General features: G+C 39.9%; 1 protein-coding gene across 7 annotated transcripts; it reads right to left on the reverse strand.

The window, feature by feature from the left end:
• Positions 1-81976: 81976 nt before the first annotated feature.
• LOC132823222 (long-chain-fatty-acid--CoA ligase 6-like) lies at positions 81977-182441 on the reverse strand. Of its 7 annotated transcripts, none has more exons than XM_060836845.1 (21): positions 182338-182435; positions 181982-181995; positions 179446-179547; positions 172476-172540; positions 166335-166436; positions 166100-166199; positions 162047-162225; positions 157353-157385; positions 157105-157156; positions 148034-148107; positions 132544-132621; positions 129058-129192; positions 125766-125900; positions 124670-124765; positions 117082-117154; positions 113237-113325; positions 110266-110382; positions 95046-95189; positions 94379-94480; positions 92800-92871; positions 81977-82124 (listed from the first exon to the last, which is right to left on the reverse strand). In XM_060836845.1, the coding sequence occupies exons 1-21, from the start codon at positions 182424-182426 to the stop codon at positions 81984-81986; spliced, it is 1992 nt and encodes a 663-aa protein (XP_060692828.1). In that variant the 5' UTR covers positions 182427-182435; the 3' UTR covers positions 81977-81983. The 7 variants fall into 7 exon arrangements, with proteins under 7 accessions (XP_060692828.1, XP_060692830.1, XP_060692829.1 ...); XM_060836847.1 differs by lacking the exon at positions 132544-132621 and adding an exon at positions 132668-132745 and having other exon boundaries at positions 95046-95135; XM_060836846.1 differs by lacking the exon at positions 132544-132621 and adding an exon at positions 132668-132745.
• Positions 182442-230402: the final 47961 nt, after the last annotated feature.

The raw sequence follows: 230402 nt of genomic DNA on the forward strand, positions 1-230402 counted from the left end.
ATATTGTTGCTGGACAAATAATCCAGACACACGGTAATGTTCCAGGTTTTAATTCCACCATGGCAATTGACAATTTGAATACATTAAAATATAGAATTTGAAATCTAATGATTACCATAAAAGTACTGTCAGTATTCATAAATATCCATCTAGTGGACTCCTATCCTTTGGGGAAGGAAACTATCGTTTCCTCCCCTTACCCCTCCCACCCCCACCCAACCATTTTATTTGGTCTGACCTACATGTGACTCAAGATCCATAGCTATGTGACTCACTCTTAACTCCTGTCTGAAATGGCCAAGCAAGTCATACAGTTGTGTCAAACTGCTCAGGTGTCTCAATAAAAGGAATAAAGCTGGATGGACCACCTGTCATCAACCTAGGTAACAGAAACAACAATGGCTAACAATGACACTGCAATATCCTCCTTAAAACTTTAAATATAATCTTGGGACTCGTGACAAAATTGGGAGACCCATCTCACAGACCAGTCAAGCAACAGCTAGATATAGTTAAACTCGTGGAATCAAATCTTAATGTCTCAGACTACTCCTAGTTCCAGCAAGTCAGACCCAGCAGAGATGGCAGCAGAGTTAGGAAGGAGTTGCCCTGGACTCTCATGACAGCTCATTTTGTACAGACTAACATATTATTATGCATACAAGATTGATTGGCTGCAGGGTGCAGAGGAGAGGGAAATGGGTCTCCTTGAGATTGAAGAACTGTAAATCAGTGGTGGAATGCCACAAGGACTTCAATTATTTATAATCTATTTCAATGATTTGGATGAAGGAACCTGATCTATGCTAACTAAATTTGCTGATGGCAAAGATATATAACAGAATAAACTATAAAGAGGATAAGTAATTTGTAAAGTGGTAAAGACACATTAAGTGATCAGCAAAAGTTTTACAGAATATTAACACGTCCAAATTTGCAGGCAGAATGGAAAGGCATCTTTTTTATTTAAATGGAGAATGCAAAATTGTGCTTTCAAAGCAATCTGGATGTCCTGAACATGAATCTCACATTGCAGATACAGCAAATGACTGCTAAGACAAATTGAATGCTGTCCTTTATTAAAATACAATAGAACATAAATGTCAAGATATTTTGCTACAGTTATTCAGGGCATCGTTGAGACCACACCCAGAATACTAAGTGAGTTTACTGAAACAAAGAAAGATCTTAAGTGCCCCTGGGCAGGATGGGCTACAATAAACCTACAGGATACGGTTTAAGAGCCATTAAAGACAGAAGAACATTTTCTTCCTTCCAAGGTCATTACAATGTGAAATTCTCTTCCCGAGAATGGAATGGATGTTGAGACTTTGGATTTGCAGTTGATTTAGATAGATGTTCGATCTAAGGAAATCGAGAATAATAGATTAGACAGGAATGTGGAGCTGAGGCAACAAATCAGACCAGCTATGATCTCAAACAGCTCTTTGAGCTACTCCACTATTTGGCCTCATCCTGCTCCTATTCTCAATTTGTAGGTCTTTACATACTGTAATGCTAGCTGTCTCAGTTTTCTTTGGAGAACTTTGGCAGAAAGACAACGATAGAACAGTGATATTCCTTCAAGTCAGAATGTTATGCAATTTGAAAAGGAACAGACAGATCTGCCATTCTCATTCTTGCAGCTGGTCATCTTGGGGGTAAAGACCAATGGTTTGAAAAACGCTTTCTCAAAGCGGTCTTAAATTGTACCACATCTTCTAGATGGTGCAGGAGATAAATATGAATGGCAAGTGATGGGGTGCCAATCAATTGGGCTGCTTTATCTTAGATGTCCTTGAGTGTTGTCAGAGCATCAATCATCCAGGCAAATGTATTCTATCACCTTCCGGATGTCAAAAGGCTTTAAGTAATCATAAATCAAACATTACCTAGCCACTGGCCTACTTTTGTAGCCAGTGTTCATATAGTTCAGTACAAGGTTGTTAATGGTGGGAGAAATCAGCAACAGTAATGCCACTGAATAAACAGGAAAGACGGTTTACATGCTTGGTTAAAGATTATCATTAGTTGACATTTATCTCATTCAAATGTTACTCACCAATTATCAATACAAGCCTAAAGGTTGTCCAGATCTTGCTGCATCAGACATAGCATTTACAAGTTGTGTCAAGGAAAAAGACTAAGGTTTCAACTGAACTTTTCCACATCTGATCTTATAATAGACAAACTAAGAATAACTATTCCAATAACCACAATCATATTCCTTTGTATTAAGTACATCATCCTACAGTAACAAGGTTTTCAAGATTCCAACTGATGTCATTATGAAGTCTTTTCAGATGCTGCTTATGGTCAAATGTAATCCTAAAGGCAAAGATAGCCACTCTGACTTTATCTCTAGAGTTTACTACTTATGTTCATGTTTTGCTCGACAAAGTAACGAGGTCTTGAGAGATTATAGATAGGGCTAATGGTAGGTGTCTTTTCCCTGGGATGGGGAATTACAAGACTGGGGGCACATTTTTAAGCTGAGAGGAGAGAGATTTGAAAGAGATACGAGGGGCATTTTTTTTTAAACAGAGGGTTTTTTGTGTGTCGCATGAACTTACTGAGGAAGTGGTGGACACAATTACAATGTTTAAAAGATGCTTGAATAAGTACATGAATAGGAAGTGTGAAGGGATATAGGCCAGGAACAAGCAGGTGGGATAAGTTTAGTTTGGGATTATTTTCAGCATGAACCAAAGCGTCTGTTTCCTTGCTTGTATGATTCTATGTATTTAACGTCCTTATAGCCAGATTTCAAGTTTGACATTTGGAACTTTCTCAAAGACCTACAAAAAGAGTGTAATTCATTAAAAACTTCCAATCATAATCAATTCAGACTAGAGAGGTGATCAGTTTTGTAGGGAGGGTGTTCCTCATGTGTCAATCTTAAAAGTAGCATAAAAGGTCACAGAAATTCAATTTCAACAGAATGCAATTTGTGCTTAAATCTCTTCAAATCTTTTTGTTGATTCTACCAATATTGGTAGAATTGCACCAAAAAGAAAAAAACATAAGCAGAAACTCCAAGCTATTGTGTACTAGACAAGTGGCTACAGAGTTAGTTGGGTGACTTCTAAAATTCTTTGACAATGACTTGAGTATACAACTAATTAGAGATTGAACACATTAAGGAGTTCAAACAAAGATTTCAAAATCAATTCAAGGAATCACAGGAATCTGCAACAATCAATATGATCTACAACATGGCAAATCACTTAAATGTTTCTGTAATTTTTTTTCAAATAAATAGCCTACATTGATCATTTGTCCTTCCCTTAAGGGATAATTCTCTGGTTCTCAATCAAATAGCACTTAATTTCATTGATAATGAACAAAGGTGATTAACAGTGGTTTCCTTGCTGAACAATACATGCTACAGCAATAATGTTTTCACTTTCCATTCATTAAGAGGGCGCAAAAAAATACTAAATCGAATAACTTCAGATGCTGAAGAGCTGAAACAAAATCAATTTGATGGAGAAACTCAGCAGTGACCCACAAGGGATCACTGGACTTGAAATGTTAACTCGGTTTTCTCTCCACACATCCTATGATGTGGAGGTGCCAGTGTTGTACCGGAGTGGACAAAGTTGAAAGTCACAACACCAGGTTATAGTCCAACATGTTTATTTGAAAATACAAGCTTTCAGAGCACTTCTAGTTACCAGACAGAGGAGCAGTGCTTTGAAAGCTTGTATTTTCACATTAACCTGTTGGATGTGCCATGTGATTTTCAACTTTCTCTGCATACACTGACAGACCTGTTGAGTGTCTCCAGTAAATTGTTTTTGTTCAAAAGGGCTAATCGACATAACGCTATGAAAACACTATTTCACAAAATTTCTGGTTAACCCATTGTTCTGGTGAAAATAGCTGAAAAATGTGTTGCTGGAAAAGCGCAGCAGGTCAGGCAACATCCAAGGAGCAGGAGGATCGACGTTTCGGGCATAAGCCCTTCTTCAGGATTCCTGAAGAAGGGCTTATGCCTGAAACGTCGATTCTCCTGCTCCTTGGATGCTGCCTGACCTGCTGCGCTTTTCCAGCAACACATTTTTCAGCTTTGATCTCCAGCATCTGCAGTCCTCACTTTCTCCTTCTGGTGAAAATAACCAGCAGGAATTTTGTATCTCTAGTTAGGGAGCTGAAGCAGCATCTAACTAGAATCCAACTGCTCCACTTCCTTGTTTTAGGCAATTTTTTTCTTCCTATTTTCCCCCTCAGAACAATTAAAGCAGATCAATGATCAACCACTTTCCAGTTTTCCATAAATCTGACATCATCATCCAAAATACCCTAACTTGCATGTTGACTGATCACCCACCTTGTACTTGCTCACTTACATTGGCTACTGGATGAGCAGCCTGGCTTGCAAACTGTTCATAGCCTCACTACTCTACATCTTTAAGCTTCTTCAGTCCGACAACTCTAAGGCATCTTCATTCTTCCATTTCTGACCTTTTATTGCTCTCCAATTTTAAATCAGTCTATGAGCAGCCTTGATTTCAACTGCCAAGGGCCTGTAAAGCAAGGCATTCCCTCCCTGAACCTTCCTACTTAGAATCAGAGATGTATCGCACAGAAACAGACCCTTCACTGTCCAACTTTCTTCCTTTGAGATGCTCCTCCAAACATAGATTTTTGACCAAGCTTTTAGTCATCTGCCATATTAAGCAATGCAACTGTCACGTTTTGGTTGATAAAACACTGATGAAATATCCAAAAATAATCCACTGTGCTAATTAAGCTGCACATGTTAGACAACAGCACCTGACTAATTATTTGAACAGTTATAAAAACATTACTAGTGAATAGTGCATCAGTTTGAGAAACATGAGAAGAATTTAGTTTTTCAAATTTTCAAAAGGGCTTATTAGTGTCTATTGTCAACTGAACAAAGTAACCCTTTGTAACCAATATTTCGACTGAAGATTAAAGATAGTATCTTCGCATTTCTGTTTTTTTTGATATTGGACAGAAGTGGGAAATTCACTGTATGAAATCAAGAATTGTAGATGTATTGCTGCACTTTTATAATGTTACTGAAACATACTAAGTCACGTTTACATTGCTTTGTTCAAGGGGAGGTCATTTGTAGATGGGCCAGCACCAGGCAGAATGTAGAAAGTGAGATTTAGCCAGTTACAGGTTGTGGATTGGTTCATTGTGTTGTGACCAGTTGTGGATATCAAAAGGTTATCAACCTAACAACTAAGTGATTGGCTCCTGAAAGTTGAAAAGCTTGGGATAGTGAATGTTGAAGCAGTCCAGATGTTTATGTTAATAAGGACAGATAGCTATGTGTTTTTCTCCAGCAAAATATCTAAAGCCTGAGGAAAACCAGATTATTTCCCCTCACCAGTTGCTGTCAGATGAGTGTATTAATTAGGAACCAAGAGACTTTGCCTGTGCAGCCTGCAAAGAAGGGAAAAGAACCTGGAAAAGATAGATGGAATAGAAAACCATGGCAAGCAAAAGAATCATCCATTGACCAGACAGACTGAGGCCATTGAACTGCTTCTCCAGTGATTTATTTTCTCCTGAAGTCATAACGCCAATGCTTTTGCCTGCTTGTGTGTTGGGGGAGTTTTAATTAATAGAATTATGTCAATGGATCATAGTTATTTACTTTTGGTTAGAATCTGTTTATTGTAATAAATAGTAGTTTTTGTTGGTACAGAAATCTCGTCCAGGTATTACGTTTGTCAGGGTTTCTCAGACAGATAAGTTGGGGATTTTTGTGTACATCACTTGAATGTTTAAACTTCTTTGACAACCTTGGGAATCTGAGGATTTGATTGCAGCACTCGAAGCCCCAATGAGGTGTGACAAACAAAACAGGCCTGGCAGCTTGATTTTTTTAAAACACAAACATGGAAGTATTTTCAAATTTGCTCAGTTCTTATGCTTCTGTATATCCTTTATATGTGATGGAATTAATTTAACCTGTAATACAATGCCCCATTGTGAAAGCAGAAGAAATACGTGTCTCTCAAAATAATACAAACACATTCTGAACATAGAAACATATTCTTCATTCAGTTACATGGATTATAGTGTATAATGTGCAAACATGTATTTTCCTAGTTGAAAACGAAAGTTTAACAAATCACATAACTGTTACAGTGCAGATGATAGCCATTTAGCTCATTGTATCTACACTAGCAAGAATTTTAAATGATCAGAGAACCAAACCACTGCATTTTCCCATTTAAATAGAAAGAATTATTCAATGCTCCCTTCAATTCAAATGAACCTGCCTCCACACTTCCAAGCAGTTTATTCCATAAAACTATTTGCTGTGAGAAAAAGCACTCTCATACTGTGTATTTACTTATCTTACAAAACACTTTAAAATTCTACTGTGATTCACAAATGAAAATTGTTTCAATCCAGATCCCTGTACCAAATCATAAAGAAATTCTTCATAAACTCATTTATAATTTTGTTATATCTAGTGGACATTTTAACTATTGCAGGAAGTACACAGCAACTAGTTCACCATGTATAAAGTCTGATTTATTGTTAAAGCAACAGCCTATACCAACACGGCTTTTTTCAGGCATTAAGTGTTTTGTTATTATTGCCAAGGCAAAGACAACATCTTCCTTTTCAGAGGTCTCAAAGGTTCTGGCTGCCGCATTCACATCCCCCAAGTTGTTCAGCTACCTGGGAGCCAATTGCATAGCTTGTAGCAGGTAGAAGGTCTTTGTTATCAGCAACCGATCATATTCCACAATCAGCTACTTGTGGCCAGCCTTACAATGTGTGCTAGTAGCTTACTTTTAGGGAAAAAAAGAGAAATCTCTTCCATAATCTTTGGCATTTAATAATCCTATTCCTATTGCAATCCATTAAAGTACAGGAAAATAAAAATAGAGTCTTTACACCCCCATATTTCATTAGTGCATTTCTAATAAACAGAATCCTATTTGACGATTGTGTCTACTTAATTCATAATCCATTAAGCTCTTATTTCATAACTGCTTAAATAATTGTTCCAATTATATATCACATACTGCACAGGAAACAAGTTCCTATAGTATATTTTACTTTTGCTTAAATTCTTTACACAGCAAAAAAAAACCTTGAATCCACCGTATTTCAACCTTTTATAACTTTACGTACATTCAGATTTCCTTTTGGCCTTTTCTTTGAAAAAAATGCTCAAGATCTTTTCTGTCATCTACTTAACAACTAGAATCAACCGCACAGTCCATCAATAAACATGTTTTAATCACCAAATCTTAAAAAGATAAAACTTGCATTTTTAAAGCATTTTCACAAGCCAATGTCTCAAAGGACTTTACAGCCAAAGAACCACAAGCAGTCCTGTTGCAATGAAAGAATTAGTCTTCAATTAAATAACTGCAGAGTTACACATTTGGTGTCAATAGGGCCAAATAAACTTTAAAATGGTTTCTCTGGATTTAAATGTTCACTTTTTTTGATAAATATATTTTTAGCAATTTTTTAAAACTTTACAAACATATAAAATTATTGAAAAATACAATCAATGACAAATATCAATATAATAAAAAAACCCACAAATTACAATACAACTACCTTCCCTATAATACAAAACAACCAAAAAAAAAACAAAAAATAAACCACAAAATACAGAACAGCTATGCTCAGCACAAACCTCCCAAAGGAACCCATATTAACTCAGGAGACCACCTCCATGGCCCAGGGCTTCACAAATCTAACCATCCTGGTTAAACAAACACCCTAGTTCAGATAACTGACAAATCTATATTCAAATAACTCAAGTAGGGCTGCCATGTCTTATAAAAATGGTCTGTTATGTGGTGCACCATGTTTGTAAAAATGTCCAAGGGAATGCTTCATAATTAATTTCTGCCATCCAAGCAAGCCTAGCAGGTTCTCAGACACCCAGTTCATCAGAATATTCTTCTGTGCACAGTATGCAAAAATATTAAATAGTTGCTTCCTATGCCCGTCTAAAGATGGTAAATTCGGTAGAGGAAGGATATTAGGTCTACTTTGACTTCAATCCTCAATACCCTCCCTTTCTCTCCTGCCACAGCACTCCAATAAACACGGAGCCTGTAGCATGTCCAGAAGCAATAGGTAAGAGTACCTACACTTATTTTACATTTGGGGCACATTGAAGATGCCCCTTTTTTAAACTTCACTAGACGGTCTGGTGCCAGATGAGCCCTGTGCAGAACTTTTAACTGCGTAGCGCATGTCCTATTACAAATTAAGATTTTGAGTATTCTCCCAACCAATTATCTAAGTGAATTTAAAAGAACACCCACGTCTTCCAGATGTAACTCCCGAACAAGAGTCTTTCCTGAATGCCAAATTAAGAGTGCAAGAGTTGCAGGAGACTGTGAAACAGCTTCAGAGCAGGAAGATACCTGATCCTGACTGACTTGCCAATGAATTTTATGAAGAATTTATAAACATACTGTCAGGACTGATACTCAGCATGTTCAATGATTCATACAGTCATGACTGCCCCCTGCAATACTTAAGACAGGCCAATACCTCTCTTATTCTTCAAAAAAGGAAGGCCCCGGAAGACTCTGCTTCCTATAGGCCCAGCTCATATTTGAATGCTGATTTCAAAATCCTAAGACTCTTGCACTAAGGCTAAAAACTCTGTTGCCTTCCATTATTAAAGAGGACCCAACAGCCTTTATAAAGGGCTGCAGATCTTCCAATAATTTTAGTAAGTTACTTAATGTGATCCAAACATGTCAACAACAATCTGGACAAGAATTCGTAATCTCTCCAGATGTAGAGAAGGCATTTGATTGGGTTGAGTAGCCATACCTTTTTTATACTCTACAGCGTTTTGGCTTGGGCGAAGCCTTTATCAGTTGGGTCAAGGTTCTTTATAGTGATCCTCTTACCACGGTTCTCACCAATGGCATGCGATAAAACAATTTTAATATACTCGGGGTAGTTGACAGGGCTGTCCCCTCTCACCCTTGCTTTTTACACTAGTGATTGAGCCGCTGGCAGAGGCCATTTGTAGGGCCCCCAACATATCTAATCCAGAAGTGGGGTCAAAGTCCCACAAGACCACATTGTATGCAGATGACGTCCATTACTTTTTGTCAAACCCAGCAGTTTCAGTACCTGGTCTGATACAATGTATCAATTCGTTTGGCGCCTTTTTGGGTTACAAGATCAACTTTACAAAATTGGAGGCCATGCCTATGGGTGATCTCCTGAAAATACCTGGTTTTGAGGGAAAATCTTGATTTCTCTAAATGGTCACAGGAGGGTTGTGGTTATTTAGGTATATTCATTACTCGCATTTTTGATCAGCTGTTTAAAGCTAATTTTATCTATTTATTTGACAAAATCAAACAAGACCTTCGAAGATGGGAGGCGCATCGAATTTCCTGGTTAGGTCGGATGGCCTTCATTAAAATGAATATTCTCCCCCGCCTATTGTACTCTATGCTTCCTTTGATCTTCATTAGAAAAACAAACATTCAGGAGACTGAATGGTTAGTTCAGTTCTTTCATTTGACATTGAAAGCTGCTCCTTGTTAAACTAACTAAATTGCATCTGTCCCACAGTCGGGGGAATGGATGTCCCAGATATGAAAAACCGTCAACTAAGCTTGCTTTTACCATATGAGTGTGACTGGGCCTGTGGGGACCCTCTTCCAACATGGTTAGATATCGAAACCTCTCCGGCAAGGTGCCCCCTTATTAGTTTGCTATTCCTGCACAAAATGAGGACATCTAAGGAACATTGACATTTCCCAATAGTTATCAGTACAGTTAAAGCACGGAGGGCAATGTGGCAGAGTGAAGACAATATTGCCAAAACATTATTTCTTACATGTATAATTGGCATGTTGAGGTTTCAACCGGGCATAATAGACTTTGGGTTTAAACTCTGTGCATCTCAGGGTGTGTTTTGCCTGGGTGACTTATTTGAGGGGGACACAATGATGTCTTTTGACCAATTAGCTTGGAAGTATGAACTACCTAGCAGGGACTGCTTCCATCTTTTCCAAATCAAGGATTTCATTCAAGAAAGAACTGACTTCTAACAGATTCCTACAGATCCGAGAAGAGGGTGCTTAGTACTAAGAGTACACTTTCTGTCAGCACGATTACCTGTTCGGGGGTGGTTCCTCAGATGAGACCAAGTGGCTTTGTAAGGTGAGAGAGAGAGCTGGGTATTGAGATCTCCTCTGAGACATAGGAGGATATTTGGGAAAGCTCAAGAAAGATGTCAATTTGCAATAGGACCTATGCCCTGCAATTGAAGATTCTCCACAGGGTGCACTTGGCTCCAAATCATCTCAAACTTTATAGTGGGAGCAGCTTCAACACGTCCCAAATGCAAAACGAGTACGGGGACTCTCACTCATTATCTTTAGTTCTGCCACAGACTCTGGACATACTAGAACATTGTGGCAGGTGCAATAGAGAGGATCTTTGGGACAGAAACGGTGATGGACCCATTCTCTCTTCTTCTTGGCCTAGCTAGTGTACTTCCTTTAGACGCGCACACAAAATAAATTTCAATATTCTTACTTTTTATGCAGGAAAAAATATTCTGCTAGTTTGGGTGTCCAAAAATCCCCTGTGTTTGTCAGACTGGCGTAAGCTAATTATGGAGCATGTCCCTTTGGATTTTCTTACAAGTATGGTACACCACAAAACTGAAAATTTGTACAAAACGTGGCAGTCCTTTTTAGATTACCTGGACACAGATTTGCCTGTCTCACCACTAAGGGCTTGTACATAGCCATAACAATTGTGTTTAATGAATCTAACACAATCTAACACTCAGACAAGAAGAGTTACGAACTTATGAATATGTATAAATTAATACTCTCAATGGTCGACAGCTATTGTTTTGTCTCCCTGAGCTTTTTTATTTATTTGTGAGATTAGGTTTTTTTCTTTTATATATCTATGTATTTGCACAAGTGTAGTTTTGTTGTTTATCTTTGTACTGTTTTGAAATGTATGGTTTTAGTTTTATTGTGATATTAAAAAAAACTTTTTCAATAAAAATATATATACAAAGACATGGACAAAACATACCTTTTAAAGCCACATCATCACAAATGGCAAAAATGTAAAGTAGTTGAATTGCTGATCTTTGACTACATAACTTAAACTTTAGCCCTTTCATAAGCTCCCATTCACACAGAGACAAAAACGTACTAGACCTGAATAATGTAGAAGGACAACAAACACAGCAGGGAAAGATTTTAAAAGCATTACTTTGGACCATAGAAATTAATGAGATTTCTTTTAGTTCATTACGATTCCTTCCAGCTCTTTGCTGATAACATGAAATTGTGGGTTCACCAATTCACAGACTTCCATTTACAACTTCAGCCTTTGCCTCTTCAGAGCATGTGAAGGTGGTTTTACTTTTTGCTTTCAACAAGGCACTTGCAAAGAGTGTTGTTCATACCAGAAAGGCAAGGAAAAAGTAGCTAGCTAACCAGGGAACTCTCTTTTACTTCTCCATTCAGGATGGGATGGCAGCATGGAAAGAGAAGAAATACTGATACTTTCTCTTCACAGGTTGGAGGTTTCTGATGCATTGTCCGTACACGAGGCTATAGCCACCTGCCCAGGAACAAAATCAAGACTTGCTTCTGCGCTTAGCAGGTCTGAATGCACGTTATGCCAAATGAAAACCCATCAAAAGAATTGCTCATCAGAATTTCACAATCCTTGCAAGAATTTCTTTGTATGCACACCAATCTACACCATCCCAATAAAGCATTTACTGTTCCAATAAAGCATAATTTTATGTACAGCCCACAATGTGCTCCACTAATTTATGTTAAAATAGCAAACACCACAATTTCCTTAAAGCTGTTTCTTCTCCCATTTTAGTCCAGTCAAAAAAAAAAGCAGCCTTTACATTAATCATAAAGCCTTCTGCATCTCTTAGAATATCCATAAGTAGTTATGGATATTTTGATCATTATTGTTTCTCTTTAATTCCTAAAGAAGTTATGATTAAAGTGTACAGGGAGTCCAAACAACTCTAGTTATTTCAGAACTTCTAAAATCGAGAAGGAAAATGATTTACATGACGTGCAAAATCTAGGACCCAAACCACTGGAAAGATTTAGAGAGAGAGAAAAAGAGAGGGGTAGATTAATAAGTTCAAGAACCATAGGACAAACCAGGAATATCACAAGGACCAGAAACCAAAATGATCAAGATGACTCAGTCGCCATGAACAAACTAGAAGTTCAAACAACAAGATCTACAAAGGTGGATGTACACAGAGGTGCCAGATTAGGCACAACAAGCCCATAACTCATGTAGATTTGCACTAAACAGGAGTCCCTAAGCAAAGCTAGCAGCACAAAGTTTTAAAGAAAAACTAGAGATCTGGGTCCTTCTACAATAATTGCTTTGGAGTGTAGATCAATTGTTGTTAAAGCTGCAATTCTGCACAAAGATCAGCTCAAGATAAAAATGTTTATTCATCCTCCAAACAAAAGACGCAAGTGTAGTGAGAATCTTCTGAAAAGTAAATAAATATGTATATGGCTGAAAAGGATATCTCTATAGTTTGTGACTCCTCAGCAAGATCTGTTTTATTAAAATTGAATTGTTTTCAGTTAAAAATAGGCAGTCATGTTTTGTTGGCATCAGAAAGACAGCTTTCGGACATCTTTATGACGTATCTAGATGGCTTTATGTGGGAGAACATTGTTTGAAAACATTGTCATAAGTAGGCTTAAAACAGAATTCAAAATTTGAAGTCAGACTTCAAGGACTTTTAAATACATTGGATTAAAAATCTGGGGGGATCCAAGATGGCGGCGACTCAGCAAGTCTGAGTTTACAGTGCTCTTCCCAAAACCTGGGTAAAGTGAGTTACTCACCCCCACCACACTTACCAAACCACCCAAAAAAATTTTCTAACCTTAATTAGCTGTTTACTATTATATTTAAGCAGTTTAATATTAAGTGGATAATGAGTAAACCAAAGGGATCCCGCAGCTCTCAGAAAACAAAGACCCCTCCCCCACCCTCCTCTCCTCCTGCTGCAGCTGATGTAAAAACAGGCCTTGAAGAGATGATTGCCAGGCTGGAAACGACACTCGTCAATTTCATTGCAGAATCCAGACAGAGATGGAATGCATTCGAAGAAAAGTTACAAAAGTACAGCCAGGCTCTCGAGGAATTGCAGGGCCGAGTGGAGGGGGCGGAGCTAAAGGCCACGACCTCCGAGGCTGCAGCACAAACAGCTGCAGAACAGGTGCGAGCTCTGGAGCAGAGAGTCCGGGCCTTTGAAATCTACATGGATGACCTGGATAATAGAAATCGGAGAAAGAATATCTGTCTTCTGGGCCTCCCTGAACAAGAAGAGAAGGGACAGTTAGTAGTATTTCTGGAGCAATGGTTGCCCCAGCTTTTAAACCTGGGGGCTGAAACTGACCGGGTAAGGGTGGAGTGGGCCTACCGGGTCGCAGTACGCGGATCTGGCCCAAACCAGCGCCCACGCCCGGTCCTGTTCCGGCTGCAGAGTTATAGGGAGAGGCAGATACTCCTGGATGCCTCCAGAAATCTTGGAAAGGATCCTAAAGCTATGATTCATGAAGGATCCAAGATTATGTTATTTCAGGACTTCTCCCCGGCTTTGGCACGAAGGAGGAAGGCGTTTGGTGAGGTGAAGAAATGTCTAAGGAACTTAAATATTCAATACACCTTACGCTACCCAGCGACGTTATGCTTTACCCACGAAGGATCCGAGTATAATTTTAGATCACCAAAAGAGGCTAAGGAACTTTTAGACTCGTTTAAATAAATCGTAAGAGACAATTTATGTTGGCTTGCCTCTTCCACACTCCGTGGGGAGAAGTGGATACTTTACTCTACTTTACTTTTGCTTCTGGGAGCAGGGTTGTCTTCTCTTGCTATTTTATGTTATTATACTTAATTGTAATTTGTTGGAGTTGTAATTTTATAGTTATGTGTGTTTGTACGTGGCATTGATGTATCAGATATACTCAGGTATGGGTGGGGAGGGGTGGGGGTGGGGCGCTCACTGTCAACTCTAGCTCGGTATTATATCTAAATCCTGTTAAGGAGCGCCCGGGTCAAGGGTGGGACACTGTTTGGGAGAGGATATGGTGGACCTTTAGAAAGGAAGTAAGGCCCCCTGAGAACAGGGGGGAGGATCTCCATTCAAACATGTTTTATTTTTTTTGCTCTTATTGTTTGGAAATAGTTTCCTTTTTATTATACTGTTATGAGTGTATTAGAGAACATTTTCTCTTGTTTGAAGGATGTAAGTGACTCAACTATACACTCTGGATAATTGTGGATTAGATTAGTAGTTAACTGAGTTTCATTGTTTTTCTTTCTTCTTTAGTATCATTCCTTTGAATTTTGATGATTATATATTTAAGATCTATTTTTATATTAATGTTTGTGCTTGAAAGTTCTGTTTATTTTTGTAAATCTGTCAAAATATTAAATTTCTAATAAAAATATCTTTAAAAAAAAATCTGCCCAAATGGATCAAATGTGACATTACGTCAGCAATCCTACTTGGAAATGTTAGCCCCATTGACATTAGTCAAAGTATGGCTTAAGTAAAAAATGGAGCAGCTTCCAAAACTGAGAGAGAAATTGCAAACTCTGATCGGACAGCTGAATTATATGGGTACCCAAACAAGACCAGTTGCCAGTTCTGAAGTATTAGAATGGAGTCCATATATGAAAATACCAAGATGGAATTTATTTGGCCAAGCAAAACAAAAAAATTCAGTATCATGTTTTGAAATTTTCATCAATGGGAAATGCTAGGAACTTGAAATTTCTTGGTTTAGCGATGCTTATGTAAATCTGATGGGTTTTTAAGTACATGATGGCTTAATGTTTCTTTTAGGAAAGGGAAGCAAATGCTGCCCTTTAGCTTGGGATGGTACAAAGATCAGAAAAATAGCAAAATGCACCTTAGCTGTGGAGTCCCAAACTTTTGTGGAAACAGTTATACATTTTACTTCACAAAAATATTGGAAGAAAACTCTAAAAAGAAATTCAGCAACAAAACTGCTGCACTAAATGCGGCATCATTACATGAAATACGCAAATTGAAAACAAGACAGAGGATCAATATTGGAGTTTTAAAACAGATCAAGAATGGATAGATCTTAAAGTTGAAATGGGTGGACAACAAGAGTCAGCAATCTGTCTTTCACAAAAGCAGCAAACTCTAAGAAACTGTGACATACTGGAAAATCAACACGTGGAACTTTAATGTGCAATGAAATATATATAACTTGTTGAATTTTTTAAAAAACAAACTATTGATTGATTTATCTCAAAAGAACATGTCCAAACTAGTTGATTAAAAATTATCATGTGGGGCTCACAAGTTTCTAAGATTATTTGTGCACCTGTAGCATGCTGAATTTTAAGATGAGCAGGTTTGCACTGGCCAACCTTTTACAATTAAATTTCACACTGTTTTCCTTCCTATGATCAAAGCTGACCAAAAACAGAAAGTAATGGTAGCATTTCAAGGCATAAAAGGTTGCAATTTATGAGGTTATGCTAGTTGTCTCTTACTGATTTCTTCTGCTCATCTCGGAGAGAAACTGCATGTAACTTTTTCTGTTCAAGAGTGATCTCCTTGCTTGCTTGTACTTTAGAAACCGTTTTACCTAATTATAGTTAAAAATAGCATAAAATTCAATTAATTCATCACAACACAATTTACAATGTTTGTCAATATATCTAAAGTGCAAGGATGATACCATTTCAAGTATATTTCATTTTTGTCAAGTTTAAAAACTTCGTTAAAAATTGCTCACAAGCATCCTAAGTTTGGAGTCATTTTTAACAAATATGTCATGTACTTGACATTAATTCTTTCAGAAAAAACTGGTTGCAACATTGAAATGGTATTCAATTAAATGTGCATCCAAATTTTACAGTAGCTTGCTGGGGGTTAGGTACAATGGATTGGATTTGTGGTCAGTGGCATGCAAGTCCACTGGCAATATGGAGGACAACATATTAATTCAATTTGATGTGTTGTAATAAGATTGTTAAGGGATTGGGCTGCATTAAACACCATTGCTCCCTTTATATTTAAGGATTTTGAAAGTAGATTTTCTAGCATTGAATCAGACATTCACGTTGAAGGATATGTCTCATTGAATGCATCTGTTCAGTTTATTAGGCAGATTATGTTTATTGTTGAAGGTGTATAATATCCCTAGATTGTAGATAGTTTGAAATCGCTGATGTGACCAAAGGAATTATTATTTCAGTATCTTCATTGAAGTACAAACACCAAAGTGTTTCTAGAGCACAAAGCTGGAAATATGAAAAGGAGAAAAATTTTCTACAGGTATAGACCACACTAAGGATTTTCTAAGAGCAGAAACCAGTCGAGACCCTAAGTGGTATTATATAGTAACAGGAGCTTACGTTAGGCTAAAAACCTCAGAACTTCATGGAACCTTCCATTTCTAAGTTTTACATTTACAATGTGCAACAGATTTTTCATTTAAAATCCTTTTTCCTTGAACGGGATTTATCTTGCCCTCTTTACTATCAAGACACCTTAATTAGTGTGTATTCTAAAATTGCTCTTATACATAGTTTGGCAAAATTTATAGTGCATTTCGAGTTGAAAAACAACACGGACAAAGTAAAGGATCATCCCACTTCTATAATGCAAGTCAAAATATGTTGACACACTAGAATCTACACCATTACCATGTATTTTGAAGAAGTTTATCATCAACCACTTGCATTTATAGAATGCATTTAAACATAAGAAAAATACAAAATATGATGCAAGAAGATAAAAAAAACAAATGCTAAGCCAGAGGTAGGATGACAAAAGTTTGTGGAAGAGGTGGGTTTTAAAGAGGGTCATTATAAAGGTGGGGTAAGTTGTAGCAGTTCAGGAGGAAAAGAGGGGAATTCTCCAGCACATAACAGAATGGAGGAATGGGGAAGTGGTGAGATCTACAATAGAGTAGAAACAACAACTTGAGGTAAGATAGGTTACAGAATTAGGGAGTTGAAGTCACAAATGGATCAAAATTTTAAATTCAGTGCAAGCAGTGGAAACCAATGTAGGTTAGTAAAGATAGAGATTATGGATGAACAACTTGCGGTGTTTACAATTACTTTGTTAAAAACACAGGACTTCACAAGATGGTTACATTTTAAACAGTTGCCTTTAACTCAAAGTAAAATGGAGTTGTAATGACAACTGTGACCCACAACCGCTGACGATAAGCCCATTAGGTTTGGTTTGGTGGGATAGGGCCTAAGTGACGTTCTTGATCCTTGCAGAGACAGACTCCCAGAACAACGAATAGTTTTGAGATCAGCCAAAACAGGTGCTGTAATGCCTGGTAGAAGAAAGGGACTGATTTTGGGTTGACTGCTAAATGGAGAGCTTATAAAGGACAGAATCTACATATAATGAAGAAGAAAAATTAAAGACCACAGAATCAGAGAGTACCTAAAACAGAAAGCTCAAATCAATTGTGCTAGAGGGTTGAATGAAAGGATCTGAAGAACATGGAAAGATTCACCTTGGTAAAGCATAGAAAGAGGTTCTATTGAAACAGGAGGCATTTTGGACTTCTAAAAATCACAAAACCACATCATTGGTGAGACTGCAGTGTAATGTGCAAGTATGGCAGGGGGTTTTCAGTTGTTAAGTTACTATAGAATACTTTCTCTAATATTTTATTTTGTTCGTGCCTAGTAAGAATCATACAAGAGGAGGAGATGGCCCTTTCACCCTGCTCTGCCATGAATGATGAAATTGCTGATGATCCAACTCTAAAGCCTATTACTACTTTATACCCACACCCTTTTAGCTCTTTAACACTAAGTGCTTAGCCAATTCCTTGTTAAAATCATGTAATGTTTTGGCCACAACTGCTTTCTGTGATAGTGAATTCCACAGGCTCACTCTCTGGGTGAGTAAATTTATCCTCATTTCAGTCCTAAATGATTTACTCCTTATCCTTCAACTGTGTCCTGGTTGTGGACACCCCTGCCATCAGGGACATCTTTCCTCATCTACCTTGTGTTGTGGACTAGACAAAACCCCTCAAAATATATTGAGAGGATAGTATAGACCTTAACTTTTTCATATTTTAAAGTGAGTGTAAGGCATTGTATTCCAGATGCAATTCAGTGGTCAAACTACTCAACTTTAAGTAGAACCCACTTTATTTTTACACCAGTTAAAATACAGACAAAAAGAAAACTCTGTTGAAATGCTTAACAAAATAATGTATAATATATATAAACTACAATTTACTGTTCCAATATAGTAGCATCCCATAAACACATTTCTGGCAAAGGAAAATGCACTAAAAAAGATTATCTCACATGCATTTGTAGAAGCAGGAAGAGAACCCCAGCTTTTAGCTGTAACATAAAATGGGAATAAGAATTTCCATATTCAGCTTCAAGACCCCAGCAACTGAAAACTAAAAAATCTAGTTGTGGGAGCTTAGCACTACCCACTCAGGCTTCCCCTACACTTCCAAATTAAAAAAAAACCCAAGGCTTCACAAGTTGTTTATTGACTTTGAGCAGACCACTTGTCACCTTCTTCATGAAAAAAACCCAGACAAAATATAGCTCTTAAAGCCATAATATCCTCACACCTGTCTAGTTCTGTTATAACTTTATAGGTTTCTATAAGATTCCACCACTCCATTCTTCTGAAGTCCAGCAAATATAATCCTAACCAATCAATTTCTCTTTATACATTAGTCCTGCCAACCCAGGAATCAGTCTGGTAGACTTTTGTTATGCTCTCCCATGGCAAGAAATTCCATTCTCAGAGGAGGAAACCAAAACTGCATGCAATACTTCAATGTGGTACCACCAAGACTCTACATAACTGCTACAAGATATCCCTGCTCCTGTACTAGATGCCTCTTGTTATGAAGGCCAACATACCATTTGCCTTCTTTACTCTCTTCTGCACCATCATGCTTACCTTCAGCAACTATTGTACTAGGACACCAGGTCTCATTGCACATTGCCCCCTCTCAATTTATAGCAATTCAGATAATCATCTGCCCCATGATTTTGAAATCAAAATAGATAACCTCTCAGTTATCCACAATATACTTCATATGCCATGCATTTCCCTACTCACTCTACTTGTCCAAATCATACTGAAGCACCTCTGCATCTGCCTTCCACTTACTTTTTGTGTCATCTGCAAATTTCAAGGTATAAGTCACTTAGTTCCCTCATCAAAATCATTCACATAAATTGTGAATAGCAGAGGTCCCAGCACTGATCCCTGTGGTACCCTATTAGATACTGCCTGACATTCAGAAAAAGGTTTCTAATATGTCTATTCTTGGTTTCTGGTCTGTCAAACCAGTTTTCTATCCATCACAATAATAGACAGTGTTAATTTTAATTTGTTATATAAAGGATTAAAATGTAAATTAGACAATCAATCAATAGGCACTTTTAAAAAAAAAGTCATCAGTCTCAATGGAGATCATTAAAAAGTTGAAGTTTATGCATGACAAAAGGGGAAGGAGGCTGGCTAGGACAGCCATGTAACAATTTAAGCAGGAGACAGCAAGGCAGAAGTGGGCAATAGCACAAAAGTCATTAAAAGAAAACTTTAACAGATAAAATAATGGGTCAGATCTATGCTCAAGTTCAACAGACCCCCAAGGTTGGAAAAAAAAACTGACACTTAATGGGATCAGAACCTTTAAATGTTACTTTAGGTCAATTGTATTAGGTCACCAGAAATAGCCTCTACCTGCAACTGTAAATGAAGTCACTTGAGAATTCCCATGCACCTCAACTTCATGCAATACATGGTATCTACAAACAAAAACAGAACAAATAATAAAATTAAAATACAGGAAGGAAACAGTGCTACTATTGAATTTAAATGGTGCACATTTATTTTTGGCCTATGTGACTACAGATGACACTTTCCCTTAAGTTAAGTCATTTCAACAATAAGCTTCAAAATACTGAACATTTTGATCCAAACAAAAATCAAGACTAAAAATGCTGGCCATCCAAAAATCAACTGGAAAACATTGAAGGTTAAGAATTGGTGATCTCAAGTGTTCTACTTGGATTGCATGTCTTCCTGCTTTGCTACCAGAGTCTATTCACTTCTTTCCCAACTATGACATTGCAATGGTAATATTAAATTACACAAACAAGCTTCTGAAATATGCTTCATTTTCTTCAGCCCCATAGATTACTTAAGATCTTTTTGAAGAGCCCATCCAACTTCCTATATTTCTAGCTTCATCTTTCCCCTCTACCCATAAATATAATAAAATTTATTCTCATTTCCTATCCCTCAGCCTTCATACAAAATAGATCATTTTTAACAACCTGTAATCCACTCCTTCCCTCTTCAGTGCTCCATTATCCTCAATCCTGGTCTCATATACCTGGGACTTCATATTTTAAGAGATAAATACATCCTTTCACTATTTCCATACCCATTGTCCAAAGGTATAAAAACATCTTCCAAACTTGCATACTGCATTCAATAAATCAAAACTTGGAAAATATGCTTTTCTGAACAGTTAATTCTATTTGCAAATATGAATTGGAATTCCTCAGTCACTTCCCATTTCAATTTGCTACAGGCCAACCTTCTGTTATAGTTTCTCAATCTTTAGCTGAAATATTTGCATCCACATTCAGCCAGAGGTGCTGAATGGATAATAAATTTTGGCTTCCCATAGAAGTCCCCAGCAGAGACACCAGTCTTGAACCCATTTGATTCATTCCATGTGATATCAAAAAAATGGTTGAAAGCACTGGATATTGCAAAGGCTATGGGTTCTGACAATATTCCAGCAATTGGACTTAATACTTGTGCTCCAAAGCTTGGAGCACATGCAGCTAATTAAGCTGTTTCAATACTGTTACAACATTGGCAATGTGTAAAATTACACAGATTTGTCCTCAGCTCATAATGCACAGCAAATTCAAACCAGCCAATTAGCACCTCAATCAGTGAAGCAATCTTCAGCCAGAAGTGCACAACCTCCTCCAGGACTCCCAAACATCACAGATGGCAGCCTTCAGCCAATTTAATTCACTCCAAATGATATCAAGAAATGGTTGGTGGCACGAGATATGCAAAAACTATGGGTCCTGACACATTCCTTCAATAGTACTGAAACTTTGTACTCCAGAACTTGCCAGTTTCATAGCTAAGTCCTTCCAGTAGTTACAACACTGGCACCTACTTGACAATGTGAATAATTGCCAGGTATGTCTTGCACACAAAAAGCAGGACAAATCCAACCCAGCCAATTACCACTCAACTCTCAATCATCAGTAAAGTGATGGAAGATGTTATCAACAGTGCTCTCAAGCAGTACCTGCTCAGCAGTAAGCTGGTAAGTGACATTCAGTTTGGGTTTGAGCAGGTCTTCACCTCATTACAGCTTTAGCTCAAACATGGCCAAAAGAGCCAAATTCCAGAGGGAGGTGAAACTGATGGCCCAAGGTCACATTCAACCAAGCATCAAGGAATCTACTCATAAGTGGAATCAAATCGATATCAGGGACAAACTCCCTGCTGGCTAGAGTCATTGCTGGCACACAGGAAAATGGTCAGTGTTTTTGGAGGTCAGTTACTTAGCGCCAGGACATCTTTGCACGAGTTCCTCAGAATTGTTTCCTAGATCCAACCATCTTCAACTGCTTTGATGACTTTCCTTCCATAAAGTCAGAAGTGAGGATGTTTACCAATGACCGCACAATGTTCAGCACAATTTATAACTCAGATACCGAAGCAGTCAATGTTCAATTGCAACAAGATTTGGACAATATCCAGGCTTGGGCTGACAAGTGGAAGTAACATTCATGCTACACAAATACCAGACAATGATCATCTCCAAAAGGAGACAATCTAACCAACCACAACTTTACACTCAATGGTATTATCAACACTGAATCCCCCACTATCAATATCCTTAGGGTTACCATTAACCAAAACTCAACTAGATTTGCCATATAAACAGTGGCTACAACAACAGGTCTGAGACCAGGAATACCGCAGCAAGAAACTCACCTCCTGACTATCCAAAGCTTGTCCACCAACTACAAGGCACAGTCAGTAATGCTTCCCAGTTGTCTGGATGGGTGCAGCTCCAAAATCACCAACCAGAACAAAAGTAGCCTACTTGATTGGTACCACATTCACGAGTATCCACTCCCTCCACCATCGATGCTCAGTACACACTGCTGCCACTACCTACAAGATGCAATGCAGAAATTCAAAGATCCTTAGATAGCACATTCCACATCCATGACCACTTCCCGTCTTGAAGGACAAGATTAGGAGATACATGGGAACACCACCACATGCAAATTGTCCTCCAAGGCACTCACCATCCATTGAAAATATATCATTTTTTCACTGTTGCTGTGTGAAAATCCTAAAGCATTGTTGACCAACCTACAGCACATGGACTGCAGCAGTTCAAGAAGGCAGCTCACCATCACTTCTAAAGGGCAACTAGGGATGGGTAATAAATGCTGGCCAGCCAGTGGTACCCATGTCCCACAAGTGAATTTAAAAAAAAGAGAAGCAATAGAAAAGGTAATCAGCAATTCAATCAAGCAATACTTGCTCAGCAAAAACCTGTTCGAACCTGCTCAGTTTTTGTGTCGTCGGTCCACTCATCTCTTGACCTCATTACAGCCTTGGTTTAAACATGGATAGAAAACAGCTGATTACCAATGTTTAGGTGAGTGAGTGACTGCCTTTAACATCAAGGCCACCTTTGACAGAGTATGATACCAAGAAGCCCTAGCAAAACTGGAGACAGTGGGGATCAAGGGGAGACACTGTATTGGTTGAAGTCATAACTAGCACCAAAGATGATGGCTGTGATTGTTAGAAGTCAATCATCTTGATTCCAGTATATTGTTGCATGAATTCCTCAGGCTAGTTAATGTCCTTAACCCATCAGCTTTCAGCTGCTTCATCGTTTTGCCTCATCATAGGTCTAATGTGAGGACGTTTGCTGATGATAGCAGTGTTTAGCACCATTTCCAACTTCTCAAATACTGAAATAGTTGAGTTCCGTATGCTCCTGAAACTGGGCAACATTCAGGCTTTAATAATGACCTGGATGAGGAAAGTAAATATATTATAGCTAAATTTGTGAATGACAAAAGAAAGAGATTCGAAAGACAGGTGATAAGAACATCGCAGAATCTGCGAGGTACAGGCAGGTTCAGCAAGTGGGCAGAAATTTGGCAGATAGAATACGTGAAGAGATGTGAAGCTACACATTTTGGCATGAAGAATAGTGAAGCTAATTATTATTTAGCAATATAAAAACTGCTGAAAGCTGCAGAGGGGTTGGGAGTCCTGTCCAGAAGAGTAGAATTTTTACAATAGAACCAATAAATGTCTTCTGGATTCATAACAGCTCCCCCCACCTTATCTCAGTCCCAACCCTCGGACTCAGCACCGCCTTCTTGACCTGCAATCTTCTTCCAGACCTCTCCGCCCCCACCCCCTCTCCAGCCTATCACCTTCACCTTAACCTCCTTCCATCAATCACATTCCCAATTGCACCCCCCACCCCCCCCAAAGTCCCTCCTCCCTACCTTTTATCTTAGCCTGCTTGGCACACCCTCCTCATTCCTGAAGGGCTTATGCCCGAAACATTGATTCTCTTGCTCCTTGGATGCTGTCTGACCTGCTGCGCTTTTCCAGCAACACATTTTTCAGCTCTGATCTCCAGCATCTGCAGTCCTCACTTTCTCCTAATCATAATTTACAACCATGTATATTGGGTAAATTAGTAATTGACAACTGAAAAATATAGTTTTTGTTTTTTACAAACAAAGGGGGATTTTTGGACAAATGCGATTGTAAGCTTAGAGTATGGGTGGCTTGCTAACATCTTGTGACTTCTACCTCTGTTGTGTGCATCTTGATGTAACAACTTCTGTAGTAGCCAGTTAAGTTGCAGAACTTGAAGCAAGAATGCCTGAATATTCAAATTCTGATAATAGTGGAAGTCCATCGTTGATGGTAAATTCAGACTTCAAACTTCACTCGAGATCTTTGCCCAAAAGTATCAGACTTTAGGTCCTTTAACATTTTCAAGAAATTTATCAACCCTTTCCCAACAATGACTATAGAATTCTTTCTCCGTTTTTTTTGTGTGAAGCATCTTGCATTAAAAAATTGAAGAAATTTTGTTTTAAACATGTGTAAGATTTACATATTCTTGGCAGTTCAGAAATATGCTTAAATAGAATACACATTGACAACTAGTTAAGGATGAAATCAGGAATTTCAGCCATGTAATTACCCCAAACTTTTGTTACTTTTAAGCTTATCCCAGCTCTAGCACAGGTACATACATACATGCTATATGTGTAAACAAAAACTTAAGACAGCATCAGTGAGCACCTCCTGATTCCATAGCAACAGAGTTCAGCACAATCATTCTGAAGCCTCCCAATCTTGCTAGAAATCAAGGTACAAAGATAGATTCATTAAAAATGTTGGGCAAGTATAAATGTATTTATTTGACTACAACCTCACAGATTTCACACAGCATTTAATAAAAGGCAATATTAGTTATAACAGTGACAGTACATTCTTATAAGAATACCAACCAAAGTCTCATGATCATTCATACTGATTCAAATAACAACACCTCACCCTTTGAAGTTTCCTTCTCTTGTGAGATTTCCAGTCTGCTCTAAGATACAGAAAAAAAAGTATACAATGCAATATACTGAGGGAACAGTGTAAGAAAAATTTAGAAATTAAGATTTTAAAATGAAGTGGTCATAAAAGTGATTACCTAGAATTTCAGAGAGATTTGAAGGCTGACCAATCACATCAATGTTTGCTGCTTTACTACTGTCCAGAAGAGTAGAATTTTTACAATAGAACCAATAAATATCTTCTGGATTCCTAACAGATGCATGCTCTGAAAAAACAGATAGTACCAGAAATCAGAGGTGAAATTCCCAAGGAACCAGAAGATTTTCATTTGAAAAATAAACCAACAAATATCATGAGCTTTGATAAGCTTAATGGTTGGAAACTAATATTCAACTTTTCACCGAAAAAATGTACAACTTTCATTTTGTCAAGCGTTGATTGCATGTCATGAAAGGAAAACAAAGGACTCAATCCTGCACAAAATTATTATAACTGCCACTGATGCAAAAGCAGATGTTAAAACTTTTATATTCAATAAAAAGTCTTCAGTTATTCCAGAATGCCTCTACATTTTCAATTTCATCGGCTGCAGAGTTTTAAAACATTTTAAATGCATCAAATTTACTTAAGCAGTTTCCATTGTAAAAACAGATATGGGAATTTCTAATTGAAATTAAGTGGAGCATGTTTAGCTCCAAAAGCAGCACTCAAGTGTATCTGACCGCCTTAGTGGCTGCTTCACCTCAGGACACTAGATTAAGATTAGTGTTATGCACCACAGGAGGTGGATACTAAACATTTTACATTTTTGGTCACATCCTTTCAGCACCACACAACTTCCTGCTAACCACTTTTGTCAACTTTATTAAGTATATGCAAAAAACCAAAGAACTGTTGATGCTGGAAATCAAATTGCTGGAAAAAACTTAGCATGTCTGCCTGCATCTGTGGACAGAAATCAGAATTAATGCTTTGGATCCAGTGACCCTTGTTCAGAACTGATTTTAGCTAGGAATAAGGTTGGTATATAATGTTAGAGAAGGGGTGGGGGGAGGGGAGGAAGGAGTAAACAATAAGTGAAGATGGACCCCAGAGAAAAAGAAAAACAGTTGGGTAGACAAAGGAATGGGCAAAGGTCATCCTGGGAGAATCAACAGCTGCTAATGGGGACCATCATTTACTTCTTTCCCTTCCTCAACCTCTTTTCTATATATACACTAATCTTTTTCTAGCTACAATCGGTTTTGAAAGAGGGTCACTGGACCAGAAACATGAACTCTGCTATCTTTCCACAAATGCTGGTAGACCAGCTAGACCATATTATATGGATATATTTAATAGCAACTTCTGATTTTGCTATTAAATATTATGTCCATATTTACAATGCAAAGCAGTTTTCACTTCAGAATTGAGTAACTTGGTCTTTGAATTCAAACAATTATCTGAAATTTGTTTCAAAAACATGGCTTGAAGTTATTGGGAAAAAAAAATCAGTTCTAGTGTACAAAATAATGGTCTAAACAGAGTAAAATGAGTAGAAACTTGATCTGTCTATAATGGTTAAATATATCTATTGACATTGTGTTTTATTATGCTCCTTCAAATTTACAATTTCCTTGCCTTCCCTAAAAGCATAGAGGCTTGGTGTCAATATTACTGCAACTACAAACTGAAGTGGTATCACAAACTCAGCATGTATACGGAAAAAGATTTTTTTGCTTTAGCTTCACTGTTCAAATTATGGGATGGGATACAGAAAAATTAGAATGTCTTATTTACATAAAATGCATTTTAATATTGAAGAAAATTTGACAGGAAGTATTATTACAAAAGTTACTTTAAATAAAATAGGACATTTCATGTTCTTGACAGAGCACGTGGTGACATAGGCACGAGCATGGCTGATAATGACAGATGTGGAGCGAACAACAGCACGCACAACAAAGAGGAAGCACTAGCAAGAATGATGGATGACAGGGCGACAGGGAGACAGACTCTTTTTCCATTTATTATTTCACAAATTAAAGCAACATTTGAGTGGTTGCAAACAACAGAGTGATTTCTTTGTGCAACTACGAAGTCTTCCTCTTCCTATTACTTATACATTCCAGGATATAGCTAAAGGCATGTAAAGAATTTGTTTGTTAAAAAATAATTTGATTGCAGACTAAAATGGGAAAAGGGCTGTTTTAAAAACCAAAGGATTGTGGAAGTGATTGCTAAACATTTTAAAAGCAAGCTATCAACCCTTACTGTAAACGTTTTTTACATTTGCTTGTTCAACTAGCAGGACATGTTTAGATACAGAGTTTTGGCCAGCAACAAATAGCTGATACCTGTCTTAAGGTCAAAATGTTAACTGTTTTCTCCTCCATAGATGCTACTAAACCAGGTGAGTTTCTCCAGAAGTTTCAGTTTATGTTTGTTTCAAGTCTCCAGCATACCCAGTTCTTTGGTCTGTGCAGTGGTGACCAGTGTTGAAAAGGGGCTTCTGGCTGCCAACATCTGTGAATCACACCCTAAATAGCTGAATGGCTGCAAGCAAGAACAATTAACATTTTTGCTCCTTCAGAAGGTGGGTATAAACTGTCTAAAGCCTTAATAAAAAAGCCAGTTTATTTTCTCTCACCAGTTGCTGTATCATTTTTAACTAAAAAGTCAAAGACTAAATTGTGAACCTGTTGATCTGTGCCTCCTGCGGTCAAAACTACCTGAAAAAGAAAACCCAAAGAGCAGCAAACCCTGGTAAACCGAGAGTGTCATCTTGGTGCACCCTTGGGAGAGGGACCATTAAACTGTCTTCCCAGTTTTTTCCACAATCAATATTCATTGAATCTTTCTACATTTATCTGTATATGTGAAGGGGGCTTTTCATAAAGGGGTTAGAATTTTAACTAGTAATTACATGTCAACATTTCATAAGTGCTTAGCTGTTACTAAAATCAAGAATTACTATGTGTGTGTGCAAAGTTCAGAAATCAGGTCCACTCTTTCTGCTAACTTGGGTCTAACTTGTCAGATAAATTATGGAATTTTGCATACTTGGATAAAATATTAACTTTTGTGATGACTCCAAGAATAGTAGAGGTTGATTTCACTGTTGCCCTGAAGAGATGCAATGAAGTCTTAGTTTGCTGCAAATGCCCTCTCTGCTCTGGAACCTGAGAGCTCCACCTGCACTTAAGTGATGGCAGAAGATAGCACAAGGGAGATGGACAGCAATGAAATGGAACAGCCTGGACTAGCATCCCCAGCTTCACTTACCTATTCTCTATTCTCCCTTTCAGCTGTGCTTCCCTGCTTGCAGAGATCTCAATAGCATTTTATTGTTCATCAGTATGGCTTTCAGCCACCAAGATAATGCCATGTTTGATCTTTGAATCTGCAGCCAGAGTGTTTCTCATTAGCACAGGTTGCCATGCACTCTGGTCTGGCATCTGATTCTCCATGATACTGCTCACACTTTCATTGTGGGTAAAATTGCTCAAGACGCCACAACACTAGTTTTCAAGATGGACTATGTTTTAAGTTTAGGAGTACTTCTAAAAATGGTGATATAAGCACAAAAACATTTCTGTTGCTTCTACTAGTTCTCTTTTTGTGAATCAGAATCAGCAGTGTCTGCTGAGCAGACCTGGAGTATCTTGTATCCTTCAACAGGGACTTCCTACTGCCAGCTGCTGTCTGTGTTTCACACCATACTTCATCTATCTGGAATGACCTGTTCTGTTGGAGCACAGAGAGAATCTCTCATCAGGATTTTAGATTGTAGATTGAATGTTGTTGAAAAATGTGGTGCTGGAAAAACACAGCAGGCCAGGCAACATACAAGGAGCAGGAAAATCGACGTTTCGGGCATAAGCCCTTCTCCTGATGAATGTTGGTCATCCTCAAAAGGCTCCTATCTTATAATCTCTGTCAGGACCCACAATGAACTCCCGAGAGATAAAAGGCAAGAGTTGGAACCAAGAGTCAGTGAAATAAGTTTTCTAGTTAGTATTGTGCAGATCATTACATTTAACTTATTGGCGACATCAATTGAAAATCAGCGAGTGCCTATCAAATGTCTGTACTTCACCAAATACATTTTTGAGTTCTCATGGCCACCCTCATTTGTCCATTGCAAAGAATGGTCTGAGTAACACTGTGCTAATCTCAGTGCCTCCTACTTCATTGATTTAAGGAATACCTGTTTATTTGTGCTTTCTGTTTTGCAATGGGAAAAGGCAGACTGTAACAAATCATAGAAGGAAATTAATAATTAAGAATAAGAGGCTCGTAATGGAGAAAGGGACTGAGAGACGTTGGTGTGAATTAGCAACAAAATAATTATTTTATATGTCAACTATTTCAATGGCAATGAGAAGGAAACTAAAGACAATGTAAAGTGTGATATTACGGTGCATCAGTTACAAGAGAGCCAGGGCTAAATTATTCCCAGTAACTTTTCTAAGTGTGGGGTGAGGATATTGGATGGCAACAAACATGCAGCTGCCACCAGTGAAATAATACCAAGTCGGCTGCTAATCAGTAGAGTGAGGTCTCACGAGCAAGAAAGGACACGTATTGCTTCCTTTCACAGGCCTAGGCACTGAAGACATGGTAATCTCCACAAGGTAGAAGTCTACACCTCAGGGGATCTAGTGGTGAGAAGGCAAGTCTTATTTTGCTTCTTGCTACAAAGTGGTTTTCAGTGGCCATGCTTTTCCTGTCATCCATGCCTCTGAGTGGCCTACGATTGTGACAACTGAGGTACGTGGTCATCCTGAAACTCTCTCTGAATTGGGAAGTTAGCTACCTTTCTCTACTACATTGGAAATAAGTGATCACAGAAGGAGCATGTTAAAGCTCTTAACTGGCCACTAATTGACCACTTAAGGGCCTTAATTGCTGGTAAAGAAAGAAAAATCATTCGTAGACGCTCTTGCCCAGCACATAACCACACAGATAGTGCAAAGGGGCAGTTGCTGTCCAAGGTAAGTTCACCAATTATTTCTCTTGCCCACCCACCTCCAGAGGGAAAATTCCATGCTAGGTTGATAAAATTAGACAAAATGAAATTAAACAACAAAATCAATCTGTAACATCTTGCAAGATCAAATAGTACTATTACACTTGTATTCCTAAATTCAAACTTATAATACAGTCCAACTACACCCTTCCCTAGCCACTACAACTCTACGAAGAAAAGGAGCACAGAATGCATTCCTTTAATCTGGAATTAAATTCAAAATTATATCATCACTCTGCAACAATTACTCCCTGCCTTTTAACTCTTCCCATGAAACCAATTCTTGACAGCTCATGTGGAATAAGGACTTGCTCCAAGAAAAAACTAAATCATGACTACAATTAATCATGCACAAATTAGTAAAATTTCCAACTACAGGATGCTGGGTATCTGCTTAAAATTCTAGCTATCAGATAGATTGCTACACCTGGACCCAACTAACTTTATACAGGTGAGATGCCTTTCATTAATCTTCATGGATATGGACTAACGGTAACATAAATTATAGAATAATAAATATCTCAATGATGAAAACAAACAATAACCAAGCTACACTATAAAAAGAAGTTTAAAATGCTATTTATAGCTGCATTTGTTGTTATCTTCTCTCTTACCTTCTGGCTCTCTGAATAATTCCACTGAAGAACAATTTTCTGTTCCAGTGGAGGAACTGTCATCCACAAGCAACTCTGAATCCAAAGATGGCAAGACGTAAGCCAAAGTTTCAGTTGTTAGACAAAGTTCTTCTACGGAGGAGAAAATGTTGAAATTATTATTTTGGCATGTTATCTTAATTCATTTTAAGGATACAAATTGAAAATGCTAAATGTATGCAAGTTGAGTAAAATTTCCTATGGTGCTTCAACTAATCAAACCAAATTGACACCAACCCAAAAGAAATGACATTAGGACTGATAACAAAAACGTGATCAAAGAGTTACGTTGCATGCAGCATCCTCAGGACAAATGCAGAGAATAACAGATGAAATTGGAACAACAAGCCATAGAGCACCTCAGACCTGCTCTACCACTAAATGATCATGGCAAATCTTCTACTTTAATTCCACTTTCCTTCCAGCTCCCCACATCCTTCACTTGCCAGAGCAATCAGAAGTCTATCTTAAATTACTCAATAGCAGAGCATCCATAAATCTCTGCGAAAGGGAAGTCCAAAAGATTCGCAAGAATGTTAAAGTTGAGAAGTAGAGACTTTGAGGGCTGGCATGAGAGAGGAGTTGAAGCTCAAAGCTGATCAGCCATGATTGTATTGAATAGCAGGACAGATTTGACAGGCTGATTGTTCTATTCTTGCTCCTGTTTCTTATGCTCTTATTTGAGTGAAGAAATTTCTCTTCATCTCAATCCTAAGTGATCAATTCAATTTCCTGCATCCACTGGTATTAGGTTCCCCAGTCAGCACTTCTGTACTTATTCCATCAACTCTCTTCAGAATCTTGCACGTTTCAATGAGATCACTTTTACTAATGAAACTGGTATAAACCCAATACACTCAGCCCCTCATCATAGGACAATCATCTCAAGCTTCACTGTTAACCTTCACTGTACTGTCTGCAAGGCAAGTATATCATTCTTCCATTGAAAACTAAAACTATAGTAATGTTGATGTCTCAAAGTCCCATACAATAGATGAAGCCTCTTATTCTTTATACTCTAATCCCCTTAAGATTAACATACCATTTCTGTTCCCAAAGTTTTGGTGTATCTGTACATTGACTGTGTGTTCATTGTATGAGAATACCCATATCGGAGTATCAAAATTTTCAAGTTTCACATCTTTTAGAAGGTGTTTTGCTTTTCTGTTCTTACTACCAGTGAAAAGCCTCACCTTATACTCCAATTTTCACCTTGCTGCCCATTAACTTCACCTGCCTACATTTCTTTGCAGCTATTGTGCATACCACTCCTTTACAACCACATCTAGCTTTACATCAACCAACCAAGATAAATTATTCCCTTTGTCTAAGTCACTAGCAAAATTTGCAAATAACTAAATTCCCAGCACTGATCTTCATGGCATCCCATCTGTTAAAGCCTCCAAACATGAAAATGCCTTCTTTTTCCCTACTTCATTTCCTGTCTATTAATTCTAGCCACACTAATGCAATATCTGTCAATATCATACACCCTTGTTGCATGTTAGCTTTTCAGTGGCACCTAGGATCAAAAGTAGACCATTAAGCCTGTGCCAAATCAATAATATCTAGCTGATGTTTGCATTTCCAATTCCATGTTCCCATCTATATCCAATAGCTCTTACCTGACAAGAATCTACCTCTATTTTAACATTCAAAAACGCCCTTCCGACACAAAGAATTCCAAAGTTGCACAATTCTTAAAGAAACAAAGAATTCTTCTCATCTACCCTAAAAAGAATCATCTCTAACTTTAAAATAGTGCCCCAGTCTGGGTTCACCCACAAGAGGAAACATCCTTTCCACGCATCCAGACAAGACCATTCAGGATCTCAAATCAAGCCAACCTCACTCTTCTAAACACAAGAAAACAAGCCCAGCCTGTCCAACATACCCTCAAAAAAAATCACATTCATTCCAGGTATTAATGTAGTCAAGTTCTTCTGAATCACCTTCAATGCGCTTACACTCTTCCCTAAATAAATAATGAAACTGCATGCAGTATTCAAGATGTGATCTCACCAATGCCCTATATGACTGAAGCATAACATCCATAGTTTCAGGCACAATCCCTTGCATAATAAAGGATAGCATCCCATTATCTTCTTGAATACATGTACACTAACCTTGACTCACGCACTAGAACATCTAAATTCTTGGGTACATAGAACATAGAACATAGAAGGATACAGCGCAGTACAGGCCCTTCGGCCCTCAATGTTGCGCCGACCGAATCCTACCTAACCTATACTAGCCCAATAACTTCCAAATGCCTATCCAATGCCCGCTTAAATGACCATAAAGAAGGAGAGTTCACCACTGATACGGGCAGGGCATTCCATGAACACTCAACCCGCTGTGTGAAGAATCTACCCCTAACATCTGTCCTATACCTACCACCCCTTAATTTAAAGCTATGTCCCCTAGTAACACCTGACTCCATTAGCGGTAAAAGGTTCTTAGTATCTACCCTATCTAAACCCCTAATCATCTTATACACTTCTATCAGATCTCCCCTAAACCTTCTCTTCTCCAATGAGAACAGCCCCAAGTGCCTCAGCCTTTCCTCATAAGATTTTCCTACCATTCCAGGCAACATCCTGGTAAACCTCCTCTGCACTCGTTCTAAAGCTTCCACATCCTTCCTATAGTATGGCGACCAAAACTGCACACAATACTCCAGATGAGGCCGTACCAGAGTCTTATACAACTGCAACATGACCTCAGGACTCCGGAACTCAATTCCTCTGCCAATAAAGCCCAGTACACCATATGCCTTCCTCACAGCACTATTTACCTGGGTGGCAACTTTCAGAGATCTGTGTACATGGACACCAAGATCCCTCTGCTCATCCACACTACCAAGTAGCCTACCATTAGCCCAGTAATCCATCATCTTGTTATTCCTACCAAAGTGAACGACTTCGCACTTAGCTACATTGAATTCCATTTGCCACATTTCCGCCCAGCTCTGCAACTTATCTATATCCCGCTGTAACCTACCACTTCCTTCCTCACTATCCACAACTCCACCGACTTTTGTGTCATCCGCAAACTTGCTTACCCAGCTTTCAAGTCCTTCCTCTAGATCATTTATAAAGATAACAAAAAGCAATGGTCCCAAAACAGATCCTTGTGGTACACCGCTAGTAACTGCGCTCCAAGATGAACATAATCCATCAACTACTACCCTCTGTCTCCTTCCAGCCAGCCAATTCCTAATCCAAACCTCTAATGTATCCTCAATGCCATACCTCCGAAGTTTTAGCATTAGCCTACCATGGGGAACCTTATCGAACGCCTTACTAAAATCCATATACACAACATCTACTGCTTTACCCTCATCCACTTCCTTGGTCACCTTCTCAAAGAACTCAATAAGGTTTGTGAGGCACGACCTGCCCTTCACAAAACCATGCTGGCTATCCCTGATCACGTTATTCCTACCCAGATGTTCATAAATCTTATCCCTTACCATTCTCTCTAAGACTTTGCCCACCACTGAAGTCAGACTCACTGGCCTATAGTTGCTAGGGCTATCCCTACTCCCTTTCTTGAACAATGGGACCACATTCGCTATCCTCCAGTCCTCTGGTACTATTCCTGTTGACAACGACGACATAAAAATCCAGGCCAATGGCTCTGCTATCTCCTCCCTAGCTTCCCATAGGATCCTGGGGTAAATGCCATCAGGCCCAGGAGACTTATCTATATTCATCCTTTCCAATATTCCCAAAACCTCTTCCCTGCATATTTCCAGGGCATCCATTCTAATTATTTGTGATTCCATATTCACATCAGCAACAGTGTCCTGTTCCTGAGTGAATACTGATGAAAAGTACTGATTTAATGTCTCTCCAATCTCCTCCGCCTCCACACACAACTTCCCACTACTATCCTTGACTGGACCGATACCTACCCTAGTCATCCTTTTATTCTTGACATACCTATAGAAAGCCTTTGGGTTTTCCCTAATCCTACCAGCTAAAGACTTTTCATGTCCCCTTCTCGCTTCTCTTAGCTCCCTCTTTAGCTCCTTCCTGGCTACCTTATAACTCTCAATCGCCCCTGCTGAACCTTCACGCCTCATCTTTACATATGCCGCCTTCTTCCCTTTCACAAGGGACTCCAATTCCTTACTAAACCACGGCTGCCTCACAAGGCCCTTTACACCATGCCTGACTGGTACATACCTATCGAGGACATGCAGTAGCTGCTCCTTGAACACTCCCCACATCTCATTAGTGTTCTTCTCTTGAAGCCTGTTTTTCCAATCCACACATCCTAAGTCATGCCTCACTGCATCATAATTTCCCTGCCCCCAGCTATAGCTCTTGCCCTGCGGCACACGATTATCCCTCTCCACCACTAAAGTAAAAGTCACCGAGTTGTGGTCACTGTCCCCGAAGTGCTCACCTACCTCCAAGTCTAACACCTGGCCTGGTTCATTACCTAGAACCAAATCCAATATAGCCTCCCCTCTTGTTGGCCTGTCGACATATTGTGTCAGGAAACCCTCCTGCACACATTGTACAAACACCGACCCATCTAATGAACTCGAGCTATAGCTCTCCCAGTCAATATCTGGGAAGTTAAAGTCCCCCATAACAACCACCCTGCTACCTTCACTCTTTTCCTGAATCATCCTCGCAATATTATCCTCTACTTCTCTAGGACTATTAGGAGGCCTGTAGAAAACACCTAACAGGGTGACCTCACCTTTCCTATTTCTAACCTCAGCCCAAACTACCTCAGATGGCAAGTCCTCTTCCATCGTCCATTCCACTGCTGTGATACTGTCTTTGACAAGTAATGCCACGCCTCCCCCTTTTTTACCCCCATGTCTGATCCTACTAAAACATTTGAACCCTGGAACGTGCAACAGCCATTCTTGTCCCTGTTCTACCCACGTCTCTGTAATGGCCACAACATCGAAGTCCCAGGTACCAACCCACGCTGCAAGTTCAACATCGAAGTCCCAGGTACCAACCCACGCTGCAAGTTCAACATCGAAGTCCCAGGTACCAACCCAACCCACGCTGCAAGTTCTGGGTACTTCCAGAATCCTGAATCGTTCTTTCAAGTAATAATCTATTTTTTTTATTTTTGACCAAAATAAACTTGTTAAAAAAAAAATCAGATCATAACAGGTTATATTTACTTCCTTCAATGTGCACTATGAATTCCTTTACTTTTATGAATATAATGCACATTCACATACAGCCTTTAGTTTTGTCTTTCTGATATCTAAGTAAGATGTCTTGAATCTTGGTATATTCCAAGGCATTTTCTCTGTCTTTTGCTGCCTTTCTGAACCTGTTTTCCCTCTTACATGTTCTCTATTAATATATCATACCTTTCTACATTTGATCTTGCCACCACTAGTTCATTCAAAACTCTTTCTACTTCCCAATTACAGTATGCAAGAACAGTGGCCCAAACATTAGTGTAGACCATCCCAGCACTGCAGCTTCATCTTTCCCCATGTTGACGCAAGTGATTCACAAACCAGAGCCCACTTCTCTCGTACCAGTCTTTAAACCTTGTATTCATTCCTAATTTTATACACCCTATGCCAATTTGCACATGGGCAAGCCATAATTCAGAGCTCATAATCCGAGGTTCTACTTTTTAATTCAGATCTTCGAGCTTCAGACACTCAATGCAACATTCCTCTTTCCTAATTCTACCCATATTGTCATCTTCACTGAATCCTTCCCCTGCCACTGCAAGTTCCTCAAACCCTGGCACCAGGCAATCACAGTTGTCTAGATTATTTTACTCTTGCTGCAGGAGATGATGTCAATCCCCCGCATTCTATTATCTAATATTTCTAGATTTCTTGGTGCTGTCCCCACTTGAACTTACTGTACCACAGTGTCACGTTCAGCTCATCTAAGCTGCAGTCTCTAACCTCATCCAAATAGATTTAGGCGGTGCTGGGATTAGAGAATTGAGCACAATGATCAACCATGATCATATTAAATTGCAGAGTAGCCCTGAAAGGTCAAATGGTCTATTGCTGCTCCTATGTTTCTACAAGGAGACCAAAAACGCACACAATACTCCAGATGTAGACTCACAAGAGGCCTGGTACAATTGTAACAAGTGATCGGGGTTGCTGTACTCAAATCTTCTATGAAGGCCACCATACCATTTTCTTTCTTTCAATCCCTTTTTGAATGTTCTGATTAAATGTGCTTTCACTAACCTTTCCTGGGAGTGTAATCAGATAGTTGCAATGTTGAATGAACAAAATGCATAACTTTTCTGATACTTTTGCAAGGCATCATAGATCTGAGTCCTCACTTTTCTAATTCTCCTGCTTGTAGGTACACTTTCTCCTTGCTTAAACTGTACTCTCTCACCTGGTGTCTGCAGAGCAACAGAGAAAGTTGACCACTCCAAAACTGCTGAATTAGAGCTGCCTTGTTATTCATGGTGGACAATGTTTGAAATGTCTTAGCTTACTTCCATCTCAGAGACAAAGTAGAGTTATGGTATTTATTCAATACTGACAGATGCCTTTCTTCAAGTTGTCCAAATGCACATTACTCTGTTTTCTGCTCAAGTCTGTGGTGTAGTTACTGCTTGCATATTCAGCCTTGGGCTAACTGAACCATAGCTAATATTGCTGACTTTGCATGGATTTCTGGCAGCTGAAGGTACATTCAGCAATGACAGGCAAAGATGTGGAGAAATGTCTCAGTTGGAAAAACAGAGTTTGGTCAGGCTATGAACTGCTGGTGGCACACTAAACAAGACGACTAGGAAAATAAACATTTAATGTGAAGTGTCACTGAGCCAGGGGCATTAGCCAGCATTGGAGTGATGGTCAGTGGGACACACTGCAGCTTTTGACTGAAATAGCTAATGCTAGTAAGCAATAAGCCTCTGCTTTCTACTCATTTTAGACTAATCTCCTCATTCATGTTACTGTCACATTGACAGGTGACTGTTGCAACAGATTCCTGGAGATCTTCCATTCTGACAATAATTTGGATGAGGGAATTAAATATATTTTCAAGTATGTTGATGCCATAAAAGAAGACAAACATAAATGGAAAGGCAAGTGGTGAAGAAGACTCGGAATTTGCACAGGGACATAGACAAGTGAAGTGAGTGAGCAAAAATTGGCAGATGGGATATAATGTGGGAAAATTAGGTTATTCACTTTGGAAGAATAGAGTAGCTGAATATCAGATAACAGATAAAGACTGCAGAAAGCTACAGCACAGAATTGGAAGTGTTTGTGTATGAATCAGAAAAAGCTTGCATCCAAGTTCAGCGGGTAACAGAGAAGACAAATAGATCATTTGCCCTTTAATTCAAAGGGAATGGTATATCAAAATAGAAGGTCTAGCTAAGACTATCTGAGGCACTTGTCAGACAAGAACCAGAATATTGCGATGAGTTGCAGTCTCTTGGCTAAGCAAAGATATACTGGCATTGGAGGAGAGAAGGTACACTAATCCTGGGACTTGTCTTGTGGGAGAGATTCAGCAGGCTGGGCAAGTGCTTATTGGAGTTTCAAAGAATGAGAGGCGACCTTCTTGAGATCTACAAGATTCTTAGAGGGTTTGACAGGGTGGATGTGCAGAGACTGTTTCTCCTGCAATCATGGGCAGCATGGTAGCTCAGTGGTTATCACTGCTGCCTCATAGCACCAGGGACCTCGATTTGATTCTAGCCTCTAACAACTCAGTGTGTGGAGTTTGCACATTCTCCATGTCAGTGTGTGTTTCCCCACTCAGTCCAACGATGTGCAAGTTAGGAGGATTGGCCATGCTAAATTGTCCACAGTTTCAGGGATGTGCAGGCTATGTGGATTAACCATGGGAAATGCAGGGTTACAGGGAGGGGGAAAGGGGGATGGTCTGAATGGGATGCTCTGGATGGTGCGGACTCAATAGGTTTCCACACTGCAGGGATTCTATGATTCTATTCTCTTGACCTATTAACTAATTGCAGAGGCTTCCCTCTTGTTCTATGAAATCCAAATTCTGAAAGTGATATTAAAACCAGTGGCATGTGTTGGTTACTTGAAGAGTTTAAAAGGTCAGAGTCCTTTTCAGAACTGGATGTAATCTAGTATGCAATACACACAGGTGGCTGCAAGCCCTCTGGAGTAGGAACAAGAAAAAGCGTTTAGTTGTTAGATTAATCTAAGATAGTTAGATTACTTACAGTGAGGAAACAGGCCCTTCGGCCCAACAAGTCCACACCGACCCGCCGAAGCGCCACCCACCCATACATTTACCCCTTACTTAACACTACGGGCAATTTAGCATGGCCAATTCACCTGACCCGCACATCTTTGTGACTGTGGGAGGAAACCGGAGCACCCGGAGGAAACCCACGCAGACACGGGGAGAACGTGCAAACTCCACACAGTCAGTCACCTGAGGTGGGAATTGAACCCAGGTCCCTGGCGCTGTGAGGCAGCAGTGCTGGAGTTTACGACAGGTCGAATGATTGAAAATGAGCTTGCTTTTGTTTCAGAATAATCAAAAAACCCACAGATTGAAAGCTTATTAGTCAGTTCAAGAAGACCTGACTGAGGTCAGAAACACATGTTATTTCTCTCCTGGAAAGGAGTACAGATCAGTTCAGAGAACGCATAATTATCTTGAGCTAAATGGTTAACTTATGAAACATCCAGACCAGAAATCTGATTATTAAAAGATAAGTCTAAACCCGCAATTGTTTTGGAGTACTCCAACAAAACAATTTCACAGTTCACAATGTTAGAGAACTGGGAGAAACAGTTATATCAAACTTTAAAAAAATTGTAGAAGGATAAATTATTTGGATTTGACTCATTGTAAAAGAAACATGTTGGGGAATGCATGAGACTTTACTTTGATGATTTAAGATAAATCAAACAGTGTTCAACATTTAGACAGTTTGGTTTTTGTCCTCCATTCCTTCTGTAATTGAATGCTTTTGGAATCAGAATACACTACATTACTCGCTCCCTTTTCTCTAATCAGAGAGGTTCAAATGCCCATAGAGATAGTGAATTCGTTGTTTGTTATCTTTCAAAATTCTGTGGAATCTGAAAGGTTCTTATACAATGAAAAGCAAATGTAACCCCACTGTTTAAAGACAGAAAGAGAAACAATGCATAACCACAGATCTATTAGTGACAGAGGGAAATATTAGAATCTATTATAACGGATTAGAAAACTTGATACTTTGAAAATAAGAGTGAAAATTAGACAGTCAATTGTGATTTCTATTTTGTAAATCCATGTTAACAGATCTGATAGAGTTTTCTAAGGATGTTACTTGTAGCATTAATAGGGAGAACTAGTAGCTGTGCAGAATCAGTCGATATGGATTTTCATAAGACTTATGATGATGTCTCACAAAAGAACGATAGCAAACAAAATTAGAACACAAAATTGACAGAATGGTGAAAGATTAGTTAACAGATAGAAAATGGGAGGAAATAAACAGACTATTCAATCTTCAATATTTCTATAACAAATAAAGGTTCACAATGAAATTTTTTTTCAAAACGTCCCAGGTTTTCCTTTTAGGTTTAGGGTGAGAGGGAAAAGATATAAAAGAGACTGAAGGAGCAACTTTTTAACTCAGAGGGTGATACATGTATGGAATGAGCTGCCAGAGGAAGTGGTGGAGGCTAGTACAATTGCAAAGTTTAAAGGGCATCTGGATGGGTATATGAGTAGGAGGGGTTTGGAGGGATATGGGCCAGGTGCTGGTAGGTGGGACTAGATTGGGTTGGGATATCTGGTTGACATGGACAAGTTGGACCGAAGGGTCTGTTTCTGTGCTGTACATCTGTATGACTCTATGACTATTCTCAGAATAGTAGGCTGTTACTCGTGGAGTACCACAAGGATCAGATTCAGGCCAAAGCTTCATACCTTCCTACAAGTTCATAAAACAATGTTGATTTTGTCTAATCACTTTATGATTTTCCTGAAATTGACAAGAGGCCTGCAAGATTTCCATTTTCTCTCCTTCCTTTATTGAAGAGTTGTGTTTCATTTGTGACCACAAGGAATGCTCTGGAGTCCAAATAATTTTTGAAAATGATAATTATTGCATGCACCATATATGTAGCTTCCTCTTTTACAGCCCTCTAGATAGGTAAAGTGCATTGACAAAGGAAAATAATTAGTTCAAAAAATATGTTGAATGTATTGTCGTGTAACAACTTGGATACAGTGTGATTAATGGAGCTAAAAGTATAATTAAATAAGCATCTACATAAATGGTGTCTATTTCATGACTTAAGCAACACTACTTTAAACAGAAAATGGTTTGAAAGTTTTAGCCATTTCTTAGATATCTAAACTACTATAACCAGTTTATTCACAAAAAGGAAAAATTCAAATTACATCGAAAGAGATTAGATTACTTATGGTATGAAAACAGGCCCTCCGGCCCAACAAAATCCACACCAACCCTCCGAAGAGTAACCCACCCAGACCCATTTCCCCTCGACTAATGCATCTAACATGATGGGCAATTTAGCATGGCCAATTCACCTGACATGCACATCTTTAGATTTTGGGAGGAAACCGGAGCACCCAGAAGAAACCCACGCAGACATGGGGAGATAGTAGAATCCACAAATCGAAAAGAATCAGCATTATTTTAAGAGCTTTATCGAAGCCCTTGCAAAGAGTTACAATTTAGCAGAAATTCGCAAAGGTGAGCGATTCAATCTGTGGAAGCCTGTTTCATCAAAACATCATCTAAATCAGCACAATCAATCACTAAAATTGAAATCCACATTCATGGTTACACTACATAGTTTGCCTACAAGATAAAACGCAGAACAATCTCATGACAACTCTGTGTACAATTTTCCAGCTACTATGATATAGATCTATTTGAAACTGAACATGATCTCTCCAAACACAAACATCACATTACAATTTATTTGTTATTAATAGGGGAAAACTGCAGATTGCTAAATGCTCCAAACAAAATAAACTGACAAATACCTAGAGTATAGAGAGCAATAGGCTACCTTATACATGCCAGTGCTAGTTTCTCATTCCCCTGAATATACGGTTTGTAAACAGCAACAATTCTGGAAGTGTTTGGCAACAATTGGAATGCGGTTAGTGTTACTACCTGCAGTTAATGTTCAATGTTTAGATGTTGCTGAAGTCACGCCAGACTTGAATCTTAACCATTTTTCTCTCTCTATGGACAGTGCCAGACCTGCAGAGGTTCTCCAGCATTGCGTTTATTGAATAAATTGGATTGGTAAACATAAAATGACTAAAAGGCATACAGGTAGTTCTCCTATAACACTGTAGTTGCATTCCAGCGAAATCACGCTTAATAGAAAATCGTTTAATAGAAATAATGGGGTCTATGGGAAAAGTGGGGTTAGGGGCAGTCCAGCAAAAAATATCACTCACGATTGCTCAAAAACCACCAAAACAGTCTTAAGTAAAGTATAGCATAGCCTGTTTGAAGGTTGAAATCATATTCATTAACAGAACAAAAGTAAATTTAACATAGCACATTTAAAAAATGTAAGAAAGCTGCTCTTTGTATGGTACCTCTCTCAGAAAGTGCTCTGTCAGCAGCTAACATTGGTGCATGTACAGTGTGGCACAAAGGCCAGCACAGATATCACACATGCGCAGAACAGCATGGAGACTTCTGTGTGGACATCAGCGCATGCACAGAATGGCACAAAGACCGGACACCTGCACATGCGCACAACAAACTCCGCAAACTGATCCCCGCTGGAATCATGCTATTGCAAATGAAAGTAAGTGTTCTCGAAAATACCGTTCCCTAATTCTTCACCAACATTACAGCCAAATCGCACTGCCGAAACATGCGTTATTCCAGAACTACCTGTATCTACTTCTTGGAAATGCAAAACGAACCTTTAAAGGGCATGGTCGATGCTTAGAAAAAATATACTTAAAATTATTTGAAAACACTTTCTTACCTGAAGTAGTCTCATTGTATACAGAACAGTCTGCATTTTTGGAATTACTCTGGGTGAATTCCTGAAACAAATTTGCCATTTGGAAATTTTAATTATCTAGATTCTCTTTCAAGTTTCAACTCAAATAAAAGGTTTTGTCCAGATACAAAACTAGATACCAGATCTAAAATTCATGTGAAACTGTATAGAATTTTCAGAAACAAGGCACAGATTTAAGCCAATATAATAATTATATTTTAACGATTGACAAAATAAATATAGAAATATGCTAGACAAGATTTGAAACTTTCAGCGTTTCATTGTTTCTCAGATAAGCAGCATTATAGTTTGAGCTTTCTCCCAACAGTTCTATCCATAGTCAAAATCTAGAAATTAAAGTGTACAAACTTTGTGCACTCTGAGTGAGATAGCATGTTATGAGATTAACAATTATCCCCTTCGTCAGTCATGGTATACAAAAGACAGTAAGTTACTGAAAACATATTTTAAAAACAACATGGATTCCAACACAAGAAATGAAAGTATCCTAAACTTTTTTCTGTATTTTGTTAAGCAACAAAAATGGTGGATGTGGAAGTGGTGGATGTGGACACAAATACAATGTTTAAAAGACATTTGGATAAGTACATGAATAGGAAAGGTTTGGAGGGATATGGGCCAGGAGCAGGCAGGTGGGACTAGCTTAATTTGGGATTATGTTCGGCATAGACTGATTGGACCGAAGGATCTGTTTCCGTGCTGAATGACTCCACAACTCTACTTAAAAAGCAAAACAAAGTAAATGCTGGAAAGGTGAAATAGAAACAAATTGCTGGGAATACTTAGCAAGTCAGGCTGCATTTGAAAAAACAGAAATTGAGTTTACAGGCCAATGCGCTTTCAAATAAGTGGGGTATCTTTCAGGTGACAATATTTTGCAATCCTTATAGCCGGAAACAATGCAACATTTCGACCATTGACTCAAACTGCCACTGCAGCATCCAATTGTTTTCTGCAGTCATTGTTGCTTTTGTTCTGCACTACTCTCTACTAGGATCAAAAGGCAGAAAGCATCAAACACGAGGCGGGGGAGGGGGCAGAGGAGCATGAGGCACTGGGGTGGGGGAGAAAAGGGAGCACTAGAGAGGAGTGGGAGAAGAAGAGAGGGGAGTATGAGAGGATGGGAATGGGTGAGAGAAACACAGGATAGCGTGAGAGAGGGAAAACAGGAGAACAAGCAGGAATGAGAGTGAGCCCACAGATACCAGATCTACTGGTCATTGTTCAATTGTTATACAACATAGAAGGGGGTTTTCCAGCTCATAATGTCAATGCTGAACAAAAACTCTCAACTATATTAATTCCATTTACCTGAGCTTGGTCTACAGCCCATGTCCTGGCATTTTAAGTGCTCATCCATATGTTTGTTAAATGTTGCCATTGAACCTATCCACACCACCTTCTCAAGCATTTCTGAAAAGTCTACCACCCTGTGGGTGAAAAAAAATCTCTCTAAGATCTCCTTTAAACCACTCATTCCTCCCCTTAAACCCTCTGGTCTTAAATACATCTGCCATGGGGGAAAATTTCTCATGATCTACCATGTCTATGTCACTCAATTTTGTATACCTCATTTAGATCCTCCCCTCAGCTTCTTCTGCTCCTAGGAAAACAAACTCAGTCTATCAAGTCTCTTCACATGACAGAATTTCATTCCGGGCAACATCGTAGTGAATCTCCTCTGCATCCTTGACAGTGCAATCACGTGGTAACCAGACTGCACACGATATTCTGTCTGTGTTCAGGCTAATGTTTTATAAAGTTGTAACTAGGCTTATTTGCTGCTATATTGTGCCCCAACTACCTGTGCAGACACCTTCAAGGACCTACAGACATGTACACCAAGATCACTTTCTTCCTCAGTACTCCCTAGTGACCTAACATTGTGTAACTCCTTCCCTCATTGGAGCTCCCAAAATACATCACCAATGTTGTTCTGAAAGTAAACCTCAAGCAATTTAATACATCTTTTATTAAATCTTGCTTTTTCCCTTTGCTTATTATTCTACTCACAAACATTTTGGGTGCTTAAAATTTACTCAGAACTCAGCTGCAAATGCAACAACAGTTACACAAGGCTAAGCAATCTCAGTGACTCTTCACTAATTAATTAACTGGTTAACACTAAATTGTCAATCATGTGCAAATAAGCATCAGCTAATATTTTAATGGCTTTTTTTTTGCAAAGGGTAGATTGTGCTGACAAATCTGACAATTTTCTTTTCAAAGAGGTGGCTCAAGTAGTGGACAATTTCAGCGTTAGGATTTCATATGGACTTTCAGAAGACATTTGATAAAGTCCGACAGATGAGCCTGTTTAGTTAAGTGTGAAGTTCATGGTATTGAAGGTAAATTATTGATCTGGTCAGGAAACTGGCTGAATGGAAGTAGAAAAGGGCTGGGATAATGGACAGCTGCTTTAACTGTCAACTATTGTTGCAATTGCAGCTGAGTTTGGATAAGTTTTATGTACCCAAAACTTTAGTGAGTAGAAAGTGATGAGTGGCTTTTCATAAGGATCACTGTTGAGACCTCAATTTTTCATATATTTATTAACTTAGATGAGGGCAGAGAAAGCTACCTATCCAAATTCACTGATGGTACAAAAATGGTACTATAAAGCAATATAGATGATAGAACAATACAGTATTACAAAAGGATATTGCTTAATTAATCATATGAGAAAACTATGGCAAATAAATTCTACAACCAAGCAAGATAAAACAGGGTGCATTTTCTCAACAGTGAACAATTAGAAGTAATGGCAGAGTAAAGGGTGCTTGGGATCCAGGTAGACATGACTGAAATATCAGATGTACTGACAGCAGCACAGTGTAAGTAAAACAGCAGATTCAGAAATCAGAAAAATGGTGATGGCCACTTGGAATATTGGACAACAGGCTGATATTTAACATCTGATATTTCAGTCATGTGTATCTGGAACCCAAGCACCCTTTACTCTGCCATTATTTCTAGTTGTTTACAATTGAGGAAGTGCACCGTGTTTTATCTTGCTTGACTGTAGAGAGCGAGAGCCTCTAGTGAAATCTATTTGCCACAGTTTGCCAATATGATAAATTAAGCAATATCCTTTGGTAGTACTGTATTGTTTTATCATCTGTACTGCTTATAATTTTTTGTACCAGATGGCGGCCACATTCCTTGAGAAATATTCACATTCAGCCACCAATAGCTGGCTAAATTACCTTAAATTGTTTCCTGTGTCCACTGGACACCTGAATAGCCTGAGTGACCATGGGCCTGATCAAAAGCTTGGAAATGGCTCACCGCCATAGTTTCCCCTTTTGTAGGCCAATTTTTAGTCTCAGAAAAATGTCAATTTATTTCAATTGTATAAATACATACTGCCTAGAATTGAGGGACAGGTGTGAATTAATAATGGACTAAGATTGTAGGAATTATTATCGAAAAGTAAAAAGAAGGTGGTGAAAAAAACCTGCATCCTTTGAAATATTCTTAGAATTATGATTTCATCATCTTCAAGCTACAGAAAGAGACAACCCAAAAGGAGGCTGAGTAGAAGTTGGTTGTTTGGCATACTGACTTAAAGCAGATGCTTTACCCAAAATAAACACTTCACAGTTACATTTAAGCTGCATTCCAACCATTTCCTTGGTAAGCTGGGCTCTATATTTAAATGTGAGATCACTATGTAAAATTAGTTTACAAACGGAGGAAAACGACTGAGCAAATCTGAATTTCTTCAGTCACCAGTGCAACAAGAAATAACTAGCAATTTATGGATTCCAACAGTAAACACACCTTCCTTTGCTGAAGACTAGGACTTCTGTTTTGAAAAGGCGAAGTTTCTTTTTTGGTCTTCAAAATGTTTCTTCGTACAGTCCTTTTCATTCGGGACTGATGTGTGCTCCTGAAGAACAAGGACATTACTTCTTTAAGCATTAAAAAAAATACAAGCTAGCATTTTCCCCTTACCTCACCTGACAGCTGTACCTTCAGATATTTTTGTTCTAATATTCACTTCCTAAAACACCCAATCTCTCTCTTCTTTAAAGGCCTTGGTTAATTTGGTCTCTTTTGATAACCAGTGCACAGCATTGAAATTTTTTTCTACACAAGTTTTTTTTTTCTTTATGGCACATGAAATAATTTTAAACTATGACATTCCATTTTAATACTTTCAGAAATAAAATGCTGTTTCAGTGAGAATATTTCATTTTTGAAACGTCAAAGATAAAAGTATGATGAAAGATAAAAAGCCAAAACAATTTAGAGATCTAATTCTGCAATGTGTGAACTGTGGATTCTTTCCTGAAGTCAACAACACTGGGAGGTCACAGATCCATATGATTTTGTACATCCATTTGTGAAGGACCAGAAATGTTGTGTATAGCATCTTTGTCAACAGATCCATTCATCTCAAGGTAATTCTCCAGCAGACTAAACCCTGATCGTCTTGTTCCTTAGTGTTTGCAAACCATTTGAAACATTAGTAAATAGTGCCCAACTTGTGGAACTTTCTCACTCCACCTGAGCAGCACTTCCTTTCCCCATTGGAATGACTAACTGGCCACCCCTCCCTAGGTCCCTCCAAAAAGGTTCTCCCAGGTCCACTGGTTGCCCACTGATCCTGACTGGCCTAATAATTGATTGTTAACTTTTTTAAAAAAAAGTATTTCAAGGGATGCAGATGATATTGTCAAGGCCAGAATCTATTGCCATTTCCGAATTGCCTTTAAAGTGGTGGTGGTCAATTACTTTCTTGAACCACAGCAATCTAAGTTCTGTTGCAGTTTGACATAATCAAGAAACTTGCACGATCACCTCAGACAACATGCTGTGAGCCTGAGGTACACGTCGTTAAGACCAAGGAATTATGGCAGATTTTATTCAAAACATAACATAATAAGTATTTCTTTATCAACTACTTCAGAGATATTACATACTTCTGGAGCACATGAAATGTGAATGAGGGTCTCCCAGCTCAGAGATGGAGACACTATGATAGCACCAGAAGAACCCTCAAACATGACATTATAACCCTCTGTTTCAATATAACAATTAATGGTTTTTCAATAGTGTCATTACCAAGATTAGCTTTCAATTCCACATTTTAAAGAAATAATTGAACTTTAAATTCCACCAGCCAAAGTGATGACATCTGAACCCATGTCTCCAGAGCACATACTGGGCCTCTGGATTATTACTGAGCTGAAAAATGTGTTGCTGGAAAAGCGCAGCAGGTCAGGCAGCATCTAAGGAGCAGGAGAATCGACGTTTCGGGCATAAGCCCTTCTTCAGGAATCCTTCCTGAATCTGCTGCGCTTTTCCAGCAACACATTTTTCAGCTCTGATCTCCAGCATCTGAATTCGTCACTTTCTCCTCTGGATTATTAACCCAGCAATATGATCACTACCACCATCTGCCCCCAAATGCTTCTCCCTTACAATGTAAATTTGTATTTTTTTTTAAATTTTGTGCATTCGCTCATAACTCTCATCTCATCACATCTAGTGTGGCACAACACTAACCTATGGACACGGGAAGTCACTTTATTAGTTGAATATAATTCTGAATCTGCTTCCTCATAAATGAGTGATAGTTTCTTCAGTTTGGAACTTGGCTTCACGTCTGCAGTGACTGGTTTAAAAAAAGTACAACTGGTCCCGTTAAAGAAAGGAACAACAATATATGCTCACAATACATTTGAAAAAGATTAAAAACAAGATATTGAAGAGGAAGTCAACTTCTGCAAGGAGTACAATATTGGCAGAAAACCAGTTGCTTTTCGTACACCCCAAAATTTTCCTTTATATGACTGAAAAATGTGCTCAGAAGTTGGCTACCACTCTTTTGGCAAAGTGTGCCAAACGTGCCAAAGTTGAATTTAATCCCTCATAACTACACTGTTGTCATGATAGATTTATTAATACCCAAATATGCTGCATTGCAATGCATGATATTAAAGAATCAATTGACATTCTTGTGCTGGATCAGTCAAGGAAATTGGCAATCAGGATGATGATGGGTTTGCCTTTTTTCCTATAAATCCACACAATATCAACATTTTTAATAGAAACAATTTTTATTAGATGAATGGATGATAAAGAAAGACATGAGAGAACCAACGTGTTCCAGCTTATCAATGACAGCAATTCCTCCAAGCTCTAGGAACAGAGGAATCAGAGCAGGATACCTTTCTGAATTGCATTTATAGATGAAACTACGAGGGCACTAATGTTGTTTGGTAAAGTGTTTGTTCAGCACATATTGTTAAGGCTCTTTTGAATATCCATTAAACTACATCTCACAATCAGGTGACATCTTTGAAGAATAAATACAAGAGATCCATAGGAAGAATTAAGGTAAATCTATAAATACAGCTAATAATTACATAATATCAGTTATATACTTCTCTTTCCGTAAAAACGAGCAAGGGAAGAACATTGGTTCATCTGTGTATTTGCATACATTTGTTTCTGGTTCGATTTGCCTTTCATACGAGCCATTAATCCCCTGCAATAACAAGAATAAAATTAGTGTTCAGACTTCCAAGAATCATGAATAACATTTACCAATATAATTATTTTCTTTGTCCACCTCTGCACAAATGACGACTGATGTTGGAGTAAAGATTAACAGAAACTTAGACTTCTTCAATACCTCATGTGATTGGTAATTTTTCACGAATGAACGTGCATTGAGTCATTAGATTAGATTTACAGTGTGGAAACAGGCCCTTCGGCCCAACAAGTCCACACCGACCCGCCGAAGCGAAACCCACCCATACCCCTACATTTACCCCTTACCTAACACTACGGGCAATTTAGCATGGCCAATTCACCTGACCCGCACGTTTTTGGTGCGTGGGAGGAAACCGGAGCAACCGGAGGAAACCCACGCTGACACGGGGAGAACGTGCAAACTCCACACAGTCAGTCGCCTGAGTCGGGAATTGAACCCGGGTCTCAGGCGCTGTGAGGCAGCAGTGCTAACCACTATGCCACCGTGCCGCCCACAAATTAGATAATAAGTGGAAATGGAAACTGTACTTTGCTACTCCTTTCTTCAAAGGGCATGATTGAGATTGATGACTTACATCAATGTAAACCTTTCAGGGAAAAAAAAATTCCAAGCAATAAAGTCTTTGCATCTGCAGCAAGAAAAAAGATCATATCTGCAGAATTACCAAAAACTTAGTCATGGGCATTCCTGAATTTATTAAAAGGTGGACCAACTTAGGAATTATTTTCTAAAGCATAGACCTTATGATTACTCATAAGTGGCCTTAGAGCAATGGAATAGTTTGAACAGTGTTGATAACCTTGCTGGAAAGTTTTTATGATAGTTTGAAAAAGCAAAAGGGATTTAAACAGAGGTATTAGGTTGGTAGCACCATACAGATCAGCACAGTGGACAAATAAGACAATGGACAAAATCTTGTGGAAGGGATAATAGTTAAGAATTAATTATTACTTTGCATCTTATTCTTTGACCATTAACACATGTATGCCATTCACTGTTCTGACAGAAGTCCCGATCAACTGTCAAGATGCAAAATTTGAATATTCACAAGTTTTGAATAAGCTTTCATAAAAATCCTTACATTTTTTAGTATTCCAATTATCTGATGTAACCTTAGATATTAGTAACATCAGGAAATATATTTCCAAAATACAGGTCCATGGCAAAAGGCTGTAGTGTTGAATTCCATTTCTGGAAATTATGTTGCTTCCTATACTGCTTTTGATCTTCCCTTAATGCACTGAAATCTTGAAATCTTAACATTACACAAAAAATCTTAATTCCATGTTTATTTTTATTGCTGTAATTTTGTTAGTCTTTTGGGAATTGAGATTTATGTCCACATTTGAAATGGAGACGACATGGATAAACTTGTCACATGAAAATACACCTTCCCCACCCCAGTGATGCTGCTGCAAGATATCCATGGACGTACTAAATACAGCATAGGCACACACTTCCTAATATTAACAAAAAAAAAATGAACAGCTGAATAGTGTCTAAACATGTCACTAAGCTAATCTTTCTTGATGTTTCATATCACAAATATATGTTCTTTCTAACATGTCTCAATTTTGTCTCTTCTTTGCTTTCAAATCTGCTTCCATTTGTTCTCCTTGTATTCAGGTAGAAGACGGTGAGAAAGGAATCACTGATCACGGCAGGCTTTATGCAGGATGAATGATACTGGAAAACGTCTATGACTTCTTTTCCTGAATTTTCTTCTCTCTATCACGTCTTATATCCAAAAGTAGTAATGTTTCCCATATACCTTCACACAAATGCTCCTCCATCAATCTCCCTAACTCATCCCTTTCAAACCACCTGCTCAAGTCCTTTACCCTTGTTTTAGTTTACTACCCTTCACCTTACCCTTAAACGTCACATCCATCACCACTATAAACAGACAAACTCTTCAGTGCAGAATAGGTTTTGTCCAAATACATAACCCAGAAACTGCACCCTAAATTCCACTCAAAGCTGCACTGAGTTTTGCCAGTGTTCTAACCACAGCTGATGGTTATATTGGACAAGGCAGATGCCAAAGTGAAACTTGATAGGAAGAATAAAACTGATAGTCTATTTAATTGAAAGATGCAGAGGCTGGAAATCAATAAACAAATTAGAAAATGCAAGAGAAACTCAGCAGGTCTGGCAGCATCTGAAGAAAGAAACAGAGTTAATGTTTTGAGTCCGATATGAAGATATTATGAAAAAGTATTTTATGTTTTTTTCACGGGATGTGGGTGTCACTGGCAAGGTCAGCATTTGAGTATGTCAAATTGTCCTGGATAAAGTGGTGATAAGCCACCTGCTTGAACCACAACAGACTTTGGGAATGTAGGGACATCCACCATTCTGAAGTGTAGTTATATTGAGCTTGAACTCTAAAATGTTAACTGTTTCTTCTCTCCTTCTGCTGAGTTTTTATAACATTTTCTGTTTTATCTCATGGTCTATTTGTTTGCTGTGGGGGTCAATCACCAAACACATTCATAGGTTGCCAATATATTTTTAACAAAACTACAAATTTTATTCCACACAAAGGAAGCAAAATAACTCAATTAACACTATACAATTATCTGCAAAAATCTTAATTTATTTGGAATGAAGATTCAACCTCTTTATCCTCAACAAGCATACAGATATTCAAACATGTGAAGGGTCACCTCATTTCCACTTTAAAGTTCCTTCTTCAGTTGGCACAAATGTAACTTTAGTAACTCCCTGCATTCAAAGCTATTTCTTTAATTAATGTTTCTTCACAAGACCCTTAAACTGTTGACACAGCTCACATTTCTTAACATGGCTACTTAAAGTCCTCTTCTGCAGCCTTCTGCTTTTGGAACTCTTTCATAATTACATAAAGCCACTAAGGACTCATTTTCTTCTGCCTTGACTGTTTTGAAGATTGCTAAACTGCACTACTGTTGAAATAATAGGATTTTTTTCCCCTCTGAATGACCTGCTTCTTTCTGAAGGAAACCTACATCTAATTTGTTATTACAAATGAATTATTTGCTATGACTCTGTCACAAGACAGCTTGCTGATGGGCATCAGCTCAACTCTTAAAAATACCTGTTCTATCTTTGTTGCTAATGCTAATGCTAATCAATCAAAGGTTTAAAGATGCATAACAACTAAACGTCAAACATCCCAGCACTCTACAGAACTTAAAAATGAAACAAAAATGGTTTCCCTTCTTAACATACATCAACACGGTGGGAGTGTTAACATCTAAAACATATATTGTAGCACTCACCAAGACTCCTTAGACAGCTTCTGAATCCCTACCTCTACATCTAAAAAGGACAAAGGTAGCAGGTGCATAGCAATATTACCACCTATAAGTTCCCCTCCAGGTCACACACCACTCTGACTTTGAACTACAGTTGGTTCTGATATAACACAATAGTTCCATTCTCATGCAATCTCGCATTATAAGAAAATCGTGCAGTAGCCATACCATTTAAACTAATAGACCCAAAATTACATTATAGCCAATGCAGTAAGGAAAGTTCACATTGAAAAATTTAGACCATCATTTGTGCAATCACTTTAAATACAATTCATGTTGAAGAAACACAAGTGAAAGCAGAACCGACTATATATCACCATTCTTTCATTGTCACTGGGTCAAAATCCTGCAACTTCATTTTTAACAGTAATGTAGGTACCCATAAATTCCAAAGAATGCAGAGATTTAAAGAAGCAGCTCATCACCATCTTCTCCAGGACGATTAGGGTTAGACAATAAATGCTGGCTTGTCGGTGGCACCCATATCACATGAAATTAATAATAAAAAAAATTGAACTTAAAGCAATAATGATTCTGTCCACTTTAGAATGTAAAGTTCCAGATAACAACAAAGATTAATTTATCATCACAGATCACTTACTGTCAAAAAAATCCAAGTATCATTCACTTCAAAATATGCCTAAGTCCACAAAAATGATTGAATCAAGAAAGTGCAAATGCTAAACTTACTCTAGTAGGTTTCTTCCGGGCTTAAGAATTTCAATCCATTTAACCAATTCATGCACTTCAGGTATATTTTCATTATCCTGTAATTGGGTTTGTGATGATACTATGGCTTTAACGCCTGCATTTTGTACTTTTTTTTAAATGAAGAGAGGTGAAATAGAGCTGCTGTGTGGTCAGTTCCAAGCCAATAAAGTAAACAGCTTGTGAGGCCTTTTTTTTAAGTTGGAACAATAGAAGCAGTATTAAAAGGTGACAGTCAAGCTCCCATTGAACCAGGATTTTTAGTTTTAGCTTTCAGTGCCTGCAAGGGTCTTGAAGCTTTTATTCCTCTCTATGTACAGCTAAAAGCTGGAGTTGTCTCTGCTGTGAGAATTTCATGAGAGACAATCTATTTTCCTGAATTTGCCTTTACCAAAGTTGTGTTTATGGGATGTTACAATATTGGAAATGTTGCTGTTTTGTAATTAAATGATCTGATATTCTGGTAAATTTTCCAATAGAGTTAAGATATTCCGATTCTTCTTTCTTTTGTTTGTATTTTAACCATAGTGTAAAATAAAAGGTGTGTTTTGCTTTAAGCCTGGTAATTTGACCAATCAAATCTAATATCTTTTTGCCATGGTTATCCATTGCAGAAGTACAGTTTTTATAATGTCTGCCTTCTTGTGGCAACATCTTAAGTACCTAGGTACAAATCTTGGATACAGCAGAGAAATAAAAGTAGCTGCATTACTTAGAGTTGAAAAATAAGTTGAAAATAGGACATTAAAAGGTTGACATTTGCTAAGGAGACAGAAGAATAAAGCAAAGAGCGAAGAAAAGAAAAAGTTACAGAACAGGCAGAGCAGAGGAGCTCCAGTGGGAGCATCCTACTCTGCCGCCATCTTGCTTCATAGATTGCACTGAAACACAATGACTTACAAATGACTTTTAAAAATAAGAAAAAGTTCAGGTCGAGAGTATCTTCTTAATATATTTTGAAGGGGTTTGATCCAGCCCATAACAAGTTACACTTTCATTTTTAAGATTAATTTACACGTTACTAAAAAAATGCATTAAATAAATAGAATACACAGATATCAGTAAGGACAAACTAAAGACATTTTAAAATTTTGACAAAATTTGATTCAAATTTTTAACAGTAACGTAGGTACTCATAAATTCAAATTGAGTTTGATTCACAATAATTTATTTTTATAAATGAATGAAAATAACAGATCAAAAAGTCTTGATCATAGTCATTACTTGAAAAACCTAACCTTTTAAGTTACTTGGCATCACCAGCACATTTGGCAGCCACACTTCCAATGTTTTTGTAATTTATATAAATTGTAAACAGTTGAGTTCCCAACATTGATCTTTGTAGCGCACCACTTGTTACATTTCATCGACCTGAAAAATGCCCATTCATATCTACTTTTATGTATGCCAGCAAACCTACTCTTGTCAATGTTACCTTTTACACCATAAGCTTTTATTTTCCACAATGACCTTTGATGTAGCAGTTTGTCAAATACAGCATCCTCCATTTCTCCTTTAACAACACCATGTGATATCTCATCAAAGAACTCCAGGAGATTAATCAAGCATGATTTCCCTTTCATAAAAGTCTATTGGCCTAATTATCTTGAACATATTCAAGTGTTCTTCTAAAACTTCCTCTGTAATAGCTTCTAACAATTTCACTATCACAGATGTGGAACTAACTTGCCTGTCGTTTCCTGCTTTTTGTCTCTTTTCGAATAAGGGAATGGCATTTGTTATCTTCCAATCTAATGAATTGTCATTGAACCAGGATAGTTGAAAAAAAAATTAAAATTAATGCTTCAACTAACAAACAGGTCACTTATTTTAAGACTCTAAATGAAGTCCATTAGAACCTAGACGCTTCTCAGCTCACAGCTTCAACAATTTGCTTTTACCGTCCCTCTGCTTATTGTGATTTTCCCAAGTTCTTTCTTCCTTTCTGTTTCCTGATTTGTCATTGTTGCATAAAAGGAAGAAATAATGGTAGCTTGTCAGAAAGGTAGATAGTCATGGGGGATTTTCATCCACACAGGCTGGAAAAATTAGATGGACAAAGATAACTTAAATGAGGAGTTCAGAATATTTTCTGGATTGTTTCTTACGACAGCACATTCTGAAGCCAACCAGATAGCAAGATTTACTAGACATGGTCGTGTGCAACAGATAGGTTTAATAACCTCACTGCCACCTAGGGGCACCTTCACTATCATAATGACTACATTTTACATTCATTCGAGTGAGAAAAGAACGGATCCAGAACTGGTATTTGAAAAATGTAATTAATTACATGAGGGTATAAAAGGATAGCTAAATAAAGTAAATTGGCAATTTACATTAAGGCATCAGTTAACAGAAATGCAATGGAACATGTTTGAGGGGTATATGCCAGAATACAAAATAGTTACATTCCAATGAGAATGGAAAATTGGAGGTGCACACACCATTAATGTAAATCAAAATTAAGGACAGTGTCAAAGAGAAAGCATAAAAACAACATAATCAATAACCACCCTCGAGGGAAAAGTATTACTATCAGTCACCTCCCAAGGGAAAAAGTACTACAATCAATCACCACTAGGAAAGAGTTCTACAAATCATCAACAATTTGGGAAAAAGAATACAAAGTAAACTATTGGGATTGAAGACAGACAAGTCCCCCAAGGCCTGACGGCCTACATTCTATGGTCTATAATTCCCTGGATGCAGGAAGGCTTCTGGTGGAATGAAAACATGTCAGTATAACCAATGCTAAATGCAAATATTTCTTGATTAATAAGGGGTCGAAGGTTATGGAGAGAAGGCAGGAGATTGTGTTGAGAAATATATCAGCTATTATAAAATGGAAGAGCAGACTTGATAGGCTGAATGGTCTAATTCTGCTCCTATATCCTCTGCTCTAACATTCTTATTCAAAAAAGGAGAAAGACAGAAATTAGGAAATTACAGACCAGTAAGTTTAACATATGACACTGGGAAATTGTTAGAATTCATTAAGGACATTTAAGAGTCAAAATAAAATCCGCTATAATTCAAGTTCTATGAAGAGTAAATCATGCTTGACTAATTTCCCAGTTTTTCAAGATATAACGATCAATATGTAGAACAAGGGTCCTATAACTATCTTATATCTGGACTTGCAGAAGGAACTTGATAACATGAAAGGTTAATACATAAGATCAGATCACATAGGGTCAGCAGTAATTTATTAGCTTGGATAGCAGATTAGTTAACCAACAGAAAGCAGAGCATTGGGATAAATAGGTCTTTTCTGGTTGGCAAGATACAACTAGTAGGGTGCCACAGGGTTTGATCCTTAAGTCACAAATATTTACAATCTATATTAATGATTTGAATTTGAGAATAGAAAGTACTATAGCCAAACTTGCAGATGACACTGAAGCAGTTGGAGTGCGAAATTGCAATGAAAAATTAGATATTTACTCCTGAATAGGGACAGGTGAAGTGATTTGCCAAAATTTGGCAGATGAAGCTTAACACGGACAAGTGTAAGATTATCCATTTTGATTGGAAAAATAGAAAGGCAAATTATTTGAACGGAGAGAAACTAACTTCAGAATTCTTTGTCTGAGAATCTGTCAGCACCAATGTCCTCATGCACAAATGGCAGAAAGCTAGCATGCAGGTTCAGCAGGAAGTAAGAAAGGCAAATGGAATTTTTAACATTTTTGCTAAAGGATTAGAGTATAAAAGTAAGGAAGTGTTGTTGCAATCGTACAAAGCATTAGTGAGACTACACCAGGAGTATTGCCTGTGGATTTGGTCCCTTGAGGAGTGATGTAGCTGCATTGGAGGCAGTGCAAGGTAGATTCACCGGATTGACTCTAGAGATGAAAGGTTTGCCATATGAAGAGATGTCGAGCAGTTTAAGCCTATGCTCTCAGAAGTTTAGAAGAATGAAAGGAGATCTGATTAAGGTATTCAAGATGCTAAAAGGGACTGAAAAACAGGTGACATAATGAGGAAAGAATCTAGAATGAGAGGTTATAGCTTTAGGATAAGGAAAGTAGCACATTTAAAATAGGGATGAGGATAAATTACTTCTCTCAAAAGATTGTAAATCTGTGGAATTCACCACCTCTATGTGCTAGATGTGAGGACATTAAGTAAATTTAAAAAGATAGACAGAATTTTAATTAATGGGCTTAAGGGCTATGGAGAACATGCAGGAAACTAGAGTTGAGGCCGAGATGCAATCAAATGACAGAGCAGGCTCGAGGAATTGAATTGCTTACTCTAGCTCCTAGTTCTTATACTAAAAAACTGGCAGTGTTAAAGTGCAGATTTGAGACGGCCCAGGGAATCCCTTATGGACTCAGACCTGTAAAGCCCCTCTCTTGGTTCATCCTGGAGATCGTACTCTTTGGAAGTCAAGAATAAAAGCCTCTTACAGACAGTTTAGTTTAATTTTAGTCGTCCCCTTTGTTCACAAACAGCATCGCTGTTACAACATAACACTAAGACCTGATAAGCTAAACTAACTCGGTTCTAATAACCTAGGAGAGTCGGGTACCAGCTCTTCAAGTGCCCCAGTATGCTACTCCAATGTACCAATACAAAGTGGCTTCCTTTATACAAAAATTTACAAAAATATCTGTCTCATTAAGAACATGCATAACAGTGAAAGACAATAATTCGCAAGGAAGAAAAGTTAATTGATAGGTCTGTGTGCACTTGACTGATCACTCCTCCAGGCCTTGAACCATCCATCAGGTGGGAAAAACACACCCAGCTTGTTAGCGAGATAAACTCTTACAGAGGTCTAGTCTGAGCTAACTGGAGAGTTCATGCTCAGCTCGCATGTCTGATACAATTGTTGTACGAAATGGCTTCTTAGCAAGAAGGGCAAACTTTAGATATCTTTAGTGAGAAACTTTTCTGAAATAAAAACAATAAACGATTAAAAAAAACTCAACAGGTCTGTCGAGACTGAAGCAAAATTAAGATTTCGAGCTTGGTATGACGGAAACGAAACACTTTCTCCACCGATACCCTAAATAAACATGGACTTCAACGGGTATATCCAGTTACAAGACTGACTTTTTGAGCTGTCAGCCTTATCCAGTCTCCTCTGATGAGCACCAGTTAATTCTAAGCAAGGAAAATGACGAGCCAAATGCACCGAAAGCCCAAAGAATCGAGCTAACGCGTGAACCATGAAAATCTTTACATCCATGTACAAAGCATTGCACTGAAACGAACAAATCTCAGTCAAATCATCTCCCATCAAGTAACGTTTTCAACAAAGAAAGCAGAAACCTGCACACCTGACTCTCTTCCCAAGTGGGAGGCAACAGTAAGATGGCTCCTCAGTCTGCGCACACCTACCCGCCCCGCGCTCTCCCGGTGACGTCGCCGAGAGCACCCTCCAGCGCGAGGCTTCCCTTGCATTAACCGTTACGGCGCGCGCCCCCAGCTTCATCCGAACCTGCTCGAGCCATGCGGACTGGGGGATGACCGCCAGAGTTCCCAATAAGTTGTGTGATGGGTCAGAAATTCACCGGTCTAATGCCGCAAGTCGGAAATCAAGTTATATGACGGTGGATTCGGTGATTGTGGCCGGAGTCCGGACTGGTGCGAAAACAGAAATTGTTGGAGAAACTCAGCATCTATAGAGAGAAAGCAGAGTTAATGTTTCGGGGTGAGTGACCCTTCCTCACGAGTGGTTCCTTGGTCAAGTTCTTACTGAACTTCTCTCAATACCCAATTAAAGGACACCAAAAATAAATTTGAAAGATGAGGATGATCTGTCTATGTAAGCAAATCAGTACAATACTTTAAAACAGTTGGAACTTTGCCGTATGAAAACAAAACGTGTCCAAAATTCAAGGTAATAGCATTCTGCCTGGCTCCTCTCAACTGAAAACCTGTTGCTGCCTTTCTTGATGACAAGGACAAAGTGAGGACTGCCTATGCTGGAGATAAGTGTGGTGCTGGAAAAGCACAGTGGGTCAGGCCTAGCAGAGCGCTTTAGGGAACATCTTTGGGACACCTGCACCAATCAACCCCACCGCCCTGTAGCCTAACATTTCAACTCCCTCTCCCACTCAGCCGAGGACATGCAGATTCTGGGCCGCCTCCACCGTCGCTCCCTCACCACCCAACGCCTGGAGGAAGAACGCCTCATCTTCCGCCTCGGAACACTTCAACCCCATGGCATCAATGTGGATTTTACCAGTTTCCTCATTTCCCCTTCCCCCACCTCACCCCAGCTCCAGCCTTCCAGCTCAGTACCACCATCATGACCTGTCTTACCTGCCTATCTTCCTTTCCACCTATCCTCTCCACCCTCCTCTCTGGCCTATCACCTTCATCTCTTTTCTAGGATCTTTGTCAACTTCAAGACCAATAGCAACAAGCTCATGAATTTCTTGCCGAAGTTTGAGACAGTTTCCTCTGCTGCCACATTTTTCTTTTGCTTCATCTTACTCATCCTATTGTTCCTACCAGTAATTACATTCCTATTTTGCAGCTTCTCTTCATCTACTTTATACTATTTCCCAGGTTATCTTCTGCCCTTTAAAAATTCTGTCTCTAATCAATTGTTGGCCATGTGGTTCAATCTGAGATGTTGTCTGGGAAGGGTGTTAAAACTGGTGGTAAGGATACAAAGTTCGCCATGAACAAAGACATTATATTCAATTATTTTACATGCAACGGAGTAAGTTTTGATTCATCCAAGACCATATGCTAGACAAGAAATCTGAAAACTGAAGTAATTTGTGGAGAGTTTCCCAAATAATGGATTGGTAGAGCTGGGTCATTAGTTTATGGTGTAGAAAGTTAAGAATATCGAGAGTGATGCCAAGTAACAGTGTGGTATGGAAACATAAGCAAGAAAAAAAATTGTAAACATTTTCTTTTAAGTACAACAGAAACCATCTTTGGAAATGCTGTGGTTATGATTTAGGGTGTAGATGGCAGTTGAAAGAATTGAAGACTATCCTATTGAGCTGGACAAAAGAGGAGAAACTTTGCAGAAATATAACATGTTCACCCTTTGAAATACCATAGATTGGATAACAAGCTATAATGTATCATGGTTACAGTATGGAAGACTTAACTTATTACTTTGGTTGGAACATTTTTTGGGGGGCTAGGTGTATAGATTATTGGAGAGATTCAAGCATGGTGTGGCTGGAAAGATAGACAGAGTTTTGGGAGTTAATTGTAGATACAAACTTCCATTCTGTATCCCACCATTCCTAACAAAACTCATCCTTTCCACCTGGAACTCCCTTGATTACAATTCGTCCAAATGACTGACCATCCAAATTCCCTCCCTGGCTCCCATTTTGGCTGATATTGTTAATGCCATTAATTGTTCATAAGTCTCCTTCAGATCTGATAATCATCCCTCTCCTCAAAAGCCTCACTTTTGATCACTCTATTCTTGTATTCATAACTTCATCTCCAACGTCCTTGAATGTGGTTCAGTTTCTGGAATCTATGACAATCTTTCCTACAAATTGATATTTGATTTTTTTCATCTAGTTCTTCTTGGGGGGAAAGGGCATCCCCATCCACCAGGACTTGAAGGTCTACAAATCATGGCCATTTTCCCCCTATCTGCCACAACCAGGCATGTGTCAGGAACTGTTTAGGGTAGCTTTGTATTGACAGTGCTTGTCTGGGTGCACAACTGTATAAAGATGTTATTGGTGTCAGATACTGGTAAATTCTGAGATATTCTGGCAATGGCATGCTGTTCTGATAGGGTCAGGGTGAATTGAACAAAATGGAAGGTCAAGTGAGAGAATTGGGATAACATAGGATGACAAAGCTAAATTTGGGGCATTGTGGATAATCATTAAGGTGATTTTGTGATCAATGCATAAGAAAACTTGTTAGGCTCCACCACAAGAAATTGTTCATGAAACCAACAAAAGATTCACCTAATGTGCCTTCCAAAGGAGCTTATAAAGGGAAAAGAAAAGGAGCTGAAAATGTGTTGCTGGTTAAAGCACAGCAGGTCAGGCAGCATCCAAGGAACAGGAAATTCGACGTTTCGGGCCAGAGCCCTTCATCAGGAATGAGGAGAGGGTGCCAGGCAGGCTAAGATAAAAGGTAGGGAGGAGGGACTTGGGGGAGGGGCGATGGAGATGTGATAGGTGGAAGGAGGTCAAGGTGAGGGTGATAGGCCGGAGTGGGGTGGGGGCGGAGAGGTCAGGAAAAGGATTGCAGGTTAGGAGGGCGGTGCTGAGTTCAAGGGAATCGACTGAGACAAGGTGGGGGGAGGGGAAATGAGGGAACTGGAGAAATCTGAGTTCATCCCTTGTGGTTGGAGGGTTCCCAGGTGGAAGATGAGGCGCTCTTCCTCCAACCGTCGTGTTGTTATGTTCTGGCGATGGAGGAGTCCAACGGAAGATGAGGCGCTCTTCCTCCAACCGTCGTGTTGTTATGCGGAAGATGAGGCGCTCTTCCTCCAACCGAAAGAAAAGGAGGCATGGCTACAAATTAGTCAAATTTATTCAGCTGCATTAAACAGTTACTTTATCTGTAGAGGATTTATAATTGGAGTAGTGCAACAATCCCAAAAAAGGAATTTAATTTACTTTACCGTGGGGAATGACCAGCATTCCCTCTAATTTTCTTTCAGGCTATGCAGGCCTGCGAGCCTGTACATAGCAGTAACTTCCAAATGCATAAGTCAATGCTGCAGTCATCGTGCTGGTGCTGATCGCTGTGCAAGGAACATTGGAGCAGCCACGCAGCTTAGAAGGAATGTTCGGAATTACGTAAATGGTTTAAAAAAAACAGTTTGGGTATCTTATGTTCACATGTCCATAAACTAGAAGGACCTAAAAACAGGATGTCTTTTGAAAACATACCTGAATGGTTCCGAATGGATCAAATTCAAATGGATCTGAACAAACCTAACAGTAAATGTATCCAAAAAACAATTTTTCGGATAAAGGATTCCTGACCTGTGCAAGTGTTGGAACAATCAGTGGAAGTAAAAGAAACTAAAATACGACAGAATGAACATTGTGGATGATTTCCTGATTGTGTATGACTAGATGTAAGAGTCATAGAATTAGACAGGAAATTAATGTCTTTTAAAAGCGTGATGATGTGGAAATTCAGTTATCTGATACTTTGTGAAAACTTAAGTAAAAAAAAGTCATAAAATCATACAGTACAGAAGAGGCCCTTCAAGTCTGTACTCCCAAAAAAATTGCTTCCTATATTACTTACACATTGGGAGCTGAGATGAATTTTTGTGGTGCATCTTATATGGTATACACTGCCATTACTGTGCATCAGTTGCAGCAGAAGTGACTCCTAGTGGATGTGGTTCAAATTAAGCAGGCTGTTTTGTTCTGGATCATGTCAAGCTTCTTGAAAGCTGTTGGAACTGCACTCATCCAGGCAAGTGTGGAACATTTCATCATGTCTTTTGCCTTGACAGGAACTGAATTACACCGAAAGATATTTAGGCCTCTAACCTGCATTTTTAGCTGTACAATCTGTATGGTTTATCTTGTTCAGTCTTTGTCAATAATAATCATTAGGATCAAAAAGGGCGGCGCTGGAAAAGCACAGCAGGTCAGGTAGCATCCAAGGATCAGAAGAGTTGACATTTCAGGCATAGGCCCTTCATCAGGAACTGGATTAGAGTGGTGCTAGAAAAGCACAGCAGTTCAGGCAGCATCTGAGGAGTAGTAAAATTGACTTTTCGGGCAAAAGCCCTTCATCAGGAATACAGGCAGAGTGCCTAAAGGGTGGAAAAATAAATGAGAGGAGGGTGGGGGTAGGGAGAAAGTACCATAGAGTACAATAGGTGAGTGGGGGAGGGGATGAAGATGATAGGTCAGGGAGGAGGGTGGAGTGGATAGGTGGAAAAGAAGATAGGCAGGTAGGACAAGTCATGGGGACAGTGCTGAGCTGGAAGTTTGGAACTGGGGTGAGGTGGGCGAAGAGGAAATGAGGAAACTGTTGAAGTCCACATTGATGCCCTGTGGTTGAAGTGTTCGGAGGCGGAAGATGAGGAATTCTTCCTCCAGGCGTCGGGTGGTGAGGGAATGGCGGTAAAGGAGGCCCAGGACCTCCATGTCCTCAGCAGAGTGGGAGAGGGAGTTGAAATGTTGGACCACCCTACCTCCTGCAAAAATGCCATTCTGTATTCCCAATTCCTCCGCCTCCACCGTATCTGCTCGCAGGAGGACTAGTTCCACCACAGAACGCACCAGATGGCCTCCTTCTTTAGAGATCGCAATTTCCCTTCCCAAGTGGTGAAAGATGCCCTCCAACGCATCTCGTCCACATCCAGCACCTCCGCCCTCAGACCCCACCCCTCAAACCGTAACAAGGACAGATGCTGCCTGAACTGCTGTGCTCACCTTCAACCCTACCAACTTTCGCATATACCAAATCATCCGCTGACATTATGGGCAGCATGGTGGCACAGTGCTTAGCACTGCTGCCTCACAGCGCCTGAGACCCGGGTTCAATTCCCGACTCAGACGACTGTGTGGAGTTTGCACATTCTCCCCGTGTCTGCGTGGGTTTCCTCCAGGTGCTCCAGTTTCCTCCCACAGTCCAAAGATGTGCAGATCAGTGGAATTGGTCGTGCTAAATTGCCCGTAGTGTTACGTAAAGGGGTAAATGTAGGGGAATCGGTGGGTTGCGCTTCGGCGGGTTGGTGTGGACTCGTTGGGCCGAAGGGCCTGTTTCCACACTGTAAGTAATCTAATCTAATTTCTGCCACCTCCAAACGGACCACACCATCAGTGATATATTTCTCTCCCCACCCCTTTCCACCTTCCGCAAAGACCGTTCCCTCCGTGACTACCTGGTTAGGTCCATGTCCCCTTACAACCCACCCTCCCGTCCTGGCACCTTCCCCTGCCACAGCAGGAATTGCAAAACCTGCACCCACACCTCCACCCTCACCTCCATCCAAGGTCCTAAAGGAGCCTTCCACATCCGTCAAAGTTTTGCCTGCACATCCACCAATATCATTTATTCTATCAGTTGCTCCCGATGTGGTCTCCACTACATTGGGGAGACTGGACGCCTCCTAGCAAAGCACTTTAGGGAACATCTCTGGGACACCCACACCAATCAACCACACTGCCCTATGGCCCAACATTTCAACTCCCCCTCCCACTTAGCCGAGGACAGAGAGGTCCTGGGCCTCCTTCACCGTTGCTCCCTCACCACCCAACGCCTGGAGGAAGAACGCCTCATCTTCCACCTCGGAACACTTCAACCCCAGGGCATCAATGTGGACTTCAACAGTTTCATTTCACCTTCCCCCAACTCACTCCAATTCCAAACTTCCAGCTCAGCACTGTCCCTATGACTTGTCCTACCTGCCTATCTTCTTTTCCACCTATCCACTCCACCCTCCTCCCTGACCTATCACCTTCATCCCTTCCCCACTCACTTATTGTACTCTATGCTACTTTCTCCCCACTCCCACCCTCCTCTCATTTATCTCTCCACCCTTCAGGCACTCTGCCTGTATTCCTGCTGAAGGGCTTTTGCCCAAAACGTTGATTTTACTGCTCCTCGGATGCTGCCAGAATTGCTGTGCTTTTCCAGCACCACTCTAATCCAGAATCTGGTTTCCAGCATCTGCAGTCATTGTTTTTACCTTCATCAGAAATGTGGAGGGGGAAGGGTGATGACAGAGAAATAGGGATGGAGCTGGGAGAAGATAGATGGGAAGGCGATTGTTGGATGCAGGTGGGGAGTAATTGTAATAGGTCAGTGGGGAGGACAGAGCAGATATGTGGGAGGGAAGATGAACAGTAGAACAAACGATTAGGATGTGGATAATGGGAGATTCAGAGATGATTATGTCACTAAACGTCAAGGGGATTCTCTTCTTGGCAATGGTCATTTCCTCACACTTTTGTGTTGCAAATGGTGCACGTCAGCATCATTTGAATATTGTCCAGGCCTTGCTGCACTGATACATGGGCTGCTTAAGTATCTGAGGAGTCATGAATGGTACTGAACATTGGGCAGTCTGTGAATGTCCCCCTTCAGATGTTATTTTGGAAGGAAAGGCATTGATCAAGCAGCTAGTGGGACATAGAAAACTACCCCGAGAACTCCTAGACATCCTGGAACTTAGATAATTGACCTCCAACAAGCAAAACCATCTTCCTTTTTGCTAGGCATGACACTAATGAGCAGAGTTTTCTTTCTATTTCGCATTGACTCTAATTCTGCTAGGACCTCTTGTGTTACATTTGGTTAAGTACTGTGGATGTAAGGACAGGTCAAGGGCAAAAATTCCATAGCAAGTAATTCACCTGACACCAAAAATCTGTCCACAATCGTCAAGGTACAAATTAGGAGTGCAGTGGGATACTCACCTCTTGAGTGCAGCTTCTCCAAATACTCAAGGAGCTTGGCACAATCAAGAACAAAGTGGTCCCCTTAATTGTTTATGGATTGTTCACTCCCTTCACCACTAATGCTCAGTAACAGCATGGTGAGTCATGTACACAATGCAGTGCAGAAAATAATTTGGAACAAAGCTTTACTGATGTCATATGTAATCATGAGTGACATTATATGTAGATTAAACAACCCAGCAATGGCATTGTGGAGGATGACTTCTTAAAGTGTATGCATAATGATGTTTAGACCAATACCAAACAAAGTCACCAGGATCTGATAATCTACATCTCAACATACTAAAGGAAGTGGCTCTGGAAATATCAGGTGCATTGGTGGTCATTTTCCAGAAATCTATCAACTCTGGAGCAGTTCGTACAGAATAGGGGATGACAAATATATGAACTGCCTAAAAAGGAGGGGACAGAAAAAGAAAGCATAATAGAACAGCTTAACATCAATAATGGTGAAAATGCTAGAATTTATTTTATAACTGAAATTTGGGAAGCATTAATGGGATTGAACAAGTAAGCAAGGGTTTATGAAAGGCAAATTATGCTTAACAAAAAAACTGGAGGTTTTTTTTGAGGATATAACTAGTAAAATAGCTAATAAAAAAACCATTGCATGTGGTGTATTTGGATTTTCGGATGGTTTTTGCTAAAGTCCCAAAAAAAAGGTTGGTGAGCAAAATGAAAAGCACATGGAACTGGGGTAACTTATTGCATGAATCAAGAATTGGTTGACTGAACGGGAACAGGGGTGGGAATCTCCCGCCGGGTGGCAGGCAGTGATTAAAGGTTCAGTGACTGAGGCCCAGCTATTTAAAATATCTATACATAAATGACCTGGATGAGAGAACCAAGTGCAACATTTCCATGTTTGCTGATGACGCAAAACTGGGTAGGACTGTGAATTTTGAGGAAGATGCAAATAAGCTTCAAGGTGATTTAGATGAATTGAGTGAGTTGTCAAACACATGGCAGATGTAGTGCAATCCTATAGAAAAAATAGGCGGGTGGGCAGAAGGGGTGGGGTTGCCTTATTAGTAAGAAATGAAATTAAATCAGGAGTAAGAAACAAAGTAGGGTCAGATGTGTGGGTAGAATCGAGGAACCACAAACATAAAAACCATAGTTGGAGTTATGTACAGACCTCCAAACAGTAGTCAGGAGACGAGGAACATGACACACCAGAAGATAGAAAAGATGTGCAGGTAAGGCATGTTACAGTGATCATGGGGGATTTCAATATGCAGGTGCACCAGGAAAATCAGATTAGTAGCAGATTGCAAGAAAAGGAATTTCTATGGGAATACTTTTTGGAGCAGCTTGTGGTGGAGCCCACCAGAGAACAGGCAATACTGGATTTAGTGTTGTGTAATGAGGCAGACTTGATAAGGGAGGTTAAAATGAAGGAACCCTTTGCAGGCAGTGATCATATGTGAATGGATTTACTCTGCAATTTGAGAGAGAGAAGATAGAATCAAAGGTAATGGTGTTACAGCTGAATAAAGGCAACTACAGAGGTATGAGGGAGGAGCTGGGTAGAATTGACTAGGAGACGAGCCTAGCAGGAAAGACAGTGGAACAGCAATGGCAGGGGTTTCTGGGAGTAATTCAGGAGACACAGCAGAGATTCATCTCGGAAAAAGAAGCATGGTACAGGTAGGATGAGGCAACCATGGCTGACTAGGGAAGTCAGGATAACATAAAAGTAAAAGAGAAAGTATATAATGTGGCGAAGGGCAATGGGAAACCAGAGGATTGGGAAGCTGACAAAGTAGAGGACAATAAAAAAAGAAATAAAAGGGAGAAGATTAAATATGAGGGTAAGCTAGCCAGTAATATGAAGACTGAGTTTCTTTAGATAAATAAAGGGCGAAAGACAGGCAAAAGTAAACACTGGGTCGCTGGAAAATGATGCTGGAGAGATAGTAATGGGGAACAAGGAAACAGCTGAGGAACTGAATAATTACTTCGCATCAATCTTCACCGTGATGGAACAAGTAATATCCCAAAAATTCAAGAGTGAGGGGACAGAGCTGAGTATGGTGGCCATCAACAAGGAGAAGATGCTAGAAAAACTGAATAACCTGAAGGTGGATAAATCACCGGACCCAATCAATTACACCCCAACGTTCTAAGGGAAGTAGCTGATGAGATAGTGGAGGAGTCAGTGGTAATCTTCCAGGAATCACTAGACACATGGATGGTCCCAGAGGACTGGAAAATTGCTGTTATGACACCCCCATTTAAAAAGGGAGTAAGGCAAAAGATTGAAAATTACAGACCAATAGCCATTATGAAGGATGGGATTTCTGAATACAGAACAACCTTGATTATCTGAACAAGATGGGCGAGGAGTATTTTGTTCGGATAACTGATTTGATCGTAAACAAAAGGAAGCCATACTGAACATAATTACATTAAAAAGCAATTTTACAGAGTTTTTATTTCATTCAGTCGATAAAATATGTACAAACACTGGATATCGCTTAAAAATTCATGATTTTTACAAATGAATTCACTTTTTGGCTTGAGTTTGACTTAAGTCTGTGAAATGTTTTGCTGACATTTTCCTCAGTTTTATCCCGGCCCTCGACAGCAGCCAGCATCTTTTTGTTCGGTGATGTCCCACCATCCAGACTAACCAAGTGTTGTCCCTCCCTCCTCAGTGAAAGCCAAGTCCTTAGAGAGGGAGGCACAAAATACAGGGGGAACATGAGAGGGAGGGAAAATGTTTTTGCTAACTTCACTTTCTGTCCATTCGTCAATTTTCTTTTAACAGGGAAAAATTCTCTCATGTTTTGTTCTTTTCATGTAATAACTCACTATGATTTGCTCTTCCCCCGTCAGAAAAAAAATTACAATAAATTTTGTTGTCAGCTGAAAGATATCGAACTACGTTTTGTTTGGGAAAAAAAAATGTTGGGATAATGGGAGGAAAAAGCAATGGAAAACTAAAAATGCGAGTGCATTTTTTGACAGAACTCTCCAGAGAATGAGCGGAGGAAAAAGCTGTGAGGTTTGCAAAAGGAACGTGTCAAAGTTGAGAGGGAAAATTGCTGTTAGAGCACACAGCTTAGGCTTGCACATATGATTTGGACTGGGGTGTACAAAGTTAAAAATCACACAACATCAGGTTATAGTCCAACAGGTTTATTTGGAAGCATTAGCTTTCAGAGCTCTGCTCCTTTATCAGGTAGTTGTAGAGTACAAGATTGTAAGACACAGAATTTTTAGCAAATGTTTACAGTGTGATGTAACTGAAATTGTATATTGAAAAAGACCAGGATTGTTTCTTAAGTCTCTCATCTTTTAGAATGAACATATTGGTTTTAGTTCTTTCATATGTAAATCGCAGAACATTTAAAAGTTACATTCTCAAGCGAACTTTTACAATCGTTAAAGTTTGTTAAATTGAACTTTAACATGTCAGCCCAGATAATGTATTTAAGGTGTGAGCTGCCCTGTATAAGACTGTCTGTGCCACAATGGTCAGATTTATTCCAATCTAGAAAATGGATTTACAGAATCTTACGTGGATTCATGCAGTTTTTGAGCAAAATAAAATGTAATTCTGTAAGTACAAATTCACCCCACAAACTTACATGTGTATCTGTGCATGTGAGTGTCTGTGTGGGCGGGGTGGTTATGACTGTCTGTGATAGGGTGTGTATGTTTGAGTGTAAAGGGGTATAAGTCTGTGAGAAGATGCATGTGTGAGTGTGTGTGTGTGTTTAGGCGTATGAGAGAGGTTCTGTGTGAGTCTGTGGGTCAGTAGGAGTGTGTGTGTGTGTGTTTGCATAGTGCAATAGGGTCACCAGTAGTATGACATGAACCCATGGTCCCGATTGGAATAGCCTCAATGAGGATGAGCACCTCGCTAAGACCTTCCCCACACCTCCACTTCTTGCCTTTATACAACCACCAAACCTCAAACAGATCATTGTTTGTAGTAAACTGCCCGGCTTTCCGGACAACACCATATAACCTTGTCACGGTGGACACTGTAAGATGTGTCAGAGTGTCAACACGGCTACCATCATTACGCATGGGGACACCTCCCACCACGTACGTGGCAGGTGCTCATATGACTCAGCCAACGTTGTCTATCTCATATGCTGCAGGCAAAGATGCCCTGAGGCATGGTACATTGGCAAGACCAAGCAGACGCTATGGCAACAGATGAATAGACATGGCACAACAATCAACAGACAGGAGCTTTCCCTCCCAGTCAGGGAACACTTCAGCAGTCCAGGACATTCGACCTCGGACCTTTGGGTGACCATCCTCCAAGGTGGATTTCGGGTCTGGCAACAACGAAAAGAGGCCAAACAGAGTCTGATAGCCACGTTCGGTACCCATGTCCTGAACAACGAAGGGTACCCTGTCAGTTGCAGCTCATGTGTGTCTCCTGAGGAGGTCATTATGGTTTGTCGCTGTCATACATCTGAACTGGCAGTCAATGAGTTGAGCATCATATCTCGTTCTTACGAGGGCATCCTTGAGTACTTTTAGGTGCCCGTCACATTTCTTCTCATCTGAGCAGATCCTGTGTATGTGTAGGGCTTGTCCATAGCGGTTGGTTGTTTTAATATGTTTCAGGTAGAACTAGAGAAGTGTAGCATCGTGAGGTTGTCAGTGGGTGTGTGGTAGAGTGAGATGCTGGAGGTGCCTATCCTTGATGGACTTATGGGTGTCCAAGAATGAGACAGATAATAGAGAATAGTCCATGGCGAGTTTGATGGTGGAATGAAACTCGTTGATATCACTGTGTAGTTGTTTCAATGACTCATCACCATGGGTCCAGAGGAAGAAAATGTCGTCAATGTACCTGGTGTATAGTGTTGGCTGGAGGTCCTGCGTAGAGAAGAAGTGCATGAAAATGTTGGCAAATTGGGGTGCAAATTTGGTCCTCATAGCCGTTCTTTGTGTCTAGATGAAGAGCTGGTTGTCAAAGGTGAAAATGTGATCGAGGATAAAGCGGATGAGTTGTAGGACAGTGTTCAGAGATTGGCAGTTGTTGGTGTTGCGTATGGAGGCTGTTGCTATGATGCCATCATTATGGGAGAGTGCTGAAACATCCATTGTGATGAGGAATGTTCCCAGTTCAACTGGTCCATGGGTGCTGAGTTTCTGTACAAAATCTTTAGTGCCGTGACAGAAGCTGGGGGTCCCCCTATAATGGGTTTCAAGATGCTTTCAATGTAGCCAGAGAGGTTCTCACACAGTTTCCCATTGCCGGATCTGATGGGATGTTCTGGTGTGTTGGCTTTGTGCGTCTTCGGAAGGCAGTTGAAGTCACCTAAGCGAGAACTACGTGGGATGAGGGTGCTTAGGGAAGTCTGAAGGACTGGATTCAAAGTCTGATCAATGTGTTTAGTTCATGGGTGTGTTCTTTGGTCGGATTAGCCGGTAGTTGCCTGTCATGTTCCTGGTTGTTCAGTTGTCAGGAACACTTCCTTGCAGTAATCTGTTCTATTCTGAATGAAGATGGCTCCTCCTTTATCTGCTGGTTTGACGACAATGTTGTGATTGGTTTTGAGAGCATGGATGGCGTTACGTTGTGATCGGGTGGTGTTCCGCTCTACCTTGTGGGTGTGGCTGATGAATCTGATAAATATTTCCTGAGGGTTTGAGCATACATGTCAAACCCAGGGCAGCAGCCCTCCAGTGGGGTCCAAGTTGGCTCCTTCTTTGGTTGCTCCTCTACAGATCCACGTGATGACTGTTCTGGTTCCTCAGTGGGCTTACTGGGATCAATACTGGCATAGTCATAGAGATGTACAATATGGAAACAGACCCTTTGGTCCAAACCGTCCATGCCAACCAGATATCCCAACCCAATCTAGTCCCACCTGCCAGCACCTGGCCAATATCCCTCCAAACCCTTCCTATTCATATAGCCATCCAAATGCCTCCTAAATGGTGCAATTGTACCAACCTCTACCATTTCCTCCAGCAGCTCATTCCATACACGTACCACCCTTTGTGTGAAAAGGTTGTACCTTAGGTCTCTTTTATATCTTTCCCCCTCGCCCTAAACCTATGCCCTCTACTTCTGGACTCACCAAACCCAGGGAAAAGACTTTGCCTATTTACCCTATCCATGCCCCTCATAATTTTGTAAACTTCTAGAACGTCACCCCTCAGCCTCCGACGCTCCAGGAAAAACAGTCCCAGCCTGTTCAGCCTCTCCCTATAGCTCAATTCCTCCAACCCTGGTAACATCCTTGGAAATCTTTTCTGAACCCTTTCAAGTTTCACAACATCTTTCCGATAGGAAGGAGACCAGAATTGCACACAGTATTCCAACAGTGGCCTAACCAATGTCCTGTACAGCTGCAACATGACTTCCCATCTCCTGTACTCAATACTCTAACCAACAAAGGAAAGCATGCCAAACGTCGCCTTCACTATCCTATCTATCTGTGACTCCACTTTCAAGGAGCTATGAATCTGCACTCCAAGATCTCTTTGTTCAGCAACTGTCCCTAGGACCTTACCATTAAATGTATAAGTCCTGCTAAGATTTTCTTTCCCGAAAAGAATTCCCGGAGTCTCGTTCATCTGATGAATTCCTCCGTGTCTGTTGTAAGAATCATGAGGTCAATTTGGTGGTTGGGCAAACGACAGGGTACCCTTCATGTTTCACTACTTCCCAGGAGCCGACAACCAACAAACCTCAAACAGATCATTATTCATAGCAAACCACCAAGCTTTCAGGACAACACCATACAACCTTATCACAGTGGACGCTGCAAGACTTGTCAAGAGTGTCGACATGAATACCACCATTATGCATGGGGGCACTTCTCACCATGTACGTGGCAGATACTCATGCAACTCAACTAACATTGTCTATCTCATATGCTGCATGAAAGGATGCCCTGGGGCATGGTACATTGGCAAGACCAAGCAGAGGCTACAGCTGAATGGACACTGCACAACAATCACCATGGAGGAGTGTTCCCTCCCAGTCGGAGAGCACTTCAGTGATCCAGGACATTCTACCTCGGACCTTCAGGTGACCATCCTCCAAGGTGGACTTCGGAACAAGCAACAAAGAAAAGTGGCCCAGCCAAGGCTGATAGCCACATTCGGTACCCATGGGGATGGTCTCAATGTAGACCTTGGGTTCATATCACACTACAGGTGACCCCATTCCACAATATGCGCGCGCGCGCGCGCGCACACACACACACACACACACACACACACCTACAGCCCCATACACTCATGCAGACCCTCTGTCATACACTGTCACACTCACATATGGACCCTATCATAGACTTATATCCCTTTACACTCAAACGCATACACATACTCTCTCAAACACAGTCATAACCCCCCACCCCACCCCACCACTACCCACACACACTTATAAGTTTGTGGGGTGAATTTGTACTTGTAGAATTACATTTTACTTTGCTCAAAAACTGCATGAGTCCATGTAAGATTCTGTAAATCCAATTTTTAGATTAGAGGCATTCTCACACAGGGCAGCTCACTCCTTCAATGCATTTATCTGGCCAATATGACACCAATTGTTAAAGTTCACTTGCAAATGTAACTTTTAAATGTTCTGAGATTTGCATGTGAAAGAACTGAAACCAACACATTCATTCTAAAAGAGGAGAGACTTAACAAACAATCCAGGTCTTTTTTGATGTATAATTTCAGTTACATAACACTGCAAACTTTTGCTATAAATTCTGTGTTTTACAATCTTTTACTCCACAACCTGATGAAGGAGCACTGCTCCAAAAGCTAGTGCTTCCAAATAAACTTGTTGGACTATAACCTGGTGTTGTGTGATTTTAAAGCTTGCACATATATTGTTGTATGTTCACAGTCACAAACCTTTGTCCTCGGGGAGTAGTAGTATCGGACAGACTGTTTTAAAGAAAGTATAAAACTTAACTTTAATGTCACGTCTCAAGTATATATTTGAAGTTAATTATTTATTAAAGCATACTTGCATCTATATTTTTGTTCAAATTTACAACATGATGCATAAAATGGATGAGGAATAGAAACTTCCTACTTCAATCGGATAATTGATATTTGGATAACTGAGGTTGTTCTGTACTTAAAAACGTATGGTAAAATAGGGCAAAGTCAGCGTGATTTTATCAAGGGGAGGTCATGCCTGACAAATCTGCTAGAATTCTTTGAGGAAGTATCAAGCAGGTGAACCAATGGATGTTATCTACCTAGACTTCAAGAAGGCCTTTGACAAGGTGCCACATAGGAGGATACTGAGTAATATTAAGGCCCATTATGTTAGAGGCAAGGTGCTAGCATAGTTAGAAGGTTGGCTGTCTGGCAGAAAGCAGAGTGGGGCAGAAAGGGTCCTTCTCAGGTTGGCAACCAGTGACAAGTGGTGTTCCACAAGACTCTGTGTTGGGACTTTTCACTTTATACATTAATGATCTGAATGAAGGAACTGAGGGCATTCTGGCTAAGATGATACAAAGACAGCATTCAGGAGGTGGGGAGGCTGCATAAGGATTTGGACAGGTTAGGAGAGTGGGCAAAGAAGTGGCAGTTGAAGTACGTGAGAAAGTGTGAGGTCATCACTTTGGTAGGAAGAATAGAGGCATAAACTATTTTCTAAATGAGGAAAAAAATTCAGAAGTCTGAAGTGCAAAGAGACTTGGGAGTTCAAGTCCAGAATTCTCTCAAGGTAAACTTGCAGGTTGAGTCAGTAATAAGGATGGCAAATGCAATGATGGCATTTATTTTGAGAGGTCTTGAATATAAAAGCATGAGACTCTATAAGGCTCTGTTCAGACCACATTTGGAGTATTGTGCATAGTTTTGGGCCCCATATCTCAGGAAAGATGTACTGGTTCTGGAGAATATTCAGAGGACATTCACGAGAATGGTTCCAGGAGTGAAAAGCTTAACAAATGAGGAACATTTTAGGACTCTGAGTCTATTATTGATGGCGTTAAAAGGATGAGGGGTGATCTAATTGAACCATACAGAATACTGAATGGCCTGGACACAGTATATGTTGGGAAGATGTTTCCGTTGAAAGGAGACACTAGGACCTGATGGCATAGCCTTAAAGAGAATGGAGATAAGGAGAAACTTCTTCAGCTAGACAGTGGTGAATCCATGCAATTCATTGCCACAGAAGGCTGTGGAGGTCAGGTCATTGAATATATTTAAGGCTGAGATAGATAGATTCTTGAGTATCAGGGGAATCATGGGTTATGAGGAGAATGGAGTTGAGAAACATATCAGCCATGATTGAATAGTGGAGCAGATTTGATGGGCTGTATGGCCTAATTTCTGCACCTATACCTTTTGTGAAGTTACCAGAAAGGAAGAGTATTGTTTAAGTAGTTATATATTGGGAATTGTGAATGCACAAAAGGAGTCCGGTTGTCTTTGTACACTGTCACTGAAAATGGCCCAGCAAGTACAGCAAGCAATGAGCAATGAATAAGGCAAATGGTATACTGGCATTCATTGCACAAGGATATGACTTCAGAAAAAGGGATATCTTACTGTAGTTATACAGGTTCCCGGTGAGAGTACACCTGGAGTGTTGTGTGCAGTTTTGTTCTTCCCATATACAAGGATATACCTGCCATACAGCCAGTGCAGCAGACTCTCTCTGATTGAGACTGTAATCACCAGAGTTTAGAAGAAAGCGAAGGGATTTAATTTCAATTTCTAACAGGGTTGGATAGACTGGATGCGAAGAGGAGTTTAGTTCAGGAACCTAGGACCAGGTGATATGGTAAAAAATGGGGTCTGCAGATGCTGGAGATCACAGCTGAAAATGTGTTGCTGGTCAAAGCACAGCAGGCCAGGCAGCATCTCAGGAATAGAGAATTCGACGTTTCGAACATAAGCCCTTCATCAGGATGCATTGATTTAAGGTAAGGGCATAAGGTTCAGAAGGGATGTGAGGAAGATATATTTTTCACCCAGAGATGGTGGGAATCTGGAACTCACTGCCTGCAAGGGTGGTAGGTGCAGAAATCCTAAGTACTTACATGTAAATTTAAAATGTCAAGACATATGTGACTGTAGGCTAAGTGCTGAAAAATGGGATTAGAATTGTTGGGTGGTTGTTTTGCTCTGCCTTTTTCTACACTGTAAACTTTTATGACCAAGTCATTTCTATTCTCGGTTTCCTGTTCGCCAAACAGTTCTCTATCCATGATAATCTGTTCCCTAACGCTACAAAACCATACAGTGTAACTTTTAGTACAACACTTACCAAGTGCCTTTGGACATCCATATAAGCCACATCCACAATTTCCTCTTTATCCATGTTTCTTGTTACATCAAAGAAATCAGAAATTAATCAAACATGATTTCTCTTTCACAAAAGCAAACTTATTCTGCTTGATTGTATTAAGATTTTCCAAGTGCCATGACACAGATTCCTTCAACAGGAAAAACCTCAAAAGTTATGACAGCTATTAGGCTAACAGACTTCTAATTTCATGCTCTCCATCTCCTTTTTTTCTTGAATAGAGTAGTTAATAAACCAGATTAACAACTTGCTGTGCGCCAGAGGTCACAGAGTTACGTAGCTTTGAAACAGGCCCTTTGGTCCACCACTGTCAACTAACAAACTCGAATATACTAATCCTATTTAGCTAGAGAGTCATACAGCATAACTTTCCTCCCCCAGTTCTGTTCTTGCCTTCTACAATCGCAAGAGGTTTGCACACTACTCTGTACTGGAAAGGATAGATTGCACATTTCACATGTTCCTGCCCTGATGCATTCCACTAAATCTAGTTGTAGTACTTGATGCTCCTCGAAGGAGTATTCATAATGCTGTTCATCAAATCTATTTTTAGCTTGTAAATCTTCCCAAACTCAATATTGTTCTCCAAAAGGAGAAAAGAAAGTGGCAATATCCAAAAACAAATTTAATTTATACATTTAGACACAAAGAATCAAAATCAGCTTTGACTGTCATTGTGCAAGTACCTAGGAGCACAATAAACATTTCAAGACACCACAGAAAAAAAAGAATCACCTTGTAATCCCAGACCCACTTGCAAAATTATATCAAACTCTGACCATTCTACTTTGTAAAATATCAACAAGTCATAAATCAAGAATCTTTTAAACCATACAAAAAGATAAAAGGTAATAGCAATTCCCTGTTTTTTAAGCTTTTAAATATCCTAGGCAGCTAGTAAAAATTACTAGGAGTGAAACAGATGTCATTTAGATAACTTGCCTGAAATGATAATTTGGCTTGGACCTTTTTCCAGATAATTACTCCATAAGGATTACTTAAATAGTAATCTTATGAGAACATGACGTGAAGATACTGGCGTTGGATTGGAGTGGACAAAATCCAGAAGTTACACAATGCCAGGTTATAGTCCAACAAGTTTATTTGAGATCACAAGCTTTCAGAGCACTGATCCTTCATTCTTCACCTGATGAAAGAGCAGTTCTCTAAAAGCTTGTGATTTCAAATAAACTGGTTGGACTATAACTTGGTGTTGTGTGATTTGTGATTTTATGGGGACATGCTGATTAACTACCAAATGTTGCAAGTGTTCCACAAACCAGATTCCTTCTGAACAAAACCACTAAAGGTCACCTGCTAAAAAAAATACAAATCCATTCACTATATCAAACTATAAAACTTGAAGCCTTCAAGGAATGCAAGTTATTAATATATTTCCCTTTCATACTGTTAAAACTTTAAAAAATGAAATATTGTCATCAATGATCAACAAACACATTTTATAGTTGCCGGTTTTATGTATCTTCATCCAGGCCATAAAATTTATTCTCATAGATTACTGTCCACATTTTTAACCAAATAAGGATTAAAAACTTTCAAGTTCTTGTATTTTTGCACTTTACACTCAAATGATATACATCCACATAAATTCATCTCTGTAGTTATAATATTTGGTAATATTTATAGTTTATTTACACAAATTTCTATGTTTATTGCCTTCACTATTTACAGGCCAATTAATGCAAAATAGTTTTAAATAGTTAAACAGTGAAGCAAATATTTTAATATATTAACTGTATTTTTGAAATATTCTTTGCAATATAACTAAATTACAGAAATATACATAATGTAAATAAGTTGGTTAAATTGCTGTCATGCCAAAATGCTTTTCTTTCATTCTCTGCAGTCAGAAGAATCAATACAATAGGCTGTACAATATTATTTGTGCTTTGTCTGATCTCTTTTAAAGCTGCAATATATTTGAAAATAGAAGCAGTGCTGTTCTAATTTCAGACATTGACCAAAATACTTAAGAATTACAAATCTTACCCTTAGCTAAAGGAATATAACCTTTATGAAAGGTTGGGAGAAAAGTCACGCTGTTTTTCATTGTGGTGTCATCATACACAGGGGGTACATCTCAAAATTTTGATATCACATTGCAAGATCAAAAATATCTACAAAATAGCCATTAACAAAGACAGTTCTCCTGAAAAAATAATAATGTCCATGCAAATACTTTTAAATGTTGTAACTTTATTTGGGATGCATTGTAGATCTTGGAGGATCAGAGCTATAAAATGTTTTGTATTTTGTTCAGTTTGCATTTAATTTTTAAATCTTGAAGCAATGTAACCCAATCGCAGAATTCAGAATATATTCAACTGGATTGTTCTAAATGAAGGGTTTATGCATATCATGAATTCTTTTTCAAATCAAATCTCTTCTTCACCACTGGAACAGATATTTATAAATAAAAAAGACAAAACTTTAGTTCATTACTGTCACTAAGAATAATAAAAATAAAATGTTTGCTCCAAATTGATTTTATACAGGATCGTTATATCGGAACATTAGATGGAATTATTCATCCCTTTGATCCAACTCGAGTTATATAGAGATGGAAATGCAATATACTCAATCAATTGTACTGCCCAAAATCCACCGTAAGGTATTGTTTCAAGCAGCACTTTGCTTTTGGTAAATTGTGTTGTCATCAAGGGGGTAAATCAGTGTTGGCAAATTGAATAACTTTTTTCTATAACTGACTCAGAGTGGTTGTACTAAACTAATAAATATATCCCTCGGTTTTGAGAAGTACTGAAGGTTCACATTTTAATTCACCCTCATGCTTAAAACAATAAATTCAGGCTGTGGCTTTCCTAGGAATTCTATGAATGTGCTGTGAATATGGCAGCCATTGTTGAATTTGCACAGATAGAAGAGTCATCAATTTTGCATGTTTACTAAACACCACCTGTACAGCATCTTCTGTTTGGTCTCTGTGACACAAGGGTCCAAAACAACTTCTGAATATGTTGGTTAACTGCAACTTTATTTAAGTCAAAGGTCTATCCCAGTTTGGGTAAAGAGCTAGAAATTGCATAATTAGGGGCTGACTCATACAGGTAGGAAAACAGGTAGATATCATCTTAAATTAGAGCATATGCTACTGTAACCATACAAAAGATCTGCCTGCTGCCACTGCAACTTTAACAGCAATGGTGGAGACATCAAACATTGCTCACCTACCAGTGATAACTTAATTGAGATGTTTAAGTATGCAATTAATCTCCAATTAAGAGTTTCATCACTGCTCTTAATTAACAGGCTGTTGGCCAATTAAAAGAAGTGCCACTTTCTTGACCAATGTGCCAACAGCAGACCCCACCTGAGATTTATTTCCTTACATCCACTCTAACTGAAAGCACTATGCAACATTTGTACTCCTCCAATCCCTCTCTGCCTGGCCCCAGTAAGATCGCAGAAGTGCCTGCATGTCTGGATCGGTCACTGAATGTCATTTCCATGGCTTGACTGCAGTATCAGCACTGGCACTGCCAGTGGGCTGAGCTGGTCTTCACTTGGATGCCAGCTCTATAAGCAGGACTTTGAACTGGAGATGAACAAAGCATTGCCAGAATAAATAACATGGAGCAAGTCAGCTAAATCGAGGTAGACTCACTCCCAACATTCATACTGAAGTGCCAGTGGCTCACCTTCAGCCCCACGTTTAACCTCCTTGTTGGCACAGATATACATTCACATATGAGGCAATTACTCCAGTTGACATCTGCAGATGTCTATTTGAAATATTGGTAATTATTAATTAAAATGGTCAAAGTCAGAATTAGTTTCTGAATGAACTGAACTCACCTTGGAACTGAAATCTCTTCATTGCATAAGCATGGTTGCAAGTATGACTGTATGAGTTTTTGAGAGCTCAGTTAATTACATCTTATGATCAACAATACAAATATATATTTTTAAGTGTGTGACTAATGTACAAAGACTCATGTTGACTTGCATTATGTTAGTTTGTAGTAGGGCTCATCAAGTAAAGAGTTATTCCCATTCTTTGGCTACAAGAAATGGATCTGCATACAAATACTTGATGGAAAATAAATGTTAAAATACACATTCATTGAACAAGAAATTGAGGAAAAGAGAAGAATATCCAGATATTCAATCAATAGGTTATGGTAACTGAACAATGCCATGGCATACTATTCAAAACTGCACACACTTAAGTGTGTTACGAATAATGCAATGTAATGGCACAGATACAAATATTGTATATGTTTGTAGGTTAAGTCGATACAAGAACAATTTTACCACTTCCACATTTTTCTGTGTTGTGATTTGTTGGAAGGGAAAAAAATGTGGCTAAAATGGAAACAGCTTTCTGGAAACAGCTGACCCTTTAATCCATTTACCCAGAAGTGATATTGATATATCAGAAAAGAGAGCAAATTAGAGGATAAAAGATGCTACCAAAAACATTCAAAAAATTTGGTTGGACTTCAAAAGGTATATAAAATGGATTTTTTATATAACTATCTAAACCTTGATCAGCTGTCTTACAAGTCCCTTTAATATTTTCAACAGTTTATAAATGTTTATATTTTGTAAGATCTTTGATGACCTCTTTCCCTAAGTAACTGTTAATCCCATTTCCAACCTGAAATCCACAATTTTATTGTTTTTGAGTCATACAGCACGGAAACAGATCCTTCGGTCCACCTCATCTTTGCCGATCAGACATCCCAATAGGACTTAGTTCCATTTGCCAGCAATTGGCCCATATCGCTCTAAACCTTCCTATTCATATATCTATGCAGATGTCTTTTAAATGTTGAAATTGTACCCACCACTACCACTTCCTCTGGCAGCTCATTCCATACATGCACAGCCCTCTGCGTGAAAAAGTTATCCTTCAGGTCCTTTCAAATCTTTCCCCTCTCAACTTCAATCTATGCCCTCTAATTTTGGACTCACTCACCATGCCCCTCATGTTTTGATAGAGATAATCCACAATTGACTAATTATTTTAGCTTAATATTATATTTATTCTTCAAATTAAAATGAAACTAGGGTGAGATTTTTCCATTTCAACCCTAAAGATGTGCAAGATGACTAGTGATTTAGAATAGTCTCAAGTATCACAGTTTTGTATTTTCAACAAACAAGTCTAGCAACAAAACAAACTGTAAAGTGTAATGTTTCCCTTAAATCAGTGATAGCACTCACCTCAGAGACAAGATTGTTGATTCAAGTCTTACTCCAGTATTTAAAGTAAAATCAAGACGGACACCCTATCTTCCAGCAAATAAAGGTGACAGAAAGGCTCCCAAGGCAATCTCCATTTCTCTCAAATCACTGCTACCAAATAGATCAATGGCTATTTATCAAATTAGTTGCTGAGTATCTCCAGTGACAAAAACAGTGTCAATACTGCAAAAATAGTTACCTGGCTAAAAAACACTTTGGGATAGTCTGAGGCATGAAAGATTAAAGCAAGAATTTTTTAAACATCTCATCTTTTCACTAATTTCATATTTATTTGTCCATAATTTTCTCAATCATCTTCAAATATATTGATGTGAAAGTTGACAGCTTGATGGTACATGAAATATAAGGCCAGTTCTCGCTTTCAATTTATATCTCCTTTAGCACTATGGACAACAGAAAACATTCCCATTTTCCCCATAAAATAATATTGATCATGACAGGCAGGTGAAGATGATGATAGAAATAGGTTCCTGGCTACAGTAATAAACTAAGTTCCAATGACTAACCCTCAAGCCAAATTATGTGAATTTTCCTTATGTTGCATTCAATCTTCATAAACATTTAATTACCTACAAAGTTTCTGAAGATTTCTATTGCTTAATTCTCAAATACATGGTTTTCACAAAATTTATTCTATCATATTCAGCAAATTAAGATACTTTTGGTTTTGATGCAAAATGCTAATGCAGATCTGAGAAGTTAATGCTTGTCATTAGGAAAAATAAGTTTACAAAAATCTGCTTCATAAGTCAATGAATGCTTCCAGGTTATTGAATAAATTGTTCAGATAACATGAACAGATTTATGTACATATTTATATCTACACAATATTAAAGGATGACATTTAGAATTGCTTAACCCTTAACCTAACTACTTTATTTTTCATTATTACAAAATATGTACATTTCAATTTTAAGCTATTAGTCATCCTCCTATAAACAAAGCAAATAATATTGAACGTATAAAATTCTCTCTAGCATACTGCAGCTTTAAAAAAGGGCAAATCTTTATTATACAGAGATCTTAAAGTTAGGCAAGGCATCTTCCAATTGACAGAAAAAAAATTAGTAAGTTTCTGAATATAGTCAAGAAATGTATTTTATATTTATATGTCATGATTACTTCAAACAGCCAGTACATGAACAGGGGTGTTCTTCACAAACCATCTTGCAAATATTTTCATATAGAAGTATTAGAATAAAGGTCTTCAATTTGTTTCCGGAAGTAATTTCGCATTTCTGACCTCTTCGCTTTAAGTGTTGGAGTCAACAGACCATTTTGGACAGAGAACATTTCATAGTGGAGATGGATGGCTTTTACCTATAAAATCAAGAAATCACAGATATTTATTCAGGTGGTCACTCCTTACTTTTCAAGTTTCCTTTTACCCCCTTGAAGGCACCCAAATTTGTTCCGAGCTTGAGGGGTTTGGAAGACCTGCTATAGAATTTCCACCTAGCTGTTACAACTCCATTTATTTTTCCTTTCTGACCATCTGACTCTCTATTTTTTTCTCACCCAGGATAAGAAATACATTTCCACCACTGTTCAACATAGCTATGAGAATACACGTTTCAGGATGGGAAGAAAGAATTACAGGAAATCACAACTTCTGATCCAGACATTGTGTCCTCTAAATTTCATATACAGCACAGAAATAGACCATTTGGCCCTTCCAGTTAATACTACATTCATGCTCAGTGTACATCGTGCTACGTTCCCCCCCCCCCCCCACCTAACTCTATCACAATAAATAGATAATCTCTTCATCTTCATTTGCTAGCATTCCAGACATTGAAACTTCATCTTAAGGAGGCCTATATTATGTTCCTATGGCCCTGGTTGACATGTGGGTGGCATTCTATCTTTGCATCTGTATAAAGGATTAAATAATGGTGTCTCAGCCATGTTTGGAGGGCGTAGCTCTTTTCTTGTAGCAGTCATTCCAGGGCCTGAGGACCTTGGAAAAAGGGAGGAGTACTTGTATTCTTTGTTGCGCATGAGTCATGCCAGCTCCCTAGATATCTAACGTGGACCTGTAAAGTTTAGCATGAACAGTTACATATAAGTTGAACACTGACAGATTGTTCTTTTCTATTGATAAACTCTGTAGGCTGTTGATGGGGTGGTCTCAAAGAAACATGGGTAAAATAAACAGTCCTCTGCATTTAGGGGAAACTATAATGGTGGCGAATCTCACTGCCCAAGCTGATTGACTCTCCATGTCACAGCTAGAGACTGCAAGTCCACAGGATTGAGACACCTGGAGGCTTCCTAAGGAAGTCACATGCTAGGAATGTCAGCCTCCTGGTTTCTTGGTAGGCAAAAGGAGGATTATAGTACAGTTGGTTTTTGATCTGATATGGCAAGGTTCCAACTGTATTTCAGTCCAAGTGACTTGCAGGTTCCTCGTGATGTACGTATTTCCTTCCATTCTGTACTTGCGACAGAGAAACAGTGAATACTTAAGGTGTTAGATCAGTGCCAATCAAATGGGCTACTTTGTCCTGAATGGTGTCTAGATTCTTGAGTGATGTTAATACTGCATCCAATCCAGGAAAATCAAGATTATTCCATCACACTCCTCATCTGTGCCTTATAGATGGTGGTCAATTTGAGGTGTTAGGAAGTGAAGTACTGTACATGTAGCAGAATTCCAAGCCTCTATCCTGCTCTTGAAGCCACCGTATTTAATAAGCCATGCCAGTTCAGATTTTATCTCCCTACCCTGGAAGTTAGTGGGGTTTCAGTAATAGTAAGTGTCAATAGAAAATTGTTGAATTTTCTTGACGGAGACATTTATCGCTTAGCACCTGTGTGATGCAAATGTTACTTCTCACTACCAGCTCAATCCTGAATACTGTCCAGGTTTTTCCACATTTGGACATGTATTGCTTTATTTTCTGACTAGTTGCAAATGTTGTTGTGCAATGTTCAATCAGCAGACAACCTCGTTTCTCTTCTTATGAAGAGAAAATTATTGATAAAGCAGCTAAGATAGCTGGGCCGAGGACACTGCCCAAGGAACTCTTGAAAGTGTCATGTGGGTAAGATGGTCCAACACCACAGCTATCATTCTTTTGTGCTTGATATGTCTCCAAGCAATGGAGATTTCACATTATCACTAACTCCAGTTTTGCAAGCGCTCCTTAATGTCATACTTGATCAAATACTGCCTTGATTTCAACGGTAATCACCCTTAATTATCTGTAAGTTCAACATTCCTGTTCATGTTTGGACCAAGGCTGTAATGAGGCCAGGAGCTGAGTAGGTTTGGCAGATCCCAAATTGAACTTCATTGGGCAGGTTATTCCTTCGCAAGTGTCCTTTGATAGAATTGTAGACAACACTTTCCATCACCTTACTAATGATAACAAGTGAACTGATGGGATGATAGTTGTTTGTGTGACTTTTAACGTGCTTTTCGTGGACAGGACTTCTCTGGGCAATTATTTTCCACACTGCTGCCTAGATGCCAAAGTTACAACATTTAGACTAGGGGCACAACTAAGTCTGCAGCACAAGTCATTAGTGCTATTGCCAAAATGCAGCCAAGGCCCACAACTGTCAATATCCAGTACCTTCAATCATTTCTCTGCATCATGGCGCATGAATCAAATTGGCTGAAGTTGGCATCAATGATACTGGAGATCTCAGCAAGAGGCTCAAATAGATTATCCACTTGACCCTCTGGCTTTATTGCATTCAATAGCTATTTTTAAAAAATGAAAGTTCTGTACCTGACTCAAATTAATTTGTCTCTATTTACAGAGCACCGCATTCTTGTTAGATAGTTATAGAAGTAAGAAATTTGGCAGACTTTTAGATACTTAAAGTTTGATTGTAAAAACTTGCTTGTTAAATAGATAAAGGCTTTACAAAACAGATAAAGGCTTTATAAAACAGTTACAACATTAACATTTAAATAATTTTTGTTAAAATAATGAAGCAACTTAACTCTTGCAGTGCATCTAACTGACAATGACCAATCAAAAGCTTAGCATAGCAACATAAACCTTAAAGATGTTTTCTCTTATTTCTTAATGTTGAATTCACGTATGGACTACTGTCCCTATGATGTGTGCTAAAAAGATTATGCTTTGACATTCACTTATAATTATCTATTTATCTTGTGTGTTGAGATCGGAATTGTTATGCACAAATGTTAGGACCTAAATTTCAAGGACAGTAGAATTATGGCAGCATTTACTGTTATTTAGATTTTTAACCAATCTTGTAAAATTACACAAATTCATATGATAAACAGTTTTTAGAAATAGATTAATTAACTTTACCTTAAGCAGTCAAACAGTCTCTAACTTTGCTGTCACTCTTCTTGCCTTTTTGTTTCTTTAGTTGTCATTTTCTTGTATCGAGACTAGAGGGTCGAGTAGCTCAGTTGGCTTGAGAGCTGATTTGTGATATGGAGTGATGTCAACAGTGGGTTTAATTTCTACATTAGCTAAGGTTATCATGATGGATTCTTCTCAACTCCTCCTCTTGCCTGAGGCACTGTGACTCTTTCTTCTACCTCCAAACAGCGGATTGAGATGTACTATTCTACATACTGTAACACAATCTATTTTAAGTTAAAATAAATTCTGGTAGAAATTTACATGAACCAACAAAATATTGTGATGTCAAAATTATTTGTGCATTTAGTTGTTCTGATAATTCTGCTCCTTTAACAAGGTTACGGTGTCCTTGGTTTTTGTCTCAGGAGGTCATAAAAGACACAGACTCTGAAAAATCTGGGTTTGAAAGGTTATAGGGTCAATTTGATTATAGTTAACAGATACTGCCTCAGTAAAAAAAGGCTTTCAAGTTAAAAAAAAATACACTTGTACAATGAAAGGGGAATGGTCAGTTCTCCCAGCTCAGCTTTTCTCTGGTTTGATTTGGTTTTTTGGCAGTCTGGCTATTCACTGAAAGCAGTCAGGCAGTTGTAAAAACTGCTGGACCCAAAGAAGCGAGTCCAGGCTGATCCTCCTCCCTCTCTCTCGCTCTCTCTCTGACATCTCTCCTGTAAGACTCTGTTTTGTGACAAAGGGTGTTTAAGGGGATTGTTACAAGTATTTAGAACAGCATCATTAAGTTGGGATGATCTGTTGGGTTTTAAAACAGGTTAAATTATTCAGTATTTTGTTCTCTTTTGCTTAGGTTTCATTCAGTAATCTTGTAAATAAATTGTTTTGTTTAAAACTACGTGGTTTGACCAACTGCATCCCCCATAGAATATCTGTTTTAAGCAGGTATAATACAATTAGAAAAGGTAGAGTCTGGGCTAATTTCTTTAAAATGTTTTGAGGGGGTCCAACCTGGTCCATAACCAATTGGGAGTTCATCTGGGATTTGTTCTATAGTTCCGGATTGGGATTTACATTATTGGACTGAAGACAGTGAATGATTAGGTGTTAGTGTCTCTTGTTCTGGGTGTTGAATTTGGTTGGTTTCAATAGATCTTGGAATAGCAATGGCTCTTTAAGTCACCAAAGATTTCCTGGGGGTAGAAGAAGTGACTTCAGGAATTTTGCAAAAGGTTATTAAGGCAAGCTGCTGGAATTAGAAGACAAGCCGAGGTTGGAGCTGCCTCCTTCCATGAGGAAAGCAGAAAAATACAGCAATAGCTCAACAATTAATTCTGCTAGAAATGCTAACAGAATTTGTAGAGGTGGCTAAAGTTCAATTGAAAAGGAAGCAGTTTGAGTTCAAGGCCAAAGACAAGGAATTACAATTAAAAGTAGAGTAAAAGAAAAAAAAATGCTTTAGTGGAACAAAAAGAAAAAGCGGAAGATGACAGAAAAGAGAGAAAGAGAGGGAATTTGAACTTCAGAAATTGGCACTTAAAACAACAAAGTCAGCTTAAAAGGATGAAGATCAAGGCTGAAGGTAAGCTAACTGAGGAAGAGAGTAAGAATGAGCAAACCTAGGTAGCCAAGGCCTGGTGAGAAACTGTTTATATATATTCAAGCATTGTCTAAATTTGATGGGAAGGATGTGGAAGCTCTTTTCATCGCATTTGAAAACGTGGTGGTCAGTGACCATGTGGGTTTTGTTGATCCAAGCAAAACTTGAGGATAACTTACCACAAGGTAAAATGGAAACCCTTGAAGGAGTCAAAGAAGTTCAAAAGCTCCAGTATTTTCACTGCAATAAAGTAGGCCACATGAGAGCACAGTACTGGTGGGTTAGGAAAAGCACTGGGAAGCCAGATGTAGGAAAATAGGATAAGCCAGTGAATTTTGTTGGAGTGGTAACAGAAAGCACAGTGGAGGCTAGAAAGCTACGCCACAATGTACAACCTGGTCAGAGGTTGGATAAGGAGGAAGTGCCAGATCTTCTCAAACTATATACATGTGAAGATAAAGTTTATTCTTATAGGCCAGGTGCAACTCCACTTTCAAGGAGCTATGAATCTGCACTCCAAGGTCTCTTTGTTCAGGAACACTCCCTAGGACCTTACCATTAAATGTATAAGTCCTGCTAAGATTTGCTTTCCCAAAATGCAGCACCTCGCATTTATCTGATTTAAACTCCATCTGCCACTTCTCAGCCCATTGGCCCATCTGATCAAGATCCTGTTGTAAATGAGGTAACCCTTTTCGCTGTCCACTTCACCTCCAATTTTGGTGCAAACTTACTAACTGTACCTCTTATGCTCACATCCAATTCTAACAGGACTAGACAGGGTAGATACAGGATGTTCTTGATGATGGGGGACCCAAAGGTCACAGCCAAAGGATACAGAGTAAACCATCTAAGATTGGGATGAGGAGGAATTGCTTTACCCCCAGAGAGAGTGGCAAGTCTGTGGAATTCACTTTCACAGAAAGTAGGCAAGAGCAAAACATTGTACGATTTTAGGAAGGAGTTGGATACAAAACTTGGAGCTAAAGGGAGCAAAAAATACAGGGAAAAAGCAGGAAAAGGCAATTGAGCTGGATAATCATTGAGTCTGATTTGCCATTCACTAAGAGCTAAATGGCTACTTCTGATGTCTGTGTTTTAGGGAAAACATAATGGGACTTGATTAGATCAGGAATGAATTCTTAGCAGATACTTACAGGGCAAGAGTGGCGGTTTTGTAATGTGGAACTGATTATAGAGGGAACACATGACCTTTAAAATGATTGAAGCACTTAGGTGAACAGCAAGGGGTATTCGCAACATTAGTTTCACATGATGTGAAGTACTTGGCTGTGTAGTCACTGTTAACCGCAGAGATCAGTTTCAAGTGCCATTGCTATAGAAATTAACGTCGCTATAGAAGTTAACAAATACAGTTGCACCCAAACCATAGAAACACAAGGATGTGAGAATGTGAGCCATGATGGGACAAGAGCAGTTGCGTTATAATAACAGTTGCTGTCTCGTCTCTGCGGTTGTATCATCCATGTAATTGCCAAACTTCTGCAATAAACATTTAAAGAAGACATTGTGCAGTTCCCATGCCTGGTTACTCCTATTATTAGAGATGCACCAAATGAATCAACTAAATTCAGTCCATTTGAATTAGTTTTAAGAGCATGAAGTAAGAGGACCGCCAAAATTGATTAAGGAGAAATTAGTAAGTCAGAATTTAGTGACCACATATTTTGACTATGTATCAAATGTTTAGGAATGATTAAATAGAGCGGGCAAGTTGGCTAGACAGCATTTGTATCACAGCAATGAAACAGGAAGCAGACAAGACAACAAAAACTCAATTTCACCAGCGCAGATAAGGTGTTAGTGTTACTTCCAGTAATGAGTTAACCTTTAAAAACAAGGCTTAGTGGACCTTATCACGTCGAAAGGTACTTGAATGAGGTGAACTATTTGAGTGGGCGGCACGGTGGCACAGTGGTTAGCACTGCTGCCTCACAGCGCCTGTAGACCCGGGTTCATTTCCCGACTCAGGCGACTGACTGTGTGGAGTTTGCACGTTCTCCCCGTGTCTGCGTGGGTTTCCTCCGGGTGCTCCGGTTTCCTCCCACAGTCCAAAGATGTGCGGGTCAGGTGAATTGGCCAAGCTAAATTGCCCGTAGTGTTAGGTAAGGGGTAAATGTAGGGGTATGGGTGGGTTGCGCTTCGGCGGGTCGGTGTGGACTTGTTGGGCCGAAGGGCCTGTTTCCACACTGTAAGTCTAATCTAAAGTAAAAAAAAATAAGGACTCCAGACAGGAAGAAATCTCTGTGTGATGTGAGTATGCTCAAAAGGTATATTGACAGGGAAGAAAAGCAAGGGGAGAATATGTTATTGGTTACAACACAGAGGAAGGATCCAAATAAAATTGAGAGGATTCTGAATTAGACATTCCTCAAATTAAACTGGACAATGAGGAATTTGTCAAAAATTGGGACAAATTATTGAGTTACCGTCTAGAGGAAAATCAAAATGACCTGTAGGAGTTGTTACTATCACATGGGGAAATATGTGGAAATAAGCTGGGAAGTACTAACTTAATTATGCATGATGTAGATATAGGAGATGCTGTTCCTATTAAAGCAACATCGATATAGGCATAATCCTCTAAAGTTGGCACAGGTTCAAAAAGAGATGAACGCATGCTCCAAGATGACATAATTGAAGTGAGTTACAGTGACTGGAGCTCACCCATAGTAATGGTGCCAAAACCAGATGGTAGCCAGCAGTTGTGTGTGGATTATCGCAAGGCCAATGCAGTTGCAAAGATGAATGAATATTCATTTCCTGAAAGACTGTGTTGAGAAGGTGGGACAAGCAACTTAGAAATATAAGTTGGACTTGCTCAGAGGATATTGGCAGGTACCTTTGTCAGAAACAGCGAAGACAGTTTCGGCTTTTGTAATGCCAAATGGACTGTGTCAGTTTAAAGCCTTGCCATTTGGTATGAAAAATGCGCCAGCCACATTTTACAGACTAACCAATAAAGTCATTGCCAGATTACCCAATTGTGCCGTGATTATAGACGAGCTGGTGATTTTTAGCCACACATGGAAGTAACATTTGCAACACTTATCAGACTTGTTTGATCAAATTTGGACGACAGGCTTGGTGATAAACCTGACTAAAAGTGAATTTGCCAAAGCCCAAGTCACCTTCCTGAGCTATGTTATTGGACATGCACAAATGGCCCCACAGGATGCACAAACAAAAGTAATTGGGGAGTTTCCCATACCAATGACAAAAAGAGCACTGCTATAATTCCTGGGATTGAGTGGATTTTATCAAAAATTCATACCAAATTTTAATAATGTGGCTGCTCCACTCACTGAATTGCTAAGGAAAGGCAAGAAGCCTCAGTGAACAGCGGACAGTCAGAAAGCATTTGACAGCCTGAAAGCTGTGTTAACCACTGGCCCAGTATGAACCACACCTAATTACGCAAAGCCATTCAAGGTGGCTATCGATGCAAGTGATGTGGGTGAGAGTGCTGTGCTCTTGCAGGAAACTGGTAAGATAGAAAGATCCATCAATTATTTCTCCAGGAAACTGAACATTCAGCAGTCGAAATATTCAACAGCTGAGAAGACTTTGAGCTTTGTGTTGGCATTATAACATTTCAATGTTTATGCTACCAGCAACGTATCGGAGACAATCATGTACACTGATCATAACCCACTGATGTTTGCGGAGGAATTTAAGGACAAAAATGCCAGACTATTTAGATAGAGCTGTGACAGCCATTCAATTTGAAAACTGTGCATGTGGCAAAAAAACATGAATGCTGACACATTTTCAAGATTTGAACGGCAAACAGGTGGTGTTGGGTCGCAGGAATAAAAAAAGACCGAAACAGAATGTAGTAGTGCATGTTTACAGTCAATGTGATATGTGTGTGTGTGTAATAAAGTACTGACAGTTTAGGACTAAAGGGTTTTAAAATGAAGTCATTTTTGGATATTGATATTTTAAGGGGGGGGGGGGTGAGGATACTGCTCCTTTAAACAAGGTTACGATGTCCTTGGTTTTTCAGAAGGTTGTAAAAGACACAGACTCTGAAAAGATTGGGTTTGAAAGGTTTGAGAGCCAATTTGATTATAGCTAACAAATACTTCCACAGGAAAAATGGCTTTCAAGTTTTAAAAAAATGCTTGTACAATGAAATTTATAATGAAGGTGTCAGTGTGTATTGTGCCTTTAAGAGAGAGGAAGCTGTCAAGGACTGACTGAAAGCATAGAGTGTGTTGAACAATTTAAAATTGTAATATTTGTTGAAACCAATAGCTGCGGTTGCATTGCCATCGATGCTAATGACGTAGGAGTTGGAGCTGTACTGCTACAGGAAGATGATGGTGGGATTGAACTGCCAGTTGACTACTTTTTTAAGAAACTCAACATCAACCAGAGGAAATACTACACGATCGATAAAGAACTATTGGGTTTGATACTGGTCTTACAACATTTTAATGTGTGTGTCATGAACAATGTGTCGGAGACAGTTGTGCACACAGATCTCAATTCTCTTACATTCTTGGAATGCTTTAAAGACAAGAATATGAAACTATTTTGTTGAAGTCTTATGTTACAGATTTTTACTTTACAGTTCGTACATGTTGCGGGTTATAAGAATGTAATCGCAGATGTGTTATCGCGAATTTAACTGAAAGTATAGATGAGATTCGGATCTATTCAACGTCATGTATATGTGGGAAGACATTAGTGTGAACTTAGTTTTGTCATTTGTATGTCATGGTCACGTGGTTAAGGAATGGAGAAAAAAAATGATGCCATCGTTTCATATGATGGTTCATTTTTTCTTAAGGGGGAGGTGTTATGAAGGTGTAAGTGTGTATGGTACCTTTGAGAGAGAGAGAGAGAGGAAGCTGGCAAGGACTGAAAGCACTGAATGTGCTGAACAATTTAATAGTATAACATTTGATTTAAACAAATAGCTGGAGCTGCATTTCCATGGAACAAAAACAAATTCAAATTCAGCCAGTTTAAATTATGCCCCAGATACCAAAGTCCAATTAAATTTGAATCTTACTGTTTGGGATGACATCAACCCAATGAAATGATCTGATGCTTTGGGAAATAAAACCAGACATTTTGAACAGTTAGGGGGAGAACAGCAAAGAGCACCAACAAGTACAGACTGCTAGTCGAGCAGCTCTCTGAAAGGTAACTGTCCATAAGAAAAGTTGTGCACCAGAAGACCAAGAAATGATGACCCAAGAAAATACAGAGGAAAATCTACAAAGGAGACTCGACAAAGCTGGCTGGCTTTGAAACGTGATTTTTTTTTGTAAATCTTAATCAGGGTTTTTCTTAAAATTGAAATAACATTGCAGAGTGGAAGGGAAAAGATAGGTTTAAGAGAAAGGAGTTGTTGTTTTAAATGTTCTCTTTTGGACTTCAAGAATAAAATTGTTAATTTTTACATTAAATACTGAGATATGGAATGGTTCTTTGCCTCAAAATTTAACATATTACGGTGTGAGGTGAGCTTCTCTGTGTGTTGGGTTTAAATTAGCAGAGGGGTTTACCCCATGTCATAACAAAGAGGAGTGGCCAGTTCTCTCAGCTCAGATTTTCTCTGCTTTGATTTGGTTTTTGGCAGTCCGGCTGTTCACTGAAACCCGTCAGGCAGTAGTAAAAACTGTTCAATCCAAAGAAGCAAGCCCAGGCTGATCCTTCTGTCTCACTCTGACATCTCTCCTGTAACATCCTGTGTTTGATTTTACCTTTTGTACCAAGGGGTATTTAAGGGGATTGTTGCAAGTATTTAGAATAGCATCATTAAGTTGGAATGATCTGTTCAGTTTTCAGATAGATTAAGTTATTCAGTATTCTATTCTCTTTTGTTTGTTTCATTTGGTAATCTTGTTAATAAATCATTTTGTTTAAAACCATGGTTTGACCAACTGCATTCCCCTGGAATACCTGCATTAAACCTGCTTAAAACAACTAGCAAAGTTCAGGTCTGGGCTACTTTCTTGAAATGTTTTGAGGGCCTGGCCCATAACATTGTACAGCCGAAATATCTCCCTCTTGTCATAATGGTGGAGAAATTCAATGAATATTATCTTACCTGTTCAAATGAATAAAGGCCAGCTTGTTTTCCCAGTTTTACCATGTCTTCTATAAGAGCTTTTTTAAAAGCCTAAATCAAAGCAAACCGTTAAGTAATATTCAACTTGAACCATGCACAAAAACTAAAACATCTTCTCCATTTTTTTTATTGTTAAAGCAGTAACAGGAAATATAACTTTTCATTTTTATTTAAACAATACTTGTGCAGATATTACTGGAATATCTGCTTTTCATTGGTACAACTTACCTTTTTCTGTAGTGTGAGATCTATTTTGTTTAGTTCAAACTATATTAAAAATATAATGCGGTAAATTTGTTGATATAGTAACTCCAGTCACCAATTTCTTGGCAGAATTAGGGTAAGCAGGGATAAGACTGCGGAGGAGAAAAACACTGATCCTATCTCCATACATTTCTCCACTATTTCCAACAGCTGGACTGTCTGCAATCATCTGGTGTAAGCAAAAGCTGAAACTGAATGCGTATCCTAGATGCGAACATGGAATATATAGGATATTGGATGGAACCTTCTGGGTTAGGTGGATGTCTTGCATTGGAACAGTCATTCTTACTCTCCGATAGATGAGCCACCATACTGACACAGGGGCTAGCACTGCTGCCTCACAATGCCAGGGATCCATGTTCGATTCCAGCTTTGGACAACTGTGTAAACTCCACACAGACATTCTCCCTGTGTCTGTGTGGGGTTCTTCTGGATGCTCTGGTTTCCTCCCTCATTTAACCATGATGCATGTGGGGTTATAGGTGCTGGGTCTGCATAGGATGCTCCTCAGAGGGTTGGTGCAGACTTGAATGGTCTCTTTCTACACTGTAGGGATTTTATGATTTACCCCATCAGGCAATGAAATAAACAATATTTGATCTTTCTGTTGACCAAGAATTCTGGAATAGGATACTGCACCCATCAAGAGCTGCCAGCTAATCATAGGGTGGCAGTTCAAGAACTCTACAGTGTCACAAAGGAAGGCGGCCATGGCTGCTGCTGAGCCAGAATCCCAGGATTGAGAATCAACCCAAGGACAACTGTGGGCATTATTGGGGAGGGTCAGAGGTCAGAGAAAGCTGTCAGTGACTTCTTCCCTGCCCCACGTCCATGGATTATGCAAAACATTATTGCAGGTTCAGCCCAGCTCATCGATCCAGCCACCAATTTACATGCAATCCGCACAGTTTTATTGTCAGATCAGTTGCCTGTCATTTCTCTTGTCTTCTGCTGAAAAAACAGCAGACTGAAAATGCTCTTCTAGTGGTTGCTACTTGGCTATTCTACAGGGTCTTTAATGGAGTGGGAAGATGACCCATGGGCCTTTTTACCTTGGGAGGAAGCTGAAAGGCATTGGGTATTAGGCCTGACCACTGAACATTTGAGGTCTCCTGCCTCCAGGAGGCCAGGAACATTCTGCCCATTGATTGAGAATGTTGAAATCATGCAATACTGCTTTTTGGCCAGTAGGGATCACCCAATTAACACTACATAATAGCAGTATAGAACTAAAGTCCTGCATAATAAGGTTCAAACATGCTGTGTGGTCTACATATACGATTTTAAAACATACCTCTGATTTAGCTAGTTCTGCATAAGAATGTTCAAATCCCTTTTTCCTTGCCCAGGCTTCTGTGACTTCAGGATCAGGTACAACAATACCCACCAAGAAGGACTGTACCAAAACAGGGAAAGCATTAAACAGAATTTAAAAAGTGCAATCGAGTTAAGTTCAAATATAAACCAACTTTCCCTTGCTTACATGAGAAGGACCTTACAGCAAAATTCAATATTGAACATTGACACCATATGCAAAGTTAATGTAACATCAGAAACCCTGATATTATGTAATTATCTTTTGGGCTAAGATGTTCTTTTGCATGTTCTAACTTCTAGTCAATGTATAAGATTTTTGTAACTTGTTTTCAAGTTACTCATTTTCCTCTTATCTCCCTTCGTCTATTGAAGATCACTGCCTTCATTAGCTGCCTGTCACAGTACAATGCTAGCTCATTATGATCAATATTGATATATTAAATGTCTCACAACACTTATGTTGTAAATACAGAACTACACAAAAAGAAAATCAGAAGCACAGGAAGAGAAAATTCAAGAAATTAATCAAGGTAAAATATGTTTTAAAATTAAGTAATATTAAACAGATTACATATCTGATGAATGAGGAGGTACAAATTGTTATTGTTTATTTTATTCTTGAAATATTAATAATCCATAGTTACCTGCAAACTATCTCCATGGACATACACTTGGGCTACAGGCTCACTCCGTACATAGATATTCTCAATTTTCTCTGGTGCAATGTACTCTCCCTGAGCAAGTTTGAATATGTGTTTCTTTCGGTCTATGATTTTTAAAGTGCCATTCTGTATATATTGAAACAAAACAATAATCCACAATAATTCAATCGTTACCTCCAACATAAAATCACAATATTACTCCTGAATAAAGGAAGGTGGATGTACCAGAATTACAAACTCAGCTCCCAAACTAGATATGGACATGTCTGAGCACATAACATTCACAAAATCTCAGAAACTGCACTGCCTTAGATGAAAGTGCTGCCTGTTACAATGTGCTATACATTATTGAATGATGTGGTTGGTCTATTATGGTATTACTCTAGGACATAAAAGTTTCTACTTTTTTTTAGGTGCAGTACTTAGGGAACATTCATGTGTTGGAAATGATGCAATTTTGATTTTGTTGTGATTTGAAGCCATGCTTTATAAAAAGAAAATGATTTGGATTTAGTTTAGTGAGGAGGGTTGAACGACTCTACTCTTTTTAAAACACCTTTGTCAACTTCAACAAATATTCTTATTTCTTTATCAGCATTCAAAAATTTAAATGTAATTAACTAGGTCATAATGATGGAGCCAATTAATTACAGTACAAGGTTTTCTCAAGTGAAAGGAAAAGGAATTTTATTATTTACTATCTACCCAGGTAAACTAAAAAAGGGCATCTAAGACATAGACAAACACAGGCATTATGCTGAAAAACAATGTTGGATGCAAGGGAAGGTAAAGGCAGTTACATTTTAAAATTTCTTAGAATCTTTGTAATTTGGAGATGTCGGTGTTGGACTGGGGTGTACAAAGTTAAAAATCACAACACCAGGTTATAGTCCAACAGGTCTAATTGGAAGCACACTAGCTTTTGGAGCGTCGCTTCTTCATCAGGTGATAGTCCTGGTGAAGGTGCGACGCTCCGAAAGCTAGCGTGCTTCCAATTAAACCTGTTGGACTAAAAACTGGTGTTATGTGATTTTTAACTTAGAATCTTTGAGTTCTGATAATGACTCCAGTCCCAACTGTTTAGCTGTTGCACTGTTTCTTCAGCAGTGGTAAAGTTCGCAGTTCTTTTTCAGAGAATGGTGGTTGCTTCAAGTTGCTTTTTCACCAGGCTTTGACCTTTAAAGTTAGAGAAGGAGAGGGAGGGAGAGGGAGAGGGAAAGGGACCAAGAAGAGGCAGAGAGAAGGAAAGGGAAAGACAGACAATCAGAAAAGGGAGATATACAAAGAGGGGGAAGGGAAAGAGGCTTCCAATTCTTGCTTGCAAATCCATTGTTTCTTGTTTCTGCCCTATCACTTTCATCCCAATGTGTAATACAACTTCCAGAATCAACCCAGAAACACAGATGAGTTTCATGCCCTCTTAGAACTGCGTTAATTCTGGTTCAAATTGATCCTTGTTTACTGATGGTTCCATTAACTTAGCTCAACCTGATCAATTGACCTTAGTACACATTATAGTTCAGCACCTGTCATTTTTAAAAGCCACTTAAGTCCATGAAGCTCTTACATATTAAAATCAAGTAATGGAATATTGATATTCCACGTTTACGGTTATCAAGACAGGTTGCAAATTCTGAACTGACTTTTTTAAAAAGATTAACATGCCACACTCCAGCTGAGGATGCTGAACATTTATGTCACTATATTGTCTACGTTTCAACTCTACTGAAATGAAGATAATGAGCTGAGTTTTACCAAAAAAAAGTCAAGTGCCAATTTTGGCAGGTTTCACGCATGGTTTCTCTCCATGAACCTTAGCAAGTTTTTTTCACGTCATCTTCTTGAATACTCCTCACAACTCTGTACATATCACCATGTCACCTTTGTCTTATTCTCTCAGTCACCACAGACAAAGGACTGGTCATTGCCAGAACCTCCCAGTATGCCTGGCACTTGTATTATCATTAAAGGCTAGAGTGCAACTGGTAAGAGGCTTGCAGCAGACCTAAACATTTGTATTATTTGCCCTGGACATGTTGAGTAGAGGGAAAGTTTCACCCTGCTTTGTGAACGGGGAGCTGGAGGTGCTGGTGGGTGAACAGTGCGTACGTTTACTGCTCATGGTGTATGCACCGAGATGTGGATGATTGGAGGAGGTCTGGAATAGCAAATGATGAGCTAGAGTTGCCAGGTTACTGCTTTGACTTCAAGATTCTAATTGTCATCATCTAGCTTCCATCCAGTAAATAGGAGAATGTGAAATGGCTCAACAGTGGGGTGAGAAGATGTAATAGGTGAGAAGATGTTCCCAATGTTCATGCCTTTCAGCGATTGGGATCATTCTACTTAGCATGTCTGTAAATCCACACAGAGAACAATACTTTGCAATAGAATGAATGGACAGCATCTCATTGACCTTAAGTAAAGCATCCGAACAATAACCTGGGTAATCATAAAAGTGAAGACACATCAGTAAAGTAACCATTTAGCCAATGGGTTTTTTTGTTGTGAAAGAAATGTGCTCAGACGTAACGTTATCATGCAAAGCCGGCAACTAGAAAATATATCGTGACCCATATTGAATCACTGGTTATTTAGAGAGAGAGCATGTGAATTAGGAACAGAAGTAGGTCTTTTGGCCTCAAATGCTACACCACTGGCTAATCTGTTTGTGTCTTGAATTTCATATTCCTATTTACTCTTGATAACCTTCAATTCTCTGGCCTAACAGAAATCTAGCTTACTCCATTTTAAAAGTATTCAATGACCACCCAGCTCCATCACCTACTGAGAGTTCCAAAGTCACACAGCCCTGAGGTAAATTCTCATCACTTCCGTCCTAAAAGGGTGACCCTTTAATTTTAAAATAATGCTCACTAATTCTGGGGCTCCCCCATAATAAGAAACATCACTTTCACACCTATGTTGTTAAACCAGTCAGAATTTTATACACTTCAACTAAATTACACCTCAATCCTTCTAAACTCCAGTGATAACACACTCACCCAACTCTCCCCATTAAGGAAGCAGCTCATTCCAGATAACAATCAAGTAAACCTCCTCTGAAGTGTCTTCAGTGCACTTACATCCTTCCTCAAATAAACCAACCAAAACTACACACAGTATTTGAGATACAGTCACACCAAAGTCCAATACAAATGGAGCACAACATTCTTTATGTTATGTTTAAACCTTCTCATTGGATAGGATAGCATTCCATTTGTCATCTTAATTATTGCAATGCCTGTAAACTCTTGTGACACATGAACTAAAGCTGTAGTCTCCATCTCACTGACTGAGTGTGGTCTTTCTGACAGCTGATCTTACCGACTGCCCTTGTTCCCTTGCCCCACACACATTGATTGTCATGACCCTGATTCCGGAAATGTGCAGCTCGAGACAAAATTATGCTTTTAACAGGCTTTGCTAACTTGTTGCATCGGGTTTCAGTTTGGGTCCAGATGGACCTCCATCACAGGATAAAGTAAATCTTTTGGTTACAATGTCAACAAATGAAGAAGAAATATACTAAGATCTGATGTGCAAAGCCAGTATATTACAGTACCAGAAAAATAAAAATGCTATTTAAGCCATCCTGTCCATGTGGACTCTGCAAGAGCAGCTATCAACTTTCTGGACATTCCAGAGGTGCAGATCCAGAGTCTGCCTGCAGAGTTGTAGGGTAATAGCATGAACTTCAATATGAGCAATAATGATGAGCAAAGTCATAGAGATGTACAGCATGGAAACAGACCCTTTGGTTCAACCTGTCAACACAAATTTCATGCAGAACAGGAAAATTAATTTTTGTTCACAACTATAGAAGAGCTTCTGCCTTAAATATTGCCAAATATATCAATAAGTTAAAATGGGAATTTGGGACAACACCACACAATGATGCACAGTAAATTCAAGGGTAGTTTTCCCTTGAATAGCAAACTTTGGATAAAGAAATTTGACAAGGTGAGGCCATTTTGAAAGCTCAACAGTGTTTTTCCCCTGATGGCAGCAGCAAAAGGCAAGGCCTGAACTGAAACAGCATTTGGTATTTGCCATCTACTGGCCAGACAGAATAACATCATTCACAGGTGGCAAACTAATTAAAGGAACAATGACTGTAATTAGAATTGATTACCTAGAGTGTGGAAATAGTCCATACCGACCCTCCGAAGAGTAACCCATCCGGGTCCAATTCCGGCTGACTAATTGACCGAACACAATGGGACAATTTAGCTCAGCCAATTCACCTGACATGCACATCTTTGGACTATGGGAGCAAACGCACAGGGAGAATGTGCAAACCTCACACAGACAGTCACCCAAGGCTGGAATCAAACCTGGGACCCTGGTGCTATGAGGCAGCAGTGCTAACCATTGAGCCACTGTGCCACCCCTCATGGTTGCTGGCTCTTTATTCAAAGACTTAGGACCAAACAGGTCACAATAACAGCAATCCAGAATAAGTCACTAGGTGTTTCCACAGTTACAAGCTAAGTGTAATCATTTCTGAAGGTATCTTTCAGCAATTACAGAAAGACATTGAAATACTGTGAATGCTTCTCACTGCATTTGATGAATCCAATCAACATGACCAATACAGTTTAGCTGATTGCTTGAGTGTGCGTGGTTTTTACAGCCATGACAACGAAAGAGGATCTTCTCATTCTTTTGCCCCTTAAAGTGAGAACAAGCGAAGATGTCTAAAATAAATTGAAAAAAGGTACGTGCATGAGAAGAACACAGCAATGAGGAAACTGATTTCCATCACAACTGACAGCACATCTGCTATACTTGGTGCAAATGCAGGCTTTGTTGCATTTTGCAGAAATGGCCCTGATCATCTCACAGAAGACGCATTGTCTCAGCCTGCTCCTGCCCCACCGAACGACCCATTGTCTCAGCCTGCTCCTGCCCCACCGAACTCATCTCCCAATACCTCGACACGGTCCTGTCCCCTTTAGTCCAAGAACTCCCCACCTACGTTCGGGACACCACCCACGCCCTCCACCTCCTCCAGGATTTTCGCTTCCCCGGTCCCCAATGCCTTATTTTCACTATGGACATCCAGTCCCTGTACACCTCCATCCCCCATCACGAAGGACTCAAAGCCCTCCGCTTCTTCCTTTCCCGCCGCACTAACCAGTACCCTTCCACTGACACCCTCCTTCGACTGACTGAACTGGTCCTCACCCTGAATAACTTCTCTTTTCAATCCTCCCACTTCCTCCAAACTAAAGGAGTTGCCATGGGCACCCGCATGGGCCCCAGCTATGCCTGCCTCTTCGTAGGATATGTGGAACAGTCCATCTTCCGCAACTACACTGGCACCACCCCCCACCTTTTCCTCCGCTACATCGATGACTGTATCGGCGCTGCCTCGTGCTCCCACGAGGAGGTTGAACAGTTCATCAACTTTACTAACACCTTCCATCCCGACCTGAAATTCACCTGGACTGTCTCAGACTCCTCCCTCCCCTTCCTAGACCTTTCCATTTCTATCTCGGGCGACCGACTCAACACAGACATCTATTATAAACCGACTGACTCCCACAGCTACCTGGACTACACCTCCTCCCACCCTGCCCCCTGTAAAAACGCCATCCCATATTCCCAATTCCTTCGTCTCCGCCGCATCTGCTCCCAGGAGGACCAATTCCAACACCGCACAACCCAGATGGCCTCCTTCTTCAAGGACCGCAGATTCCCCCCAGACGTGATCGACGATGCCCTCCACCGCATCTCCTCCACTTCCCGCTCCTCCGCCCTTGAGCCCCGCTCCTCCAACCGCCACCAAGACAGAACCCCACTGGTTCTCACCTACCACCCCACCAACCTGCGCATACAACGTATTATCCGCCGCCATTTCCGCCACCTCCAAACGGACCCCACCACCAAGGATATATTTCCCTCCCCTCCCCTATCAGCGTTCCGCAAGGACCACTCCCTTCGTGACTCCCTTGTCAGATCCACACCCCCCACCAACCCAACCTCCACCCCCGGCACCTTCCCCTGCAACCGCAGGAAATGTAAAACTTGCGCCCACACCTCCACACTCACTTCCCTCCAAGGCCCCAAGGGATCCTTCCATATCCGCCACAAGTTCACCTGTACCTCCACACACATCATCTATTGCATCCGCTGCACCCGATGTGGCCTCCTCTATATTGGTGAGACAGGCCGCTTACTTGCGGAACGCTTCAGAGAACACCTCTGGGCCGCCCGAACCAACCAACCCAATCACCCCGTGGCTCAACACTTTAACTCCCCCTCCCACTCCACCGAGGACATGCAGGTCCTTGGACTCCTCCACCGGCAGAACACAACTACACGACGGCTGGAGGAGGAGCGCCTCATCTTCCGCCTGGGAACCTTCCAACCACAAGGTATGAATTCAGATTTCTCCAGCTTCCTCATTTCCCCTCCCCCCACCTTGTCTCAGTCGGTTCCCTCAACTCAGCACCGCCCTCCTAACCTGCAATCCTCTTCCTGACCTCTCCGCCCCCACCCCACTCCGGCCTATCACCCTCACCTTGACCTCCTTCCACCTATCCCACCTCCATCGCCCCTCCCCCTAGTCCCTCCTCCCTACCTTTTATCTCAGCCGGCTTGGCTCTCTCTCTCTTATTCCTGATGAAGGGCTTATGCTCGAAACGTCGAATTCTCTATTCCTGAGATGCTGCCTAACCTGCTGTGCTTTGACCAGCAACACATTTGCAGCTGTGATCTCCAGCATCTGCAGACCTCATTTTTTACATCTCACAGAAGAATCCATCAGCATGCAATAGCGAGTTACGTTTTGGCTTTTTCTCATGTAATGACAGTTAAGACTGTAAACTTGATTTGAGTAAGATCCCTTCAGCATAGCTTGTTTAAATCCTTACTCAAAATAATTAATGCTGCCTACAAAGAATTAGTCCTCCATGCTGATGTGAGGTTACATCGAGGAGTTAGTGGGCGGCACGGTGGCACAGTGGTTAGCACTGCTGCCTCACAGCGCCTGAAGACCCGGGTTCAATTCCCGACTCAGGCGACTGACTGTGTGGAGTTTGCACGTTCTCCCCGTGTCTGCGTGGGTTTCCTCCGGGTGCTCCGGTTTCCTCCCACAGTCCAAAGATGTGCGGGTCAGGTGAATTGGCCATGCTAAATTGCCCATAGTGTTAGGTAAGGGGTAATGTAGGGGTATGGGTGGGTTTCGCTTCGGCGGGTCGGTGTGGACTTGTTGGGCCGAAGGGCCTGTTTCCACACTGTAAGTCTAATCTAAAAAAAAAAGAAGGTCCTGCAAAGATTTTTCAATTTGAAGGCTGAAATCATCATTTTTCTTAAAGCAAGGAAAGTAGTGTGCAATGAGCTGCCAAACAAGGTATATTGCTCAAATTTGGGTTCCTTATAGACAGAACAGTTCAGCTCATTCAGTTTTGATATTATCTACAGGAAAAAAGGACAGAGACATAGCGCATATGATCAGCGCTACCAACATAAGAACTAGGAGGCAGGAGTAGGATGTCCAGCCCTCCGAGCCATTCAATAAGATCATGGCTAATCTTTTCATCAGGTCCTCTTACCCATGTTTTCACCATATCCCTTAATTCCTTTATTTTTCAAAAACGTATTTACCTTAGCTTTAAAAGCAATTACAGAAGTAATGTCACTACTTCCCTGATCAAAGAATTCCATAGATTAACAACCCTCTGGTGAAGAAGTTCCTTGGCTATTCTGTTCTAAACCTGCTTCCTCTAATTTTGAGCCCATGTCCTCTTGTCCTAGTCTCACCCACCAGTGGAAACATCCTATCTATCTCTATTTTAATCGATTCCCTTAATAATTTTATTTGATTCTATAAGATTCCCCACCCTTCCCCATTCTTCTAAATTCCAATGAATATAAACCCAATATACTCAGCCTCTCCTCCTAAGCTAACCACCTTAACTCCAGAATTAACCTAGTGAACCTCCTCTGCACCCCCTCCAGTGCCAGTACATCCTTTCTTAAATAAGGAGACCAAATCTGCACACAGTACTCCAGGTGTGGCCTCACCAGCACCCTATACAGCTACAACATAACCTCCCTGCTTTTAGCTCAACCCCTTTCTCAATGAAGGACAAAATTCCATTTGCCTTCCTAATTACTTGTTGTACCTGCAGACCAACCCTCTGTGATTCATGCACAAGGACACCCAGGTCCCAATGAATGTATTCAAATTGAAACTAGCTCTGTAGTCGTCCTAATTTAAAAATATAGTGCTTTAACACTTCAAGTCTGGAGAAAACACTAGAAAAATAAAATCAAACACAAAGATAAATGATTCCACTCAGAAACCTTTGATCCACACTTGGAATTTAGTAAATTAATCTAACAGATGTTTTCAGGAATTAGATGCAATTGAACAAACCATCATGTTTGTCTCAATTCCATTCTTTCAAGTTAACATTAGGGGTTGGCTACCAAATGTCATTAGCTACAAAAATAAAGTGCTAGGGAAACTCTGCAGGTCTGGCAGCAGCTTGCTGTAATCTTCACTGCAGCAAGCTGAAGGCAGAAATGTTGGCATGGAAACAGTGACAATATGCAAGCAATTAGAAGCTTGGGGTTAGTTTATAGATACAGCAAAGGCATTTGACAAAGCTCAATCTGTGTTTTGTCTCCCCAGTGTAGAGGAGACCACATTGTGAGCAGCAAATATTTGCCAGGAATTGGTGTTGGAGAGACTGTTAGGTCTGAAGGCTGATAAGTTCCCGGGGCCTGATGGTTTACATCCCAGGGTACTGAAGGAGATGGCTCTAGAAATCATGGATGCATTGGTGATTATTTTCCAGAGTTCGATACATTCAGGATCAGTTACTGCAGATTGGAGGGTGGCTAATGTTGTTCCACTTTTTAAGAAAGGAGCGAGAGAGAAAGCAGGAAATTATAGACCAGTTTGTCTGACCCCAGTGGAGGGAAAAGATGCTGGAGTCAATTATAAAGGATGAAATTACGACACATCTGGATAGCAGTCACAGGATAGGTCAGAGTCAGCATGGATTTATGAAGGGGAAATCATGCTTGACTAATCTTCTGGAATTTTTTGAGAATGTAACTCTGAAAATGGACAAGGGAGATCCAGTGAATGTAGTGTACCTGGACTTTCAGAAAGCCTTTGATAAAGTCCCACGTAAGAGGTTAGTGAGCAAAAGTAGGGCGCATGGTATTGGGGGCAAAGTACTAACTTGGATTGAAAATTGGTTGGCTGACAGGAAACAAAGAGTAGTGATAAATGGCTCCCTTTCGGAATGGCAGGCGGTGACCAGTGGGGTACCGCAGTGATCAGTGCTGGGACCGCAGCTTCTTACAATATATATTAATGATATAGAAGATAGTATTAGTAGTAACATTAGCAAATTTGCTGATGATACAAAGCTGGGTGGCAGGGTGAAATGTGAGGAGGATGTTAGGAGATTACAAGATGACCTGGACAGGTTAGGTGAGTGGACAGATGCATGGCGGATGCAGTTTAATGTGGATAAATATATGGTTATCCACTTTGGTGGCAAGAACAGGAAGGCAGATTACCACCTAAATGGAGTCAAGTTAGGTAAAGGGGCAGTACAACGAGATCTGGGTGTTCTTGTACACCAGTCAATGAAGGCAAACATGCAGGTACAGCAGGTAGTGAAGAAAGCTAATAGCATGCTGGCCTTCATAACAAGAGGGATTAAGTATAGAAGCAAAGAGGTTCTTCTGTAGCTGTACAGCGCCCTGGTGAGACCGCACCTGGAATATTGTGTGCAGTTCTGGTCTCCAAATTTGAGGAAAGACATTTTGGCTATTGAGGGAGCGCAGCGTAGGTTCATGAGGTCAATTCTTGGAATAGCAGGACTATCTTATGTTGAAAGATTGGAGCAACTGGGCTTGCATACCCTTGAGTTCAGAAGACTGAGAGGGGATCTGATTGAGACATATAAGGATTGGACACTCTGGAGGCAGGAAACATGTTTCCACTGATGGGCGAGTCCTGAACCAGAGGACACAGCTTAAAAATAAGGGGTAGGCCATGTAGGACAGAGATGAGGAGAAATTTCTTCACCCAGAGAGTGGTGGGTGTGTGGAATGCTCTGCCCCAGAAGGCAGTGGAGGCCCAGTCTCTGGATTCATTTAAGAAAGAGTTGGATAGAGCTCTCAAGGATATTGGAATCAAGGGTTATGGAGATAAGGCAGGAACAGGATACTGATTAAGGATGATCACCCATGATCATATTGAATGGTGGTGCAGGCTCGAAGAGCAGAATGGCCTACTCCTGCACCTATTGTCTATTGTCAAATACAATGGACTAACTTGAATGAAGTGTAGATAAATCACTGCTTCACCTGCAAGTTGTGCCTAGGACGTTGGATAGTGAGGGGGAAAAGAGCTTGCAAACTGGAGGAACTGTGCATCATCTTCTGAATAGAGCCCTCAGGACTATACGTTCAGTTTAACAATCTCAGAGTATGAACCTTTATGCTCCTTATGCACTCACACATCCCCAGATCCTGTTCTATAAGTTGCTCCCAGAACAGCCAATCCATTTTCAATTATTCACAATTCCCAATAACACCTATTCAACATTTATTTATTCCCTGGTTTACTATCAACAATATCTTTATCAGCCTTCCTTTTTTTCCCCACTTTCTCTCTGGGCACCTCTTCCATCTATTTGGCTCACCCACCCCACTCCCTGTCAGTACAAATGTCACTTTTTTCCAGCTGTTTTCATTTCTGACAAAAGGGTCACTGGACTCAAAACATTAGTTGTGTTTTTCTCTCTCTATCCATTGATCCTGCCAAGCCTGTTAAGTTTCTCTAGCACTTTCTATTTTTGTTTCAGATTTCCAGTGTCTGCAGTTCTTTGTTTTACTATATCTGACATACTGATTCGATATGCCTAGGGCTGAGGAATAAAGGGGAGATGTGAAACGAGATATAGAGGTGGTGGATGGGAACATAGTGAAGTTCAACAATTCTTCCACAACGGACATTACTAAAATAGCTTGTCCAGCAAATTCAACATTGCCATTTGTGATAGTGTATGTGAAAATTGTCTGTTGTTATGTTTTCTACATTACAAAACTGTTTCATACACCATAGAGTGACATCTTGTGGATATAAGTAGTATGTGTTTTTTTTAAACAAACTCCATTTTGGACAGCCACGTTTTGGAGAAAACTTTAAATCAAAATATTGCCTGTTCCACTGATTCATGTTGACATTAAAAGGTGCCATGCAAGAGATTTCTCCATCAACCAATTCCATCAAGAAATACCATTAACAGATCGATTGATCCATTAAGTAGACAGGTCTGCTGTTTTGGCTTTCTTACACTGAAAATGGTAGCATTAAATTCTTAGCTGTCAGGTCTAAGGCTGCCATCCAGACTAATTTCATTTTTTTTTACCAGCAATCAATATTTTTGATTGAATGAAAACTGTGATCCACAGAGTTTGCTTTGTACTTTGGTACTTTGTACCGCTGTGATACTTGCCAAATAAATGCAACTGCTTTTGATGTTTCCATATTCCATCAGCTTGATATTAAATTGATAATTTACTACACAAGACTTCATTGCAGCTAACTTTGCCCAAAATGCCTTAAACTGGAGTCCTGAGAATCACAACTAGCAAATGTGACAAGCCTCTCTATAAAATTATTAATTCCTTCACTTAACCCAACTTTAAAAATTTTGCAACATCACAACAATTGTATCATAATTCATTTGGTCCTTGAAGAATATTGGTCAACACCAGGTATCACAAAGCTGTTCTTTTTTCTCAAAGTTACTGTGTTCCTTGATTTCTTTTCAGAGGGGTTGTAAAACAGACCAACCTCTGAAATGGCAGAGTTGGTGCAAAGATGAATAGTTTATTGGGCCCTTTTTGTTTACCCTTAAACAGATGATACCTCAGGCCAAAGGCTTTCATATTTTAGAAATAACTTGTACAATGAAAAGGGAGTGGCCAGTCCTGGCAGCTGAGGTTTTTTTGGTTCAGTTCAGCAGTTGCATGTGTAAAGAAAGGCTGGATACTTTCTCTCCTTCTGCTCTTCATGATTTCGAACTGAGAGTTGCCTGTGCCATATTTTACTGTGTGTGCTAACGGATGTGGGTATTTTCGGAACAGCATCATTAAGTTGGGTTTGGATAGGATAAGTTATCGGGTAGTCTATTTTCTGTTCTTTATGTTTCATTCTATAAATTTGGAAATAAATTTTGTTAAGTTTAAAGCTTGGCAGTCAACTCAGCCAATTGATACCAGGAATATCCACTACACACCTAGCTAAACAAATAGCAAAGTTACGGTCTGGGCTACCTGCTTAAAGAGGTTTTGAAGGGTCTTGTCTCCTCCATAACACAGGTAACTGTGCAAATAGACAAAGCATACAACTCCAATGAACATGACTGTTTCTTCAAGTCATAGTCATAGAGATGTACAGCATGGAAACAGACCCTTCAGTCCAACCCATCCATGCCGACCAGATATCCCAACCCAATCTAGTCACACCTACCAGCACCCGGCCCATATCCCTCCAAACCCTTCCTATTCATACGCCCATCCAAATGCCTCTTAAATGTTGCAATTGTACCAATCTCCACCACTTCCTTTGACAGATCATTCCATACACTTATCACCCTCTGTGCCCTCATCAATTCTCTTTGTTACTTCTTCAAAAAACTCAATCAAGTTTGTGAGACATGATTTCCCATGCACAAAGTGATGTTGACTATCCCTAATCAGTCCTTGCCTTTCCATATACATGTACACCCTGTCCCTCAGGATTCCCTTCAACAACATGCCCACCACTGACTTCAGGTTCACTCATCTATAGTTCCCTGGCTTGACCTTACCACCCTTCTTAAACAGTGGCACCACGTTAGCTAACCTCCAGTCTTCCAGCACCTCACCTGTGACTATCGATGATACAAATATCTCAGCAAGAGGCCCAGCAATCACTTCTCTAGCTTCCCACAGAGTTCTAGGGTATATCTGATCAGGTCCTGGGGAATTATCCACCTTAATGCATCTCAAGACATCCAGCACTTCCTCACCTGTAATTTGGACATTTTCCACGCTGTCACCATATATTTCCCAAATGTCTACATCTTCCATATCCTTTTCCACAGTAAATACTGATGCAAAATACTAGTTTAGTATCTTCCCCATTTTCTGTGGCTCCACACAAAGGCTGCCTCACTGATCTTTGAGGGGCCCTATTTTCTCCCTAGTTACCCTTTTGTCCTTAATGTATTTGTGAAAACCTTTTGGATTCTCCTTAATTCTATTTGCCAAAGCTATCTCATGTCCCCATTTTGCTCTCCTGATTTCCCGCTTACTTTCTTTATACTCTAAGGATTCACTCAATCTATCCTGTCTATATCTGACATATGCTTCCTTCTTTTTCTTAACCAAACCCTCAATTTCTTTAGTCAACCAGCATTCCCTATACCTACCGGCCTTTCCATTCACCCTATCAAGAATATACTTTATCTGGATTGTGGTTATCTCATTCCTAAAGGCTTCCCATTTTTCAGTGGTCCCTTTACCTGCGAACATCTGCCTCCAATCAGCTTTTGAAAGTTCTTGCCTAATGCCATCAAAATTAGCCTTTCTCCAATTTAGAACTTCAACTTTTAGATCTGGTCTATCCTTTTCCATCACTATTTTAAAACTAATAGAATTATGGTCACTGGCCCCAAAGTGCCCTACCACTGACACCTCAGTCACCTGCCCTGCCTTATTTTCTAAGAGTGGGTCAAGTTTTGCACCCTATCTAGTAGGTACATCCACATACTGAATCATAAAATTTTCTTGCACACACTTAACAAATTTTTCTCCCTCTAAACCCTTTAACACTATGGCAGTCCCAGCCTATGTTTGGAAAGTTAAAATCCCCTACCATAACCACCCTATTATTCTTACAGATGGCTGAGATCTCCTTATAAATTTGTTTCTCAATTTCCCTTTGAATATTAGGAGGTCTATTATACAATCCCAATCAGGTGATCATCCATGTCTTATTTCTCAGTTCCACCCAAATAACTTCCCTGGATGTATTTCCAGGAATATCCTCCCTCAGTACAGCTGTAATGCTATCTCTTATTAAAAATGCCATTGCCCCTCCTCTCTTGTCTCCCTTTCTATCCTTCCTAGCATTTGTATCCTGGAACATTAAGCTGCCAATCCTGCCCATCCTTGAGCCATATTTCTGTAATTGCCATGATATCCCAGTCCCATGTTCCTAACCATGCCTGGAGTTCATCTGCCTTCCCTGTTAGGCCCCGTGCAGTTTAATTTATTAGTCGTACTTTGTCCCTGCCTGCTCTGACTGTTTGACTCACTTCTGTTCTCAACTGTATCAGTCTCAGATTGACCTCTTTTCTCATTATCGACCTTGGTCCCACTGCCCCCCCCCCCCCCCCCACCATCTTACTAGTTTAAATCCTCCCAAGCAGCTCCAGTATATTAGTCCCCTTCCAATTTAGGTGCAATCCATCCTTCTGTGCTATGAACTTTACCCAACAGTTCCTCCAAGATCAGTTGTGAATTTCACTGTTTGTTAATTTTCCCAGATGCACTCTGATATCCAGTGATACATGAATTCAAACAGCAACGGCAGTATCAGTTTCTTTCTTTTGCTCTCTCTTATCGATATCCTTCCATAGTTTTTTTTTCTGATGAAGGGCTATACCCGAAACATTGACTCTCTTGCTCCTCAGATGCTGCCTGACCTGCTGTGCTTTTTCCAACGCCACACTTTATCAACTCTGACTTCTCGATCAGTCCTCACTACCTCAGTTTTTCCTTCCTGTTCTGCAGAATTCCAATAACCAAGTAACTTATCATTTACCTCTCTTAAAATCAGAATGAATATATTAATTCACACTCAGGCATAGAATTTCAGTGGACCCAATATCTCTCATTCATATATACGGTGTGAAATAGAAAAGCCATAAATACACATCTCCAGATAAAATTCTGATGTCCCAAAAATGTGGTAACCACCTATTTATCTAACATTCAATAAACAACTATTTATATTCATGTTTTGATATGAATTCATCATAATTGCACTCAGGCTGAATATTGTGTTTCACAAGGAAAACATTATAAAATATATTATTTCTAAAATCGACTATTAAAAATACATTTCTCAGTTTTACTAAATAATGATATTTATATAGTACATACTCACAGGTAACCATTTACCAATATCCCCAGTATGCAACCAACTGTCTTTGTCCAGTGCTTCATCTGTTTTCTCAGTGTCTTTGAGGTAGCCTTTGAACACATTTGGTCCTTTCACACAGATCTACAACGTAATGGACATTCACAATGATCAGTGAAAAAATATTCTATTTCAACTATTTTTCATACTTCTTCCAAATTCAAGTTGCTTTCATGTTAGGCCCACATGCTGTAGCATTTGCTTTTCTAGAACTGTTGCAAGTAAAAAGTTTAGGTTGACCTGTCTGGTATAAGGTGGAGTGAGGTTTGCAACAGTATGAACAAGATAAATCATTTGCTTTTAAGATGACATAAAGATAAACTGAAATGAGAAGAGGAGGCAGATTATTCAGTTCCACGGAAAGCAGAAAAAAAAATGAACCCTGAACTGTTCTGAAGAGTCACAACAGACAAAATGTTGACTGTTTCTCTCTCCTTAACTGTTGCCAGACTTGCTGAGTTTCTCCAGCATTTTCCACTTTTGTTTCAGAGTTCCAGCATCCATAGTATATTTTGCTTTCAAGTTCTTTGCAAATGGAAAAATAAAAGCATCGTTGAAGATATTCTGAAACGTAGGTTTTCCCTAATGCCACAAATACTAATACTCAATCCTATCACAGACCACCTAGGTTTAACTTGCAGTCTTTAAAAAAGGGACTACTGTGGGCCACTCTTTGAGAACAAAGATACTGGAATACTCTGGAACAGCATGGAAAAGGACAGCTGCAATGAGGCACTAGTGACCATCATTCTCAACCCCAATCACTACATTGACAATCTCTTACCTTCATCATCACCACCACTACCACCATCAAATGATTGCCATTACTTTTCCCAGTCATAATCCTCCAAGTTCGCACCCTGGAAATGGTCAATTCTCCCTCCCAGAGAAAGGTGTTGAACTCTTCCTTGTCTGTGTTATGGATTTGTTTGAAGTCTACTCTTGACAACCCTATAGCCCCAGCTTCAAGGGCTCATTTCTGGTAAACTAGCTGGCTCACATGGCTCACTATTAATAATGCACTGGGCCTATTCAACCAGATCCTGGTATTGTTCCCTGTTCCTTCTTTTTAGTCAATTATTAGAGCAACAGAAATTACAGCAACTGAAAATTAGCACTTTTCAAACCCCCTTCCAATTCAAAGCATCATATAGTACAGAAGAGGACCTTTGGCCTATTCAGTCTGTGATCTGCTTACACTGATCCCACTTTCTAGGACTTGGCCCATAGCCTTAATGTTATGATATTTCAGGGTTTCATGTGCTCATCCATGCATGTTTTAAAAGGTTCTGAGATTTACTTCCTCTACTATCCTCTCAGGTAGTATTCCAGATTCCCACCACCCTCTGGGTGAAAATCCTTTTCCTCAAATTACCTGTAAACCTGTTGCCCTTCACCTTAAAATTATGCTACCTCATTACTGATCAAGGGAAAAGCTGCTTCCCTACCCACCCTATCGAAGCCTCAATCTTATACACCTCAATCTGATCCCCACTCAGCATTCTCTGCTGTAAAGAAACAACTGCAAACGTATCCAACCTCTTTTATAGCCAAAATATTCCATCCCAGGTGTCATTCTGGTGATTCTCCTCTGCGTCCCTTCCTGTGGGAGCTTTTCAAAGGCTTTGCTGAAAATCAATATAAACTATATATCAGTTCACTACCTCATCTACACACCTGATCATATCATCGAAAAATTTGTTAGGCATGATCTCCCACTGACAAAGCCATGCTGACTACTTCTGATCAAACCTTGTCTCTCCAAGTGCAGATTGATATTCTCCAATAGTTTCGCTACTGCTGATGTTAGACTCATTGGTCTGTAAATCCCTGGTTTGTTCATCTCACTTTCTTGAAAAGTGGGACCACAATAGCTGTTCTCCAATCTTCCAACACTTCTCTGGCCATATAGAAATAAAACATTTAGGTCAGAGCCCCTGTAATTTCCTCTCCTGCCACACAGCAGCCAGATATGCAACTCATCTTGATCAGAGGGTTGTTCACTTTTAAGCCTGTAAAAACGTCTTCACACCCGATGTCCATCAGCTTAAAACCCTTATAGTGCTCTTCCCCAAACTCTGTACCATAATCTTCCTTTTCCAGAGGAAAGATAGATTTGAAGTATTTGTTTACCATCCTAACAATATCCTTTGGCCCCATGCATAATTACCCCTTCTAAAATCTTTACTCTATAACTATCCCAACTAATGTTTAAGAAGTTAAAATCTGGTATAGTTACCCTATCATTATTACACATCTCAGTGAATTGTTTACGTATCTTTTCCTCTATTATCAACTGATTGCATGGGAGCCTATAACATACCCTCCTGAATAATGCAACACCATCCCCTCTTTACACCTTCTCCTATTCAACTGAAGATCCTATACCCTGGAATGTTGAGTTGCCAGTCTTGCCCCCCCCATCAACCATATCTATGCTGACGACATCGCAATTTCATGTGCCAATCCACAATCGTCTTACCTATAATACTCCTAGCATTAAAGTACAGGCTATTCAGCTTTGCCTCGCTCTCCTAAATTGTAACATGGCTGAACTCTCTCTATCTTGGTTCCTTTACTCTATTGTGTCGCTATTGTACTCATGCTGCACCCCGCCACCTGCTGAACTAGTTTAAATCCTTTCCAAGAACACTAGCAAACCTACCTGAAAGGATGTTGGTTTATGTGAAGACTGTACCACTTATACAAGTCACCAGAAATGATCCCAGTGATCCAGAAGGCTAAAATCTAAAATGCACATCATATTATACTCAAAATATCAACAGATTAGTTTCTCCAGCATACAGTGTTTACATTAATTCCACGCCCCGTTCATTTTAAAAGATAGAATCTCTTTGCTGTCTGCCCCTTTCACCGAGAGTGAAATGGGAATACCTATAAATAGGGAAGAATATTTGAAATGTAAGCATTTACCTACCTCTCCCTCTCCTTTAGCAGAAAAATACTTCATTTCATCTACATTGATAAGTTTGAGATAATTACAAGGCAATGGAGCTCCAACATGTCCTGCAGAATGAAAATTAAGCAATATTAATAATCAAGTAACATTTGAATCTTGTATCCTGATAGGAAGGAGAAATTGTAATTTAGTTCATGATTAAATGATGATGAGGTTTACGGATTATGTCGACATAACTAAAATTTTACTGGAGAAACTGGGAGCTCTTGTTATGGCAATCATTAAACGAGGCAATATAAATATCTCTTTATTAAAAATATACAAAAAGAACCCCATTTCCCCAAAATATTTTGATTTCTTTCTATATTGACTTTAAAATCAGAAAAATAATATTAGTCTTAAACCAGAAATACTACAGGTTGAATACTGAAGTTTAACCACATGTATGAGATGTGGAGAACAGTGAAGAAAGAGAGGGAGGAGTTAGACGGCTACAAGATAGGAAAAAGATTCTCCCCTGAGTTTTCAAAACAGAAAACAAAACAAAATGTAGTAAATCTAATAGTGACCAATCAACTATCAGACACCAACATGACTGCCAGAATAGCCAAGAGACCGACAAATTAGAGTTGAGCTATTAACCTTAAATTTCCTCTCTTGATCATCTCCTAGATTTTCCCCATCACCGCCTAATCTCTCTTTCTTTTCTCTTTCGTTGTTTCCCTCTCCCACCTTTCTCCTGTTCCTTTTCTCTCCCGTCATCTTATGTCCTCCCACAAATAATATAGCCACGTAATGCTCATAGCACAGAAAACCTACTTGCCTGTGTCAGCTCTCCCATTCTCCTACTTCTTCCTGAAGGCCTGCTAATTTCTTTCTCTTTTCAAGTAGTTATCCAATTGTCTTCTGAAGGACTCAAGTAAGTGATCCTCCACCAGTGCAGTGCATTCCAGATGCTAAGCTTTTTGAATTAAAAAGCTTCTTTATTCATGTTTCCATTGCTTCTTTTGCCAATCACCTTAAACTGATGTTCTTTGGTTCTGGACCCTTCCACCAACAGAAACAGTTTCTCCCAATCTTTCTCTATCAAATCCAGTCTTAACTTTCTCTTCACCAAGGAACATTGCCCAAGTGTCTCCAACATATCGACACAGCTGAAGTGCTTCATCCTTCATATCACTCTTTCACATTTTCCCTAAGGTGTAGTGTCCAGGACTTGATACCAAACTCCAACTGAGGCTGAAACAATGTTTTAGATGGATTTATCATTACTTCTTTATTTTGTATTCCATAGCCCGATTTATAAAGCCTAGGATGTATTATGCATTATTAATCACTTTCTCGCCACTTGTCGCCTTCAACTACTTTACACATATACCGCCAGGTGCCTAAATTCTTGCAACCCTTCAAATTGTACTTTTTATTTTATATTGTCTCTTCACATTCTTCCTACAAAACTAATCTCCTCACACATCACATTAAATATCACCTTCCACTTGTTGACTCATTCCACTAACCAGCCTATTTCTTGAAGTCCGACACTATCTTCCCTAAGGTTCACAGTACTTCCAAGTGCACAATCATCTTCAAATTTTGAATCTGTTCGCCAATGTCTAGGTCATTATCACACATCAGGAAGAGCAAGGGGCTAACACAAATTCCTGGGGAATTCCATCAATCCAAAAAAAAAAACAACTATTCACCACTACTTTTTGTTTCCTGCCACTCAGTCAATTCCATACCTCTGCTGCAATTTTCCCTCTTGTTCCATATGTTCTAGATTTGTTGATAAGCCTGTTCTTTGACAATCTGGATTAGTGGTGCTGGAAGAGCACTGAGAAGCAGTAAAATCGACGTTTCAAGCAAAAGCCCTTCACCAGGAATACAGGCAGAGAGCTGTTCTTTGACATGTCCACTGCCTTTTGAAAGTCCATGTGAACCACATCAATGGCACGACCTATATCCAGCTTCTATGTTACAACATCAAATTATCAAACGAGTTTGTTCACTACATTTTTTTCTGAACAGATCTATGCTTACTCTCCTGAAACAGAGCCAGGTTTGACCAGGTGACTGGAAACATTCTCATGTTTCTCTTCCTCACTCCCCGACTCCTGTACCTCTCTCATTCTCTTCACCACACCTCTCCTTTTCATACTCCATTTGTCTCTCCTCATTTTACTTTATCATTTACTGTCACTGGTCATCTTTTCCATCTCTCCAGCTTGGTTTGGCAACATTTTTGTATGCTTCCTTCCTCTCCTCTCACTGTTTTCATATTACTCTCCCTCACTCTTCACTGCACTCCCCCTTTTCTTGTTTATTTACTGTGTTTCCCTCACTTCCTCTCTTCTTTCCATCTCTAAATCTTATCCCCTTCTTTTTCTGTCCTCGCTTTCCATCTTGGCCTTTCCACCTTTCCATCAAACCTCATCCTACTAGATTTCTCGACCTTGAAACTCTTTCTCCTCCTTATATTGCCCTTTCATTCTGTCCTCTTTATCAGCATTTAGTTCACCAAATCTTTTCTATTTTCTCCATCGATAATTTATTTTTCCTCCAGCTCCGCTCTTCTGCCTTCCCCTCGGGTCTTCTCTTCTCATCACTGTCCTTTGCTTCTTTTTCACACCTTTCTTCCTTTTAGTAAATGTATTCCCTTTTTCGTCCATATCCAACTTCAGTCAGCATTCCTGCTCCTCCCCATTTGCCTCATTTCCTACAATTCCCTAAAGACTTTCCATTGTCCTTGGATTCTCATATCTCTTTCCTTTTCTTCTTCCAACTATTTTCCCCTTTTCATTTCTTCCTCTTACTTATGTTCCAATAACCTTCTCATCATTTTACCATTTCCCTTCCAATTTTTAAGCCATTCTTCCGTATGATTGCTATTGCCTTTCCTTTTCTCCCTGCCTCTATACTTTCTCAACTCTATAATCAAAATTCACCGACATCTCTACTCCCTCACCTGCTCTCACTGCACACTCTTCCTCCCCTCCCCATCTGCCCTCCTTCTCCATCTTTCCTCTCTTCCCATTTTGTTATCTCCATTCTTTCCCTTTCCACTTTGCCTTTCTGCTTTTCTTCCCCATTGCCTTCTCCCCACTATATTCTCATCCCAATTCCACTATCCTCATCCATGCTCTGCTGTTTTTTTCTGTTTCTTCCTCTCTCCTCTCCTGAATGATTATCTCCACTTCTCTCACCTTCCCTTTCTCCAGTTCATCTCTCTCCATCCTCATCTACCTTACCCTCTCAGATACTACCTCCCTATCACTTGCCTTGATGTACCATATTTCTGATTTTGATTTTAGCTTGATCTGAAATGTATTGTTGGTTGAGACGGGGGTACTTTTGACATTGTCTAATAGTGTAATATGTATACTAGCAATTTGTCTAGCCAGTAAATACCTCTTCCAATGTTCATTTCCATTGGGTAGCCATACTACGTTTTAGAATAGCCATGGTCAAAATTGTCTACCCACATGTGCATCTCCAAAAGGAGATTTTTTTAATGATTTAATTAGGAAGAGGATTGGCTTTTATGTTTACAAGTAATTTTTCATGCGTTCGCCTTCCTTTGGTCTCTCTATGTGATAACATATAAATGACTGAGATAAAGGATAAGTGAGCAAGCTATTCTCAAGCCTCCACTAATTCTGCTCCGAAGCCAAATAGGGAAGCTCTTCCCTGAACATCATCTCGCTGATGCTTTTCCAAAGGGCTGCAGCCAGTATTCAGGACATTTTCCTATTACTCCTGAATGCACTGTTCTATTTTAGCAGAAACTGGAGATATTTTAGCAAGCTTTGATATGTAGTGAATACATATATTTGAAATAGCAATAAAAAGGTATCAATTAATACCTGATGTCCAGTCTCCAGGTGTGGTAAAGGTACATCCAGCTGTACATTCAGTCTGTCCATAACCTTCATAGACCTAACCAAATCACAGTGGTTATACATATGTGAAACGTTAAACATATGGCAAGGTTAATATTTTCATTCTCATAATTTCTTAAAATTCCTATATTTGGTTTCATATAATAGACTAAGCAGAAAAGGACAATTACTGTGCAATTACTGACATCTTTCAATATCACTTATTATTAGCTAAAACCACCTGAGATAATCCTTTGCAATATTTTGAGAGTTTTTAAACAGAAAAATAGAGTGTACAGAATAGAGACTGACAAAACGAGAGTACAATATTCTGAGTGACAGTTCAGCCATTAATGATAGCGACCTTATTATAATTGACAAAGTAGTGCTAGAATTCAAATCCGATGTTCATGAAGTGGAGCGTTAATCAGCTGACTGATTACTACTCTGAACATCAAATGAGTCTTCAAGCCTTTCATCCTTCTGAGATGCATTATGGCTAGGTGAGGATGGGTGAATCAACTCCTTCCATTCATCATAGCAAAGATTATTAATTCTTTTTAGTATGTAGCTATATCAAACTTCAATTAAAACACAGTTCACTATTTTAAAAATGAAGGAGGCAATTACAAGGTTTACTTGAGAAAGAGGAAATGTCATTGCTTCCTACTTACAGACTATTCTGACCAATGTACTCTTCCTCTTGTAATTTCTTGCTTTCACTAATGCAGATTCTACGTCTTCTGATAGAAGATCAGTTCCTGCAATACCACTTATTCCATCTATACTAAATGATACCCCAACATCTTTTCTTCCCTCTGTCTTTTGAAAAAGACACATGATCCTCAATGTTTAAATCCCAGCTTTGATCTCCTTGAAAATCTTGATCAGGTTGTTCCTAGATCTACACTTCTCTATAGTATAGAGTTCCAGCGAGGAATCAGGGCATAGCAGAGGAACTGAATACATACTTTGTATCAGTGTTAACTGGAGAAGGTATTAATGACATTTCAAAATTACTTATTAATCAAGGGGCAAAGGAGGAGAAAAATTAAATACAATAACTATCATTAGAGAAGAAGTGCTAGGGAAATTGATAGGGCTAAGGAACTAAAAGTCACTTGGACCTGATGGGATGCATACTAGCACATTAAAAGAATTAGCTACAGAGATTCTTAGAGCTTTAGATTCTGGACAATTCCCTGAGGATTGGAAAACTGTTGACTTGACACCTTTATTTAAAAAGGGAAGGAGACAAAAAAACAGGTAACTACAGGCCAGTTAGCTTAATATTTGTTATTGCAAAAATGTTCGAGTCTACTCTGAAGGATGTAATAGGTGAGCATTTAGAAATACATAATATGATGAAGTTGAGTCAGCATGGCTTCTCCAAGAGGAAATTTCTTAGAATTGTTTGAGGAAGTAAGAAGCAGCATAAAGGTAAAGCAGTGATCTAATATGCCTTCTGAAAATCCAAAAATGAGACAAGGTGCTATATATTAGGCTACCTAAGAGCCCACGGCTTGCAGGTGGTATATTAGCCTTAATAGAGGATCTGCTAACAAATAAAAGTAGGGAATTTGGTTAAGGATGAGCATTTTCAGGATGGCAACCTGTAATCAATGCAGTACCAGAGGGATCAGTTCTGGGGCCACAATTATTTACAGTACATATGAAGTGACTTTTTAGATGAAACAACAATAGGTGGGAAGGCAAATAATGACGATGACACAGAGTCTACAGAGGGATATAGACAGGTTGAGTGGACAAAAACTTGACAGAATATAAAGTGAGAAAATATTATTATTTAATTAGGGAAAGACTGTTGAAAGCTTCCTCATGTAGATATCTCAAAAATCATGCAAGTTCAGCAAATGGAATGGACCTTTATCTCAAAAGGACAGGAGTATTAAAAAAAAGGGAAGTCTAACCATAATTATACAAGATACTAATCAGACTACAGCGGAAATATTGTGAACAGTTGTGAGCCCCTTATCTAACAAAAGTTTTACTGGCTTTGGAAATGGAACAGAGAAGGATCGATCTTATGAGGAAAGGTTTGAGTAGGTTGGGCCTGTTTTCAGAGTTTAGAAGAATGAGATTTAACTTTACTGAAATATGAAAGATTCAGGATTTGACAGGATAGATGAGGCAAGGTTGTTTTTTATTGTGAGAGAATCTAGGGCCAGCAAGCATAATCTCAGAATAGGTGGTCATCTTTTTAGGGCAGGGCAAAGGAATAATTTCTGTCAGATGGTTGTGAATTTATGGAATTTTGTACCAAAGAAAGGGCTGTAGAGGCTGGGTCATAAGTTTCCAGAGTTTGCTCTCATAATAGCCACTGTGTTTGTTTTCTCCTCCCTTTTAGTCCCTTGATCACTAACTACAGGATAACTAAATTCTAAATAGCTGAAAGCCCATTCCATACATTTTGTTTCAAGTACAGAAATATATTAGTTTGTATAGTTAAGGACAGTGTGACTGAATGCTGAAAAATTTCAGCTCAGAGACAATTGATAAATGGTGGATTACCAACCTCAATTAATTTTTCTTTGAAGAAATGACTAAAATATGGTCAGGAAGATATCATGAATGTTATTCAAATGCATGTCAAGAGGCACAGACTCATGAGGATGGACGTCGGAAGAGATTTCTAAGTAAAGTTAGCTAAAATGGAATTGAAGGCAAATTCTTGTCCCAGTCTGGAAATTAGCTTTTGTAAGAGACGGAATTTGGAATAGTGGGCAGGCAGTCTAATTGACAGGACAAACGTGAATAATAGTGTCTTGCAAGGGTCTCTACTGGTGTTCTTAATGTATGGAATGTTTGGTAACTATGCTTTTGAATATTTAGGTAATGTTCTAACCTAACAAAATAATTAAAGAGTTCAGAAGAGTGAAGTAGTCCTTGTGAAAATTTCAAAGAACACCAAGAAGTATATATTTTATATATAAGAACTCTACAGCTAGATGTCATCAAATGTGGAGTAACATGGAAGTCAGTGTTAAGAGAAGGAAAACAAGGAGAAAGAGAGGTGAAGGAGAGGAGTGAGAGAAGGTAAAAAAGGAAAAAGGCACAAGCAGAGAGATTCAGACAGAAATGGGATACTGAGTAAGAGAGGAGGATTGGAGAGGAGGAGAATCCAGACAGTAGGAAGAGAAAGGGAGGAGAGGATTTGATGTTTCATGGTATTACATTTTTCCTCAATGTACAAATGAGCCTTTTTAGAAATTGTGTCTTGATGAGTGAACAAATAAGGCATTATATTTTTGCTTTAATGACAGAAGGTAGGAAAGAGATCCATTTTCTGTCTGAATAATTTTCATCAAATTTTACTTATACAGCATCCTTAAATTAAAAAAAAAGTTCCAAAAATTGTTTCACAGCAATGTTACAAGTCAAGTAAGGAAATAGAAGGACAAATGTAAAGCTTGGTCAGAATTTTATTTTTAAAAATCTCTTAAAAGGAAGAAAGGGGGTTGGAGAGTTTTAGCAAGACAATTCCAGATTTGAAGGTCTTGGGAGCTTAAGTTCCAGAGTTTCAGGAAACACTCAACTGTGGGTGGTGAAGCAGCACATTGAAGAACTTTGGAGAGTAAAGGGAGATTGAGATTTGGCTGTAATTTGCAAAGTAGTAATAGTCAAGAATTCTTTTTAATGGGAGAGGCACACTTTAGAGAGAGGTGACAAAGCTTAGCAAGACAGAACGATTAATAACAACAGGCATGGGAGCCATAGTAAATATTGGATGTCCCATTTAGTGGGGAGAATCTCAGGAGAATGAGGTGGGTTTTTATGAACAAAGAGCTTCTAGAGGGCACGCAAGAGAGAAATTAAAGGAAAGTTAGTATTTAAGGCTGGATTTAATTGAAGCTTGTGTTATGAAGATGTGGAAGTATTGGAACCTTTAAGAGTTAAAAGCTAGCAGAACTACCTGACAACACCAAGTGTTCTGAATAAAATATAATGTAACATGTGGTCTAGCTACTAGAGTAGCTGGTTGCCTGAAGACAAAAACAGATTTGAATTACACCAATCAGTTTAAAATATACCCCAACAAAATGCCAAATTCCAATCAAATTTGAATTTATTATATTGACAATCTTTAAAGCATGTGACACAATCCAATACTCTGGGGTGGGGGGGGGGGTAATAAGACAGGGGAAAATTGAACAGTGGGGAGGAGAACTGCCACGACACCAGCAAGTAGAGATTGCCCGAAAAATACCTTTCTTAAGGGTTACTTTATATTCCCCAAGAAAAGACAACACAGGAAGTTCCAAATAGAAGATTCGACAACTGGCTGGTTTTGAAACTTGAATTTTTGGTAAATCTTAATTGGGGTTTTTAATCTGACTAGTATTGTAGAAAGGGAAGGTAAAAGATAAGATAGAGGAAGGAGTTGTAAATAGTTGTTAATTAATTATTCTCTGTTATACTTAAAGAAATAAAGTTGTTAATTTTTACTTTAAATAGTTCTTGGCCTTTCAAATTTTCACAGATTATTGCACAGGATAAATCTTTTCTGTGTTGTTGGTGTAAATTAAGCAGGAGGGTTTATCCCATGTTGTAACAGTTGGCCTTAAAAAAAACACTTCAAATGATGTAAGAGGCAGACATAAAAGCATATTGTTTTCCTACATAGGAGCAATCTAGTCCATTCTGTCTTTGACCTTTGATGGTGGACAAGGAGAGAAGGAAGTGGCAGAGACAGCTGGTTGAATGATCTCAATCTTCATGACAAAGAGTTTCCTGAGCTCATGCTTTTTAAAAGCGTTGGGAAAGGAGATATGAGGAGGAACAATTTTGGGTGCCAATGTCTATCTCTGTAGGTGATATAGAGCTGCATGTAAACAAATTCTGTTTCCTCTACGTCAGGGACTGGGACTGGCCAGTTTTAACTTAAGTCGGTGTGTGACTTTCTGCTAACCAAACTAAGTTTTTTTGGTTTTAGAATATAACTTCTTTCACCTATCAGTTACACATTGTTGGGTTTTGATCCTCATAAGTAGTACCTCTTTGTGGGGTTAATGATTTGTATTCATTTTGGATTGATACCTCTAACACTTTATGGAAGTTGTTCTCATTTATTACACTATTTTTTTAAATCATGGCTTAAGATGCCATCTTGTATTGTGCTTTGTCCTTGATCAGCCAAGATTTCTACTCATTTTATGAGCCAATTTTTTTTTAATTCAAATATTTACTATTGGGACATGACAATTTTTTAAAAAAGAATAATTGCTGGAGGGCTCAGGAAACATGGCAGAGATATAGACTTGCTTTAATGCCCATGCCTAACCCATGAGTAACTGAAGCATGCAAATCAGGATTACACAACTGGGTTATTGGATCCAGATATGAATATTAAAGCAGCAATACCATTGGCCAGCTGGGGGCATAAGCCCATTATTTATCCAAACCTGCTCTTGAAATGCTTCAATGTGTCATGTGACAGTTACCTACCAGACCTTGCCCCATTTCCCTCAACAAGTCTGGGGTGCAATTATCCCCTTCCTGAGAAATGGTGAGAAGTGGAAATGATTGAGAGAGTTAGCCATGGAGATAATACTTACCTTCATCTCAAAATGTCACTAACTAAGATGCAGGACAAAAAAGCATGTTGGGTATATTTTTTGACTCACCAGCAATTAAGGCTATTAAGTAGTCTCAACTCATTATTGTCTTAATTACCTGCAGATGACAAAGACCGAGAAACAAGGGCAATCCTCCTGCTGGGCTAAGGGATGAAATTCTATCCGTCCCAAAATAATGGGAATAGGAGGCATGGATGGGGACAAATGGTAGCTTCTGAAAGCCATCCCTCTGACTTTGCCTTCAAGACCCAAATTTCTCCATGATCCCTACCACCCAATAAGCAAAAGAAAAATCATCATCTTGCCATGAACTTGAATGAGATTTCTGAAGTAACAATTAAGGCAGAGTGGTAGACGTTGTCTGTACAGACTTCGACAAGACTTTTGACAGGTTCTGCATGGAAGACCAGTTAGTAAAGTTAGATCACGTGGATTCGAGAGAAAGCTAGCCATTTGGATACAAAATTGGTTTGAAGGTAGGAAACAGGTTGATGGTGGAGGGTTGTTGGACTATAGACCTGTGACTAGTGTTGTGCTGCAAGGATTGGAGCTGGGTCCACTTTTTTTTTCATTTCTATGAAGGACTTGGATGTTAAATCAGGAGGAATGGTTCATAAGTTTACACGTGATACCAGAATTGGTGGTGTAGTGGACAGTAGGAAGGTTATCTCGGTGTACAGCGGGATCTTGATCAGATGGGCCAATGAGTCCAAGAGTGACAGATGGAATTTAATTTAGATAAATGTGAGGTGTTGCATTTTGGCAAGGCAAATCAAGGCAGAACTTACACAGTTAATAGTAGGGGGGTCCTGGGATGCATTGCCAAATGAAGAACCCTTGGGGTGCAGGTTAATAATTCCTCTGAAGGTGGAGTCACAGATAGGGAGGGTATAAAGAAGGTGTTTGGTACACTTGCCTTTATTAGTCAGTGCATTGAGTGCAGGATTTGGGGTATCCTGTTGCAGCTGTATATGACATAGCACATATATCGTGCTATAGGAGCAATGCTGTTAAACCTGAAAGAGTGCAAACAGGATTTAGAAGAAGTTACTGGGATTGTAGGCTTTGAGCAAGAGGGAGAGGCTGAATAGGCTGGGGCTGTTTTCCCTAGAATATTGGAAGTGGAGTGGTGACCTTATGAATGTTTATAAAATCATGAGGGTGAATAACCAAGGTCTTTTTTCACCAGGATAGAGGAGCAAAAGTAGAGGACACAGGTTGAAGGTGACAGGAAAAAGATATAAAAGGAATCTAAGGGGCATTTTTTTTTCAAACAGGTGGTGTGTATGTGTAATGAGCTGCCAAAGGAATGGTGGAAGCTGGTAAAATTGTAACATTTAAAAGGCATCTGGATGGGTATATGAATAGGAAGGGTTTAGAGGGATAAGGGCCAAGTGCTGGCAAATGGGACTAGATTAATTTAGGATATCTGGTCAGCTTGGATGAGGTAGACTGAAGGGTCTGTTTCTGTGCTGTACAACTCTGGTGATTCAATGACACTATATCCCTGGGGATTGGCCTCAACTAATGATCTTCAGGACCCAGAAGCTCTTCGCCTTTGACTTGCAGGATGGGATACCACTGACAAGGCCTGCAAATGGTCAGGATAGTTGCTGAAGATTACCAGTCGGCTTTTAACTAGGTGATTGGCACTCAATATGGTGAACTTTGTCTGTGATAGGAGCAACAAATTAATTAACACCAACACTCCAGCTCTCCGATTAACCTGACAAGTTTGTACTTTAGGCCTCTCTTCAATACGTCCCCAAAGCTGATCAGGCACAATCAAGAACTCACCAAAAAGAAAAGAGAACTGAACATGCAATCATTCATTGTTGTGGTACTTGCGGAGACATTTTTTGAGAAAACTGTTGAGAAGTATACTTTTTTCCCCAAAAATTGGATTAATTAAAAAACATTTTATGAAATCTGAAAGAATTGTAATGAAGGAATAAATAAAATTCTGGTTTTCATACCTGACAACCGAGTGCTGCTCTTAGGAAGCCAAGTACAGCAGGTGAGGCAGGGGCAGCACCTGTGACAATCATTCTCACCTTTCCTCCAAGGCTATCCTGTGTAGTTAATACAGTGGTCAAATGCAAAGCAATACATAACTTTCACCAATTTTTAAGTATATATAACACACACACACACACACACACACACACACACACACCTTTGCCAATCCAAAATATTTAAACTGGTTTTATTGCGTAATTTTAAAATGCTCTCTTGCAAGTGATATTTCAGTTAATTTTCGATTCTGACATTGCAGTTTCAAGATAAATTGAAAAGACAAATGGATTTGCATCCCATTCATTACCAAAGTGGCTGTAAAGGAGGTGACTGAGCCACAAAAACCAATAGTGTTATATTTTTAGCTGGTGCAAATTTTTCTTGTCTCAGATCCCTCCCATGTGACCTAAACACCAATTTCTATGGCTCCCTGTGGAGCACCGTGCTAATAATCCCATTGTTAATGTCAGCAAACTGTTCCCTGTGCAGTACTGGAGCTCCATAATAAGTAGAAATTAAAATATCTTAAATTATACTAAAAGTAGTCACTGACATGTGGCATGAGATGCATTCTTATGTAGTTTTCTTGTCCTTTTCACTGCCAGAATTGAAGATAATTGGAGATAACTGTAGCCAGGCTTTATTTTATTGTGGCGAGTCTGGTATAGACTAAAGGCTGATTCTCAATGTTTTTTTTAAAATCACATATATTATGTTGTGCTTTTTGTTACCACAGAAGAAATCAAATAGATGTTTGCTACTCTGCAGGAGAGTGGGCTACTTCCAAGTGGTGCTTAAAATCACATTGTTACATACAGCCAAAGATAAAAGAATTGACTTTACAAATTTTTCCTAATAATACACTGACCTACATTTTATCTAACAAACCATTTTCAAATCAAGCTGTAATGAATTAATTCTTAGCACATCAGTTTAGGTCACAAAATACAATCCTAAAGCACTTCCCAGGAGACAATTAGACAGACAGAAGTGCTTTTTTTAAGCATTGCCTCTAATTATCTCAAAGTGAATTTGTAAAATGAATATTTACTTTACCTGTATTTTTTTGAAAAAGAGTTTATCCCACAGACTGTTGTTCCGTATGATGCCATTTCGCACTTCAGTTGCCTTTCTTCTGGCTGCAAATTCAAGTAGCCAGCGTTTTACTGGTGTGCCTGCCTGGCTAAATATCTAAATATAATTGAAAAGAAATTTGTACTTTAGTGTTGCTATACCAGGAAGGTATACTGTTCAGTCAGCGCAGTGTTGAAATTGCCCACTGAAATTCTGCCATTTTCCAAAAGATTCCTTTTATTAATGTGCTTTTTTGAGCACCAGAAACCATTGGGGTTTGACAGCTAACTTATCGGAGACTTGTGTAGGGAAGCCATTGCATATTCATTTCCAGTCCAATTTGTAGCAGATTTAACAACTTGCCTTACCCAATTGAAGTTGTTTTTAGATTAGATTCCCTACAGTGCGGAAACAGGCCCTTTGGCCCAACCAGTCCACACCGACCCTTCAAAGAGTAATCCACCCAGACCCATTTCCATTAGATTTTTAGATTAAGCTTTGTTTGACTGCAAGGTTAACTAGTGTGTAAACCTTAGTGAAATGTTTCATCTTTCAATGGTCTGATAAGTACTTGAAAATGTGGAAAGCCATTATGAATGGCTATAAATGTAAACAACTGATAATAGGCATATTACAATGAAGGGGGTAAATTTGTGCACATGTGTAAGCTGGTATTACTGTGACAGTACTATTGAAGGCTTACTTGTAATATATCAAAAAAATCCTAAAAAATCTCAGATTCTTTCTTCCCATATCCAAACCCAGCAAACTGTTTGACAAAGATAAAGTCTCACTCTCTCTCCCATTTACAGAGGAACCGCAATTATCCAAATAACAACTATCTGAATTAGATCTCCAGGTGCCGATAGAAACATTACATCAGATGTCTTTCCAACACTGATCATGTCTTTTGTTTACAGTAATTAAAAGTGAACTTGGCTTACTGAAATGCTGCTGAGAACAGTCCTGGACATTGATGGGAGCCCAGGCACAATCTCCAAATTTCTGCTCCCTCTCCCTCCCTCCCTCTCTTCCCACACTTTCCTTGGAGTTCTACACAGGGGTGTATCCTAAAATCCCCCCCTTCCCCAAATAACCTCTCCAACATTGTCCTGTACAAAGAAAAGGTGGAACCTGTCAAAAAGTTACAGTAAAAGGCTTTGTGTGTGCGCGCTATTTGGAGACTCACCTCCCAAAGGCAGCAGCAGTCTTACTGTTAGTGTCCGGTCCGGCTGCCCCAGGGCGGATGGGGAGGAACAGGGATGGGGGGTGGATGGTGGGGGCCGTTGTTGGGCGGGGTTCGGGGGGGGGGGGGGGTGGTGCTCATGCGCTGTGTGCTGCCTCACCTCCTGAACAGGGAGCAGATTTAAACAGAAAACTCTGAGCCCCAGAGGGCAGGCATTGAATCAATTAACTGAATAATCAGTTATCCGAACGAAATAGTGCCCGCCCATCTCGTTCAGATAATGGAGGTTCCTCTGTGTTTATCCATGTCACCCCTAGTCAAAGCTTGCTGTTTTCATATTGTGCTTCCCACTTGTTTCAGATGAGATAAGATACCTTGGCCGATCAAAATGGGTGAGATAATATCAACTAAGTTTCTTTGTTGCTGCAGCCAGGATAATTTACCAGTGGCCTCAGCCCCCACTTGCACAACTGCCATTTTAATTTTTAACTCAGATTTAACTTCAAAGGCCTAACAACATCAGGCCACAGGACTTACTGAGCTGTAGAAAATCTGGGGGCCTTTTCTTCCTAAACTCTATCACGCTCCGAGTACTGTGTACAGTTCTGGTCACCGTCCTATAGGACATTATTAAACTGGAGAAGGTGCTGAAAAGATTTAGGAGCATCTCACCGGGACTGGAGTTATGAGGAGAGGCTCGATCGGCTGAAATATAGGAGGTTGAGGGATAATCTTATAGAGATTTATAAAATCATGAGGGGCATATGTGAATAGCAAGGGTCTTTTTCCCCCCTGAGGGTAAGGGAGTTTAAAATTATAGGGCATAATTTTAAGGTGAGAGGAGAAAGATTTAAAAGGGACCCGAGGGGCAACTTCTTCACACAGCAGGTGGGTTATATATGGAATGAACTGCCTGAGGAAATGGTAGTTGCAGATACAGTTACAATATTTAAAAGATACTTTGACAGACAACATAAAAGGATTAGAGGGATATGGGCCAAACACAGGAAAATGGGACTAATTAGTTTGAGATACTGTGTCAGAATGGACAAGCTGGATCCAAGGGTCTGTATATGTGTTGTAGGACTCCATGGTGAAGGCTGAGGAATTTATCCTTAGGTAAGGGTTAGGAATTGTAGTCCATGGACAAAGACCTAGCTATACCTCTGACTGTCCTCTATCTGTACACCAATTTAATCTTAATTCAGCTATAAGTTTATCCATAATAAATTACAGAACCTTATTTTCCACTTGTCCATGCTGTTCCTCATCATCAAATGTATTTAACATATCTTCAAATTTTTATCTTCAAATCCATCCAGCATCTATTCTCATTTTACCTCTTGAGGAAGTGGTAACTTCGTGGTAATATCACTAGATCTGTAATCCAGAATCCCAAGCTAATGTTCTGGGAAAATAGTTTCTATTTGATTAAAGGCAGATGATGAAATATGAATTGACTAAAAATATGGAATTAAAAAGCTAGCCTAAATGGCAACTGTGTAACCATTGCCAATTGTCATGACAAAGTATCCTGATTCCCTAATGTGCAAAACAGCCACCCTTGCCTGGTCTGACGTATATGTGACCTTAGACTCACAGCAATGTGGGAGACTTCAACTGCCTTCTGGGTAATTAAGGATGGGCAATAAATCATGGCCTAACCAGTGTCAGCCACATCACATGAATGAATATAAAGTCTCATCTAGTCTTATGGACTCCCAAATCCGTCAAGTACTCCCATTCTAAACTTCTGTACATCCAAGCCACTAATGGTCAATAAAACAGTTTGTGTTTAAACCTGACCTGTCACTCATCATAATATGTCCCTGTCTCTCTTCTCACTTAATATTCAAATTTTTTTAAACAAAACTTTTGGTTACCTCTCTTAACTTGCACAAACTTACCATCCATTCCTTGATTCATTTTTAAAAACTATTTTATTTTTATTCACCCCTATATAAAAGACATTCAGGTATTCCTCTTCTTTAAATATTCTGTATAAATGCAAGTTGTTGTCTTGCAAATGTAAGTTGTTCACACATTCTGCAACACATACCAAACTGTGAATAATTACAGAGAGCTTACCTTATCATACATTCGATTTAGCAGTCTTGGAACAACAGGAAAAATGGTTGGATGAAGGGCCTTCATATCATCAGACAGCAGTCTAATATCACCTTGGAAGAAACCTATCCGGCCTCCGTGACATATTACGACAGACTGGAAGAAAATGAAATCATATATTTTTGTACAAATTGTTCAAAGAATTTCAAGTTAGCCGTGAGCAAATAGAATATTTGTAAGATGACCAAGAGGCTGTGGGATGCATTGGGTTAAGAATGATTATTGTATCATAAGATTTAGATTCGTAATGGAGAAGAGCAAGGAATAGTCCAAAGTTGAACTTCTAAATCTGATGAGGTTAACTTCAGTGGGATGAGTGGGATCTCGCTAGGATAAAATTAAAGCAAAGATTTATATGAAAATCTGCAAGGGAACAATGGCTCATCTTTAAAGGAGAAGATGTTAGTGATGAAGTGTGTAATTAATGTCAGTGCAGATTCAATGGGCCAAAGTGCCTTTTGTGCAGCATGAATCCATGTTTCAAGGAGGCAAGGCACATTCCAACAAGTGGGAAGAAGGTACAGCAATCAAAGCAAGAGCTCCTTGACTGACCAGGAGCTTGCTGCTTTGGTGTGTGGTGGAAGCACATATGATCAAAAATTTCAAAAGGAAATTTTGATGGAGACTTGTTGGAAATGGATGTGCCAAACTATAGAGATAAGCAGTGAAACACTGGATTACAGAGTTGTTACAGATTTATTTTTTCATGGAATGTTGATGTCACTAACAAGGCCAGCATTTAATTTGAATTGTTTTGATTTATTAACCATGAGTACAGAGTTACAGTGAAAAGTGTCATCTTAGGTGCTTTACAGGCAGATTGTACTGTACAAGCATGTCTGGGCAACTGAACAGAGTGCAGGATAGTGTTACAACTGTCAAGAAGGTGCAGATAGAAATCAACATTGAGATTTAAGAGTTCCATTCAGAAGTCTAATAATTGGTCAGAGAAAAGTGGGTCTGTGTGGGTTGCTCTTTGGAGAGTCGGTATGGACTGGTTAGGCCGAATGGCCTAATTCCACACTGTAGGGAATCTAATCTAACAGCATTATCTGAATCTGTTCATAAGTGTATTCAAACATTGATATCTTCTGCCCAACAGAACAAGGTGGAAGAGATGATCTGGGAGTGGGAGGGGTCCTTGATTATTTGTTTTTTTGATGCAGCAGGAAGGATAGATGAAGTCAATGAATGGAAGGCTGGTTTGCATGATGGACTGCGCTGTGTTCACAACTCTGCTGTTTCTGGCGTTCTTGGGGTCAGCAGTTGCCATACTATGCCATGATGCATCCAGAGAGAAGGCTTTCTATGGTGATTCTACAAATATTCATAAGAGTCTTTATGGACATACTGAATTTTTTTAGCCTCCTGAGGGAAAAAAAAGGGTGATGTTGTGCCTTCTTGACTGTCGTGCGTCAATGTGGGTGTGATCTTCACCCCCAGGAACTTTATGCTCTCGACCATCTCCACCCTCAGCATCATTAATGCAAACAGAGATGTGCCCTCCACTCTGCGTCAATTTGTTGTCCATTCCTTACTGCCTGTCAACAGAGTAGCTTGCTAAGCATTTACAGAGAACGCTTCAGAATCAACCTCATTGATTAGATTAGATTACTTACAGTGTGGAAACAGGCTCTTTGGCCCAACAAGTCCAAACCGGCCCTCTGTGGGAGGAAATTAAGCACCCAGAGGAAATCCATGCAGACACAGGGAAATGTGCAAACTCCACACAGACAGTTGCCTGAGGCAGGAATTGAACCCTGGTCTCTGGCGCTGTGAGGCAGTAGTGGCTTTGGGTTGGGAGCATATGTAAGTCAGACCAAATAAAGACAGCAGCTTTTCTTCACAAAAGAACATTAGCAGAATGAATTTTTATGCCAATTGATGATTGTTTTATGGAACCATTACTGTGACTATTTTCATTTTCTAGATTTATCAATTGAAGAATTTAAATTCCATTCCCCAGAGCTTAGCCTCTGGATTACTCATCCAGTGACATAAACACAATGTTATCTCCTCCAAAGTTGATGGGCTAAATTATCTTCCTTCTCCACCATTATACCTTCTTATGGCTTCAGGGTATGAAAGAAATCCCCCAACAGACTCATATCAAATATGCATTTTATGCATGTTAAAACTGCATCATCAAATTCTTCTGCTGAGATTGCGTGTGTGTATTTTCATATGTGCATGTCAGAGTTATACAGCACGGAAACAGACCTTTTGGTCCAATTTGCCCAAGCTGACCAGATATCCTAGATTAATCCAGTCCCATTTGTCAGCATTTGTCTGAAATCCTTCTAAACCCTTTCTATTCATGTACCCATCCAAATGCCTTTTAAAATGTTGTAACTGTACCAGCCACCAGCACTTCCTCTAGCAGCATATTTCATACACAAAACATCCTCTGTGTTAAAAAGTTGTCCCCTTTTCAAATTGTTCTCGTCTCAGCTTAAAACTATGCCCTCTAATTGTGGATTCCCCTATCCTGGGAAAAAGATCTTGGCCATTCACCTTATTCATGCCACTCATGATTTATAAGGAGCCTCAGCCTCCCACACTTCAGGGAAAACAGTCCCAGCCTATTCAGCCTCTCACTATAGCTCAAACCCTCCAACCCTGGCAACAAAATGGCAGTCAATTTTAATAATAATGTTCTGTATTTGGAATTCTTGTACCTTTTTAAACCCTTCAAACTCTCTGCCTTTTCCAAAGATGGGCCGGTGATATCAGTTTTAGCCACTGACTGAGCTGATGCAACAGCTTCACACCATTGATCAATTAACTTATCAGAAATGCCTCCTCCCACCCTACCAGATACAAACCAAAGGCTTATCTGGGAGCTAATGACATTTCTTCTAGATATTTTTTGAAGAATGACTCTCCTTTTGAAATCCCCTCTACAGCTGTGGAAAGCAAACTAGAGCGTGGGACATGGGAATAGTTTAGGAACATTTGGATACTGTTACTGGAAAACTAAAACATCCGATATTCTGGACAGGTAATTACAAAAATGGAGTGAAAAACCATTTTCATTCAAAACTGTTGTGTCAGCGCATTAAATTGCGCTCAGCATTGATAATTAAGGAAAAAGATGCATCAACCCACACAATTTTGAAATGACTTTGAACTTAACTATGTACAACAACATTGATCAAGAACACTGCATCACAGGATCTCAAGCAATGTTTTTAAATTGCACTCAGTGAGATGGAAATGAAAGAAATTTAAAAGCTTTAAAACTGTCAGCAAATATATTATCAGTGGCCACAATGTGATATGATTATAATCATTAAATTCAGATATGTTCTGTTATTGGAAATCTATACTGATCTTTACCAGTGTTTTATTGAAAGCATAAAGACAGGGAGAACAGCAAATAAATGCACACACTTTAGATGTGAAGTAAAGTGGCAGATGTTTCTTTGCTGCCTGTACCATTCTTACCTGTACCATTCTTTCAAACATGTGTGCTAATGGCAAGTAGGAAATATGTACATCAGCAGATGTAGGCAACCATTGGCTCTGTAAAACATAATAAGTGGCATAAGATGGTGAGGTAGACTCTTACCTGGATAACTCTCTCAAACATGTGAGCCAGAGGCAAGAAGGAAATAAGGACATCATCCTGTCTTGGAAAGATCACTTTCTGCAGAGGGTATGAAGGAATATGAGACAGAGAGGAGAATATACTAACAGAGAGAGACACAAAGAGAAAGTTATAACAGAAGAGAAAATGGTGTGAAGCAGACATGAATTAAAGAGACTTGTTATCTCACAGGTATGTGGAGAGCACAAAAAGGTGGTTATGCTGTCATTTCAACAGATTCATCACAACAAACTCTACAGCGGCAAATTGGACTAATTCAGCTCAGATAAAAAAAAGGTCAACATGAAAAAATTATTGCTGTTTCTTTACACAGATTATGCCTAATCTGCTGAATGACTCCAACATTCTCTGTTTTTAATATTAGATTCAAGTATCTTTGACACTGCGGCATTTGTAAAAAAAAACTTTTGAAATTTAAATTGTTGTCTATTTTTTATGCCCAACTTCTTCATAACATGTGTTGTTACTTTGATTCCTGGCCAACAAGCTGTTGTCAAGCATCTGTTAATGTTCTTTGCAACTAATTGATATAAAACTGACTTGTCAATCTATTTTGCCTTAATGTTGCAAAGTTTTTTCTGTGGTCAAATTCATGACCCACCACAAAGTGAATTGCATGAAGAGCTGTGTCAATTCATATAGTGCAATTTCCGTCAACAGTTTTAATTTTCTTGACTCTTTAATTTCTGCGGCCACCTGTAATATTGTATTTTCAAACTGACTTCTGTCTAAGCTGTGAATTTGTAGTGAATTGACAGCACAACATAGTTAAACATTGGGAACACTGTGACATTGTTCCTTTAAGAGTAAACAGTGCAACATTATATTAAAGAAATAATATGTGCAAAATTAGTGCACGTTATGAGCATCATTATATCAGCATCAGCTTTTTAAAAAAATATTTAATTAGTACATTGACGAGAGAAAACAATTTCAAAATAATATTTGAAAAACATGTTTTTATTCTATTTGCCTTCTTTCTCATTAGGTTGTACCTGTATCATACTTAATTTCTTTCAGTGAAATAAAAGACAAGTAACCTATTCCCAAGCTCTGCCAAAGCCTACTGGTCAGCCAGTGACTAGAAAATGTGTAAGAAAACTTTACCTCTGTTCTTGGATTATTTGTTTTTTTTTAAAATCATGTTTTGTACATCCCATGTTCACATTGTAACAAATTGCAGCTCGGAACAGTTATAGATAAAGCAATGTGTCTCAAAACTGATGACTGACAGGAGCACAAATTACCTACAGCATGTTCCAGCACCACCCTAATCTAGACTCAGGTTGTACCAATCATCAAGTCTCAGATCACCAACGCTGAATTCACTGGGACATTATTAACCATAGACAAAGCACAGTTTCTCCTTCTCTTGATGTGGAGAAAAGTGTCTGATGTCTGCTTAATTCCTCCATCAGATCCTTTTCAATTGTGGAAAAAGTGAGAAGGTTACAGCCCATACCTCATCATTCTACGTTGCAATACATACTGCTGGATTCAGAACAATTCTACTTGGAGTGCATGTAGCTAAAGTATGCTTTTAAAATTGCTAAATTCTCGTAATAAATTAAATGCAAAATGAGTAATACATTCTATTTTCTGCATCCACTTTCTCCAAAACTCTGAGCTAAATTGTGAGATAAACTGCTTCAGTTCTCCTCAGGTACAAAAGCATTATCAAATATTCACACTTTAAATGGCAAACTTTCAGCAGAGTGAGAGAGTGTAAGAGCAGAGCTTTTAAAACTTCACACTTAATGTGACCCCGGAGTCAAAATTGGAGTGTTACCTAGGAGGGATGTGATTTGGGGGATTAAGCTGCAGGGGTAGAAATATTTTTTTAAAAAACTAAATCAGATGTATACCATTTTGCATTTTGTTGCTCTCAGCTATTACAGCTCACAGTTCATGATATTAGGCCACACCTAATATCCCAGTCTCCATTTTACTGTCATCACTGCTATTTTAGGAGTTCACAACTCCAATTACTAGTTGATATTGAGCTACAGTTTGGAGAACCCTGCATCAGATACTGCTTAATTTGCAACACCACATCACTGGACTCACGTCACATTTCTAGGCTCCAACCTCAAACTCACACCTCTCAGCTTGCACACATTGCAATGGCAATCACATAACTCATGCAGATTCCATCACACCTATTGACACTTGCCCCTCTCTTTTGCAGAACAAAGTGGCACACAAAGAGATAAGTGAGTCTACATGTCTTGGTTCCCATGGAAGGGAGGATACAATGCTAGCCATTATTAGGATTGGCATTGTTTGGGCCATAGCAAATGGACTGGCTAAAACTATTGAAAGTGACGGTATCCTCCTACTGAATCCTCGTATTTGCATCCCACTTTCCCCTCATGACATTATCTCCTGATTTACAAATGGTGCTAACCATGCACCACTTACCCTCTATCCACCACCATCAACCCCTACTCAAACCCTGCCCCTACAAACATACCATTGTGCCTTCCTGTTTTGAGATACCCAAGAGGTGAAATCTGACCAGGCAGTGGAGGAACAATAAAAAGCCAGTAATGATGCAGGCACAATCTCATTTGATTTCCCATTTACAGCCATCAGTTCAGGAACTGACACTGTAATTTAGAGGCAAGTGTAGAGGTGGGATTTGCTTGTGGCAAAACACTGCATGGAGTTGGTTTCAGGTCAGTATAAGGGACAGTGTGTTTTCAATGCAGAGGAATCACATGAGCATTTTCATTGGACATCCTTCAGTCAAAACATCTGCAAAAGCAAACTGCTTATTACTTTCAGCACCCACCTAGAAAGCCTAGAGTCAACGTTAAAGGAGCATGGAGGCAACCAGCACCAACTTGATGCAAGACTTTGAAAAGACAATTCTTTCCAGCATAGAAATGGCAACCAATGTATTTGAACCAATGATATGGCATCTAAATGGCTAACGTCACAGATTCCATTGTAGACTACAAGTAGCCATCTGAATGCTACAGTGAAATTTTAAACTGCTACCGTCATCACAGCATGCAAACTGACATGCAGTACAGCAATCTGTTCTGCACTGGATTACCAGGATTTGAGGGCCATCACAATGTGGATTCTGTAGTACCTACACTGAGTGTGAATCTCTGATCCTCTCTGCATGAAATGGTAGATAAGGGGGCACTGGCACCCTGCTTTGCAGACAGAGACCTGGATATCCTGGTGGACGACTGTTTCTGTGGAGGGCCATCTTCTTCTCCTGAGATTGGTAGAGAAGGCCACAATATCAGACCCTGCCAGCCTGCTCAGAGGTTGTCACTTGGTCAGTGTGGTCTCAAATGGTACAGAGAAACACCCAGCAGTGAGTGACTTTCTCTGCTTCACCATGCTAAATGCCACCATCTTCTCTCTGGTACCTCTGTCTGCCATTGTACTGACCAGCTACCAAAGGTCATGATCTTACCACTGCATGCAACATCTCCCCTCACTCACTCTTAGTCACCTCCATATCAGACTACCAACTCTGCATAGCCTCTGAGTTGCATACTCACTCACTTGGGAAACCTCACCATCTCTCCCCACTTGCACCACCACTAACAGCTGTGCCACTGCTTTAAGCTCTCAATCCATCACTTTCTCTCATTCCAGGAGAAAAATAGCCCATAATAAGGCTGAAAGAAAGAGTCAGTCAAAGATGTGTGGTGGGGCTCCTGACATTTGGTTCCTCTCCCTCTTTGAAGAAAAGGTCTTGGCACTCACTGGCAAGGACTGGGACCAGTACTATGGTGATGCCAAAACATGGTCCTAGTAACCAAGAAGGAAGCACTGTCCATCACTGTGCTACTCTCCCATAACTGCTTCCCCCCCCCCACCCCGCTTCAGTAAATATATTGCCGCAAAGTATACCCATTGTTTATGGTGCACTTTCTCTCTTTGTCTCCTGCAAGCACAATTGGTATTAGTACATTCTTCATGATCAAGTGGACAGTCCACAAGACCTGCTCCACCTCTGAGAAAGAGGACACAGATGCTACAGAGGATTCACTGGCAAGGCTAGATTAGCGTCAGTAACATCTGCTAGTCATCACATCACCTCTCCGTCTCTGCAGAAGAAACATCCAGGTCAGCAGCAGTCCAAGGACTGTGGGCGACTAGTTATCTGCTCAGTCCCAGGTAGGAGCCAACCCATGCGATCAGCAGTTCATGACCTCATCCAAATGCACATGCAGACACAGCAGCAGGCAGGTTTGTCAGGGACACTGGGCAAATGGACACAAAGTTCGTGGTCACCACCATAGAGTGCCAAATCTAGCACCTTTAAGTCTGTTGGGCTTGCTCACAGATCCGCACTCCATCACTCTAGCAAATGAAGAGGGGACAGGGGGAGCAGGGAGGGGACAGGATGGTGACCGTCTGCAGCTAGCCAGAGGAAGAAACACAAACACACACCTCCAGAAGCATCTTCTGCGTGTACTTCAGAGATGACCAGGGTTTCCATCTTTTCCCTGCTGTGCCAACCTCAGCTGGAGAGATCGAACTGAAAAGGTGCCTTCAGACAGCCCACACAGCATTTCTGCATTCTCAAAAGCCCCTGGGGTTGCCAGGCACCTCCCTGGCACACCACTCCAAACCAGAACCCCTCCTCACTTGTCCCAATAGTGAGAGCCTCCCAAAAGCAACTTGGGGGAGTGCAGCAGAATACAGTTTCAGTTTTGGCAATGGTATCCTGCAACTCGACATCACCTTCTCAGGGGATGACTCACCAATGCAAATGAGGCCGTGAAGATAAAATTTTCCTGGTACCATGTTGCTAAGGAGCAACGGTATACTCCCTGCCTTGGCTTATTTCTGAATACCTGCCATGTTGAGCTAAAATAAAGGAATTGTCATTCAATGTCAAGGGAGAATCTAGAATGACAAGGACGGCAGCTACATGGGAACACCACTACCTGCAAGTTCCTCTCCAAGCCACTCACCATCCAGACTTGGAAATATATTGTTATTCCATCACTATCACTAGCTCAAGGTCCTGGAGTTCCCTCCCTAATGGCATTGTAGGTCAACCCACAGCAGGTGGACTGCAGCGGTTCAAGAGGGCAGCTCACCACCACCTTCTCAAGGGCAACTAGGCATGGGCAATAAATGCTGGTCCAGCCAACGATGCCCATATCCCATAAATGATTTTTTAAAAATGTACAGCAGATTGTGGGTACTTTGTGAATCGCTGGTCAGTACCATCAAAACAGAAGGGGTGGTAAATTGGGAAAACAGACAACTGGTAGGTCCAAAAACTCAAGTTGCTAGAAAAGCTCAGCAGGTCTAGCAGCATCTGTGAATAGAAATCAGAATGAATGTTGAGTCTAGTAACCCTTCCTCAGAATCAGACCCGAAACATTAATTCTGATTTCTTTTCACAAACACTGCCAAACTTGCTGACTTTTCCAGCAACTTCCGTTGTTGTTTCTGATTTACAGCATCTGTAGTTATTTCAGTTTTTACTTAACTGGTAGGTCCATATTGATCATAATTAATGCTATGGCAAATAACACCACATATACTTTTGTTTTAATTAACATGAGTACAGTTTTGGAAGCAATATCAGAAAAAAATGAAATACATTTTTCTTTGAAATATTACCCATTGCTTGTTATTCACAATCACATTTTACTTGGCATTGGTGCTGAATGTTATCACTGTCAGGTAGGGCACAGTGTTGCTGTTCTAACAATAGTTTTAAACTGTATTATTCACTGCTTCCTTGAACTGATTATTCAGACACATAAAATGTTACAATAATGGTCTTCTCATGTCGAACATTAGAAAACAACTAACTGTGTATTAATAAGTTAGGGAAGTGATTTTAAAGGCACTAATCTTACCCAAGTTCAAACATTTCTCTTCTGCTTTTGATTATATTGTGGTCCTCTGAATTATCTGGTCAGCTTGCTGTTTAGGGATCACTCTTTACTATCCATTTTACCCTCTTTCTTCAGGGTTTTTGGGCCCAGTATCACTCCTCGCTGACAAGGCCATCAAGATGATTACTTTCTGGACTAAGCAAAGCTTTTTTAGAGTAAGACACTATGAACCCTGATTTAATGAGGATTGTAAGGGAGTGTGCTGGCATACCTAAAAATGAAAATAACAACCTGATGAATCTATAATACGTGTATGCTAAATAGTGGAAGTAGCACACAGAAATAAATGATTTTGCAACCAATGGATCATCAAAAGATTAAGTTACCATAGTCTTATCAGATCATAGGGCTGTTCTCTCGTTAGAGGGAGGTGACTGGAGATGGTTTAACTAGAGGGTCACCACGCCTCAGGTGAGGGGAGAGTTTGAGAAGGAGTGTTGTGTTAACCTCAGTCAATGCAGGAACTGAACCTATACTGTCGGCAGCACTTTGAATCACAAATCACAACTGAGCAACAACTAACATGAGATGGAGGCTCAAAATAATGATGCTCGAGTATAAAAACAAGATGGAAGAATCTGTAATGATTTAAATCAGAAGATCTAAACGTATGATTTATCGAAGGCCTGCAGCACCAAAGATGCCATCCTTCTTCCAATTCATTGCGTGTAATGTAACAAAATGGTTAAAAGGTGTTGGATACAACAAAAGACTGACAACATCCCAGCAATAGTCTTGAAGATCTGTGCTACAGAATTAGCCATGCCATTGGTCAGGCTGACCCACTGCAGCTACAACACTGGCAGGTGCCCAGTATGGAAATTTGCCAAGAATTGCCTTGTCCACAAAAAGGAAAAATCCATTCTTTCAACTGCCATCCCATTAGCCTCCTCTTGATCACAGACAAGTGGAAGGGATCATTGACAGGGCTGGCAAGCAGCATTTACTCAGTCATGAATTGCTCACGGATGCTCAATTTGGTTTCTGCAGGGGCATTTGGCTCTTGACCTCATTACGGGCTTGATTAAAAAAAAATGACCAAATAAAAAAAATTATTGCGTTTCAGAAGCAAGGCGAAAGTCCTTGATATAAAGACAGCTTTTGACTGAGTATGGTACCAATGAACAAAAGTCAGTTATCTCAATTCTACAACATTGATGTAGGGATTCTTCATTTTTTTTGTTTAATTAACCTGTTGAGAGATGTTATAAACAGCTCCTCTGAGCAGGAGGGACTCGAACCTGGGCCACTTGGTTGTTCAGCTTTTCAGGGTAGTATCCGGTGAAGTGTTGGTGGTATGTCCTGCCTCTCTATTTACAGGTCTTGGTTTCTTAAGGTGGGTGATGTCGTTTCTGGTTCTTTTTTTCAAGGGAAGGTAGATAGGATCTAAATCAATGTATATATTGATGGAGTTCTGGTTAGAATCCCATGCCTCTAAGAATTGTCGTGCATGTCCTTGTTTTGCCTGTTCTAGGATGTGTGTGTTGTCCCAGTCAAAGTGGTATCCTTCTGTCTGTAAGTACGGAAATGAGTACTAGTGGGTCATGTCTTTTGGTGGCTAGTTGGTGTTAGGTGTATCCTGGTGGCTAGTTTTCTGCTAGTTTTTCCGATGTAGTGTTTTTTTCAGTTCTTGCATGGTCTCTTGTAAATGACATTAGATTTGCTGATATAGCTATTGGATCCTTTAGTTTCATTAGTCACTGTTTAAGTGTGTTGGTAGGTTTGTGAGCTACCATGATGCTAGGGGACCTGAGTAGCCTGGAAGTCATTTCTGATATGTCCTTGATGTCAGGTAATGTAGCTATAGCTTCTGTTTATGTTGTGTACGCATGTTCGGGTTTGTTTCCGAGGAATAGGCAGATTGTGTTTATAGAGTATCTGTTTTCCTAGAAAACATTTTATAGATATTTTTCTTCTGTTTTTGTAGTTCTTGGGTGATACAGTGTCCCAAACAGTGGACACAACGCAACCAAAAACTATAGCCACATTACCTTAAATCAAGCAAATCTAATGTCATGTACAAGATACCATGCAAGAGGACTTGTTGGGCTGAAGGGCCTGTTTCCACACTGTAGTGATTGTAACCTAATCTATAATCTAATCTAATATAAGCCACGATTCAGTGTAATCGCCACTTGTGCAACATCCGATCAAATACTTTTTAGGGGGGCACGTTGGCACAGCAGTTAGCACTGCTGCCTCACAGCACCAGAAACCTGGGTTCAATTCCTGCCTCAGGCAACTGTCTGTGTGGAGTTTCCCAGTGTCTGCATGGGTTTCCTCCGGGTGCTCCGGTTTCCTCCCACAGTCCAAAAATGTTCAGCTTAGGCGAATTGGCCATGCTAAATTGCCCGTAGTGTTAGATGAAGGGGTAAAGTAGGAGAATGGGTCTGGGTGGGTTGCCCTTCAGAGGGTCGATGTGGACTTGCTGGGCCAAAGGGCCTGTTTCCACACTGTAAGTAATCTAATCTAATCTGAACTGTAAAGAACACTACAAACAAGCAGGACACTTGTCACCAGAATACACAAACACCAACAAGCCACCAAAAGGCATGACCCACTATCACTAGTTTCTGTACATACAGACAGAGAAATTTACCACTTTGACTGGGACAACACACATATCCTACGACAGGCAAAACAAAGACATGCACGAGAATCCTTAGAAGCATGGCATTTTAACTTGAACTCCATCAATAAACACATCGATTTGGATCCTATCTACCTTCCCTTGAAAAAAAATAGAAAATGACAACACCCACCTTAAGAAACCAAGACTTATGAATAGAGAGGCCCAACATACCAGCGCTTCACTGGATACTCTCATTGATAATGTTACCTAGTATGGTGACAAAACATCTGAAAACTAATCTTCCAGCTCAGATTAACACACTTTGACTGAACTGGTTTAACTGACAAGATGAATTTCTGAAGAAATGATCAGTTGTATTACTGTAATAACTCCAAGTATATGGGTTATCAACAATGTTCCTTCGAAGCTGTACAGTTTCCGTGGCAGGAGATATTAGAGGAAACATTGATAAGATACTTTCCACATTCTCCCACCTTATTCTCTGGTGCTTGGACACTATGGCACTATTCATACCTAATTGAGCAAATATATTTATACATTTTCAGCAAGTTTGATATAAGCTCAGACCGGTGTTATGTTGCAAATTGCCTTCCTCCTTTAGCAAATTTACTGACCTATATATCTGCTAACTCAAAAACGTGAAACACCCAACCTATCAATCTTATAGGAACCTGTTCATCACTGGAGTACCTCATTACAAGATGATCTATCACTTTCTCAGGAAACCACTAATGGCCAAACATGTTGCCTTTCTACGGTCTCTCTCTTTCGAAAAAAAAAGTTAAAGTCATCGATTAAACAATACACAACATAAATCCGTATCACATCTTTCTAACAGAATATTATTGAGTTAACAGGAGTAAATGTAGGGCTGGTAGGAAAATTAGATATGGCTCTTGGTTAATAGGAAACAAAATTCAAAGCAAACAGTGAGATTTTTCATTTCATGGAAATCTAGCATAATTAATATAAGTACTCTCATGGTCATTATACACTGATTTACTATATATAAAAAAAACTTAAAATTGAATAGCCCAACCTCATACCAACTTTATTTAAGTTGAAGGTTCAGGAAAAGGGGGCAGCCTAAGCACCTTCTAGCCTTTCTCATCCTTAGTCAAAAAAAGGATGAGAAAGGTTAGAAAACGGCATAACAGAGGAGGAGAAAAAAATTTCATGCTGGATCATCAATAAAATAATGAAGGGGTCATCAACAGTGCTCTCAACCGGTTTGCTGATGTTCAGTTTAGGTTCAACCAGAGTCACTCTGCTCCTGACCTCATTACAGCTTAGCTTCAAAGAGCCGAATTACAGGGTAAGAATTAATGTACTTGACACCAAGGCCACGTTTGACCAAGTATGCGATCAAGGAGCCTTAGCAAAACGGGAATCGGGGGAAAAACTCTGCTGGTTGGAGCTGTACTTGGCACAAAGGAATATGATTGTGGTTGATGGAGATCAGTCATCTCAGCTCCAGGATATTTCTGCAGGAGTCCCTCATGGTTATGTGCTAGGCCCAGACATCTTCAACTGCTTCATCAATGAACTTCCCTCAACTGCAAGGTCAGAAGTGGGAATTTTCCGATGATTGGCCAATGTTTACCACCAATCCCAAATCTTGAGATACTGAAGCAGCCCGTGTCCGTGATCTACACAATATTCAAGCTCGGGTGAAAAATGGCAAGCAAAGTTCATACCACACAATAACCAGGCAATGACCAGCTCCAACGAGAGAGAATCTAGCCATCATTCCTGGATATTCAATGGTGTCATCATCACAAAATCAGTGACTATTAACAGCCTGGGGTTATCACTGACCAGAAACTGAACTGTACTAACCACATATGTACAGCGGTTAAAAGAGCAGGTCAAAGATTAAGATACCTGCAAGTAACTCACCTCCTTATTCCCAAATACTGTCAACTATCTATAAGACAGAAGTGAAGAATATGACACAATGCTCATTATTTGTCTGGATGAATAACTCCAGCAACAAGGAACTTTACACCATCCAGGACAAGGCAATCACATCCACAAATTTTCACTGTCTCCAGAAATCAACACTCAGTAGTAGCAATGCATATCACTGACAAGATCCTTAGACAGCACCTTCCAAACTCATTGTGTTGTCATTTGGAAGGACAAGAGCAGCAGTTACATGGGAACACCACCACCTGAAAATTGACCTCCAAGCCACTCACCATGCTTACTTGGCAATATATTGCTGTTTCTTCAAATGTCACTGGGTTAAAATCCTTGAAGCCCTTCCCTAACCACATGGTGGGTTTATCTACAGTACATAGACTCCAGCGGTTTAAGAAGGCAGCTCACCATCACCTTCTCAAAGGCAAGTAGGAATGGACAAGAAACATTGGACAAGCCAGCTACACAACATTCAATGAACAAAATAAATATCTTTCTTGTACTCCTGAAACTTCATGAAAGGTAAGAAATTGAGTGAAAAATTGTGCTCATTGATGGCTTTTTTTTGCATGCAATGAATGGTTTTGGGTCTCTAAAATAGCACGATGTATGCACACACTGCTGGTGCCACTGACATGGACTATCCTATTGGTGATGGTTTTAGAGCATGTGCACTGAACAACCACTGGAAGTATGCAGATCAGACTAATCATGATGTCAGTAAATCTAAAATAGTAAACTGATGCCTTGTTTTGCGATTTACATATGAAAGAACTGAAATTAACATGGTCATTCTAACAGATGAGAGACTTAAAATCTTTTTCAATATATAATTTCAGTTACATCACACTGTAAAAGTTTGCTATAAAATTCTGTGTCTTACAATCTTATACGTCACAACCACCTGATGAAGGAACAGCACTCCGAAAGTTAGTGCTTCCCATTAAACCTGTTGGACTATAACCTGCTGTTGTGTGATTTTTTAACTCTGTACACCCCAGTCCAACACCAGCATCTCCAAATGATGCCTAGATCGCAATTGTGAAGCACAATACTCCAAATATTACTCTCTCTTAACACCTGGATCAGTAATATTTATTGCAATGATAAATTACAGGTTAGTTTCTAGTTATTGTCTTCTGGCTGTTACTCTAATTTTAGAAATGTTTGCTGCTTCATATTATTATTATTTAAAGTTAGAAATGTATACAGGGCAGTGTGGCAGTTACTAGAGTACAGCTTGTTAATTTCAATGTTTTAGGAAGTTATTCCCTCAAATAAAACAGGATTAGAAGGAGGAATAGAAGCCATATGGCTTTAAGAAAGGGAGGAATTTGGAAGAGGAAGAGGAAGAGGAGAAGTGCTCTAAGCAGCAAATCAGATCCATTCCAGGCTTTCAGGAAGTAATTCTCTTAACTGGACATCAGCAAAGGACAAATGTGAAATATTTGCATTTTAATCCTCACTGACATTTCTGTTGTAACTTTAACATTACCAGTTGATGATGGAGTTGACCATAATGGGCCGGCTGGAGTGGGAAAGTTTAGTGATAGTTTGCAGTATGCAGATCACTCCATGATAAGGCCAGTTACCAAGGTTCTCCACTTAATGAGAGTTAATTGTTTTTTTCTTATTCTTGGATTTGCAGGCTTTCCATGGTGCAGGATGTCACTGAATGTGCACACGTTTGATGGTGCTACATGTCAACACTACCCTATTCTTGGATTCCACTCCCTCGATATCTAGCTGGTGGGTGACCATTTGTGCCAAAACATGCTCAATATCCAGTCACCTGTCAGTTCATTGTGTATCAGTTCACTATGCCTCTAAATTTCTGTTACATACTTCACAACTTTGCCATGACGAACTGATAGCTTTTCCCATCAGCTATATATAGCTGGGCAGCAGAAGCATGAGAAGGAAGGAGAGGACAGGGAGAAGCTGAAGGGTGTTGATAATCTGCACAATGCCTGATGACAGAAATATCAAGCCTTGCACCAAGCTCAAGGTCTACAGGTCAGCAGTGTTATCCATCTTTCTGTATGTAGAGACATGGACAACGTCCATCTCAAATCCTGGGGAAACATCGCCGGTAAAATCCAATAGCAGGATAGATGCTCCAGTAGCAGTGTCCTCTCTCAGCTCTCTCAGGTTGACATCCCCAGTATCAAGGCACTGATTAATGTTAAGCAGCTACACTGAGTGGGCCACATCACCTGATAAAGCACAACCTCCTACTTTGAGCTTTGAAACAGCAAGCACATAACCGGAGGGCAAAGGAAATTCTTCAAGAACACTCTCAAAGCCCCCTTAAAAAAAGCTGTCTTCCTACCAACTCATGGCTGACGCTGCCCAATCTAGAGAAGAAGCATCTGTGAAGAGGCCAATTGTATCTGAAATGCCCAGGTGGGAGGTCAAATACAACCAATGGAAGGAGCGTGTGAAAACTCAAGCACCCATCCCCAATCTGCCTCTTCAAACACCACCTTTCCAATCAGTGGCTGGGTTTGCAGATCTGACACTGGACTGTTTAGTTACCTCAAGACCCACAAGCCTCAACTGGAAAAAGATCACCTTCAGTCCTGAGGGACCGCTTAAGATGATGATCTGCTTGGCCACAATGCTGAAACAAAAGACATCAAAAACAAATGGTCAAAACCATACTTATAAACAGATCATTTCATTTTCCTAAAGAAGTCTACTATTCACACTCCTGTATTCCATAAGTATTTACCTTCAATGTACTTTGTCTATCCTAGTACTACTATGCAATGCTACCCCACTGGCTGCAAGGTACATGCTGGACAACACTGACATCTAGTGGAGAAAACTGCAGTCAACCTTTGAGCTTGCCCACAAATAGAAGGCCCAGGTTTAGACTTTGTCACAGATGTTAGCTTGGCTGGGCTGAGGGGCAACTGCAAAGGCTCTGAAGAGTGATAGTGGGGTGAGGACAATGGTTATCATTAGGAGAGAGGACACAGAAGATTTAGGTTATTTGGAGCAATAGTCATTTTCCTCAACAATCCAAGTAATATGTTAAATAAAACACTACTGATCTGTTGACACCCTGCATATGCATTTGCAAACTCAAATTCACAACTAGGTCTATGCCACTTTGTTCTACAAATGTCAGGGCAGAAAAGTAAGTGTGGAGTACCAAATCTGTCTGAGTGTAGTTACAGTCACAGTTGAATGGCACAAGATATCAAATGTGCATAAGATTTGTAGCAGTCCAAAATATGTGCTTGTGTTCTGGAGCATATGGAAGTGGCCCCCTGGGGGAACACAACATCTTTGATAAACCTACCAGCCCACTCTCTCATTTTTGTTACATTTTTCCAACATGAGCCAAGGCCAATTTCCTCCAGACAACCTGCTCCAGTCATCACATACCTCCCCTCTAAGACAAGTAATACATGCTAGGAAACAGCAATATAGGGTCAATGCTGCTGCCTTGTAGCCTTGAACCGCACACAAGTTGACACGGCTGCAATCAATCATCCAAATAAGCGCACAGCATAAAATAGTAGGCCGGTTGCATTATATTAAACGTGTGCAGATCAATTACATATTATGATCTCCAAACCTGATTTCAGAGATTATCTGATGCAGACAGCATAGTGGCTCAGTAGTTAGCATTGCTGCCACAGTGCCAGGACCCGGGTTCAATTCCAGTCTTGGGTAATTGTGTGTGGAGTTTGCACATTCTCCCGGTGTCAGCGTGGATTTCCATCAGGTGTTCAGATTTCCTTCCACGGTCCAAAAACGTGCAGTTTAGACAAATCGGCAATGGAAAGTGCCAGGTTACAGGGAAAGGGTGGGGTCTTGGTCTGGGTGAGATGCTCTTCAGAGGGTTGGTCCAGACTTGATGGGGTTAATGGCCTCTTTCTACATTATAGGAATTCTATGATTTCTACTTTGAAGCCAATGAAACACTTAAAGCTAGCTTTTTCCAAAATGTACAGATCGCACATTGCTCGAAAAAATGAAAGTCAATATTGTATTTCTCTGACTAACTAAGTTCACTAATTATACTAACTTTACTGCTGTTTTTATCAAATGTATCTCAATAACATGCCTGACAACAATGGAAACAAAAAAATGGAGATCATCAAATGCTATCAAGAAAGAGACTTAATTAGTCATAGGCATTACTGCAACAGCTACAGTGATTCACAATTTCCTTATTCAGGATTTTACATAAATGCACACAGAAATCACTGGTGATATATCACTGAATCATATATGATCCAAACCTTCACAATCCTGAATATTTAATAACATGTTAGCACACTGTATTTAACAGCCAAAAACTGAAGTTGCACTACTGTTTCTACAAAGGTCCAAAGTTGAATCATACTGCTAGATGATGGCTCAAAGAGGCTTGATTAACCCCATGTAGATCAGGAGCTGTATGGGCATACTTCACCTATATACCCTCATGCTTGAAAGCAAAGAGCAAGAAATCTTGGGAAAATCTCTTTCAACAAAAAAGATATTATTTTCCAAGGGTAGCACGGACTTTTAAATTTTGGGTTATTTTTATTTTAAACCATTTGCTGTCATAATATTTTGATGGTCTGAATTATTGACGCCATCACCAGAAAATAAATAGTCAGGATAAATAAAATCAATATGTGGTGAATTTTAATTCTCTCTCAAGATGGATTCCCTACTTGCACTGTTTGTCATGTAATAAAAACAATTTGACATATTCACAATACAAAAGAAAAGGAGGTTCTAAAATCAATTAAAACTATTTGTCAAATTAAAGTTTGAATTAATAGGATAAACAAGTTGCGTAACTTCAATTTTATACAATGGTAGCAGAGTAACAGTGCCCGAAAATAATACTTCTGATAGGATTAGTTTTGTGTCATTTTACTTATAGTCTAATAGTCATGTGCACATATTCACCTCTGTAACTTTCAAAAAGCCTGAAAAATCAGCTACCACATTTCCGTGTGTGAGCATGGCGCCCTTAGGATTTCCTGAAAGGAAAAATTATATTGTGAGCTGTTGTTATTATTTTAACCAGGTAGAAAATATATTTTAAAACTGATAAATGTAAAATAAGGAAGGAGATTGAGACTTTAAACAAACACATATCTAGGATCTGAATGTGTCCACCTCAGAGTATTAAAATAAGTAGATAAGAAAATTATACGCGCTTTAGTAATGATCTTCCAAAATTCTCTGCCTTCAGGAATTATTCCCTCAGATTGGAAAACTGCCAACATCATTCCAATGATTGAGGTGGTCAGGGAAGTGACTAAAATCTATTAAGGAATGAGCAATTGAACAAATCTGAATTGATCAGATAGCCAACAACAATTTGTATAAAGCAAGTTATATCTAATTAACATAGTTAAATGTTTTGGAGAAGCTTCTAATGTGGTACTTGAGGCTGTTTATTCAACATTAATTGAAATGAAGTTCCAAACAAGGAAAAATAGAAGTGCATAGATTTTGAGGCATACTTTTCACCGAGAGACACAAGGATAACAGTTACATATTCAATTGCAGGATATGATTACAGGTATTCCCGGAGATATCAAGTTTCCTATATATTTTAGGTTGATGTAGTTAAGAGGAACAGAGAGCCTCATAACCAGAATGTTATAATGAGGAGATGCTCAACAATTTAATATGTTAGATAAACTAATTTTTCTGATCACACAAACCAGAAATAAAAAGGACCACAAACATAAAATTGGAGCTCACCCATTCGGGATGATTTCAGGAAGCACCTCTTTACAAAAATGTTATTGGAAATCTGGAACTCTTTCCCACAAAAAGCTGAAGTTAGGTCAATTGGAAATATGAGAACAGACTGACAGATTTTTGTAAGGCGTCTTCAAATCTAGAATGAGAGGTCATAGGTTTTAGGACAAGGGGTAGTAAAATTAAAACAGAGATGAGGAGAAATTACTTCTCATGAAGGGTCATGAATCTGTGGAATTCACTATCCCAGAGTGTGATGTATACCTGAACATCAAGTTAGTTTGAGGAGATAGACAGATTTTTAATTAATAATAGTTTGAATGGTTATGGAGCAGGCAGGGAAGTGGAATCAAGGCAAAGATGAGATCACCATGATTGTATTAAATGGCGGAGCAGGCTCAAGGAGCTGAATTGTCTACTCCTGTTCCTAGTTCTAAATCTAATCAGTTTCAACCACTCTGAAAAAACATATGGAAAAAGCACAAGGTGGAAGGAAAAGATTCATACCCAATATACCTTTGCATAACACCCCATTTTCAAGTGCTAATTCAGTATTAAACCCAGGACAATGTTGCTTGTGAACATGACATTAAATTTTAATCCATACTCATTAAGAATCGGAGATTTTTAAAAACTCAAGAGCAAAATAAGAATATTATTTTATAAATTGTGGCAGGACTAATCTTAGGTTGTAAGGGATGAAAGAATGTTCCAGCCATACAATAGAAACATGATTGCATGAAATAATAATAGGGTTAGATAAGGTCATAGTTCCAAAAGAGTGAAATGTTGAAGTTGGATTTGTTCCACTCAATTTGACAATGTAACAGTCTCTGGATGGAGAATCAAGCAGACTTGCACAAGGTCAGACTGGGGGCATGTGTCATCCCTGGCTCCTAATATTTGTAATTATGCCTAACTAGCAAACTTTAATTGTACCTTTAAACTTTTTTTAAATCAATCACACTTCATTGTGGAAGACAAGTGTTGCTTCTTCTTGTATCTCTCTAGTGGGGGTATCTGCTATCAGTGATAATTAGACAGGTCCTTAGACTCAACATTAAAAAGGAATATGTGGGGCAGAAAACTAGCCTAAGCACAGCCCACTTGAGGTTGGTACCAAGAGCCCGATGTAACTTGGTGGGCACTGCTGCTAAAATATATTAAAGTCATAAAAATGGAAAGAATCTATTTGATCCAGGAAAATAAAAATGAGAGAGAAAGAGCATTTATCAATTTAAGAACATTACTACTTTAATAAAAATAGATAGTTCATCAGTAGCTAAAACACAAAACAAAAGCAACAGTCAGCAGCATCCCTGGCAGCAGCAACAGAACAAAAGCAACACTCCAGAAGACTGTCTTCATCTCGGAGCTGACAAGAAGCTCAAGGAAAACAGTGTGGGCTCGAAAAAAAGAGTAAGTACTCGTCTCTGAAGATTGTGAGAGCAAATGGGTACTCCCAGTATAGGGTTAAAGATTCCAGAGTGCAAGGGAAAAAAGTACTTTGCAAAAAAGGTACAAAAGATTATGCTGGAAATATAAGAATTGAAAACTTCAAAACAAGTACCATCACAATGGTGAGTAGGCCCCACAAGACACCGCTACAGTAGACATAGCATGGGCTAGAAAATTAACTTATGTTCAATCTAATGTATCAGAAAAGCAGGGGAAATTACTTAAGGGGGCATAAAGGAAAATTTAAAAGATTTGAAATGTCTGACAGAAGACATGAGATGAATTTGAAGGCTTATACACTATTTAAGTAGCAATTTTGATGTTAAGATTTAGCAAAGCTGCAGCCAGGAGTTCATTTTAAATATTGTGCAAGGAGATATACACTAGGTTTTGGGCTGTGAAAGGTGGGAGGTCATCTACTCAAAAAAAGGGAAACCACGAGCTTGGTGACAAAAGGGAGAAACATATTCCAGAAGGCAGGAAAACCACCATTTAGATCATTAAAAATGTAGGAAAACTTCAGTTATCAGTACAAAGATACAATGTTACAGCTTAATAGCTTTAAAGCTTTATTGAAAGAATATTCAACTGTTTTACTATAAAATAGAATTCAAAAGCTTGCAGAAAAAGCACATTCTGCAATATAGTGGAGTTGAAATGTCTGAAGAAATGTTAAGATCATTTAAGCATCATCGATTAATGGAAGAATACAAGCTTTAAGATGGCAGATTAAAAACAGTATTAAGATGTTATTGTTTTCAAATAATTTTAAAAGGAATAAATCGATAAATAAAGGCAATGAGAAGAAATGGAAAGAGAAACAACTCTACCAAAAATATTTAACGTTGAGAATGCATCGAACAAAACATAAGATTGGAGATCTTGGAGAAAATGATTCTTGAAGATGTAAAATTGTTTCAAAATTAAACATTAAACGTGATGCTAATTGAATACAACATTGTATCCAGTTTGTCCAGATTGGATAATGTTATAAATTACCAAAATATTTGAGAAACCACAGAAACATGTGATATTTTAAAAGGCATTGACAATTACCTCAGCCTAAGAACAATGAAAATTCTTGAACAAGCAATATTTAAGAGTTAAATTTCCATGGAAAAGCGATAGATAATTTAGAAAAGGCACCCACGTTAGACAATATTCCACCAATAGAAAGAGCATTACTAGAGACCACTGGTAATGTATTCAAACGGACTTTGTGTTCAAGCTTGATTATGTCAACGGACATTATGTTAATTTTAAGCTTCATGCAGGAATGTCCTGTCGGGTCAGGCATAATGGCTGAAGAAACAGAAGTTCCAGTCCTGAAAATGAAACCAAGTCTTCCAGATAGAATAACCCTAAAGATTAAAAGGTATTCTACAAGTAACTCTACAACACAAACAGCATAAACGCATAATAAGGAGGATGCTGGAACTCTGAAATAAAAACAGAGAAGATGCTGGAGAATCTCATCAGCATCTGGCAGAATTTGTAGAGGGAGAAATACAGTTAACATTTCAAAGTTAGATAGCAACCTTAACTGTTTCTCTGTTCATATATGCTACTAGACCTAGCTGAATTTGTCCAGCACTTTGTTTTTTAAGAAATTTATAAAATGGTTTAAGATGTTCATGGTTCACATCAACACTCCTCGCCAATGAGCCCACATCCATTTCTTGACCTCAACATCTGTATGGTACCAGGAGGAGTTTGACTGGTTCCCTGAGAACAACTGGTTGAGATGCAAACTGTTGCCAACCGACTAGTCAAACAGCAGCTGAGTGGTGATTTGACTGGGCTACGTAGGTTCATGCTGGATCTCAGAAAGAAGACCTATTGAGATTACCTACGTTCACATAAGAGAGTTGTCTCATACTCATATTAACACAACTGTTGGAAACATTTTTCATTTCTATCATCACAGAATAATATGTCAATCTATTGTCAAAGGAGAATAGTCAGTGACAGCGACAGGAATTCTGCTGAGCGGGCAGCAATCTCCCAGTAAAACAACTGAGAATGTTTAAGCAACTAGTTCTGCAGAAAGACAAGAGAGGCCAAACAAAGTCACCCAATCTAATTCAAGTAGTGTGGTACATACTTCAGTTCAGACGTATTCACAGATTGGTGAGTCAAGATTTACTTGAATAAAATGGAGATGGCCTGCATGTATCTTCATGGAAGCTATACCAAATCAGGGCAGGACTTATACACATAATGGTAAGATCCTGGGGAGTGTTGCTGAACAAAGATCCTGGAGTGCAGGTTCATTGTTTCTTGAAAGTGGAGTCACAGGTAAATAAGACAGTGAAGGCAGCTTGCCTTTATGGGTCAGTGCATTGACTATAGGAGTCGAGATGCCATGTTGAGACTGTACAGGACATTGGTTAGGTAAGAACAATGACTGCAGATGCTGGAAACCAGATTCTGGATTAATGGTGCTGGAAGAGCACAGCAGTTCAGGCAGCATCCAAAGTGCAGCGTAATCGATGTTTTAGGCAAAAACCCTTCATTGGTTAGGCCACTTTTGCAATACTTCATGCAATTTTGCTCATGTTTTAGGAAGGATGCTGCAAAACTTGAAAGGGTTCAGAAAATATTCACATGGATATTGCCAGGGTTGGAGGGTTTGAGCTGTAGGGAGAGGCTGAATAGACTGGACTTGCTTTCCATGGAACATTGGAGGCTGAGGGGGTGACCTTATAGAGGTTTACAAAATCATGAGGGGCATGAATAGGGTGAATAGACAAGGTCCTTTCCTGGGGTGGGGGAGAGGAAGTCCAGAATTAGAGGCGTAGGTTAAGGAATGGGGGGGGGGGGGGAAAGATCTAAAAAGAGACCTTAGGAGCAACGTTTTCATGCAGAGAGTGGTGTGTGTATGGAATGAGCTGCCATAGGAAGTGGTAAGGCACCTGGATGGGTGTATGACTAGAAAGGATTTGGAAGAATATGAACCAAATGCTGACAAATGGGACTAGATTTATTTAGGATACCTGGTCAACATGGACGAGTTGGACCAAAGGGTTCATTTCTATGCTGTACTTAACGTCTACAAATTCAGGCCATGGCTGAAAATGTGTTGCTGGAAAAGCACAGCAGGTCAGGCAGCATCCAAGGAGCAGGAGAATTGACATTTCGGGCATGAGCCCTTCTTCAGGAATGAGGAAAGTGTGCCAAGCAGGCTAAGATAAAAAAGGTAGGGAGGAGGGACTTGGGGGAGGGGCGTTGGAAATGCAATAGGTGGAAGAAAGTTAAGGTGAGGGTGATAGGCCGGAGTGGGGATGGGGGCGGAGAGGTCAGGAAAAAGATTGCAGGTTAGGAAGGTGGTGCTGAGTTCAAGGGTTGGGACTGAGACAAGGTGGGGGTAGAGGAAATGAGGAAACTGGAGAAATCTGAGTTCATCCCTTGTGGTTGGTGGGTTCCTAGGCGGAAGATGAGGCGCTCTTCCACCAGCCGTCGTGTTGCTACCAACCCAACCTCCACTCCCGGCACCTTCCCCTGCAACTGCAAGAAATGCAAAACTTGCGCCCAACACCTCCCCCCTTACTTCCCTCCAAGGCCCCAAGGGATCCTTCCATATTCACAAATTCACCTGCACCTCCACACACATCATTTACTGCATCCGCTGGACCCGATGTGGCCTCCTCTATATTGGGGAGACAGGCCGCCTACTTGTGGACACCCAGACCAACCAACCCAACCACCCCATGGCTCAACACTTCAATTCCCCCTCCCACTCCAACAAGGACATGCAGGTCCTTGGACTCCTCCATCGCCAGACCATAGCATGACCTACTGTACTTTTCCAGCAACACATTTTCAGCTCTGATCTCCAGCATCTGCCGTCCTCACCTTTCTCCTAGCAAATTCAGGCCATGGTCAACAAGAAGAAATTGCCTGGTCTGTACATTCAGGATAGTGAGAGGAAAAAAGCACTTGTTTCAAATTAAGCAGCATCTCCCACAGTGGGCATTCGTGAAATTAAAAATCCCACAGCTGATGTTACAAGGAAAGCTATCCAATTTAGAGGGGAAGAATTCCACTGCAAAAGAGAGGTCTTTCACTGAAGTGAATGCAATCATTGCTGGGTTTAGAAGAAACAACATTCTCCATGAACGACACAGAAAGAAGAATTCTTCCAATCCAATCAAGGTCAAGATTGGATCAACGTCAACAGTCCTTAAGCGAGAGGCTTACTGATCCTCCAAACCAGAAGGGAATGTGTTCTGGAAGAATTGCATAACCTGCACTTGTGACGTCAGAGATTTAGGGGAGACAGAGAAATAGTATAACTATAGGTGGCACGGTGGCACAGTGGTTAGCACTGATGCCTCACAGCGCCAGAGACCTGGGTTCAATTCCCACCTCAGACAACCGACTGTGTGGAGTTTGCACACTCCCAGTGTCTGCATGGGTTTCCTCCAGATGCTCCGGTTTCCTCCCACAGTCACAAAATGAGCAGGTTAGGTGAATTGGCCATGCTCAATTACTTGCAGTATTAGGGGTAAATGTAGGGGAATGGGTCTGCGTGGGTTCCTCTTTGGAGAGTTGGTGTGGACTTATTGGCCTGAAAGGCCTGTTTCCACACTGTAGAAATCTAATCTACAATGTAGTTATATATGTGAATGCATACATGTTAGAAATTAGGATAGGCATGTTGTATCAGTTAATAGTTCCAAAAGAGTTAATGTTGGAGTTGCATTAGCTCCACTCATTTTGATGTAATACATTTAGGTGGGGAACAAAGCAAAGTTGCATAAGTTTCAATGCAACTTGTGTGTAATTTATGTCTCCTCAATCATAATTATGCCTAACAAGTTAATGCTAATTTTACCTATTGCTATCATACAATAAACTACATATGTAAGCCCTGCACCTCAAACCATTGAGACTCTCTGGTGGTTTACTGTCTGCCATTGATAGTTAGCCTGAAAAGGAGGACCGGTGGCAGTGAACTATCCAACCAAAACCTACCAGCAATTAGTTCCAAGAGCTTAAAACAACTAACACAATGGATCAAGGCTTAAGATCTTTAATCTTGGCTGCTGTTTTGGGGGAGAAACAAAATCAATGGGGACTGTCTCAATATATTGTAATGCTTTTTAAATACAGAAAATGGTTAATTATCAATATATACTACAACATATTTGTAGCAGTGTGTCAGCCCTCTGCTCCACGTGCAAAATAATTACACTGAGGATTACAATAATTATTTATACCCTATTATGCTATGTTTGACTCTATTCAACCTTTTTGTGTTTTCAGTTTCTGGTTCTTAGCCAATGCCAAATATATCCCTGGAACAGGCATAGAAATCTGATCTCTCAGCCCTGCAGCATTTGTAATAATTGCTTGCTTGCAGCTCTCTAGTTAATTTCCAAAAGCAATAGCCAGAAATCTCAGCAGTCTTTTTCCTTTCTTTTCAGCTTGGAAACTGAGTATCATCTTGGCACTGTGAAACTGAATGTCTACATTTTTGTGCATAACAATAGAGGTTGTCTGTATGTTTTCAAAATCAAGACACAAATGCACAAAAGAAGATAGGATATTTCAGAAGAAAACTTTTTAGATGGTTTAAATAGTCAATAATCAGACTTTCCAGATGTGTAAGACTGTAGAACATGGAGACTTTCTGGAATTGTTGAAACATATATTGATATAATAGGCGACAGTGAACATCAGGGCTCTAGTAAATGGCTTGCTTGCCATTCAATTCTATTGGGATGGGGAATTTAAAACTCTGTTTTGCAATGCTACCCAAATGAGTTTATTCACTGAAGGCTTTAAAAAGATTAACTGTAAATATTTGGCGATGACATAAGCATAGTGCGCATATTAAAAATTCACGATTCTAGACTCCACAAGAGACTCTTTTAACCATGTTAAAGTATTGATCTGGAGAGTAGATGTGTCAGCAAGATTCTTTACATATCATTGCAGGAAGACCCAATTACTGCAGTGGTAGAGAACAGATCCTACTTTGCTCAGCAAACACTATGAGAAAGTGAGGACTGCAGATGCTTGAGTATCAGTCAAAAAAAAGTGTGGCGTTGGAAAAGCACAGCAGGTCAGGCAGCATCTGGAGAGCAGGAGAATCGACATTCCTGATGAACAGCTTATGCCAAAAACGTTAATTCTCCTGATCCTTGGATGCTGCCTGACTTGCTGTGCTTTTCCAATGCCATATGTTTCAACTTAGCAAATACTATAGAAAGTAGCAAAGTGAAAATGAACTTTGAAATAAAAGCCATTTTGAAAAAACAGGTTCAAAAAAAAAGGAAGATTTCTTCATTTGCAACTATACATTCATCTATGTATTTAAGAAACTGATATAAGAGTAATGAGTCCTAAATCAAGAAGACATAGGAACACTGGTGAATATAGGTGGTCTTAGACAAATGCAGAAGTGCGATCTGTGTTACTGATTGAAAAGAATCATGGATTTAAATGAAAGAGATGCAAATACCAGACAATAACTAAAGTAATCCACAGCCTGCTGAGAAACATAGACTATCCCCAAACCAACATCACTCAAACTTCACTAAAATCTCATTAATGTTTGAAAGAATTTACTGTGCACTAATTGATTGCCATATTTCCTTACACACAGTGGCAATGATTCATTGGTTACACAGTACTGTGTGGTATCCTGACACACACACACACACACATTCATCAGATCAGTCGTTGCGAACAGGGTTCCTTGTAAGGTACTCATGGAGATGGAGATGGGGATACAAACTTATCATGACGTTTAATGTCATTAATTAATGCAACTACAAGCATTTCTTGGGGCACGTTACCTGTTGTTCCACTAGTGAAACAGACAATTGATAGGTCCTCAGGGCGTGGAGGCTGAAGGTAGAAAATAAACAAAAATGAAGAATCTAAGACCACAGCAACCTTCACAGGTAACAAATTTGTGTTGAAAACTAGAGAATATATGCATTATTACTGACTGCAGTTGGTGTACATTTTCAAATTATTCTTTCTCTAAACATGAATGACATCACTCTGAAAGAGAGAAAGTCAGAGATATTACTTCACTCACCACTGGAGTTCGCCTGTTCATTTGTCCGAGGTTCTGTAAACAAGAAGGGAAGAAAATAACCACAGTAAAAATGCTTTACATATTTATGGTATATTTTATGTCTTAATTTACACTTGTTTATCAACATGTCTCTGCAAAAATGCTATTCACTTAGTAATCAATTATCAAAAAACACTTCGCACCATTTCATCCCGTACTCTGGACCTTGCACTGAACACTGCAGATAGGACGCTGCACATTAAATACTAATGGTAAATTATTGATGACACAGAATTCCATGTATATCTTTTTCTAAGCAAGTTTTATTGCAGCTGATGAACCACCAGCTCCAACACCACAGATTACTTGTTCTCTTCATATAACTCCGTCAAAAGCTCACTCCATTATCTTCCACAAGCACAACAAAGAAAAATCAAAAATAGGGGCAGGGGTAGACCATTTGATCATCTCACATGATACACTCTTCCTACTCTCTCGCCATATCCTCTGACCCCTTTAGCCCTAAGAACTGTGTCTATCTCCTTCTTGAAACAGTCAATATTTTGGCTTCAACTGCTTTCTGTGGTAAAGAAGCAAACAGGCTCACCAACCTGGCTAAAACATTTCTCCTCATCTCAGTCCTAACCAGTATCTTTAGACTGTAAGCCTTTATTCAGGACTCCTGGTCATCAGGGATACCTTTCTGGTGTCTACCATGCTGAGTCCTGTTAGAATTTTATGGATTGCTCTTGAGGTCCCAATTCATTCTTCTAAACTCCAGTCAATAGAATCCTAACAAATCCAATCTCTCTTCATCCATCAGTCCTGCCATTCTAGGAATCAGTCTAATAAGCCTTTTTGCATTGCCTCCATAGCCAGAATATCCTTCCTCAGACAAGGAGACCAAAACAGTGCATCAAACCATGACATGTTCCCTGGTTCCACTTGGAGTCCAGTATCTTTGCTCAACCCTCTTAGATAATCACACAGCATAATGTCAGCTATTCTTTAAAAAGCTGATTGGGTGTCATAGAATTAAGTGTGAAAGATTTGTAATGGTAAAGGTATTTCTATAATCTGTTTAAAGCGAAAAAAATCTACTTTTTAATCATACTATTCAGTGTTAGGGGTATTGGCTGGATTCTCTCTTGTTCTACATGGTTATTGTCTGGTTCTTCTTTGGCATTAAGATGTTACTTATCACTTATCAGCCCTAAGATTGTGCGTTTGCAAATCTTGCTGCATTTGGGCTTGGGCTGCTTCAGTATCTGAGGAGTTGCAAATGGTGATGAATGCTGCAATCAATGAACATCCCCAATTCTGACCTTCTAAAGAAGGGAAGGTCAATGATGAAACAGCTGAAGATAGCTGACTCTCAGATACTATCCAAGAAACACCTGTAATAATGCCTTGGGTTGAGACAATTGACCTCTTAAAATAACTAAAACCATCTTTTTTTGTGCCAAATATGAATCTAATCAGAACGCCTCCCACCTCTGATTCTCATTGAAATCAATTTTCGTAAAGATTCTTGATGCCACATTTGGTCAAGTACTGATTGATGTTAATGGCAGCCACTCTCACCACACCTCTCGAGTTCAACATCTTGTCCATGCTTGGACCAAAACTATAATGGGGTCAAGAATGTAACAGGAGAAAGTGAGGACTGCAGATGCTGGAGATCAGAGCTGAAAATGAGTTGCTGGAAAAGGGCAGGTCAGGCAGCATCCAAGGAGCAGGAGAATCGATGTTTCGGGCATGAGCCCTTCAGGAAGAAGGGCTCATGCCCGAAACGTCAATTCTCCTGCTCCTTGGATGCTGCCTGACCTGCTGCCCTTTTCCAGCAACACATTTTCAGCTCAAGAACGTAACAACTCTGGCTGAACCCAAATGGAGCACCAGTGAGAAGCTAATCACTTGACAGAACTTTCAATGGCACCTTCCATCATGTTGCTGATGACTGCGATGACAATTGAAACTGCCAACACTGTTGACGAACAGCTAAAGTGGTCAAGAATCTTTCTCAAGGAAGTGGGGATTTAACAAAAAGCAATGCCAGGCATTTCAGCATTCCTGTTGACATTAGCCATTGTAGAATTGGAGTTGAATCACTGATTTCTCAAATTATCCCTCATACATTTGGGTGCCTATCAAGTGAGCATCTTGATGGACAGCTCTAATTATTTATTTGCAGAACTATTTCCATTCTACAAAAAGATTAAGAAGTTCAGTGAAATGCTTGTTTGTACAATGACTATTTGGCAGTGAGTTGGAATATAATATATAATAGGACTATAATGGACCATGGGCAAGGTTGAAGGCATGAGAAAATGTTAGACAGCCATGGAGTGGCATTGAGGTATGAGAGACCACGGCTGTAGTTACAGGGAATTAGGCTGCATGGGTAGGAGAAATGTTTAAACATAGTACCTGAATCCACAGGCAGGCTTTCAATTCAGTGTGCCCTGGGAACCAGCAGCTTCCTCCACTGTTTCCAGGTCATCTGCACTGACTCCCAATCCATCCCACCCTCCAGACCAAAAATGAGTAGTGCAGGCAGCCATTTTTAAAGGTCAGGACTGCCGAGCCAGAATTTCTCCCGTTTGCTAAATAAAAGTCAGGGCCTAGACTTCATGGTTGTAATCCCAATGTTAGAAAGCAATTTTCCACAAGTCTTCTAGGTGACCTCCCAGAGAGAAATTCACAAGTTAGTCACAATTTCTGTCAATAAATGGCATTGTGAAACTCAAAACTCCGCATCATTTTTAAATATATTCAATATAGACAGAATTTTTAACTAGTAAAGAGAATGAAGGGTTATCAGGAAAGGGTGGGAAAGTGGAGTTTAGCGTTATCAGATCAGCCATGATCTCAATGAACGTTAGAACAGAGTCTGATGGGCTGAATGGCCTACTGATGCCTCTACTTCCAGTGGTCTTAGTTTTTATTTTCAGCATGCCTTTTGCACCTGATCAGCACTGTAAGGAACTTTGTATTGATTTCACTTATTTGCCTCTTGCATTTCATTCAATTTTAATTAATTTTGTCTTAATCACTAAAGAAAAAGTGATCACCCAGTTCCTTTAATTTCCTTGGCAGAATCTTTTTTAAGTGAAGCTACTTGAACATACCCTCCTCACCTACTTACAAAGGAACTTGAACTAAAATAGAAAATACTGGAAATAGTCAGCAATGTTCAGTCATAGATCGGAAACTCTTGTTTCCTTCTTTGCAAATGCTGTCAGACCACAGAGTAGATTTAGCCGTCACTGGTTTCATTTCAGATTTCCAGGATCTGCAATATTTTAAAGTGGGACCTCTTCATTGTTCAAACACATCTCCAGTCTTCTGTTCTATTAGGAGTAATTTCAACACATGAAAAAAGGCAATGTAACTCCAAAATAGAAACAGAAATTGCTGGAGAAACTCAGCAGGTCTGGCAGGATTTGTGGAGAGAAACCAGAGTCAACATTTTGGATCCAGAGACCCTTCATCAGAACACCATCTAACTCCTATATCCATGGTTAACAGAAATGGCTTGAGGACAGACGACTAATTTGTCAGAGAAAATTCCTTATTTTCTTCTTATTCGGCCATCTCCACTTCCCTTCATAGTAAACATACTTCAGAGACAAGCTCATGATTAATACTTCAATAATCTTTTACCAGACGAAAAAAAAATTCAAACGTACTTTATAGCCTACTGTCACCTTTTAGATTTAACAGAAATGGACACTTCAGGTGACCAACTCATTTTCAGATGAAGATAACCTCATTTAAATACTAAATAAAGACATATTTTTAAGTTGTTATCTTTGTTTCAGTTTTAAAACTGGCCAGCCTGGTTTCTTGGCAATCAGCCAATCCAGCAGCTAAAGGGAAGTGAGAAATACCAAATGTAAGAGCTAAGTTCCTTTCTATCACTCTGTGGCCTAGGAAGAGCAAGGTCCTCGTTGACCTCTGAACCTAAAATACCACACAATCTAATACTCTTCTGAAGGCCATGCTGTAACTGTCCCATGATCTTCTCTTTGTATCTTGACTTCCTGATCCTAACCACCCATGACGTTTTGCTTGCAACTATTTTCAGTTTTTCCTTTGGCCTATTATCGCTCTCGGCTCTCCCACTGATGTCCTCTTAAAACCCACAGTGATCTCCCTCATAAGCCCTCCAACTGAGATAAGATTCAGCTTGATGCCTCAGATCCATGTGCCTGACAGCCAGCCGGCAACTGCAACCTGGAAATCAATTCTAGACTTGGTCATCAGATCCTTCCATTAAATTTGGCATAATCTGAGGAAAACCTGTCCTCCCAGATTCCCCAGTCACTGAACTTGCGACCACTCCACCACTGATCCAACCCGTCACTTGCCTGGATTTTTCTGCTCCTCAGATGCTGCCTGACCTGCTGTGCTTTTCCAGCACCACTTTAATCTTGACTCTGATCTCCAGTATCTGCAGTACTCACTTTTGCTTGAAATTATTAGCTCTCTATCTCGGTTAGCTTTGGGTCAGTTCCTTGCAGAATGGGGCATGCTGACTTGAGCCTCCACTTTTCCTTCTACCCTGTTTTAAATCACTAGCCTTTGTTTGGAAACTAGATTAAAATCCAGATTTACAGTCACCAGTGTGATTTAAAAAAAAGTGTGATATAGCATACTTGTATTCAATTGCATCATAACACCCGACTGGGTCACTGACAATTTTCACATACCTCCACTTCCCGGAGTGCCAGTATTTGCACTCCACAGTCATTTCCCATCTGAACCAAGTCCATGTCAAATGGATCCATAAGGATGACTATCTCCAAGTCTGGAGTCTCCTTCATCTCCACGTTCTTCAAAAGAACTTTGGCTTTTTCTACCTTATCACAGATAACTGTGGAAATCTCAGCTTAAAAAGGAGAGATGCATGCATTAGTGACACCTGCATAATGCTGCACCACCACTTTATCAATTGTAAAAATATACTTTTTAAATAAATAGATTTATCAGCAATTTTTTTTAACTTTACAAACATATAAAATTATTGAAAAATACAATCCATAACAAATATCAGTATAATAAAGAGAAAAAAAAATTACAATACAACTACTGTCTACGAAGTACTAACCTATCCTATAATACAAAACAAACCCTAGCACTATGCAAAGAAACACCAATAAATAAGCAAATGACTAAAAGATCAAAAAAAGAAAGAAAATCAAAAGAAACAAATAAAACCACAAAATACGAGACAGCTATGCTCAGCACAAAGCTCCCAAACAAAGGAACAGGAGCATTGTACATGTACCCGTATTAACTCAGGAGTCCCCCCTCCAGGGCTCAGGGCTCAACAAATCTAATCATCCTGGTTAAACAAATGCCCAAGGGAATCTGCTCCATAATTAATTTCCACCATCCCAGCAAGCCCAGCGGGTTCTCAGACACCCAGTTCATCAGAATATTCTTCCGTGCACAGTATGCAAGAATATTAAATAGTTTCCCCCATGCCTGTCTAAAGATGGTAAATTCGATAGGTTTAAGAGGAGAGATATCGGGTCCACTTTGACTTCAGTCCTCAATACCCTCCCTATCTCTCCTGCCACAGCACTCCAATAAACATGAAGCCTGTGGCATGTCCAGAGGCAATAAATAAGAGTACCTACACTTACTTTACATTTGGGGCACATTGAAGATGCCCCTTTTTAAACTTCGCCAGACGGTCTGGTGCCAGATGAGCCCTGTGCAGAACTTTTAACTGTGTTGCATGTCCTATTACAGATTGAGATCTTTCCAGCATTCTCCCATATGTTCTCCCATGTTTCAGAAGATATTACCACTCCTAGCCTTTGCTCCCAGACCGCACATAAAAAAATGTACTGTTTTAAATAACATGTTTTTGGGACTTGGCAAATTGAAAAAAAATTAATGTTTCATGGATAAAGAAACCATAGCATGAGGCCTGAATCTGTGCAGAATCTCTGGCAACACAGGAATGAGAGAGGGGTTATTTTAATCTATGATATTCTGAATAATAAAGATTCAGTGCTGCCAAACTTCTATGTAAAAATAAGCATATCTAGATTTCAAGTCTGGTCGTTAATATAGTTTCACTATTAGTTATTACAGCCTTGTTTATAACAAACATTATTTGCATCTAGTGTTAAATTTCATGAAAAACATTGGTTGCGAAACAATTTTCAAGGAGTCAGACTGCGTCATTTTATCACAGTAATGATTTCCTTCATTGCGTTGTGTTTGAGGAAGAATTGTTTGCTAAAAAAAAACTTTGAGTCAAAAAAAGTGAAATTAAGTAATTTTCTTAGAAAGGGGTGAATTATTATTGCAGTATTTGAAAATAATCTTGCTGTTAAAATTCATTCAGCTCACTTCCGTGAAAACAGACCATCAAACCTAACAGATAGCCATTGGTGTTTTATAAAGCAGATTGTACTTTCAAAGAATGGTGTTCAAGGAATGACTGATAGAGATTAACAACCTTTAACATTAGAAGGCATGCAATGTTTTTTTTTGTTATTCTTTCATAGCAGGTGGGTGTCTCTGGCTTGGCCAGCATGTATTACCCAACCCTGATTCCAGACAGGGTAGTTAGGAGTCACTCACATTGCTGTGGGTCTGGATTCTCACGTAAGCCAGACCAAGCAAGGATGGCAGTTTCCATCTCTAAACAACTTTAGCCAACCTGATTTTTTTTTAAACTACAAGAGTTTCATTAGATCCTTAATTCCAGATTTTTATTGAATCTGAATTCCACCATGGCAGGATTTGAACCCACATCCTAGTACATTTCCTGGATCTATGAATTGCTGGAAAAACTCAGCAGGTCCAGCAGCAACTGTGGACAGAAATCAGAGTTAACATTTTAGTAAGAGTCACTAGACCTGAAATGTTAACTCTGACTTCTCTCCCCAGATGCTGCCAGACCTGCTGAGTTTTTCCAGCAGTTTCTGTTTTTGTTTCTGATTTCCAATATCTACAGTTGTTTCAGGAACTTTTTCTCTGGATTAATAGTCTAGTGACAATACTATTAGGACATTGTCTCCCCAAGATGTTGCATATGCTGTGTCTGTAAAGCTGGAGATATGATTTTTTGATCAGAGAGGGAATGGTACATGATCAACTGAAAAGTGATGAAGGACGTCCTTAAGCAAGAGTATTTTTTTGAATATCTGCATTTGCAGAATGTATGAAACATTTCCAGACCAACTAACAAAGTAGGGATACCAGCATTCCAGGAGGCGAATTTTAATCATCTGAAAAATCAAATAATACTTTCAGCAATATAAGCTTAGTATTCAGTCACATGACAATATTTGGTGGTCCAAAAATGTATTATATTATACTAAGGAAGTTATCCGTGAAGGCATTTATATTTCAGTCAGGGTAGCAGTTCCATCATGTTCTTCACCAAATGTTAGTAGAAATGTGGTATTGACAAAGATGTGAGCTTTATCCAGATTGAGATCAAATTGTAAACATCAGGCCAAAGCAGGGTAAATCAGAGCTGCTTCAAGCATGACAACATATTTCAAGTGAATGTGTAAAACAAAACTGTGTAATATCACTAATGTAATCAATTAGTACACAAAAGAAATATTCAGAAAATCCGATTTACTTTCAGCATAAAAATTGAAGACAAGAACATAACAAGGCTTAGTACATTGATGAAGTATGACTTGCAGAACCAGGAGAAGCTCTACAATATATCATAGATCAAGTAAAATCTATAAGTTTAAAATAGGGAATATTTATGAACAAAAAGTCAAAACAATGGATTTTAGAAGGAATATATTAGAATAAACTAGAATGAAGACAAAATGAGTGATATCATACTGAACAAATAAATATCTTTGTTATTTAGGACAAATTATAACAGGACATGATAGATGTTATGTAGAAGTTAGTAGGATAGATAGTCAGCAGGAATGTTGAAGATAACAGATATGTTAATAACAAGATAAGTCAGGCTTGTAACAAGGAAAACACCAATAAACTGCTACATTCTATCTATCTACTGTATGCCTTAGAAACCTGGACCATAAGTAAAAATCTATGGAGTAAATTGGAGGGCTTTGAAATATCGATGCTAAGATATAAGCTAAAAATCACATAAACAAATGATAAGATAAAATGAAGTCTCTGAAATTTCAAGAGCAAAAAGAACTCTAAAAAGTGAGCCCAATTTACAAAAAAAAAGTCAGTATTTTGACCATTTAATCAGAGTGGAAAAGTCACATAGATCTTTTCCAAAGAGTGGAGTGGAGGACACCAGGAAGAGAGGTCAGCATGATCATAATTTAACAAAGGGATTCTCAGACTAGTCACTGATCCTTTCCTGTGGGTATGTGAGGATGGCACAATTCAGACAACAGTAGCATGCAAGGACAGCAGATCTCCTGACAGGAGTGGCCACATGTAGCAGCAGGAATCTTAAATTTATTTTATATTTCATTTACTTTCTAATGCAAATCTCTAATCAGAAAACAGCAAAGTAAAAAAAAAATCAGACAATTTCTTACACAATTCTGATTAATTTATGATGGATACATCTTTGTGATGTTTTATGAAAATAAGTCAATTAGATTTTCTTTGAGTCTAAATATATAACAGAATAGTTTCTGCTAGTCTATTCTAGAATAGGAGATTTCAACCAGAGAGAATCTTTACTTTTAACACCAGCAATTTAAGGATCTTTTGATTTCCTCTTTTGACACTTAATTTTAAAAAGTGGTATGTAATTTTCAAAAGCACGCTGTTCCTTTTACCTGTGTTAATTATGTAGCGGATGGCTTCAGGTCCAAGTGTGTCATAAAGTGGCACTATTACCATGGAGTAGGTGTAGCATGCCAGTTCAGCAATAATCCACTGGATGGGAAGTTGCATTTATAAATAAAGGAAAATAACAAGATAAAAAAACTTCACATATTCATATAAACATCACAGAAAATTTCTTGTTTTGTTAAGGATATTTATAAATTAACTGTTGTAACCAATTCTTACCTCAGGTCTGTTCTGTGCAAAAACACCAATGAACTGGTCTGGAGATGACCTGCAGTTTTTTTGGAGCAGTCCAGATCCCAAGTTCTCAGCTCGGTTTGCAACCTGTGACAAAAAAAAGTATTTTTCGTAATATCCCATTTGTTTTCAGGTCTCAACCAACGAACCTGAACTAAATGGAGCTCTGCTGTAACTAAAGTCCCATTAAGTTGTGCACCTACGGCTCAGTCTGTAGTACTCTTGCTCTGTACTACAGGAACCCAGCTTCAAGTTCCCTTCCAGCAACAACATATTCCTAAATGGTGCAAAATCTGCCATGGCCAACAAATGTTGTTCAAGGTTGTTCGAAGTTAAAAGACCAATTAAAATGTTAGAAACAGCAGTAATTTTGAGGTTTTGGAGAACAAAGTAGGAACAGGAAAAGAAAAAAAAGGGAGAAGAAAGCATGACTGCACCCTAACAACAATAGCAGACTATAAAAGCTGCTATATATAACAAGGAAATGTCTAGCAAAGACCCGCTGAAAGCACAGTCAGAAGAATTTATAATGGGATATATTAAAATGGCAGAGAAGCCAAATGATTAGTTTGGGGTCTGTTTAACTGAGTAAAATATCAGAATTGTCCCAGAACAAGCAGATCCAAGTGGCTGGAAAGAATGAGGAGTTGAAAGAAATCAGCAGCAGTGTAAGATTGTAGCAGAGAAATTATTGGTGCTGCAAGTTAATAATTTGATGGATCTGACCGACTTCATCCCAAAAGTGTTGAAGGAAGTGGCTTTTAAGGTGGTTGGTTCATTGGTGATCATCATCCAAAAGTCTATGGATTCTGGAATTATTCCTGTGGATTGGAAGGTAGCAAAAATCACCCAACTATTTTAGGAGTGAAGATAAGAAACTACAAACCTGTTAAGCCTTTCATCAGTAGTAAACAAAATGGGATCGGTTATTATAAAAGATAGAATAAATAGACAATAATGGTTCAAATTGTACATTCACAAATCTATGTTGACAATGGGAAAAGTAGCTGAAGGCAAAATCAGATGAGGCTGTGGCTGAAGGAATCTGTGGCTCAAGGAAGGCTTGTCAGAAGGGGCCATTTGAGGTTGGGAGTGAAAGAGAGGTGTCAGCATGAGCAATTTAGAGATAGGCTTTGTAAATACTAAGTGGTCACATGGGTTCCTTCTGTCTAACATTCCTGAGGTAACCACCTCGCAAAGTACAGCAGAACTTTCCAATGTCTGCAAATGTTGCTCAGAACTGAAGATATTCATGCCCATAGAAAGTTATGCTCCCTGGGCAATTCCTACAGAGGTCAGTGTATCAGGATATCGGCAAGGTCCCTGTGCACATCTTGTGTCACATATCTAGACATTTGCTTTCTAACAATTCGGAGACCAGAAGAGATTGGCCGATTACTTCCCCCACCAGAGACATGGCTGCTATCTGAACCACTTCAAGATGTACCACAGATGATATGTTAATAGGCCCTTCCAAACCCACTGCCTCCATTACCCAAGAGAGGAAGGGCAGCCAAAATAAGGGACACCGTAACATCTAATTTCTCCCCCTGCATTCATACATTATCCTGAAACAGAAATGTGTTGCCGTCCCTTCTGTTTAACTGAGCCAAAATCCTGAAACTCAATTTCTAACCTACATCACGTGAACAACAATGGTACAAAAGTGGCTCACCACCACTTCCAATAGGGATGAGCAGTAAAAGATTAGTCTAGCTAGTGTCAGCTATACCACAGCCTCCTGGTCAGACATAACCCCAACAACTTATTCACTAAACAAAGGACACAGAAAGGCACCGGGTCCTGCTACACAGAGAAACTGACAGTACTATGCCATCTAAATGATTGACTCTTGTTTCAAACTATTAAGTGTATCTCACTAATTGTCCAGAACTATAGAAGGTTCCAGAAAACCATAAAAATGTATAAAAACAATGTTCATCTGCAGACCTTGCACTTGGAAGCTCTGTTGGAATCTTCTGAGGCCTTCTGAGGAGATCAGTATGGCAAGAGGCAGAGACCATCTGACCATCCAGAAACAGACAGAGAGAAAGAAAGCAGCTTCACAGGCCCAAAGGCACAGCCAGAGAGAGCGCAACTGCATAAACCCAAAAGAGACTCAGGAAATATGGTAACCATGAGAGATAGTATGTTTAGAACTAAAGATTATTATAACTTAGCTCCTCATAAGGTCGATGCCATATTGGAATTGTTACTGGGGAATGAACCCAGCCAGGTGTTAAATTTGGAGATAGGTGAGCACTTTGGCGATAGTGACCATAATTCGGTTACGTTTACAATAGCAATGGGAAGGGATAGGTATATACCTCAGGGAAAGAGGTATAACTGGAGCAAAGGCAATTGTGATGCGATTAGGTAAGACTGAGGGTGCATACGATGGGGAAGGAAACTGGAGGGGATGGACATACTTGAAATGTGGAGCTTATTCTTGGAACACATAAAAGTGGATAAATTTCCAGGACCTGATCAGGTGTAACCTAGAACTCGGCAGGAAGCTAGGGAAGCGATTGCTGGGCCCCTAGTTGAGATATTTGTATAATCGATAGTCACAAGTGAGGTGCTGGAAGACTGGAGGTTGGCTAATGTGGTGCCACTGTTTAAGAAAGGAAGTAAGGACAAGCCAGGGAACTATGGACCAGTGAGCTTGATGTCAGTGGTGGGCAGGTTGTTGGAAGGAATCCCGAGGGACGGGATATACATGTATTTGGAAAGGCAAGGACTGATTAGGGATAGTCAACATGGTTTTGTGCGTGGGAAATCATGTCTCAAACTTGATTGAGTTTTTTGAAGGAGGAACAAAGAGGATTGATGAGGGCAGGACAGTAGATGTGATCTATGTGGACTTCAGTAAGGTGTTCAACAAGGTTCCCCATGGGACACTGGTTAGATCTCACAGAATACAGGGAGAACTAGCCATTTGGATACAGAACTGGCTCAAAGGTAGAAGATAGAGTGGTGTTGGAGGGTTGTTTTTCAGACTGGAGGCCTGTGGCCAGTGGAGTATGACAAGGATCGGTGCTGGGTCCACCACTTTTCATCATTTATATAAATGATTTGGATGTGAGCATAAAAGAGGTACAGTTAGTAAGTTTGCAAATTGGAGGTGTACTGGACAGCGAAGAAGGTTACCTTAGATTACAATTGGATCTTGATCAGATGGGCCATTGGGCCGAGAAGTGGCAAATGGTGTTTAATTCAGATAAATGTGTGGTTTGGGAAAGGTTTGGGAAAGCAAATCTTAGTAGGACTTATACACTTAATGGTAAGGTCCTAGGGAGTGTTGCTAGGGACCTTGGAGTTCATAGCTCCTTGAAAGTGGAGTCGCAGGTAGATAGGATAGTGAAGAAAGCATTTGGTATGTTTTTCTTTATTGGTCAGAGTATTGGGTACAGGAATTGGGAGGTCATGTTGCGGCTGTACAGGACATTGGTTAGGCCACTTTTGAAACAGTGCGTGCAATTCTGGTCTCCTTCCTATCGGAAAGATGTTGTGAAACTTGAAAGGGTTCAGAAAAGATTTACAAGGATGCTGCCAAGATTGGAGGATTTGAGCTATAGGGAGAGGCTGAACAGGCTGGGATTGTTTTCACTGGAGCGTCGGAGGCTAAGGGGTGACCTTATTGAGGTTTATAAAATCATGAGGGGCATGGATAGGATAAATAGGCAAAGTTTTTTTTTCTCTGGGCTGGGGAGTCCAGAACTAGAGGGCAAAGGTTTAGAGTGCGAGGGGAAAGATATAAAAGAGACCTAAGGGGCAACTTCTTTGCACAGAGTATGGTATGTGTATGGAAGAGGAAGTGGTGGAGGCTAGCACAATTGCAACATTTAAAAGGCATCTGGATGGGTATATGAATAGGAAGGGTTTGGAAGGCAGTGGTGGAAAGTTGTGTGTGGAATCTGAGGATAGGGGAAGATTTGTCATTATTCACATTGGAAAACGGCAATGTTAGTGAGAATACGAAGGTATAGGTGATAAGATTAGATGGGATTGAGTTTGAGAAAGAGGAGGTTTTAACAATTTTGAAAGATCTGAAAATAGATAAGACCCCTGGGCCAGATGGGATTTATCCTCAGATTCTCTGGGAAACCAGGGAGGAGATTGCAGAGCCTTTGGCTTTGATCTTTATGCCATCATTGTCAACAGGAACAGTGCCACAAGACTGAAGGATAGAAAATGTTCCCTTGTTCAAAAAGGGGAGTCAGGACAACTCTGGCAATTATAGGCCAGTGAGCCTCACTTTGGTTGTGGGTAAGGTGTTGGAAAAAGTTATAAGAGATAGGATTGAGAATCATCTGGAAAGGAATAATTTGATTTGGAAAGGGTATGTTGTGCCTCACTAACCTTAGAGTTCTTCGAGAGAGTGACTAAACAAGTGTATGAAGGTAAAGCAGTTGATGTGGTGTATATGGACTTCAGTAAGGCATTTGATAAGGTTCCATATGGTAGGCTGTTTCACAAAATATGGTGTTTCGGTATTGAAGGTGATTTAGCGGTTTGGATCAGAAATTGGCTAACTGAAATAAAACAGAGGGTGATGGTTGATGGGAAATGTTCATCCTAGAGCTCAGTTACCAGTTGTACGCTGCAAGGACCTGTTTTGGGGCCGCTGCTGTTTGTCATTTTTAGAAATGATCTGGATGTGGGTGTAGAAGGATGGGTTAGTAAATTTGTGGATGACACTAAGGTAGGCAGAGTTGTGGAAAGTGCCAAAGACTGTTATGGGTTACAGGGGGACATAGATAAGGTGCCGAGCTGGACTCAAATGGAGTTTAATGCGGAAAAGTGTGAGAAAGTTCACTTCAGAAGTAGTAACAGGAATGCAGAGTACTGGGCTAATGATAAAATTCTTGGCAGTGAAGATGAACAGAGAGATTTTTATTAGATTAGATTACTTACAGTGTGGAAACAGGCCCTTCGGCCCAACAAGTCCACACCGACCAGCCGAAGCGCAACCCACCCATACATATACCCCTTACCTAACACTACAGGCAATTTAGCATGGCCAATTCACCTGACCCGCACATCTTTGTGACTGTGGGAGGAAACCGGAGCACCCGGAGGAAACCCACGCAGACACGGGGAGAACGTGCAAACTCCACACAGTCAGTCGCCTGAGGCGGGAATTGAACCCAGGTCCCTGGCGCTGTGAGGCAGCAGTGCTAACCACTGTGCCACCGTGCCGCCCAATCTCGGTGTACAGGTGCATAAACGCCTGAAAGTTGCCATCCAGGTTGATCGGGTTGTTAAGAAGGCAGATGGTGTATTGGCGTTTATTGGTAGGGGTTGAGTTTCAGATCCATGAGGTCATGCTACAGCTGTACAAGGCACTGGTAAGGCTGCACCTGGGGTATTGCATGCAGTTCTGGTCACTACATTATAGGAAGGATGTGGAAGCTTTGGAAAGGGTTCAGAGGAGATTTACTAGGATGTTGTCTGGTATGGAAGGAAGGTCTAATGAGGAAAGGCTGAGGGATTTGAGGGTCTTTTCATTATAGAGGAGAAGGTTGAGAGGTGACTTAACTGAGACGTGAAAGATAATCAGAGGACTAGATAGGTTGGACAGTAAGAGCCTTTTTCCTTGGATGGTGAAGGCTAACACGAGAGGACATAGCTTTAAATTGTGGGGTGTTAGATTTAGGACAGATATCGGGATAGTTTCTTTACTCAGAGTAGTAGGGACGTGGAATGGCTTGCCTGCAACAGTAGTAGACTCACCAATGTTAAGGGCATTTAAATGGGCATTGGACATACATACGGATAAAAATGGAATGGTGCAGGTTAGATGGGCATCAGATTGATTTCACAGGTTGGTGCAAAATTGAGGACCGAAGGGCCTGTATTGCACTGTAACATTCTATGTTCTATAATGTGGAGATGGTTTTGCATTGGCACCGACTTATATTCACAGTGATTTGACCACTTCAGCGTTGAGAACATCTGGGCAAATTCATTCATAACATTCTGGTCGCAGTTGTCTCACTTGTTTAAGAAGGAAGTAGACAACAGCTATATCTCTTAAGTAAGTAAAGAAAACCAAAAATGAAGCAATATTATGATGATAAATAAGTACGTAATGTCTGATGGTTCTTTTAAATTTGTTCTCACCTCTTTATAGGAGAGCCACTGATAGGGGTGTTTGGGTTTTCGGAATCCCAAGCATGGGCCATCCCCTAAACAAAGAAGGAACACAATTATTTCATTAATTTACTCCCTCATAATACTAATAGCTCTCCTATAACATTCCTCATTGTTCTTAATGAGATTAAACCACTGTAAAAGGAAATGTCTGGGTAGTGGCAAGAAAGGTGTTGGAAAGACATTTACCAGTAATCTTGCCGTTGACAATAACAAGTGTCTTTTTGCCTGGTTGTTGAAAAATAAATATCAATACATACCCATTGAAGGTAGATCTCAAATGAATGTAGTTCCATATCCTTTACCAATGTATTCAGATTACAGATATTCTACATTAATTGCAAAATTGAAGGGTCTTAAGCTTTGGTAACTAAATTTGATGACTACACGAAGATAGGTAGTGAAGTAAGTTGTGAAGACGAATTTAAAAGAAGCCACAAAGGGTTATAGTCAGATTAAGTGAACGGACAAATATAGTAAAGAGTGTAATTTGGGAAAGTAACAAATTTTCCATTTGTCAGGAATTTAAAAAAGAAAGCCATCTGAACGCTGAGATAAAGGGATCTGCACATCCAAATCCATGAATCACAAAAGATTAGCACAGCAAACAAGGAGGAAAGCTGATAGAATGTTGCTATTGTGAAGGAAATTGTATCCAAAAGTAGGGAAGTTATGCCTCTTTTGTACAGGGCTTTGATGAGACCACATCTAAAGTATTGCAAAACGTCTATCTCCTTATTTAAGGAAAGATGCAAATGTATTGGAAGAGTTCAAACAGTGTTTACTAGACCAATACATAAAACAGGTTGGTTATTTTAGGAGACTATATTAAGCTTGTATTTGCAGGAACTTAGAAAAGCAAGAAGTGCTGTTATTGAAATATACAAGATCCTGAGGGGTCTTGACAGTGTGGATATGGAAAGGATGTTTCCTGTTGTATGAGAATCTAGAACTAGAGGTCTTGCTTTCAAAATTAGGGGGTCACCCATTCAAGCTAAAGATAAGGAGAAATCTTCTCAGATGGTACTGAGTATTTGAAACTCTCTTCTTCAACAATTCCTTCTCTCAGAAGGTTGAATGTCTTTAGAATTCCTTGCCACAGAGAGCTGTGAGTACAGGATCCTTGCAAATAATTAAGACAGAGAAACAGACTCTTGATCAACAGGGGAATGAGGGAATGAGGGGTTATTAGGAAAGAGCAGGAAGCTGAGTGTAAGAAATGCTGGATCAGCCATGATCCTACTGAAAGGTGGGAGAGGCTCAAGAGACCAAAAGGCCCACTCCTGTTCCTATTTCTTATGACCTTATATTGTAATAATGTGATTGAAGCCGAGTCCTTGGCTATTTTTAAGGCAACGATAGGCAGATTCTTGATAAGCAAAGTTTGGGGTGAAAGGTTAATAAGGATAGACAGGAATGTGGAACTATCGGATCAGCCATGATCTTAGAGAAGGGCAAAGCATGTTTGAGGCACCAAGTGGCCTAATCCTACTCCTAATTTGTATGTGCACACGTAATAAGAAAGTGATCAAAAAATATACCAATTTGTAACTATATTCTGTTACCAATAAAGCTCTTCTTCAATTAAAACTCAGTGCTAACAAAAATGTTTTAATTACAGAACTTATATTCACAATCCATCTCTCCAAAACTGAATCAGAAATATTTTCAAAAGTTCATACCCATGATTGTTTCTTTGACTATGAATTCATATAATTGTACAGATTTTGAGATTCTATTACAGAAAGGAACAACCTTTCCGACAATGTTCACTTTTCATTCAGCACGGTCAATGACTTTGAAGGAGATTAGGTTGTGTACAAGTATTAACTTTCTGATTCTGGATGAATTTTTCTTTGGGGATGGGCTTACCAAATACCTTTGGAAGGCACAGTAGATAAGTCCATCGCCTTTCTACCACCATGCCATATTGCCAATATTGTGAAAGCTGACAACTCAGATGACTACCAGGAGGCCAATTTAACCATTTCAATGGCCAATTAATGGCTACTTTCATGCCTAAGTAGATACATTTCCTACATCAGGAAGACCCACTAATACAAGGGTCCCAGGTGAGTGCCTTCCTTTTATGGGCATTCCTTGGCACATGGAGGAGTCCCCAACTGGCAAGAGCACCGTCAGCGCATAAAGAAAGCATAACTATATCCCAAGCACTGAGGCCTACCTGCCTAGCCAGATGTACTCCAACTTAACTGCTGTGTCTTCAAAGACACCTTGCCATGAAGGAGACTTCTCTCTAAAGCTGCAGCCCGAGCACTGATGAGGCTGTCAGCTGAGGTGGTCCCGGCAGCAGACTCTTGGCCATCCCTTGCAATAATCTGGTCTGAGTCCCATCACCACCCAAAGTGACTGCTTTTGATCTTGACAATAGGACACCACAACATTACCAGCAATATTCAGCCTTCTTGTTTGAACAGAAAGCCTCCCCATTCAGAAACATTGAGAAATTTCAATGTTTTATCTTTGCATACACATTTTATCCTGGTCTATAATGAATATCTTAAACATATTTAAAATAATGGAGACATTGTGCAACTTGATTAGTTTGCTGTAATTACATGTTCAAGTTAGTTTAATACTTACTAATGAAACTTTCCCAAAACTGATTTCCAGACATGGAATAAAAGTGATTGTCATTAACAGCAATTGATAGAAATGATTTCAAGAAGGTCAAGAAAAATTGGAGTTAATAGGGGGTCTAGGAAAAAAGCAGATTGCTCAATCTGCACTCCTGTTCATCAGCTTAAACATTCACTGCCTCCCCACCAAGAAACCGTAGACAGTGTGTACAATATGCAAGATGTTGGTGTCACCAAGTCACTTCTGACAGAACATTTCAAACACATGAACTCTACCATCTTGAAGAACAATGGTGTCAGATGCCCAGAACACTAGCATTGCAAGTTGCCTACCAAGCCAATCAATCATTGCTCTGACTTGAAACTGTGACACACTGTTTTTTCATTCCTGTTCAGTCAAAATCCTGGAATTCCCTTCCTATTAATACTGTAGTCATACATACACTCCACAGAATGCAGTAGTTCAATGAGGTAGCTCACCAGCATTTTCTTAAGGGCAGTTAGGGCATGGAAACAAATGCTGGCCTGGCCAATGATACCCACATCCCTTGAAAGAATAAAATAAAAGCAAGATTATTTCTGTTGGTTGGAAAGATTATAGGAAGCCAAGGTAACCAGATAGAAAGAGAAGAGAATTGAGGGTGATGTTTGCATGCATGTTTACAATGTGGAATTTTAAGCCATGAGCTCATTGTTGAGGTACAGTTCATGAATTATTTTAAAAGGGTATCTGATGGTTCTTGTTCAAGACATATCTTGAAGGAAATCAGAACCAAGTAGTAGAATGTAATTAGATTAAAACATAGTTTAATTCGAGAAATATGGACTAAATAACCTGCTTCTACACTTGATCATCTATGATTCCACAATGTTATGAGGCAGATACGTCTCATGTGCCCACTGCTCTATTATGGACCAGACAAACCCCCCTCAAAACATAAGTAGCCTAGACACGAACTTTTTCTCATTTTAAAAAGCTAAGTTTAGAATGTTGCTTTCCAAATACAATTCAACTGGTGAAACTATTCACTTTACACAAAATACTTTATTTTTGTACTACAGTGAAAATACAGAAAAGAATTGGCTTAATAGAAGCAGGATGAGAACTTTGAGCTGTAACAGAGAGAGAAATAAGAGCTTCCACATTCAGGTCAAGACCTCAGCAACTGCAGAGATCTAAAACTGAAGCTTGACCCCACTGCTTCTATTGTTCCAACTTTTGAAAAAAGGTCCCAAGACCTCATAAGCTGTTTACTCTATTGGCTTTGAGCAGACTAATTGTCACCTGTCTCAAACTTTCTTCACAAAAAAAAGGACAAAATACATCTCGTAAAGCCATACTTTCATCACAACTGAAATTGGACCAAGCCTTGAAATGGCACTCTGCTAGCCATCACCAATATCTCCCCACATTCCCCAAGGAGATAAATGCTATCCCTTTGTATATCATATGTGAATTCACAGTTCTTCATTGCATTATGCATACTAAATTGTAGAATGCTTTGTTTTATAGTGAAAGACCACTATAACATGTAAACTTCATTTTAACCAATGGCATATTAGTCCCGGAACTTTGGACTCAGTTGCCCAAAGTCAACTCAAACCACTTGGCTTACAGTAACAACTGCTTATCCAGTTTGTTTGTGCTTTTGTATATTACAAGTAATTTAATCTGAACACTAATTTTACAACTGTATCAGAGAGCTGGAGAAAATATTGGCAGCATAGGTTCATGATTAAAATGGGGATTGCCATGGTCTCTGCCTTGTATATGTCTCTCACATTATTTATAGCTTCCTCTTTATCTGCATATCTTTCTTTCATTACATGTCCATTTGAAAGAGAGCAAGAGGGCAAACTTATGTTATAATGGCAGTGAATGCTTATATCAATTCAATGGAGGCAGCTAGCATGGTGGGCTACTTCCTGAACATTCTGCAGAACTTTCACCAATATTCTTACTGAGGAATGGATTTTGGGCCAGGCTTTTGATGAGGGAGATTGAAAGTGAAATTAAGTACCAATGGGGTCCAAGGAAATGTGTCTAATTGAACCCAAAATTATCTGTGTAGCAGACACAGAGGATGATGGGCAAGAGACTGGAATCCTGTGTCCAGGGAGATTCCACAGGGATCAGCGTATGGGGTCCTTGCTGTTTGTAGTATATATAAACAATTTAGACTTCACTGTAGAAGGATTCATCAGTAAGTTCACAGATTATGCAGAAACTGGTACTCACCTTACAAAGAAATTTCAATTAATACTGTTTGAGGACAACAGCTTTGTCTGCACATGGGCATCCATGCCATTTACATTCGCTATATGAACTGACAAATGATCAATTGGATAGCTAAATCATTAATAGGAAATAATTCTACACACAAATAATACAATTTTAAAAACTTTGAATAATCTGATTATTATACGCAGAAGAACTTTATTACACTCATGTAACTGAATTTTCTTTTCACATCACAACAGTAACGAGACCTCAGTTCTTATTCAGTCATAAAACATGTTGCAGCATCCTGAGATCTGAAGGCATCATATTAATAGATGTTCTTGCTTTCTTTGATTTGTAGTCCATTCTTCTTTTTACAGATATGAACACTCCCATTCACCTTTTACAGACCAGCCAGGCATTGGGCTTAATAGGTCTTGTGAAATCTACCTCGAGCAATTTATATAAACTATACACGACAGGAAAACCTTGATAGGAAAGTATAATCGTAGTGTTTGCTTTCCATAGATTTTCAACATATTACAGATAGATACCCTGTTTTATTAATTATTGGTGTTCACAATCTAAAAGTTATCTACTGGTACAAGACATCACAATATTTGGGCTGCCATGCCATCTGTGTAATGTACAATTTATTCCAAACCTGGGTAACATTCAAATAATCATAAGATACCTGACCTAATTATAATGTCTAATTGGAAACAACTCCAATCTTTCACTTTTAATTTTGGATGCCTATCCCTTGGCCTGAATTTTTCAGCCCAGCTCCTTTTGTAAGACTAAATGGCTTCTCATTAAAAAAAAACATTGGAATTGCTCTGAACACAGTCCAAAGATGTGCAGGTCAGGTGAATTGGCCGTGCTAACCCGTCCATAGTGTTAGGTGCATTAGTCAGAGGGAAGGGAGTCTGGGTGGGTTGCTCTTCGGAGGGTCGGCGTTGATTAGTTGGCCAAAGGGCCTGTTTCTGCACTGTAGGGAATCTAATCTTAATCTAATCTAAAAAAAACCCATCATAAATGTTTTGTTGACAAGGAATGAAAGAGGCAATGCATCTGGGTTTCCCACTATGTGGTGCTCTGTCACAATCGCTTTGCTTCCCTGCTCCAGTGCCATACATTCCTGCTTTGAGTAGACCATGACTGCAGAGAGCAGTAGTATGGTGTCAACCCATTGCATTCCCATTTAGACAGCCTGTGCCATAAAACTCAAAAGAAGAATGCCCTGGGCTTGGATTAAGTTTCTCTTCCAAATGAAGTCACTTTAGTTTTTTAGAAGAAAATGTTTATTTGGAGAGTGTAAGCTGTTCTGAAATTTGTAATTCATTAATAGAAGTAGTAGATTTTCAAATAAAACACTAATAGTATTACTGCTGGTTGGATTCCCATCAACAGATCATCTGTTCTGGCTTTGTTTATTAATGTTCACCTCAGGTTTGCTCTGCAGTGCTAGAAGCTGGTTGGAGTCAGAGCCTGCTCATCTCGGGACATTCTCAAAAGCCATTAAAAAAAAATAAGAGTTTTGAAAGTGAAATTGTCAGTATTATTGTTCGTCAACACCAGTTCTCCATCCTGCCAACTACCTAAACATTCCAATATGATACAACAAGGCAGAAAACAGGGAGGACCTTCTACCCACAGTTATGCCAGGAAATTCGGCATTCCTTCCCACCAATGCACAGAAGACATGGATCCCTGGATGATTGCACAAACCAGAGAGAAAGCCAAACAGCAATAAAGGAAAAGCAGAAGGAAGGAAGAGAAGGAGTAAAATGAAAATGGAGGTGGGGAAAGGGGAGGCGGGGACAACAAACTAAATGAAGGAAGAGAGGGACAGAAAGAGAGGTGAAAGGCATCCACATACAGAGAATGAACTGCTATTGATGCTGTCCAATTAATTAACCAAGTGCAAAACTGATTAAAAATTGGAAGTGATGTTTAATCATGATTCTGCCAAATATAAAACAAGTGAGAAACAACAATCTGTAACTGCTCCAAAATGTTGAAAATTCAATGGATAACTTCAGTAGCAATCTTTCAGTATTTATAAAGAACCCTTTCAATTGCGACAGGGAAATTATTCTGGGATCCAGAAACTTGCCTGTTATGTGTAATCCTCGTTGGTATACTTCATACATTGTCCTTGCATCATCGTGATAGTGTGTCATAAGCTGAAGGCTGTCACCTAATACAGAGCCACGAGCTTGGTCAGTGCCCTAATGAAACAAAACAATCTGTGTGAAAGAACTTTATGCAGGTGGATAACGATAAACACATCTAGATTGTCAGCACTATTTTTCTTGAATTAGAATGATGTTTAAATCAGTGTTTTGATAAAACCTTGATAAACAATTTGGAGATGCCAGTGTTGGACTGGACTTGAATAACAGGAGAATCTTGCTCACGACTGTAATGAGGCAGCCGTAAATGGAAACAAAGTATTAAAGAGGACAAAACAAAGTGGGAAGGGGTGCAATCTATGAATGTGGGAGTTAGTCAATGTTACAGATGTGAAGGAACTGGAGATGATCACTAAGGTGGGATGATGCAATATCATTTAAGGAATTCAAAAGAAAGGATTAAAAAATACATTCAGCAGCTTATTTTAACATATGAATTCTTTGAGGATAAAAAGTAAATTTATAACTAATATGCAGAATTTGACAGCTCATTTAAAAAGCTCTGCCTTATGTTCTCATGAAACAGACAGTGAAAGAAAGTAGTAACTGGCTCAAAAGGTAGGATTACGAACTAACCAGTCTGATTTAGATTCTGCAGTGCCTCCATACTTAACTCTTCTCTATACTGAGTTAATGGCATCTCGCCTGCAGCAAGTAAGGGCCCATATGTTGTCGATCCAATCATGGATCAGTTTATTTTGGACCAGGTTTAATACATAATCTTAGAGTAAAAGATACCCAAGGAAAGTGATCAAAACATGGTAGAATGTGGAATTCAGTTTTGTTTTTAAATGAAATTGCAACAAAGGTAGCGAATGCATTGTCAATAATCTTCCAACAAACCGTACGTTTTGGAAAAGTTCCAGATAATTGGAAAATTGCCAAGGTAGTATCCTTATTTAAAAATGTACAATAAATGTGACCCAGGTAACTATAGGCTCGTTAGCTTAACAGCTATCAGTGGAAAAATGTCAGAGTCTATTATAACAGTGTAGGAGCAGAGCACTTAGAAAAGGATAATATGATCAAGCAAATTAATGCTTCATGAAGGGGAATATCATGCTTGACAATTTATTAGAATTCTTTGAGGAGACAACAAAGTAGGATAGATAGAGGGGAACAAGTAATTGTAATATAATTTGGATTTCCAAATAGCATTCAAGAAAAGGTACTACACATGAGGGTACTTAATATGGGCCCATAGTGTTAGGGCTAGTATATAAGTACAATTAGAGGATTGGCTAACTAATAGAAGAGAGATGTGTGTGTTGGGATAAGGAGGACATTTTCACGATGTTAACCTGCAATTAATGGAGTGCCACAGGGATCGATTAATGAGGGATGAGGGCAGGACTACAAAAGGACACAGACAGATTAAGTGAGTGGGCAAAAGGCTGTGCAGATGAAATGATATGTAAGGTTATGTTCTTTGATAGCAAAGGTAACTAGGTTGATTGAACTGAATTGAAATGAATTTCTTGTCACGTGCACCGAGGCACATTGAAAAGCATGGAAAGCATGGACACCAAGCATGAAAGGGTTTTCTTATGAGGAAAGGTGGAGTAGGTTTGACCTATACTCACTGGATTTCAGAAGAATGAGAGGCAACCTTATTGAAGTCTAGAACATTCTAAAGTTTGTTTCCCTTTGTGGGACCGTCTGGGACCAGATGGTTTGATTGGCCAAATGGCCTACTTCTGCTCCTATGTATTATTCTTAAACCCCTAACTTAAACTTCTCTTTTTCTGTTTGTAAGAATCTAAGCCACCAACGCTCTATTCACTGTTGCTGCAAAGATAAAAAGGAATTAGACAATTTTCAAAATGCTTGGTCTTATATATATATCTCAAGGTATCTTGACTCATTCTGACAACTTTAACGTAACTAGAAAATTACAAAAGCATTAGCAATGAAGAGGTTGAGAAAATTGGTAGAGTGGAAAAGTACCAGCAAGTGCATGCGGATGTTGTATCATAACGTGGAGTCAGCTCTGAGGAGTTTGAATCCAGTGACAGGGTTCAGTCAGGGTCTGGACAGTACAAGTGATCTGGGTGAGGTTCAGTTGGAGTATGTGAGGTAAGCATGAAATCTATTCAATAGTTACCCAGGAGTCAGACTATGTATTTAACAGCCTAAACTTTCCAGGCTCTACGGGCAGCTTATGGATGAGGGAGAGGAATGAGCCAGGAATCGATCTTTGGAGGACTTCCAGACTGAGTGTAGTGATCATGAGAAATTGTATTAGATTACATGTTCAGATATAAATGTATAACTAAGCAAGCTAGAAAACACTGTTGTATTAACAGGTTCTTGATTGCATCGGTCCAACCCATCCATGCTGATCAGATATCCCCACCCAATCTAGTCCCACCTGCCAGCACCTGGCCCAATTCCCTCCAAACCCTTCCTATTCAAATACCCATCCAAATGCCTCTTAAATGTTGTAATTGTACCAGCCTCCACCACATCCTCTGGCAGCTCATTCTATACACGTAGCACCCTCTGCATGAAAAAGTTGCCCCTTAGGTCTCTTTTAGATCTTTCCCCTTTCACCCTAAACCTATGCCCTCTAGTTCTGGACTCCCCAACCCCAGGGAGAAGACTTTGTCTATTTATCTTATCCATGCCCCTCAATTTTGTAAACCTCGATAAGGTCACCCCCATGCTGTACATCCCTATGACCCTATATGACTTGGAGAGGACTTACCTCAATTTCCACTGACTGCATTGAAAGGTCACAGGGTGGCTTTAAGGCTTTGGGTCTGGTGGTTAGCCAGTATGCTATAATAGCTGCAAATGAAGCAATGCCTAGCAGTGTTGGTGGAGGAATTGTGTGAAAAAACTGGCTGATTTCATCCAATTCCAGTAGCTGCAGATTCCTCAAGATTTCCTTTGCTTGCATCTTCTCAATGAGAGAGCTAAATAATTCTGTCAAAGAAAACAAAAGCAATAATCAGGAAGGTTACTTTCCAGAAATTTGATTGAGGGAGGAGGATGTCAAGGTATGAATTAGAACATCTAAATTATCCAGCAAGACCTTCAAGTACTGTTTAATACCATAATATAATATTTGGTTTCAAAATTGCACTGAGAGAAATGTTTGTTCTATTAGTATGTTACTGTGCTATAACAGCTCTTGTCGTTTAGCAGCCAACAACATTGGCATTAGAAAATTGAGAAACATTTAACTAAACACTGTACAATGTTTTTTTTAAGTAAATTCCCAATGAGTTACTGCTTCACCCATTTCATGAGATGGTTGGTTGGGGTAAAAAACTGCAGCACGGTGAATGTTATACACTCAGCGATTCTAGTCTACTCTAGCACCGATGAAAACTCTGGGGGAAATCATTTTCGAAAATGAAAATGACTGACATTTTCAGATTTATTATTTTATAACATGACTGAGAAATTATCCTCAAAATTTAGTCTTAACTTATGGTTTCATTCCCCATGCATTTTGATAACAGTTTTCTGATGTAACTGTGAAATTGAGTTTTGTGAAGTACCTCAGGACCAATAAAAAAAGGATGATTTGGCCTGAATTACTTTCTGACAGAGCTTTCAAAACAAAACAGGAGTAGGTTGTGTTGTAGCTGGAATCTACAATTAGAGTTGGCACGCAGAGTGACAATGCTTAACAATTTAAGGGATTTGATTTATTAATGTCACATGTACTGAGATATAGTGAAAAGTATCGTATTGCGTGCTAATCAGACAAATCATACCTTACGCAAGTACATCAAGGTAATAGAACAATATTGAGAATATAGTGCTACAGCTATAGGGAAAGTGCAGGGAAAGATCAACTCTAATATTTGAGCGGTCCATTCATAAGTCTGATAACAATGGGGAAGACACTGCTCTTAAATCTGTTGCTACGTGTTATCAAACTTTTGTATCTTCTGCCTGATGGAAGGAAGAGGAAGTATAACCAGGGAAAAGTCAGTAAGGTGGACGACTGGAGTAAGAATGCACCGATTTTGTCAGCAAGCATGTTTTTAGCCTTTCCAAATAAACAAACAATCGGTGGCAAGGAGAGTTTCTGTTGCCCACCTTAAAATGCCCTTCAAAAGGTGGCCATGAGCTTTCTGCTTGAATCTCAACAGTCAGTGTGCTGTACTTAGAAAGGGAGTCCCAGCAGTTCAACTCAGCAAAGAAAATAAAAATGTTGTTTTTCCAAATAGATTGGGATCTGAACTGGAGGCAAACATGTGGACATGGTGTCTCTATGTTTCTGCATCTTTCTGCTTCCATGTGATTAAGGTTGCAAGTTTGGAAGATGCTCCCAAAAGAAGCCTTAGCAGTTGTTGCAGTACATCTTGTAGATGGCATGCCACTGTGTATTGGTAGCAAAGTGAGTCAATGTTTAAATTGGTGCCAATCATGTAGGGGTACTTAATCTTGGATGGCATTGAACTTCTTAAATATTGAACAAGCTGCATTTATCAAAGCAAGTGGAGATCATTTCATCAAAGTCCTTATTTGTGCATCATAGATGGAGGACCAGCTTTGGGGGTACTTGCTGCAGACCTCCAAAACCTCTGAGTGGATTCTATGTCACAGTATTTGTATGGCTGGAACAAGGTGAGGACTAGAAATCAGAGTCGAAGAGCATGGTGCTGGAAAAGCACAGCCAGTCAGGCAGCATCCGAGGAGCATGAGAATCTGATCTCCAGTATCTGTGGTCCTCACTTTCTCCTTACTGTGAAGCCTTTTCAGAGGATGCCTATCTTGAAGTAGTTTGCTTCCTCCTGCCACAAGGATCTCAGTGAGTCTCTCTCACTAGACACCCCAGGTCATCTCCTCTGCGTTGGGATTCTCCTGCTCCTCGGATGCTGCCTGACTGGCTGTGCTATACATATGGCTGGCCCAGTGAAGTCTCCAGTGAATGGTAATAAGGCATTTTGGAAAGGTGCACCAAGCAAAGACATGGTGTTACAGAAAATGCCACAGGTTGGTGGGACTGTTGCTCTTGGCTTGAAGAGGTTTATAATATTAGCTATGAAGTACGAGAAAAATAGGAGGACAATCAGGTCAAATCATCCCTTATGGGTCTTGAGGCACTTCACAAAATTCAATTTCATAGTCATGTCAGCAAATGTCAGATATGGTCACCAAAATGCATGAGGAATGAAACCATAAAGGAAGGAGTGTATTTAAGGCATTCCAGTACCAATGTCCCAGTCCAAAAGGCCATGGGTGAATCCAACTCCAGTCCAACATATTAACATTTTGTTAAATCAGTTGAAGGTGAAACTCGCACCCTCACCTGGGCAGAGTGTCTCGCCTCAGAGATCCTGGCTATTCAAATGGTCTGCAGCTCTCCAGTCCCAGCACTATCACCGGGACTATGGTCAGATTGCCTCCAGTACTTAGCCACAAGGAGCTGGAATGAAAGGCAAGTAGTTACAGTGTGAATCACTGCCTGATGCTCCAGGGAAGGTTTGACAGGACTGGAGGAATCCAGACAGACTTTGGGAGGAGGAGGGACCAGCAACTCCCACTCTCCCACCATAAGAGAAAAGGATGCCAGACTGGATGATTGGCATGGGACACTCCATGATGGCTGCTTAAAGTGGCAGAAGGATGAGGGCCTTAAGCGCACAATAAGTAGTCACTGAATGTCATAACTAGCTCATAGGCAAATGGACAGCCCCTGCCTTTCCCAGCCACTGGTATATTTGCAGTTGGGTCAGGCAAATAGGCAGTAGGAATGCTTCTTCTAATATTTTCCATCCTCCAAACCTCCTTTGCACACCCCCTTCCACCTCACTGCTAAGGGACTGTAAAATCCAGCCCATTCACTTAAAACATTCTGATATCTGCATTCACCACAGAATGTCATTTTAATTTTAGAACACTCCTTTCCTTCGCTGTTTTCTTGAGCCTAGGCACATTTCGCCAGGGACCTGGGTTCAATTCCCGCCTCAGGCGACTGACTGTGTGGAGTTTGCACGTTCTCCCCGTGTCTGCGTGGGTTTCCTCCGGGTGCTCCGGTTTCCTCCCACAGTCCAAAGATGTGCGGGTCAGGTGAATTGGCCATGCTAAATTCCCCGTAGTGTTAGGTAAGGGGTATGGGTGGGTTGCGCTTCGGCGGGTCGGTGTGGACTTGTTGGGCCGAAGGGCCTGTTTCCACACTGTAAGTCTAATCTAATCTAATCTAATCTAATATAACACACTGGAAATCTCAAATCAATTTTCCACCCACTATTGTACGTATTTATCCAGGAAAGATTGCAGGTTTTACATAACAATTAGCAAATCTTACCCTTCCCTTTTCTTTGATAAAATGAATATCTATCTAGTTATATCAAACTCATCGAGATGTCAAAGAACCAAATTATCTCCATAGGCCTCCTCACTCATCACAAATGGGATATTGTCAAAATGACAAACATTAAGAGATATTGGAAATGATTTCATGTGTAAAGGTGGATGGAAACCAGTTTGGCTTGTCTAAGTCCTTAGTTGTGTGGTCCTCATGAGTTCAGCTGCCATGTGCGGGACTCAGGGTTCTATCCTGCACTACTGAGAGATTGTTCCTTAGACTGCACTGCTTCCATTGTTGGTAGCCATGATGTTGAGGTGCCGGTGTTGGACTGGGGTGGACAAAGTTAAAAATCACACAGCACCCTGATCCCACAGGTTTATTTGGAAATACTGCTTTCAGAGCGCTGCTCCTTCATCAGACAGTATAGAAGATATGGAAGTTAATGTGGCAGTTATGAGATTAGATTAGATTACCTTAGTGGTGTAATGTATGCATAGGATCATGTTACAGAGTTCCAGTAACAGGTAATAGTAGCACACTATGATAGGCTAGTTAAATCATTGATTGATGAGCTAATGCGAAAGACTATGGTCGTGTAATATGATAAGTTAAGTGTAAAGTAGTGGACCAGCGTGGCAGAAGATGATTAGTTTAGAAATACAAAGCAAGGTAGTATGATTGGTTATACTAATTCTCTCAAATTAGTATAAACCGCAGAAGAACCAAGAGGGAGTGGGCAGTCAGGAAGCCATCTTCTGATTGTCACAGTTTTTCTTTGAAAATTAATGTTTAATGAATGATTTTCTGAGTCTCCTGGTAATTATCACAGAGTATCAGGTGATCTTTCCACAACAGTAGCTGCTAGATGAAGGAGCAGCGCTCCGAAAGCTTGTACTTCCAAATAGACCTGTTGGACTATAACCTGGTGTGTAATTTTAACTCTATTCTTAGAGTGCTGCATCTACTTCGCTACCTTACCTAAAAGGGTGAGAAGTGTTTGTATCTTGGGGGGTACAAACAAACTGTAGCAAACTCCTAGCTGCTAAAACACAGAGAGATTGCTAATTTGGCTGACAGCAAAGGATGTAGGGTACATTGGCCAAATTAAACTCTGAAATCATAAAACCCACACACCACAGTCAAAATCTAATGACATTAGCATAATGTAAAAAGCAACAGGTTGTCTGCACAGACACCCCCCCAACAACTTATCACTAAACATAGGACAGTCCACCCAGGAAGACACTGGGTGGGAGAGAGAAAGAAAGAGAGAAAGAAAGAGAGAAAGAGAAAAGAAAGAGAAAGAAAGAGAGAAAGAAAAGCAAACAGCTCTGCAGACCCAGAGATACAGTCACAGAGACAGGAACTGTGTAAATCTGCAGAAGACTCTGGAATTATCTCAACCTTAAGGCGCCACTAAAGATTACTTTCATATTAAAGACTATTGTACTTGACTCCTAATAAAGTGGGACTGTTCTGTTTTGGTACTGGTTTGTGCTTGTATTGCCTTGACCACTTTGGGTCTCATAGGACACAAGGGCAAATTTATTCATAAACAAACAAACATTCTGGTCAGCGTTGTCTGTAACTTGGAATCAGACAAGGAAAAGGAATCAGACATCAAAACTCTAAATTGACTCCACTATCATGCATAATACTGATCTCTGTAAGACTCAGTACTCCAGTACAGTCTTTAATCCCAATAACATGCAACAGACATGAGTCACATTACCATACCATTAATATCTACATTCTGGAATACATTACAGTAACCCTGACAGATTATCTGTGGGATGGCATGTCAAAATAATACAGGTCAGAACCTAACAACTATTTAACAACTCAGCTGTACTTATATTGAGTAGAGATAGGCAGAGTATTCCCCTGGCATTGGGGTGTCACAAGCCAGAGCGTGAAAAAAAATCAGCAAGTCAGATCTGAAAAAAGGCTTTGCTATTTTCTACTTAACCTTTAAATGACACCTTCAGAATCTCACGATTGAATAGTGATGACCAACTTTCCATTCATTTTCATTTCATTAATACCCTAATTTATTTCATATATACAACATGCTCTATATTAATTCCTGTTTATATCCAATTTAAAGAAGTACTCATTTTTAAAAGATCACCCCTCAATTCAAAGATTTTTGATCCTGCAAAAGATCTTCCTCTTGGTTATGATCCCAACTAGTAGCAATCCTGGACAAATCAGAACAGAGTAAAACCTGGCTCGATAAGCAAATAGACAAAAAAGAAAAACTAATTCTATGTTAGAGGTGAGTTACTGAACAGTTTTTTTTAAATACAGAAGTAAAACAATTATCATACACTATTCAAGGGAAATTAAAAATATCTCAGTACAACTGTCAGGAAAGTAAGATTCATCCCTTTTAATCACCAAATTACACTTAAGAAAAAGTACTCAAACCTCAGGATTGAATCTTCATTATCTTGATAAATAAGTCTCTTGCTCAGCTGGCAGAACAGCAGTTTCCTTTCAGTAGATTTCAGAATACTCATTCAGTGCTGTTATCTTTAGTTAATGCCTCTCCTCAAGACCCTTTAAAACAAGCTGCTAACTCAGCTCAATTATTAATAACCATGGGTTCCCTAAACCCACAGCTTTAACTGCATTGTAGGATGCCTTCCTCTGATACCTCCATAGCCTCTGCTTCTGAAACTTTCTTCTCAAGAGCTCTCCCTGCCATGATTGCTTGGAGTCTGCTAACATCTGCATTTCTGCTTTTGTCCCTTTTTCCTTGCAGGAATCTGATTCTCTCCTTACCTATATATCTCTCCGAGTCATTAGACCCAAGTCAACAAACATCTTATCAATTGTTTCTCCACCTGGCTTGCCAGCCATTTTGCTTAAATCAGGTCTTCTTGAAAATACTATTTTTAAACTCACTCTTCAAAATGAGTCACCTGTCAAACCAAAACACAACCTGTAAAGAACAGAAAACTAAAATCAACTTTTCCTCTGCTTTAGAACACATATTCTCAAACAATACTAAAAATATTATAAACCTTCATAACAATAGGTACTTAATTTGGGCCAGACAGAATTAACTGAGAATCATGAAAATTGGCTGGTTCAATGTAATTTTTGAGAGTTTAGGATTAGAGAACCATACACAAACTCAAGGCACTGGAGATTTGATCACCATAAAATTGCCAATTCCTACTAAAAGAAGATATTCATTTTACTGTATTTATTCTTGGAGAGAATTTTATATTTAAAAAATGACTGCTTGAAGAGTCTGAAGTAAATAAATGTTACACTCCCATTTCCCACAACAATATCAGTGGCTTATGAAATTTTGACATTTTGTCTTTATTTAGTTTCTCCTTGAAATAAACTTATCCAAATTAAAACCTCTTCATTACAGCGTCTCATCATGCACGGACAGCCTTTGGGTACAAATTAATTTCCAAAGCTTCTAACCATAGCTTCAACTGAGGAGGAAAAAGAACTTTACCCACTGATCTTATAACCTTAAACTGAAGCATACTGTCCAGAATTCCTGATTCATAGATACTTAAAGAATTACTGCCCTTTGGAAAACCTGGGTATGAACTGCTTACTGCCCGAGTCCAAATGTTGATGAACTGCCACCAAACCAAAATGCTATTTTTAATCAAAATTAGGTGGAGGGAAAGGACAGAGCTGATTGGTGTCAATTGCTTGGTCAGACTTATATTTGTGATCCTTTCATTATACTTATGGAAAATGGCAAGAGTGGGAAACATTTCTGATCAGCTATGCTTCATGTAGAGTATTGTCTCTCAGCCTAAAACTTTGATCCAGGAGAGAAACTACATATGGAAAGAGACACAATTACCTAACTTGTCTGATGTGGTAATTGTTTATGACAGATCATTGTTTGAAAATTTGGATTTTTGAGGACAAAATAGATTTCGGTTTCAGTTGTGTGTAGATAACTGGCTTTAGACGTCAGAAAGTCAGTCATTCGGAGCAGTGAACTAAAGACACAGATTCCAAGAAAGTTTGCGAATGTAGTTAAAAGCTCAATCAGATATCTGGAGACATACTGGAATGTTTAAAATGCTAACTTGTACAATCTACACAGAAAAGAGATGGTCGGGGTGAGTAGTAGACTGAGTTCAAAAGAACAGAAAGCTGGTGCATTCGCAGAAATCTCGACATACAGCTTTCAGCTAGTAGAAATTTCCAGGCTGTGCAGTGAAATGAAGTCCAGGATGTCAGGACTGAAAGGAAGTCTCAACAAATCAGAGCTAGAATGAATTGAGTTAGGGGGTTGGATTAATTATCTTTTCTGCTTACGATCTTTCGTCATATATATATATAGCTTTGTCTTTTTCCCCCTTCTGTGCAATAAACTTGTAGTCTTTTGTTGAAGAACATGGGCAACCTTGTGTGAACACGATTAGTGACTGACCACGATGGTAACAAAACTGTGTAAATAAAATGTAGGACCCATCAAACCAGGTTTCACTCTGGGATGTGACTCATCTGATATCATCATCAGCTGGGATCAAAACAGAGTCATTAGACATGTGGAAACAAGGGTCATGAATATGTTAAGAGCTGTTTAATGATTTTTAACAGAAAGGGTTAGGGTGTTAGATTCCCCCACCCTTGCAGCCCCAGCCAACATCCACCCTGCTCAGCTGGAATGATAGACAAGAGGAAGTAAATTCTGGGTAGTAAATATTGTGGGATTGTTACATGCTGTCAAAAGAGCCTTGCTGGTGTACTGCAGTGAGATGGTGGACACTGCTACCACTATGCACTGACAGTGAACAGCATGAATTTGAAGGTAGTGGATGGAGTGCCAATTAAGCAGCCCACTTTGGCTGGATGGTGCTGGGCTTAGTGAGTGTTGTTGGAGCTACAAGCTTCCAGACAACTGGAGAAGTTAAATCACAGTCCTGAATTATTTGCTGGTTAGATATTGGAGTGTCAGGAAGTGAAGAATTCACCTCAGAATCCCCAGCCTCTACCCAGAGCAGAGTTTCTGACTGCACAAATCCAAGCCTGGGACCCTCATAGTGATGTTGGGAAAGGAACACTAGGATGTGATCCAGCAGCAGTGTAAGAGGAGCAAAAGTATTGATGTGCAACTTAGAGGGGAACTTGCAGGTAGTCTTCTTGTATATCTGTCTTTTTCCTTTGAGGTGTTAGAGATCATGGTTTTGTAAGGAGCTAGGAGAAAGTGAGGAATGCAGATGCTGGAGATCAGAGCTGAAAAATATGTTGCTGGAAAAGCGCAGCAAGTCAGGCAGCATCCACGGAGCGGGCATAAGCCCTTCTTCGGTCAATTCTCCTGCTCTGTGGATGCTGCCTGGCCTGCTGCGCTTTTCCAGCAACACATTTTGTAAGGAGCTGTTGGAGGAGCCTTAGTGGGCTATGGTAGTGTATTTTGTTGCTGGTACACACTGCTTCCACTTTGGGTCAGTGTTGCAGACTACATGAAAGTGGATGGGCAGATGGGAGCCAATCAAGGGAACTGCTTTGTTCTGAACAATGTCAAGTTGTTGAGTGTTGTTGGAATAGCACACATCCAGGCCAGTGATGAATATTCCATCACTCCTGACTTGTGCTTTTAAAGCTGTAGATAGGAAATGTGGAGACAGGAAGCAAGTTACTCACTTCAGAATTCTTAGCCTTTTAACTTATTTCCTTGTGACAGTATTTGTATGGGTAGTCCATTTCAGTTTATGTTCAAATGTTACAGTCATAGTCATAGAGTCCTACAGCACGGAGACAGGCCCTTTGGCCCAAAATGATCAATGCCGATCAAAATATTACATTTTACTCTGCCTTCAATGTGCCCAAGAATATTCACAATTCTAAAATACCATATAAAGCCATCCACAAAATTCAGGACTGACTCTCTTTGGATTTGAAATAACAATACCTTGCTGAGGAAATGTGCTTCATTAAAAGCTTGGAAGGAGATGATCTGTCAGCCAAAAAGATTATTTCAGCATTTGTTTTGTGGAATGGTTGACATGAGATTTGGACACCACAGAACAAATATGAGAATGGTTTTACAATGCCCAATGCTCATTTCTCCCAACATGATTATCATGTGAAAATTATATAGAAGGTAATAGCTGGAATTCATTACCCATTTGATCAAGAGAAATGAAAGAATTGGGTGCAAATTAAATATGTGGTATTTTGGGCACACCAATTATGTGCAACATAAAGTATGTTCAAATTCCCAGAACCTTTAATAATTGTCAATTAATCAGTCTTGCCAAAGCATTTGCATGATAATAGCCTTTATTTCAATTTACTCAATCTTGTACTCAAGTGTGCAGCAGCAATGTTTACTCACATACTGTATTCAAATTACAACCAGACTTTTAAGTACAATAAAGAAACAAATTATGTTCTAGAGTCATATTTATTAGTTTACTTTATTAAAAAAAAATTTAAATCCTCAAAGGCCTTCTCTGTATTTTAGAGCATAATTGTAAGACATGCTAAAAGAAAAGGCCTCTATTTGGAAATTTTTTGATATTCTACACCAAATGTGAAAGGGTTTTGGGTAAATGAGTTGAAATGTTGTTATATTTAAAAGGAATTGATTCTATGAACTCTGCACTTTCCTAAATTATTCATTATATGGACTATTTTCCATCTATTTTCACAAATGTTGGATGAGATCAGACTTTATTGAAGAGGGTTATAGAGATGTACAGCACTTAAACAGACCCTTTGGTTCAACTCGTCCATGCCGACCACATATCTAATATAGTCCCATTTGCCAGCATCCAGCCCATAATCGCTCTAAATCCTGATTCACATACCAATCCAGGTGCCTTTCAAATGTTGCAATTGTACCAGCCTCCACCACTTCCTCTGGCAGCTCATTCCATATATGCACCACCCTCTGCATGAAAAAGTTGCCCCTTTGATCCCTTTTATATCTTTCCCCTCTCACCCTAAACCTATGCCTTCTAGTCTGGACTCCCGCACCCAAGGGAAAGACTTTGTCTATTTATCCTATCCATGCCTCTCATGATTTATAAACCTCTATAATGGTCACCCCCTCAGCCTCCGACGCTCCAGGGAAAACGGCCCCAGCCTGTTCAGCTTCTCCCTATAGCTCAAATCCTCCAAACCTGACAACATCCTCGTAAATCTTTTCTGAACCCTTTCAAGTTTCACAACATCTTTCCGATAGGAAGGAGACCAGAATTGCACACAATAGTTCGAAAGTGACCTAACCAATGTCCTGTACAGCTGCAAAATGACCTCCCAACTCCTGTACACGATACTGACCAATAAAGAAAAGCATACCATTTATCATTTTCCAATCTACATACAACTCTACTTTCAAGGAGCTATGAACCTGCACTCCAAGGTCTCTTTGTTCAGCAACATTCCCTAGGACCTTACAATTAAGTGTATAAGTCCTGCTAAGATTTGCTTTCCCAAAATGAAGCACTTTGGATTTATCTAAATTAAACTCCATCTGCCACTCCTCAGCCCATTGGTCCATCTGATCAAGTTCCCATTGTAATCTGAGATAAGCCTCTTGGTTGTCCGCTACATCTCTAATTTTGGTGTCATCTGCAAACTTAGCAACAATACCTCCTATGTTCATATCCAAATTATTTATCAATCAGAAAAGGTCAACTGATGATTAAATTCTTAACTTCGGGAAGCATGTTTCAGCAGAAGACTAGCAGAGACTGGGAACTTTATAGGAGACATTATTTGGGGTTGTGCATCAAATGAGAAATTTAAGTTACAAATGGTTTATGTTAGCTTGAAATATTGGCAAGGAAGAGGGGTACAGTTGGAATTTGCTGCACAGACACAAGGCAATGGCTTTGACCTTCTCAGTTTCCCAATGTTCAGAAGGAGGGAGGTACTGGTGCTGGAAAGGGGAATATTGCTGATTCAGGACTTGATTGAGGACAAGCAAGCAGCCTGGCAGCACCTTTGCAAAGGAAGTGCTGAGACAGGAGTGATATCTACGCGTAATATATCTGGAACTTTGTTTCCTTATCACCACTCACCATGCCAGCACATTAGGCAAGAAACAGGAAGAGGATTGTTGGAAACTTCAGACATAAAACTTGAAATGAGCATAACAGTTACAGAATTTAATGTATTTTAGGACAGGTTGTAGTTGGGAAAATTTCCAGGTCATTTTTTTTTCAATGCTACTTCCCAATATCCATTCATTAGCTTGCAAGCAAGTTCTTTTTTTTCCATTTGCATTGTCAATAAAAAAAAATGAATGGCTTTTTTTTAAACAAATATAAAATATCTGGATTTTATTTTATAATGAAGTAACAGCACTCATGTGATATACAAATATTACTAATCAGTTTAATAATAGGTGAATCATCTTATTTATTCCAGAAAGCCACTGTGTCACACTGAAATACATGAGAGAGAAAAACATAGCTAACTTCATATAAGATTACAGCAACAAGACAATGCTAATCATAGGTTTTTGTGGTCCAATGCATTACACCTCTGCTCTTACATATGCATCCAGATATAACGTCATCCACATATGAGATCCTAAATCTCTCAAAAATTACCATTATATGAAGGAGTTAATGGTTTCTGAGACAATGCACCAAGCATATTGTGTTCCTGACCAAAACTCTGGCAAGAACAGTTTGCAGTATCCTTAATATCAAACCATTTCAATGAGCTTTAAACAGGGAGAGTGACAGGGAAAGGGAAGCAGTGCAGGGGGAGAGAAAATGAACAAAAAAAAAGCAGGACATGAAGATGACTAAAAGCAAAACACGTAAGTAGGGACTCAAACTACATTCAAATGGACACAACAAAAACACACACACACAATCTAGAGACTGGAGCATCACGATGGATGGGAAACACGCATGCATTTTTTTTTCTCTGACTAGTGGGAAGGAGAGTCACTTTGTGCAGCAAAATTCTCTTGTCAACATACAATAAGACCCCTGGGGGAAATGGATCCAATTAGAATTCACTTGTAGTAATGTGAAGCAGCCACTTTAACTGATGAAGGTGACCTATTTGACTCATATAAAAATACAATCAAGGACAAATGACTTTTCTCTTTCTCTACCTTTCATGATTCATACATTGTGCAATATCATTTTAGCATGAATTTCTTTTTGTACATTTGGTTAAGACAGCAACAGTATACACAAGCTGCTTTCACACCAAAGCATTCTTATGAATGACGCTAAACTGCTTCCTGCTGTCTCCTGTAGAGTAACATTATGAATGGACATTACAAAATCCATCATCTGTTTGGTATTCTGAATATTAATAGTAACTTTATTCTTTTGGTTTATACACACACTTCAATCAGATTTTATTCCTGAACTGTGAACTTGTTTTAAATGTTGGATACTATATACACATGAAAACAATTTTACTAGTCAGTAGTGCAGAGATACAGCCTGCTACAGAATCAATCTGCTGTGCCACAGGATAGTGAAACATGGCTTAATCCACAATTCTACACACGTTAAGTTGCTGCACCCAGTACTTCTTGTGAAGCAGTCACTGTCAACAAAATATTGAGTACTTTATCAAACAGAGAAAAGGAGAATTTGAAAGACAGCCACCACAAGCTGCGCTTGGTTGGTTTCAGAGCAACACTGGCAAAGATCAGAGAACAGGCTGTCCACCTTCCCCACAGCCAGAATGTGTCGTGTTGCAGAGTAAAGCATAGGATAGATGAATTAACCCTTAAAGAAAAAGGTTTCATCCAAATAAGATGAGTCAGTCTTTCCTCCTTTCCAAAGAATATGTTTTCATATTGCAAAGCATACAATGAAAGAAAATACATTAAATTTCTTTTTCTGTGCTAATGACTTTTTAAACATTTAAACTTTTTTCCACAGATTCCATAATTAGTAGCTTTAAAAAAATACAATATTCTAAACGAAACAAGAAAACAGCATCTATAGATAACATGCAAATATCTTTATTAGCCAAGTATTAGCTGCTTTCAAAATCATACCTCAAACATTCAGCATCCTTGGTGGAGCAGCAACTTTGAGCACTTTCCATTTGACACGTTGTTGTGGCCCTGAAAATCTCTTTTATACTAATGGAACGAACGAAGTTACAATACTCGAATCAACTGCGTGCTTCTGTTCGGGAAAAAAAACTGGCTTGGTGCCAAAACGCTGCTTTGTGAATCCCAAGAACACACAGTCCACTACCTCACACTACTGAATTCATCCAGTTACGAGCCAGCGGAACCTCCCACTCAGAGATAGTCAGCCTTTTGCCCGAGAGTAAACTTTGCATTTGATTAGAAGTAGGCTGCTCACTGGAGCAGCTGACTAAGACAAGCCCTGCCCCTCTAGCGCTGTTAAGAGTGTGAAAGAGTGTGACAGAGTGCCTATATTAAAGCATTATGTATTTTAAGATATTAGGAACTGGTGGGGAACCTTAATGTTTCACTGGATGATTTATGTCTTGCTGTTTAGAGTTGAAAGTACATAACAACTACTTTGTTCCTTTTTCACACCAGAAGATAAAACATTTTCCAGCGTGCTAGGGAAGCAAGGGCCTTTTTAAGGAAGAGATGAGAGAAAATTAGAATTAGTAAAAACAAATTGATGGAGGAATCAATGGAAATGAAGGCTGACAAATCCCCAGGGCTTGGAAATTTAGATCCCAGTGTTCTAAAGGAACTGACCATGGAAATAATAGGTGTGTTTGTTGTCATCTTCCAAGATGCTATAGATACTGGAACAGTCACAGTAAATTCGAAAGTGACAAATCCTACCTTACTGTCCAAAAAAAGGAGGGAGAAAACAGGTATTACGGACTGGTTAGCCTAAAATCAGGAGAAGGTAAATTGCTGGTGTATTTTAATGGATGTGATAACAGAACACTTGAAAACTAGCAATGGGATTACACAAAGTCAACATGGATTAATGTAAGGGAAATTGTATTGGACAAATCTCCTGTTGTTCGAGGATCTAACTATTAGAACAGATGAGCAATGAGTAAATGTGGTGGGTTTAGATTTTCAGAAAGTTTTTGATATGTTCCTACCTAGAGGTTATTATGTAAGATTAAAGTTCATGAGATTGATCGCAATACACAGGCATGCACTGGGAAGTGTTCAGCATACAGGAATAAATGATTCATTTTCAGGGTGGAAGGCAGTTGCTCTTGTGGTGCTGCAGGGATCAGCACTGGAATCCAGCTATTTACAATATATATCAACCTTTGGATGACAGCATAAAATATAATATTTGCAAGTTTGCTAACAACACAAAACTAGGAGGAAGTGAGAGTGATGAGGAGGATGTAAAGGGGTTTTAAGGTGATTTAGACAAATTGATTAAGTGGGTAAATACATGAGAGACGCTGTGTACAATAGAGAAATATGAAGTTGTCTGTTTTGGTAAGAGAAACAGAATGGTAGACTGTTACCCAAGTGGTTATGGGTTAGGAAACGTTGATGCTGTAAAGAGTGTCCTTGTGCACCAGCCACAAGGCAAGCACTGAGGAAGGTGAGTGATATGTTGGCCTTCAGTGCAATAGGGTTAGAACACAAGAACAGAAAAGTCTTGCCACAGCTGCACAGGACAATATCGAGATTAGAGTGGTGCTAGAAAAGCACAGCAGCATCCGAGGAGCAATAAAATCGACGTTTCGGGCAAAAGCCCTTCATCAGGAATAAAGGCAGAGTGCCTGAAGGGTGGAGAGATAAATGAGAAGAGGGTGGGGGTGGGGAGAAAGTAGCATAGAGTACAATAGGTGAGTGGGGGAGGGGATGAAGGTGATAGGTCACGGACCCCTATTCCCCCCCACCACCACACCCACTCCAGTTACAGGCTCTGCCTCCACACCCACACCGGGTCCCGGGTCCCAGCTCCCAGCCCTGCCAAGTTTTCACCATTCCCTGACATCCCCCTCACTGACGACGAACGATCAGTCCTCAGCAAAGGACTCACCTTCATCCCCCTCTGCCCACGCATCAATGAATTTAATACACGCCGTGACGTCGAACACTTCTTCCTCCGCCTCCGAGCTTACTTTTACAATCAGAACTCCTGCCCACCTTCTGAGGACTCCTTCGCCTGCCTCCAACACACTCCATCCACCTGTACACCCCGTGCTGGCCTATTATTCACCCTCGACCTCTTCATTTCCAACTGCTCCGGGATATTAACCGCCTCAACCTGTCTACCCCCTCCACCACTCCAACCTCTCACCCTCACAACACACAACCCTCCAATCCCTCTGCTCCAAGCCCAACCTCACCATCAAGCCAACAGGTAAAGGGGGCGCAGTGGTAGTCTGGCACACTGACCTCTACACCGCTGAAGCCAAACGCCAACTCGAGGACACCTCTTCCTACCGCCCCCTCAACCATGACCCCCATCCCCATCACCAAACCATCATTTCCCAGACCATACAGAACCTCATCACCTCAGGAGATCTCCCACCCACAGCTTCCAACTTCATAGTCCAGGAATCCTGCACTGCCCGGTTCTACCTCCTTCCCAAGATCCACAAGTCTGACCACTCTGGCCGACCCATTGTCTCAGCATGCTCCTGACCCACTGAACTCATTTCTACCCATCTCGACACTGTCCTATCCCCCCTAGTCCAGGGACTCCCCACATACGTTCGAGACACCACTCACGCCCTCCACCTCCTCCAAGACTTCCATTTCCCCAGCCCCCAATGCCTCATCTTCACCATGGATATCCAGTCCCTCTACACCTCCATCCGCAATGACCACAGCCTTCAAGTCCTCCATTTCTTCCTCTCCTGACGTCCCCAACAGTACCCTTCCACTGACACTCTCATTCATTTGGTTGAACTGGTCCTCACCCATAACAACTTCTCCTTCGAATCCTCCCACTTCCTCCAGACCAAAGGGGTAGCCATGGGCACCCGTATAGGCCCCAGCTATGCCTGTCACTTTGTTGGCTACATAGAACAGTCCATCTTCCGTAATTACACCGGCACCACTCCCCACGTCTTCCTCCGCTACATTGATGACTGCATTGGAGCCAACTCGTGCTCCCGCGAGGAGATTGAGCAATTCATCAACTTCACCAACACATTCCACCCTGACCTTAAATTTACCTGGACCATCTCTGAAACCTCCCTCCCCTGCCTGGACCTCTCCTTCTCCATTAATGACGCCATAATTGATACCGACATTTTTTACAAACCCGCCAACTCCCACAGCTACCTAGATTACACCTCTTCCCACCCTATCTCCTGCAAAATTGCCATCCCATATTCCCAATTCCTCAGCCTCCGCCGTATCATCCACCGACATTTCCGCCACCTCCCAGACAGACCACAACACCAGGGATATATTTCCCTCCCCACCCACTTTCCGCCTTCCGCAAAGACCGTTCCCTCCGTGACTATCTGGTCAGGTCCACACCCCCCCCCCCTCCCCCCCACAACCCACCCTCCCATCCTGGCACTTTCTCCTGCCACCGCAGGAACTGCAAAACCTGTGCCCACACCTCCTCCCTCACCTCTATCCAAGGCCCTAAAGGAGCCTTCCACATCCATCAAAGTTTTACCTGCACAACCACTAATATCATTTATTGTATCCGTTGCTCCTGATGCGGTCTCCTCTACATTGGGGAGACTGGACGCCTCCTAGCAGAGCGCTTTAGGGAACATCTCCGAGACACCCGCCCCAATCAACCACACCGCTCTGTGGCCCAACATTTCATCTCCCCCTCCCACTCTGCCGAGGACATGGAGGTCCTGAGCCTCCTTCACCACCGCTCCCTCACTACCAGACGCCTGGAGGAAGAACACCTCATCTTCCACCTCGGAACACTTCAACCCCAGGGCATCAATGTGGACTTCAACAGTTTCCTCATTTCCCCTTCCCCCACCTCACCCCAGTTCGAAACTTCCAACTCAGCACTGTCCCCATGACTTGTCCTACCTGCCTATCTTCTTTTCCATCTATCCACTCCACCCTCCCCCCCGACCTATCACCTTCATCCCCTCCCCTACTCACCTATTGTACTCTATGCTACTTTCTCCCCACCCCCACCCTCCTCTCATTTATCTCTCCACCCTTCAGGCACTCTGCCTGTATTCCTGATGAAGGGCTTTTGCCCAAAACGTCGATTTTACTGCTCCTCGGATGTTGCCTGAACTGCTGTGCTTTTCCAGCACCACTCTAATCTTGACTCCGGTTTCCAGTATCTGCAGTCATTGTTTTTACCTCGGACAATGTTGAGACCACACCTAGAGTGCTGTGTGCAGCTTTACCTCCTTACCCAAGAAAATAAATACTTGCCACAGATGGAGCACAGTGCAGTTCACCAGACCAATTCTTGGAACAGAAGGTTTGCTGAATGGGCGACAGATTGAGTCGTCCTTTGCCTGTATTCACTAAGTTTCAAAGAAATAGAGGATCTCCTTTAAGAGTATATAATTTGGGCAGGGCTGGACTTATTGAATGCAGGGATGATGTTTCCCCTGGCTGGGGAAGTTGAGAAAGACAGGTCACGGTCTAAGGGTTTGTGGTTCATATTGCAGAGCGAGTTGAAGAAATTTCTTCACTCAGAGGCTGATGAACTTGTGGAATTTGCTATCACAGAAAGCTATGCAGGCAATGTCACCTTTCTGGAAGGTGAAAAGTGTCAATGGGTATGGGGAAATAAAGAATCAAGATCATGGCAATCTGGGCTGAATGGCATACTCCTGCTCTTAGTTTCTATGTTTCTTAACAGGTCTTTGGCATATAGTAATTAGCATATTGTGGCTTTTATTTTAGCCCATTTCTACTCAAGTTGTTCTCATGTATCTGTGTTATATTCAGCATTCGTCCCCCCCACAACTTGTGACAAGATCATTGCTTTATTGGTGAGTTTTGCAATTGGGTGGCACGTGTCACTTAAAATTAATATTCTTATTTAATTTGCCTCTTTCTAACGAATCCATTTAAATGGAAGCTTACTACAAAAGTTGTTTCTTTACAGAACACAAAATAATTCTACTTTTGAAAATGATGTTTGGTGATGCACACCATTACTTTTCCTGAAATCCTGAGGAAACTGGCTTCATGTACAAAGTTTTCCATTCTGGTCTATGTTCAATTTAGTTGGAGTTAATGTTTATACCACTAAAGTTATAATTAACTTCAGTTTGGAATGTTTATACTTGAGAGCATTCTTTTCAAATTATATATTATTTATCTGATGTGTGACAATACTGCTCCTTTAACAAAGTTATGTTGTCCTTAGCATTTTTTTTCAGAGAGGTTGTAAAAAACACAGATTCTGAAAAGTCTGGGGTTGAAGGGTTTTAGGGACATTTTGATAATTGTTAACAGATACTGCCTCAGGCAGAAGGCTTTCAGATTTTAGAAAAAACACTTGCACAATGAAAGGAGAGTGGCCAGTTCTCCCAGCTCAGCTTTTCTCTGGTTTGGTTTGAGTTTTAAGAGTTATATGGAAAAAAAAAGCTGCTGGACCCAAAGAAGCAAGTCCTGACTGGTTCTCTTTCTCTGACATCTCTCCTGTAAGACCCTGTGTTTGAGTTTAACTTTTGTGCCAAAGGGTGTTTGTGGGGATTGCTGCAAGTGTGGGGAACAGCATCATTAAGTTGGGATAATCTGCTCGGTTTTTGGATAGGTTAAGTTATTCTGTATTCTTTTTTCTTTCGTTGTGTTTCATTCGGCAATCTTGTAAATAAGTTCTGTTTTGTTTAAAACTAAGTGGTTTGACCAGCTGCATCTCTCCTGGAATATCCACTTTACACCTGCTTAAAACAACGAGCAAAGTTAGGGTCCGGGCTACCTTCTTGAAGTGTTTTCAGGGGTCTGACCTGGTCTATAACAGATTAGAGTGTAAAAGTTTCACTTATAAAACACGGGTCTAGATATTATGCGTGCAGATACAGGACAGGTCTCATTGCCTTATAAAATCAGTGATGTAGAGGTCTGAGCCCATGACTATCTCCAAATAGGTTAGTTTAATCCTTTAGCTCAACAGCCACCAGGCCAAGCAGATTGCAAAATCAGTAAAATAAAAACAAAATGTCATATTGGAAAATAATGTACTGGCCAAAGTGGATTTCCATTTTGAGGTAAACCAAACTAGTCAGACCAGGATGTGTCATTTGCAAGTTTTACTGGTTTTGGTTCTGGGTGTAAATTGGCTTCATCTAATAGGAGGTCCCACCTTTGTGAGCAACCAGCCAATTGCATGGCCAGCAGCTTGGGTTCCAATGGTACCACAGAGAACAGTGGTGAACCTGACAAGGAGACGGGAGTATAGAAATATCAGAATGGAAATAAGTTAAGGAGATCCTCCAGCAGGCAGATGATCGATAAAGAACACTCCCCACCCCTGAATGGCCATCAGCAGAGCAGTGAAAGCTGTTAGATGTGCATTTGGTGTGGATTAAACCTTAGTAGCGACAAGAGGCAGATATTAAGAGCCTGTATGTGTGTGCTTAAGGGCCTCAATTGTCTTTAAGCTGGGCGGGCCTTTAGTGCAAACAATGTCACTGGTAAAACAGCAACAGCGCAAAGGGGTTGGTGCTGGGAATGGAGCCCAAAGCATAACATTAAATTGTATGACCCTACCTTTATGACTGCTAGCCTATGGCACGCAATAAAATCCATTCGATAACATAATGCCGTTACATCATACATAGGATTATTATTTAAAACAAACTGCTTTCCTAATAGAGTTAACTAACAAAGTAGGCACTTTTTGTCGTAAATTTCTGCAAAGTTATAAAACTTTGTCATTTGTGTAAACCAATTAATAGTTGTCTTACTTTCTATAATATGTCTACTGGAAATCAGAAATGATCTGGTCATTGTTCATTAAACTTAATATCCAAACTACACATATTTGGCTGCTTTTTTGCCTCTTCCTCCTTTTCAGTTGTATGCTAAAATGGGAAACTGCAATGTTGACCTTTCTTCCACTTTCTACATGCCACCTCAATCTGTTTTATGTCCGGAATGATGACGCTTACCAAAATGGACACAAACAATTGGAATACACTTCAATGACACAAAGCAGCTTTTCATTCACCTTCAATAAGAAACATTCTTAAAAAACAAATGTTTAGTGAAGCTGTATACACTTATTTGTAACTTTACAGATGCCACAATGTAAACATTGCTGAAATCAAACGCCACATTTGAAGGGTTGTTAAAATACATCATCACAGTAACTGAATATGTTGTTATTCTGGCAAAAATGCTTCAGCCTGGTCTTTTGTACCAAGATGCTGGGTGCCACCTTAATGAAGGATCAGGATACTCGTGATTCCTCTTCCTGCTCCAGTGAGTTGTTTAATTGTCCATCACCATTCAAGATTGGATGTAGCTGGACTGCAAAGCCTAGATCTAATCCGTTTATTGTGGGATTGCTTTGCTCTATTACTTGCTGTTTTGTAGTTTCACTAGCTTGGCACCTCTTTTACAGTGCTATTTGTGGCATGTGTCCTGTGAATTCTTTGAAGCAGGATTGATCCCTTGGCTTGATGGTAATAGCTGTGCAGGTGTTATGCTGGGCTATAAGGTTACAGAATGTAGTTGAGTACAATTCTTCTGCTGCTGACGACCCACAGCACCTCATAGATGTCCAGTCTTGCTAGATCAGTTCAAAGTCTGTCCCATTTAGCACGGTGTTAGTGCCACACAGCAAGATGGAGGAAATCTCAATGTGAAGGCAGCACTGTGTCTCTGCAAGCTCATATTAATCCTGCTGTGGATAGCTGTGTTTATAACAGATGGATTTGTTTTTTTCCTCTTGCTGGTTTGCTCACATCTGCCACAGACCCAGTCTCGCAGGTATGTCCTGTGCAACCCAACCAGCTCAGTCAGTAGTGGTGCTGTCAAACCATTATGGGTGAAAATTAGGGTCTCCAATCTAGAGTACATTCTTTCTACTGGTCACCCTCAGTACTTTCTCCAAGTGTTATTCAAAATGGAGGAGAACTGATTCATCAGTGGAGAAGACTCTGAAAGGGTTCGGGTTGAGAGATACATTAATTACCACCCAGTATGATGATGTCATGTGGACCTGTGGGGGAGGGAGGGGGAATGGTTCAGGAACTTGAAGAGATCAGACCTTAGATCCAGACCCCCTCATGCCTCAGCACCAACGCTGACCATGCGATCATCGCCATTTTCTTCAAGACAAGAGCCGCATTTTATTTGGCTATCACATGGTTCAGGTCTGTCGATAACTTCCTAAAAAAGGAGATGAGGGGACTTTCACATCTCCTTGGATATATTAGGATGTGGCCTCTCAGAAAGCAATTTGCTCCAGTCACAAAAACAGGAAAAGCTCAGCGTGTCTGGCAACATTTGTGGGGGGATATCAATGTTAATGTTTCAGGTCGACTGAACTTTCTTCACAAGTCTGGTCTCCCTCCTATCGGAAGGAGGTTGTGAAACTTGAAAGGGTTCAGAAAAGGTGTACAAGGATGTTGCCAGGTTTGGAGGTTTAAGCTAAAGGGAAAGGGTGAATAAGCTGTGGCTGTTCTCCCTGGAGCTTCAGAGGCTGAATGGTGAGCTTATAGAGGTTTGTAAAATCATGAGGGGCATGGATAGGGTAAATAGACGCAGTATTTTCCCTGGCGTGGAGGAGTCTAGAACTTGAAGGCATATGTTAATGGTGAGAGAGGAAAGATTTTAAAAAGGCCTAAGGGATAACTGTTTCACCCAGAGGGTGGTGCAGGTATGGAATGAGTTGCCAGAGGAAGTGGTGGAGGCTTGGTACAATGCCAGCATTTAAAAGGCATCTGCATGGGTATATGAATAGGAAGGGTTGAGAGGGATATGGGCCAAGTGCTAGCTAATGGGACTAGATTAATTTAGGATATCCGGTCGGCATGGACGGGTTGGACTGAAGGGTCTGTTTCTGTGCTGTGCATCTCTATGACTCTATGTGCTTCATGTGGGTAAGTCAGCAGGAATGTTTGTTTTCCATGTTTGATTTGATGCTAAGAACTCATGGGATCTACAGCAATGTTCCCTCGAAGCTGCACAGTTGTGAATAGTGTAGGACATAGCCTGGGATGAGCAACAGGCTTTTGTTTGAAAACAAAACAGAGCAATGTGCTAAAAAAGTCAGAAGAGGTGATCCCAGTTCTGCATCACATTGATTTGATGCTGGGAGCAACATTAATTGCTTTAGGGCAACACTGCAACCTCTAAATTGTAGACAGAAGTTCCAGCACTTAGAGAGACACTGATATTGGAATTTAAGGGGATTTAATGGAATAGAGCATTTGTTTTAAATTTATTCATGGTGGGTTTATAAATAAACCAGCATTTAATCCCTAACTGTCCTGGAGAAGTTGCTGAGCTGCTTTCTTCAACCACTGTAGTCCTTCGGGTGGAGGTATATGTTCAGTGCTGTTAGGAAGGGTGTTACAAGATTTTGTCACAGCATCAGTGAAGTAGTAGCTTACAATTCCTTACAAGAGAATATACAAATGTTGCATTCCCATGTATCTGCCACCCTCTAGGTGACAGAGATCACAGGTTTGTAACTGTGTTTCTTGTGCACCAGTGGAGGGAATGGATATTGAAGGTGTTAGATGTGGTGCCAAAAGGGCTGCCTTATCCCAGAGGATGGTAAGCTTGAGTGTAATCGGAGTTTTAGTAATCAAAGAAACGGAGAGCGTTTTATTATATCCTGGTTTATGTCTTGTAGCTGGTGTACAGGTATCAAAGAGACTGGAGGCAAAATTCTCATCACAGAATTCCCAAACTCTGATGTGATCTTGAAATCATAGTCATAGAGACATACAGCATGGAAACAGACCAGTCAGTCCAACTTGTCAACCAGATATCCTAAATTAATCTATTCCCATTTGCCAGCACTGGTCCCATTTCCCTCTAAACCTTTCCCATTCATATACCCATCCAGATGCCTTTCAAAACGTTGGAATTGTACCAGTCTCCACCACTTCCTCTGGCTGCTCATTCCATACACGCACCACCCTTTGCGTGAATAGGTTAACCCTGAGGTCCCTTTTATATCTTTCCCCTCTCACCCTAAACCTATGCCATCTAGCTCTGGACTCCACCACCCCAGAGAAACGTATTTAAATGGCTCATCCAGATCAGTTTCTGGTCAATGGTAACCCAACAGCTGACTGTCGGGGATTCAGCTCTGGCAATGTCATTGAATGTCAAAAAACAAATCAGTATTTGGTTTACTTTTCTGAATCCACACACGTGCTGAATCAAGAGGAAATATCCAATAGTAAAAAGACTCAAACACAGATATAGCAAACACAATGATGATTTTTGTCAGCATTTGAACAAGCCAGAGATGTGTTAGTGTTTAAGCAAGGAAAAGTGGGAAGAACAGTTAGCTCGGAAAGAACAAAACAAATAGCTTTGAAAGGGGGTTAAAAAAGGTCAGATACAGGGATGAAGGTGTAATGTAAAGAAAGTGTTAAAAAGTTTCTGTTACCTGATGTTACTTCTTGGAAAAACTATTCTATTTTCATTGGCTTCTCTGGCTGCCTCACATCTATTCTGCTGTTGCTGCTTCCAACACCATTCCTTGCTTCTGTCTCCCTTTCTCCTCAGTCTCTTCAGCGTTCATCTCATCTTTTGTATATCTGTCCTCACTCAGTTTCCTCTGTTGTTCCAGAACCACACTGTTTCTTCCGCACCCTCAGTTTCCTCTTCACCAACTTCCGAATCAGGTAATTCATCTACTGTCAATTCAGCCAGTTCCACCATGTTGTCACACCAAACCTACCTTCTCACCCACTTTCAGAATCTAAAAAGAACTGTAACCTTTGTGATATCCTGACTCCTGCTTCAGTCACCGTCAACATGCATTCACCCTCCAAAGAGAAGGAGATGCAATATCTTTCCATTATTCAGGGTTCTAAGTATTTCTTGGAGATTGTGAGGACTGCAGGTGCTGGAAAGTCAGAGTCAATAAAGTGTGGAGCTGGAAAAAGCACAGCAAGTGAAGCAGCATTCCCTTCTCCCTCCCCACTCTTGATGAAATCCCTTTCCCCTCCCCAGCCCTGATGATATCCCTTCCCCCTTCTGTCTTCAGCCTCTGGCCTGTTTCAGTAAAGGTCTGTAAGTTCAAGGAACAGCATTCCACCTTTCAATGAGTTAATTGCCTTCTGGACTCAACGATTCAGGTCATACTGTTAATGGCTCTGTCATTGCTATTGACAGTTCTTCTAGACTCATCCATGGTTTTGTCATTTATCCCATTATCAACATCTTCTATCATTTAAAAACACTTCTGCAATCCAATCCATCACAGATCTTCATTTTTGTTCCTTCCTCTGACATACCTCACACACCCATTTTCCTTGGTTCCGTACTTACTTTCCCAAGTTCTTACATTTCTCAGTTGGTTTGCAATTGTGTTACTCCTTGATTTTAAGATTTACATCCTTGTCTTCAAATCTCTCAAGGGCATTTATCCTACATCTCTAATCTCCACCAGCCCCATAGCTCTCAGATACTGCTTCTCTAATTCAGGTGTCTTATGCAGTTCCCCTAAATAACTTCCATCATGAGGAGCTGTGTCTTCATTTGTTTAGACCCTGAACTCTGGAATTCCCTCTCACACTTGTATATCCATCACTTTCGTTCTCTATGATACTTCTTCAAAAAAAACTTAATTTTTTGACTAAGCTTTTCATTATCTGACTTACTATCCTCCTAAGTAGATCAGACTTCATTTTTTTGTTTTCTAAGTACTATTCTGTGAAAGGCCTTCAGATGTTTCATTATGTCAAAGATGCTATATAAATATTATTTGATTAGATTTAATTTGTTTTCATCACATGTACCTAGGTACAGTAAAAAGTTTTGTTTTGCTTAGTACAGACAGATCATACCATACAAGGTGCCTGATGGTAATAAAACACAGCAAAGACTACAATGTTGCAACTGCAGAAAAGGTACACCAACAGCAAGATCAACATTAAAATTTAAAATTTTAAATGTCTATTCAAAAGTCTAATAACAGTAGGGAAGAAGCTGTTCTTGAATCTATTTGCTGTTTATAAACTTTAATACCTTCTGCCTGAGAGTGAAAGAAAGTGGATGGACTAAAAGATAATTGGGCTGGGTCTTTGATTATATTGGTTGCTTTCTGAGACAGTGGGAAGTACAGATGGAGTCAATGGATGGAAGGCTGGCTTGCATGATGAACTGTGTTATGTTCATGACTCTTGTTAGTTTTTCTGTGCTAATAGATATTTATAACTTGAAACAACAAATTTCCTTTTCCTACAGATGCTGCCACACCTGCTGAATGTTTAACATTTTCTGCTTGTATATCTCATTTCCAGCATCCAGTGTTTTTCTCATACATCAGACTATGATGTCAGCTGATGCTAAAACTGGACAAGTGTGCTCTCAGAAGGAAATCTAGCTTGATAGACTATAAGTCTTATTTTTACAGATTGACCATCAGTAAATTAACATATTCACTTGAGGCTGCCAATGCACTTTTAGCAAATGAACACACATTTCTTATACAAAGCACAGTTATAAGACAATTTAGAAAGATCTTAACAAAGGGTGGCATGGTGGCTCAGTAGGTAGCACTGTTGCCTCACACCCTTAGTGAGCCAGGTTCAATTCCAGCCTCAGGCAACTTGTCTGTGTGGAGTTTGCACATTCTCCCAATGTCTGCGTGGGTTTCCTCCGGTTGCTCTGGTTTCATCCTACAGTCCAAACATGTGCAGGTGAAGTGGATTCGCCATGCTAAGTTGCCCATAGTGTTCAGGGATATGTAGGTTAGGTGCATTAGACAGAGGGAAATGTCGAATAATTGGGGAATGGTCTGAGTGGGTTACTCTTCAGAGAGTCGGTGTGGATTTGCTGGGCTGAAGAGCCTGTTTCCACACTGTAGGAATTCAAATTCTAAAAAGAAAAAAGTTCCTAACAATATCTTTTTTGTTGGAGGGCCATATATTTATATACTTTTGGACTTTAAACCAGAAAATGAAAGTTGGACACTGCTGTATAAATAAAAATAACTTGAAGATTATATGGGATTGTATGGTGTACACTTTAGAATTTGGGCTGAAGCTTACATTTTTTGACTGACTCAGGTTTGTATGGAGTGTTTCTGAGGGTTTGTTGCTGCTAACACCATTTTGTCTCTCATATCTCACAGTCAGTAACCTCTGCTACTACAACCTCCTCCCACCAAGACTCATGCTCTACCACTCTCACTATTGTCTGCAACATCAACCTCACTCGCTGTCACCCACCAACCCCTGACAGCACTAACCACCATACACTGCCTACTCACTCACTTGGAACACCTCGCCATCTCCACAACAGTAACAGCTGTGGCACTCACTTTCATTGACCTTAATACCTCCTGTGCTCTCAATCCTGATGAAGGCCTTAGGCTCGAAACGTCAATTCTCCTGCTCCTCGAATGCTGTCTGACCAGCTGTACTTTTCCAGTACCACACTCTTGACATCAAACAAGAAAAACAGAAGTATTATGAACTCGTACCTGTTTGGAGAGGAGAAAAGTGCAAAAAAGCATCACAGGACAAGAATACTGTGAACATCCATGTGGGCCTCAAAATAGGTGAGTGCCATGTCAGTGAGCAAAGTGTCAGAGGTGCAGCCTAGTGCAGCTCTTGAGCTGTACGTGTGTGTCCCTGAGCACATTATCCTTGCTGCAGCATTACATGACAGTTGCTGGTGCAGCATTGAATCATAAAAGTTTGTGGTAAGTAGGTTGAAGATGTGTCATAACCGTTCTAAGAGGCTGACACATATTGGATGCCAATGGATGTAGGATGTGTGTGGCCAATGTCTATGGAATGTGGCCTGAGATGTCAGTCCCTGGTGTCCAATGTAGATGTCTTACAGAGCAAGCAGTGAGCTGAAGTCATTAGGTCATTGAGTTTGTATCAAGTTTTCTCAATGTCTAGCTTGTACAGAGGGTTTAGCAAACTGGGAGTTTGGATATTAGCAAACTGAATTGGGTCATCAACAATGCATTTAACAAGCAATAAACTCCCTTAATTGGCAAGTCATCACTGCTGAGTCAGAAATTCGCCACACAGCTTGAAGACACATAAAAGATGGAGCGAGGTGCTCTCAATAAAGATCGGCTTTGCCAGACCTCTTATCCAATTTGGTCACTCCTTTCACCATATCCCTCATGTGTAAGACCTGCATGAGATGCCGCCCAGTGGTACTCTTTAGGACCAATGGGTTGAACACTGGGAGAACAAAGTGGCACCAAGGGTCTTTGACACAAACCAAAAAAAAATCTAAATGGCAGCTTTTGGTGTGGTCCATTACAAGTTATTACAGACCTGAATACAGTATTCTCAGACATCTAGATTCCTACTACAAAAGGTATCTCTTATCAATTCTCCATGTGTGAAAAGGCAAAATTCCTCAGGACTCTAAAGAAAAAATTTAAGAAACAAGTCTAGATTCATTTAATCAGCTATTTAAGACCAACCATCGCTCTGCAGATAACATTTCATCATCACTAATTACAAATCAAAAAAACTGCAAGATATAACTACCAACTTGTCATCTGAAATCTTAGTACTGAGTGGGATTTTCCTAGTCTATAATTTTTATAACCAATTTTATGTCAAACCATCTATTCCTGTCTCTGTTATTTGTGAAAGCATTGTTTGTGTATTTGGGGTTTTAACTAAGTATAGCTTAAATGCTTAGTCGTAAATTGGTAATCCATCATTGCCATCATCTAAGGGCAAGTTTGTTTGCAATAAATACTTGTTTTTCCTGTTTAGCCAAAAACCTGATGTGAATTTCTTTTCCCTGAATAGTCAGACAAATTGATCATTTCAGTGGTTTAATTGCATGATTACACTGATGTTGTCTTACAGAATAGTACAGCCAGATTATTGATGCACTCTCCACAATTGAGACATAACACTTTGCAGACACTCAGCCCCAGTGAAGTATCATTTCTATCTCAAGTTTAAATTTCTTATTTGTGAAGCTACAAGCATTTCCTTTGGTGACTTTCTATGTATCCACCAGATATGACTCTCTCCCATATTTTAGATACAAATATGTTGCCAGTTATTAACACAACTCAGGTTTCAGAAGGAACCAATATTTCTTATGCGTGAGCTGGTTAACATTTTTTAGATACATTTCTGCAGAATTGTTCAGGCACCATGCCTCATTAAACTTTTATTACTATGTGGCCACTCATATAAGCACTCCAAACCCCATCAGAAAATATTTGTAATAAATTTTCAATTGCACTATTCTTTGAACAGCATGAAGCAGATCACAATGGCATAAAAGTAGTACAAAGGTCTCCTGGCTATATGCTTGTAAATAACTATCCTTTTAGTGCTATCAACTGAAGGACACTTGCTCTTTGATTAGTATCAACTCCGCATTATGCAAAGCAATGGTCAGAACTTTCAAGGACTCTATGAATATCAGACTGATTTGTTCTTGGCAGTCCTCTGCATCACGCCACTTTCAGGCAAGGCTGTCAATGGAGACATTTTATTTCAAATGCGGGCTGAACTTTTTTCCCCAGCTAAGAATGCTGTACAGCTAATGATCTGGCAACCATACTTAAAAAATGTAAAAGCAAATGGGATAGTTACTATAAAAAGACAGAGAAAAGAATAAGTAATGCAGTTGTAATAATAAGCCTTTAAATTTATTCTGATTTTAAGCAAAACACTTATCATATTTCACAGAGTGAAAAATTGACAACTAAAATTTAAATTTAGGCTGCTTATGCTCCAGCGATAACTTTTATCTTCAACCCCCTCAAATTATGTGCCTTCCTGGCCATCCAAAACTTCAAATCATATACTACCTACATTAGAATGCATAGGGTGGCCTTAAACAAATGGCCTTTTGCTGGTTAACAGGAAATAAATAAGCAGTATTTGATATCGGCCCACCCTATTTTTTAAAGTGCTTTCACAGCTGCACTATCCTTATCCAGCAGCCTTCTGCAGCCTGATTATATTTGATATAATTTGTAGACCTCCAAATCTGGTCTCTCAAAGATCTTCAATTTTAATGACTGCACTTTGGTTGAAGGTGCATGAAATGCCTAGGTTGTAAGCTCTCGAGTTCCCTCCCAAAACTTCTTCACCTCTTTTCTCCTTTAACTCATTCCTTAAAACCTACCTTTTTGATCATGATTTTGCTTGCAACTCTTAGTTTCTCTTTATCAGTGAACTCTTGTTCAGTAATGCTTCTTGTGACATTTTGACATATATAAAAGGTGCAGTAAATGCTTTTCAACTTAATTTTAGTTTATGGTTTGACAGAATCTACGGTTTCAAACGTTTTTAAGACAGACCCCAATCCTAAAAACAAAACTGAGAAAGTAAATCAACTTTGCTACTTTTCTACAGACCCCAAACTGGTTGAAGCCATATTAAAAACAAAACACAAAGGTACATAGAGCCATCCAACCAGAGTCAAGAGATAGTCCAGTGAAGCACAACAAGCATGTTGAAGACAATAGATTCTCAGCTCTGAATCTGGCATCTATATGTCACTGTATCTGTTCCTCGAAGATACTTGCAGTTACTTAATTTTGAAGATAATGATAGAATCCAGACCAAGCTGAGAAGGTGCTAGAAACATGGACCGTCTTCAGTGAACAATGTACATCTGGAATTCAGATTGGTTGTGCACATGCAATACTTTGCATATGAGTGTGGAATTCAGTCAGCTGTGCATTGCTGTCATAGAAAGTCATGGAGTAATACAGCACGGAAACAGACCCTTCAGTCCAACTCGTCTATGCTAACCAGATATTCTAAATTAATCTAATCCCATCTGCCAGCATTTGGCCCATATCCATCCAATCTTTTCCTATTCATGTTCCCATCCAGAGCCTTTTAAATGCTGTAATTGCATCAACCTCTACCACTTCCTCTGGTAGTTCATTCCATAGATATAACACCCTCTGCATGAAAAAAAAGTCCCTTAGGTCCCTTTGATATGTTTCCCCTTAAACCTATCTCTTCTAGTTTCAGACTCCCCTACCCTGGGAAAAAAAACCTTGCCTAATCACCCTATTCATGCCTCTCATGATTTAATAAACTTCTGTGAGATATCGTATTCTAGGTCCCTTCACTTACCCACTCACACACATTTTATATTTCCCACTCAGAAGTGCTTTATGTTTATTCATTCATAACTCATAACATTTTGGGCAGCACGGTGGCACAGTGGTTAGCACTGCTGCCTCACAGCGCCAGGGACCTGGGTTCAATTCCCGCCTCAGGCGACTGACTGTGTGGAGTTTGCACGTTCTCCCCGTGTCTGCGTGGGTTTCCTCCGGGTGCTCCGGTTTCCTCCCACAGTCCAAAGATGTGCGGGTCAGGTGAATTGGTCATGCTAAATTGCCCGTAGTGTTAGGTAAGGGGTAAATGTAGGGGTATGGGTGGGTTGCGCTTCGGCGGGTCGGTGTGGACTTGTTGGGCCGAAGGGCCTGTTTCCACACTGTAAGTCTAATCTAAAAAAAAAACTCCTTTACTGACCCACTCAGAAGCAAACACTGTGTTCCAGTTTCATTCATTTATAACTCGCTACTATAGCGCAGTTTCATTTATTTATTCATAAACCACGGTTCTGTAGTATCATAAGATAGACCAAATTTAAAACAATCCTTTCAAATCCATAACTGAATTTTCACACCTTATTCAGAGGTAGCAAGGGCTGATAATCAGGAATGATGAAGGGCTTATGCCCGAAATGTCGAATTTCCTGTTCCTTGGATGCTGCCTAACCTGCTGTGCTTTAACCAGCAACACATTTTCAGCAAAGTTAAAAATTAGCCAGTTCTCCTGCTCTTCGGATGCTGCCTGACCTGCTGTGCTTTTCCAGCACCACACTGTCGACAAAGTTAAAAATCACAACACCTGGCTATAGTCCAACAGGTTTATTTGGAATTACTAGCTTTCAGAAAACTGTTTCTTCATCAGGTAACTGGTGAGACAGAATATATTGCAAAAGATTACAGCGTCATGCAATTAAAATGATATATTGAACAAACCTAGATTGTTGTTAATGCTTTCATCTTTTAGAATGGGGTGCAGGTTTTGATTCATTAATATGTAAAACCCAGAACTTCTTTATGTCACATTTTCGAGATAATTTAAGGTTTTATTTTAAAAAGTGACATCTCAGCCCAAACAATGTCTTAAAAGTGTGAGGTTCTAACCTAATCTTGAGTCAAACTGGTTCTATTTCCAAAGTAGAAATTTATTAAATGTTATGTGGATTGACTGCCTGCAGGCTATCTGGCTTTTGAGCAAAATTATAATATACCTGCAAATACAGTTCTGAAAATGTAAATTCACCCTATAGACTTACATTTGTGTATGTGCATGCGCATGTGAGGGAGAGAGAGAGTTTGAGTGTGTGCATATGAATTTGAATCCTTGTGAGAGTGTGTGTTTGCATGTGTGCGTGCTTGGTAGACTGTGCGGGTGAGTGGGATGGAGTATAAGCCTGTGAGAAGGTGTGTATGCGGGTGTGAGTGTGGGGGGGGGGGTGTACGTGTGTGTGTCTGACAGACAGCATGTGCATGAGAGAAGGTCTGTATGAATGTTTAAGCATGTAAGAGCAAGTGTGTATGTGTGCTTGTGTATGTGCGTGTGCGCTTACATGAGAGAGAGTGCATAATGTGGTGGGGTCACCCGTAGTGTGACATGAACCCAAGGTCCCAGTAGAGGCCATCCTCATGGGTACTGAACTTGGCTATCAGCCTCTGCTTGGCCACTCTGCATTGTTGCACATCCCAAATTCCATCTTGGACAATGGTAACCCGAAGATTCGAGGCCAAACGTCCCTGACTGGTGAAGGGTTTCCTGACTGGGAGGGAATTCCCCTGTCTGGTGATTGTTGCACAGTATCCATTCATCTGTTGTCATAACACTTCATTGTTCTCACCAATGTACCATGGCTCGGGCATCCTTGTCTGCAGCTTATGAGATAGACAATGTTGGCTGAGTCACATGAGTACCTGCCGTGTACATGATGGGTGTTGTCTCCACATGAATTGTGAGTTAGCACTGGAAGGTTTCCACTGCAGAGAACTGATACACAGAAAACTGACTACCAAACATCTCCCTCAGATGCCTCATGTGCAATCGATATCTGTCACTTCATTTCAGCTATCAGTTTAGCACTACTGGCACCACAGTGGCACTGTCTTTAATGCGTCTGACAGGGTTCACACTTTAAAGTGTAAAAGGAGCTGCAACACTTAGCAATTCACACACTGACAGCTCACTGACATTTTCTTTTATCCATGGATTACGGGATTTGTTGGCTGGACCAGTATTTATTGCCCATCCTCAAGAAGGTGCTGATGGACTCGGCAAGATGGCGGCGATTCTGTCGAACTGCTGTGGACAGCTCTGCCTAACAGCCAAGGGATACCGGTGTTTTTTGTCATCCCTGGTCAACTGATGTGGTGGAATTATTAGTTTACAACCTTACAGAACACATATTTGTTAATAGTTGGGAGTGGGAAGGATGTCAAAGGGAAAAAGAGCAAGCAAACAGCAGCATGGAGGACACTCCCCTGCAACACCTACCACACCAGAGACTGCAGCAGCAGCAGCCTCTCCTGAAGCCCCTGGGACCTGACAGACTCACAGGAATTGGCTGTGGCGATGGAGAAACTTACCTTGAAAGTTGGGGGTGTGATTGAGGAGATCCGTGGGGAGATTCGTGTCCAGGTCCAACCTATCGCATCCATACAGCGGAAGCATGAGCAGGAGATCCTGCTCAATATTTAAGTTGAATAAAGAGAACTATGGAGCTATGAGGGAGGAGCTGGCCAAAATTCAATGGTGCAATCCCTTAGTAGGGATGACAGTGGAGGAACAATGGCAGATATTTCTGTGTATAATGCAGAAGATGCAAGATCAGTTCATTCCAAAAAGGAAGAAAGATCCCAGGAGGAAGCATGGGTGGCCGTGTTTGACGAGGGAAGTTAAGAAACATATAAAGTTAAAAGAGAAAAAGTATAACATAGCAATGATAAAAGGGATAACAGAGGACTGGGAAGCTTTTAAAGAACAACAGAGGATTACTAAGAAGGAAATACGCAAAGTAAAAATGAGGTACGAAGGTCAACTGGCCAAAAATATAAAGGAGGATAGTAAAAGCCTTTTTAGATATGTGAAAGGCAAAAAAAAATGGTTAAGACTAAAATTGGGCCCTTGAAAACAGAAACAGGGGAATATATTACGGGGAACAAAGAAATGGCAGAAGAATTGAATTGGTACTTCAGATCTGTGTTCACTGGGGAAGACACAAGCAATCTCCCTGAGGTAACAGTGGCTGAAGGACCTGAACTGAAGGGAATTTATATTTGCCAGGAATTGACGTTAGAGAGACTGTTAGGTCTGAAGGTTGACAGGTCCCCAGGGCCTGATGGTCTACATCCCAGGGTACTGAAGGAGGTGGCTCGAGAAATCGTGGATGCGTTGGTGATTATTTTCCAGAGTTCAATAGATTCGGGATCAGTTCCTGCAGATTGGAGGGTGGCTAATGTTGTACCACTTTTTAAGAAAGGTGGGAGAGAGAAAGCAGGAAATTATAGACCAATTAGTTTGACCTCAGTGGTGGGAAAAATGCTGGAGTCTATTATAAAGGATGAAATTATGACACATCTGGATAGTAGTAACAGGATAGGTCAGAGGCAGCATGGATTTATGAAGGGGAAATCATGCTTGACTAATCTTCTGGAATTTTTTGAGGATGTAACTCTGAAGATGGATGAGGGAGATCCAGTAGTTGTAGTGTACCTGGACTTTCAGAAAGCTTTTGATAAAGTCCCACATAGGAGGTTAGTGAGCAAAATTAGGGCGCATGGTATTGGGGGCAAAGTACTAACTTGGATTGAAAGTTGGTTGGCTGGCAGGAAACAAAGAGTAGTGATAAATGGCTCCATTTGGGAATGGCAGGCAGTGACCAGTGGGGTACTGCTGGGATCAGTGCTGGGACCGCAGCTTTTTACAATATATGTTAATGATATAGAAGATGGTATTAGTAATAACATTATCAAATTTGCTGATGATACTAAGCTGGATGGCAGGGTGAAATGTGAGGAGGATGTTAGGAGACTGCAGGGTGACCTGGACAGATTAGGTGAGTGGTCAGATGCATGGCAGATGCAGTTTAATGTGGATAAATGTATGGTTATCCACTTTGGTGGCAAGAACAGGATGGCAGATTACTACCTAAATGGAATCAATTTAGGTAAAGGGGCAGTACAAAGAGATCTGGGTGTTTTTCTACATCAGTCAATGAAGGTAAGCATGCATTTACAGCAGGTAGTGAAGAAGGCTAATAACATGCTGGCCTTCATAATAAGAGGGATTAAGTATAGAAGCAAAGAGGCTCTTCTGCAGCTGTACAGGGCCCTGGTGAGACCACAACTGGAGTATTGTGTGCAGTTCTGGTCTCCAAATTTGAGGAAAGACATTCTGGCTATTGAGGGAGTGCAGCGTAGGTTCATGAGGTAAATTCCTGGAATGGTGGGATTACCTTACGCTGAAAGACTGGAGCGACTGGGCTTGTATCCAGTTGAGTTTAGAAGATTGAGAGGGAATCTGATTGAGACGTATAAGATTATTAAAGGATTGAACACTCTGGAGCCAAGAAACATGTTTCCGCTGATGGGGGAAGTGCCAAACCAGAGGACAAAGCTTAAAAATACGGGTAGACCATTTAGGACAGAGATGAGGAGAAACTTCTTCACCCATAGAGTGGTGGGTGTGTGGAATGCTCTGCCCCAGAGGGCAGTGGAGGCCCAGTCTCTGGATTCATTTAAGAAAGAGTTGGATAGAGCTCTCAAGGATATTGGAATCAAGGGTTATGGAGATAAGGCAGGAACAGGATACTGATTAAGGATGATTAGCCATGATTATATTGATGGTGGTGCAGGCTCGAGGGACAGAATGACCTACTCCTGCACCTATTTGTCTATTATCCAGGGCTTGGGGAGAGGCTGAAGGAGGTGGAGGGTAGAATTAAGGCCTCAGAAGCTGCGTTGCAGTCCGCATCCAGTCGAATCCAGGTGCTGGAGTGAGAGGTGCAGACCTTGCGAGACCATGTCGACAAGCTCGAAAATAGAGGTCGGAGAATAAATCTCTGAATTGTCGGGCTCCCTAAAGGTGAGGAAGGTGAGCAGCCAGATGGATTGGCCTGAAGAATAAGGTTAATGTTTGTTGTCTTTTCTATCTTTGCCCATGTTTTCCCTTCCTTTTCTTAAATTCCTTTCTTTCTCCCGAATAATTTCCTTTAAGAAAGGGGGAAAATAACCTCGGAATAAGTTGTTCCTTTTTTTTTATTAAATAGATTTTCCAATGGGAAATTTTGTGGATGTTCTTAAGATTAGATTATTAAATTAGATTACTTACAGTGTGGAAACAGGCCCTTCAGCCAAACAAGTCCACACCGACCCGCCGAAGAGCAACCCACCCAGACCCACTCCCCTACATTTACCCCTTCACCTAACACTACAGGCAATTTAGTGTGGCCAATTCACCTAACCTGCACATCTTTGGACTGTGGGAGGAAACCGGAGCACCTGAAGGAAACCCACACAGACACGGGGAGAACGTGCAAACTCCACCTTTGTTGTCTCTCCCCTTCTTTTTGTTTGTTCAGTTTCTCTATTAGTCACAAGTAGGTGTGACATGAAGCCAGGGATGGATGGAGTGTTCATCCTCACTTTGCCTTTTTTCTGTTGAGTTAATGATCACCTCCTTGTTTTGTTTCTGGCCTAAGGCTGGGGAACAGTCCAGGTTTGAAGGAGCTGTGAAGGAGGGGATGGGTAGGGTGAGTGCACCCTATGGGCAGGAAGAAGAGTCTTTCATTTAAGGTTTTATAGTTGGTTTTCTTTGTAGTTTTTTGGTAGTAATAGTTGTTTATAGTTATGATGGAGTAGTTTTTGTATATATAGTTTTCGATTCTGAGTCTTTATTTACTTATGCTCGGCACTTTGTAAGCAGGGTTCTACCTCTGAAGGGTTCAAGGGTCTCTGAAAGGGGATATGGCTAAGTGTCTTATTAAATGGTGCACCTGGAACATTAAGGAAGTCATTCGCCTGTTAAAAAGGAAAAAAGTGTGTTCTAGTCTTAACAGGGAAAGGGTTGATATCGCTTTGTTGCAAGAAATCCATCTTGATGATGGGAAACACCTGAAATTACAACAAGGTATTCTTTTCATCCTTTACTACCAGAAGTAGGGGAGTGGTGGTACGTATCTTCCATTCACATTATTAGAGCAGGTGAAAGATTAGCAGGGACAGTGATACTTAAAGCCCTGATACATGGGGAGGAATATGGCATTTTAAATGTTTACTGTCCTCCAGCGCATCCCCTCAAATTTTTGATAAGTTCTTTCTCTTAGTTGAGTGCTTTTGGAACACGGCACATTATTATAGGTGGCGGGGGGGGGGGGAAGGGATTTTAATTGTCTTTTGGATCAGACAGTGGACAGGATGCCTTGTGGGCCCCCAACTATTTCTTCACAGGTCAAGCAGGTGGTTGACTTATGCGAGGAGTTGGGGCTGGTGGATATTTGGAGATATCTTCACCCTACCGGCAGGGACTTCACCTTTTTTTCAAACCCACATAAATGTCACAGGGGATTGACATCTTTCTGGTTCCCTCGGCCCTTCTGGATTCGATTATGGGTTGCAAAATTGGGAATATAGCTATCTCTGATCACGTGGCAGTATTCGGCTAGCCAGAAATGATAGAAGGAGGAACAGCAGTGTCTATTTGAGATATGGTTGAAAGTCGCCGAGGCAGCACCTTTTGCACGGCCTTCGGTGACTAAGCTACAGTGGAGCATGGCCCTCAGGGCTGCCTTGAATTGAATACTAACACAAAATGCAATGAAAGAAATTGCTATTGCTAGACAAGGCTGTTCGAATATGGGGACAAGCCAGGGAAGTATTTAGCGTATCTGACTCGGAAAAGGTGATGTTAAAAAGATTAATGAGGCTTTTTGGAGCTTTTACTCTGAATTGTATCAGTCTGAAGGTTGCAAGGACAAGAGGGCTAAAATGGAGACCTGTTTTGAGAACTTGGACCTCCCAGGGGTAACCTTGGAACAGGCCTTTCTCGTTAATATCCCCTTGACAGTTCAGAAAATACAGGAGGCAGCTAGGCAACTTCAGAGTGAGAAAGCGCCTGGTCCTGACGGTCTCCAGGGTGAGTTTTATAAGGAGCTTATAGGGATTCTGTGAGGGCCGATGTTGGAGATGTACAATCACTCCTATATGCATGAATACATACCACCATCTTTGAGAGAAGCTAGTATTTTCTTAATTCCTAAGAGGAAGGTTCCTGAGGATTGTGCCTCATACAGGCCCATCTCTCTATTAAATTCAGATTTCAAGATTCTGTCCAAGATCCTGGCACTGAGATTGGAAAAGGTGTTGCCCCATATTATTAAAGACGACGAGACAGGCTTTATACGTGGCCATAGGTACTCTAATAATATTAGAGGTTGCTGAATATGGTCCAAGTTTGTCAGCAACAATCGATTCAGGGGTTGGTGACTGCCTTCAATGCAGAGAAAGTATTTGACCGGGTGGAATGGCCATTTCTTTTTTATGTCTTAGAACAGTTTGGGTTGGGTGGAGTCTTTGCTAGGTGGGTGGAGGTTTTATATCGCCACACCCTGGCCATGGTCATCACCAACGGGGTGAAGTCTGGGAATTTTAGGATTGGTAGGGGTAGTCGGCAAGGCTGCTCCCTCTCACCGTTGTTGTTTACTTTGGTAATCGAGCCGCTGGCAGAGGCCATTTGTCAGAACATCCACATAACCACTCCGAAAGTGGGATCCAGGGCACACAAGATTACGATGATGTCCTTCTGTTTTATCGAACCCGATGACCTCTGTACCCCAATTGATGCAATTCATTTGAGGCTATTTCAGGATATAAGATTAACTTTGCAAAATTGGAGGATATGCCTTTGGGGAACCATAAGGATGTGCCAGAAGTTGAAGGTGGCCCTAAGTTCTCTTTTAAGTGGTCACAGTCAGGGTTCTGATACCTAGGCATTTTTATTAACCCCCAAGTTTGATCTGTTATCTCAGACTAACTTTGCTCACTTGCTTGACAATATTAGGGTAGCACAGTGGCTCAATGGTTAGCACTGCTACCTCACAGCACCAGAGACCTGGGTTCAATTCCTGCCTCAGGCAACTGTCTGTGTGGAGTTTACACATTTTCCCCGTGTGTGCGTGGGTTTCCTCCGGTTTCCTTCCACAGTCCAAAAATGTTGTTAGGTGAATTGGCTATGCTAAATTGCCCGTAATGTTAGGTGTAGAGGAATGGGTCTGGGAGGGTCGGAATGGACTTATTGGGCCGAAGGGCCTGTTTCCACACTAAGTAATTTAATTAGGTGAGATCTCCAGAGGTGGGAGGCTCTTCCAATTTCATGGCTGAGCCGAATATCTCTCATTATCTCTTCCTTGTTTGCTTTATCCCATGTTTATGCTCCCTGTAATGTTTCCCAGGTCAATGCTGCAGAAGCTTATGGGGTGTTTTGGTATCGTGGGCCACCCCGCATCAAACTTACTAAATTGCAGTTGCCTCAAGGAGGGGGAGGAGTTGATTTCTCAGATATCAGGAGGTATCAATTACGTTCCCTGCTGTCCTTTATCTGCGATTGGGTAGGTAACGATCAAAAACTCAATATTGAGGCCTCCCAAGCAAAGTGCCCTCTTATTAACCTGTTGTTCATGGATAAGAGGAGGACAGTTATGGACCACTGCCGGAACCCCATTGTCATTAGTACAGTCAAGGCCTGGAGGGAAATGCGTCAGAGTGAGGGTGTTTATCCAAGACTTCGCCACTTACATCTAAAGTTGGCACGCCAGGGTTCCGACCAGGGATGATGGACTCAGGGTTCAAACTATGGGCAGCGAGAGGAGTTTCTAGTACAGGTTACCCAGCAGAGATCTTTTCCATTTTTTTCAGGTTAGAGATTTCATCCAGAAGAAGACTATGCTTCTCACTAAGGCCAATACAGAGAGGTTGTTGCTACGTTCCACAAGCACCCTTTCGGTTAGTGCCCTCTATTGCCTCCTGGATGGCAGGACATTAACTGGTTATGTGAGGTCTGGGAGCAAGATCTAGGAGTAGAGATCTCTTCTAAAACATGGGAGAACTTGTGGGAGAATACTCCAAAGTTCTGCACCGGGCTCACCTGGCACCAGACTGTCTGGCGAAGTTTTAAAAAGGGGCATCTTCAGTGTGCCCCAAATATAAAATAAGTGTAGATACTCTTACCCATTACTTCTGGACATGCCATAGGCTCCATGTTTATTGGAGCAATGTGGTGGGAGAGATAGGGAGGGTATTGAGGACTGAAGTCAAAGTGGACCCGATATCTCTCCTCTTAGTTTCTTCCCATGCCCATCTAAAGATGGTAAATTTGGTAGACCTATTTAATACTCTTGCATACTGTGCACAGAAGAATATTCTGATGAACTGGGTGTCTGAGAACCCGCCAGGCTTGCTGGGATGGCAGAAATTAATTATGGAGCGCATTCCCTTGGATATTTTTACAAACATGATGCACCACATAACAGACCATTTTTATAAGACATGGCAGCCCTACTTGAGTTATTTGGATACAGATTTGTCCATTTTAACTAGGGCATTTGTTTAACCAGGGTGGTTAGATTTGTCAAGCTCTGGGCCCTGGAGGGGGTCTCCTGAGTTAATACAGGTATATATACACAATGCTCCCATTCCTTTGTTTGGGAGCTTTGCGCCGAGCATAGCTGTTCTGTATTTTGTGATTTTTTTTGTTTTTTTTTCTTTTTTTGGTGTTGCTTTGCAGAGGGTTAGGGCTTGTTTGTATTATAGGGTAGCTTAGTAGTTCGTAGACAGTAGTTGTATTGTATTGCTTTTTTATTCTATTATACTGATATTTGTTGATTGTATTTTTCAATAATTTTATATGTTTGTAAATTTTTTAAAAATTGCTAATAAATATATTTACTAAAAAAAAGGTGATGAGCTGCCTTTTTCAACTATTACTGATCATTGCATCACAATCAGGGGAACGCGTACATCTGATAGCGTCTCTCCAAATTCTGCTCAGGACTAGGACATTGCTACAAAATATGATTTCAAGATGAACACTCACAGGTATCTCAAGCACAGACATCATCTGATGCTTTATCTATTTACATCAATTCCAGCTTTTTAACAGATCTTTCAATCAGAACCCAATAACTCCTCATTTCCATTATATGTCACATCGGTGGGAAGGTAGTGTCACTTGGGAGGTGGAGGTGTAGGGAATTGTCACTGAACAAATTATCCAGACACCTAGGCTTGTGCCTTGGGGACATGGATCTGAATGCTATCATGGCTGATGGAAAGCAAATCCCAGTACAACACGGGCATCTCTGCATCAAGGCTCCTATATTCATATCCTAAATAACAATGGACACACCATCAGTTGAGTTGAAAAGTTTTGTAAGGAACAGAGTTTTGTAGGAATTTGTGGCGGAGTTGGATGACGTAAATTCCATATGGACTGCTGAGTCCATTTAAGATTTTTCTTAGTTGTACTTGTCATTAAATGTGTACTTTAAACTTTTAATAGACCACAATATGCCTGATAGTTCATCCTTTACCTATGGTGATTCGGGGCTGTAGGTTAATGGTGATTAACTATCATTGTATTTAGTGTTAATTCATTTGACTCATGCACAGTAAAATTCCTGTTTGTGAACTGCTGAATCCCGTCTTGCGATATTTTTAATAAATAATTGGAACTTTGAATTTCTACTTTAAAGAAAAGCATCCACTCTCTACATAGATCATAATGCTATAATATTTGAAGAAGTGCCAGAATAGGAAAGAAAATCCAAATATATCAATCATTCTATTCAAGCAGAATATTTGACATATGGCCACTGTTTCAACCACTGGTTTCAAATTACTCACAGTTAAAATGTGAGACAAAAAATTGTTCTATTTTCTCTCCTGCCTGGGCCACATTCTATTATTTAGCTGAAAGAAAAGTTTTACTTCACTTGTAAGATGCTAAAAGAAAAATAGAATACCAACCTGGTAGAATGTTCTCTACCTCCTGTACGATGAACATTATGTGGCCACACCATAGCACTGATATATTGCAAGTGTACAGGCACCCAGCTCATGGATTGGACCAGGCTGTTTCTCTTAGGTAGGTGCTAACCGAACAAGCACTATGCCTTTGTAACATTCGTGCCTGGACATGTATTGGTTCATGTGCCGTCCACTTAGCCTTTGACTCTGGCTGAAGTTTACTACAATATCAGTGCTTCCATGATGACATGCTCTTTTGCACAGACTCACAGACAGGCTGCTTGACATACTCATCAGTAGGCATCTGGCTGGGATGGGAAACATGTCAATCTAATGTTTGCAGTATGTTCCAGCAGCCTCCGCAGTAAATTTACTGCATGCGCATTCGATCAAACAGCCATGTCAGACACTTAGTGAGGGGTCTAGCCCTCAGGCCAGACACAGGTTAGGTGCCACAACTGGTCAGGGTGTCTCAACACCATCCCATCAATCACAGAGCTATTCTGCAGAGACTGGGCCATGGTCCATCATCAGTTTCGGATACTCACAGTCAAGGGATGTGCGCAGCTACAGGCCAAGGAGTGGGCAATGGGAAGTCCTGTTGAGCCAGCACAAGCAGTCAGTGGAATTGGGGATCATCAGTTGGGGAGCTGCAGTTGGGATCTGTTCAGTCATGGTCAGCGCAATGCAAAGTTGGTCAGAGATCAGGGTCCTTCATGACCATTCACTGATTGTTAAAGTGGATGCAGCTTGGAGTCCTCTGGGGGTCTAGATAGAGTTCGCCGCACCATCCTGGTGCACTGTACTCTGCACAATTGGAGCAGGAGACAAGATTATGTGACATGTGACGAGGAGCCAGGGGAATAAGAACAAATGTCACTGACAGACTGCATCCCTTGACTGGCACCTCTGTGCATCTGGACAAGCATTAGTAATCTGGCATTATGCCTTAACTGGCAGCCTAATGGTACAAAAATCACAAATCCATACTGCTCATGGCACAAAGCTGGCATGGCTGATATTCCCTCACACATACAGCCCCACTCTCTCATCCTAGTTGGTTTTCAAGAAGCCAGTCCATTCGGATCATCCATCCTTTGACTATACCCTATCTCAATACCCTTGTTGAGTCATTTTCCCCAATATGTACTCAATGGTCACCTACGTCTTGTCATTGTCTGTTAGGGGAGTATCACATACAGATGAGCGATTTGAAAATTCTAAATAATAACTTCTATTGTCAACCAGCAAAGAGAATACACAGGAAACAGAGGCTACAGTTCACCTCTACAATGCAATACAAATGCTGATGCCTTAATCTTAATAGTATATGATGGTTTTCTGCACCCAGTTCCTATCTACTGTCACTCAATCAGGTCCCATCAGCAGTCTGATGTAACTGAGCTTTGGTCATCCACAAGAAGAGCCATCCTCCTCACCATTGCCAATGCTTGACTGGATGCAGAGCGGTCTCTCAAGGAATGACAGTCTTTCGGCTATATTTACTGGGTGGTAAGCTTTCTAGGGATGGCATGTGGTGAGAAGGTGAAAGCTCTTAGTCAGACCTTGTGAAATTGACACATTCATTTATTTCACTGTATAGTAGGAAGAGGTCAATGACCCCTGAGCACAGAATGATTGCTCTGCACTGATGAGTCATAACCTCTCCAACCACACGCAGGTGTATGCAGTTAATAAAGGATTACAAGAGCTTGAAAGTTGATTGGAATCTAATACAGTTCTGATTAGAGTTGATAGCAACAATGCTGCTAGTTCAGCAGTAGCAGTCAGTTAACAATGGCAACAGGAGGTCAGTTAGTCTACAGAAATAGATGTTAATATTCAGCATCCTGCTATATATGCCATAATTTCATAGGGCAGTGAGCATTCATCTCAAGTATCCTTGTGCCATTTAGTCTGCATGAGCATTGTGGTGACTGGGTTCCTGGGGATACAGGGAGCACCCTTGGTGCTTCAGGAGTTGCGATGCCATTGTGAGGCAGTGAATCTCATTAGCAGGTCATCTAGATAACATGTTCCTTCAGTCAGCAAGGAATTAGGTAATGGCTCTTTTATTGTCTGTTCCTGAGTGTAGCCAAGTTGAGATAGCAGTGGTATAATGGGTAGGTCCTCTTTGGCTAAAAACAACCATAAAGACTGTAAGCAAGTAGTCCAAAGGCAAAGTGATTTTTTCCTTCTCCCACAGGGACAGAATTGATGCAATTTTAAAATTATTCCATATTGCCTGCACATGGCTCATATCCCACTATCCCCTGCAAGTGCATGTGTCTGTCTGAATGTCTCAAACATTGCTGACATATCTGCTTCTATCACTTCTCCTGGCAGCATGTTCCAGGCACCTATCACCCTCTGTCTTAAAAAAAAAACTTGCTCCCATATCTCCTTTAAAATAACTTTCCCCCTCTCACTGATGCCCCCTCATATTTGACAGCTCCATCTGGGGAAATAGACACAGACTGTCTACCCTATCCACGTCTCGCATTCTTATATATTTCTATCAGGTCACACCTCAGCTCAAGTGAAAACAATGCAAGTTTGTCCAAGCTGTCCTTATAGCTAATACACTCCAATCTAGAAAACATCCTGGGAAACATTTTCCATACCTTCTCCAAAACCTCCATATTCTCCCTGTAGTGTCACAACCAGAACTACACACAATACTCCAAATGTGGCCAGGCAGCTACAGTTTTATACAGCTACAACATGATTTGCCAACTTTTACACTTAATGCCTGAATTGCCTGAAACAGACTACATACCTTGAGTATACAGAGTTAGAAATGTAACACAATGTTTAAAATTCCACTTGAATTTAATCACTAAACAAGTCATGTCTCCATACTTATATTGCTGCCTTTCAGTGCAGATCAGGGCCTGGGGATTTATCAGTTTTCAATCTCAATTTCCTGAACACCATTTCCCTATTAATATTGGTTTCATTCAGCTCCTCCCTCTCAGTAATTTTTGAGTTTCCCAAATTTCTAGTATGTTATTTCTGTCCTCCTTGGTGAATACCAAACTAAAGGATGTATTTAGTTGGTCAACCATTTATTTGTTCCACATTATAAGTCTCCCTGTTTCTGACTGTGAGAGAACTACATTTGCTTTTAATCCTTTTTCTCTTTGCATACCTATAGAACTATTAAATCAGTTTTTAACATTACCTCAAGCTTACTCTTGTTTGCTGTTTTTCCCTTCTCCTGATTAATCCCTTTGGCCTCCTTGTCCCAGACAATAACTTGTCCCAATTCTGAGGAAGGGTCACTCGACCAGAAACATTAACTCTGATTTCTCTCCACAGGTGATGCCAGACCCACTGAGCTTTTCCAGCAATTTCTGTATTTTGTTTCCTTTGTCCTCCTTTGCTGGATTCAAAGCTGCTCCCACTCCTTCGGTCTGTTGTTTTATTTGGCTAATTTGTACACCTCTTCCATAAATGTAATACTATCCCAAATTTCCTTTGCAAACCACGGTTTGGCCACCTTTCCCACTCTGTGTCAGACAGGCATGAACAATTGTTGCAGTTCACCCATGGGCTCTTTGAACATTTGTCATTGTCTTTCCACCGTCACCCTTTAAGTAACATCACCCAAACTATAACAACCAACTTGTGCTTCATTCCACTGTTGTTTCCTCTATTTAGATTCAGGATGCCAGTTGCAGAATTACTATGTCACTCTCCATCTTGATGAAGAATTCTATCCCCAAGAGACCTCACAGAACTAGACCGCCAATTATCCCTTTCTCATTACACACTACCCGGTCTAGGATGGCCTGTTCTCTTGTTGATCCCTCAATGTATTGGTCCAGAAATTCCAGGAATTCCTGCTCTTTACTAATTTGATTTACCCAATCTGTGCACAGATTAAAGTCACCCAAAATTACAGATTTTTCTTTAATTCAAGATCTATTATACAATTTAATACGAATTCCAACATCACCTTGACAGTTTGGAGGTCTACATGAAACATCCCCCTAACATTTTTTGACTCTGGTGTTTCTCAGCTCTACCCGTACAGATTTTACTTCTGAGCTAAAACCCTTCTTCACAGCTGCATTAATTTCCTCTTTAATCAGCATTGGAACTCCACTGCCTTTTTTACTTTTTGTCTGTCCTTCCAAAATTGGAATACCCAGAGACATTCAGTTTCCATCCGTGGTCAGCCTGCAGCTACATCTTGATAGCTCTGCCTGTTGTTCACCCAAACATTTCCTGCTTCTGAAATCTTAGCTTACAGTGTGACCATCTCTCTAACTGTGCCATCCACAATGTTCTCCGCCTCATAGATGTTCCAGTGTCCCAAGCCCTTGCTTCAGCTCTGAAACTGAGGCTACGCAGGAGCTACAGATGGAGATACTTCCCACACAGATGTTAACCTTGTGCAGTGGAAAGGTCCTCGCTTTCCCATGGAGCAAAAAGAGCTCACCACAGCTTTAATCTCTCCTGCCATGACTTTCCTCTTTAAATTATGTCGTTTGGAAGATGCTGAATATCAAATAATATTAATTACTCTTGGGATCTTTTTCCATGGCCCACAGTACTATTAATTATATAACTTACAAACTATAAACCACAAGAAAAAAACGATGTGAAATACAAAAAGCACCTCTTTCCCTCAGTGCTATGTTCCCACCATGCTCCAAATTCCCAGAAACACACATACACTCTGGCTATATCTCACTCAGAATGTGTTCATTCCAAACTTCTTTTGCGGAGTTTACTGATCCTCAATTGCACCTGTTTTAGAAATATTGAGTTTAAGAAAAAATTCACTTCTTGTAAATTAAAAATAACTGGAGTAAAAATATTTTGCTTGTCCATAGGACAGCACTTTGTTAATCCAGTCATCAATACAGTTTTCTGAGGCTGATCTGACCATTTATGAAATATTATAATAAAAATACATTAATTTCAATGCAAAGTCTAGTACCACTGTTGTTTGCTATTGCAATGCAAATGATCTTTCATTGTAAATTAAGGCAATTATTGATGTGTTGCAGATCATTCAAGGAGTTCAAAACTAGAAAGCATTGGTTTAAGGCAAGAGGGAAAAGATCTAAAAGGGATCCAAGGGACAGCTTTTTCATGCAGATGGTGAGCCGATGGAATGAGCTGCCAGGGGAAGTGGTGGACCCTGGTACAATTGCAACATTTAAAAGGCATCTGGATGGGTATATGAATAAGAAGGGTTTGACATGAATATGGGCCAAATGCTAGAACATGGGACTAGATTAATTTAGAATATCTGGTCAGCATGGACAAGTTGGACCGAATGGTCTGTTTCTGTACTGTGCATCTCTATGAGTTTGGGTTACTTTTGATATCTGCACATTTCCATGGAAGTTAGAATCTGGAAATATGTACAGTTATGGCAGAGGTTCCAGCTTTTTAAATATTTCACAAGTCTCATGAGCATTCTGCAACATTAAGAATGCATCTTCCACTCAGTGCATGATGATGCGGCAGGGTTGGGGAAGGGTGGAGGGAGGTGATGAAGGAGGGGTACTGAGTGATCTCAAGCCTGGAGATTCTGACTCAGAGGTAATGGATAGCACTCACTGCAGCATAAGAACCCCTCACAAAAGGAGGGGCATTACTCGACTTTAAAAAAAAAACTCATATTAAAAGTGCTTGGAGCTGACTAACCTTTTGATAAATGAATGCTATGCCATGCCACCACATCACATCAATCTGAGTTGATTAGATCCTGAGAGATAAATCAGCAGAATGCATCCTTTTTTTTTCAGCAATGTCTGAACATTCCTGCATTAGTGAATTTTATATGGTGAGAAGTACAATTTCTAAGTTTTCTGTTAGTAAACTATCCAAGTATCACGTTTGAAATTTCCACGTTATGCAAGTGTCCTCAGTCAGTGCATCCTGCACACTTCACAATTTTTCATTGATTTTTCATTTCTTCTCACTGATGGGTCTTGTGCAGGATGGAAAAACCATACATGCACTGGAGTTTTCCAGCTAGTAACAGTGAACTGGAACCATGTTAAAATTAGTTCTTTTAAATTGTCCTTCTCCGAAAGAGTGATTTTTAGATGTTCCTTAGGGAGCAATCTGTGCCAGATAATGAGCTAATCCCTATTAAACACAAGTTTTCTACTAATCCTATACAGCATAAAAGCCAAGCTCATCTCAAAGTAACTTCTGCTCTGTGGAGCAGTCACTGGGTTTCTCTTTCCGCAGACTCTGCTGGACCCTCCCTTCCTCCAGCATGATCTGTGTTAGTTTCAAATTTCCAGTATCCACTGCATTTTGCTTTTATTCAAAATCATTTCTTGGGTTATGTTTGAGGAGGTTTCTGAATGTCATTCAGAGGAATATTTATGCTCTGAAAATATTCAAGCAAAAATAAAATCTGAACAATATAACCTGCCACTTGAGAACACCTTTGCTTCACCAGTACTATTCTGAGATCACTGACAATAGTTGGTCATAGCCAGTGATGTCTCAGTAACCAGAAACTAAACAGAAGTTGTTGGAAAAG

The sequence above is a fragment of the Hemiscyllium ocellatum genome, chromosome 16 (genome assembly GCF_020745735.1).
Source record: "Hemiscyllium ocellatum isolate sHemOce1 chromosome 16, sHemOce1.pat.X.cur, whole genome shotgun sequence".
NCBI lineage: Eukaryota > Metazoa > Chordata > Chondrichthyes > Orectolobiformes > Hemiscylliidae > Hemiscyllium > Hemiscyllium ocellatum.

What these genes read in the sequence shown, in the direction of transcription:
- LOC132823222 (XM_060836843.1), bottom strand. Translation starts at nt 182,426, where the DNA reads ATGCAAGCAAAGGAAATCTTGAGGAATCTGCAGCTACTGGAATTGGAT. An exon ending in GCTTTTTGAAAGTTACAGAG is followed by an intron (nt 132,746 to 148,033) that starts GTGAATATGTGC and finishes TACCCTCTGCAG; the next exon opens with AAAGTGATCTTTCCAAGACA. An exon ending in TCTTTTTCAAAAAAATACAG is followed by an intron (nt 124,766 to 125,765) that starts GTAAAGTAAATA and finishes TTAACTACACAG; the next exon opens with GATAGCCTTGGAGGAAAGGT.